Source organism: Narcine bancroftii, chromosome 4 (assembly GCF_036971445.1).
Source record: "Narcine bancroftii isolate sNarBan1 chromosome 4, sNarBan1.hap1, whole genome shotgun sequence".
NCBI lineage: Eukaryota > Metazoa > Chordata > Chondrichthyes > Torpediniformes > Narcinidae > Narcine > Narcine bancroftii.
This window is the reverse complement of record NC_091472.1, coordinates 222,529,173-222,762,962: the sequence shown is the minus strand read 5'-3', so window position 1 is coordinate 222,762,962 and position 233,790 is coordinate 222,529,173. Positions and strand designations below refer to the sequence as shown.

The window sequence follows — 233,790 nt, the reverse complement described above, 5'->3', positions numbered from 1 at the left end:
GATGCTGCTTTAGTTGCCCATTCAGAGCCAGATCTTCAGCACTTGACATCCTGTTTTGCGGAAACTGCCAAAATGTTTGGCCTGGAAGTCAGCCTGAAGAAAACTGAGGTCCTCCATCAGCCAGCTACCCACCATGACTACAAGCCCCCCCACATCTCCATCGGGCACACAAAACTCAAAACGGTCAACCAGTTTACCTATCTCGGCTGCACCATTTCATCAGATGCAAGGATCGACAACGAGATAGACAACAGACTCGCCAAGGCAAATAGCGCCTTTGGAAGACTACACAAAAGAGTCTGGAAAAACAACCAACTGAAAAACCTCACAAAGATAAGCGTATTCAGAGCCGTTGTCATACCCACACTCCTGTTCGGCTCCGAATCATGGGTCCTCTACCGGCATCACCTACGGCTCCTAGAACGCTTCCACCAGCGTTGTCTCCGCTCCATCCTCAACATTCATTAGAGTGCCTTCATCCCTAACATCGAAGTACTCGAGATGGCAGAGGCCGACAGCATCGAGTCCACGCTGCTGAAGATCCAGCTGCGTTGGGTGGGTCACGTCTCCAGAATGGTGGACCATCGCCTTCTCAAGATCGTGTTATATGGCGAGCTCTCCACTGGCCACCGTGACAGAGGTGCACCAAAGAAGAGGTACAAGGACTGCCTAAAGAAATCTCTTGGTGCCTGCCACATTGACCACCGCCAGTGGGCTGATATCGCTTCAAACCGTGCATCTTGGCGCCTCACAGTTCGGCGGGCAGCAACCTCCTTTGAAGAAGACCGCAGAGCCCACCTCACTGACAAAAGACAAAGGAGGAAAAACCCAACACCCAACCTCAACCAACCAATTTTCCCCTGCAACCGCTGCAACCGTGTCTGCCTGTCCCGGATCGGACTTGTCAGCCACAAACGAGCCTGCAGCTGACGTGGTCATTTACCCCCTCTATAAATCTTCATCCGCGAAGCCAAGCCAAAGAAAAGACATATTGTAGTTTGAAATCAGCTTAAGATTTAGTAATAAAGATTTGTATAAACTGAAATGCTCTTGGCGTGTGTGTCTGTTTTCTTTCGGTAGCTCAAACACTGTGACCAATCTAAAACGAACAAAGTGAGAGGTACAAATTTACCCAGGACAATATTTACAAATCAAAAACTTCATTCAGTCTAAGCTTTCAGATTTTCCTTGCATTCCTGAAGCAAATAATCTTGATTCACTTTTCAACCTGAAATTTTCTCATGGAGAATCAATATCAATTATTTATAATATCTTAAAGAGCATAAGAATCAATAACTGGGATTAGGAATGATTGGAAACGAGACTTGAATACATTATTTTCAGATGAAGATTGGGACACCATTCTTTATTTGAAAATTAACTCATTTTGTGCACAACATGGTTACAATTTAAGGTGGTGCATAGAATACACATGTCTAAAGTCAAACTATCTCATTTCTATTCTGATATTAATCCATTATGTGACAACTGTAAATTTTTGAAACTTAATTGATTCATGTGGTTTGGGAGTGCCCTAATTTAGAAAGATTTTGGAAAAATGTTTTCCAAACTTTATCAGCAGTTCTTAAGATTAAATTACAGAGAGGGTTGTTGAGTCCCAACTAGAACAGCTTCTCTACCAGCCTCCAGGGTATGATTGTATTAAACACTGAGCTAAAATTCAATAAACAGAAGCCTGATGTATGAGGCATCATTCTCCAGGTGGGTCAGGGTAGAGTGGAGGGTCAAGGCTATAGCATTGTCAGTGGAACAGTTCAATTTGTAGGCAAATTGAAATGGTTCCAGTGTCTTTAGGAGGTGGGCTTTGATGCTTTCCTTCACCAGATGCTCAAAGCATCTGGTGCCATAGGGGGTACTCATCAAGGCCTGTTGCTATTACCCTCTTTGGTACCAGGATGATGATAGCTGCCTTGAAACTTCCAGGGACTATGGACTGCTACAATGTCTTGTGGGGATGTCCTTCAATACCCTTCCAGGAATGTTGCCTGGTCTTGCTGCCTTATATGGGTTCATCCCAGTTCAGATTTGCTTCTCCTTGATAGGTTTCAATGAGATCACCCCTCAAACATTTCACCTTTAACCCATTTCCCCTCAATCTTGTCTCACCCAATGTCCGTGGAAAAAGCATGCTTGCATTTACTCTATCTATACCCCTCAATGTTGTATGTCTCTATCAAATCTCCCCTCATTATCCAACACTCCAAGGAATAAAGTCTTAATCAATTCAACCGTTTCCTATAACAATTCCTCAAGCTCCAGCCACATCCTTGTAAATGTTCTCTGCACTCTTTCAATCTTATTGATATATTTCCTGTAGGTAGGGGTCCAAAACTGAACACAATACCCCAAATTTGGCATTACTGTTGTCTTGTACTTCAGTCCCAGTACTTTGATTTATGAAGGTCAATGTGTCTAAAGCTCTTTACAACCTTATTTACTTGTGATACCATGTTCAAGGAATTATGTGCACCTATTCCCAGATTCCTGTCTTACTGCACTTCAAAATGGTGCAAGATCTACCCTGATTTGTCATTCAAAAGTGTAGCACCTCACACTTGTATCCATTAACAATTCTATTGTGGAGAGAGGAGAACCAAATTCCTTGGAGTCCACTTAAGTAGTGATTGATCCTGCACACACATCTCTTTGCTTGTTAGAAAGGTGCAACAGCACTTCCTAAGGAGACTTGATGCAGGCAAGGCTACCAGCCACCATCCTGTCAACTTTCAACAGGAGCTCTGTCGAAAGCATCCTGGCTGGTTGCATCAGTGTGGTACAGTTGCTGCAGGGCATAGGATCAGAGATCAATACACAGGACCAAAAGAGTGGCAGAGAGGATCACTGGGGTCTTCTCTCCCCCCTTCCCCCCACCCTTGCCTCCATCAACATTCAGTGGGATCAATGAAGAGGTCATTAAGGACCCCTACCACCCTGCATACAGCATACAGCATCTTCCAACTACTCCCATTGGGAAAGAGATGCAGGAGCACAGAGCCAGTACCATCAGTCTGAGGAACAGCTTGTTCCCGCAGGCAATGAGATGCTGAATGACTGATGCACTGACATAAAATCCCTCTGAGACTTGACTATTTAACAATATTTATTTATTTTTCTACCTGTGCTGTATATTTACTTTGTGATTAGTAAGGGATTACTTAAGGTGGTACATGAGTGAAAAGAAAAAGTTTGAAAACCACTGCTTTAATCGTACCTAATTGACTCATTAGGTGCACGGTTTCATAACTCCAAGGGATCACCAAAGAACCTAATCGCTGTACCGATCTTTTAGAACAAAAATTACATAGAACACTTACAGCCTAGTAGGCAAAAAAGCCTAAATGTTTATTTCTGAAGAGGTACTATTTCAAAAGATAAATTCAACTTTTATTACTGGACTTTCTTCAATCATCTTGTAAATCTCTGCTCACATCCTTCCCCAGAAATGGAACATTTGTTTGATAGCTGCTCATCAACGGAAGACAACTGTGAGCATGGCTTTGTTCAGGTAAATACAAAGCAAGTCTTCTGCAATTCATAACAAATGTAAGAGCAGTGATCAGCAAAATTCAGAAACTACAATGACTGACTTCAATAAACATTAGGTTCTATTCTATAAAAAGCTCCTATCTGGAGTATTTCATTATATATCAATCAGAATCCAATGGCTACAACAAATAAGGAATGCACGTATCAAATGGCAGTAGAAATGAGCTCTGTAAAACCGTACCATTATAGATTAAGCAGAAGCATCGCTTCATTTTCTGTTATTTCCTTCATGTGTCTGTCAAGTCCAGTAAAATTGATAGGTGACGTTCACAGGTCATTTCCTCCTCTTGGCTGGCCTGAATTAGCCTCGTAAACTCTTTCAGTTTGTCTGAGAGAGTCATTGATGAATCATGCACCCATGCAGAATCATTCATATCAGAGTCCTCATGTTGTTCATTATCATCAACCTCCTAAGATTACAAAAAAATGACTAGTTAAATTCAGATTTCCAAAACATCAGAAGCACAAATAGAAATCGAGTTGTGTGATAAATCATAGAAGGCAGTAATTGTAGGAAGGTTGGTAAACCTGTGGTGAGGTTGGTGCCGAGGCTTGGAACTTGGGGACCAGTTCAGCAACAGAAGCCAAGGACTGTGGGAGGTACAAGGGCAGAGCAATTGGTTCCAAAGGACCTTCATCCAGCCAGCGATTAAGTTGCTCTTCACACCTAGGAATGAAAGCAACACAAAACAGTTTTTTTTCTAAATGTATTACAATTTGAAGTGTAATCTGCATTAATCGCGGGCAAAATGAGAGTTGGAGCAATGAATTGCTTTCCCAGCAATTGAGGCAACAGCATCCAAGCTGCCTGGGGCTTTGTGATCGCCGCGTTGGTCATTACCATTCACGAAATAAACCAATTCCAGTGTGCCTGCAATGGAATGGTCCCGGCAATGTGGATGGACACAAGATGCAGCGACCTCCGCGGGAGGAAATGTGGTTCAAATCCCTGAGCCCGGAATTTACAATCAGACTCTATCACATTAGTGAAAGTAAACTTGTAGTGTGGACTGTCCCATTCCCAATCAGCTATTAGCCCCAGGACACCCCAACAGAGCTAGCTGAATAGCTCATCAACTACTAAAGAATTTCCAGGGAGTAGACCATGGCACAAGAAGTACAATTTTATTCAAGAGTTTAAGGATTTTAGAGAATGCAGAACAAATCATGGAAGATGCAGCAAGTTAAGATGGAAGCTGAAATGTCAACAATTATAAAAATTTAAAAATCCATTTAAATACTTGAAAGAATGACAATCCAGGTTGAATTTAGCATTCAAGCAGTTGCATGTCAATATTAATTAACTTATACATCATTGAAAGTAAAACATAAAGTTATTTTTGACAGCATAGTTTGTGAATGTGAATTAAGATTTCTGATATGTGATTACATTGGAGAAGCAGCCTGCCCGTCCAATGCAGCACCATGGGATCAGTGGTTCCCATTTTCCGAATTTTCCATGTGCAATGACAGCCAACAGCAACAGTTCTGCTGCCATTGCAATTATAAAATCTATTTTTGTTTTAAACTTAAAAGTACAGTAAAATTTCCATTATCCAGCACTTATGAGGATCATGGATGCCAGAAATGAGAATTTTCCGGTTGACTGAGACTCATTCTTCCAATGCCTAACTAATATACCTGCATTAAGAATACACCATTTAAAAGACTGCAAAATGAAAAGTAATTTAAAAAAAAATCACTATTATATTCTTATTATTTAAAGTTCACTTCAATCAAGTAATTCCCGTAACTTAAAATTATATTCGAACCCCGGTCGCTGGTGCTGTAACTGTGCTGCGCTTACAGTTACAATAACTCTGCCACCATCATTATTAACACCCTCTCCCAAGTTTACAGGTAAAGCCTTAGGAATATAGTTAATACTAATAAAAATAAAGATGTTTACTAGGCTGGGACAGGGAGAATTTCCCCAGCGGCCGGCGACACTAGCCAGCTCTTTATCCTGGGCACTGCCATTTCATTCCAACACAACTTTATTAAAATTTTATTCAAACAGCTGCTGTGGCCAGGGCACAACTGGGGCACTCCGCTGGCTGAATGTTTGCTCCCATCTTCACCAAGGAGCAGTGTGTTGCTTCAAAGAACATTTACTTTTACATGAGCACGTTCCTGACAACTCGACTCACCTCCACGCAAGTGTCCCAGTCAGGCCCTTGGTGCATCCCAGCTCACCTCCATGCAAGTGGTGACAGTGAAAAGAATACTGCTCAGTCTTATTCATCCAATTTACATATTTCCCTTTTTTTTTGTTAGTCGCTTGAGTTTTCGGTTGATTGAACGGGAATTTTACTGTATTTTGTATGCTACCTGGAAGATGATCATAATGTTCTTCCACCAATGTTTTCTGTAACAACAGTAGCTTCACTTCTATTCTAATCTTTATTTCACGGTCAGCATGCACCCTTGCTAACAAGGCCATTTCTCATCTTCAGTTACACACCTTCGATTTTCCTCTCTTTCTGATTCCAGTCCCAAACGCAATCGCTCTGGCAGAAGTTCCTCTGCTGAGTAGGTATGTGTGATATCGAGACTCTTTTCTGGAATGGTTTCTTCAGAACTGACTTCCACAGCATAGGATTTCAAGTCGAATTTCTGCTTAATCAAAGTGCAAGCCTGTCTCTGTGACAACCTTGAAAGCAAATATTGAGAGATAACAAATTGTCCATGTAGTAAAAGTAAAATCTACTGGATATCAACAAACAGTTCACATTATTCAGACAAGTAAAACTTATGACCAATTATATGAACCAACTGAACAGTGCAGTAAGCATCTGTAGTTTTCAGTTTTCACAAAATTATGAGCTGCCACCAAGATTCACTTTTAAGATGCTTGGTTACCTGGACTGGCTCAATTCTAGTTCCTGACAGCAGCCTGGATCCATGATGTCAACACTCAAGCTTGCTCAGCAATCATTCCAAGGTTAAATTTCAGCATGAATCCTTTGCAAACAACTAAATATTTTGGGGAAAAAATAGCTCTTCAACACTCTTCCAGTAGACAGGACATGTTCTCATCCTTGACAATTGATTCTTCATATTTTCCCCAAATCCATGGTGTAGCCACAGGCACACGCATGGGCCCCAGCTACACCTGCCCTGCTTTCAGGTATGTGGAAAAGTCCAAGTTCCAAACCTACCCTGGGTACCACTCTCCACCTCTTCCTCCACTTCATTGGTGCTGCCTCTTGCACATTTGTAGAACTCGACAACTTCATCCATTTGACTGCCACTTTTCACCCCACCCTCAAATTTACAGACTTTTTCTGATGCTCTCTACCTTTGCAGGTGGCAAATTATCCACTGACATTTATTGCAGACCTACTGACTCCCACCCTGTTGCTTGTAAGTACGTCATCCCGGTCTCCCAATTCCTCATCTTAGTTGCATCTGTTCCCAAGATGAAATCTTCCACTCCAGATCACCAGAAACATCCTCTTCAGAAACATCCAAATGAAAAAGTGGGGGAGGTGATGGGGTGGGGCAGGAATTACCGTCTACCTATTTTTTTCCCCAAAGAGCTCAGGCCAGAAACCATGCCTTTTACTTCCTTTGGATGCTGCGTGACCTACCGAGTTTCTCCAGCACTTATGTGTCTTGCGCCAGAACCCAGCATCTGCAGATTTTTTTCTTTAATTCACATTTTTTCAGGATCACATTCCATCTGCCTTTGGAAAAATAACTCTCCACTGTCATCCTCTGCCTCATATCAAAATAATTCTGGATCCAATCTGCCAAATTGTTCTGAATTCTATAGCTCTAAACTCTTAGACCAGTCTCCCACATGGGAACTAATCAAAAAATACATCAGGATGCTGGTTACCTATAAAAAATGCAATCAAGTCAATCAAATAGGATCTCTCCTTAACAATTCCTATTGTTATTTTTACAAATAACTTGATGACAATGTTATTATTCCATGGTTAGTAAATTTGCTGATGACACTGTAATTGATGATAAAGTTGTTTGATATTGCATCAGGATCAACATGAAATGTGAAGGTGGGCTAAGGAATGGCAAATGAAATTTAACTCTGACCAATGCAAGGTACAGAACTTTGGTACATTAAACCAGGGCAGGACTTGTATAGAGATGTATGGCTACAGATAGATATATCCGTGAAAATGGTGACACAAGTAGCCAGGCTGGGGAAGAAAGTTTTGGCACGCTTACGTCAAGTACAGAAGAAGGGAGGATGTGTACAACTATAGAGGGCACTGGCTAGAAAGGGTACAGAAAGATTCACAAGAATGTTAACCAGACAGTGGGATTGTATTATAAGAAGGTGAGTGGGCTGGAACTTTTCATCCTTGAGCATCTGAAGCTGAAAGGGAGCCATGGAGGTTTACAAGATCATAAAGGGCATGGATAAGGTAAACAGTCAATATTTTAGCTTGGGTGAGGAGAAACTAAAACTAGGGGCTGTTATCTAAGGTGAAAGGGAAGGGATTTAGAAGGGACCTGAAGGGGCACCTTTTACCACTGCAGGTGGTGGTCATATGGAATAAGATTTCAGAAGGAAAAGAAGAGGAGGGTACAAATGTAACATTTAAAGTACATTTAGACAGGTATATGGATGGGAAAGATTTGGAGAGATACAAGCCGAACGCAAGCAAATGGGATTAGCACAGGTTGGCTTATCCAACAGACCTGCATCCATGCTGTAGAACTCCATGAGCAACTCCATCTCCATGGTATTCTCCAGAATTCCACTACCTGGCTTCCTGAATTTTGCAAGTTCAACATCCCCCATTGTAAATACAAATGCATTCATTGAAGACCTCATCTCCGTCCTCTGGCTCTAAACTGACTGCCACTTTGGTCCCAATGGATCCTAATCTTTTCCTGGTTACCCTCTTGCACAGAGTTGACATAGAGTATGTGATTTTAATTAATTGTGCCCTCAATACTATTTCATGCCCCTTCTGACAATAATGGCATTTTTGTACCCCCCCCAACATGTTCCGCACTTCTGTAGGGCCTCACCTTTTCTCAGTTCTCTGAACGTGCCACAAAATCCCTTTCTTTCCTTTATGCAACTCTCTATCCCTTTGCCACAGGAAAACAGATTTGCATTGACTATTTGGTCTCAGTTACCTGTCAGAGGCGTCTTGGATTTCCATTTGGGTGTGTGACCGTGCTTCCTGCCACACTGTGGGTGGTTTATATTTTTTAAGGTCATCCTTGAAATAATAAACGAGGATCTGAGCATCTTCACTCATGGCTTCTGAGAAATAAAAATGTGGAAAAAACATAATGTAAGACAGGAGAAAACTTCCATTCCCACTCGATTTATTCATGAAACAGCAATACACCTAACAAAAACAAAAATACACCTAACCTTTAACACAGGGCTGACTCAGTGGTTTCCACTCTCTGAGCCGGTGATCAATGCAACAGGCTACAATGTCATCCCAGGGGATTTCTTGTACTGCAGGCCCCTCATCTTCTGAGGGTTCCAGCATCAAAAAACAGTTCTCTCTCCACTTGTCTCGGATTCTGCTCAGCAGCCGTTCAACCTTTGAAAGGAGCAGCGGACAAGCCTGCTGTGACCATGGCACTTGAGACACATAATGGAAGATCATATCACACACTTTTGGCCAAGGAGCTGAAGGGGGAAAAAATTATTACTGCAGACACATAAATGGAAAAGAATCCAGTTAAATCTTTCTTCAGCAGCATTAGGTTTATACCTTGCAAAGGAGGTAGATCCAGCAATGGCAACTGAAAAGAAAGCAATGCATTCTTCAGCCAGGTCAGGTGGCTACTAGAATTCCACTCTGGATGTGCCAGCATTTCATTAGCTACGGGTCCACAAAACTCTGCCGCTGGCCAGGACAGGTTGTATAGCTGCTCAGAGGACACCACTTCTGCAAGGAATCGTAGCACATCGTTGTAAAGTTCAATGACGGAGCTAGGGTCCTGGCAAGGCAATGTAGCTGCATGTCTTTCAGATTTATCTCTGTAAAATTGGTCGCTAAACTCTCGGCACAGCCCATCCTCAATGAACTGCATCAGAGTCTGGCAGCAGACCTCCGGAGGTGACGGACAGTGTGAGGCAAGCCATCTTACTGCTTCAGAGACCTAAAAGTAAATATGAGATCAAATGTATTCAATTCCAGTCAACCCCAACTGTAAACATCAGAAGAAAAAGAAACACACTGCAAAACATTACACAGGGTGGAGTGTTTAGCGCAACACTATTACAGCATTAGCAATCTGGGTCCAAATCCAACATTGCCTATAAGGAGTCTGTACGTTCTCTCACTAGGCCCTTTCAAGCTGCTGAGTAAAATGGGGTTAACCAGGCAATTTGCCCAGTTTGTGCCCCATTCACGTGGCAGCTTAACCCAGGCAGCATGGTCCTAATCCAACCGGGTCCCTGACCTACCTCAGAGGTAGTCCAGGAACCCAGATAAACTTAACCAGGTCATGTCCTCCAGCAGCTTGAACAGCAAAATGCTGGTATCACAGGTGAAGTGCCTATTGCGATTGGGAGGTGGGGAGAGGGTCGCTGCCGCATGGTGGCGGGGGGGAGTGGGGGGAGGGGGAGAGTTGGGTGGCTGCGAACTGCCGCTGCTGCGAATGCCACTCCAGTTGTGACAGCTCAACATTCGTGACAGCAGGACATTGCTGAAGAGGGAGCGTAATTGACGAGGTGGGGGTCACGAATGATGGCCCGGGGTGGGCGGGGCGGCGGAGTCTTTATGATAATTCCACCAAATGTGTGATGCATCAATACCACATCATTGTGGGGGCGGGATCCCCCTTAATGGGGGATTTAAGGGTCGATCTCCCTGCAGCTTAAAAGGAGCTGGAAGCACCTTTGCCCAAATAATCGCACCCAGGTCCCAGGAGGGCTACCCAGGTGCTGCAGAAAGTGCCCAGTGTCTATGTGGGTTTCCTCCAGGAGCACTGATTTCCTCCAGGAGCACCGGTTTCCTCCCACCCTTCAAACCGTACGGGGGTCATAGGATCATTGAGTTATTTGGGCATCACAGGCTCGAGGGCCAGAAGGGCCTGTGCTGTGCTGTATGTTTAAAAAAAATTTTTAATCATTAAAATACATCTGTGCCTTGATGGCCACAGACAGGACTTTGAAGGCCAGCTACACATGGCATTACTGCACAAATCCACAATGTGGTTTGCTACAATATTTATTCCTTTACAGAATTGTTTAATTGATTGGCCTATGTCAAAGAGTACCAAAAGGTCACCGCAATCTTATCAGACTGGAGAACACTGCAGTTCAGATCATCCAAGGAGGTAGCCAACCCACAAAGTGCCACTACTAATCTGCATGACCAGAGTTGCTTGTCCATTACCCAAGTGCTGTGGCTAAACCTTGAATGCATTTCGCTGGGACATTTTGCGGGATAGATTTGTTTGCTCTCTTCAACAGGAAGAAGATGTAAAAGTAATTTCTTTGTCAATTTTGAAATAAGTAGACTTGTGAATGCCCTCAGTGTTTTGCATTATAAAAAATACCAAAGAGTGACTATACTTACATAAACATCATAATGCCTCTTCCCTTTTTGTAAAAAAGTGTCAAAGAAAGCCAGGCAGGAGCTTTGTTTGAACCAAAGATAATCTATCATGACCTTCCCAGTTGCCACTCTTTCCACATCTAACGTATCTTTTGATTGCTTCTGTTGTTAATCATGCAATGTTAGGCCATCATACAGAAGTCAAATGAACTGCTAATTAGTTCTGCATTGACTCAATGTTTACTGATTTTTATCTTTTGTCAGGCACCACTGAATATCAAATCAACTAGGAGGCTCTAACTTCGAAGTGAGGAAGTATTACTTTGCTCGATCCGTGAAGATCATTGGTTTTCTCTGGAATCTGGACAATGAAGAATTCAGACACAAGATGAGTAGCCACGAGAGCTTCAAGCTTTAGACCTGTAGACAAAACAAACATATCAGTATTTTACATGCATCAAGGAAAACAACTATCCAGTATTTGCCAACATTGTCAAGACAGTAAAACTAGTTACGATGCCCTTAAGTCCCAAGATTTCCCAAAATCTAGGTCCCCTATGAGAGATTCATGAACCTTGGCTGAGTGGATTCAGTATTGGCTTGCCTGTGGAAAGTAGAGTGTAGTAGTGGAAGGAGAGTATTCTGCCTGGAGGTCAGTGATGAGTGAAATCGGCAGTGATTTATCCTGGGGCCCCTGCTCTTTGTGATTTTTATAAATGACCTAGATGAAAAAGCAGAAGGATGGGTCAAAAAGTTTGCGACGATATAAAGGTTGGAATAGTTGTGAATAGTGTTAAGGGTTGTCATAGATTACAAAAGGATATAGACAGGATGCAGAATTGGGCAGAAAAGTGGCGGATGGAGTTCAATCCGGATAAGTGTGAGGTGATGCATTTTGGAAGGCCAAATCTTAAGGCTGAGTTTAGGGTTAATGGTCAGATGCTTAACAGTGTGGAAGAAGACGTGATTTGGGGGTCCAAATCCATGCATCTCTCAAGTTTTCACACAGGTTGATAGGATAGTTAAGAAGGCCTTTTGGATGCTAGGCTTCATAAGTCAGGGGATTAGTTGAGAGATCATGTTGCACTTTACAAATCTCTGGTGAGACCACCCTTGTGAATACACTCAGTGACTTGCATTATAAAATATACCAAAGAGGGTGACCTCATTATAGGAAGGATGTGGAAGCTATGGAAAGAGTGTAGAAGAGATTTACCAGATGTTGGATTGGAAAATAAGTCTTATAAAGCAAGGTTAGCAAAGGTCAGACTTTTCTCTCTCGAGTGAAGGATGAGAGGTGGCTTAATAGAGGTCTATACAATTCTGAGAGGCATAGAGAAGATAAACAGCCAGCATCTTTTTTCCCAGGCCAGTAATAACAAACACAAGAGGACATCTGTACAGAATGAAGGGAAGAAAGTTTAAGACATCAGGGTTTTTAAAAAATATATACAGTTATGGGTGCCTGGGTGGTGGAGGCTGAAATATTAGATGCATTTAAATGACTTATGCAGGCAAATGGATGAAAGAAAAATATAGGGTTAGAGGTAGGAAGGGTTTAGTCTTTTTTTGGGAGGAATATTGTATGCAAGTTGGTATAACATCAAGGGCCGCAGCACCTGTACTGTGCTGTAGTGTTCTATGTTCAACATTTTTTGGGGGCATTACATAACACCTGACAAGAGACAAAACCACAAGACTTGAGGTATCAGCTGTTCAGGAACTCATCTCAAAACAGACCTGCTAATAAGCATGGAAACAAAGTTGTCTTCAAATTTTATGAGTTGGGAGATAGAGCATAAAGTTTAAGTGTGGCAATTGAAGACTGAACAATTATCGAGAAGAATTACAGCTATAAAAGAAGATTTGGGTAATCTTACTTATAAAACACTGGGCAGTAAGGTTTTTATGAAATTTTATAAGGAATTATATCAATTGGAATTTTTGAAGGTTGGAGATAATAGATGAGTATTTGTGTCACAATTAAATATAGAAGGCTGAATTAACAAATCCTTTTAGTTACAGAAATATATGACATAGTGATGTCTTTACCAAATAATAATGCTCCAGGTGAAGATGGTTTTTTTTCTGGAGTTTTATAAAGAATTAAGAGTTATTGATTCCTATATTTATGGGATTGTTAGACCAAATGGAAGATCTTTGTGACCAATCATTTAAAACTGCATTAATAACAGTTATTCCAAATAAAAGGGAAGGACCCTTTGCTTCCATCTTCAAAAAGGCCAATTTCATTACTGAATACAGATTATAAAATTTTTTCTAATCTAATAGCTAAAAGTTTACCCAAATTGATTAATATGGACCAAACAGGTTTTAAGAACAGAAGATCAGCTGACAATATTGTTAGATTTTTAAGTTTATTAAATATGGCACAGAAAATTTAAAAAATCATCAGTAGCTTTGGCTTTAGATTCAGAAAAAGCGTTTGATAGACTAGAATGGAACTATTTATTTAAAGTATTGAAGGTTTTTGGAATTCCAATAAATTTTATAAACTGCATTATATAATTGCCCAAAGGCTAGAGTTTATTACATCTAAAACATTGATCAGAGCAATTTGAATTAATTCCATGCAATTTATAGGAAGAATAATATTGATTTTAAAAAATTAAATTGTACTATTTTGTATCTAATATTAATTGTATTTGTTACACTTTCATGACATAAGTTTGACCATACAAATAGACAAATATCAAAATCTTTTTTATTGGAAATATCATCTAGACAAGGTTGTCCACTTTCTCCTTTTTTATTTGCGTTGGCCATAGAAACTTTAGCAGAGGTGATTATAAAAGATAAAGAGATTGAGGGTTTTAAGATAAATGATAAAGAACATAAAATTAGCCTTTTTGCAGATGATGTAATATATCTTACAAACCCCAAAAGTTCAATTAAAAAAAAGTAAATGTTTGATTGGTGGGTTAATATCAGGTTATAAAGTAAATATTGATAAAAGTGAAGTAATGCCAATGACTGAGACAGATTACATTCAAGTTAAGAAAATTACAAAATTTAAATGGCAGAAGGAGACGATCAAGTATCTAGGAATTAATATTGATATGAATTTTAAAAGATGGAAGAACGCCAATTTCTTTAACAAGAGGGATAAATCGTGTGAAGATGAATATTTTTCCTATTATACAATACCTATTTCAATCATTACCAATTTTTGTACCAACAATGTTTTTTGAAGATTTAAATAAAAGTGTAAGAAGGTTGATTTGGCGAGACAAAGTGTCTAGGATGACCATGGAAAAATTAACATGGAAATATGACTGGGAGGGACTTCGATTGCCTAATTTTAAAAATTACCATAAAGCAGCTCAATTTAGATTTTTGTCCTCCTGTTATCAGACTAGTGAAAAGACAGCGTATGTACAAATCGAAATGAGTAAAATAGGAGAAAATAATTCTTAGCATAATTTGTATAAATAGCATGAAAGATTATTGAGAGGGCAAATAGATACACCAAATGTGAAACATATACTTAAAATATGGAATGGAATACATTAAAAAGAGGAATGAAGAAGAATTATCAGTTGGCTAGAATGTTATTAAAGCAAAATCCTTTGATTCCTTTTGCTGTTAATAATGTTTATTTTGACATCTGGTATAATTGCAGAATAAAAAGGATAAAAGATTGGTTTTTAGGTTCTTTTTTTAAAACTTTTGAACAATTTCCAAATAATACAATTTTTTCTTATTATCAGCTTTAATCATATTTTAAAGTTAGGGATGAATTTTAGACTACCTGATCAAATTCAATTTGAATATTTAATAACTGATAAGTTTATCAAAAGGTTTACTACTAATATGTACATAAAATTGCAAGCAGAAAAAGGACTTATTTAAATCTAAATTGAGATGGGAAAGAGATTTAAATATACAAATTCAAGAAGTATTTTCAAAATAATGTCATGAAAGTGTAACTAATACAATTAATATTAGATACCAAATAGTACAATTTAATTTTTTTAAATCAATATTCTTCTTTGGCTTGGCTTCGTGGATGAAGATTTATGGAGGGGTAATGTCCACGTCAGCTGCAAGCTCGTTTGTGGCTGACAAGTCCGATCTGGGACAGGCAGACATGGTTGCAGCGGTTGCAAGGGAAAATTGGTTGGTTGGGGTTGGGTGTTGGGTTTTTCCTCCTTTGTCTTTTGTCAGTGAGGTGGGCTCTGCGGTCTTCTTCAAAGGAGGTTGCTGCCCGCCGAACTGTGAGGCACCAAGTTGCACGGTTTGAGGCGATATCAGCCCACTGGAGGTGGTCAATGTGGCAGGCACCAAGAGATTTCTTTAGGCAGTCCTTGTACCTCTTCTTTGGTGCACCTCTGTCACGGTGGCCAGTGGAGAGCTCACCATATAACACTATCTTGGGAAGGCGATGGTCCTCCATTCTGGAGACGTGACCTACCCAGCGCAGTTGGATCTTCAGCAGTGTGGATTCGATGCTGTCGGCCTCTGCCATTTTGAGTACTTCGATGTTAGGGATGAAGTCACTCCAATGAATGTTGAGGATGGAGCGGAGACAACGCTGGTGGAAGCGTTCTAGGAGCCGTAGGTGATGCCGGTAGAGGACCCATGATTCTGAGCCGAACAGGAGTGTGGGTATGACAATGGCTCTGTATATGCTAATCTTTGTGAGGTTTTTCAGTTGGTTGTTTTTCCAGTCTCTTTTGTGTAGTCTTCCAAAGGCGCTATTTGCCTTGGCGAGTCTGTTGTCTATCTCATTGTCGATCCTTGCATGCGATGAAATGGTGCAGCCGAGATAGGTAAACTGGTTGACCGTTTTGAGTTTTGTGTGCCCAATGGAGATGTGGGGGGCTGGTAGTCATGGTGGGGAGCTGGCTGATGGAGGACCTCAGTTTTCTTCAGGCTGACTTCCAGGCCAAACATTTTGGCAGTTTAAATTGCATGGAATTAATTCAAATTGTTTTGATCAATGTTTTAGAATTAATAAAGAAGTAGGAACTTTTCTCTATGCAGTTTGACAATGTGGAAAAGGTAGGAAAATTTTGGGAAGATAAAAATATTTTATTGGGACAAGTTATGAAGATGCAAGTTTTGAAAGATCCCAAAATATTTTTATTAGGAGATATTTTTGATTTGAAGTTAGATATTTATCAGAAGATGTTTTTAAGGGTACCAATAGCAAAGAAATATATAGCTGTAATGTGGAAATTAGACAATAATGTTGGGTTGAATAAATGGCAAACAGAATTACTAAACAGTATACCATTCGAGAAAATAATGTATAATTTATGGAATCAACCAGAAAAATGTGATAGATTTGGAAACCTTGTATGGATTTTATTGCTATGACATCATCTACTGAATCCGCCACTCCAGCTCCAACTTACCCGAGTTAATTCAAGGTTCAAGATCATTATGTAAATTTGAAATTTAATTAATCAAGAGACTATATGATTATCAAGCAGGCTTTTTCTTCTATCTTTCTTACTTTTTTGGGAGGGAGAGGGGAGAAAATATGTATTCTTTTTGCATTGTTGTTTTTTTTTTAATTATTTTTTATGATATGGATAAATACTGTATTGATGCAAATGAAAAATAAAACTTACCAAAAAAAATTACCTTAGACCAGAAAAAAAAATGACTTTCTCCAATTATTGTGACCTTGGGTGAAACCCAACCTGAAGCAACGAGTATAAATTTTGATCTTCATACTGGAAGTGAAGGAGTGCAATAAAGATTCACAAAATTGATCTCTGGGATGGTAAGTCTGATATGTGGAGAGATGGAGTAAATTAATTCTGCAGTCTTTAAAGTTCAGAAGAGTGAGGGGGGTGATCTCAAGGAAACATTAAACATTCTGAGAGAGCTTGACAGTGTTACGAGCCCAAAGGACCCCAAAACCCAGCAGCAATAGACATTCACCAAGATAAGTGGCTTTCAAAACAAAAGTTATTTTTAATCAACTTCAAACATGAAAATAGAATCAAACATTAACTCTATACTTAACTAACCTAAATTAACTCCCTTCTAATTCTAAGCACATGTGTATGCAATGTGGGTGTCAATTCAAGAAAAGTTCTTTGGTTCACAGTTCAATCTCAGTTCTCCTTCTTCCAAGTTCTCTGATTGCAGGCAATCACCATACTGTGCACAGAATTTAACATGTTTAAAGTTCACCAGGCTTGGTGCTTGAAAGGTAAATGTTTACTGCTTAGGAAGGTTCTTGGAGGGTTTGCAGAGATATTTGTTGCTCCAGGATTTCCACAACTGAGGTACCACCACTAGTCACCTCAGGGTCTCGCTGATGAAACTTGCCCCATCAGGGTCTTCTAGATAGTAACCTCTTTCTTCAAGCTACCACAGAATTACATTCTTTCTTATATTTCAAGAGAAACATCAGACAGATAGCACTTCCAGCCATTTACTGCTCTGGAACTTGCTTTCATAAGTTTCAAACAGTTTTCCCTGGATTACTGAGTGACTGACTGAGCTGTTAACTCAACTCTCTTCCAACTGCAACTCCAAAAAGAGCATGTGACTCATGTCTTGCAAAATCCCCACCTTCTCCAGCAAAACAACAGGAGTTCTTTCTTCTTCTCAAGTTGTTATCTTAGGTAAACAATCCAGAATTGACCTTTCTGTGAGCACTTTGCAGAAAGGGTACTGATACATTGGAGCGCTTTCATCCCTAACGTCGAAGTACTCGAGATGGCAGAGGTCGACAGCATCGAGTCCACGCTGCTGAAGATCCAGCTGCGCTGGATGGGTCACGTCTCCAGAATGGAGGACCATCGCCTTCCCAAGATCGTGTTATATGGCGAGCTCTCCACTGGCCACCGTGACAGAGGTGCACCAAAGAAAAGGTACAAGGACTGCCTAAAGAAATCTCTTGGTGCCTGCCACATTGACCACCGCCAGTGGGCTGATAACACCTCAAACCGTGCATCTTGGCGCCTCACAGTTTGGCGGGCAGCAACCTCCTTTGAAGAAGACCGCAGAGCCCACCTCACTGACAAAGGGCAAAGGAGGAAAAACCCAACACCCAACCAACCAATTTTCCCCTGCAACCGTGTCTGCCTGTCCCGCATCGGACTTGTCAGCCACAAACGAGCCTGCAGCTGACGTGGACTTTTTACCCCCTCCATAAATCTTCGTCCGCGAAGCCAAGCCAAAGAAAAAGATAGACAGCACTCCAGCAAGACAATGGTGAAGCATTTTATGAGGCCAGTTCAATTAACACCTACTTGTGAAAGGTGTTTATATTCTCCAGAGATCTTGCAATGTGATTTCTTCAGTCTTTTAAATAAGATCGGTTTTAAAATGTGTGAATGCATGTGACCTACTCTAAATCTTATAAATTCTCCCCAAATATTAATATTTCTACAGCAGGAAAAGTGAGAAGGATATTTCCTCAGATGAGAAGTTGAGGACCCGAGATCAGCGACTCAGAATTAAGGATTGGCAGGCTGAGACAAGGAGAAAATTCTTCATGCAAAGGAATTCTCTATCCCAGGGAGTTGTGGAGGATGAGTTGTTGATTGAGGCATTTTATTTAAAGAGGTAAATTGATATTAAAGAAATCCAGAGATTGTGGGCATGGCACAGGAAAACAGTGATTGAAGCAGGTCGGCCACAACCTTGTTGAATGGTGGAGCAAGCTTGAACAGACAAAACAGCCTACTCGACTTCAACTTCTTTATTTCCATGTGTCACATTGTCTGTCTGCCTTCTACCTTTTGAAACAACCCCTATTTTCTTTCACTTAGTTATCTGCAAAGACTATAAATATCTTTGCGTCTATTTCTTCCAGGGAAAAATCTTAATAGTTTCTGATCATCCTCCTCAACCTGTCAGCTATTCCCCCCCCCTTGAATCTTTCTTCCTTCTGGGTGTTGTCAAATGTTATGGGGGCCACATTTGATGTTGGATCATCATGGGACTTTTTCTAGCCTTTAAAATCTGCCGTCTAGATCCAACACAAGATAAACAACTGGAATGCTACTGTGCAGCATTTATCTTTACACAGAGTGAATGTTGACGAGACCATACCATCTATCACCTCTTCTTCATTCAACGACTTTCCCTCTCTGGGCACAAGAACGACCAGTGGGATTGCAGGATTTAAAGGTTTCGCCTGCAAGAGTTGCCTGACTTGAAGCATTGCAGACAGCCAGTAGACTTCCTCTTCGTCCTGGTCTAAGCCTTTGATGCAAGGTGGTAGCAAGAGAATCAGGGCTGTTGTTCCCAAAAGCTCCTTCCGCTGCTCTACTACATCTACATCTGTGTCACTCAGAGGGCCTTTGGTCACCTGTTGAAAAGTCACAGATCACTAATCATTAAGGACAACATTCTGCTATCAGCAGTTCCACCCACTCCTCTATTCTAACCTCCTTCAAGTAAAACTCCAGGTATCTGGCACCTAAGGAGATTGGTAGACGCCTCATAAGTTAATTTTCTGGTTGCTTGTCAGTGCATGTTGTGGGGATTGGCAAACTAGCGGCAAGATGCACTGATTTTAAACCAATTTTTTTTAACCTATTTATGTTCCTCAATTTTTTTGCTGGTTGCTTGAAGTTGCCAGTTGCTTGAATTCTGGATAACAGGGGTTTTAGTATTTTAAACTAATCTCTGCCACACAATCAAGCAAGTCATAACCACTTGCCATATGAAAGAGCTTTCCTCATGTCACTTCAGTTCTTTGCCATCACTTAAGATCTCTGCTCCCCTATATTTAACCTTTCATTCCCCTTATTCCACAGAAAACACTTATTTCCTTTCATAGCTTCTTCTGTTCAAAGCAGGGCAACCACATTTACACAGTTAGCATATGAAGGTAATCCTCATCCTGAAAGCACACTTATCATCTTTTCAAATTTACAGTGCCCAAACCTGGACATATTGTCCTGGCCAGGACCAAATTAATGATTTGTATGAATTGAGCATCTCCTCGGTTCATTACTTCTAAATCACTGCATGCAAATCCAAAGTTCCATGTGCTTTCTTAACTGTATTTCTAAACTGGACTGCCATCTCAAGAGACTTGTCTACAAGCAATCCTCATTGCAGTTCTTACAATTATACCATATATCACACATTGCTTCCCTGTGTCAAAATGAATCCTTTTTAGTTTTCTCTTTGAATTTCATCCACTCATGCTTACCAACTCCATGACGTTCTTGTTACCTGACAATAAACAATTCAATATCTATGTATGAAATTACATATGTGGTTTAGAATCTGTTTACTGGAGAGTATATAATTTTTCTTTATTCTGTACCTAACCCACGAGGCCCAAAAGTCAGATTTACACTGCATGGCAACAGGCCCTTCAATCCAGTGCTGTCCAAGGTATCTGCATTTGGCCCGTATCCTTCCCAACTTCTGCCCTTCATGTACCTGTCCAAATGGCTTTTAAATGTTACAATTGATCCCACTTCCACCACTTCATCTGACCACTAGTTCTATACACTCACCACCTTCAATGTGAAATCTTACCTCTCAGGTCCCCTTTAAATCTTTCCCTTCTCACCTCCATCCTATGCCCTCGACATATATACCTCCCTATCCTTGGAAAAAGACGAATAATCCACCTTATCTATCGCCCGCATGACCTCTGCAAGGTCATATTTCGCCATCCTTTCTGACTGCTTGTATCACCGTCGGATGTGGAGGTGTCAATGCACAGGACAGGAAAAGGCTACAGAGGGTTATAAATTCAGCCAGCGCCATCAAGGGCATTTAGTCTTCCCTCCATTAATGACATCTTTAAGAGGCGGTGCCTCAAGAAAACAGGCTCTATCATCAAGGACCCTCACCACCCAGGTCAGGCCCTTTTCTCATTCCTACCATAAGGAACGAGGTACACGAGCCTGAAGACACATATCCAGCATTATAAAAACAGCTTCTTCCTCTCCGCCATAAAATTTCTGAATGGACATTGAACCCATGATCATGACCTCGCTTCTCTTGTTGCACTATTTGTTTATTTTTTTTAAATCTTGTATTTATGTAATTGTGATTTTATAGCAAATTTTGCATCTTCCCAAAATGAATCAGCTTGCATTTGTCCAAGTTAAATTTCATCTGCCATTCCTTGGTCCATTTTCCTAGTTAATCTAGATCCTGTTGTAGCCCTACGCAATCTTTTTCACTGTTCACACCACCATAGGTATAAGTGCAAATCAGTCACAAACTTGACTGGCATCAATCACGAAAATTTCTAACCTATATTCAATCCGTAAAACTCTTACCTTCACACAAGAGCTATATACATTTACGGTTAATTTGTCCTTGCACACAAATCACAGAACATTAACATGCAGGAACAGCAAGCAATTAGAAATCCAATTGTTATTTTTACTTTATTGCAAGGAGGATGGACTATTAGAGACTTCATATCTTTTCAGTCTCTCAGCTCAAGGAAGAATATATTTTATAGGGTGGGGACATTGAAACAAGTTAAACTGATAGCCTACTCTTCTGAACTGCTGACTATCTCATTGACACAAATACAATCCTGAGGTTAAACACAAAGTTTGCAGATGCTAGAGAACTAGGATAATACACAAGTGCTGAAGGAACTCAGCAGGTCAGGCAGCATCTGCGGAGAGCAATCAACATTTTGGGCCTCAGGGATGCCAACGATGGAGCAAACTCCTAAATACAACTCTCTTATTTGGGCTTTTGCCTGATCTTGGCATTCCTAATGAAGGGAGTAAGCTCGAAGCATCAATGGTCCATTGCTTTCCATGGATGCTGTCTGATCTGCTTTGTTCCTAACAGCATAGAGGTTCATTTCACCTGTCTGAACAAGGGGACATAATCTCAAGACAGGCATTTTGAACAAAAGAAGAACTTTCTTCTCTGAAAGCAATCATTTAGAATTCTTTATTCAGTGGGCTATGGATTTTCTGAGTAATTTCAAGGCTGAAAAATAAGATGGTGACCAAATGGATCATGAGATTTAGGGGAAAAGGATTTACTTCAATGAATAGGTGGAATAGGCTCTGACCTTTTAAATCTATTATTCCCAGGTATGCAATTGAAACCCTTACCTTTACACAGATATACACATGCTCATCGTTCGCTTCAAATCTGCTCACAGCTTTGCACTGGTGTGTTTGAATGACATTGTCAGCATCACTGCCGAGATCCTCCACACATTCATTTCCTTGAAACTTTGCTTTCAGCCAATTACTTAAAGTTCTAAAGAGAGTGTTTAACCAGAAATAATTTTAGAAAGAGTTGACTTTTTCAAATTAATTCAGCAGCACTTCAAATTGTAATCACCACATACAAGGTGCTGGAAAAGGCCTGGCTGCCGAGGGGGAAGAAAGTCACACTTGCCAGATTCACTCAGTGAATGGATAATGTGCTCCAGGGTTCAAAACCACTATCTCTCACACTATTTACTTTTCATCTATTTACAGTTTTACAATTGGAAAGTTCCCTGCATTGTCTCATTTGAGGGGAGCAGTAAATTGTGACCAAGCTGACAAGCTCAAGCAACGTCAGGAATGAGATGCAATACAGGGACTGCAAGGATGAAGAGGAATTCTGCTCATCATTTCAAGGGCAGTTCAGAAGGCCTGGAGGCAGGTCACAAACTCACCCTCCCGGCTGAGGACCAATTGCTCTGTCTGGCCAAAAGGCTGCTGGTTAAAAACCGAATGAAGAGGTTAGGTCATGTTTATCATATCCCAACAAAAAAAGGATCTGGGAGGTAGCAATAAATGATGTCAAAAACACTTTCTATTCAAATCACTGCTGAGAGTTTGGAAGCTTTTTCTAACCTATTGGTGTCACCAGGTCCGCATTCTTCATCACTTGGCAACAGCAGTACAACCTTCCAGAACATTCTCTTCTGACGAATTGGGAAGCTTTCAACAACCAATGTGAATAAATCCAGAGGAGCCCAGGCAGCCTGACTATAAGATAAAGTTTCAGATTTACAATGAATTTCTTCTTTGTCCACCCAACAAAGATCCATGCAGTCATTTAGAGTCCCCGTTCAAATACAAAGTGCATGCTGTACACAAGTCAAGGCACAATGCAGCATTTACAAGTTGTTCAAAAGTAATGTTTCTGAAGTTATGAATTTTAAACTGCCCCTAGACAAGTTAAAACTCCCAAATGCATCTGCTGACTTGGTTGACATGTTTCTGAAACAGTCATCCAAAGTGATTAAACACATGAAAGATCAGCCCCCAACAATGTGTTGGACGATGTGGGAAGGTGGGGGTTGCAGAGAATACAACCCCCTTTGATGCTAGCTCTTGTTAATGGAAAACAGTCATCATCCTGAGCATTCATCGTGCCACATCTTGGAAAGGATGCTAAATTGAGGTCCTACTTGATACGTCAATGCATACGCAGTTCAATACGAAATAGGAGCAGGAGACTCATCCTCAGAGTCCTGTCCAGTATTTGGTCTTCACAACTAACACACAAACCAATAGTCTCCGATATCTAATGCCTCTTCTCTGACCATTTCCCACAAGGACTCCATCCCATTCTTTCAATTTCTCAGACCCTGAAATATCTGTTCTGAGGACACCACCTTCCAATTCAGTGTTTCCAATGCTTCATCCTCATTCATGGTATCCCCTCCACCACACCTTACTGCATCGCCAAACACACTGCTCCAATTCCTGCACTGGTGATAATCATTACCTACTACCCAGAACCACGATAGGATGCCCTGTTCCCCACCTTCCACCCGACTAGATCCAGATTTTCAATGTAATGGTCTCTCCTCTTTGAGGTATGAACAGTTCCTTCCACAACAAATTGTTCTTCAATTTCCACTAAACTCCCTTACAACTCCTATAAACACCAGCCCCTTCCCACCATTCAGCAACCAACCTACACTTCCAGGTGAACCACTGGTTCACCACTTACAATCCAGCTACTGCACGGAGTGTTCACAGCAGGGTCACTGCTACACTGGAGACAAAATGCAGATCAGCTGAATGCTGTAGAGAACCTCTCCATTCATCCCCAAGGGGGACCCCAAGGTTCCAATGTCCTTCCGCTGGCATCTTGCAACATTCCAAATGCAAGGTCAAGGAGCAGCACCTCATTTGGACTGGGCACACAACAGGCTTGAGGATTCATTGCCAAATTCACCACTTTCCAGTCTTGGCTCTCATATTTCCAGCACCCATTTTTCTTATTCTCTACATTTCTGAATTCCTCTCCTCCCAGAGATGCACCTTACTTCCTTCTCAGCACATGCCTTTCAACCTCACGGGCATTTGCTTTGCTTTCTCCACCCTCCCACCTTCACTGCAATACAAAACAGGTTTCTTATTTCCCCCATTTCTGATGAGAGGTCATCAAACTGAAGCATCAACCATTTTCTTCTCTCCATTGATGCAGCCTGACCTGCTGAACATTTCCAGAAATTCTTATTGCTTTGCTAAATTATCATAATTTTTGTGGTAGTTTGGGCCTAAATTGGCCAATTAGTTTTCCATTTTGAAACAATGAATGCAATAAATACTTCAATGAAAAGCATTTTGCGGCACCTTTAAGACATGAAAGAAATATATAACAGCAAGCCATTATTATGTAAAACTAGTTTTTTTTACCCGAGAAGCTGTTGATAGAAATTCTGAACTCGAATTTGATGAGCTATCTCCTTCCTCCTCTCTAGCAACCTGCAGCAGAGATTTAAAAAAAAAAACACTTTACATGGGGCCCTCCTTGTATTTTCCTGTGCACAGCACCATATTCCATTCTGCATCAGGACCAGCATTATAGCCTGGTCACTGGCAGTCCATGAATATCACACAACTGGAGTCTTCAATATATCTACAAGCAAGAATCAGAGGGTCTGCACCTACCTCACTGGCCTCAAAATCACTTCACCTATGTACAATGAAACAGCATACCAGTGTCTATTAAAATTGTAATGGAATCTCTCTGAGCATGGGTCACCAGTGTCTCAGACATTGTTCAGTGTACAGAAGTAAAATCCACACCTTCATCTAAAAAAAAAGTCTTCCTGGCATTAAATGGAAAAAAAATAAACTCAGCAGAAAAAACAAAACAAATGAAATGACCAAGGGTCAAGAATGATTTCCTCCAAAATGTGTTACAACTTACATTATTGGAAGTTTATTCCTAGAACCAGAAGCGGAAGGGTTAAATTAAAAATGAGGGAAGCATTTTCACTCAATGGGTGGTGGTATTCTGGCAATCACTGGCTGCAAGAGATGGAGGCTAAAGTATTGTCATTTTTCAGATGTGCCTGACTGTATGCTTTGAACTGCAGGGCTACGGATCTGCTTTCTGAGGTGTTTGTGGGGTGGGAGCAAGGGTGAAAAGACATTTAGGAAGTCATGGTCAGATTAGAGACAGTTAACATGAATTTGTGAGGGACAGCTCGTGTTGTATCAATGATTGAGATTTTTGAGGCAACAAAGATGGTTGATGAGGGTAAGGCAGTGGATGGTTTCCAGTATGAACATTAAGATGTTTGACAAGCTCTCTCATGATTGGATGATTGAGAAGATTACATGCATGGAATCAATGGAGAGTGGATAGTTTTGTTAAGAACTCTTCTGCATAGAAGACAGAGGGTAGTGATGGAAGGCTATTATTTGGGCTGGAGGCCTATGACCAGTGGTGTTCCACAGGGATCTCCATAAATGACGGATGAAAATGTAGGTGGGTGGGTTCACAAGCTTGCAAATGATACAAAATTGGTGGAGTTGTGGACAGTGTAGAAGGTTATTAAAGAATACAACAAGATATAGATCAATTGAAGATATGGGCATAGAAATGGCAGATGGAGTTTAATCTGAACAAGTATGAGGAAATGCACGTTGAGAGGTCAAATATAAGGAGAAAGTATACATTTAATAGTCAGGCTCTGAAAAACATTGATGCACAGAGGAACCAGTGGGCCCAGGTCCATTGCTCTTTGAAAATGGCTACACAAGTAGATAGGGAGGGGGTAAAGTAGATAGGGAGGATATGCTTGACTTAATTGGCTAGGGCATTGAGAATAAAGAAAATCAAAGGATACAAAATTAGTGCAAAAAAGTGACACTTAAGTAGCAAGTAGAGTTTTCATAAAATTGTGTGTGGCCTGATTAGCAAGTTTGTAGAGGATATAAAATTTATGGAATTGTCAAAGGATGCAGAACAGTCAGAAATGTGGGTAGAGATATGGTAGATGAAATTTAATCTTAAAAAGTGTGAGCTATTGCACTTTGGGAGGCCATATGTCAGGGAAAATTACCAGTAAATGGCAGGACCTTGAGGAGGACTGATAAATAGAGGAATCTTGGGATGTAAATCCATAGCTTCTTGAAGGTGGCAGCACAGATACTTGGGGTTTAGAAGGTATATGACAAGCTCACCTTCATCAATTAGGGTACTGAATATATGGATGCAGGAAAGCTTCATGAGAACATTGCCTGGATTGGAAAGGATGAGCTACAAGAAGAGGATTGACCAAGTTTGTTTTTTCTTCAGTAGAGACTAAGGAGTTGGGGTGGGGGGGGGGGGGGGGGGGGTGTAACTGACAGAAGTATACAAAATTATGATAGGGTGAAAACATCAAATATTAGAGGGCATAATTTTCTAAGAGAAAAATTAAAAAATTTACCCCAAAAAATTGTTTAAACTACGAAGAGTGTTCAGAACCTGGAATGTACTGTTAAGGGGCAGCAGAAGCAGAGACAAGAGCATTAGTTGAGAGTCACTTGGACAGAGAATGGAGGGAAATGGACTACATTCAAAAAAATGCAAGCAGATGAGATTAGTTTAAATTGGCACCCTGGTGGACACAGACATCGTGGCAGAGGAGCTGATTCTTGTGCAGTTCGAAGATGGGCTGAAAGGAATACTTCTGCATCCATTTCCCAAGTTCTCATGATGCGTTGAATAGAGTTATGCATCCCAATGGTAAATACAGATCTAACCATTACTTTCAACAGGGAACCGGATAAGACTTGGTAACAGCACAGAAACAGGGCCTTCAGCCCACAAGTCTACACTGATGAGCAATTTCCCTATACGCCAACCTTCATTAAACCCATTTTATTCTCAGACATTCTTACCAAGTATTTAGCTACACAATAGAGGGCAATTTGCATTGGCGAATAAACCTACCACTCTGACTTCACAGTTTAAGTGTGAACAAAAGCACACATGATTAGGGTGCAGAAACACGGGCAGGACTGGACTACTCTACAAAGAACCAACAGATTTGGGTGATCTCTCAGCCTGCTTCTTTGCTTCAACAACCCCATGATTCTAGACGATTATGCAACATCATTACCGTATACAAGAAATGCCGAGGTTGTCATCCGGGGGTTGTTCTGGGCCCATCTTTTGGGGGCTCAGTTTATAGCCACTGCCGGCACTCCCTGGAGCTGCTGGGAACATCCGCATTTGTTTTCTCAGGCGTTTCCTAGCCTCTGCTGTTGCTCTCCATCTGAAAGAACATTTAGAAATGAAGTAGAAAGCTGAAAATTGTGAAGATGTACACCATGCCTCCCTCTTCTTCCCAGCAGAAGCTTAGAAATTTCTGCTCATAAAATTTAAGATTTTTTTTTAAATGGAGTAATTCTTCCCTCAATGAAGCCTGCACACGCATTATAGGCAGCATCCTTTAATTAAAAGTTGATATAGAATTTGCCAGGAGGCCAGCTTCCTTTACTTCATTTTATGACTGATTGCTGGATACAGCACCATTGAAACAGACACTGTCAGCTCCCAATTCCAATTCAGTGGCTAATGCCATGGCAGCAACTCAGTGTAAAGATTTCATGGCATTCCTCAACTCAATCTAGACTCGTTTTTGAATATCATCATTCTCCGCACTCCCTATTAAATCCTTTAACATCCTGTCACCTCTAAAACCCGTGCCCTTCTTGCACATGTCCAAAATTAGTCCTTCCATCCTTGTGTCACTGACAAAACCTGAACCTGCCACATTCTGTAACCCTGATCTTGGTGTGCTCTCTGCACAATCAAACAAACTTCTCCAGTATCCTGCTTCAGGTGGTTCTACTTTCTTCATTCTCATTGGACTCAGTATTCCCTATAATAAATGGCCTTTGTCTCCAAACCAAAACCATGGTGACCCTCTGAAGACTTCTCCATTTCACATTCAGTTATTGTACAGATGAAAACTAGCCAAACATGTCAGGTGTTGGGAACATCCAACTCCATGTCTACAGGACCGAGTGCCAGAAATCTCCCCCAAATTACAAGTACAGAGCTTTCCAGAGCCCTGTTATCTAGCCACCTACTCAGTTCCTCATCTGAGGCAGAAACAGACCCATTTAACCTGGTTCTTGGTCACTACCCAACCAAAACATCACCTTTTGCCCTAACCTCCCCCTTCTGCTCCTGAAGGCCTCTCACTTTCTACCTGGTTACACTAAGACCAGAGAAAGATGGAATCTGAATGCAGATCAGAACTCCACACCACCTTCTGAATATGCATCTTACCATGGGAGTGAGGACCATTCAGACACATGAACACATGCAGATTTCTGGTGTATCATTGTAAGATTAAAATAAAACTTGCGATTAACACAAGGCTATTGGCTGGCATCTGAACATTTTATTTCATTGCCTTGGAGCTCCAAATGCTGAGGGTGACATTTTTATTTCACTTACTTCTTTAAGTATTTGCAGAAGCAATGAGCTTCCTGCAGAGTTTCCTTCACAGCCTGGAATATCTCACTCTCCAGCGTTTCTTTGATGAGATGGTTGCAGAGCTCTGTGGAACAGCGGTTGATACGTGCTCTCCTGTCTTCCTCCACTGCAAGCCTACAATCATGAAAGTGGGAGGATCAGTATAAACATCTATCCAAGGGCAAGAATTCAGAGGCAAGCTTGCAGATGGCAAGAAGCTTGATAGTGTTGGTGACTGTGCGAGAGCAGTTTAGACGACAGAATGATATTGGTGAGCTGGTAAATTAGATGGAGCAACAGCTAGATTTAAGGTAAGTGTAAGGTAATGCACGGTGGGAGGGACTAACAAGGTAAGGACATGCACCATGAACGGAGGGGTCCTAGGGGATATTGAGGAACAATCTTGGTAGACAAGTCTAAAGGTGGTATCACGTGTCGACACGTTGAAGGCGCAAAGGTTTCTTGATTTTATGAGGTGATGTAGAGAGTGCAAGGGCAGGACATGAAAACCAGAATAAAACACAAACTGCTGGAAATCCAAATAAAAATAGAATATTCTGGAAATACATTGGCCAGGCCACATCTCAAAAAGAGATACAATTAACGCTTCAAGTCAAAAACCCTTCGTCAGAAGCAGGAAGGAGGGAAAGCTGCACAGCAGAGGAAAATTTCTGATAGGGTAAAATCAGGGAGACCAGAGGGATAAACTGTGAGCAAGGTGAATGAAAGCAAGAACATTGACAGAAGAATAGCAAAAGAAAATGTGGAGCACAGGAAGAAATGTTCAGTAGGGCAGGCATGTTTTCTCCCAATGGAAAAGAAAAAAAACAACCAAGCTGTCAAGTGACACCGAAAGAAATCAAACAACCTGAAGTTATCGAATTCAATATCGAGTCCAGGAGGAAGGGGCCCAGATGGAAGAGATAGCTCTGTTCCTCAAGCTTGTGCTGAGGCTAACTATAACAGTACAGGACATAGCCTGATACATCACTCATTGTGAATGGATGGAGAACTAAATGTGGTAATGCCTCTGCACCTTGAATGCTCCGCAGAACAACCATCCACCTCTCCAGGACCACTGGCAATTTAGCCCTGCTACTGCTCCTGCCCCTCCACCCTCACCATCATTCAAGAAACTAAACAGTCTTTCCAAGTGAGGCAAAGATTCCCATGCACCCCCTCCAACCTTACCTTCTGTGCTCAATGTTCCCAATATGTTCTCCATCACAGTGGTGAGACTAAGTGCACACTGGGGAACACCTTGCAGAGCACCTACATGCTGTCCGCAATGGTCACCCCAAGTCCTGGTGGCAAGCCATTTCATCTACCCCTCCCTCAGTGAACTGTCCATCCTTGGATCTTCTCCACTGCCAGTGTGATACCCAAAATGAATGAGAGGAATCTCCCTTCATAAGTAAAGGCCAATGGTATGAATATTGAATTTTCCAATTTCAGGCAACTCACTTTGTATTCTTCTCTTTTTTCCAACCCACTTCCAGTCTTCTACACATCCTTTTATGTCCCTTTTCCCAGCTCCCTTCCTAGCTCCATCCACTTCTACCCACTACACCTTTCTGGTTCCAACTGCCAGTCATTATTCCTGAGCTGTAGAAGTGATACATTGACAGGGGAAACATGAAAGGTAAAAATTATATAAGCATACAAAAGATTTATAAGATTTTAGACAATAGGAGCTGGAGTAGGCCCTTCGGCCCGTCGAGCCAGCACCGCCATTTTACAGATCATGGCTGATCACTACCATCAGTACCCCTTTCCAGCCTTATCCCCATAACCCTTAACTCCTTTGCCCACTAGAGTCTTATCTAACTCTCTTTTGAACATAATCAGCGAATCTGCCTCTACCACCCTCCGTGGCAGAGCATTCCACAGATTCACACTCATTTAAAAAAATGTTTTCTCATTTAAGAAAATGTTTTCTCATCTCCGTCCTAAAGGGCCTACCATGTATTCTTAAACTATGCCCTCTAGTCCTCGTCTCCCCCATCATTGGGAACAAGTAATTCGACTTCACCCTGTCTATCCCCCTGATAATTTTGTATACCTCAATCATGTCCCCCCTCCTCCTTCTAAACTCCATCGGATACAAGTCCAGTTTTTCTAGCCTTTCAGCATATGTCAACCCTGCCATCCCTGGAACTAACCTTGTAAATCTGCGCTGCACACCCTCTATAGCTAGTATGTCCTTCCTCAAAATTGGAGACCAGAACTGGACACAATACTCCAGGTGGGGTCTCACCAGGGCCCTGTACAACTGCAGAAGGGTGTCTCTGTTCCTATACTCCAATCCCCTCTTTATGAAAGCCAACATGCTATTAGCCTTCTTCACAGCTTTCTGAACCTGCATGCTAGTCTTCAGTGACCGGTGAACAAGTACTCCCAGATCCATTTGCTCCTCCCCACTCCCTAGCTTGTCTCCATTTAAATAATACTCAGCTTTCCTATTATTGCCCCGAAAATGGATAACCTCACATTTGCTTACATTGAACGTCATCTTCCATTCAGCAGCCCACTCCCCCAACCTTTAGAAAGGCAAGAATAATCTAGGAAATTACAGGCCAATAACCCTGACCTCAGAAGTGGGTATTATTGCAAGGAGAAGACTGAGATGTGCAAGGCTACCAGCCATCATCCTGTCAGCTTTCTACAGGAGCTCTATTGAGATCGTCCTGGCCGACTGCATCACAGTGTGGTATGGTTGCTGCAGAGCATTGGATCAGTGATCAATCCACAGGACCACAAGGGCAGCAAAGAGGATTACTGGGGTCTCCCTCCCCCACTTCCCCATTAACGTGATCTACCAAGATCATTGTCTGAAGAGGGCTTGCAAAATCGATAAGGACCCCAACTATCCTGCATACAGCATCTTCCAGCTACTCCCATCAGAAAAGATACAGAAGAATCAATACCAGCACCATCAGGCTGATTCCCACAGACAGTGACAATGAGAATGCTGAATGACTGATGAACTATCACACAAACCCTCCGAGATGCTATTATTTATTTCGCAACATATACATATAAACATACATATATATATATATACACACACACACACACTATGCATATATGAACTACACAGGAATCATTTGTTACTACATGTGCTATATCTACTGTAGATTTGTGTTTGCGTGTTTTTGCACTGAGGACCAGAGAGCGCTGTTTCATCCAGTTGTACTTATACAATTGAATGATAATCATAAACTTGCTATTATTAAGATTGAAAAAAGTGCAGAGATTTAGAAAGATATTGCAAGGAGTTGAGCTGAGTTACAGGGAAAAGTTAAATAGATTAGGACTTAATTCCCTGGAGCATCAGAGATCGACGGGAGATTTGATAGAGGTATACAAAATTATGAGGGGTTCAGATAGAGTGAATGCAAGCAGGCTATTTTTTCCCACTGAGGTTAGGTGAGACAAAACCTGGAGAACATGAGTTAAGAATTAAGGGTGAGGTGAAATGTATAAAGGGAATATGGTTGCGGGGGGAGGGGAGGGGAGGAAATTCTTCACACAGAGAGCGTGGAACGAGCTGCCAGATGAAGTGGTGAATGTAGGCTGGATTTTAAACTTTTAAGAAAAATTTGGACTGGTACATAGATGGAAGGGATTCGAGGGGTATGGTCCACCAGGTGCAGGCCAATGAAACTAAGCAGAATAATAGTTCAGCACAGACTAAATGGACCAGAGGGTCTGTTTATGTAATGTAGTGCTCTATTCAATTCATTATGCATTAAAACTATATCCTTTTACTTACCAACACATTTCAAATTATTTGCAAATAAATGGACATCTATGGCACCAGCCTACACCAAAGCAATGAAGGAGTCTTCTTCACTCAGTGTTGCATTTGAAACAAGGAAGTCTTTTTGAGTATTTGATTGCAGGCAGAGGACAAACAATGTTACACTGTTCAAAAGTTCGCAAGGAGTCAATTACAGATTCTTAGATCAAGGGTGACACTGAGAATGGGTCCAGAGGAAAGGTTACCTTGGTTCTTATGAAGAAAACAGATGTTCACACTCACAATTTGCTTCAATTAAGTGAGGCAGGGAGGTTTATATTGGAGAACTATTTGTGAGCTGAACAATTTAAAATTTGTTTTCATTTGTTGTGTTAATCCAGTTGGCTAATGCTTCACAAGTCAAATTCTTCATGAACAAAGCAATGAAACTGGACATAGGAAATAGCAAATTCAATTGCAGCATTTTTGCTCTGCACTTAAGCCATCACTATGGGCAGAAATGTTAGCCTGCAGCAACTCACTGAAAGGACCACCCAAACTTGCAACACTGAATGAGTAAATAAATACACCTTCATCTCTTTGATCCAGGCTAGAATGATTTGCAGGTACCAGAGGTGTACATTCAATTGTTTGCCAATCATTTGAAACTTCTTGGTAAGTAGAACCACACTGTTCCAATGCACAAGGTATTTTAAATCATCAGGATGACCATTTGCTATTTCTTCATACCACCTTCATCTACAGGCCTCAGGCTTCTGCCAGTTTGCCAAGTCTTTCGGATCTCCATTTCCCACTCAGCCACATACTGGTGTCACAAACCCCAGTCCATAAAGATGTGTTTTAGAGTCACTATGCACCATTTTGCACAAAAAAAGAAAGAAAAAAGTCCCTTCACACTTCCCTGGTCGTCAAGGCTACGAAGTTAATAATCACCTTAGCTCCCGAGTGGCACATTTCCTGACAGAGTATTCCACAACTTGATCCATAAGTTCATCACACAGGGCTCGACTGTAGCGACTCTTCCACAATTCCCACTCCTGCTTCAGTCTGCAACACACAGTAAACACTTTAAACTTTTCACTGTCACAGGGATTTTTCCATCTAAATCATGACAGAAAATCTGTTAATCCAAGTTAAAGATACAAGTGACAATACATGGCTGCCTCTCTCCTAGATGCTGACAGTGGTACATTTACACTAATGTCCCATTGTTACATTAACTTCACTGAACAAATTACACTGAGGGCTATTAGGGCAGATTACCAAAAGTTTGGTTATAATACTAAGTTCTAGAAAGCACCTTTCAAGGGAAGCATCAAGTTTAAGGAAAGATCGAGGAGGAGTCACGTGATGGAGTAGTGGCCTGTCGGGGAACTCCAGCCCTCTCCGGAAAAGTTTTAAAAAAAACACAGAAAACACAAAGGCACAAACACAAAAATTAAAATAAAGTGAAAGTAAAGGTGGGAAGAAAATGGCAGCGAAGAAAGAAAAGTCGAAAGCAACGGGAAGAAGAGAAGAAGAAAAGACATCGGAAGAAGAAGGTGAAGGCCTTAACTGTCCGAGGAGGCCCGCTGTGGAGAGAGAAGCCCGCTCCCTCAGGTCAGTCGAAGTCCCGAGCTCGGGACTACAAAAATGGCTCGCGGAGCCAAGCAAAAGTGCGCAACCGTGCATGCGCGAGGAGTCTTGCATGCGCGATGCACATGACAAAAATAACACAGATGGGAGGGGGGACCAGCTGTGGAGTCGATCTCCACAGCTGAGAATGACAGCTACAACACAACAACAAGAAGAGAACATAGAAAACAACAAGAAAAAGAAAGAAGAGAAGAGAGTAAAAAGAAATCAAGGAAACAACAGATGACCAACCCAGAGGAAGAAGAGGAAGAACATAGAGAAATGGAAGGACAAGACAATGGATATATTTTTTTTTAAAGAATATATGGAATCAGTAAAAGAATGGCAATCATAAGAATTTAGTGAAATAAAAAGAAGAATTAAAAGTACAGAAAAAAAATGAATAGATTATAGAGATGGTCATGTCAGATATAGGAAAAAGAGTGGACAAGGTGAAAGAATGAGAAACAGCCGTAGAAATGGAAGTAGAGGACTTAAAAAAGAAATTAGAAGAATCTAATAAAAAAGTTAAAGAGACAAGAGCTGTTAGCTCAGAAGATAGCTATAATGGAAAATTATAATAGAAGAAATAATATAAAGATAGTGGGCCTTAAGGAAGATGAAGAAGGCAAGAATATGAGAGAATTTATAAAAGATTGGATCCCCAGGGTCCTAGGAAGACCAGAATTACAGGAAGAAATGGAAATAGAAAGGGCATATAGAACATTAGCCCCTAAACCACAGCCACAACAAAAACCAAGATCCATTTTAGTAAAATTCCTAAGATATACAACAAGAGAAAATATATTGGAGTAAGCAATGAAGAAAATAAGAGAAGAAAAAAAGCCACTGGAATACAAAGGTCAAAAAAATTTTTTCTATCCAGACATAAGTTTTGAACTCCTGAAGAAGAGAAAGGAGTTTAATACAGCAAAAGTGATCCTATAGAAAAAAGGATATAAATTTATGTTAAAGTACCCAGCGGTACTTAAAATAGATTTTCCAGGGCAGCAAAACAGGCTATTCTCGGATCCAGAGGAAGCACGAAAATTTGCAGAACAACTACAAAACAGACAGAGAGATGAAGACATGTAACAAGAGCAAAAATGACCACGAACTATATGAATGTGTGTATATGGGTATATGAGGACCATCGCCTTCCCAAGATCGTGTTATATGGCGAGCTCTCCACTGGCCACCGTTTCAGAGGTGCACCAAAGAAAAGGTACAAGGACTGCCTAAAGAAATCTCTTGGTGCCTGCCACATTGACCACCGCCAGTGGGCTGATATTGCCTCAAACCGTGCATCTTGGCGCCTCAAAGTTTGGCGGGCAGCAACCTCCTTTGAAGAAGACCGCAGAGCCCACCTCACTGACAAAAGGCAAAGGAGGAAAAACCCAACACCCAACCCCAACCAAATTTCCCCTGCAACCGTGTCTGCCTGTCCCGCATCGGACTTGTCAGCGACAAACGAGCCTGCAGCTGACATGGACATTTACCCCCCCATAAATCTTCGTCCGCGAAGCCAAGCAAAAGAAGAAATATATACAGAGACAGACAGATATCTCTCTCTCTCTATCTATATCACTATATATCTATATCTATATCACTATATATCTATATATCTATATCACTATATATCTATATATCTATATATCTATATATCTATATATATGTGTGTGTGTGTGTGTGTGTGTGTGTGTGTGTGTGTGTGTGTGTGTGTGTGTGTGTGTGTGTGTGTGTATATATGTGTGTACATGAGTGTATCCGTATTTAAAGGTAAATATATAGAGTATAGATAAGAATTAATAAGGGAAAGAAAGGGAAGAGAGGAAGTAAGGAGGGAATTAAGAGAGTGACTTTTGTTGCATATGAAAATTAAAATCTTTTCTAGGGGGGGCTGGGTGGGGAGGAGTTACGGTCACTGCGAAATCAGTTGACGCTTGCGAGTGAATTCGCAAATCCAAATGGAGAGGGGAGATGTGGTTACCCGACAAGGGATAAAGGGCAATTCAGGAAGGGGAGGGGATAGTGGGGTTAAATAAATTTTAGATAGGAGAATAAGGGAAATGTTTGATGTTTTAGAAATGTTGTCTTATAAAGTGTTCAAAACAAGAAAGCAGAAATGGATAAGAAGGAAAGGTCATGATGAGGAAACAGAAAGGAAAGATAAACAAAGTATGAAATGGCGATGTTGAACTATATGACTTTAAATATTAACGGAATACATAACCAAATCAAAAGGAAGAAACTGCTAAATTTAATGAGAAAAGAAAAAATTGATATAGCATTCGTGCAAGAAACACACTTAACTGAAATGGAGCACAAGAAATTAAAGACAGATTGGATAGGACATGTAACAGCAGCGTCATATAATTCAAAAGCTAGAGGAGTAGCTATATTAATCAGTAAAAATGTACCAATTAAAATAGAAGAGGAAATAATAGATACAGCAAGGAGATATGTAATGATAAAATGTCAGATATATTCGGAGTTTTGGAATTTACTCAATGTATATTCACCTAACGAAGAAGATCAAAAATTTATGCAAGATATTTTTTTGAAGATAGCAGACACGCAAGGGAACATACTAATAGGAGGGGATTTCAACCTTAATTTGGATTCAAACATGGATAAAACTGGGAAAAAAATTAACAGAAAGAACAAAGTAACCAAATTTATAATTAAATCGATGCAAGAAATGCAACTTTTGGATATATGGAGGAAACAACACCCAAAGGAAAAGGAATATTCATATTATTCGGGTAGACATAAAACATACTCAAGAATAGACCTATTCCTGTTATCAGCTCGCATGCAAGACAGAGTTAGGAAAACAGAATATAAAGCTAGAATATTATGGGACCACTCACCTCTGATATTGACAATAGAGTTAGAGGACATCCCTCCAAGAATGTATAGATGGAGATTAAACTCCATGCTACTTAAAAGGCAGGATTTTAGAGAATTAATTGAAAGACAAATTAAAATGTACTTCAAAATAAATACGGAATCAGTGAAAGATAAGTTTATACTATGGGATGCAATGAAAGCGTTCATCAGAGGGCAAATAATAAGTTATATAACCAAGATGAAGAAAGACTACAATCAGGAAACAGAGCAGTTGGAAAGGGAAATAGCAAATATAGAAAAAGAATTAGCAATGAAGGAAGACACAACTAAAAGAAGAGAATTGGCAGATAAAAAAATAAAATATGAAACACTACAAACATATAAGGTGGAGAAGAACATAATGAAGACAAAACAGAAATATTATGAACTAGGAGAAAAATGCACAAAACTCTAGCATGGCAGCTTAAAACAGAACAAACTAAGAGAATGGTATTGGCATCAAGGAAAAAAGACAAACAAATCACATATAATCCAACGGAGATTAATGAAAACTTCAGAGAATTCTACGAACAATTATTCCAAACTGAAAACGAAGGGAAAGAAGACAAAAAAGATGAATTTTTAACTAAAATTGAACTACCAAAATTACAAATAGAGGAACAAAATAAATTAACAGAACCATTTGAAATAGTAGAAATACAAGAGATAATAAAAAAACTACCGATTAATAAAACACCAGGAGTGGATGGATTCCCAATAGAATTCTATAAAACATTTAAAGATTTATTAATTCCTCCTCTCCTGGAAGTAATCAACCAGATTGATAAAACACAAAGCTTACCAGATTCATGCAAAACAGCAATAATTACAGTAATACCAAAGACAGGGAAAGATCCATTCGGACCAGCGTCATATAGACCAATATCTTTACTTAACACAGATTATAAGATAATAGCTAAACTATTAGCAAACAGATTAGCCGACTATGTACCAAAAATAGTAAATCTAGACCAAACAGGATTTATTAAAAAAAGATGAACAACAGACAATATTTGTAAATTTATTAATTCATGCAGTAGAAGGAAATAAAGCTCCAACAGTAGCGGTTGCTTTAGACGCAGAGAAGGCCTTTGACAGAGTAGAATGGAATTATTTATTCAAAGTACTACAAAAATTCAGTTTACCAGAGAAATATATTAATTGGATTAAAGTATTATATAAGGGGCCATTGGCGAAAGTGACAGTAAATGGATATATATCAAAACAATTTAACTTAAGCAGATCAACAAGGCAGGGATGCCCACTATCACCCTTATTGTTCGCGTTAGCCATAGAACCACTAGCAGAATTGATAAGAACAGAAAATAAAATAAAAGGGATAAAAAATAAAAGACAAGGAATATAAAATCAGTTTATTTGCAGATGACGTTATAGTATACTTAACAGAACCAGAAATAGCAATAAAAGAATTACATAAGAAATTGAAGGAATATGGAGAAGTGTCGGGATACAAGATTAACGCAAATAAAAGTGAAGCAATGCCAATGAATAATGCGGATTTCTCAAAATTTAAGAAAGAATCACCATTCAGATGGCAAATGCAAGCAATACGATACCTAGGTATACAAATAAATAAAAACCTCGGCCATCTATATAAACTCAATTATTATCCACTAATGAAAAAATTACAGGACGACTTAGAGCATTGGAAAGACTTACCACTAACACTAATAGGAAGGATAAACTGTATTAAAATGAACATTTTCCCAAGGATACAATACCTATTTCAGGCATTGCCAATACATTTGACGGAGAAATTCTTCAAGGAGTTAAAGAAAATAATAAGGAAATTTTTACGGAAAGGGGGGAAACCGAGGATAGCACTAGATAAATTAACAGAATGGTATAAACAAGGAGGCTTACAACTGCCAAACTTTAAAAATTATTATAGAGCCGCACAATTAAGATACCTATCAGATTTTTATCAAACAAGGGAAAAGCCAGATTGGACTAGATTAGAACTAGATAAAATAGGGAGAAGATACCCGAACATATATTATATAAATGGGATGAAAAATTGGTACAACGTAGGAATTCTCCAGAATTACATCATCTGCTCAATATTTGGAAGAAGATTCATGTAGAAAGGAATAAAACAAATTACCAATTACCAAAACTAATACTGACGCAAAATCAGTTAATCCCTTTTACAATAGATAACCTTTCCTTTAGAGAATGGGAGAAAAAAGGGATCAAAAGAATAGAAAATTGCTTTTCAGGAAATAAATTATTATCCTTTGAACAAATGAAGGATAAATATAACTCACGATACAGTGTTGGCATACTACCAACTGAAATCCTACTTGAAGGACAAATTGGAAAGCAGTCTGAGGTTACCAGAGGGAAGTAATTTTGAATATGTGATTACAGACACAATGATAATCAAAAAATTTATAACAAACATGTATATTAAACTGCAAGAAAAGGAGAATGAGGAAACAAATGGTAAAACTAAACAAAAATGGGAACAAGATCTAAACATAAAGATAACGAAGGAAACATGGGAGAAGTTATGCTCAGGAACTATGAGAAATACAATAAATACGAGGTTACGTATGATACAATATAACTGGATATACAGGCTATATATTACACCTCAAAAGTTAAATAAATGGGACCCAACAGTATCTGACAGATGTTTTCGCTGTAAAAAGGAAATGGGAACAATTCATGCAATCTGGACTTGTGAGAAAGTGAAAAAATTTTGGGAAGATCTAAACCAGATATTAAATAAAATCACAAAAAGCAATATACCAAAAAACCCAGAGATCTTCCTCCTAAGTAACATAAAAAAACAAAGAATTTGGACTTGATTTGAATGGTGTACAAAAAAGATTTGTTAGGATAGCCCTAGCTGTAGCAAAAAAATGTATTATGTCAGCCTGGAAATTAGAAGATAACTTGAGAATACAACAATGGTATATAGAAATGAATAAATGTATTCCATTAGAAAAAATAACATAATTTAAGAAATAATATTACAATATTTGAACAAATATGGGAGCCATACATGAAACACAATAGAGAAAACCTACCGGGGACATCTACCACCTAAAATGACAGAAGGAGAAGGGAATGAAAAGAATTGACTCAGTGGAATTTCTTGTTTATTTTTATTGAGTGACAACATTGTTTGATGGGTTTAATGTATCTTAGATTCTGAACTTTAAATGAATGGGAGGGGAGGTTGGGAGGGTGGGATGGGAAGAGAGAGGGGGGGAGAAAATGACACTGTATATATTTGAAAAGGAAAATGTATGTATCTTGATCAATGTGGTTTATAGTGTGAAAAATAAAAATAATTAAAAAAAAGTTTAAGGAAAGATCTCAGAGGTGTAAGCAGGGCAGATGAAGTCCAGGGTGGAATGAAGAAATGGTCTAACGTACAAGCACCAAGACGGACCGTGAAGATGTCACAACCCACCTCGCTTGTTCAATCCTACGTTTTTCATCTTCAATCCTCTTTTTCTCTGCCTGAACTTCCTCAGTTGAAGCTTCCTTCAGCATTTCCGTTGTAACTTCTCCAATTAGTTCCTCAGTGGACTCACTTGACATACTGGAAAGATAAAACAAACGACTTCACTTTCAGAAGCAGAGGGATAATTTACGTTGATCTTGTCACAATAGTTGTTTCTTCTTCATGCTGGGGAACAAGACACTTCCTGCTTCCCCATCTGTGGCAGAACTGAACCTTTAGGTGGTGGTGAGATACAAATGATGCAATGCAGAGTAAAGTTCACCAACCTTCAAGGGAAGGATCCCAGGATCTCAACAATTTTCCATTTCTTCCACACCAGTTAGCTCTCTCCAAACTGCTCTTCATTAACCCTCTCCAAACTGCTCTTCATCCTAGATGGTATCTAGCCACAAAATTGTTGTTGCCCTTCTCATTTTACTTCAAAGCACTGACATTTGCTGACTAAATGCTTTGTAATGTCAACATTTAACAAATATGGAATTTTCATCTCATTTCATTCGCATCTTCTCTTTAAATAAGGTAGAGCCACAAGGACACCATTTGAGCACATGAAGGTTAATGGTTATGTCCCCCACTGTCAATACCCTGAGAATCAACTGGCCAAAACCTTCACAGGCTCCATGTAAATACCATCTGTGGTAGGTCATACAGGCTGATTATCAATGTGACTACAGCACATAACTAACTCATTGATAGTGAGTTTGGGTTAGGAAATATATTTGGGATCAGTGATTAGCTACATTAGTAAATGTACTGACAACATCACTGTGCCCAAGACCATCATCACTCGCTCTAATCAGAAGCGATGGATGACTGCAGAGGTGCAGGTGGTGCTCATGAACCATGACGCTGCCTTCAGAGCGGATGACAAGGTAGCCTTAGCTGTTGCAAGAGCTAAGCTGAAAGCAAGGCATGCGCATGCCCAGTACATTCATAGTCACTTCCTGGACAGCAAGGACACGTGACGCATGTGGAAGGGCATCCAAGATATCACTAATCATAAAACTACATCATCTGTCTGTGGTGATGCTTCCCTCCCAGATGCACTGAACAACTTCTATGTGTATTTTGAGGCAAAAAACAATGTGGTGGTGAAGAAGACCACCTCTCCTTCAAATGACCAGGTGCTATGTCTTGCAGTGGCTGATGCAAATAGAGAGTAAGGCAAGGTCAATCCATGGAAAGCTGCTGGACCATTTAACACTCTCAGCAGAATGCTCAGGGGATGTGCTGCTCAGCTGGCAGATGCTCTCAATGACATCTTTACCATCTCCCTGAGAAGCACCATGGACCCAACGTGCTTCAAAACCGCCACCATTACCTCCGTGCCAAAGAAGTCGTCTGTGTCCTGTCCCAATGATAAACGCCCTGCCGCACTACGTTCATCATCATGAAGTGCCTCGAGAGACTCGTCATGGGACTCATCAATATCCTGCTATCCCCCATCACTAGACCCACCGCAGTTTGCATATAGATGCAACCGCTCTACGTATTATGTCATCACCACTGTCCTACATTTAGCCCTCACCCACCGAGAAAACAAGAACTCATATGTTCAAATGCTGTTTATCGACTTCAGCATTCAACACAATCATACCTCAGTACCTGATAATGAAGTTGAGCCTGTGTCTAAACACCTCCCTCTGCAATTGGTTTCCTGACTTTCTGTCAGGGAGACCTGAATCAGAAACAGCACCTTCAAGACCATCACACTGAGTATGCTCCCCCCCCTCCCACCCCCAAAGGCTACGTGCTTAGTCCACTGCTGTTCACTCTGCTGACCCATGACTGAGCAGCTAAATACAGCTTCAACCACATTATCAAGTTCGCTGATGATATGACCGTGGTGGGCCTGATTAGGAAGAATGACAAGTCAGCATACAGAGATGAGGTGCAGTCGCTAATGGACTGGTGTAGAGCCAACAACCTATATCTTAATGTTAAAAAAAAACAAGAGAGATGTTTGTTGACTTCAGGAGGGCCCAGAAGGACAACACTCTGATGACCATTGGTGGCTCCACCGATATGGTCGTCAAGAGTGTCAAGTTCCTTAGAGTGCACTTGGCAGAGAATCTCACATGGTCCCTTAACACCAGCTCCATAGCCAAGAAAGCCCAACAGCGCCTCTACTTCCTGCAAGGATTGAGGAAAGTTCATCTCCCACCCTCCATCCTCACTACATTCTACTGAGGATGTATTGAGAACATCCTGTGAAACTGCATCACCGCCTGGTTTGGAAGCTGTACCTTCTCGGACCGCAAAACCCTACAGATGATAGTGAAATCTGCAGAAACGATCAGTGTGAACTCTCTTCCTACCATGAAGGACATCCTCAACACTCGATGCAGGTAAAAGGCAATAAACATTGTGAAGAACTCCACATACCCCTCATGTAAACTGTTCTCCCTTCTGCCATCTGGTAGGAAGTACTGCAGCACTCAGGCCCTTAGTCCATGTTGGCCAACGGTTCCCCCCTCCCCCCCCACCCCCCCCCCCCCCCACAAGCCATCAGACTCCCAAATTCCCAGAACATTTGTGGATAGTGTACTTTTACTGTATACATCTTAACATTTTAATATTTCAATATTAAAGGCAATAGAATAACTTCTATTCTTAAACATATTTATGTAAATATGCTCTGTGATACTGGAGAAACGCTATCTCAAATTTACAGTGAGTATGGTATGAATGATAAATAAAGGTGTCTTGATGTCTCAAGGATGAGCCACCATCCAGCTCATATAAGCAGTCTGATAGAACGCTGAACATGAACTTGAATCTTTGGCTTTGCTTCGCGGACGAAAATTTATGGAGGGGTAAATGTCCACGTCAGGTGCAGGCTCGTTTGTGGCTGACAAGTCTGATGCAGGACAGGCAGACACAGTTGCAGGGGAAAATTTGTTGGTTGGGGTTGGGTGTTGGGTTTTTCCTCCTTTGTCTTTTGTCAGTGAGGTGGGTTCTGCGGTCTTCTTCAAAGGAGGTTGCTGCCCGCCGAACTGTGAGGTGCCAAGATGCACGGTTTGAGGTGATATCAGCCCACTGGCGGTGGTCAATGTGGCAGGCACCAAGAGATTTCTTTAGGCAGTCCTTGTACCTCTTCTTTGGTGCACATCTGACACGATGGCCAGTGGAGAGCTCGCCATATAACACGATCTTGGGAAGGCGATGGTCCTCCATTCTGGAGAAGTGACCTACCCTGCACAATTGGATCTTCAACAGTGTGGATTCGATGCTGTCGGCCTCTGCCATCTCAAGTACTTCGATGTTAGGGATGAAGGCGCTCCAATGAATGTTGAGGATGGAGCAGAGACAACGCTGGTGGAAGCGTTCTAGGAGCCGTATGTGATGCCGGTAGAGGACCCATGATTTGAGCCAAACAGGAGTGTGGGTATGACAACGGCTCTGAATACGCTTACCTTTGTGAGGTTTTTCAGTTGGTTGTTTTTCCAGACTCTTTTGTGTAGTCTTCCAAAGGCGCTATTTGCCTTGGCGAGTCTGTTGTCTATCTCGTTGTCGATCCTTGCATCTGATGAAATGGTGCAGCCGAGATAGGTAAACTGGTTGACCGTTTTGAGTTTTGTGTGCCCGATGGAGATGTGGGGGGGCTGGTAGTCATGGTGGGGAGCTGGCTGATGGAGGACCTCAGTTTTCTTCAGGCTGACTTCCAGGCCAAACATTTTGGCAGTTTCCGCAAAACAGGACGTCAAGCGCTGAAGAGCTGGCTCTGAATGGGCAACTAAAGTGGCATCGTCTGCAAAGAGTAGTTCACGGACAAGTTGCTCTTGTGTCTTGGTGTGAGCTTGCAGGCGCCTCAGATTGAAGAGACTGCCATCTGTGCGGTACCGGATGTAAACAGCGTCTTCATTGTTGAGGTCTTTCATGGCTTGGTTCAGCATCATGCTGAAGAAGATTGAAAAGAGGGTTGGTGCGAGAACACAGCCTTGCTTCACGCCATTGTTAATGGAGAAGGGTTCAGAGAGCTCATTGCTGTATCTGACCCGACCTTGTTGGTTTTCATGCAGTTGGATAACCATGTTGAGGAACTTTGGGGGGCATCCGATGCACTCTAGTATTTGCCAAAGCCCTTTCCTGCTCACGGTGTCGAAGCCTTTGGTGAGGTCAACAAAGGTGATGTAGAGTCTTTTGTTTTGTTCTCTGCTCTTTTCTTGGAGCTGTCTGAGGGCAAAGACCATGTCAGTAGTTCCTCTGTTTGCGCGAAAGCCGCACTATGATTCTGGGAGAACATTCTCGGCGACACTAGGTATTATTCTATTTAGGAGAATCCTAGCGAAGATTTTGCCTGCAATGGAGAGCAGCGTGATTCCCCCATATTTTGAGCAGTCTGATTTCTCGCCTTTGTTTTTGTACAGGGTGATGATGATGGCATCACGAAGGTCCTGAGGCAGTTTTCCTTGGTCCCAGCAAAGCTGTACACGTGCTTGAATAAGGGGAGTTCTAATAACTTCCAGGAAATTCAGCAATCTGCTGGACAAAGCAGACTGCCCCCTTGACACTGCGAGACCGCTGAGCTCCTCCAACATTTCTGAGTTTTTAGACCCCCCTCATTAATACCCCATCCACATCTTAGACATCTAATGTCTTCACTACTGCCATACTTGGCTGCAGAATGAACCATCTAAAAGAACGCACTCCTCAGCTCAACTGGTCAGACAACACCTCCCAAATCTGCAGCCTCAACTGCCAAAGACGACAAAAGGAAGGTGGTAGCACCCCTCATCTGCAGGTTGCCATCCTGACTTGTTGCATCCTCTTCGGACTGGAACTCTTTTCCTCACAACAATCTGCCAATATCACCAATGTGACCGCAGTGGCTCAGGATATTGGTCGCCATCCAGGACAAGACTGGCAACAAATACCGCCTACTGCAGAATCCAACATTCTGTAAATCATTAAACACTGGATGCTACATTAATGTTAACATCTTTCTCCAAGTTGAAACCACAACTTGGCAAATCACAAGAGCTTACTACCTCACATCCCTGTACCGAACGAAGGAGCCATGTACCTGAAGGCTTCTGCAGCGAAAGCTGCTCCAGCTCTTGCCACTTCTTTGCACTCCACACGGAGAACATCTTTCACCAGATCTCTGATGACATCTTTTACCACATCAACTATCATCTGAAAACAATGGGAAAAATTCTGAAATGAGACAGCGATTTAAACATTCTGAACACATGGATTGCATACAAGTCTTCATAATGTGATTATCCAAGGCTGTTACAGAGTTTCTATTGGAAATGCATTGTTTGCCAAAATTATGACAACTGGATTGTAAATTTCAATGACAAAGGAGAGTCAGCCAACAAAAAGGAAAAAAAGCTGAACAATTCATTCACTATTTTGCATTCAAACACATCACACATCTTACTAATTCAAACCTTGTCAGATCCAAGTCAGCTCTAGTTTACAAGAAAGAAAACAAACTCTGGACAACTTAGTTTGTTAACTCAACTCTGATTAAATTAATCTGATGCAATTAGACAGGTCAAATAAAGAACAGCTACAGTGAAATAAGCTGTGGAAAATGCTGTGTTCGTATAATGATTGTGATGTGCCCAGGCTGTACCTTTTCAGGATAGGGTGGCTGCAGTTTTGGTGGAGGTTCACTTGGCATTTCAAGGACACCAGATAGTGAACTTGGTGGAGAAGTCACAGTCTGAAGTAGTGGGGGTGGTGGAGGTTGTTTGACGGGAAGTATTTCTTGAGTTGGAGCAGATAGTGAAGCTGGTGGAGAAGTCAGAATCTGAAGTAGTGGTGGAGGTTGTTTGACGGGAAGTATTTCTGGAGTTGGAGCAGATAGTGAAGCTGGTGGAGAAGTCGCAGTCTGAAGTAGTGGTGGAGGTTGTTTGATGGGAAGTATTTCTTGAGCTGGACCAGATAGTGAAGCTGGTGGAGAAGTCACAGTCTGAAGTAGTGGTGGAGGTTGTTTGATGGGAAGTATTTCTTGAGCTGGAGCTTGGTCCTTCACAGGTAGAGCTGCAAATAAGATAAAACAGACATTTATTTTCAGCAGAACTCACAGGCCATTTTTCTAAATCAGCACAAACTTGTATCCGAATTTGAATCAGCTGGGAATATGCTATTGGCCTGCAACAATCTCACTGCATTACTAATTGTCAGTACAATCTGCCATCAAGCTTGCCCCCAGACTGTAACAATTGATCATAAAACCAGAAATAAGCTATGTTTTATTGGACGGCATGGCACGGTCTGTAAGGAGTTTGCACATTCTCCCCTTGTCCATGCATGTTTCCTCCTGGTGCTCCGGTTTCCTCCCTCATTCCACAAATGTATGAAGTTGGGGGGTAAATTGATCACATGGTGCAGTTAGGCATTGCTGGGTCATGGGCCTGTTAACGTGCTGCAGCTCTAAATTTAAAAGTAACAAGTGCCTTTTCTTGATCACAAGACCAAGGATCTAGACCCATCGAGTCTGTTCCGTAAATCTACACTAAGCTACTCTACACTATTCCAATTTCTGGCCTTTTCCCCACATCCCTTGATGCCCTCACTAATGAGATACTTGTCTATTCCTTGTTTAAATACTCCCAGTGACCTGGTTTCCACTGCTGTATGCGGCAGTGAGTTGAACTTTCCATATTTTAGTGAGCAAATTCTTCAATTTGACGATGACAAAAATTTCCCCTCAAAATATCACCCAAATTATTTTGCTGGAATCTTTTATTTCCCCCCACCCCCCACCCCCCCCCCCCCCCCCCACCCACAAGGAAACCCTTTACTTATTTGTTTTGGTTACAGGCAGAAGTTCAAGTTTTGGTTCTGCTTCATGATCATCTGAAGTCAAAGCAAAATAAATGTACATAATTGAATGCTACTCAAGTGTAGGTCCATCTCATAATCCCTATCAATGCAGCAAGCAATGCTTTAGCTCACAATGTTGCTCCTTCATCTCTAGACATTAGGCTTGGAATGTATTAATGAAATGGATATCTCATGAACTTTGACCCAGAACTAACTACAGTAAAACTGCAGATATCTGGGACCTAGGGGATCGATAGATGCCAAAAGAGTGAGTTTTCCAGTTCTTGAGATTGAGTGTAACGATTTGCGGCAATTTTAAACTACCGCATTTTTTACCTATTTATTTTCCACAATTTTTTTGGGTCAGTTGTTTTGAGGCTGCCGGTTGCTTGAATTCTGGATAATATGGGGTTTTATTGTACAAGAAATAATTTCAGAAATTTCCATCAAGGTCCAAGTCAAAGCAGGCTTATAACACAAAAGACATTGTGAACTGGATGAAAGGGAAAGTCAAAGCAGGCTTATAACACAAAAGACATTCTGAACTGGATGAAAGGGAAAGGATAAAAAGGGTTGGAAAAATCTAAAGGTAAATGGGAAGTGGAGATTGGTTTCATTTTTTCTGAGGATGATTGGTCAGATATTTGTTATGATACTGTAACTAGACTGATAAATGCACGTTACGCAATGATTAATTATAACTTTTTACATCAATTATATTTAACACCTGAAAAACTAAAAAAGTATGGTTTTCATTAATCACATTTGTGTTTTAGATGTGGTAACGCGGTTGGAACTTTTTTTCCATGTGGTTTGGTCATGTGTGCCTATACAATCTTTTTGGAAGAAAATTCAATTGTTTTTAGAATACCTGTATAAGATTAAAATACCTTTAGACCCGACGGTATTTTTATTGGGTAGTTTGCAACCTTTGAAAGGTCTGGGATTAGATAAATTTCAACTTGCTTTTGTATATTTAGCATTATCTGTAGCGAAAAAATGTATTGCTAGTATGTGGAAGGATACAAATATGATTGATATTAATAGGTGGCATAATGAGATGAAATATCGTTTAATAATGAAAAAAATTACACGTTTCAGTGATAATTATAATTTTTTTCTTAATAAGTGGTTGTCATATTCAGAATATTTACATTTTGATTTACATTGATTAGATTTTAATATGTATGCTTCATTTTTCTTTAATTTTTTTTCTTTTTTTCATGGCTCTCCTTAGGAGAGTTGGCTGAGGGGGGCGGTTCTTTTTTCTTTTTTTCATTTATATAAAATATAAAATGTAATGTTAATGTTTAGTTTATTGTTATATATGTTACTTATTACTTGTATCTTGAGCAAATAAATAAAGTTTTAAAAAAAGAGAAAGGCAAGAGATTTCAAAAACAGAAGATCAGAAGGAAAATGGAAAAGAGTAAAGAAAGAAAATGCAAATTGAAAGCAACAGAATTAACCTTTCACATCCAAAAGACCTTACAACATACTTCACAGCAAATAACATTCATTTAAAGATAATTTGCACTACAGGAATACAGCAACTTGTAATGTCTGTGGAAAAGTCATACAAGCAATAACATTCAATGGCAAGCAAGACATCCCACTTTTAGTGATGCTACTGATTGAGAAATAATTACGAGTCAGGATAGCCCCAAGTTAAAAAATTCATTCTGGATGATAATGGATCTCCTCAAGCCTGCTCTCCATTACTTGACCATGTCTGATGTGCACCTTTAACTCTTCCACTGACCTTTGTCTATAACTCTGAATATCCTGACCATAGAAAAATCTATCATTCTTAGTCTGGAAATTTACAACAGCTTTTTGTAACAGTGATTTTTGTTTCCTGACAACAGTTGGCATTTTGTATATCCCCTTGAGGAGGGTGCCCAAGCCTTGGTTTACATTTCTTCTTCAGTGCTAAAATGTTGCTACTTTGGAAAACAGGCAATCGAGCTAAGCAATAATATTTATTCAAAGTGAAATATGAAAGTCCACAGACATTGATAATGTAGTAAAAACACATTGAAACTCAGCCGGTCTTTCAGCATCCAGAGGAGATGTTTTGGTCCTGAGCTCTTCTTCAAAGAATAAGCAGAATGCTTATTGCCCGTCTACCCCATCACACTCCCCTCAAGATCTTGCATTTTCAGATCACCTTTTGTTCTTCTACACGCCAAAGAATATGGATGTAAATTTGCTAGCTGCTCACAATAGGATTTCATTTCAGGAATGGCCCCTTAATCAAAGCCAATAATATCCTTTTGTAATTAAGGGGACTAAAATTGAACACAGTATAGCAAGTGTTGCCTCACCAAAACCTGTCCAATTTTAACAGCACTTCCCCATTTCTCATCCTCAATTGTCTTGCATTAAAGACATAGGTGCCATGACCTTTCTAACCTTTTGCTGCAGTCTGCTAACATCATGCAATTCATGTAGAGGAACCCTAACGACTAAACTCCAACTTTTTCTCAATTTAGAATCTGGTTCGACAGTTTCGTAATATTTTTTGTGAAACACGAGCCCAAAGTTCAGAATGCTTGAGGGTGCTCGGCCAGACCTGGGAATCCACAGCGTTGGGTATAACCCCACCTTCTGCTGGACGTCATGACAACAAGCCTCTTAGTTTAATCCTGGGGCCACACAAAGCTACTCCAGTATTAGATGCGGCCAGAATTCAAAGATGGGCCATGCTACTAGTGGCGTATAACTATGATATAAAACATAAACCAGGAACACTCAACAGCCATGCAGATACCTTATCACACATGCTGCTACCCAAGACAGAACAAGAAAAAAATGATTAAATGGAGGCAGCAGCCATCAACCAAGAACAACTTCGACAACTGCCCATTACAGCCCAGATGATCGGAAAGGAAACCTGCAAAGAGGCAACATTAAGCAAGATCCTATACTTCACCCTTAATGGGTGGCCTGAATCTGAAGTTATCAGAAAATTTTAAACCTTACCACGCACGGCTCTATGAACAATCAGTTGAAGAAGGATGCTTTCTGTGGGGCACCTGTACAATTATTCCAGCAAAATGGCAAACTACCATATTATCAGAACTGCACCACAACCATCCAGGAATGGTACGAATGAAGGCAATGGCCCAGATGCATGTCTGGTGGCCCTCCATAAACAGAGACATTGAAACAACAGTAAGAGAATGCAAAGTATGTCAGTCAATGCAGCCAAAAATGCCACAAGCCGAAGTTAACCTATGAAAATGGCCATCCAAACCCTGGTATCAGATTCAGGTAGGCTTCACTGGACCATTCATGGGTGAGACTTTCCTAATAGCTATGGACGCACACTCCAAATGGCCAGTAGTTTTATAGTTGAAAAATACCAAAGCACATCCCACAATTGACTGTCTATGAGCAATCTTTGCCACATATGGATTGCCTCATGAATTAGTTATGGACAATGGGCCTCAATTTACATCAGAACATTTTTAAAAATTTATGCGTGACAATATCAGACATATTTTATCCGCACCCTATCACCCAAGTATTAGTGGGGAGGCAGAACGTTTTGTACAAACATTCAAAAAAGTAATGAAAACCATGAAACTTCTAAATGCCTCTGAACACAAAGTGACAGATTTCCTATTGGAATACAGAAACACGCCACATTCTACCACAAAATGCACCCCAGCAGAACTAATGTTTGGCTGCAACCTGAGGACAGCTCATCCAGATCTGGGTATCCGATTGCATAAAAACAGCATCGCCACAATCCTCACCTAGAACATGAGAAGTGGGGAGAGAGTTCTGGTACAAGATTATAGACAATATAAAGATGTATGGTTGTAGGAGTAATCTTACAAATATTGAGCCCTGCTTATACTCTGTTCTAGTGGGGGACAGATTGTGGAAGCGACATATTGACCAATTAAGAGTATTGACTGACACCTGTCCATGAACTGCCTCATGAACTCGAGGAGGTGGAAACAGACCTGCCATGGCCTGCCCCGACCATCTCACCCCCCAGGCCGAGTGAGGGGGTGGCAGAGACAGTTGCGGAGCTGAGGAGTTCAGTAACTGAGCCAAGAGGCAGCGAAGATGGGCAGTCGCCGCCGAAGGTCAGCGAAGGAGGGCAGTCACCACCGACTCAACCACCGACCCAACTATCTACGGGTCCCAAACAAGAACCGGCACAGTAAACCATGCCGAGGCAGTCCAAAAGAGAAAGAAGACCACCTGAGTGCTTTAAGGACTATGTGCCCTGATTATTATTAAATATTTTCCCTTTTATAATTATTATGACTCATGAGATGTATTCTAATTCTCACTTGTAGTCCTGGGCCCGATGTAATCTTATTAGTTCGAAGGGGCCCAGTCAGTATTTATTGCACAGGGGTGGGGGGAGAAGAGTGTATAAGCCTGCCCTTTCCTGGACATCATGTCGCCCTTCCACATATATATATATGTAACGCTGTGAGTCAGTAGCCATGTCTAATAGAAGTAAAGGATGAGAAAGCATTAAGTCTCCGAGTCTTAATCGTGTGAGTGCATACACAACACACAGTATGGCAGGGGCCAGTATCCACCTTATGGGCTTAGGAACGTGATAGGCTTGTAGTTGCAGCCATGGTCCTGGAACATCCCTTTATCAGATTCTGTATCAATTTAGAAAAGGAAAAGGGTAAAAAGGACCCTAAAATTGACAACATAGATGATTTTTTCTTTAGAAAACTTCAGTTCCATTTCTACCCAAGAAGGGTGATTCACTAATTTATCAAAATGTAATAATAAAACTAAATTACATATATTAATCACCCAATAATAAAATCTAAAATTTGGAAGTGATAATCCCCCACTACTTTTAGTCCTTTGAAGATGGTGTACATATGCGCTATCACAAAGTGTTGAGAGAAGACACACACATGAGGAGTCGAAGTCAAAGAATGATATATTGCATTGGCAGTTCCTCTAAAATTCACTCCTTGCTGCTGATGTGGGGAGTGACATTGTGGCAGTGCCAATCTCTGAATGGGTTGTGTTGCTCGCTGTTTACTGCCGTGTGGGTGGTCACCTGGGACGAAGGTCAATGGCCCCCGCAGGGTCTGCATGGTTGCGTTCGACCATTTTGTGTACCGGGTCGCATTCCGGTTAGTGGGCCACTACATGAATCTCTCAGAACTGGCAATTGGAACACTGTTTGTCGCTTTTGATAGCCTACCTCTGAGACATGGGGCTGCGTGGAGACCGGTTGACTAATGTCCAGGTGTGCTGTTTTGAGGCTATCGATAGTGAAAGTCTCTTTCTGCTGATATCAAGCACATGTCAACCTGTTGTGTCTAATTACTTTATACGGCCCCTCATACGGCCCTTGTAGAGGTGTTCAGTGTGCCCGCTCCAAACGAAAACGTACTCACAGGTCTTTAAGTCTCTGGGGACGTAGGTTTTGGCTTGGCCGTGCGGAGGTGCTAGAGTGCCCAGTTTTGCTGCTTGTCTTGTCAAATGAGGAAAAACTTCCTCCGGGTCTTTGGGAGCAGCCAAGAACGGTATTACTAACGGTGCACTGTAGACCATCTTGGCTGCTGAGGCACTGAAGTCCTCTTTCAGCGCAGTTTAGATCCCCAGGAGGTAACTCGTCTGCCCAGTGTGGCCCCTTGAGTTGAGCCATCAAGTCCAGCTTTAGGTGCCTGTGTAACCGCTCCACCAACCAGTTGGGCTGAGGGTGGTAAGCCTTGGTATGTTGGAGCTGGGTTCCCAGCAACTTGGCCAGCGCCACCCAGAGTCCCAAAGAGAACTGTGTACCTCTATCAGAGGTCATGTGTTCCGGGACACCGAACCTCGACATCCAGGTGCTAATCAGTGCCTTGGTGCAGGTCTCAGTGGTTGTATTGGTCAGCGGGACCACCTCTAGCCACCTTGTGGAGCAGTCAATCATGGCGAGGAGATACCTCACCCCAAGGGAGACCAGAAGCAGCCCTACAATGTCAATAGGACGTGGCTGAACTGACGTTGCGCTGGCTCGAAAGTCTTGGGCTGGTGGGGGGCCTTGACATGCTTATGCACTTTGGATGTCTGGAAGAGCATGCAGATCTTGGCCTGTTTTCTGAGGCTGTGCCAGACGAATCTACTGGCCACCATTTTAACAGAAGTTCTGATGGCTGGGTGTGCCAGGTTGTGTCGAAGACCTGCTGCCTCCACACTGCTGGCATGATGGGGTGGAGTTTGTTGGTGGAGATGTTGCAGAGGAGCATCTAGCTGCCAGGACCGATAGTGACATCCTCCAGCCTGAGGCCAAAAACTGCTGTCCCTTGGCTAGGGTGGAATAGTCTATTCCCTGGGATAGGGCCTGGATGGACTCGATCGAAGGCGGGACAGTGCGTAGGCCACCACATTGGTCTTATCTACAACGTGTTTGATGTCCATGGTGAACTCAGACATGTATGAGAGGTGTCACTGCTGCCTGGCTGACCGTGGGTCAGTACAAAAATTTAGGTAAAATGTTTATTTTAATTGAATTAAAACGTCCAATCATTATTAGGTAAGAGTGACCAATAGTACTTTAATCTGATTAACTAATACCAAAAAATTTGCTTTCGATAAATTTTTAACTTTTCATAATTGTAATTCCTAAATATTGGAATTGGTCTTTCACTATTTTAAACAGGAAATTAGGACACTGCAGTGAGCGCTACAGCTGAGAGCGGAAGAACAACACACAGTTGCTGTGACTGTTGTTAAGATTGCTTTTATTGCTCTCCCTGCCCTTGCTTATATAGGCCCAGTTTCCCACCACTGTGCAAGATTTCCCGCCGCTGTCAGCATAAGTGATGTCACCGGCATGCTGGCCGCTGATTGGTCGACGGTCCAGCCATTGTTTGCTGTTTCCTGCCGTGCGGGCTGCTGGCCGGGAGGAAAGGCCATTAACCCACGGAGTCTTTGTGAGATCACAGAGTTTGTCGCCATTTTGTGTATTGGATCACTTCCAAGGTAGCAGGCCATGACAATACCTTAAAAAAAATCCTTTTAGGGATACTAGTTCGCTCTTGTGCATATTTAATTTATAACCCAAACTTGGCTAAATTGGACAAGCAAAGTTAATATCATATTTGGTAAAGAAATCTCAGGATCTGAAATAAAGAACAATAGACCATCTGCATAAAGAGATACTTTATGTTCAATTCCACTTCTAGATATTCCTTTAAATTCTCTACACTGTTGGAGAGCAACAGCTCGAGGTTCCAGTACTATATCAAAAAGCAAAGGATTTAAAGGGCATCTTCTGTTTATAGGGGAACGTGGCACATTCTTTTAAATTGACCAGATTGGAATGAAACAGGCCTCGAGTTTGGGAATGAGATGGTGGGGGGGGGGGGGAAAGGGAAAAGATAAATAAATAAACTGACCAGATTTACTTCAAAATTTATAATACTATGCAACATAAAGTGAAATAAAATTGTACTCATGTTTCAGGTCGTTATGTTCCAGTCTTACTTTCCAACTTAACCAAATTCACAAAATAACACTTGATCAGACTTAAAACAAAAGTAACAATTTCCTAACACAATTTTGTACATACCTCGTGGAGTCAATTTCTGGCCCACATTGCTTGGCTCAAAGAACTCTCCAATGTATCGTCCTTGACTGTCAAAGCTCAGAACAGGGACATGGGTTTTGAAAAGAGGAAGTGGTCCTCCATTCACTATTTCACCAATCAGAGTGATGCGTTTCTCATCAATTAACGAGGACCTCTTGGGCAACAGTACAAAATCTGGATCACATAACGTTAAGCGATTCAATTCAACACACCTGAAACATATTAAGTGTTTTATTAATTAGAAATTCAGGAGTAGACCCAATTACCTGTGCAATCTTAGTTCCCCTTCAAATTAAACTGAATTTTCCCTTTCATTAGAAAGTACCAATTCTAGAATCAAACAGCAGGGCAGAAACTAATAAATAAAATTGAGAATACAAGGAAAATAAGTACATAGTAAAATATTGAACATTACTGTATAATAATTAAGATGTGGATAATAAACTTCAAATTCCATCAAAAAAGAACAAGCTAGTTGGGAAAGACTTATGAGATATAAAATGTAACAGTCAAATTGATAAAGATGTGCACAAAACACAGGAGGAAAAGAATACAAAAGGAAATTGATAAAATGTTGGAAGTCGAATATGGGATTCTGAACAGCAAAGGGATCCGGGGGGGGTGGGGGGTAGCGGTGGAGGTCGCAGTCCATTGCTCCTTGATCATGGTTAATGCTTGGAAGTATCAACATAAGGCTTTTTCAGGTGTATTGTCCACTAAGAATGCGCCTGAAGAAGAGAAAGCGGCCCTTTGATTTGCCGTTCAGGTGACAGCGCTAAAAGCGCAGAGCTGGCCACCTGAAGGGACAGCTGCATCTGAGTGCACTCTGGCTCCTGTCCCTTCTGTCAAGTTAGGATGGCTGGGTCAGCTAGCGCGGGGACATCCCCCGTGGAATGAACCCACCCTGATCGCTCTTCCCCCGGTGGGGAAGAGGGGGGCTGGGGCGGCCGGCGGGGGAGGAGGGGGCTCGAATTGGGCACCAGCATTGTTTCGGCCAGCCCCCTTCTCCCCCGCTAGCTGCTCCAGCCCCCTTCTTCCCCGCCAGCCACTCCAGTCTCCCTTCTCCCCTGCCAGCTGCACTAGCCCCGCAGTCCCCCTGCTGACAGCCCAGCCAGCTGCCCCTGCCCCGACATCCTGCGCTGGGGAAGGGGCAGCTGGGAGAGGAGCTGTCAGGCACTCACCAGCTGACTGTCATCCTGAATGCAGCCGCTTTTTGTTGGCTGCATTCTGATGGCTGGGGAGGCCATTGTGCCTCGGCGATTATCCCTCTCGGAGGAGGGTTACAAAGTTTGCCTTGCAAGCGCCTCCTGCACATTCACGTGGCCTCCCAACAGACGCATATTGCCAAAATATGCGGCTTTACAAGCGGGGCAATTGGCCACATGAAAGTGCCTATAGAATAGCACAGGAACAGGCCTTTCAGCCGAGGTGTTTGTGCCAAATTAAAACTGATGCTTGAACTTGATAGATATCCCTCCATCACCTGCACATTCATGTGTCTATTTAACTGTCTCTTTTTTTTTAAAAACTTTATTTATGTCGTTCAAAAAACAATTAGTACATAACATATACAACAATTAACCCTAAACATGAACGTTGTTTTTATATTATAGAAAAAAAAGAACCCCCCCCCCACCACAGCCAACACTCCTAAGGAGAGCCATAAAGAAAAAGAAAAAATATTTTAAAAAAATTAAGCATACATATTAAGATCTAATCAATTTAAATTGAAATGTAAATATTCTGAATACAACAACCACTTATTAAGAAAAAAACTACAATTATCACGTGAAACATATGTAATTTTTTCCATTATTAAACAATATTTCATCTCATTATGCCACTTATTAATATCACGTACTAGCAATACATTTTTTCGCTACAGATAAAGCTAAATATACAAAAGCAAGTTGAAACTTATCTAATCCCAAACTTTTCAAAGGTTGCAAACTACCCAATAAAAACATTGTCGGATCTAAAAGTATTTTAATCTTATACAGGTATTCTAAAAACAATTGAATTTTCTTCCAAAAAGATTGTATATGTATACATGACCAAACGGCATGAAAAAAAGTTCCAACAAAATTACCACATCTAAAACACAAATCTGATTCATGAAAACCATACTTTTTTAATTTTTCAAGTGTTAAGTATAATTGATGTAAAAAATTATAGTTAATCATTCCATAATGTGCATTTATCAATCTAGTTACACTATCATAACAAATATCTAGCCAATCATCCTCGGATAAAATAAAACAAATGTCCGCTTCACATTTATGTTTAGACCTATCCCAACCCTTTTTATCCATACCATCCTCTAATATTTGACACATAGATGAAATATAACCCTTCTCTGGTACCTTCATAAGAAAAATCTCAAATTTAGTCATTTCAGGTAAAATCGTACCAAACGTATGTTTTACCAAAGATTGAATTTGGTAATAGAGAAACAAAGAGTTCTTATCAATACCAAAACTGTCCCTCATCTGATTAAAAGATAAAAATTTACCCTCTTTAAAACAATCTCCTAAATTCTTCACACCTTTAAATCTCCAATGCAACAAACTTCGATTATGAATTGAAAAAGAAATAAATTGATTATTATACAATGGAGTCAAAGCCGATAATTCAGCCCTAGAGCCTATCATTTTATTTTTCTTAATCCATAGCTTCATTAAATGTTTTAGTATAGGCACATTATATTGCTGTTACAAATTTATATTCCATCTAAACAAAAATTGATGTATTTCAAATTCAGAAATATTTGCCATCTCAATTTTGGCCCAACTAGGAGGCCGTTCCAAATCCATCAAGGAACTAATAAATTTAAGTTGGGCTGCTTCATAATAATTTTGAAAATGTGGTAAACGTAATCCCCCTAACTCATATTTCCAAGTTAATTTATTCAAAGCTACTCTCAAAAATTTACCTCTCCATAAAAATTCCCTAACCATTTTATTCAAATCTCAAAAAAAATATTATCAAGTAAATACGGAATAGATTGAGACAAATATTGCATACGCGGAAAAATATTCATCTTAATTGTATTTATCCTACCCAATAAATTAATAGGTAAATCTTTCCATTTAATCAAATCAGTTTTAATTTTTTTTTAATTAATGGAACATAATTTAATTGATATAAAGATTGATAATCAACATTCAAAATTATTCCCAAATATTTAATTCGATCAGTCTATTTCAAATTAATAATATTCTTATAAATTGAATAATCTTCTTCACTTACCGGTAATATTTCACTTTTTTCCCCAATTAACTTTATATCCAGAAAAACATCCATATTGTATTAAACACTCCTTCAAGTGCAAAAGTGACTGAGCTGGGTTTATTAAATACACCAATACATCATCAGCAAATAAATTAATTTTATACTCCTCATCTAAAACTTTCATACCTTGTATCTGTGTATTTTGTTTTATTAGCTGTGCTAAAGGTTCAATCACTAACGCAAACAAAGCTGGTGATAAAGGACAACCTTGACGAGTTGATTGAGTCAATTTAAAAGGTTCCGAAATCAAGCCATTCATCAATACTCTAGCTACCGGTTTACTATATAAAGCCTTAATCCAACCAATAAAAAAAGGACCAAACTTAAATTTCTCCAGAACTTTAAACAAAAAATTCCACTCAACTCTATCAAATGTTTTTTCTGCATCTAACCATCAGACCATCGGGTGGTCTGAAGATTGTCGAAATCTATTAATCAAACTAATCACACGCAAAATATTATCTGAAGCATATCTATTCTTTATAAAACCTGTTTGATTCATATGAATCAACTTAGGTAAAAACTTAGCTAATCTATTCGCTAATATTTTAGCTATTTATTTTATAATCTACATTTAACAACGAAATTGGTCTATATGAAGATACTTTCAAAGGATCTCTATCTTTCTTTGGAATTACTGTGATTAAAGCACTAGAACAAGACTCAGGTAATTCATAATGTTCTCCAACTTGACGTAATACATCCCCAAACACTGTAGAGAAATCATCATAAAAGATTTTAAAATTCAACCGAAAATCCATCATCACCAGGCGATTTACCATTCGGCATTTCCATCATAGCCCTTTTAATTTCCGAATCAGTAAATAGTTCCTCTAACTCCTGTATATCTGCATCCTCCTCTAATATCGGTAAATTCAACTGTGATAAAAAGATCAATCGATAAAATTTCTTGTTTTTCTTCAGATGTATATAACTTTTTATGAAATTAGCAAAATTCATCATTAATCTCACGAGGTTTATAAGTAATAAGAGAATTCCGTCTAACAGCATTAATAGTCCTCGAAATCTGTTCTTTCTTTGCCATTTAAGCACCTTATGTGCTTTCTCTCCCCATTCATAATACCGTTGCTTAGTCCTATTAATCACACATTCAAATTGATAAGATTGCAAAGTATTAAATTCCAATTTCAACCTAGATAATTCTATTTTCTGATCTTCAGTAGCATCTTTCTGAAATTCCTTTTCTAACTCAGCAATCTGTTTCTCTAAGTCAAGACTGATTTAATCGATTCTTTTTCATTTTAGAAGTATAACTAATTATTTGTCCTCTCAAATAAGCTTTCATAGCATCCCATAATACAAACTTACTTTGAACAGAATTAGAATTTTCTTTAAAAAAATATTAATTTGTTTTTCAAAAAATCAATAAATTCCGTATTTTTTAACAACATAGTATTAAACCTCCAACGATAGGCCACTTGAATTTTCTCAGAAGTTGGATATGTAAAATATAACAATGAATTATCTGAAATCACCCTAATTTTATATTCCACTTGTTGCATCTTCCTTTGTAAATGTGCCAATACTAAAAAAAAGTCAATCCTTGAAAATGATTCATGTCTAAATGAATAAAAGGAGAAATCTTTCTCTGTCGGATTAAGACGTCTCCAAATGTCTACTAAATTAAGATCTTTCATCAACGCTTGAACCTGAACTGCCATCTTAGATTTCTTAACTTTCTTCAGAGATTTATACAATAAAGGTTCCAAAACACAATTAAAATCACCACAAACTAAAATATTATCATTAGCCTGACCCAAATATAAAAATGCATCTGAAATAAATATTTCATCATCTACATTTGGGGCATAAATATTAAGTAAAGTCCAAAATTCACTAAAAATCTTACAATTCAATTTAAGAATGCATCCTGCCTTTTCCTCCATTGATTGCAATTCAAAAGATAAATTTTTATGTATCAAAATTGCTGCGCCTTTAGCCCTAGAATTAAATGAAGAAGAAAATACATGCCCAACCCAGTCCCTCTTTAATTCCATACTTTCCTTCACATTCAAATGTGTTTCTTGTAAAAAAGCAACATCAATTTTCATTTTCTTAATTTACGCAAAGACTCGCTTACGCTTGATCAGACTGTTTAAACCCCGAACATTAAAAGTAGCAAACCTAAACTTTGAAATATCTACTATTGTTACTAAATACCAATAATATCTTTCTATAAAAACTCAAATCAACGTATATAGGCCCTTCAATAGGAGAAAAAAAATCACAATTAAAAGCTAACTAAAATGAAACCACCCCCCCCCAAAAGCTACCAAAAGGTAGTAATCCCTAAACAAAAATTGGGTGTGGGTCAGCCACCAGTGGCTGATGACTAGTAAAGAACTTAGAGCAAATCTCTCCATCCCCAGCCAAACAATGAATAACATCAAAATATCATAATAAGTAGAATAAGAATAAGAAAATTCTTCTATTCATCCAAGAGATTCTAGTCTCGGAGATCCCATTTCAGAAAAAGTTGGACTCTTTCCATTCCCGTTATTCCCATTTCTGCCATTTCTTCAGTTTCCAACACAAGCAGATTTTTCTTTAGGAGACAATGGTGCACTACGTCTTTGTCCTCTTATGTCTGGCAATGAATCAGCAAAAATCATTGCTTCAAAAAACCAAAATTGATGATCTCCATAAAACACCTTCAACACTGCCGGGTAGCGAAAAGTAGACTAATAACCTTTATGCCACAAAGCTTCTTTAACTGGGTTGAATCGACATCGGCGTTGAATGACCTCTTGACTCAAGTCAGGATATTTAAAAAAAAAACGAATTATTATCGGTCTCGGTGGTTGACCAGGTAAAGGTGTTCTTCTTAAAGCTCTATGAGCTCTTTCCAGTACCAAGTCTCCAGAAAAAAATTCTTGTCCTAATACTTGTGGGATCCAATCTTTAAAAAAACGAAGAGGATCTTGTCCTTCTATACCTTCTGGCAAACCAACAATTTTCACATTATTCCTTCTACTTTGATTCTCCAAGTAGTCTATTTTCCTCTCTAACTCCTTCTCACGTTCTCCCAATTCTTTAACTGATTTTTCAACCTTCAACACTTTTTCTGTTAGAAATCACTTGCTGTTTACATTCCAAAAAAGCAGACTGAAATTTTTTAAAATCTTCACAAGAAGCTTCTACACGTGCTTTAACTGTATTCAATTCTGAATTTATACTAGCATTCATTTGAACCATCTCATTCATTAAAGGTTGAATGACAGGATTTAACTGCGTACACTGTAACTCAGAAAAGCTCAGCCCTGCTTTCTCTAACATAGTGGCAGAACCGGGTAACTGCAGCTCCTGCTGCAACTCAACAAAAGGCATTTTAGAGGTTTTACTGCGGGTCTGGACTCCCAGCGACAGTACCCCGACTTCCTCAGGGGGTCGCCGCTGGTCTCTCCCCGCAGCTCGTTTTTGCGCAAAATCACAGAGGAAATCGATATCTTCAGGTGGAAATGCTTCCTGATGCATTTCAAACAATGGAGTCGTCTTCCTGCGTGCTCCCTCTGTTAAAATCGAGAGGCTTCCAGAATCGGGATCCACTTCTTGGGAACACGCACCTTCCTCCAGAGAATGGGTAATTCCAGCGCCATCCTTCACTTGGTGAGGAGTAGACATTTTTTTTTCAGCTCCCACAGGCAGTCTTTGTGGTTTAGACACTGAAGAAATTAAACTTGAAGCTGTAACAAGTCATTTAGGCCCCAAATCTTCAACACTTCGAAAATGTAACTTCTTCTGCACTTAAGGTTTAATCTTTTTACCATTAATGGCCATAGTAGTTCCTCAATACTTTAACCTAAAATTTTAAAAGTTTAAACTTGAAAACAAAGGGTTAAAAAACGAGTACTTAAAAAGTCTGGCCAGAGAGGTTGAAATTACACATCTAGACTCTACGCAATCTTGCCACGCCCTCTTATCTAATTGTCTCTTGAACACTACTATTATATCTGCATTCATCACAACTCCTGGCAGCCTGTTCAAAGCAATTGCCACTCTGGATGAAAATTTGCCCCCCACCTCCCTTAAACTCCTTCCCCCTCACCATAAATGCACATCCTCTAGTGCGTAACACTTGTACCTTGGAGAAAAGATTCCGCCTCTCATGATTTTATAAACCTCTATCAGGATACCCTTTTGCCTCTGATACTCCAGAGAAAACAACCTAATAGCCAAATCGCCCCATAGCTCATCCCTACTAAACCAGGCAACTTCCTGGTACCCTTTCCAAACCCTCCACAGTTTTTCCTGTAATGGGGTGACCAGAATTGCAGATAGTATTCCAAGAGCAACTTAACCAAATTTTTTATATAGCTGCAACCTGGCTGCCTTATTTTTATACTCAATATCTACACAAGTATACCAGACACCACCTTTACCACCCTATCTACCCTCACCTCTCCCCCAGCCCTCACTCATCCCCACTGTAAGAAGAATGTACAGTTAATAGCATGGTCCTGGAAAGCATTGATGTGCAGAGAGTCTGAGGGGTCAGGTTCATCATTCATTGAAACCATGGAGAGGTATGGAGGCAGGTCAGTGGAACTAGGGAAAAAAGAATGGTTCAGCACAGACTCTATGGGCCAAAGGGGCCTATTTCTGTGCTGTAGTGCTCTATGGTTCTATTTGAATGGTCACTTTCAAGGAATTTGGACCTGGACCCCTGTGATGTGAGAAGCCAGTTTGACGGGTCTGAGAAGCAACAAGTCTGACCACGTTGATTGTGACAAAACATTTTTTATTTGCCCACGATGGAAAGTGGGCAAGTCGCAATAGGGATAGCATACACAGTCACGGCATATGCAATACATTCACATCGGCTGCAATGACAGTATTGGCACATCGCTACACACTGTGATCTATATTATAGAGTAATGAGGCACAACAACAGTATCCACCCACCCCTCGACCAGGTTCAACACCTCAATTAGTTCAATGATCAATGAGCACATCTGCGTCATAAATAAGTATTCTAACCATTACTGGCACACACCTTGTGATTGACTTTCCAGCATCATCTGGCTCGCGACCTGAAGTGGAGCTTAGGTTTGTCATCAGGAGAAAAGAGACCCAGCTGTTCCATGTGTTGGGCTTTATACCCCTAGCCAGCTAGTGGGGGCCAACTCTGGTATGCCCAAATGAGGGTTGGTGATTAAAGGAACCAGTAGCGAGGTGTGAATTCCTTCAAAGGGGCCAATGGCCAATGCTTACTGTGGGTGATCTTGACCTTGACTGACAGATGTGATGGCTTCCAACCAGGTTCCTGTTGGGGGTCACATGACCTGTTATACTTCAACCCCAGAATCCTCTGCACATTAATTGTGCCCTTTCACTTATATCTGGCCTCCCAAAGTGCCACACCCTCCACTTGACCAGATTAAACTCCATCTGCCATTTCTTTACCCATATCTGCAACTGATCTATATCCAGTTGTATTCTTTGACAACCATTTACACTGTCTATGACCCCCCCCAGTAATTTTCCATTAGCAAGATAATGGACTACCATCATGTCTCTGAAACAATAACTAATAATAAACAAGGATGAGAATAAATGCCAGGAGAAATTGTTAAATTGTCAACAAAAATAAACAAAATTATGAAGTAGGTTCTGGGTAATGTGATTTCATCAGTTACAGAAAAACTCAGAATCTGCCATTGAGAAATCCCAGGGGCTTACCAAGAGATATTTGCTCAGATGCAGGGCCCAGTATCAGCGCCCCCGGAACATTGCAATTTTTCAAGGGTATAGAGCACCATAAATACTGATGAAGGTTACCATACTCGTGAATAAATTAGCAAACAATTTATGAGGATTGATTTCTACTTAAACACTGTAGTGGGGAGATGTGATTTTAAAGATTTAGTTTCTTCCTTAGTAAGCAATAATCCCAAAGCAGATTGTCTAGGTAATTTTAATCTATTTACCCAATAAAAAAGTTTTAACCTGATAGTCACAAAAAAAGTATTACTAAGAATTTGAAATTTCTCCTTAATTCGATTAAAAGATACAATCATCTCTGCTTTAAAACAATCTTCAACTTTTTAAATCCCCAATTGATTCCATATCTTTAAAAGCTGATTATTTACAGTTGTTACAGAGTTCTGTGTTGTGTATGGACTTATGAGTTGTGTGGTTTTATGTTAAAAAGTGACAGTTTGCCTTTTAAAGCCAAGGTGAAGGTGGACTGCTGAGAGAGTGGGAGATGGACTGGGCATGTGAAGAAAATGATCTAATAATTTCTGGACTTGGACGACAAACCACCACTGGAGGTGCTGTGGAGTGGAAGAAGGCCCAGAGCACGAGTCATGGAGGACAGTTTAGAATGTTGGGATTTCAAAAAGGATGAACATTCCAAAGGCAGCCAGAAGGATCCGGACCAAGACAGTTGTTCCTCTCTCTGCAGCAACACAAGACAACTTCAAATTTTGTGCTCTCTCTAAGATCTTTTGGCTTCAGTTTACCAAACAAACTGAATTTTATTTATAATCTTTGCTTCGGTTGAGATCGAAGTTTTGTGAGTCTTGTGTGTTTTGTGATTGTTTTGTGTCTAAGTTTTTCTGTGGGCTGGTTGGAAATATAACTTAGAGTTTAATTACATACATTGTATTTAGGCTGGGGAAGTTTTTAGTTTTACACGGTTATAGAAATTTGCATAGTAACCAGTGGGCATTATTATAAAAGGGGGATTTTGAATTAAAGTTTAAAGGTGAATTTTTGTTAATAAAGTAATTGTTAATCTTTATCCCTGTGTGATATGCCTTCTTTGTGGTTGCTGGTTTGATCTTTGTAACACAGCAAAAAGAAAAAGTTTATTTTGATATAAGAGCATTTTCGCTGAAATCTTCCCTTTTCCACCTATCTCATAATCAATTATATCCTATATTTCAATTAAATGCTTCAAAATTGGTGGATCCTTACAAATTAACAATTTTGAATTCCATTTATAAATAAATTCTGACACAGACTTCTCATAAATTTTATCTAACTCTATATTCACCCAAAATAAAAAGCTTTATTAAGGAAGAAACAAATAAGTTTATTTCTGAGATGCAAGTTATTACAAAATAAAATGCCCAAGTTGAATGTTCCTAAATCAAGAATGAAATGGGAACTTGATCTAAAGAGGAAGATGGACGAAAATGTTTGGAGAAATTTGTGTATAGTATGACTAAGGTTATAAACGCAAGATATAGATTAGTACAATATAAATTTTTTTAACATCAATTGTATTTAACCGCTCAAAAATTAAATAAATTTGATTTAATTTCCTCGGATTTGTGTTTTAGATGTGGACAAGAGATAGGTACTTCCTTTCATTCGACTTGGACTTGTTCTAAAGTTAAGAATTTTTGGATACAAGTAAAATTGTTTTTGGAGCAAGTATTAAAAGTGAGTCTACCGTTTGATTCAATGTTGCTTTTACTAGGGGATATTAAGTCAATTGCTTTAGGACTAAGATTGACAATGTATCAAATTGAATTTTTACGTTTAGCTTTGGCCGTTTCTAAAAAATATTTGGCTATTACATGGAAATCTGATTTAGTTTTAGGAATGAAATCCTAGAAAAGATAACATAATTTGAGAGATTTTTTTTGTAAACATATGGAGCCCATATTTAAAAATTCTTGGTTTGAAGATTTAATCTCTCAACCCGCTCCAGTGGATGTCTCAGTCTCTGCAGCTATAAAGTTGATTATTGTTGTTTTTAAGAGATGATCTCTTTTCTTCTTTCTTTGTCATTGGAAGGGGGAGGAGGGAGGGTGTTAGTGGGATGGATGGAGGAGGTTGGGAGATTTTACTTAATTATATAATATCTGTATGAGTATGTTATAATTAATGTTGTATGATTTAAAATTTATAAATAAAATATTTAAAAAAGATTTACTTGGCTTTGCTGAGACCAGGTTATGGATAAAGACATCAAGGTTTCAGAGCAGGTTCAAGAAAATGTTTCCAGAATTGTTAGATTACACCTATCAGAAAAGATTGCAATAGCTTGTCATCTTCATTCAAGAACAAAACTAACTGAGAGGTGACCTGAGGTCAGGCATTCACTGAATATTTTTGCCGGGTGTGAGATGAATAACGGGGCAGAAAAAACAAATTCAAAAATGAAATGCGCATGGAACACAGGAGAAATTATTTGAAACAGATCGACAGGGTGGTGAAGTTATTTGGGTTATCTTCATTCGATAGCACTTAGTTCAGGAGTTGGGATCTCATGTTATGACTAAAAGATGTTAGAAAGGCTACATTTGGAATTTTCTAAAACATGGAGGGCATTCAAAAAACAGAGGTTCAAAGGGACTTGGGTGTCTTACTTCAAGATTCCCTAATGGTTAACTTGCAGGTTGAGTCAATTACAAGGAAAGCAAATGAAATGTTCATTTCAAAAGGACTAGAATATAAGAGCAAAGCTGTAACGTTGAGTCTTAATAAGGCATTGGTCAGATCATGTGTGCAGTACTGCAAGCAGTTTCAGGCCTCATATCCAAGAAACGATGCGCTGGGGTTGGAGAGGATCAAAAGTTTACAAAGATGATCCTGGGCATGAGATGGTTAATGCATGAAGAGTATTTGATGGCTCTGGGCCTTAACTCACTGGAGTTTAGAAGGACAAGAGGGGGAAAATCTCATGAAAAATACTGAATATTGAAAGGGCCGGATAAAATGCACATTGACAAAATATCTCCAGTAGCGGGAGAGTCTCAAACCATAGGGCACAGCCCCAGAATAAAAGGATGTCCCTTTAGAGCTGAGATGAGGAGAAATTTCTTCAGTTAGAGGGTGGTGAATCTGTGGAAATTTTTGCCACAGACGACTGTAAAGCCATCATTGGGTAGATTAAAGCAGAGGCTGGTAGGTTTTTGATTAGTAAAGACATCAGAAGTGATGGGGAAAAGGCAGGAGAATAGAGTTGAGAGGAATAATCCATCAGTCATGATTTGAATGGCAGAACAGGCTAGATGGACTGAATGGTCTTTGTGTGCAGCTCTGATCACCTATTGGAAGAATGACACTAAACTGGAAAAGTTGCAACAAAAAAAATTCACAAAGGTTTTACAGGCTCTGGATGGAGGGCTTGATTAATAGGAGAGATTGGATAGACTGATTTTTTTCCCCCCTTGGAATATTGGAGGCTGACAGATGGCCTTATGAATTTTTATAAAATTATGAGAGCCGAAAAAAGGTAAAGGGTCGCAGCCTTCTCCCCAGGGTAGGAGAGTTTAAAGCAAAGTGAGGTGGGTAAGTGCAGATCTCAAAGGAAACCAAGGGGTAGATGTGTGGTGAGTGTATGGACAAGTTGCCAGAGGAAGTATGAGAGGGGGTAGAGTTGTGACAGTTAAAAAACATCGAGACAGGTACACAAATAGGAAAGGGTTAGAGGGTAATGGGGACAAGTGCAGACATTGGATTAGCTCAGATAGTTTGGTTGAAAGGATGAGATGAGCCAGTTCTTTGCTTTTGAGGTCTATGACTACGAAAATGGTGATTGCAGGAGGGGTCTGGGTGAATTTAAGGGAAGATGAGAACCCAAGTTTATGATTGTGGAGACTCAAGAAAAACAACATTGGTTTGGCCCAAAAATCCAAAAGACAAAAATGTCTCAGGTAAAAGAATTTCACTTAGAGAGTTCAGATAAAAGTGAGAAGGAGTTGAGCTTTGGAGTACTGAACTTCCATGGCGCCGCGCCCTCATGGCGCCGCGCCCTCATGGCGCTGAGCAAAGATAAAGCAAGGAGTTGAAGCAATAGACAATCAAGAATGATTCACCACTTCAGCAATCATATAATTGCGGTGGCGCACATCCTCGTGGCGAACTGGCCCCGCGATAAGATGGCGCTGTTGGGGGACCTCCGTGCCTCGTGGTTTAGGCCAGGGTGTACGACTCAGGCGAGCGTGGTGACATCACCGCCGATGCGGGGCTGGCGCTCACGCCGTCCTTAAAGCGAGCGTGTGAAGTTTGAATAAACAGTTCATTTGAAACCTCCAACGTGGTAGTGGTGTGTTTCATTCTGTGTAGCAGTCGCTACACTGGTGATCCCAGAGTGTCCAGATGGTTTTCTGGCCTCCCGATATGGATTCCGCAGCAATCAAAGCGGTCGTGGTGAAACTCCCCCCTTCTGGACACATCACCCACTCACTTGGTTCGGGCAGGTGGAAGCACAGTTTCGCCTCCGACACATCACATCACATCAGACGCCACGATGTTCTACCATGTCATGTGCTCGATGGAGAAACCACAGCCTGGGTGGATGACCTCATCCACGACCCACCAGAGGAAGGTAAATACCTCACTCTCAAAAGCCTCTTCCTCAGCACCTTCAGTCACTCACGGCAGCAGCACGCCACCAGGCTCCTACACCTGGATGGTCTGGGTGACAGCACCCCATGTGCCCTCATGGATGAAATGCTGGTGCTAGCAGAGGGTCACAGACCCTGCTTGATGTTCGAACAGGCATTCCTCGAACAGATGCCTGAGGACATCCAACTCCTGCTGGCAGATGAGGATTTCTCAGATCCACGCTGTGTCGCAGCCCGTGCAGACATCCTCTGGCAGAACAAGTGAGAAAACAAGGCCGCCCTCAGCCAAGTCACCTGCCCAGGACCCAATCGGCTGTAAGCGCCCCCCAAGCACAAACCAGAAGAACATCACCCCTCCTGGTGTTTCTACCATCAATGCTGGGGGCCCAAGCCCACAAGTGCAGGCAGCCCTGCTCATTCCAGGGAAACGACCCGGCCAGTCACCATTAATGGCTGCGACAGCTGGCCGCGCAAACAGCCTCCTGCATGTGATTGATAAATCCAGTGGCTGACGTTTCCTGTTAGACACCGGAGCAGAACTGAGCGTGCCCGCCCCCCCTCCCCCCGATTGCCCTTGAGACCCGCACCCATTCACGGGACCCAACCCTGCAGGCAGCCAACAGATCCTCCATCAAGACTTTCAGCACACACAGTGAAGAGATCCAAATCGGCAAGGACAAGTTCCGCTGGAAATCGTATTGGCCTTGGTGGGCACAGTACTGCTGAGAGCTGACTTCCTCCCAGCGCACAGCCTGTTGGTGGACATCAAAGGTACACGCCCGCACCTTCCAATCTGTCTGCCTCAATTCCACAGACACGAGCGGCCCGGGAATAGCTTCCATCAGAACCCCCAAGGATGAGTATTCTCACATGCTCAACGATTTTCCCTCCATCTTGCAGCCACAGTTTACTTCTGCCATGCCCCAACATGGAATCTGCCACCACATTTCAACCCAGGGCCCCCCCACTCCATGCCAGTCAGGTGGTTGCCCCTGAGAAGTTGCAACTAGCAAAGGAGGAGTTCTCCCGACTGCAGGAGCTGGGGATCATCCGCGGATAGGATAGCCCTTGGGCCTCCCCCTTCCACATGGTCCCAAAGGCTTCCGGGGGTTGGCACCCATGCGGGGACTACCGTCGCCTCAACGATGCAACCACACCGAACCGATACCCCATCCCACATATATAGGACTTTATGGCCAACTTGCACGGCACCCAGGTTTTCTCAAAGGTCGGGGTTACCACCAGATCCCAGTCCATTGCAACATCGGCAAGACTGCGATCATCACCCCGTTCAGCCTATTCGAGTTCCTGCAGATGCCCTTCGGCCTTAAGAATGCGGCCCAGACATTTCAACACCTGATGGACGCAGTGGGAAGAGACTTGGACTTTGTATTTATCCATCTCAATTACATCCTCGTTGTCAGTTCGGACCACGACGAACATAAGGTTCATGCCTATGTACTATTCGCCCGTCTGGCAGAGTTCGGCCTCACGGTCAATGTGGCCAAGGGCCAGTTCAATAAGCAGTCCCTGCAATTCCCAGGCCATACCATCTCTGCAGACGGGGCCACCCCGGCACCAGAGAAGGTTGAAGCTAAATTTGAGATTTTTCTTATGAAGGTACCAGAGAAGCCGTACGCCAGTTCCCAAAGCCCAACACCCTCAAAGGTCTACAGGAATTCGCCAGCATGGTCAACTTTTACCACCATTTTATCCCGGGGGAAGCTCGCATCATGCGGCCGTTGTTCACATTGATCGCTGCCAAGAACAAAATCTGGAATGGACGGAAGAGGCTGAGAAAGCTTTCATTGCGACGAAAGACGTCCTGGCGAGCGCCACCCTACTAGCCCACCTGTAGCTGGATACCCATACCGTACTCTCGATGGACGTTTCAGCCACGGTCATCGGGGGCATCCTGGAGCAATCAGTCAATGGCCAGTGGCGTTCGCTTGCCTTTTCAGCAAGCACCTCCACCCCCCCGGAACTAAAATACAGCGCCTTCGACAGGGAACTTCTGGCCCTGTACCTGGCCATCAGACACTTCTGATACTTCCTAGAGAGCAGACCATTCACCATTTTCACCAACCATAAACCACTCACTCAAATATCAAAAGATCCCTGGTCGGCACGCCAGCAGTGGCATCTGTTCTACATATCAGAGTTCACCACCGACATCCGACACAGAGCAGGCAAGGACAATGTCGTTGCAGATGCACTCTCAAGGCCCACCATCCACAGCCTCGCCCCCGGCCTAGACTATACCCAGCCAGCACAGGCACAGAAGGAGGATGCAGACACACAAGCTTTCTGCACTGCCATCATGGGTCTCCAGCTCCAGGACCTCAAACTGCCGGGCAGCCCCAACACACTGCTCTGCAACGTCTCCACCGGCTCACCGTGCCCATTAGTCCCACCGCAATGGAGGCCACAGGCCTTCAGCATGGTCCACGATTTGGTTCATTCCTCGGTCAAGACCTCGGTTCGCATGGTGGTGGAACGGTTTGTGTGGCATGGCCTCTAGAAACAGGTAGCCCAGATGACAAGAAACTGCACGGAGTGTCAGACCTCCAAATCCAGCGCCACGTAAAGGCCCCAGTACAGCAGTTTGACTCCATGGCCAAGAGGTTTGAACACGTACACAGACATCGTGGGCCCCCTGCCTATGTTCAGGGATGCCCACTATTTGTTGACCGTTGCCGACCGTACGACGAGGTGGCCAGAAGCCATCCTGCTGAAACACTTCCACAGAGTCCTGTGGCAGGAACCTACTCGCCCACTGGATTTTCAGGTTCGGAGTTCTGGCACACATGACGAGTGACAGGGTACCCAGTTCACATCCACCCTCTGGTCACAGCTGGCAAACCTCTTGGGGATCAAGCTCCATCACACCACTGCATACCATCCCCAAGCCAACGCCTAGTGGAGCACTTCCACCGGCACCTAAAGTCAGCCCTCATGGCTCGCCTCACCAGCCCTAACTGGATGGACGAATTTCCCTGGGTCCTGCTCGGCATTAGAATGGCTCCGAAAGACCTACAGGTATCATCCGCGGAGTTAGTCTACGGCACACCACTGTCACTACCTGGGGAGTTATTCAGCCCGAGCATTGGTTCCACAACCATGAGTCTGACCTTGCTGGCAGACTTACGAGGTAAGCTCGCCTCACTAGCGCCCTCACCACCGACCCTCCACGGCAACTGCCCGTCCTGTATTCCCAAAGAGCTGGCCATGGCTGATTTAGTTTTCGTCTGATAAAGACTAAAAATAAAATGGTAAAACTTACCAATCGCTCACATTCAGCCCATAGTCTCTGGCAAATTCAGCTGCTTCTCCATAGTCTTTGAATTGCAGCATTCTAACAAGAATATCCATTGGAAACATGGTAGATCGTTGAGAGCTCACCGTCAGTGCAAAATTCAAAGCCTTAAGAGCCTCACGACGAACCTGAAACAAAATGAAGAATGCTGGCTGAATAACTTTCACCTACGTAACCTCTTTAGTTCAGTAACACACAGCAGGAAATAGTGGTGCTTTGTCAAAAATTGGCCAAGAAACGATGCCACATTCATAAATCAATGAATCTCAGTTTTTCAGCTGAGAACTTGCACAAGGCCAGATCCCAGAGTGGATAAAGCTAATTGCTGTCAATGCTGGAAAAAGAAATCATCTTCGATCTTTGGCAAGGACAACATCATGCAAAAAGATAAAGAAAATATCCCAGTGATGTTACACAGTCAGCGTGAAGGCAACCTGAATCCAGAGTTAGGATCTGACCTGATATTGGATCATCAAGATCATTAAAAGCAGACAGAATAGGCCATTTGGCCTCTTGCACCTATTCCACCATTCAAGATTACTGAAGATCTTTTACCTCAGGTTACTTTCATGTATTTAGCTTTTTGTTCCATGATTCCCATGATGTCTATGAATTTGTCAATCTATCAATCTCCCTCTTGAATATAATCAGTGACTTGCGCAAACATAGTTCTCTTGGGAAGAGAATTCACAACCTACAAGTGAAATAATTTCTTCTCCTCAGTCATCAAACCCTATAGCAGGGCAACACTCCTACACCAGCCATGATGCCCACTTGCACTAATCCTATTTACCTACATTAGGCCCACAGCCTCCATGCCTGACATATCTATCCAGGTACCTGTCAAAATTCCCTTTAAATGTAATTGTATCTGTCTGTACCATCTCCCCTGGCAGCTCATTCCAAATGATCATCACTCAGAAGGTAGAAAACTTAACTCCTTGGATAAATTATCAACTCAACTTAACTTCCACCCGAGTCCTCTAGTTTCACCCTAGGGAACTGATTCAGGCACTTTATCCTATCTTTGCCAGCCATAATTTTATAAACCTCTAGAAGATACCCTTCAGTCACATACATTCCAGGAAAAATGAACCCATCCAACATCTCATAACCACAGTACTCAATTCCTTGCAATCTCTTCTGCTTTCTCTCTATTGCCATTCCTTTCTGCAGTATGCCAACCAGAAAGGTACACAATACTTCAAGTGCAGTTTTGTGTAGCTACATGACTCCCCAACTCTTGTACTCAATGCCTTGATCCATGAAGCTAAACATTCAGTGCCCAGAACACTGTGTCACCATTTTAAACTGATAAACCACATCTGTCCCACTGACTCAGAGTAAGTTAACTGTGTCGAGTAATCCCTGCTGCCTTACATGTTTGGTTGCTTAGTGCTGCAGCAAAGCTTTCATGGAAACAAATCTGCAAATAAAATGGTAAATCACAAGACTAATTATAATGAAAAGATATTTACAATACTCAAATTTCACAATCAAGAACATTAATTTGTGAGCTAGCCTATTTCATAGCTCACCAGGTGATTGGCCATACCTGTTTGAAGTAGCGATGTAGTATACAGGCACTGAGGTAGGAGGATACCTTGACGACTTTGAAAAACCTCACAAAGTTGTTACTGTTCAGAGCAGCAAATGCCCGGACTGCCAACTTCACCTCAGGGGAGTTCCGGATGATTGGACGGAACTGCTGGACTTCCCTGGAGTAAAGAACAAGCAAGTTGAGCTAGCAGAAATCTCATGAGTCAGTGGTTGTGAATTTGCCTGCTTTGCAAGTTCATGAAGCCCAGAAAAAACAATGTCTCTCCATTTTTCAACAGGTGCAACACTTTTCTTCAATGAACAAGGGTGGAGGGGGGAAAAAAAAATCACTGGTGGGAATTGTCTATTGCCCACCAAATAACAATAGCACAGTGCCACAGGCAATTAACCGAGAGATAGCTGAGACATGAAAGAACGGAACGCCAGTTGTCGTGGGGGACTTTAACTTCCACATTGATTAGGAAAATCAAGTTGGTCAAGGGAGTCTGGAGGATGACTTCATAGAATGCATCCATGATGGCTTTCTTGAGCAGCAGGTTAAGGAACCAACAAGAGAGAATGCTACTTTAGATCTAGTATTGTGCAATGAGACAAGTAAAATTAACAATCTAGTAGTTAGGGACCCTCTTGGAAAAAGTGATCATAGTGTGTTTGAATTTCTCATACAGATGGAGGGTGCAATAGTTAGAGCTAAAACTGGTGTATTATGCTTGAACAGGGGAGACTACAACAGGATGAGGGAGGAACTGGTCAGCGTGGACTGGAAGAAAGAGTAGTTGGCAGAACAGTTGAGGAACAGAGGAAGACTTTCAAAAAGATTTTTCACAGTGCTCAACAAAAATATATTCCTGTTAAAAATAAGGGGAATAAGAGAGGGGAGAGTCTAAGAGTTTAAGGAAATAAAGAAAAATATAAAATTAAAAGCTCATGTGGACAAAGTCGTCAAAGTAGTGGGAAACTGAAGGATTGGGAAAATTTTAAAAGGCAACATTAAATGGGAAACAAGGAAAGGGAAGAAGAAATTCTGAAGGTAAATTAGCACAAAATATAAAAATAGCAAAAAATTTTATAAATATATAAAACGGAAAGGGTGGCCAGAGTCAACATAGGTCACTTAACACAAGAGCATAAGAAATAGGAGCAGGAGTCGGCTCGAGCCTGCTCTGCCATTCAATGAGATCGTGGCTAATCTGATCATTGACTCAACTCCCCATACCCCTGAATTCCTTATTTTAAAATGTAAAAATCTATCTAACTGAACCTTAAATATGTTTAATGAAGTAGCCTCAACTACTTCCCTGGGCAAAGAATTCAACAGATTCACTATTCTCTGGGAAAAACAGTTTTTACTCACCTCCGTCGTAAATCTACCCCCCTCAGAATCTTGAGACTGTGTCCCCTAGTTCTGGTCTCACCTACTAGTGAAAACAACTTTCCTGCCTCTCTCTTTTCTATCCCTTTCATAATTTTACTGGTTTCCATAAGATCTCCTCTCATTCCTCTGATGGGATACATCTCTGGGTACTGAAGGAAAAGGTGGGAATTATAGTCGATGTGTTGATAGTCATTGACCAAAATTCTCTGGATTCTGGGCAGGTTCTAGCAGATTGGAAAACAGCAAAGGTTATGCCACTTTTTAAAAAGGGATGTAGGCAGAAGACGGGTAACTATCAGCCAGTTAGCTTAATATCTGTAGTTGGGGAAAATGCTTGAAACTGTCATTAAGGATGAAATAGTGAGACATTTAGAACAAAGGGGTTCCATTAGGCAGATGCAGCATGGATTCAGAAAGGGCAGGTTTTGTTTGACAAACTAGAGTTCTTTGAGGATATAATGGGTGCGGTAGATAGAGGGGAACAGGTTGATGTGGTATATTTGGATTTCCAGAAGACTTTTGATAAGGTGCTGCACAAGAGACTTATCAATATGATACAGATGAATGGAGTTGGAGAAAATACATTGGTATGGATTGAGGATTGGTTAACGAACAGAAGGCAGAGAGTCAAGATAAATAGGTGGAAAAGGCAAGTAGGTGGAATTAAGGCAATGATCAGATCAGTCTTGATCGACAGGCCAGATGACTGACTCCTGCTCTTATTTCTTATGTATTTCAGAAGGATGATTCCTCTAATATTTAATGAAACATTCTTCGAGTGATCAAATTCAAGTTTATTGCCACATATACCAAGATAAAGTGAGAAAGTGGTTTTGCAGGAAATTGGTGAATCCATCCATTTAATAGCAAGCAAAAGAAAGTACAGAGTTCAGAGTTCGAGAGAGATCAGTTGGAACCTCACTTGAGTGAGGATCACCCAGGGGCATCAACAGCAAGAAAAAAATATTTTGAATCTGGCAATGTAAACTTCACACGCAAATATTTGTCCCAATGGGAAGAGGGAAAAGAGAGAGTGGCTGGGGTAGGATGAATCTTTTAATGCTTTCGCTGATTTTCTGAGGCAGTGGAAGAGTGGACAGAGGGGAGGAGGTTTGTGTGATGATCTAAGCTATGTTCAAAACTCTCCACAGTTTCTTGTGGTCTTAAGAGCATCAGTTCCTGTCCTATGCAGAGATGAACTCCTGACATAATAATCTAAGTTGTTGCAGGTGACATGGCCAATTTCCTCAGGCTTCAGAGGAAGTGGAAGCGCTGGGATGATTTCTTGGCTGGTGCAACAATATGATTATAGAGGACAGGTTGGTGGAGAGTTTTAAACATCAGAAGCTGAGATTTGACTATCTCCACCTCAAATGCTGTTGATTCAGACCTATCTCCACCTCAATGCTGTTGATTCAGACAGGGGAGTGAGTGACACAACTCTTCCGGAAGCTTCAAACCAACATATGTTGCACAACAATGTAAGCAAGATGTGAGCTGTTGTATTGACACCAAGCCACAAAATTAGATTCATCAGTCAGATTGATAACTTTAATCAATGCAATATGGCCAAAAAACTTTGCACCCATCCAAACTCAGCTACTGCTAAAATCTTCATTCAAGATTAGTGGTATAGTGAGGAAGGCTATCAAAGATCTCAACAAGATGTAGATAAACTGGGAATGTGGACCAAGGAATGGCAGATGGAATGTGACCTGGATAAGTGTACTTTGATAAGATGAGCCAGGTTAGGACTTGCACTGCAAACTGAAGGACCCTGGAGAGTGATATAGAACCCAGGGATGCAGTTATATAGCTTCATGAAAGAATGTCAAAACTAGACAGATTGGTGAAGAAAGCTTTTATCATGCTTGCCTTCATCAGTCAGGGCAATGAGTAGAGCAGCACCAGAGTATTGTGCACAAATTTATTGCCCAGCAATCAGATAAAGGTCTTTAAGCTGGAAAAGATGCAGAAAGATAAATGAGAATGTTATCAGGACTGCAAGACTTGAGTTACAAGGCTAAGATATTCCCCCTAGAGCACAGGTGGATGAAAGTGAACCTTACAAAGGTCCCATACAATATTGAGAGGTATAGATAAGGTAAGCAGTCAGTCCCCCCCACCACCCTCCCCCAGTTTAGGGTAGTCTAAAACCAAAGGCTATAGATTTAAGGTGAGAGTTGAAAGATTTAAAAAGGGGCCAGAGGGGCACCTTCCTCCACACACACAGGCATAGAGGTTTTGAGGGATATGACGCAAATGGCAATAGTGAGGAAGACAACTTCCTCATATGGAAAATACTTTTCCATGCTACAAAGCTCCATGACACTTCATTTTCTTGTTACTCTCTATTTGACTTGCTTCAAAACTCTGACTGTAAACATTCCAGCTACATGAAAAGACCCAGTCCCTTCATATGGGTAGTTGAAATTCTTCTTTTACACTCCCCTGTCTGTGCATTTCTCCCACTTTCCCAGACGAGTGGCCTGTTGACTATATCTAGCAGGGCAGTTGATCCTTTATGTTGATCAGTGGAGATAGAGCAGGTGATTTAACAGATGTACAAGTTCATAATGGGTTCAGAAAAGGCAAAGAAAAGCTCTTTAAGACCAAGATTCCAAGTGATGTGCACACGATCCAAGATCTAAGAAAAATCAGTTGCCACATTCTGGAACTCATTCCTTGCAGGGTTGTGAAAACTGGTACATTGAAAGCTTTCAAAATGGATTTGGATAGTCACAAGACAAACTCATTTGCGCAGTTTCGAGGAAGAAGCTGGGAATTGGGACTGAGAGGATTACATGGCTAATGGACTAATGGCCATAACTATATTCTCCACGTATTTGAATGGTTTCCTCTGGATGCTCTGGTTTCCTCTCACATTCCAAAGACATACAGGATTAGTAGATTAACTGGTCACATTGGTGTATTTGGTGGGTGTGGGCTGGAAGGCCCTGTTACTGTGCTGCATCTCCAAATTAAAAAATCTTATGATGTCTACATTCCATCATGCAGCAAACACACTGAACATAAATATCTCCTGCTCACCGGAGAATATCTCCCTCGTTGAGATTAAGCAGAACATGGTAGCTCCGGAATTCTGCCTCATTCTCACAGTAAGTATTCTTTGTGGCCAAATCCTGGTACATTTCCTTTAGGCTTTGCAAACACTTGGTCAGGTTTTCATCATTTATTTTAGCATCGTAGGAGGACATTGGTTCCTCACAGAGATGATGACTGCAGTGGATATGGAACCGTGTGCATTTCTCAATGAGTGCCACTGTCAGTTTATCACATAGATGCTGCTGTGTAATATCCTGTCAGAAGAAAAGTAAAACTGTGTCAACTGAAAAGCACACCCCACTTCACAAATGAGCACAAGGTAACAGAGGGTAGAGGAGTCCCAAAGGGCATCTGATTGTTAAACGGGAAAGATTGAAAGAAGACACGAGGTTCCCCACACAATAGATATTGAGTATATGGAATAAGCTGCCAAGGTGGTAGAAATAGGTCTGAACATTTAAAAGATATTTGGACAGGTCCATGGAATGGGAAGGTTTAGAGCTGTGGTTTTCAAACTTTCTTTCCACTCTCATCCCACTTTAAGTAATCCCTCTGCCATAGGTGCTCTGTGGTTAGTCAGGGATTACTTAAAGTGGGATGTGAGTGGGGATAAAAGGTTGAGAATCACTGTTCTAGACACAATTGTTACTGAAATATTCGTTTGAGGGAAAAGTGTCATTGGCCCATTTCCTTTGGAGTTATGAGACCGTCCACATGACAAGACAATGAGGCACGATTAAAACTGTGGTTTTCAAACTTTTTCTTTCCACCCACCTACCACCTTAAGCAATCCATTGAAAACCACTGCTGTGCAGCATCAGAGGTCAATCCACAGGACCATAAAAGCAGCAGAGAGGATCACTGAGGGTCTCCCTCCCTCCGTCCCCCCCGCCCCCCTCCCCACCAAACTCGATGGGATTTACTGAGATCGTTGTTAAAGACAACTAGCAAAGTCAGGGAGGACTCCTGCCACCCTGCACACAGCATCTTCCAACTACTCCCTTTGGGGAAAAAGGTACAGAAGCATTAGAGCAGTGATTTTCAAACTTCTTTTTCCACTCACCTGTTGAAAAATCTCTTAAATGCTCCTAATATTTCAGCTTCCAGCACCAACCCTAACAAGACATTCTAGGCATCCAGAACTCTATGTGTTTAAAAAAAACTTAACCCCTGATGTCTCCCCTAAACTTGCCTCCCTTCATTTTGTATGGATGTCCTCTGGGGTTTGGTATTCCTGTCCTGGGAAACAGGCACTGGCTGTCCACCTTATCTATGCTTCTCAGAATCTCGAGGACCTCTATTAAATCTCCTCTCATCCTTCTTCGCTCCAAAGAGAAAAGTACGAGCTCTGCTAACCTTGCCTCATAACTTATTTTCTAATCCAGGCAACAACTTGATAAATATCCTCTGCATTCTCTCTATAAATTTCCATGAGGTGACCAGAACTAACACAATCCTTTAAGTGTGATTTCACTACATATTTGTTGAGTTGCAACATGACCTCTTGACTCTTGAACTCAACCCCCTATTAATGATTATTACTAATATTAATGTCAGCCCAGTCCATAGCACCCGTGTACTGACAGCTGGCTGAAACTGCCGTTGTTGGTACCGGGCCAAGCGCACATGCATGGCCGCAGGAAGAAGCCCGCAGACCACAGGGACACCGCCTACACCCGTGGCCAAACCACAGGTAAGGAACAAGCCTCTGGCTCTAACTCTGGCCCCTAATTATTATAATGAGATGTCATGTCGCTAATAATAATTACATAATTATACAATCAATTATAAATAACAAATAACGACATAAAATTCAAACACTACGCAAGTCTCCTTTCTTCATTTGTTACAAGGCCAGAGGTTACCAGCACGAAGCCTTGAAAAGAGTGATCTTTACCATCACTCTGCAATCTGTGTAGAAAGCAAAGTACAGAATACAAAATCCACAAAATAAAGTCAGTTTGTCCTTTTCAAAGTTCCTCCATTTTCTGTGGAATCCTTGAGTTAATAAAGTATCCACCAGTAAACGTCAGATCTTCCTCAGACAGACTAGGCACAGTTTTCCTTTTGAGTTTAACATGAGGCAAGTCTTCAGCATGTTGTTTGGCTTTCTTCCCAGCATTCTGCTTCTTATAGGAACTCTTAGAACCAGATTCTGAAAATTTATCTGATCCTCTTGATTTTAATAAACAAGTCTCTTTAACCTTTCCTGCCACAGATTCGCCCATCCTTTTCTGCAGTTGGTCATAGATAATGTAAGATTCAAACATTAGTTCTTCAAATTTAGCAACAGCCACAGCATTTGATGTATCCTTCTGTAAAGTAGCGGACTGGTTCCATTTAAGGTTCCTACATATCTCTTTAACTAGAACTGCAGCCTTTTCAACCACTCTGGCTTCGATTGCCTTTTTCTGCAATTCCAGATCCAATCTTCCAACTTCCAATTCAGTCTCATTTTCTGACAGTTTATTTTGAAGCCTTTTATTAGATTATCTCTCTGCATTCAATTCTTTCGATAGGAAAGTAATCATCTCCCGAGAAGTAACTAACTTGATCTGGAGTTAAATGATCATGGTTCTTCCACTTTCAGCCCTGCTGTAGTGTTTGAATTTCTTCATCTTGCTTGTTACATAGCTGGGCCTTCAAGTTACATTCTTGATTGTTTTTCCTCGTCAGCTGCCTCGTGTTATTAACCAATGACTTATTCTCTTTAAAAAGATGGATCTTCTCATCCAACCTTTTGCGTCTTGATAAAACTGAATCTCTTTCCTCAATAACGGTATTCATTTCTTCAGCAGTTATTCTTTTCTTCTGTTCTCAGGCTTTGCAAATCCTATCTACAATTAAATCTTTCTGGTTACTGTTTTCACGATGATCCAATATTTTCAAGTCCCCTTTCAACAATTGTTCTCTGAAGGCAGTTGCACTAGTTTTGCAATCATCTGTTTTAGTCCTGTCTCAGATTCAGTTACACAGAAATTTGTAGCATCTTCTAATACTTAATTTTCAACTATTGTTGATAAAAATATTTCCTTCAATATTGGTTTTGATGCCTTTATTTTCACATTGATCAGTTTTCTTTTCTTCAGTAGTGAATTTCTTTAGTCTTTTGCTGTTCCCACAACTCATCAAGTTTCACAACCAAAATCCTGTTGATACTTGTCACTAACTGTTCCTGAGCAATATCATTCTTTCTTTCTAATGGTTCATTGATTGTCCATCCAAGCATAATGTCCATTTCCCACACTCTGTATTACTTTTAGTGGTTCCAAAGCCTTTGATACATTGGAGCCAATCAGCATCTCTAGCTCAGAACTCCAGGTAGATAAACCTTCCACAGATAAGACCACTGATGGATATTGTTTTGGTGTGGGACGTTTCCTTCATGCACAGGCATAGTTTTCTGAGTGTACTAACTTGGGAGATCACAAAAGTTTTTGACATGCATTCCAGCAACCTCTAACCTGAAGCAATGCTGGTTTCAATAACCTTCTTTTGACGCATATTTTTCAAAAATTCCTTGACCTTTTTCCTTGAAGGTTAAGTTGGCTCATTCGTCCCATGGTGCAAAAAAAGATGCAGTGCTGCCTGGGTCGAGAAATGCATAAGTATGTGCTGTTCCATCCCCCTTCCTGGTCTTGACTTGTACAGGCACTATTGAGAGGATGCAGTTATCCTAACCAGCCCCAGTATGACCATTTGTCTGAACTGAGGCTATAAAACTATTTTCTGGTGCTTCCTTTGTTTCTGTTTGCTCCTTTTCCAGTTCCTTGTTCCTTTGGTGAATATGCAGCATTCTAGGATGCTTCAAATTGCATATGTTACAACCAAGTCACTTCTTGCAATTTTTACAGATGTGGCCTTCATACATACAGTCAAAACACACTCCTTTTTTCTTTAAGAAAGTGATCTTCTCATTAAGTTCTCTCTTTTCTAATTGTGAACACATTTCCTAAGCACCTTCACAGAACAAACAGCTCTTCTCAGCAGACAAACTCTTCTTTTCTTTAGTTACTTTATCTTTTTCCTTATTTACAACTGACACAGTAGTGGCAAAGGTACACGTTTTCAAATTCAAATTAGGCTGTGAATTGGACCTCCTTACATCTTCACTCACTGTTGGAGTGTCCTTGATATTCCCAAATACTAGTACCGCACGTGCCATTCAATGAACTCCACAATAGCCTCAAAGGTGGCTATTCTATATTTCTATATTTTGTCTGAAATTTACAAATTCTTGTTCTTCACAAATCCTTCAGCCTATTTGCTTGTGACGATTTCAAGTTAAGTATGTGGTCGATATCTTCCATGGCATTATAACATCCTTTTAAAAAGAGGGAGCATCCTTGTAAAGCCTTTGTACCCTCCGATTTTATTGATGACCATGAAAGAGCCTTCTCCATGCAACCCATGGCAATGTTACGCTCGTTGCCAAAAGATTTTGTAGTAATGCCTTTGTCTTAGTGAATTCCCTTTCTAGGTCCATATGTAGCAACTCCTCACCAGTTCATTTGGCTGCTCTCCAGTGTACTGTTCCAGGGAATAAAGACAATGTCTGGTTTTTTTATTCTTACTTTCAAAATTATGTTCAAAAGATTTAATGAATGCTTGATATTGAAGTGGATCTCCATTAAAAACTTGAGTCTCCTTCTTGGACAAGGAATAGAGACCTTGTTGCTGCATTAATAATGCAGCAATTTCATTTTTCATGGCTAAAAGCAGTACTGTAGCTGAAAACATCACATGTCCTTGTTCACCTTGATTTTTCTTACCTGACGAAATGAATAGAATTCTGGCTGGATAGATTGAAATCCACTCATCTCTGTCTGAAGGGGCTATTATTGGTGTTCAAGCCCTGGCAACACCATGCTCAGGGAGGATTTGTCCATATATATTCATGCCTTGTGACCGTGGTACAAAAGATTCTGCCTTACCATCAAATGCTCTCATTTCATGTGATGACTTCTTATCATCAGACTTCTTGCGTACCAGCCTTAGCAGCAAGTTTTGACTTCATATCCAATTGCTGCTCCGTTCGCTGCCTCCCGCCCGGCTCTTCTAAGGCACATTTCTCATCAAGTACATCTTGTTGTGCTTGAAGAGCAGCCAACTCAGTGTTTATATATTGAGATGAAGTGCTTGAGGCACAGGAATCCCTGGAGCTCACATTGGAACTTCTTTTGCTTCTTCTGCTTCCGCATTTGACACACTTTCTTCTGGATGTACTTCTGGTACATCAGAAGTTACCCGGAAATCTGACTCCTTTTCCAAGTGGAATCATACATCCTCTTCCCTTTCATTCTCTTTGCTACATTTTATGACACATCTTTATCCATTTCTGTACCACTGACTCTAGAATCAGCTGACATCATCTGCAGTGCTTTTGTGGAGTCTTTACTCTCATCAACCGAAAATGCCTCTTCTTTAATTGGCAGCTTCACCTGTCGTATCTAGCCCCTTTGGTACAGTTATTTCATAAGATCTGCCTTCTTCCAGGTTTCGATACGTTGTGACTCAGCGTAGACTCCTAAAGCAGCAGCGGATACTTCGCCCGTATCCATCTTGATGCCAAGTTCCCAGCATAGAAACACATGCAAATGGTAAACTCCACCACAGTAGCCGTAATTTATATCACTAATTTGAAGAAATGACTTTACCAATGTATCAACAAAATCCTCATCTCACAGATTAGGAGTTTCAAACTCTTTTTCTGGTAACTACTCAGGCTGATGGATATGGATTACAAACTACAAAGCAACTCTGCATTTCTATGATGGCCACCATAATGCTTTCAATATAATTCAATTTCCCCTTACAGCATCCAAATATTCGAAGAAAAATTTGTCAACTAATTACCTTGGAAGCTAAGTGAGTTGTTTGGGTGCACACGTTTCTTGAATGAATCGGTAACAAAGTCCAAATAAATTTCCTTAAACAGTCTTTATTAACAAACACAAAAGGGCTAATGTCTGTATTATCATTCAATATGATAAATGAATCAGAGAATTCACAACCTGCTGAGGGCAAGAACAAGGGCATTTAAGGTCAGATATCTGGATCTTTAGTCCAGGTATGGCCTATGGAAGGCCATCTCTGAAGAAAAGTGGCAATTCCAGAGTAAGCTAGTGCCAGATTCACGCCAGCTATTGCAGGGAGTGCAGGCCATTACAGCCTACGAAGGTGAACACTATAAATGGCTGTAATGAAACTGAACACCTTCAGTGCCAGTTTTGAGAAGAACCAAACAGTGCCTACTAGAATCCCTAAAAAGGCTGAGGGCCTCGTGATATCGGTCTCTGAGGCTGATGTCAGAATATCACACGCACCTAAGCAAAGATCCGGACCCACTACAATTTACCTATTGTCACAATTGCTCCACAGCTCCGAATCACCTTGAAAACAGCAATTCATACATATAGCTGCTCTTCATCAACTATAGCTTGGCCTTCAATACCATTAAGTAGCTACACTCTAGGCCTCTGTACCCCACTCGACAACTGGATTCTTGATTTTCTCATCAGAAGACCAGTCAGTATGAATTAGAAACAATGTCTCCTCCTCACAGATATCAACACGGCGCACCCCAAGGATGTGTGCTTAGCTCACGACTCTACTCATTATACACCCATGACTGTGTGACCAGGCACAATTGCAATGCTATCAACTAGTTTGCTGACAACATAACAGGTGTTGGCAACGAGGAAGCATACCAGAGGGAGATAGATCAGCTCGTTTAATGGTGCAATGACAACAGCCTGCGTTCAACATTAGCAAAACCAAGGGGATGATTGTGGATTTCAGAAGGAAGTCAGGGGAACACAGCCAAGTCCTCATCAAAGGCTCAGTAGTGAAGAGAGTCAAGAACTTCAAATTACTGGGTTTCAACATCTCTGAGTTTCTGTCCTGGAGCCTCCATGTTGATGCAATCACAAAGGCGGCTCGCCATAGGTGTCTGAGGAGATTCGGTATGTCACCAAAGACTCTTGTAAACTTCTACAGGTGTACAGTGGAGAGTATTCTGGCTGATTGAATCACTAGGAGGTGCCAACTCTCAGGACAAGAATAAACTCCAGAGGGTTGTTAACTGGCCCTGCGACATCACAGACACCAGGCTGCACTCCATCGAGGACATCTACATGAGACAGTGTCTTAAAAAAGCAGCCTCTATCCTCAAAGACCCCCACCATCAAGGCCATGCCCTCTTTACTCTGCTACCATTTGGAAGGAAGTACAGGAGTCAAAAGACGAGCACTCAACAGCACAAGGACAGCTTCTTCCCCACTGCCATCAGATTCCTGAATAATCAATGAACCATAGACACGGCCTTACTATATATAAAAGTGGATGAAAAGTAATGTTGTAAGATGGTTATAATATGAATGCTTGCACTGTGATGCTACCACAAAACATCGAATTTCATGATTGTTCATGACAATAAATTCCGATTCTAACAAACAGGAAAAGGGCACTATTATATAAAGCCCAGAGGTGATTTGGTTTGGAGGTGCAGACAGGTAGAGCGTGACATCATCAAAAAGGGGGGTGGAAATAAGTTAAATAGAGAGAAGGAGAAAAAGCTAGTACAGGTAAGAGTTTAAAAAAAAAGGAAGCAATGGAACCAATTTTGGGGGGGGGGGGGTTACCATGTTTATGCCATTAGGTACCAGGCTTTCCAGGAACACAAGATAAAATTTGGTCATTATTTACATACCTTTCTCACACCACGTGTCCTGTTCCATACAAAGTCATACCAGTCCCGGTAATTTTCTTCACCCTGATCCATAATCTTAGTTACTAAATAATCCATAGTTAACTTCAACACAGGGGCAGGGCGAAGTTCATGTGGCAGAGGTTCTTCCTGATCAGCTGATGACCTGCTATATTCCTTGATTGCAGCTTCATGGTTAACCTGTGATGCAACAAACATATCAATTAACACAAAATGAGTTTTTCTGTTCCAAGTAATTTAGGAAGCCTGAGAGACAAAAACTACAGAATCTTGAGCAAATGGGCTGGAGGGACTCAGCAGATCAAGCAGCATCCTGGGTAGAAATGGAGCCTTGATAAAGTCCCAACCTAAAACATTGACATTTCCACCAAGGGATGCAGTTTGATGTGCTGAGATCCTCCAGTCTGTATGCTCAACGGTGTAAACCTTATGGTTTACCAGATGGAGCTGGCAAATTCGACACTACATTGTAAAAACTGCTGTGCCCTTAGAAATTGGGATTATTATTGTATCAAAACAGTTAATACTGTAATTAAATGCAGCAAAGCTATCTTGGACACTGACTAATCATTTTCCTCACCCTTCCTTGCTCACATCACATCTGATTGGATGCCATGAAACTTTATGGGAGTTTGAGACAGGTGGTATGTGCCAAGTTATCTTCATGGTACATTTTTGTAGGTACAACATCTGGCTAGATTTCTGACTGGTCTGCAGGACAGTTCTTCCAAATGAGGCACCAAGACTCCAGATGTTTGCAAAGATAACTCTGCAAGGTCAACTGGGCTGGGAGCAACTAGGTTGATAGTGGATGGATGATCTATTCACTTTTATTTTCTCTCCCTTCAGATTTGCCAGTAGTGGTAAAAATGGGTGGCTTTCTGGCTCACTTTCAGATACATTGTCAGAATACATACATGACATCACATACAACCGAGATGCTTTTTTCCTGAGGGCGCAGCAGAATTACTAGTTACTAATTGGTAGTGCAAAAAATAAACTGTACACAGCATAAACATGTAAACAAATAAAAGAACTGTAAACAGATAATGAATTTAAAGAAACTGACTGTGCAAATACAGAAAGAATTAAAAAGAAAATCAATAAAGTGCACAATTAAGTTCTTAAATGAGTCCCTGATGGAGTTTGTCATTGAGGAATCTGATGGTGGAGGGGTAGCAGCTGTTCCTGAACCTGGTGGTGTGAGCCTTGTGGTACCTGTACCTCTTTCCTGATGACAGCAGCAAGAACAGAGTGTGTGCTGGGTTGTGTGGATCCTTGATTATTGCCCCTGCTCTCCAATGGCAGCGTTCTCTGTAGATGTACTCAATAGTGGGGAGGGTTTTGTCTGTGACGTCCTGGGTTATATCCACTACCTTTGGAGTGCTTTATGCTCAGGGGTATTGGTGTTCCCATACCAGACCGTGATGCAGCTGGTCAGCATACTTTCCACCACATCTCTGTAGTAATTTGCCAGGGTTTCTGGTGTCATACCAAACCCTCACAAACTCCTGAGGAAGTAGAGGCACTGACGCGCTTTCTTCATGATGCCATTGGTGTGTTCAGTTCAGGAAAGATCCTCCAAGTTGGTGACTCCCAAGAACTTAAATTTACTCACCCTCTCCATCTCTGATCCCCGATGATGACTGGATTGTATACTTCTGGCTTTCCTTAAGTCAACAATCAGCTCCTTAATTTTGGTGACATTAAGTGTAAGGTTGTTGTTGGTGCACCATTCAGCCAGGTTTTCAGTCTCTATCCTGTATGCTGACTCACCCCCTTCCTTTATACAACCTTTAAGCAAGAGTGTATCACTTTGATCAACCTGAACTTGCACATGAGCCTAACAAGGTAAGGAAGGCAGACATCCTTCCATGAAAAATTATGGTGAGCCAGGTCATCATTACTAAGGCCAAACTCCAAGATGTAGGAGCAGAATCAGTCCACTTGGCCGATCGAGATTTCTGCGCCATTCGAATCATGGCTGATATATTTTTATGATCAACCCCATTCTTTTGCCTTCTCCCCGCAACCTTTGAAAACCATTACAATCAAGAATGAATCAACCTGCTTTAAATATACCCAATAATTTGGGCTCCACAGCTGTCTGCCAACAAATTTCACAAATTCACCACCCTCTAGTTATAGATATTTCTCATTTCTGTTCTAAAGGGGAGTTCTTTTATTCTAAGCCTGTGCCCTCTGGTCCTTGACCCTTCCACACTGGAAACATCGTCTCCACATTTACTCTATCCAACCCTTTCAAAATCAATTAGGATTCATAGAACATTGCAGCACAGTATAGGCCCTTCAGCCCATGTTGTTGTGTCAACCTATGTTCACAAAAAGCTAATTTTTCCCTCCCTCACGCCCATAACCCTCCATTTCTTGCATCCATGTGCCTGCATAAGTCTTTTGAATGCATCTATTATACTAGCTTCCACCACCATCCCCAGCAATGCATTCTCAGCACCCACCAATCTGTATTAAACGCTCATCTCCAACATCTCCCCTAAACTTCCTCCACTCACCTTAGACAGATGTCACCTGGTATTTGCCATTGTCACCCCAGGAAAAAGGTGCTCTAGGTCCATCCTATCCAAGTCCCACATAATTTTGTACACCTGTATTCAGTCATCTTTCATCCTCCTTTGCTCCAAGACAAAAGCCCTGGCTTGATCAAGACACACTCTCCAATCCAGGTAACATCCCAGTCAATCTCCTCTGCATCCTCTAAAGCACACATGTCAAACTCAGGTCCGCGGGCCAAATTTGACCCGTGATATAATTATATTTGGCCCGCAAGATCATATCAAATATGTATTAGAGCTGGCCCGCTGGCCGCCACGTCAGTATAGCGCATGCACAGCTAATACTACAAATCCCAGAATGCTTTGCAAATGCATTGGCGTCAGCCCACTAATCGCCCCCACCTCCTCTCTTTACTTTCATTAGCATCTGTGACCTGTCACCTAACTCACATGTAATAAACCCCTTACGAAAAATGGCCAAACGAAAGACAGAAAACAGGACCTTTCAAGACAGGTGGGAGGCAAACTCTGACCCCACAGTTTGATGAACTTGCATCTAAGAAGAGATGCCAAGTATCTGCTTTAGACCCAGGTGCATTAGAGTAAATCACAGTGTAGCAAGCTAAGCTTGGATTAATATTTTCTTTGGTTAACTTTGGACTGTTCATAGTTGAAAGATTGGATTTTCATTGAAGCAAGTTGTTATTTTTTTGACTTGTTGGCTTGTGAAAAAAATACATTTAAAAGGAGCTTAAAGGCTATAGAGAAATATTATTTATTGAATATTTTATTTCTCATTTGTTAATGCTTCTTCTGGAAAGAGTTTAACCAAAACTATTATTCAACATTTATTTTAATAAGAAAAAGTTTAACATTACATATGTTGAAAGAAGAGAAAACATGCAGATGTTGTTGAAAATTTTCAATAAATATTTAGTTTGGCCCAAGACTTAGTCCAAGTTTTTAATTTTGGCCCTCTGTGAATTTGAGTTTGACACCCCTGCTCTAAACCATCAACATCCTTCCTGTAATGAGGCAACCAATCTGAATGCAATACTCCATGTGAACTATCCAGAGTTTTATAGAGCTACAATATTTCCTCATGGCTCTTTGACCTCCTACAATAACAACAAAACCCAGGAACACTATAAGTTACCAATCTTGCCCCTCTTATAGCCATGTCTCCATAATGGCCACAACATCATAATTCCAAGCAAGTCATCAGCCTCATCTCCAATGCTCCTTGCATTAAAATAAACATGCTTAAGTTCCTCAGTCTGGCTGTGACCATGCACCTGTCCCTTCCTGACCTTTCTTTCAGACTGATTTGTCCCAGCACCTGACATCCTCAGAGCTCCTCCACTTATTGCCCTGATGCCCAGAGTCCCACACCCCTGCCACTCTAGTTTAAACCCTCCCTGCAATCATTCGTGAATATCCATGCGAGAATATTTGTTCCCTCTAATTCAGGTGCAACTCCCTTTGTTACGTCTCAAATCAGCAACAACAGAAGGCGCAATTCAAAAAGGTTAAATTTTAAACCTACATTTATTAATGACTATTAACAATATAATGTCTTAACACAGTTAAGCCCACTATAAGTATATAGCAAATATACAGATATCATATTTATAAACAGAGTGTATGTGAAAAACCCAGACCATTAATCTGTGCCCAATATTCAAAAAGGAAAAATCCCCAAAAACCCCATGTCAGTCAGTCAAGTAAGTCAGTCCAAAAACAGTCCACAGAATTCAATCTCAAAGTTCAATGTCCAAGTTCAGTTCTTTAATTGATAAGAAAGGATGTTGTATTGAACATTGGGAGAGAAATGGCTGATGTTACATTGCAGTACACTTATGAACCCTCACTTATGAGGCATGTGCATTTCACACAGCTCTCCAGCTGCCCTCTGCTGCTCCAACTGCCGCTCTCTGCTTCACAGCTAGATTCTACTTTTGTTCTCAAAAGTTCCAAGCAATTTGCAAATCAGCACTCATCTGTACCTCAAGTTGCAGAGTTCTTAGCAGAAATCCATCCTTTATAAGGACAGTCCAAAAGGTCAGTCCGTGGTCCAAAACACATCCTTCCTGCAAAGGCCTTATCTCACCCCAAAGAGAGCTCAATGATCCAAATACCCAAGACCCTCCTTTCTGTACCAGCATTTATTGTATCTAATGATACATGTAATCCAGCATGCCATTGTTCAGACGTTTATGATTGTTTGGCATGCAAGCAGGGCACACAGGCAGAACCGGAGCCTGGAACCTAGCCAGGATCACAAGATAAAGGAACAGAAGCAGGCCACTAGGCCCATTGAGTCTTCCGTGGACACTGGTCTGGATTGTAAGCTGGGTTTCAGAACAAGATTGTGTAATTTCCAGTTAACTTTAAACTCACCTGGTCTTTAGAATATTTATTACAGTACTGAGTAATGCAAAAATTAAAGTGAAATAAAAGCGACGTTCAACAGTTTGGAAAATTTGGTTTGGTTTTACCGAAGTCCCAAAGTTACCATAGAATTATATATTAATTGTCACTGAATTTAATTATGTTTCTTCTTGATTTTCTATCCACATCCTGCTTATACAGAAGTCCTAATATGAAAAGCATTTTTCGATCATTTACTCTGCAAAACTTAAAATTACGACCAACATGTAATCAGCCAATTACACTTGTATTATTTGAGTCAGTATGGTTTAACTCATCTTTACAACAGGTTTCCTGAGGTGACGACTGTTTTGTGGTCAGATGAAAAGCAAGGCAGACGCTGGAACTTTGAAATAAAAATAGAGAATACGCAAAGCCTTTAGCAGGTCACACAGCAACCGTGAGAAATGGAGTAAACATTTCAACTCTAATATCGTCCTCAGAGTTCCATCACTGCAATTTCTTATTTATATTTTGCCTTTATTCAACTAAACTCTAGCCAAAGTATCCATAATGGTTTTCTGAAAAAAGCAAATACTAACAGTCAAGATTACAAATGATTTTTTTTTTTTTTATAAACCTAACAAGCTGATCTCACGGTATTGAAAGGAAGCTTCAAGAGTAGTGTTTCTGAAACAATGTAAAAAAGAGAATGTGATGCTCACTTCAAGACAGTTTATCTTAGAGAACACCCCAAATTAGAAAAAAAGTATCCAAATAGGCATTTAAAAAAAACACTGAAGAAATTAACATTCTGTTTCTTGATCTACAGGTACATGGAATTAACCAACTGGAGAATTTAAAACTGACCTTATCTGTGCCGGGTATGATCTCGAAAGGACTGAGCTGGTATCTGGTCTCCCTCATGTAACGTTCCTTCTCTGGGCACAGGTCCATACAAGTCCCCACCACAGCTTTAGCCTTTTCCAGATCTGTTCGTTTCACTTGGGCTGTGGGCAAGGGTTGCAATACAACTTAATGTTTTTGAGTGTGCAAGTCCAAGCACTCAATCCATCTTGTATTGTGCCTAATCTTTCAACAGAACACACACCAAGTCTTCCTTTAATGTTCTGACGTTCTTTGATGCAACTCGATTGGGCATCTTTTTTGTTAAATTCCTCTTTGCATCGTCACAAGACCAACGTTCACTACCCATCCCAAAATATTTTTGAGTTGATGGTGAGTGAGCCACCCCCTTAAAACTGCAGTCAATTTGCTCCCACAATGCTGTTGGATTCTGCCACAATGAAGGGTCATTCATGTAAGAGAATGTGATCTGAAACATAGGAACTTTCAGGTGACGGTGCTGACAGACCCACGCTGGCCTTGTCCTTTACTAAGGTTGAAAGGACATGCACATTTACAGTGAGCACACATTGCAGTCATGCTGTTTCAGTCATGGAGGAGTAGATAGGGTAGCAGTCATATGGATTGTTTAAAGTATCGGAAGCAGATTAGTACTGCAAAATTGAGAGTACAATGTCTTGGGCTTTGTGCTGGTAGAAGGGATATATGAACAATGATAATAAATTTATCATCATATACACTAAAATTCTTAATTGCTGCAGCTGATCGGATACTTTTTAAAAACTACATTAGCATTAATTAATTGAATTAAAAGGAATCAAATACAAAATATAAGAGATAATAAACATTCAGTTATCCTTGTGTGTACAAAAAAAGAGACTTTTCAATAATGCAGACAGTCCTTTTGTGGAGTCTGAACAGTCCCTGATTAGTGTAACAAGTGTTCAAGAGCCTGATATCTGTTGAAAATAAACTTCTTGAAATGTAGAGGTGCTGGACTTCAGATATTGTCCTTTCTGACTGAAGGTAACAGTGAGAAGAGGTTGTGACCAGAGTGATCCAGACAATCTATGTGACTGCCTCTCTACCATTTTAAATGTTTACTCCCGCCATGAATGACACAGCACGGCTACAATATGTGCTCCTTTATGATGGTTGCCTTCTTGAGGCAGCGCCTCACATACATGCCTTCAATGGATGAGAGGTTGGAACCTACAGACCTGGCTATGTTTGCTACCTTCTACATTCCTGGGCAGTTGAATTCTCAAATCAGGTTGTGAATCAACCAGTCAATTTACTTTCCACAGTGCCCCTTCTTCACTGTTGCTTCAATATGCTGGCTCTAGATGTTTTCTGAAATGTAGACTCACAGGGACTTGAAGGTTCCAATCCTCTCCACCTCTGCCCCACCAATACAGACAAATGTTGGGTCCCTATCCTCACCTTCCTAAAATCGGCAACAAGCTCCTTTTGCTCTGTCACCACCCAAGCAGGTTCTCAATTTCCATCCTGTATTCTGGCCCATCATTTCGAGTTATTCCACCAACAATTGTGGTGTCATCAGTGAATTTGTAGACAGAGTTGGAGCTCAACTTGCCAATGCAGTCATAAGTGTATAGGGAGGAGTGCAAGAGACTAGGCACACAGCTTTGGAGTGCTCATGTTGATGACAAGACCCCTTCAGCGGGATAAGAGAGTCTTTATGATGCTGACCAAGTTAAGTTTCTGCATTATTGTATTGATGGTAAGATATTCCATGATAGCACTGGAGTTAAGTATCTAAAGGAGATGATCGGACACATCCTACTGTTGGTGACAATCATTGTTTAGTCGAGTGATATAAATGATACTTAACACATGTCAGCTAATGCCTGAATTTTGTTACAGTCTTGCTGCATTTACTGCCATGGACTTCATTATCAACATATGTCCCCATTTCTTTCCTTTAAGTGAAGGCAAGGTTATGGATAAGGTAGCTAAAGACAATTGAGCCCTGAACACTATTCCAAGAAATAGAACCATATTTTTAAAAAAAACTGACAGCTTCCTATTTCCATCAACTCCTCCAAGCCCCCAAGATTCTGTGACTCAATTACAGATGAGTGGCCAAGTAACCTACCAACCTGGATGCCTTTGGGACATTGGAGAAAGTGAGAGCAGAGTCACATGAAGGATGTGCATAGTCAGGTCCAACAGTCCCCAAGATCAGGATTGAACACTGATCACTGGAACTGTGAGAGTGCACCTCGACCAACGGTATCACTGCTCCAGCCAAAAGAAGTTTAATCAATATTTTAAACACTCCGTGCAAGTGTTCACAGCTGGCTGAATTCAATTTGGTCTGCTTTTTATGGACAAAACCTGGTGAGGTAACAATCCACTGTCAGTGAGCTGCCAGTACTGTAGACATACATGATCAGAGACAGTTCTTTCTGAAGAAATATACAAATTTGGTGGAGAAACTCAACAGGAAGCAAAAGGCAGTTAACATTTTGGGCTTGAACCCTTTGTCAGAAATGTGGCAAAAGATACAGGTAGACGTCTGAATGAAAAGGTGGGTGAAGAGGAGAGAATCAGGAAGTTATTCAGAATCTCAGGCTTTCAGCCAATAATTATAACTTTACTGCATCTATAGCATGCAGCCATTTTTGATTATTGGAAATGAACCCAAATCAGCTGAAGGTTGGCTTCCATTATGGTTATGCTCTCAGAATAAAGGTAGATCAGCTCAGCACTTCTGCCTCATGTTTCCAAATACCTCTGCTGTATTTTTTTGTATTAGATGGATAAAGACTTCCATGGAAAGACAAGTTGCTCAAGCAACAGTGACAACTGTGACAACTTCCCTCTAGTTTGATGACAACAACACATCTGAAATTTTCACTCATTTCCCCAATAAAATTTAGCACAACAATGATTCAAGAATGTAACCCTGGTGTGATTCCATTCACCAGAATTTGCTGCAGCAGCCCTTAAATGCTCATCACAAATCTGGGACAATGGCCCTCTTTCCCCAACTTATACATTTCTTCAATGCACATTTCTTTCATGGCTATTGAGATGAGAAGTGAGTTCCAAACTCACTGTTAAATTGGTAACATTAAAAACAAACTACATTTGTGGAACAACGAGAAAAAAGAGAAGCAAGTCAGAGCCACGGGTCAATGAATGAAGGAAGTAGAGTACAGGAATCAAAGAGGACTGGGGAGTTCATCGTCATTAGGTACATGGACCAATTTTAAATCCACAAGTAATGCCATGTTACCTTGTCTCATTAACTTATCTCGTTGGTCAAGTACCCGATACTTCTCCTCAGGATTTACAGCAATGATGCCAATCAAATGACTAAGAGAAGAAGGTAGAGTCCCTATGCGCTCAGATGCTGGCACCTGATCATCCACCTCCAGCAAATGAGATTCACTCTCTGGTTTTTGGCTCTTTGAAGGTGCATTCTTCAGTGGAGACCTACAAAGAAAATAGAGTTAATGAAAGACTGAACTGGTTTTTAAGCTGTCCTGTCCGGAGAGAACATTGGATCACTGCAAGAATAGTTGACTAATGGATAAAAATCCTCTATTCTTTTCTGCTTTATGCAGACAGACTCAACGTTAGCAAGGAATAACCTGCCTAACCTTCCCCATATCAGCCTTAAACTCACACCGACATTCAGGATGCAGTGTTAAAAAAAAGTTGGATCAGTAAGACAAAGGACAGTACAGCAAAGTATGGGCCCTTCAGTCCATCACGCTTTATCACCCAATATTAACCTACTCCATATCATTAACCCTATATTTTTCTGCCACTTGTCTTAAATATCCTTACTGCAGCAGCCTCCACCACCCCTGCAATGCATTCTAAACACCTACTACTATTTGTGTAAAACAACCTGCCTTTGATGTCTCCTCTAAACTTTCCACCATTCACAAACAGATGTTCTCTGGTATTTGCCATTGCCGCCCTCGGGGAAAAAGGTGACAGCTGTCCACCCCATCTATGCCTCTCATAATCTTGTACACATCCATTAAATCACTGCTCATCCTCCATCAGTCCAAAGAGAAAAATCATGGGTCATTCAACCTTTCTTCATAAATCACATTCTCCAATCTAGGCAACTTCCTGGTACTTCCACATTCTTCCTATTAGAAGGTTTACAGAGCTGCAACATTACCTTGCTCTTCTTCAAATTAATCCCCCAACTTATGAAGGCCAACCTCCCATATGCTTTCTTAACCACACTATCAACTCAAGGGAACCATGGACTTGGACCTCAAGGTGTCTCTTCTTCCACGCTGCAGGCTCCTGTCATTAATCTTGTACTCCACCTTCAAATTCAATTTTCCAAAGTGCATCACCTCACACTTTATTGGATTGAACTCCATCTGTTACTTCACCGCACAACTCTGCATCCTATCCACATACCATTGTTACCTACAACAACCTTCTACACTATATACAACACCTCACACCTTTGTGCCTCCAGAGCCATTTGTGACAACAAATTCCAGATTCACAAACCTTTGGCTGAAATTACATTTCCTTATTTCTGTTCTAAAGGGACATCCTTTCATTCTGAGGTTTTGCCCTCTGGTCCTGCACTCTCTCATGTCTGGAAGCCTCTTCTCCACTCTGCTCTATTCAGCCCTTTCAATATATGGTTTGTTACAATGATATTCCCCTCCCCAACCCCCACCCCCTTCCACAAATCCTTCTGACCTCCAGCAAGCACAGGCCCAGTCCCATCAAATGCTTCTTGTATGTTATTCCTTGCATCCCTGAATCATTCTTTTAAATGTCCTCTGGACTCTCTCCAATGCCAGCACATCCTTCCTTCTATATAGGACCCAAATCCGCTCACAATACTCTAAACATGGTCTGACGTTCTAGTCCTCTCAAAATAAATCCTAACATTGGATTTGTCTTCCTTACTACTGACTCAACCTGCAAGTTAACCTTTAGGGAATCTGAAATAGGACTCTCAAGTCCCTATGGACGTGCATTTTCTGGATTCACTCCCTACTTAGAAAATGGTCTGCTTCTTTATTCTTTCCAAGGTGTATGGCCATACACTTCCCTGCACTGTATTCCATTTTTTGTCCATTCTCCCAACCTGTCCAAGTCACTCAGCAGACTGCCTACATCCTCAATATTACCCTCAGCTTCATCTATATCTGTAGCATCTGCAAATTTGGCAACAGAGCCCTCACTTCCATCATCTATCTCATTTTGCATACAACATGAAAAGTAGCAAAATCTCCAAATCATCCCCAAATCTCCAGCTTCACTGATATACTGAAGTAAAGGTCCTTTTCTGCAGATAACATTTTGGAAGATCCAGGTGTAAAACAGTGTCACCTGTTTGCAGTGTTTCCTGCTACAGGAGGTTTTACAGCAGGATTGTGTAAAGATGATCCCTCAGTGCTGGGTTTGTCCATGGTCGGTTTCTTTTCATCTACTTTTGGTTTCTTCGTTTCTTCCCATGAAGATTTTTTCCCAGGACCTGACAAGATCAGAGGAAAAAAAATTCTTCACTTTGCAAATGTAATCATGGTACAATGGCAATTGCCCTGCCTGTATTTCACCAAGCTAATGTTTTCAACTGATGGGGATCAGTTGAGAAAGCTGAACTCTTAACCAAGGCTGCAGTAGCCTGACCAATTGCAGAATAAAGCATGGGCAAGAAGCATCTGTAGCATCTGTAGCAAGAAGCATGGGCAAGAAGCAAGAAGCATCTGTAGCAGCTACTACGACAGAGCTACTAAAGAAATACAAACACACGCCAGAGTAGTCAACTCAAGACTGGTTTATTGAAGCTTGACAAGCGGCTTTTATTTCCTGCCTGCCCCGGACTCCACATGGACCTTGTTAAGGGACGGCTGTTGGTCCACGGGACTAACAGTTTTAAATTGAGTCTTCTTAACATCCCATGCCTTTCAGCAGGGGACCCAGCTGATCAACGTGCTGTCCCTCGGCACTCAGTACCGCTAACAATGCCAGCCCTTAGGTAAGTCATTGAACTGCACTGACAGTTTGCATTACCGCGCTGAGTGCCCGCTCCACAGCCGCTACAACCTTTCTATTTCTCTCGATTAGAAGTACAATTTACAACTACAGTATTTAGTTGGGATCCAAGTTGGGAAGTTAATCAATATTGCGACCAAAGGGACCCAAGATCAAACCAACTTCAACCTCCCACCTTCAATCTATGCCCTCTAGTTTTCAGCTCTCTTATCCTGAAAATAAGACTATGACCACTAACCTAACCAATGTCCCTCTCCCAGGTTATCCCTGAGTATCCCATGTCATAGCAGATAAAAACTCCCAGCAAAAAGAGCCCTCACAACTCAAGTCCTCCCATCCAGTAACACCTTCATGATTTTTTCTGTACCATTTCTAGTTTAATGACATCTTTCCTGTTGCTGGATGCGGAGAACTATACAGAGTACACCTTTTTCTTTTCTTTTTCTTTGGCTTGGCTTCACAGACGAAGATTTATGGAGGGGTATGTCCACGTCTGCTGCAGGCTCGTTGGTGACTGACAAGTCCGATGCGAGACAGGCAGGCACGGTTGCAAGAGAAAATTGGTTGGTTGGGGTTGGGTGTTGGGTTTTTCCTCCTTTGTCTTTTGTCAGTGAGGTGGGTCTTCTTCAAAGGAGGTTGCTGCCCGCCGAACTGTGAGACGCCAAGATACACGGTTGGAGGTGATATCAGCCCACTGGCAGTGGTCAATGTGGCAGGCACCAAGAGATTTCTTTAAGCAGTCCTTGTACCTCTTCTTTGGTGTACCTCTGTCTTGGTGGCCAGTGGAGAGCTCGCCATAGAACACGATCTTGGGAAGGCAATGGTCCTCCATTCTGGAGATGTGACCCACCCAGCGCAGTTGGGTCTTCAGCAGCATGGATTCGATGCTTGCGGCCTCTGCCAGCTCGAGTACTTCGATGTTGGTGATGCAGTCATTCCAATGAATGTTGAGGATGGAGCGGAGACAGCGTTGATGGAAGCGTTCTAGGAGCCGTAGGTGATGCCGGTAGAGGACCCATGATTCAGAGCCGAACAGGAGTACACCTAGTATGCACCTAAATGTACAGCTGTGATAGCAAGATCCAATTCTTGAATTCGATACCCTGACGCCTTCTTCATCACCCTGCCTCCATGTGCCACCATTTTCAAGGAACTATGTACAGGTGCCTCTCAGTCTCTGTGTTCTACATTATTTTCTAGGGCCCTACCATTTTCTGTGTCCGTCCTTCTGTGGTTTGAACTATGAATCTTGAATATGATGAATGCACTAAAGTTAGTAGTTGAAATTAGTAACATTGATGTTGAAATGAGCTACACCAACATAGTATGAGGAATAAAACTGATGTGGGGGATAATGCAAGTTCAGAATAAAACAATTATTGCAACTTACTGTTTTTTTTCCTTTGCCAAAATATTTCAATATTTTGCTTGCATAAGAACTTCCCTCTTTTCTTTGCATTTGATGCTGATACCTTTAAGAGAAACAATGGCAAAGACAAAGATACGTAACAAATGTTTCGGGGTTGAGCCCTTTATCAAGGTATAAGCAAAATGTAAGCAGGTGCCCGAATAGCTCAGCTGAAAGTCAAGAACCTGACAATGGTCAGGTTTAGCATCCTCAACATTTGACCATCGCAGCCAAAGTGTCAGCAGCTTCTATTGGATTTCTTTATAAAAAGTGCAAAAGGATGAATTAACATGAAACCTAGAAAAGTTAATACCTTGGAGGAACTAAGGATCATCCAGGAGGCTGAGGGAGTGATAGACAAGTGCTTCAAGGACCCAATCACACCTAGGAGGCAGGAGGAAGTAGTAAGGTGACTGTCAGAAGAGGGAAAGGGAGCAGGCAGACTATGCAGAGTACCCCTTGTTCCCCCTCAGCAACAAGTATACCCCCCTTTGGATAAGGCTGAGGGAATAACCTATCTGGGCAAGGCAGCAGCCATACCAAAAGTACCGTGGTCAGATCTGAGCCTCAAAAGGGAAGGATGAAATCAGGTAGAGCGATAGTCACAGGAGGCTCAGCAACAGTTAGGGGATTCTGCAGCCCCAAAAGAGACGTCAGGATAGTATGTTGCCTCCTGGGTGTTCGGATCCTGGATCTCTCTGAGCGGGTGAAGAATATTCTTAAGGGGGAGGGTGAGCAGCCAGAACTCATGGTATATAATGGTACCAATTATCTCAGCAGGAGTGGAGTTGAGGTCTTGCAAAGTAAAGTTTAGGGAATTAGTAAAGAGGCTGGAGCAGGATCTCCAAGGAGGTCATCTCTGGACTACTCGCAGAGCTACCAGCCAGGAAAGGTAAGAACAGGAAGATAGTGAAGACAAATGAGTGGCTAAGGAGGTGGTGCAGGGAGCAGGGTTCAAGTTCTAGGATCATTGGATACTTTTCTGTGGAAAGGGTGACACGTATAAGAGGGACAGGTTGCACCTGAACTGGAGGGGAATCAATATCCCGGCTCCTGGCAGGGAGATTTGCTTAAATCTTGCCTAGGACAAGAGTGGGGGGGTGGGGGGGGGGGTGGGGGCAGGGGAAAGAGAGATCTTTAAACTAGTTCGACAGAGGGGAGGAGCAGGTAGTATTGAAGAAAGAGGGAGAATGCAGACAGAGTAGGAGAATAGACAGAAAAGTGGCAAATAATATTCAATGTCAGAAAGTGTTGGATCATGCACTTTGGTAGAAAAAATAAGCTGGCAGAGTATTTTCTAAATGGGAAAGAAAATGAAAATACCCAGAAGCAAAGGATCTTGGGAGCCCTCATGCACGATAGCCTGAAGGTAAACTTGCAGGTCGAGTTGATGATGATGAAGAAGCCAAATGCAATGTTGGCCTTCATTTCAAGGGGAATAAAATAAAAGAGCAGGGATGTGATGTTGAGGCTTTGTATGGCACTGGTGAGCCTCACTTGGAGCAATGTGAGCAGTTTTGGGCTCCTTATTTAAGAAAGGATGCAGTGATGTTGGAGAGGGTTCAGAGGAGGTCCACAAGGATGATTCTGAGAATGAAAGGATCATCATATGTGGAGCATTTGACAGCTCTTGGCCTGTTCTCATTGGAATTTATATGAATGAGGTGGGATCTCATTGAAACATTTTGAAGGTTGAAAGGCACAGACAGAATAGATGTAGAAAGATTGTTTCCCACAGTGGGAGAGCCAAGGACAAGAGGGCATAACTTCAAGATTGAAGGGTGTCTGCTTAGAACAGATATGTGGAGGAATTTCGAGCCAGATGGTGGTAAATTTGTGACCCCAGAGAGTTGAGGGGGCGGAGTCATTGAGTGTATTTAAGGTAGTGATTGCCAGGGTCCTGATTAGGGCATCAAAGGTTATGGGGAGAAGGCCAGGCAGTGGGGCTGAGTGGGAAATTGAATCAGCTCATGGTTAAATGACGAGGCAGACGTGAATGGCTGAATGCCTATTTCTGCTCCTGTCTTATGGCCTTATTAATAAGTCACCAATCAGAGAAAATAAAGTCAGTCATCTATTTGCTGTACCAATTCTTTGAAAGTGTTTCTATGCCCTATTTCCCTCCTCTTTTCACCACACGGAATTATTTTCCTTGGAGTACTTACACAATTTCCATTTGTAATTTTCAAACAATATATTTTAAGGCACAACAAATTTGTTGAAGTTGGAAGCATACCATGTATAATACATTTTTAATGAATTATTAATTGACATTAAATTAAAATTTTTGCATTTAAATTTAGACAGACAGCATAGTAACAGGCCATTTCAGCCCATTAGTTCGTGCTGCCCAATTTACATACAAGTATCCTACCCCCCCCCCCATATGTTTTGAATGATGGAAGGAAACGGAAGCCCCCTGGAACAAACCCATGCAAACAATGGGGAGAACATACAAAATCCTTACAGATGTCATGGGATTCAAACCCGGTCCAGTCCTATTCGCTGGAAATGTAAAGGCTTGCGCTAACCACTGTGCCAACCGTGCCGCCTTTTAAAAGAAAACTTTGAACTTTGTGTTGAAACAAATTCTCATTTCTTTGCCAATTCTTTAGCTAATTATTCTATCATCAACTCTCATGACAGGAAGGAACTTTATTGGGTTCGTAAAGAGTTCTCAAGAAGAAATATATGAAAGCACATTAATGCATTTTATTTTGCAGAAGCAAGTTGTTTTGTTTTCATAGTTTTGTGCCTGTCACAATGAAACAGGTATTAATTGAAAGGGACAGGGGGAAAAGCAAAATCGATAGAAACCAAATAAAACAAATGTAAAAACACAATGCCAGAGAAACTCAGCAGGCCAAACAGTATATTTTATGTTGCAAAGATGAAAGATACCTAACCAACACTTCAAGGTTGTGTCCTTCATGAAGGTATAAGCAAAAAAATAGACAGGTGTCTGAACAAAATGAGTGGTGCTGTTAATTCTGCAATTCTTGCACTCTCTAATTCATAAAATTTTAACATTTTATGTTTGTTAATGGAATTTAGAGAATAGTGGAACAGCCTGAAACTTACATGATTGTTAAAGTGAACAACAGCCAGGTTCTTATTGGTTTGGCAGTAGACTCGCTGCACTTTGCCAAACTGAGAGAAGTGCTTCCTGATAATCTCCTTCTTGTTCAGGTCAGCTGGGATGTTTTTACACTGGATGGCAGTGAGTTCTGCTACAGGAGTGCCAGACAGACTGTCTGTACTATCACCTCGACGTAGTCTCCTAGAAAAGGGCTTGCCAGAAAAATCTGGGAAGGCACACATTTAAAGAAAAAAAGAATCCATTATATACGAGAACCCAGAAAATCTAAACAGGAACTTTGAAAGTCACACAGCTGCAGGATTTAACATGCTTAATCCTCGATATCATTAATTTTTTAAATATTTTATTATTAAAACCATTATACATATATTCAAAAAATATACAATAGATAAAACTTGAAAAAAAATACATGGTATATTTAATACAAACTAACCCCCTACAACCCCCTCATTCCCTTAACCCTTCCACCCTCACCAACCTATCCCCCACAAGAAAGAAAGGAAAAGAAAAGAGGACATTAACCATAATAACAAATGTTATCAGTTAATTACCATGGATTAGAGAAACACCACCACTGTGCGGCTGGGGCTTTCAAAAACTCAAACCCATAAACTCCAAATAAGGGCTCCCAGTTTTATGATATAAAAAAAATTATCACTTAGATTATATGTTAGTTTCTCCAACGGAATACAAGACCTCAATTCCATATGCCATCTCTGTATACTCAAATCAGTCTCATTTTTCCAAGTAATTGCTAAACATTTTCTGGCTACAGCTAATGCTAACCTCAAAAATGCAATTTGAAATCTATTTAATCTTAATTCTAAATTCAACCTCTTAATGTTACCCAACAAAAACACTAAAGGATCTATTGAAAATTTCATTTTCAAAATAACTTCTAAAAATTCCTCAAGTGTATTCCAAAAAGGTGTTACTGTTTCACATAACCAAGTAGAATGTAACAAAGAACCTTCTTCCTTCTGACATCTAAAACATAAATCTGAAGAAATTAAATTATATCTCCTTAATTTTTCCCAGAGTTAAATGTAATGGATAAATAAAATTATAATTAACTAAGTGATACATAATTTTAGTCATACTATTCTTGCATAAATTCATCCAGTCATCTTGATGAATAAGTATTCCTAAGTAAATCCAATTTAGACATTTTATTCTGTAATAAAGAATATATCTCAGATACAAATCCCTCCTACCACCCTCTAAGTAAAATTTCAAACTTAGATCGTCTAGGTCACTGTAAAGTATGTCCAAAATTATCCAATAATAAAGCTTTAATTTGATAAGAAAAAAAAGAGTATTTGAAGATATTTCATATTTCTCTTTCATTCTTTGAAAAGAAATAAAATATCCTGCTTCATAACAAACTTGTACAAATTTAATACCATTTTGATCCCATAACTTCAAAAGTTGATTATTAAGTGTAAAGGGGAAAAGCTTTACAAAGGAGTTTTGCCTGAAATCTTCCCTTGAGCACCTATAACTTCATTTATTTTATACCATAGTTCCATTAAATATTTCAAAATAGTTAAATTATAATTACTCAACAACTTAGAATTCCATCTATAAATAAACTGATCCTCTTCTCACCAATTTTAGATAATTCAATATTAGCCCATATCAATGACTTTTCCGAATCAAACATTCTATTAATAAATTTCAACTGTGCCACATCATAATAATTTTTAAAATTCAGAAGTTGTAAACCTCCTAATTCACATTTCCAAGTTAATTTTTGTAACGATACCCTAGCCATTTTATCCTTCCATAAAAGTTTTCTCAGCATGGAGTTCATATCCTTAAAAAAATTTGAGGGAATCTTACAAGGAATAGATTGAAATAGATACTGAATCCTGGAAAAATATTCATTTTAATACAATTAATTATTCATGTAATCAGTAAATCTTTCCATCAATTCAAGTCATTTTTAATTTTAGAAAGTAACAGTAATTATAGTCATTTATATTAATTATTATTTACCATCTACCTTGACACCTAAATATTTAATTTGATCCGACTATTTAGATTTAACAATACGTATACAAATAGAATAATCCATTGCCACTAATGGCATAATCTCACTTTTTTCCCCCAAATAATTTTATAGCCTGATAATTCACCATACTGTTCCAGTCTGTCATGTAACACCTTCAAAGATTTCTGAGGTTCCATTAAGTATATCAAAACATCATCTGCAAACAAATTAATTTTAAATTCAACAGATTTCACTTTCTTCTTCTTTGGCTTGGCTTCGCGGACGAAGATTTATGGAGGGGGTAAATGTCCACGTCAGCTGCAGGCTCGTTTGTGGCTTTAATACCTTTTATATTACCATCTTGCCTAATCATCTGAGCCAAAGGTTCAATAACTAATTCAAAAAGAGCTTGCAACAAAGGGTATCTTTGTCTGGTTGAGCCCTTTATCGAGGTATACAAAAATGTTGGCAGGCATCTGAATAAAAGAGTAGGGGCGTGGTCACAAAGGCAGGAGGTAAGAGGTGGAGGAGGGAGGGGACAGCAGCAAGCAAGGGGAAGAGGGATGGCTGGGTGATTAGAGGGAGGGGAAGGAGTGCTGGAAGGGGTGGAGAGGAGAGCAGGTTAGTTGAAACCAGAAATGTCAACGTTAATGCCATCTGGCAGAAGAGCACACAGATGGAAAATCAGGTGTTCTTCCAATCTACAGGAGTTTGATGGGATAGTACATGAGGCCATGGACAGACATGGGAGCATGGGAGTGTAACACAGAAATTAAATGGTTGGCTTCTGGGAGATTTCTGAAACTGGTGCAGACACAGAGAAGGTCCTCAGTGAAATGATCTCCCAGTCTGTGCCTAGTCCTTCTGATGTAGGGAAGGCCACAAAAGGAGCACCAGATGCAGCAAATCAGTCCTGTGGATATACGTGAAGTGTTGCTTCACTTGAAAGCCCTGTTTGGGACCTGGAGTGTGGTCACAGGGGAAGGTGCCGGGGGCAATTGGAGTCATGGAGGGAGTGGTCCCTACAGAAGGTAGAGAGGGGAGGAGAAGGAAAGATGTGTCTGGTAGTGGGATCCTGTTGTAAGTACTGGAAATTCTGGAGGATCACATTGGAAGCTGGTGGGCTTGTAGGTGAGGACAAGGGGGATTCTGTTTGTTGTATCTAGGGGCAGAGGGAGCCATGGCAGATGAGCAGGAAATGCAGGTTAGAGCTGATTAGATGGTGGAGGAGGGGAAGCCACGTTAATGGAAGAAGGCAGATATTTTGGAAGATCAGGACTGGAAGACCTCATCTTGGGAACAGATGCAGTGGAGATGGAGAAATTGAGAGAAGGCAATTGAATCCTTGCAGGGGACAGACAGGGTGTTAGAAAGTGTAGTCAAGGTAGTTGATAGATTTGTAATATATATGTCAGTGGAAAGCTTGCTCCTGAGATGGAGGCAGAGGCATCTTTAATTCCTATGTTTTGGACAGGTCCCAGCCTTGTAAAATACTGGAAGGAGGTATTTAAAATTATCTTTAATTTTAAACATAAATTTGGAACTTAATCCTCTGGTTGCTCTTTTTGGAACTAGAGAAGATATTCTTTTAACTCCAATTAAATGTTGTACTTTATTTTTTTCATCTCTCCTGGCTAGACATGCAGTATTGTTTACATGAAAGGATGCTGTCCCGCCTACTCATGCTCAATGGCTGAGAGACATTATGTCCTGTTTAAATTTAGAAAAGATATGTTATTTAATTAACAATTCAAATACTGTAGGGTCCATTCTTGAATTACTTTCATAACCTCTAGACATAATAATCTTAATATTTACCATTTTATTTCAAGAACAAAGTATATATTTCCTTCAGACATACACCTTGGGTTACAGGATAGAGTTTAGAATCACGTTGTACATGAAAAACTATATTCTTTCTTTACCTTGATGTAGTTTTAAATTATGGTTGTGTTATAGTTTAATGAGTTATCTAATCTTCCATTTATCATTATGCATATCATAATTGTTTTGTATGCTTTATGTCAAAATCAATAAAAAATATTTAAAAAGAGAAATCCAGAAAGGGGAGAACGTTGTCGGAGATGGACCAGGTTAGTTTGAGATTGTAGGTTGAAATTGGCAGCAAAGTGAATGAAGTTGACAAGCTCATCACAGGTGCATAAGGCCACCCCAATGTAGTCATCAATTGTCTGGGCGAGCACATGGTCGTAAAGCTCAAGAGTGTCAAATGCCTTCTGTACTCACCCAGACAATGTTCTGCGCACGAGGCTACTTAAAAAGTTTAGTGTGGATAGAACATTGGACAATTGGCAGGAAGCAGAGAGTCGAAATACAAGGATCATATTCTGATCGGCTGCCAGTTGCTAGTGGTGTTGCACAGGGATCAGTGCTGGGGCCGCTTCTTTTTATGTGGTAATATTAATGATTTGGATTATGGCTTTGTGGCCAAGTTTAAAGAGGATACGAAGGTAGGTGGAGGAGCAGGTAGTGTTAAAGAAACAGGGAGATTGCAGAAGGACAGAGGCAGATTAGAATGGGCAGAGAAGTGGTAAATGAAATATAATGTCAGAAAGTGTACAATCATGCACTTTGGTAGGAAAAGAAAATAAACGGGCAGACTTTTTTTTAAATGGGGAGAAAATTGAAAATACCGAGATACAAAGTGTCTCGAGAGTCATCATGCAGGATAGCCTAAAGGTAAATGTGCAGGTTGAGATAGTGAAGAAGGCAAATACAATTCTGCCATTCATTTCAAGAGGAATAAAATATCAGAACGGGATGTGATGTTGAGGCTTTATGAGGCATGAAAGACCTCGTGTGCAGTTTTGTGCTCATTTAAGAAAAGATGTGCTGACGTTGGAGAAGGTTCATAGGAGGTTCACTCAGATGATTCCGCGAATGAAAGGATTGCCATATGAAGAGCATTTGACAGCTTTTGGCCTGTATTCCTTAGAATTTAGGAAAATGAGGATCTCATTGAAGCATTCTGAATGTTGAAAGGCATTGACAGAATAGACATAGATGGGAGCATCTAGGACAAGAGAGCACAATTTCAGGACTGATCAAACTCCACTTAGAACAGAGATGCATAAGAATTTTTTCAGCCAGAGGGTGGTAAATCTATGGAATATGTTGCCACAGGCTGTTGTGGAGGCCAGATCATTGGCAGATTGATCAGTTCTGATTGAGCCAGGGTATTAAAGGTTATGGGAGAAGGCCAGCCAGTGGGGCTGAGTGGGAACATGGATCAGCGAATTATTAAATGGTGGGGCAGACTCAATAGGCTGAATAGCCTATTTCAGCTCCTAAAACAGTCAATAGAGAATGAAAGAGTATCAGTAAATACAGAGTTGTTCTGAATAACTGGTTCATACAGCAGAAATCCAAATTTAAAGTGGTGAACTAAGTATTGGCTAATATTGAAATGAGGAAAATGTTTTAACTTGAGATAGAGCCCTGGCTGTCTGAAGGCTTTCCCTCCACTGAAGAACCAAACTTGTAGCATCAAATATTATGAACTGCTTTAACACCAAAGGCAGGTATCATACAATCTAAAAAAAAGATAGATATGCAAATAATTTAAACTTCAAACTGTAGAGTTTAATATACAATTCTTCTCACCTTCTCTCAACTTCTTTCTAGTTTCTTCTTTTCTCGCATAAGGCCATGCCAGAGGAATGCTTGTTTGCGACAGCAGCTTTAACCTTTCAATTGTTGCATCCTCTGAAGGTGTGCTGTTTCTTTTCACCTCCCTTCTCCCTTTCAAAACATCATGAAGAGTACGATGAAAGACGCCCATTGATGGTGCAACTTTCACTAGCCGTTTTCCCAAGGATGGCCTGCTTGCTGTCCCCATTGCTTGGTCTTTGGCAGCACTGTACGGTGATTTATCTTTTCTTTTTATCCCCTTCTTGGCAGTCAATTGTTCTTCCTCCGCTTCATAGTTTGGAACAAGCCCACTTCTTGCTGAAGTTCCAGCTCCTATTGCACGACGTTTTACATCAAATGCTGACAAAGAGCTGACATCACTCACCCCAAACCCTGGTTTCTGACCAGTTTTTTCTTCGCTGCCCAATGTTTTGGTTAATGCCGACACGTCAACTGAGCCTGCTGTACTTGGTTGTGAGAAAGTGAACGGGGTTGAAGATCTGTTACCGCTGGGAGCAGGCTGAACAAAGCGAAAACTTTCGGCAGAACTGCCCATAGCTGTCGGCTGAGAGAAGTTGGAAGCATTTGGTAAACTGGTTGTTGCTTTTGGACGCGGTAACCCGAAGAAGCTGGAGGAAGGGCTACTTATGGCTTGTGAGAAACTGAAAACTGGTCCGGAAGGGCCAGCCTTGCTCTGGGGTGCACTGAAGACGCCCGCTTCTCCACCACTGCTGGCAGACTGCAAGAACTGAAATGATGGCAGCTTGTTTACAGCTTTACTCGTGTCCAAACCAGCACCGCGGGGCCGCTGAACGTCCGGATTGCCGAACGAGCTGAAGATTGGTTCAGGGTGTCCAAAGTTTCCAACGGGGGCTGCGCCGAAGTTCACAGGACCGGGGAACGGGTTGAGATGTCTAAAACTGAAGATCTGGCTCGGCGGGGGAGCAGAGCCTGGGCCGCGGACATAACCGGCCGGCAGAACCGAGCTGGCAGCACCAGCGACGGGATGTCCAAACGCCGCAGGTGGCGGGGCCGCTTCGCTCGCTTGCCCGAAGACGGCCGCCTGGTGGGGCGCGAAGAGCGCGGGCAGACGCTTGCCCGTCGGGTCCATGAGGGCCAATCTTGCTGCTCACGTTTGGAAGCTCAGCATTAGACTGCCGCATCCCCGCTGGGCGCACTGTTTCGATCCGGGCGGTCAGCACGGAGCAGGAAGTCAGCGAACCCATTTCCGTTTCCGCAGGGCGGGGTTGCTATTGACAACGTGCCGCGGCCTGGAGCATTCATGGCGCTGTTGATCAGGAACCTGCAGCGAGCGGTGCCGCTCCGCAGGGCTCGTCTACGGCGAGACTGCCAGGTCCTTCGCAAGATCCTGGGTCTCGGCTGCTTCGACTTGGGCCTGATTTGTGTGGACGACCGGCGAATGCGGATCCTAAACGGGCGCTACCGGGGACAGGAGGCGGCCACCGATGTGCTGTCCTTCCCTTTCCATCAGGTGAGGAGCAGGGAGCCTAAGGCTGTCTCCCTTCACTCCCAACGAATCCTTTTGTTCATGCAGATTTATTGGTGTTCACTTACTGTTAATAAAAAAAATCCACTCAGCAGGTCAAAGATAAAATCGAATCCAGTTTCAGATGAAGATTCTTCTCGTGACGAGAAGTTGTTCTCGGGTGGATAGAAGAAAAGATTCAAGGATATGCTCAAAGCCTTCTTGAAAAATCCAACAACCCACTGACTCCTAGCAATCAATGGCTCCTTACCTCTCAAAAGTGGAGGAGTAATCAAGGAGATCGGATTAAATCTGAGTTGAAGTGGCAGAAGTAGTACACTACCTCACAAAACTATCCACCAGGCACATCCTGCTCCATCTCTGGTCACGTCTGTGGGCGCCACATTCGCCTCATCACAATGCACAGGATTAGAGTGGAAGCGGGTCATCTTCAATTCTGAGGGATTGTTCAAAAGGAGAGTGACAGTATCCATTTCTGAAGTTGTCATGGATGTTCGATTCAGTGGTTGAAAAGTTTTTCAAATCGATTGTTTTATCCTACTTGATTTAAAGTCCTGTTGGATGACGTTGGAGATTATTTACTGCTACTTTGGCCATCTCTTGGAGGTGAATCATTCAGGGCAGAGTATTCAGACTCTGCTCCTCTTGAGAAAACATAACATATTGTTCTACCACTTTTAATTACATGTGCACCATTAAAAGTATCCTATCTAGGTACATAAGATAATTGCTTTGCCCAAGATCAGAAGCTACAGGAGTTGGTGATTGCAGCTTAGACATCACAAAAACCTTCCTGCCCTCCATCAATTTCCTCCTACCTAAGAAAGGCAGCCAACGTACTGAACATTCCACCACAGGCCCGACACACTCTCTACCCTCTTCTCCTTCCTCCCTTTGGGGAGAAGGTTCATGAGTGTGAAGTTGTGCACCAACAGATATAAAGTTTCTTCCAGCAGCCATTAGGTTCCTGAATGCATCTCACAACAATGAGATTCATATGTACAAACTGATCTTTCATTGTATAGCGATGTGCTCTTACTCTTCATTCTGCATGCACGTTAGAGTTGACTTGCTAGACTGCTTACAAATCAAACCCTTCTCATTCTACCAGGGAGAAGATGCCAATAAACATGAACTTGATATTTATGAGCCAATCCCACTGATATATCTGGTCAATAGTAATTCCATCCTGTTTTTGACTGAGAATTCATGATTGTAATGTCATTGAAAATTAAGTGGAGTTGTGGTACAAATGTTACTTGCTATTTATCAGCCTGAGTCTGAATGCAATTCTGGTCATTCATGAAGTAATTGAAGATAATTGATCACATTACAGTACAGTATAGGTCTTTCGGCTCTTGATGTTGTGCTGACCTATATATTACTACCAAATAAAGTACTAAACCCTTCCTACGTCATACCTCTATTTTTCTTTCAACCATGTGCCTGTCTCAGAGTTTCTTATATGCCCCTATTATTCTATTATTTTACCATCACCCCTGGCAAGGCATTCCAGGCACCCAGAATTCTCTGTAAAAAAACTTGCCCCTGATGTCTCCCTAAACTTTTCTCCCTTCACTTTGTACAGATGTCTTCTGGTGTTTAAATGTTTACTCTTTTTTTTCCAGGATCTCAGAGAAGAGATACCCAAACACTTACATCAGGATGAATATAATCTCGGAGACATCTTCTTAGGCGTAGAATACATCTACAGACAATGCCAAGTACACAGGCAAGACTTCTACAATGTACTAACAGTAGGTATTAATGAAGTATTTGCACTGTCTTAAACCCACAGATATTTCAAAAGGAAATTTATGTTTCAGAATTAGAAAACAAAATGTAATTTCATTTAGTAGTTTATGGAGTGTTGGATATCTGTTAAGTGAAACAGGATGGGAGGAAATTAATCAATGGTGATCATACAAAAGGGCACTAACAAATCAGTTGACCACTCAAAGTGGTGCCAAGTGAATACTTAATGCCAATTTCAGACCCAATGTGCTTGTGTTTATTAGAATTCAACAGACTTTCATATTAAACTAATTTATTTTAGGCGAGGTCTAACTGTTATTTTCTGGTGAATTACTTTTTGGCGAATGTTATACTTTTCAGGTGACTACATTACATGGAATCTGCCATCTGCTAGGGTACAGGCACAGCACGGAAACGGAGTGGAAACAGGTACAGTTGAAGTTCTTGGTTATCTGTGCTAAATGATTCATCACTCTGATTCACTTTATTATGTTGTTAAACAAGAATATCTGCAGATGCTGCGATTGTAGTTGAATATACAAAAGTGCTGGAGAAACTCAGCAGGTCACTTAGCGTTCAGAGGAGGCAAAGATATCTATCCAATGTTTCAGTATAAAAACCAATATCAAAATATTTGCTCATGCCTTGACAAAGGGCACAGGCCCGAAACATTAGTTATTTACTTTTTTGCTTCCTATGGACCTGTGTGACCTGCTGAGTTTCTCCAGTACTTTACAGCAAACCTTGTGCTGTGGGCTTGAAGAACATTCAAAATTAATTGATATTGGATGTGTTAGTTGTAAATTAGTAAAACATATTTCAACATTTCTGCTTTAGCTGAAGGGTCAGCAAAGGAGAACCACCTCAAAATTCCTAGGTTCATCGTGACATTGAAGCAGATACCAGTTACTGGTAGATAGGCTTGCCATCAAAATGGCAAGCAGGATGCTGTGACAATGAGTTAAAGTTGCCACCATGTTCAGTTTGATCTTAATCTATATTCTTATTCTTGGTGAGAATTAATTTTCAGGATTTTCTAATACTGCACTCAGATTCTCCACATTGCATTTCATATAACCATATACAGCCAAAACAGGCCAGTTTGCCGCTACTAGTCCATGCCGGAACAAATCCCCACCCTCCTAGTCCCACTGACCAGCACCTGGTCCATACCCCTCCAATCCTCTCCCCTCCATGTAATTATCCAGTCTTTCCTTAAATGTAAATAACGTCCCTGCTTCAACCACCTCCGCCGGAAGCTTATTCCACATCCCAACCACCCTTTGCGTGAAGAAATTTCCCCTCATGTTCCCCTTATAATTTTCCCCCTTCAATCTCAAACCATGGCCTCTGGTTTGAATATCCCCCACTCTTAATTGAAAAAGCCTATCCATGTTGACTCTCTCTGTCCCTTTTAAAATCTTGAACACCTCCATCAAATCCCCCCTCAATCTTCTATGCTCCAGAGAAAAAAGCCCCAGGCTGCTCAACCTTTCACTGTAACTCAAACCCTAATATCCTGTCAACATTCTCATGAACCTTCTCTGCAATCTCTCTATTTTGTTTATATCCTTCCTACAATTTGGTGACCAAAACTGCACACAGTATTCCAAATTTGGCCTCACCAATGCTTTGTACAATTTCATCGTAACATCCCAACTCTTGAATTCAATACTCCGATTTATGAAGGCCAACATTCCAAACGCCTTCTTCACCACTTTGTCTACCTGAGTATCAACTTTGAGGATACTATTTACCATAACTCCTAAATCCCTTTGTTGCTCTGAACTCCTCAATTGTCTACCATTCAATGTATATGACCTATTTAAATTTGCCTTTCCAAAATGCAACACTTCACATTTATCCTCATCAAATTCCATCAGCCATTTCTCAGCCCACTCCTCTAGCTTTCCTATATCTCTTTTTAAGCTACAGTAATCTTCCTCACCGTCCACAATACCACCAATCTTTGTATCATCCGCAAACCTACCTATCCAATTCACCACCCCTTACTCCAGATCATTAATATATATATAACAAACAACAGTGGACCCAGGACCAATCCCCGAGGAACTCCACCAGTCACCGGCCTCCAATCCGACAAAAAATCCTCCACCACCACTCTCCGACACCTCCCATTCAACCATTGCTGAATCCACTTCACTACCTCCTTATTTATACCTAATGCTCCACCTTTTTTCCTAACCTCCTGTGGGGAACTTTGTCAAAAGCTTTACTATAAACAACATCCACAGCCTTCCCTTCATCAATCTTTTTTGTAACCCCCTCGAAAAACTCTATAAGGTTTGTTAAGCATGATCTACCCCTGACAAAACCATGCTGACTACTACCTATCAATCCCTGTTCTTCCAAATATTTGTAAATGCCATCCCTCAAAACACCCTCCATCAACCCACCCACCACAGACGCCAGACTCACAGGTCCACAATCTCCAGGCTCACACCCGGACCCTTTCCTAAACAGCGGAACAACATGAGCCACCCTCCAATCCTACGGCACCACCCCTGTGACCAGTGACATCCTAAATATCTCTGTTAATGGCCCCACTATCTGTACATTAGTCTCCCTGAATGTCCTTGGGAATACTTTGTCCGGACTTGGAGATTTGTCCACCTTTACCTTTTTCAACACTGACGTCACTACCTCCTCGGTTATCCTTATATGATTCATGACCGCCCCACTATTTTTCTTTACTTCAACTGGTACAATATTTTTTTCCCTAGTGAATACCGAAGAAAAGAAATCATTTAAAATTTCCCCCATCTCCTCTGACTTTTCACATAGCCTACCCTCCCTATCTACAAGGGGACCAATTCTATCCTTCACTAATCTTTTACTTTTAATGTACCTATAGAAACCCTTTGGATTTATTTTTACTCTGCCTACCAAAACCTCTTTGTGCCTCTTTTTGGCCTTTCTAATTTCTTTCTTAAGATTTTTCTACATTCCTTGTAGTCCTCTTTCAATTTCTCAGCACCCTGCTGTTTATACCTCTTGTACACCTCCCTCTTTCTCCTAACCAAATTTCTAATATTCCTTAAAAACCAAGGCTCCCTATGACTTCCAGCCTTTCCTTTGATCCTCACTGGGACATATCTACTCTGTACTCTCAAAATTTCTTCTTTGAATATTCTCCATTTTTCATTTACATCCTTTCCTGAAAAAATCATGTCCCACTCAATACTCCCCAAATCCATTCTTATCTCCAATCTACATTTTTAAAAATGCTGTTGATTCAAGAATGTAAAATATAAAGATTTGCAGTTTAACAGGAGTGAGGAAAGGACATTGAGAATAGTCCTGCAGTACATAGAGAACTTGAAATAATAGAGTATTTCTTACAACCCCAGGATATCATAAAGTACTTTAGATCCAATCAGTGGAGAGATCTTGAAAGTCAGTTATTATAAGAAATGTTGTGACTGACCTGAGTACCATAAAAAGCAGCGATAAAAATGACCTGATAATTTTTTAAAGAACATTAGATGAGGGATAAATATTGACCAGCCCTTTGGAAGAAGATCCCAGGAAGTATCACATTCTAAACATAATTTCAGATTGAACCTTTTACACTGGAGCGGTTGTGCAATACTGCAATCTTAATCAGCTGGTCAGACTCTGGAGGGGAATAAGAGGACTGTCTGCACTATTGTACTGCCACTTTTATTGATTGATCTTTTTTATTTATTGCCTCTTTTTAATTTAATTTAATACATATTGTTTATTTTTGCAAAGTTCCTGTTCGGTTGCAGCAAGTAAGAATTTTAGTACATTCATACATTTTACAATGTGTTTGATTGTGCACTGTGGTCCAGTGAAGTGCTGTTCCATCTGATTGTCTATGTACAGTCAAATGATAATAAATTTAAACTTGATATGACAATAAGTAAAACATGAAAGTCTGCAGACACCATGATTAAAGTAAAAACACAGTACTGGAGAAACTCAGCAGTTCAGCAGTGTATTTTATATAGCAAAGATAAAGATGCTCAACCAACATTTCAGGCTTGAGCCCTTCATCTTGGTATAAGCAAAATGTCGGCTGGTGCCCAATCGGGTTATATCTTTGCTGAGTTTCTCCAGCATTGTGTTTTCTCTTGATATGATAATAAAACCATTATCATATCTATATAGGTATTCCAATTTAATTGCAATCCCTTGATTGCAGTAATAAGATAAGCACTTTAATCCTATTTGCATCTAGGACCTACCTAACATTAATTTTTGATCCAGTGAACAGCTGGACTTCACTTTGAACTTCCAATGTCCTCCCCTTGTCTGTTCCTCACTCAGATACAGTGGGAAAAATGCAGTGTCAACTTGTCAGTAAACAAGCAGTGCCTCATATTGAAAGTGTATAGGCAGTTTACCCCATTTAAAAATTTACACTTAACTGGAACTCTGATGCCCTAACACCATGTGTGGAAGAAGAATGATCAGTTATAAGACAGTTTCCTTATCCCATGGATCTCAGCAATGTCTTGAAATCTGAAAATTTCATAAATGTTCATAACAGTTTTGTTATCAAATTGTTCAGATGGTAAAAAAAAAGCTTGTCTTAACTGCATCTTTTCGCAACATGTGACCATTCTGTGGGCCACAGATTAAAATAACCACAAATAAATAAAAATAACATTTCACATTATGTGCTGTATCCAAAAGAGAGAAAATGTATCTTACTTGAACCACTGTTTTATGAAAAGGAAGAATAATTAGAATTTATACAACAATTTTCATGTGCTGAGATGTCCCCAAACTGCTTAACAACTGAAGTATTAGCTGTGAGATGTGGTCCCTTGCTTTGTAGACAAATGCAACAAACAGTTGTGATCAGCAAGGCTCCACAAACAGTAATGACATATTAACCTAATGGTGATTAAAGAACTTGTGGTTCCAGAGGGTCTTACATTTTACTTGAATGATGATAAGTTCACTGACATCCCTGCATTGGCTGGAGAGATTTTTTTGTTAAAGACTTGAGCCATGGCTTTAGCCCATCAGTCTCAGACTCAGACAAGATAGTGATCAATCACATCAAACTTGAGGTAATAAGAAATCTCATTAGATGTCAGCATTTGTATATTGAGATTAAACTAAATTCTTGTTATTTCCATGTTGTTTGTTCCTCAGATGCTCCAGAGAGAATCCAACACCCTTCAGTTGTTTAATAAACTAACTGGGGCCAGCCTTCAGCCACTAACCCAGAACAGCTTCTAAACACAGGCATGGGTAGAACAAAGGGTAATCACTTGATTTTTATTTTTATAAATTATGGACTCCCTCTGTCAATGGAATAAAGAATGTGGTTCTTTGGATGATGGTCTTTTCCTTGGGCTGTATCAAGGAATTCAGAAACATTTTATGAATCGTTTGTTTTGCTGAAGGGGCATTTTCAAGGTAAGGAAGACATCCATATGGAAGGTTAAGTTGGATTGAATGGAGAATAAAGCTCTTCTCCAATTAATTTTTGAGTAAGATCCTACTTAGACCCTACCCTCTCCAAGGTGAACCCACACAAGGCGGTGAGACCAGACAACATACCTGGTCAGGTGCTGAAGGACTATGCATATCAATTGATGGAGGTCTTCACAGGTGAAGGGTGGTGGACAAACTGGTGACTCTGTTGCCTTACGGTAGACAAAGTTAAAGAATTTCATATATATTACCTTCTAAATGTAGCATTACGTGACAATAAAGGAACCTTTACCTTTATATCTTCAACACCTCACTGCAGCAGTCCATCATTCTCACAGGGTTCAAGACAACCACTATTATCCCAGTACCCAAAAGGGCAACAATAACAGGCCTCATTAACTACCACCCTGTGGTACTGACCTCCACCATTATGAAATGCTTCAAGCATCTGGTGATGGAACACATCAAAGCACACATCCCAGAGATGCTGGATTCATTTCAATTTGCCTAAAGAAGAAACCATTCCACAGACAATGTGGCTTCACTCCATCCTGGCCTTCTTGGAGAATGACACCTCATACACCAGGCTGCTGTTCATTGACTTCAGGTCGGCGTTTAATATGATCATTCCGCAGAAGGTAGTGGAGAAGCTGTCTTTGATTGGACCACAGTTTGTCCAAGTCAGAAGCAGAATATCGAGCACCATCACACTGAGCACTGGCGCACCTCAGGGCTGTGTACTCAGCCTGCTCCTACTGACCCAAGGATAAATAGACAAGTATGTTTGTGAGAGACAGGGGAGAGAAAGTTGGGGAGAGAGAAAGGGTGGGGAAGGAGAGAGAGAGCAAGGAGGTTGCTTCATCACACATGACCACCACCATATGAACATTAGCAACCATGTTGCAAAATCTGGGTCCTTTTCCTATTGGATAAAGGCCTTCCTCTGTCAAGTTTTTGTGGAAGATAGTATGTTACATTGAAAGAAACTACACTTGATGAGCAGTCACCTGATGGAGTAGTGGCCGGTCAGGGAACTCCAACCCTCTCCGGAAAAGTTTAAGAAAAACAGAGAAAACGCAAAGGCACAAACACGAAAATTAAAATAAAGTGAAAGAAAAGGTGGGAGGAAAATGGCAATGAAGAAAGAAAAGTCAAAAGCAACGGGAAGAAGAGAAGAAGAAAAGACATCGGAAGAAGAAGGTGAAGGCCTTACCTATCCGAAGAGGCCCGCTGTGGAGAGAGAAGCCCGCTCCCTCAGGTCAAAAATGGCTTGCGGAGCCAAGCAAAAGTGCGCAACTGCGCATGCGTGAGGAGTCGCGCATGCACGATGCGCAAGACAAAAAAATACACTGACGGTAGGGGGGACCAGCCGAGGAGTTGATCTCCACAGCTGAGAATGACAGCCACAACACAACAACAAGAGGAGAACATAGAAAACAACGAGAACAAGAAAGAAGAGAGTAAAAATAAATCAAAGAAACAACAGATGACCAACCCAGAGGAAGAAGAAGAGGAAGAACACAGAGAAATGGAAGAAGAAGGGAAGGCAAGACAATGGATATATTTTTTTTAAAGAATATATGGAATCAGTAAAAGAATGGCAATCACAAGAATTTAGTGAAATAAAAAGAATAAAAAGTACAGAAGAAAAAATGAATAGATTAGAGGTGGTCATGTCAGATATAGGAAAAAGAGTGGACAAGGTGGAAGAACGAGAAACAGCCGTAGAAATGGAAGTAAAGGACTTAAAAAAGAAGAAGAATCTAATAAAAAAGTTAAAGAGACACAAGAGCTGTTAGCTCAGAAGATAGATATAATGGAAAATTATAATAGAAGAAATAATATAAAGATAGTGGGCCTTAAGGAAGATGAAGAAGGCAAGAATATGAGAGAATTTATAAAAGATTGGATCCCCAGGGTCCTAGGAAGACCAGAATTACAGGAAGAAATGGAAATAGAAAGGGCACATAGAACATTAGCCCCGAAACCACAGCCACAACAAAAACCAAGATCCATTTTAGTAAAATTCTTAAGATATACAACAAGAGAAAATATATTGGAGAAAGCAATGAAGAAAATAAGAGAAGACAAAAAGCCACTAGAATACAAAGGTCAAAAATTTTTTTTCTATCCAGACATAAGTTTTAAACTCCTGAAGAAGAGAAAGGAGTTTAATACAGCAAAAGCGATCCTATGGAAAAAAGGATATAAATTTATGCTAAAGTACCCAGCGGTACTTAAAATAGTTATTCCAGGGCAGCAAAACAACTATTCTCGGATCCGGAAGAAGCACGAAAATTTGCAGAACAACTACAAAACAGGCAGAGAGATGAAGACATGTAACGAGAGTAAAAATGACCACGAACTATATGTATGTGTGTATATGGGAAAATATATATATGTGTGTGTGTATGTATATATGTGTGTACATGAGTATATCTGTATTTAAAGGAAAATATATAGAGTATAGACAAGAATTAATAAGGGAATGAAAGGGAAGAGAGGAAGTAAGGAGGGAATTAAGAGAGTGACCTTTGTTGTATATGAAAATTAAAATCTTTTCTGGGGGGACTGGGTGGGGAGGAGTTACGGTCACTGTGAAATCAGTTGACACTTGCAAGTGAATTCGCAAATCCAAATGGAGAGGGGAGATGTGGTTGCCCGACAAGGGATAAAGGGCAACTCAGGAAAGGGAGGGGATAACGGGGTTAAAGAAATTTTAGATAGGAGAATAAGGGAAATGTTTGATGTTTTAGAAATGTTGTCTTATAAAGTGTTCAAAAAAAGAAAGCAGAAATGGATAAGAAGGAAAGGTGATGATGAGGAAACGGAAAGGAAAGATAAACAAAGTATGAAATGGCTATGTTGAACTATATGACTTTAAATATTAACAGAATACATAACCAAATCAAAAGGAAGAAACTGCTAAATTTACTGAAAAAAGAAAAAATTGATATAGCATTCGTGCAAGAAACACACTTAACTGAAGTGGAGCACAAGAAATTAAAGAGAGATTGGATAGGACATGTAACAGCAGCGTCATATAATTCAAAAGCTAGAGAAGTAGCTATATTAATCAGTAAAAATGTACCAATTAAAATAGAAGAGGAAATAATAGATCCAGCAGGGAGATATGTAATGATAAAATGTCAGATATATTCAGAGTTTTGGAATTTAGTCAATGTATATTCACCTAACGAAGAAGATCAAAAATTTATGCAAGATATTTTTTTGAAGATAGCAGACACGCAAGGGAACATACTAATAGGAGGGGATTTCAACCTGAATTTGGATTCAAACATGGATAAAGCTGGGGAAAAAATTAACAGAAAGAACAAAGTAACCAAATTTATAATTAAATCGATGCAAGAAATGCAACTTTTGGATATATGGAGGAAACAACACCCAAAGGAAAAGGAATATTCATATTATTCGGTAGACATAAAACATACTCAAGAATAGACCTATTCCTGTTATCAGCTCGCATGCAAGCAGAGTTAGGATAACAGAATATAAAGCTAGAATATTATCGGACCACTCACCCCTGATTTTGACAATAGAGTTAGAGGACATCCCTCCAAGAATGTATAGATGGAGATTAAACCCCATGCTACATAAAAGGCAGGATTTTAGAGAATTCATTGAAAAACAAATTAAAATGTACTTCGAAATAAATACGGAATCAGTGAAAGATAAGTTTATACTATGGGACGCAATGAAAGCGTTCATCAGGGGGCAAATAATAAGTTATGTAACCAAGATGAAGAAGGACTACAATCAGGAAACAGCAGTTGGAAAGGGAAATAGCAAATATAGAAAAAGAATTAGCAATGAAGGAAGACACAACTGAAAGAAGAGAATTGGCAGATAAAAAAAATTAAAATATGAAACACTACAAACATATAAGGTGGAGAAGAACATAATGAAGACAAAACAGAAATATTATGAACTAGGAGAAAAAACGCACAAAATTCTAGCGTGGCAGCTTAAGACAGAACAAACTAAGAGAATGGTATTGGCATCAAGGAAAAAAGACAAACAAATCACATATAATCCAACGGAGATTAATGAAAACTTCAGAGAATTCTACGAACAATTATACCAAACTGAAGACAAAATAGATGAATTTTTAACTAAAATTGAACTTCCGAAATTACAAACAGAGGAAAAAAATAAATTAACAGAACCATTTGAAATAGTAGAAATACAAGAGATAATAAAAAAACTACCGAATAAGAAAACACCAGGAGAGGATGGATTCCCAATAGAATTCTATAAAACATTTAAAGATTTATTAATTCCTCCCCTCCTGGAAGTAATCAACCAGATTGATAAAACACAAAGCTTACCAGATTCATGCAAAACAGCAATAATTACAGTAATACCAAAGACGGAAAGATCCACTCGCACCAGCGTCATATAGACCAATATCTTTACTTAACACAGATTATAAGATAATAGCTAAACTATTAGCAAACAGATTAGCCGACTATGTACCAAAAATAGTAAATCTAGACCAAATTGGATTTATTAAAAAAAGACGAACAACAGACAATATTTGTAAATGTATTAACTTAATTCATGCAGTAGAAGGAAATAAAGCTCCAACAGTAGCAGTTGCTTTAGACGCAGAGAAGGCCTTTGACAGAGTAGAATGGAATTATTTATTCAAAGTACTACAAAAATTCAGTTTACCGGAGAAATATATTACTTGGATTAAAGCATTATATCAGCGGCCATTGGCGAAAGTGACAGTAAATGGATATATATCAAAACAATTTAACTTAAGCAGATCAACAAGGCAGGGATGCCCACTATCGCCCTTATTGTTCGCGTTAGCCATAGAACCACTAGCAGAATTGATAAGAACAGAAAATAAAATAAAAGAGATAAAAATAAAAGACAAGGAATATAAAATCAGTTTATTTGCAGATGACGTTATAGTATACTTAACAGATCCAGAAATATCAATAAAAGAATTACATAAGAAATTGAAGGAATATGGAGAAGTGTCGGGATACAAGATTAACGCAAATAAAAGTGAAGCAATGCCAATGAATAATGCGGATTTCTCAAAATTTAAGAAAGAATCACCATTCAGATGGCAAATGCAAGCAATGCGATACCTAGGTATACAAATAAATAAAAACCTCGGCCATCTATATAAACTCAATTATTATCCACTAATGAAAAAATTACAGGACGACTTAGAGCATTGGAAAGACTTACCACTAACACTAATAGGAAGGATAAACTGTATTAAAATGAACATTTTCCCAAGGATACAATACCTATTTCAGGCATTGCCAATACACTTGACAGAGAAATTCTTCAAGGAGTTAAAGAAAATAATAAGGAATTTTTTATGGAAAGGGGGGAAACCGAGGCTAGCACTAGATAAATTAACAGAATGGTATAAACAAGGAGGCTTACAACTGCCAAACTTTAAAAATTATTATAGAGCCGCACAATTAAGATACCTATCAGATTTTTATCAAACAAGGGAAAAGCCAGATTGGACTAGATTAGAACTAGATAAAATAGGGGAGAAGATACCCGAACATATATTATATAAATTGGATGAAAAATTGGTACAACGTAGGAATTCTCCAGTATTACATCATCTGCTCAATATTTGGAAGAAGATTCATGTAGAAAGGAATAAAACAAGTTACCAACTACCAAAACTAATACTGACGCAAAATCAGCTAATCCCTTTTACAATAGATAACCTTTCCTTTAGAGAATGGGAGAAAAAAAGGGATCAAAAGAATAGAAAATTGATTTTCGGGAAATAAATTATTATCCTTTGAACAAATGAAGGATAAATATAATATAACTCACGATACAGTGTTGGCATACTACCAACTGAAATCCTACTTGAAGGACAAATTGGGAAGCAGTCTGAGGTTACCAGAGGGAAGTAATTTTGAATATGTGATTACAGACACAAAGATAATCAAAAAATTTATAACAAACATGTATATTAAACTACAAGAAAAGGAGAATGAGGAATCAAATGGTAAAACTAAACAAAAATGGGAACAAGATCTAAACATAAAGATAAAGAAGGAAACATGGGAGAAGTTATGCTCAGGAACTATGAGAAATACAATAAATACGAGGTTACATATGATACAATATAACTGGATACACAGGCTATATATTACACCTCAAAAGTTAAATAAATGGGACCCAACAGTATCTGACAGATGTTTTTGCTGTAAAAAGGAAATGGGAACAACAATTCATGCAATCTGGGCATGTGAGAAAGTGAAAAAATTTTGGGAAGATCTAAACCAGGTATTAAATAAAATCACAAAAAGCAATATACCAAAAAACCCAGAGATCTTCCTCCTAAGTAACATAAAAAACAAAGAATTTGGAATTGATTTGGATGGTGTACAAAAAAGATTTGGTATGATAGCCCTAGCTGTAGCAAAAAAATGTATTATGTCAGCCTGGGAATTAGAAGATAACTTGAGAATACAACAATGGTATATAGAAATGAATAAATGTATTCCATTAGAAAAAATAACATATAATTTAAGAAATAATATTACAATATTTGAACAAATATGGGAGCCACACATGAAACATAATAGAGAAAACCTACCGGGGACATCTACCACCTAAAATGACAGAAGGCGAAGAGAATGAAAAGAACTGACTCAGTGGAATTTCTTGTTTATTTTTATTGAGTGACAACATTGTTTGACGGGTTTAATGTATCTTAGATTCTGAACTTTAAATGAATGGGAGGGGAGGTAGGGAGGGTGGGATGGGAAGAGGGAGTGGGGGGAGAAAACGACACTGTATATATTTGAAAAGGAAAATGTATGTATCTTGATCAATGTGGTTTATAGTGTGAAAAATAAAAAGAATTAAAAAAAAGAAAGAAACTACACTTTAAATGTAAAAACTTTATTTTAGAGCCCTCGTGTCCCAGTGTGCCTTAGCATAATGAAAGGGCTGTATGCATGGAGCATTCATAGAGGGGTTTCTCTGTGACACAGAATTCTGGGAGGGCAAGTCCATTATCACTCAATGCGTCAACAATGAGTCGCACAGCAGAGAAGAGGTAGAAAATCTCATGAAATGGTGTGAGAATAACAAGTGGACAAGGAGATGATTGTGGACTTCAAGAGGATGAAGGTCGACCACTACACATTAATAGCTCAGTAGTGGGTAGAGTGGAGAGCACCAAGGACCTTGAAGTCCATTTAAGTAGTGACCTATCCTGGACACACAACATCTCACTTGTCATGAAGGTGCAACAGTGACTGCATTTTCTGAGAAGATGAGGTGGGCAAGTCAACTGGCAACTTTCTACAGGAGCTTTATCAAGAGTGTCCTGACTGACTGTATCACAGTGTGGGATGTTTGCTGTAGAGCATCAGATCATTGGTTAATCATAAGAGTAACAGAGAGGATCACTGAGGTCTCCCTACCTCTCATGAAGTGATTTTCCCGGGAATGTTGTTTAGAGAGGGCATGCAAAATCAGTGAGGACTCCTCCCACCCTGCACTTAGTATCATCCAGCTACTCCCGTCAGGAACTGTGTATGTGTATCATCTGTATGTGTGTTTGCAGTGTTTTAAAAACAAGGACGGGAGCACACTGTTTCATTGGGTTGTATTGTACAATTAGATGATAAATAAATTTGAACTACTTGCAATCATTTGAGAAAAAGAGAATTAACCCTTTCAAAATTCGCAAATCACTACCCAAAAATCGAGACACTGAATAAAATACATTCCCAAGGAAGTTAGATGAAAAAAAGTAAAGAAATATATTTTTGCTGATGTTTCTTGACACTCAAACAGATTATGGGGCTTCACATTATGGAAAATTATAATACAGACCTTTTCTATGAATGCAACCCTTTCCTCCATCCCAGTAATGCAGAGTTCAAGTGTATCTGGTCCATGTAGAGCTTCTGTTCATTCAGCAGAATAAATAGGGTTAATTATGTTTCTAGAGATACCAATATATTTTAAATTTTGCATTTTCTCTCTGTATTGTCGCTCGTCCACTGAAAATGTTGGATGATGACCAGAACCCCATTGTTCCAAGATTTAAGTTGTTTGCTGAAGTATTAATTCACTTCATTCTTAAGCTGAAATCAAAAATGGCAATGTTTGTTTTATATAATTTAACAATTTTTAAAATATATCAAAAGGAACAATAAATTAACTAAGAGAGGTGGCTGTACTTGACCTAATTTTAGGGGCTGAGGACAGGCAAGTGTTTGAAGTTTCCTTTGGTTAAAAACTTACAGTAAATGCTGGAGGAACTCAGCCAGTCTTGCGGCGTCCATAGGAGGTAAAGATATATTACCGATGTTTCGGGCCTGAGCCCTTCATCAAGGTGTAATCAAAAAAACAGGCAGACATCTGAATAAAGACTGGAGAGAGAAAGGGGGAAGAATGGGAGGGGGAGGAGTCCAGACCAACAGATAATAGATGTTAATTGGATATGATTAGAGGAAAGGTGAGAATTTATTTTGGCTCTGTGAAAGGAGACAAATGGAACAGGGAAGAAAGAAAGAGAGAGACAGAACAACAAGAAAGAAGATAGGGGAAGAAGATTGTTTATCAGAAACTGGAGTAGTCAATGTTAATGACACCCAACTGGAGGGTGTCTAGACAGAAAATGCGGTGTTCCTCCAATATGCAGGTGATCTCAGTTTGTCAGTGCAGTGAGGCCATGGACAGACATATCAGTATGGGAATAGGTTGGGGAATTGGAATGGGTGGCCACTGGGAGATCCATGCTATTGCAGAGGACAGAGCCGAGGTGCTCAAAGAAGCGATCTCCGAGTCAGTGTCCAGTCTCTCGGATGTAAAGGAGACCACTATGCAATAAATGACCTCTCCAGATTCACAAATGGAGTGATACTTCACTTTGAAGGACAATTTGGGGCCCCAAATAGTGTTGAGGGAGGTGGTGTGGGCACAAGTGGAGTATCTTCTGCGGTCAGAGGAATAGGTTCCAAGGAGACGATTGTTGGGAATGGAGGAGTGGACGAGGGAGTCACAGAGCGAGTGGTCTCTGCAGAAGGCAGAGAGGAGAATATGTGTCTGGTGGAGAAACCTTTTGGGAACGGTGGACCATAATCATGGAAAAGGATAAGGTTTCAGATTTCAGATCTATTGTCAGTACATACATGATAACCCTGAAATTCTTTTTTTCCTGTGGGGCATGGCAGAATTACCACTAAATGGTAGTGCAAAAAAAACTGTCCAGTGTAAAAATGTAAGCAAACAAAGAACTGTAAACGGATAACAAATCTCCTTAAGATATGACTAAACTGGCTTTCAATGGTGTAAAACAAGCCCTGGAGGAACTAGAATGGCAGCAGCTCCTGGAGGGGAAAGCAACATCTGATAAGTGAGAGGAGTAAAAATGAGGGAAAGGAAAAGTTTAAGGAACCTTGATTAATGAAGGACATTGAAGATTTGATCAGGAAAAAGAAATAAGTGTATGTCTGTTTAGGAAATAGATATTAAACCAGTCCCGAGGATTATCAGGGGTGTTGAAGGAAACGAGAAAAAAAGTTGGAGGGCAAAAAGCACGCCATGAAATAGGATTAAGGAGAATTCTAAAATGTTTATGTATATTAGAACCAAGAGGGATAGGGATAGGAGCAGGATCCTAAATGAATATTTCTCAATGGAATTCACCAAAGAGAAAGATATAAAAGCTGGAGAATTAAGCAAGGGGTACGCTGATACTCTGGTGAATGTCTATATCAGAAAGGAAGGAGCACTACAAATATTTGGAGCAGATTTGACTGGATAAATTCATATACTGTAGCATTGTTCTAATAATGTAAGGAGGAAGTATTAGAATAATGATCCACCTTCGAATGGATCAATCCCCAGGGCTGGCGAATCTATTGCAGGATGTTAAGGAAAGCAAGGTGGGAGATTGTTGGGGCTCTGAAGGAGATTTTTTCTCTCTTGATGAGCATTGGGTGAGATGCAGATACAGAATGGAGGAGAGTGAATGTCCTCTTATTCAAAAGAGCCATTAGGGATAAGCCTGCAAATAACAAGAGGGGATCCTTAAATCAGTGAAAAGGAAGTTGTTGGAGAAGATTCTGAGGGACAGGGTTTATGTTGATTTGGAAAAGCAGGAACTGATTGAGCAAGCATGGTTTTGTGCAGGGGAGATCATCTTACAAATCTGAGGAGTTAATAAACAAGATTAATGAAGGCAGGGTAGTGCCTGTGGTCCACTTCAGTGAGGCTTTGGCATGATCCCATGTGGTAGGCTGATCCAGAAAGTTAAGGCACAAGAGATCCAAGGCATGTTGGATCCAAGTTTGATTTGGTGATAGGAGACAAAAGGATGGGTGTTTTTCTGACTGCAAAGAATCAGTGCTAGAAGCTTTGATCCTTATAAATATAAATATAAATGACTTGGATGAGAATGTACAAGTTGAGTAAGTTTACAGATGTCAAGAAAACTGGTCGAAGGTTGTTTAAAGGTAAAGTGGGACATGGATCTGCTGGAATGTAGGGCAGTATGATGGCAGATGAAATTTAATCTGGACAAAGATGAGATAATGCATTTCAGGATGTCAAATACTGGGAGGATATGAAGAGACTGGAATGCATTCATTCATCCCTAAAAATGGCAACATTGGATAGAACATTGAAAAAATGATTTGGCTGTCTGCCTTCATGTTGCAGTTGTACAAAACTTTGGGTGGACAGCAAGTGGAGTGTTCTGTACTGTTTTGGCCTCTACACTATAGGAAGGATGTGATAGCATTAGAGAGAGTGCAGAAGAATGTTACCTGGAGTGGAAGGCTGTAGCTATAAAGAGAGATCGGATAGGCTGGGTTTATTCTCACTGGACGTATGATCTTATTGAGGTTTACAAGAGAGGGGAAAGATAGGGCAGCATGCAGTGGTTAGCACAATGCTATTACAGGGACAGCAATTGGGACTATAGTTCGAAACCCGCACTGCTTGTAAGGAGTTTGTACATTCTCCCCATGCCTACTTGCATTTCCCTGTGGGCTCTAGTTCCCTTCCACCCTCCAAAACGTACCGAGGGTTGTGATTGGGCAGCACAGGCTCGTGGGCCAAAAGGGCCAGTTTTCCTTGCTGTATATCTAAATAAATTTTAAAATAAATAAATAAATAAATAGATCGCTTTTCTCAGGGTAGAGTCTAAAACTAGAGAGCACAAGTTTAAGCTGAGAGATGAGAAATTTAAAGGAAATCTGAGGAGTACATTTTTCACACAGAAGGAGGTGAACATCTGGAAGGAATTTGGATAATATTGCAATGTTTTCAAGGTATTTGGGCAGGAATATAGTTTTACTGCGGGCAAATGGGATTAGCTTAGATTAGTAGTCGGCAAGGATGAAGTGGGCCATAAGGACCTGAATCTGCACTGAACCACTCCACGATTCTATCAGCTTAAATGTGGTGGTTAACCGAGGATTCCTCATTGAACATCACAACCTGAAAACAAATTCATCCTGTCCTGTAGAAAAGGAAAAAAATTACAATGATACAGCACTTTACATATCCTCAAGCGGTCTCATACATAACCATATAACAATTACAATATGGAAACAGGCCATCTCGGCCCCTCTAGTCTGTACCGATCTAAGTGATCTCTAGTCCCACCTACCTGCAGTTTACCCACAACCTTCCATTCCCCTCCCATCCATATAATGATCCAACTTTTCCTTAAATGACAAAATTGACTTTGCTGCGACCACCTCTTCCAGAAGGTCATTCCACTCAGCCACCACTCTGAATGAAGAAGTTCCCTCTCATGTTGCTTTTAAACTTTTTCCCCCTAACTCTTAACTCATGACCTCTTGTTTGAATCTCACCTACCCTCAAGGGAAAGAGCCTATTCACATCTACTCTATCTATCCCTCTCATAATTTTAAATACCTCTATCAAATCCCCCCTCAACCTTCTACACTCCAATGAATAAAGACCTAATCTATTCAATCTTTCTTTGTAATCTAGATTCTGAAATCCAGGCAACATTTTAGTAAATCTTCTCTGCACCCTCTCTACCTTATTAATATCCTTCCAATAATTTGGGGACCAGAACTGCACACAGTATTCTAAATTTGGCCTCACCAATGCCTTGAATAATCTCAACATCACTTCCCAACTCCTATATTCTATGCTTTGATTTATAAAGACCTGCATACCAAAAGCTTTCTTCACCACTCTATCCACATGAGATTACACTTTCAAAGAACTATGAACCGTTATTCCCATATCTTTTTGTTCTTCTGCATTCTTCAATGCCCTCCCGCTTACTGCATATGTCCTGTTTTGATTATTCTTTCTAAAATGATGCTGGGGTTATGGTCCAGAGAGAAGTTTGAGCATGCGTAACCAAACGGATATTGACATCGAACCATGATGTCCGATGAGCAAATCCATGGTCAGAGGTGGAGCACCTTAATGTCGGGTGTGGAACCTGGGAGGAAATCCTAAAGGCCAGGGCTGCTAGTACTGGAGCTATTCAATATCAATGAAGAAAATTAAGATAGATACGACAAGGAGACATTTGGCTGCTGGAGCAAGATAGATGAAGAAATCATGGATGAATGACTACAAGAGAGAAAATTTTAAAATCTTGGTGTTGCATAATAGGGAGCCAATATAGAGGTGGTAAGTGAATCTCAGGTTTGTGGAGAGCAAAATGAAGGAGAGAGGCCACCAATGCCTTGAGGGAGTCATATTTCAACATGGATGATAATTTTCACGTTTTCTCACAACATAGGAGGCTTTTCTTCCCATCAAATCTGTGCTGGCTCAAAGATCAGTTTTCCTCCTGTAAGGCTCCTGTCCTAGTGGACTAATTTTTATCCATGCTGCAATGAGTCACAGGATACCCCCCCACACCCCCCCCCCCACCCTGAGTATGTTACAGTGACAGGAAGCTATGTGATGACAGACAGTTGATGTAATTTTACCTTCATTTTTGTAATATTCCGCATTTATAACCCAGGAGGCATCTGGGAGGAGATCCCGTCCACTAAATCTCTGCAAATAAGAAAAGAGTATCTCAGAAAGCATCTGGCACAAAGTACTTACTGATCTTCTTGCTGAAGAGTCACTGATACTTGGTGAGTAAATGCAGAAACCATTAAGAACGAAGCTGAGTTGGAAAAAAAATAGAATTTGTGCCATATAGCTAATATGAAGTGCTGGAGGGCAATGTCGAACCATTTGTGACCATTATCTGCTGAAATCCCACCCCATCAGGGAGTTATACTGGGCGTGCTTCCTCCATATACAGAGGTCACACATATTAATTTAATTTAGACATACAGCAAGGTAAGAGGCCCTTCAAGCCCATGAACCCACGCCACCCAATTACCCCAATTAACCTACAACCCCCTATATGTTTTGAAGGGTGGGAGGAAACTGGAGCACCTGGAGGAAACCATGCAGACTGGGGAGAACGAACAAACTCCGTAAAGACAGCGCCGGATTTAATCCTGGGTTGCTGGCGCTGTTACATCTGCACTAACCACTATGCCAACACTGCCACCCATATTTTTGTATCAAAAATCATCCCCAGAGTTATCTATCTGTGTAGGTTGGTTACTGGCAGTCATTGGTACTGATCATGGCTTCCATGAGCTGATAGGTGCTGATCATTGACCTGTGTCCCCCAAGAATCCACTGTGTTACGGAGTCCAGAGGACCCCAAAAACCAGCAGCAATGGATATTCATCATAACACAGGGTTACTTAAACAAAAGTAGTTTTTAATTATATTTGAACAAGAAAACAGAATTAGACTTTAACTTATTACTTAATCTACTTAACTAACCTACCTAACTACTCAATCCCCCCTCTAACACTAAGCGCAGGTGTGTGTGTGAGATGTAAATTTAAGATTAGAAAAGTTCTTTGAATCACAGTCCAATCTCACTGGTTGCAGGCAATTCTTGTTCTGTGCACAGAAGTTAGCATTAACAAAGTTCACCAGTCTTTGATGCTTAACAGGCAAATGGTTACCACTCAGGAGGGTTCTTGCTGGTTTTCAGAGAGGGATTCCTTTTCCAGGACATCCACAACTGATTCCTTCTCAATCAGTCTTGCTGACGAAACTTGCTCCCTTCAGGGTTCTCCAGATGATCCTCTTTCTTTCAGCTCACCTTTCACACTGCCAGCCTTCACCTTTGACCAGGTAGCCTTCCAAAGTTTGCCAGCTTTGTCCTTCTGGAAATTATTTCTGTCTCCTCTCTTTCTGTGTTTCACACCCTCCTTCTCTGAGAGCAAAACAGTTCTCCTGTGCCTGCAAAGATCACATGTTTCCAGGCAAGCTGCTGTCAATACTTTGTTGCCTTCTGCAAAAAGCACTCTGCAAAAGTCCTGCAAATATTCTGTGTTTTAAAATGTGTGTGTGCAAACTGCTCTAACAATTCCTCCCAAACCACCTCTAAATACTCTGTCACAACTGCCTCTGTGAACTCAAGACTGCTCTTGCCCACTGGGAACAATTCTCATCCTCCATTCCCTTCTGCAAGATCCATTTGCTGCTGTCGTTCTCTACCCTGCCCCTCTATTCTCCACTGTGAAATCCATTTGCTGCTGTTATTCTCACCCCACCTCTCAGTTCCTTCTCTCGCCCTATTTACCATGGTCTGAAGCAACTGCTTAATACACAAAAGTGCTGGAAAAACTCAGCAAGCCAATACAGCGTTCTTTCTGGCAACAATAAATAACCAACATTTCAGGACTCAGCCATTCGTTAAGGTATGAGCAATTAGCAGGCAGGCAGGTGCCTGAATAAAATGATGGGGGGGAGGGTAAGGAGCACAGACCCACAGACAAGACAAAAAGCGCCCTTCATAATGTTTGGAACAGACGCATTTTATTCTTTAATTTTCCTCTGTGCTCAACAATTTTAAATTTGTAATCAAATAATTCACGTGATTAAAGTGCACTTTCAGATTTTATTAAAGGGTATTTGTATACATTTTGGTTTGACCATGTAGAAATTACACCACTTTTTATACATTGTAGTTCCCCATTTTTGAGCACCATTAATAGTTGGGTCATTTGGCTTCACAGGAATTTGTGAGTACTCAGGTATGTTTAATTGCTTAATTGGTGCAGGTATGAGAGAACTAGGCTTGCTTCTAAGATTTTGATCACCTTTGGAGCCTGTAGTTCCCATTTTTAATTTGAGGACCAGAGTTGTGCCAATGATCAGAACACTCTTAAGGAGGCAGGGGTGGATGTGTCAATAAGTTCTTTGGAGTCACTATCTCAGAGGACCTTTTCTGGACCAAACACACTAAAGGCACATGAAGAACGCACCCCAGCACCTCAACTTCCTCAGGAAGTTTTGATATGACACCTGAAACCCTAGAAAATTTCTAGAGATGTGTGGTGGAACGTTAGCTGACCAGCTGCATCATGGTCTGATATGGGGACACTAATACCTCTGAGCATAAAGGCCTGCAAAAGATAGTGGACGCAGCCTAGGACATCATAGGCAAAACCATCCCCACTATCGGGAACATTTACAGAGAACACTGCCGTCAGAGAGCAGCAGCAATCATCAAGGATCCACACCACCCAGCACACGCTCTGTTCTCGCTGCTGCCATCAGGAAAGAGGTGTAGGTGCCACAAGATTCACACCACCAGGTTCAGGAACAGCTGCTATCCTCCACTGTCAGACTCCTCAACAGCAAATTCAATCAGAGACTCATTTAAGGACTCTTGTGCAATTTATTGACGTTTAAAATGTTCTTTGTATTGCATATTTGGTTTGTTTACATTTGTTATCTGTTTACAGTTCTCTATTTGTTTACATGTATACACTGTGTACATTTTTTTTGCACTACCAATAAGTGGTAATTCTGCCTCTCCTGAAGAAAAAGAATCTCAGAGTTGTATGTGATGTCATGTATGTACTCTGACAATAAATCTGAAATATCTATTGTCCACAGAAGACTCGATGAAGACAACACTGCAAGATGCAAAACACTAGTTAGCCACAGAAACGGTGGCCAGATTACATTTTGCCAAGAAGTATTTAAAAGAGCCTGGAGAATTCTAGAAAAGGTCTTGAGGACAGATTAGACCAAGATTAACCTGTATCACTGTGATAGAAAGAGCAAAGTGTGGAGGTGTAAAGGAACTGCCCAAGATCCAAGCATATCACCTCATCTGCAAAACATGTTGGTCGAGGTGTTATGGTCTGGGCATATATGGCTGCCACCCACAAGTACTGGTGCACTTCATTGTTGAGTAACTGCTGATGGCAGTAGCAAAATGAATGCTGAGGTTAGAGAAACATCTTATCTGCTCAAGTTCAAACAAATGCCTCCAAATTCATTGGACGGCGCTTTATCCTACAGCAAGACAAGGATCCCAAACATGTTGCTAAAGCAACAAAAGTTTTTCAAAGCTAAAAACTGGAAAATTCTTAAATGGCCAAGTCAGTCACCCAATCTAAATCCAACCAATCATGCTTTCCATAAGCTGAAGAGAAAACCTGAGGGGAACTGAAGATGGCTGCAATAGAGGCCTGACAGAGCATCACCAGAGAAGATACTCAACACCTGATGATCTCTATAGCTGTTTTCACATCACAGGTAAGTGGTGACTCTACTTTGTCCTGGTGAAATTCCCGGGAATTTAGGACCTCCCAGGACTTTCACACTGCAGTTTAAATTCCCGGGAATTTGACCTCAGCAATTTGGGTGGGGAGGGTGTCCTGTCCACAACCAATGACATGTTACGCACTCACAAGAGTAAGAATAACTTCACCCTCCCATCCGTCCGTCGGTTGCTCACCCACCCGCCCCCTCACTTGCCAGTTCCCTCCCCCCACACTGGCTGCCGGCCTGCACCCCCTGTGCCGCGGCACATCGTGATGGTGGCACATGACTACTTTAATATACATACCTTTGCTATGTTCCAAATATAATGGCACCCTGAAATAAGGGACGATGCACAAAAAGTGTTGTAATTTCTACATGCTCAAACCAAAATGTACACAAATACCTTTGAATAAAATCTGTAATGTGTACTTTAATCACATGTGAATTGTTTAATTAAAAATGTAAAAGTGTGAAGCAGATGGGCAAATAAAAGGATAAAGAGTCTTGGACCCAAACATTAAGGAGGGCACTGTAGATGGATATGGGTGGAAGGGCGAAAGAAAAAAAACTGAGAAGTGATAGGGGAGGGGATAGCTCTCTGAATGGAGAGGGAAGAGGGTGGGGAGCTGGACATAAGGAGACAGAGAGGTAGGGAAAAAGACAGGGGAGGGGCCTAACAGAAACTGGTGAGGTCATGGTTGGAGAGAACCAGATGGAATATTAGGTGTTCCTCTAATATATGAGTGGCCTAGGTTTGGCAGTGCATGAAGCCATGGACAGTGGGAGTGGGGAGCAGAATTAAAATATTTTGCCACTGGGAGATCCCCGTTATTACAGTCGACAGAGCGAAGGTGCTCAACAAAACAGGAGAACTGTAGAGAAGGCCACAACGGGAGCACCAAATGCAGTAGATAACCCCTGCAGATTCACAAGTGAAGTATTGCTTCACTTGGAAGGGGTGTTTGGGACCCTGAATGGTGGTGAGGGAGGAGGTGTGAGAACATGTGTAGTATTTCCTGCAGTCACAGGGGAGCAATTAATGCAAAGGGATGAGTGGGCAAGGGTGTCATGGAGAGAGTGGTCTCTATGGAAGGTGGAGAGGGGGAGATGTGTCTAGTAGCGGGAGGATTATGTGGGATGCGGAGGCTGATGGGGTGGGAGATGATACAAGGGGAATCCTGTTCATGTTGCATCTTTGGGCAGAGCGGTCAGAGCAGATGAGCAGGAAGTAGAAGATATGTAGTTGTACTGAGTTGATAGCCTGATTTCTTGAAGAAGGAGGACATCTCGGATGTTCTGGAATGGAAAACCTCATCCTTGGAGCAGATGTAATGGAGATGGAGTAATTGAGAGAAACAAATAGAATCCTTTCAGGAGTCAGGGTGTAAAAGGGGTAGTCAAACCTTCACTCAAACCAACTACCCCCCACAGTTACATCTTTCATCTATCGACCAAAAAAAAGTTAAATTTTAGATTAATGACCAGAGAAAGATAGAAAACTGCTTCCATATACACAGAAGCTGCAAACTGTGCTACTACCCTTTTTCTTTTTCAATATTTTTATTAACATCAAAATTTACAGAGTACATATGTTAAAAGTTATTACATTTAAATCATATCATTTCATCCAAGGTACCCCACATTTTAATCAAACAAATTGCTTTGTATTAATATTTTGTTATTTTATAAAAAAGAAAATCTAAACCCACTACCAAGAAAGAAGCTGTTTGGGTAGAAAAAAAGGAAGACAGATTTCTTATCAGGGTAATAAATTACCTCATTAGTCAACACTTCTACCTTCATAACAAATCAAAGATTATATAAGTAATTCAAAAAGGATCCCCACAGTGTTTGAAAATTTAAATTCAAATTGGAAATTGAGCATCTAATTTCTCTAAATTTAAACATGATATGATGTCGTAGCCATTGAGCATGATTAGGCAGGGTAACGTCCCTCCATCTGAGCAACACTGCCTCGCTAGCCATAAGAGAAATAAAAGCTAATACATGCAGATCAGATGCTACTACCCTTTGCAGTCCCAAGTCAGAGAGATTGAAGGAATTTCGTCTTGAAAAGATTAAGAAATACAAAGTGGGAAAGGAAGACGTAGGATTTGCACAAAAGTCATGGACATTTTGTGCTGAACCTCACTCACGTTTGTATGGCAGGCAGAGTTACTGTGGGACCCATCAGGTGTTGAATGGCAGGCTGCTGTGCCACAGGTTTGAACGGTAGCATAGATGCCCAGAGTGGGTGTCCGATTGGTGGAAGAGCAGGAGGAAGCACAGTAGGTGGTCCCTGGGAAGAATAGTGATGATGGTGGTGCACGGAAGAAGGACGAGGCTTTTCTGCTTTCACCACAAGAGGCACAGATGAGTCAATATGCTGTGGATTGGGGGAAAAAATACACGAGTCTGAAAGCACACAGAAAAACTTTTTGGTCAATGTAACCATCTTTAAGCAAGCAAAAATATCAGTGAGATTAAAATGGTGCCTGCATATTAAATCAGGTAAACAAATCTTTATTTCAGTAGACTCCTCTTTCGATATCCCTAATTGGACAAATTAATGTTATTAAGAAGAATATTTTACACACATTTCTATATATTTTTCAAGCTATTCCAATTTTTGTTCCAAAACCTTTTTTTGACTCACTTGATTCTATTATATCATCATATATTTTGAAAAATAAATGTCATCATTTAAATAAAATTTATCTCCAAAATCTGTAAAAGAATGGAGGTTTGGCTCTACACAATTTTAGATTCTATTATTGGGCTGTTAAGATTCGTCATATTTTAGTTATACTAGGATAACAAAACAGGTGGCCCAGCCTGGATTGAGTTGAAGCTGAGAAATGTTCTATTGTTTCTTTACTTGGAGCATTCTTGCCTTTTCCTTTTGGTGAAACGATTGATAATCTAGTGATTACTTGGCGCATCCTTGCTTTTTCCTATTGGTAAAAAGATTGATAATCTAGTGGTCAAACACACGATTAGGATTTGGTTTCAGTTTAGAAAAATTTTTAACTCAATAGATTTTTTCTTGCTAGTCCTATTCTATCGAGCTTTTCAACCTTCTTTGAAAGACTATGCTTTACAGGAATGGTTTAGATTAGATATTAAATGTTTTTATGATTTAATTTTTGATAATAATCTTGCTACATTTGAGCAACTTTCTACCAAATTTAATTTACCCTATTCTCATTTTTTTTAGATATTTGCAAATGAGGGACTTTCTCCATTTTCAACTATCAAACCTTTCCCGGCTCCTGTTATGAATTTGATAGAAACAATTTACAATCTACAACCATCTCAGAAAAGGTTAATTAATATCTGTTGTATATGACGCTTTTTTTTAAATCAAGGCAAACCACATTGGACAAAATGGGAGCAAAACCTCCAAATTTCAATTTCTGAAGATTCTTGAAATTCCACTTTTAAGTTGATTAATACATCTTCTCTATGTGCCCATCACTCACTATTACAATTTAAAGTTGTGCATAGAGCCTATATGTCAAAAGTTAAATTAGCTCATATTTACTGTAATATCAGCTCCCTTTGTGTCAGAAGCAAGAATGAGGATGGTTCACTAATTCATATGTTCTGGCCTTATCCGGCCCTCGTCAAATATTGGGAAGAGGTTTTCCATACTTTATCAACAATTATTAATGCAAATTTAACACCAGATCAATTAATAGCCTTATTTGGAATGGCTGAATAGATGAAATTGTCTTCATCTCAACTTCACTTCTCTTATTGCAAGACGAGTAATTTTGATTAGATGGAAAGATGCTGTCCCGCTCACTCATAATCAATGATTACATGATATGATGTCATTTTTAACTTTGGAGAAAATAAGATGTTCAGCAAATGTTTTAAATTTAAATTTTTCTAATCTTTGGGGCTCCTTTTTTAATTACTTTCATAACCTTTAATGGGAATGATAATTATGTAACTTGCGATTCTCGTGGATTTGCATTTCTTCTTATTTACACTAGTAGTGTACTTTTTCTTTATATTGCCTTGCAACTTTAGAATGGTTTAGGGCTTGGATTATATTATCATATTTTTAATTTTTTTTCTCTCTTTTCGGTTTTATTTTCTTTTTTTCAATATATCCTTGTGTAGTGACACAAGTTCCAGCAAACTGGCTACCGAACATTATGGTGGCAAGATGCGGTGACGTCACTGGGTCATGTGATGCAAGGTTTTTAAAAAGGTTGCATGCATCTGTAAACAGTTCTGTTTGAACTTCTTCTCAACTGTGTCTCATTACTCTCTCCTCTGAAATTAACCACTGAGACATCAGTGGTTACAATTGGTGGCCCCAATGGGCCCAAAACAAAATTTTGGACCAGCGATGGACAGCGCTGCAGTATTCCTGAAACTGCCTGTCTTCTGGACGTTGCAACCTGATGTCTGGTTCGGACAGGCAGAGGCACAATTCTACATCAGAAAAATAAAGGTGGATGCCACCAATTATTACCATGTGATGAGCACCTTGGACTAGAACACAGCCAGCTGCATTGTGGATTTCCTTCTGGAACCACTACCACACAGCAAGTACAAAGTACTGAAAGCATTCCTCCTGCATATTTACGAGCTCTTCCAGCATGAGCGAGCTGCGTGGCTCCTCCACATTGATGGCCTGGGAGGCTGCACCCCTTCAGCTTTGAACAGCTATTTCTAGAGCATTTGCCAGTACACATCCGCCTCATGTTATCCAATGAGGATTGCAGCGACCCTCGAACAGCGACTGCACAGGCGGACATCCTGTGGTGCATAAAGCAGCAGGGTGTGGAGGAGGAGTCACGTGATGGAGTAGTGGCCAGACGGTGAACTCCAGCCTTCTCCAGAAAAGTCGGGAAAAACAAGGGAAAACACAAAGGCACAGAAATAAAAGTTAAAGAAAAGTGAGTATAAAGGTGGAAAAAAGATGGCGACAAAAAAAGAAAAATCAAAATCAACGGTAAGAAGAGAGGAAGAGAAGATAACGGAGGAAGAAGGAGAAGGCCTTACCTGTTCGAAGAGGCCCGCTGTGGAGAGAGAAGCCCGCTTTCTCAGGTCGGTAGAAATTGGACTACAAAAATGGCTCGCTGAGCCGAGTAAAAGTGCGCAACCGCGCATGAATAAAAACACACCGACGGGAGGGGGGACCAGCTGGGGAGTCGATCTCCACAGCCGGCAATGACAGCTGCAGAACACCTGCAGCAAGAAGAGAACACAGAAGACAATGGAAACAAGAAAGAAAAGAAGAAAAGGGCAACAAACAAACAACAGATGGCCAACCCAGAGGAAGAAGAAGAGGAAGAGTACAGTGAAATAGAAGAAGAAGGGAAAGGCAAGATAAAGGATATACTTTCTCTTGTTAGAGGACACATGGAGTCATTTAAAGAATGGCAGACACAGGAATTTAATGATTTAAGAAGAAGAATAAACAACACAGAAGAGAAAATGAACAAAATAGATATGACCTTAACAGAAATGGGAAAGAAAATGGACAAGATGGAAGAGCGGGCAGTAGCAGCAGAAATGGAGGTAGAAGACTTAAAAAAGAAATTGGAGGAATCTAATAAAAAAGCTATAGAGACACAAGAACTGTTAGCTCAGAAAATAGATATAATGGAAAATTATAACAGAAGAAATAACATAAAGATAGTGGGCCTTAAGGAAGATGAAGAAGGCAAGAATATGAGGGAGTTTATAAAAGATTGGATCCCTAAGACCCTAGGATGTCCAGAACTACAGCAATAAATGGAAATAGAAAGGGCACATAGAGCATTGGCCTCTAAACCACAACCACAACAAAAACCAAGATCTATTTTAGTAAAATTCCTAAGATATACTACAAGAGAAAAGGTACTGGAGAAGACAATGGAAAAAGTAAGAGAGGGCAACAAACCACTGGAGTATAAAGAACAAAAAATCTTAATTTATCCAGATATAAGTTTTGAACTCCTGAAGAAGAGAAAGGAGTTCAATACAGCAAAGGCGATTTTATGGAAGAAAGGGTATAAATTTATACTAAAGCATCCAGCGGTATTGAAAATATTTATTCCAGGACAACAAAACAGACTATTCTCGGATCCAGAAGAAGCACGAAAATTTGCAGAACAATTACAAAAATAGACTGAGGGATGAAGACGGGTAATGAGAGTAAAAATGATCACGATTGATATGTATGTGGGTAAAGAGGTATAAGAGTGAATAGATACAATGTGCATACGTGAATGTATCTGTACTTAGAGGAAAATATAGATAGTATAGACAAGAATTAATAAGGGAAGGTAATGGAATAGAGAGAATAAGGAGGGAATTAAAAGAGTGACCTTTGTTACATATGAAAAGCGAAATCTTTTCTGGGGGGGGCTGGGTGGGGGGGAAAGCGGTCACTGCAAAATCAGTTGACGCTTGCGAGTGAATTCGCAAACCCAAATGGAGAGGGGAGATGTGGTTGTCCGACAAGGGATAAAGGACAACTCAGGAGGGGAAGGGGAGATTGGGGATAAAGAAGATAAAATAGGAGAGTAAGGAAAATGTTTGATATTGTAGGAATGTTGTCTTATAAAGAGTTTAAAATAAGAAAACAGAAATGGAAAAGGAGGAAAGGTAATGATGGAAAAACGGAAAGAGAAGATAAACAAAGTATAAAATGGCTACGCTGAACTATATGACTTTAAATATTAATGGAATACATAACCAAATTAAAAGGAAGAAACTACTAAATTTACTGAAAAAGGAAAAAATTGATATAGCATTTATCCAAGAAACACACTTAACTGAATTGGAGCACAAGAAATTAAAGAGAGATTGGGTAGGACATGTAACAGCAGCATCGTATAATTCAAATGCAAGAGGAGTGGCTATATTAATTAGTAAAAATGTGCCATTTAAAATAGAAGAGGAAATAATAGATCCAGCAGGGAGATATGTTATGATAAAATGTCAGATATATTCGGAGTTTTGGAATCTACTTAATGTATATTCACCTAACGAAGAAGATCAAAAGTTTATGAAAGATATCTTTTTGAAGGTAGCTAATACGCAAGGGAACATACTAATAGGAGGGGATTTCAACCTGAATTTGGATTCAAATATGGATAAAACGGGGAAAAAAATTAACAGGAAGAACAAAGTAACCAAATTTATAATTAAATCAATGCAAGAAATGAAACTTTTGGATATATGTAGGAAACAAAACCCAAAAGAAAAGGAATACTCATACTACTCGGCTAGACATAAAACATACTCAAGAATAGACCTATTTTTGTTATCAGCTAGTATGCAGGATAGAGTAAGAAAAACAGAATATAAAGCTAGAATACTATCGGACCATTCACCCTTAATATTGACAGTAAAGCTAGAAGACAGCCCTCCAAGAATGTATAGATGGAGATTAAACCCCATGCTACTTAAAAGACAGGATTTTAGAGAATTTATTGAAAAACAATTAAAAATGTATTTTGAAGTAAATACGGAATCAGTGGAAGATAAGTTTATACTATGGGATGCAATGAAAGCATTCATTAGAGGGCAAATAATAAATTATGTAACCAAAATGAAGAAGGACTATAATCAGGAAACAGAACAGTTGGAAAGGGAAATAGTAAATATAGAAAAAAAATTAGCAATGAAGGAAGATACAACTAAAAGAAGAGAATTGGCGGATAAAAAAATAAAATATGAAACATTACAAACGTATAAGGTAGAGAAGAATATAATGAAGACAAAACAGAAATATTATGAACTAGGTGAAAAAACGCACAAAATCCTAGCATGGCAGCTTAAGACAGAACAAGCTAAGAAAGTGGTATTGGCATCAAGGAAAAAAGACAAACAAATTACATATAATCCAAAAGAAATTAAGGAAAACTTTAGAGAATTCTATGAACAATTATACCGAACTGAAAACGAAGGGAAAGAAGGGAAAATAGATGAATTTTTGACTAAAATTGAACTACCAAAACTATAAATAGAGGAACAAAATAAATTAACAGAACCATTTGGAAATGTAGAAATACAAGAGATAATAACAAAAATTACCAAATAATAAGACACCAGGGGAGGATGGATTTCCAATAGAATTCTACAAAACATTTAAAGACTTATTAATTCCGCCCCTCCTGGATGTAATCAACCAGATTGATGAAACACAAAGCTTACCAGATTCATGTAAAACAGCAATAATTACAGTAATACTAAAACAAGGGAAAGATCCACTCTCACCAGCGTCATATAGACCAATATCTTTGCTAAACACAGATTATAAGATAATAGCGAAACTACTAGCAAACAGATTAGCAGAACAGGTACCGAAAATAGTAAATTTAGACCAAACTGGATTTATCAAAAAAAGACGCACCACAGACAATATTTGTAAATTTATTAACTTAATTCATGCAGTACAAGGAAATAAAGCACCTGCAGTAGCAGTTGCTTTAGACGCAGAGAAGGCCTTCGACAGAGTAGAATGGAATTATTTGTTCAAAGTATTGCAAAAATTCAGTTTACCGGAGAAGTATATTAATTGGATTAAAGCTTTATATAAGGGACCGTTAGCGAAAGTGACAGTAAATGGACATGTATCAAAGCAATTTAACTTAAGCAGGTCAACGCGGCAGGGATGCCCACTATCACCTTTATTGTTTGCGCTAGCTATAGAACCACTAGCAGAATTGATAAGAATAGATAATAATATAAAAGGAATAAAAATAAAAGACAAGGAATATAAAATCAGTCTATTTGCGGATGATGTTATAGTGTACTTAACAGAACCAGAACTATCAATAAAAGAATTATATAAGAAATTGAAGGAATATGGAGAAGTGTTGGGTTACAAGATAAACGTAAATAAAAGTGAAGCAATGCCTATGAATAATGCGGATTTCTCAAAATTTAAGAAGGAATCTCCATTCAGATGGCAAATGCAGGCAATAAGATACCTAGGTGTACAAATAAACAAAAATCTAGGCCAATTATATAAACTCAATTATAATCCACTAATGAAAAAATTACAGGATGATTTAGAGCATTGGAAAGATCTACCACTAACACTAATAGGAAGGATAAACTGTATTAAAATGAACATTTTTCCAAGGATATTGTACTTATTTCAGGCATTGCCAATACAACTGACAGAAAAATTCTTCAAAGAGTTAAAGAAAATAATAAGGAAATTTTTATGGAGAGGGGGGAAACCGAGGATAGCACTAGATAAACTAACAGAATGGTATAAACAAGGAGGCTTACAATTGCCAAACTTTAAAAATTATTATAGAGCCGCACAATTAAGATACCTATCAGATTTTTATCAAACAAGGGAAAAACCAGACTGGACGAGATTAGAATTAGATAAAATAGGGGAAAAGATACCTGAACACATATTATATAAATGGGATGAAAAATTGGTACAACATAGAACTTCTCCAGTATTACATCATCTCCTCAATATTTGGAAGAAGATTCATGTAGAAAGAAATAAAACAAATTACCAATTACCAAAACTAATATTGACACAAAATAAGCTACTCCCTTTTACAATAGATAACCTTTCCTTTAGAGAATGGGGAAAAAAAGGGATTAAAAGAATAGAAAATTGTTTTTCAGGAAGTAGATTCTTATCCTTTGAACAAATGAGAGATAAGTACAATATAACTGGAGATACAGCGCTGGCATATTACCAACTGAGATCCTACTTGAAGGATAAATTAGGAAGCAATTTGAGTTTGCCAGAGGGAAGTAACCTTGAATATGTGATTACAGATACAATGTTAATCAAAAGATTTATAACAAATATGTATATTAAACTGCAAGAAAAGGAGAATGAGGAAACAAATGGTAAAACTAAACAAAAATGGGAACAAGATTTAAATATAAAGATAAAAAAGGAAACATGGGAGAATTTATGTTCGGGAACGATGAGAAATACAATAAATACGAGGCTACGTATGATACAATATAATTGGTTACACAGACTATACATTACACCTCAAAAGTTAAATAAATGGGACCCAACAGTATCTGATAGATGTTTTCGATGTAAAAAAGAAATGGGAACAACAATTCATGCAATCTGGACATGTGAGAAAGTAAAAAAAATTTGGGAAGATCTAAATCAGATATTAAATAAAATAACAGAAAACAATATACCAAAGAATCCAGAGATCTTCCTCCTAAGTAACATAAAAAACAAAGAATTTGGAATTGATTTGGAGGATGCACAAAAAAGATTTGTTAAGATAGCTCTAGCCGTAGCAAAAAAATGTATTATGTCAACCTGGAAATTGGAAGATAATTTGAAAATACAACAATGGTATATAGAAATGAATAAATGTATTCCATTAGAAAAAATAACATATAGTTTAAGAAATAATATTGAAATATTCGAACAAATATGGGAGCTTTACATTAAATACAATAGCGAAAACCTACCGGGGACAAACATTACCTAAGTTGATGGAAGGAGAAGGAAAGAAAAGAATAGACTCAGTGGAATTTCTGGTGTATTTTTGTTGAATGACAACATTGTCTGACTGGTTTAATGTATCCTAGATTGTATACCTAAAATGGATGAGGGGGGGGGGGGGCGTGGGGGGCTGGCTTGGGAAGAGGGAGGGGGGGGGGGAGAAAAAGTCACTGTATATGTGTGAAAAAGAAAAAGTGTATATCATGGCTAATGTGATTTATGGTGTGAAAAATAAAAAAATTTTTTTAAAAAATTTAAAAAAAAAGCAGCAGGGTGTGAAACCCATCAAAATAAATGCTGTGTAACGCTCCAAGGCACCGAACCTTTGAGTCCCAACGATGAGAACATCCGTTCCACTGGACAGATGTGACTCAGAGACCAGCAACTGGTGCTTCTATCACCAACGTTAGGATGCTGGTGCCTGTAAATGCTGTACTCCTTGTGGTTTCTCAGGAAATGCCCAGATTAGCCGTCGATAATGGCTATGATGGCTGGCCACGAAAACAACCTGCTTTACATCTGCTCTTGGGGTGAAAATTCCTGTGGACGCTGGTTTGGAGGTTAGCGTCCCTCCTCCTTCAGGATTTGACACTCATACCAGAGAAGCAGTTCCAAATCTCACGGCTGTAAATAACAGCACTATCTATACATAGATGACAAGATCTGTGGCTTGAAATTCGACGGCAGCAAGTTTACATGGAATTTCACACTTTCTGCCTTATCCCGAATGTAGCTGAGAGGAGACTTTCCTCTGCGCCCAATCCCTAATGGTGGATATGAAAGGACGCATTTGGTGGACAGCACGACTTTCCAAACCTTCTGCCTTGGAAATTCAAGGTTACCCGCCCTGCACTTGCACGCCCTCAAATATACGAAGAACGAATTCACCACGATTCGCCGTCACTTCCTAGTTCTCCAGTGCTACTGCGAAATATGGTGTAAGCCACCATATTTTGACCCAAGGACCGCCTGTATATGCCAGAGCCCAACGACTGCTGCCTGAAATGTTGTGCCTTGCGAAAGCAGGAGTTCGCTAAAATAGAGGAGTTAGGCATTATACGCAGGGCAGATAGCCCATGGGAGTCATTGTTGCATATGGTGCCCAAAGTCACAGGAGGCTGGAGACCCTGCGGCAATTACAGATGCCTAAGTGTCGCAACAACAACAGACTATCCTGTGCCCCACATACAAGAGTTTACAGCAAATCATTACAGGGCCAGGATTTTCTCAAATACCCATTAACCCAGAAAACGTGCCTATGACAGCAATTGTAAAGCCATTCAGCTTTTTAGAATTTTTGCGGATGCCCTTCGAGCTGAAAAATGCTGTGCAAACTTTTCAGAGCCTGATGGACGCAGTCAGACATGACATGGACTTCACTTTCATCTACTTAGATGACATTCTCATTGTCAGCCACACCCACGTGGAACACGCAAAACAACTGCGTTTACTCTTTAGCTGCTTGCTAGACTTTGGGCTCACAGTTAATCCCGCAAAGTGCCAGTTTGGACAGTCGACTATCGAATTCCTGGGACACAGAATCACATGCAAGGGCGTGGTTCTGCTACCTGCTAAAGTGGAGGCAATCATGAGATTCCCAAAGCCATCAATGCTCAAGGGTTTCCAAGAGTTCCTTGGGATCATAAATTTTTACTGCCATTTCGTTTCTGCTGCGGCACATCAGTCAATCAGAATTTATTTGTCATTTTTAAAACCATAAAACAGCAATAAAAATGAGATTATGTTTCTCCAGGTCAAGGTGTTATTTCATAACATAATACTATACATAAGACCAAACATAGGAGCTGGAAAAATGGCACCGTGACAAGGGGCCACTGCAAGCAACTGCTGCGCAGCCATTACAAACCACGGCCGCCATCTTGTCCCAGCCTCCCGATTACAATTTTAACCCTTACAAATTAACAACATAACATTACAATAGACTTACAAACAAACTACATCAATAGATTACAAAAAAAACAACAAACGACACATGTCACGAAGCCCCTTTTTGACCTGATGTCTCAAAATAAAAAAAAGAACATTGCTGGACAGAGACAACTATCCACTAGCATTCTTCAGCCGACACCTTCGCCACGCAGAAACCAAATACAGCACCTTCGATAAGGAGGTGCTGGCGCTTTATCTGGTGGTCAGGCTCTTTCAGTACTTCTCGAGGGCAGAGACTTTACGGTCTTTACAGACCATAAACCATTAACTTTCGCTTTCGGTAAAGCTTCAAACCTTTGGTCAGACCATCAGTAGTGTCACTTATCCTACTTCTGTGGGTGCTACTAGGCATCAGAGTCATTATCACCAGAGCTGATCTATGGAGCACCTCTGGGTCATCCCTGGAGAGTTTGTGCCACCTCCTCGTGGACGGGAAGACCACTCATCAGTGACACTGTGCAAGCTGTGGGAGCAGGTAGGGATATTAGCTCCCATACCAGCTTCTTGACATGGCACACAATCTTCCTTCATTCCCAAGGAACTTAGAGATTGTGAGTATGTTTTCGTCTGAAGGGGCGCACATGGATCACCCCTACAAACACCGTAGAAAGGACTGTATAAAGTGCTACGAAGCTCTCAAACATTCACAATGCACCCGTTAAAACCTGCACACATTGACTTAGAATGGCCTGTGCCACACCCAACAGTTCCATGGTGTGGTCGGCCGCCAAAGAGAAATTAACTGGACCTTTCTGAGCCAGTTTGGGGGGGAGGGGGGGAGCACGGTTATGTTGCAGCATCAGCAAAATTTAAGGTATATTACACTTATTCCCTTCCACCAAATCATTAATGCACATTTTGAACAGTTGTGGGTCTGCAGTGACCCTGTGGCACCCATCTAACCACTGATTGCCTACCAGAGAAACACCCATTAATCCAACCTCTCTGCCTTTACGAGGTGAACCAATACCTCTTTCCATGCATTATTCCCATATTGACCATGAAGCACCCATTTATACTGATTCTCTGCTCATCCCATTCTATTCTCCCACATTCTCATCAACTCTCCCCAATTCTACATTGGGGTAATTTACAGTCACCAGAATACTCTCTAGCTCACACATGTCAAACTCTGGCCCGCGGGGTATATTTGGCCCGCAAGATCATATCAAAAATGTATTAGAGGTGGCCCGCTGGCCGCCGCGCCAGTATAGCGCATGCACAGTAACTGCTGTGTCCCAGGGTGAGAGAGAGAGAGAAAAATCCTGGTCCTTGAAAAGTAGTGGTGGGTGGTTTTATAAACACGCTGTCGTGTCCCCCCACCCACCCCCCCACAGCAGCGCTGCCTAGCCGGTGTCAGGGGAAGCCAAGGCCGCTTCCCAGCGCCCGGAACCCCAGTGGCACAGCGTTTCTTGGAGCTGCAGATGGAGTCGGGACGCCGGAGGGAAGATTGGGGCTCCCCGCCGGGCGATGGGGGCGCCAGCCGCCCTGCGCCTTCCCACCGGACCAGCGGCGGGTGCCCGAAGTACATGTGGAGAGTGAGGCTGGTCGGGCAGGTAGGGTGGAACCCCCCGCCAATCTCGGGAGTGGCGTGGGCTGGATCGGGATTAGCCGCGCTCACCTGCTCCTCCACCGCTGACTGGAATCCCAGCGCGGTCCTGAGCGCGGAGACTGCCCTGGAAAGGTCCTGGGACACCGGCACGGAAAGAAAAGGGGGTCCGGGAGAAACTCAGCAGGTCAAGGGGGGTCCAGGAGAAACTCAGCAGGTTAAGGGAGGTCCGGGAGAAACTCAGCAGATCAAGGGGGGTCCGGGAGAAACTCAGCAGGTCAAGGGGGGATCCGGGAGAAACTCAGCAGGTCAAAGGGGGGTCCGAGAGAAACTCAGCAGGTCAAGGGGGAGGGGTCCGGGAGAAACTCAGAAGGTCAAGTGGAGGGCGTCCGGGAGAAACTCAGCAGGTCAAGGGGGGTCCGGGAGAAACTCAGCAGGTCAAGGGAGGTCCGGGAGAAACTCAGCAGGTCAAGGGGGGTCCGGGAGAAACTCAGCAGGTCAAGGGAGGTCCGGGAGAAACTCAGCAGGTCAAGGGGGGTCCGGGAGAAACTCAGCAGGTCAAGGGGGGTCCGGGAGAAACTCAGCAGGTCAAGGGAGGTCCGGGAGAAACTCAGCAGGTCAAGGGAGGTCCGGGAGAAACTCAGCAGGTCAAGGGGGGTCCGGGAGAAACTCAGCAGGTCAAGGGGGGTCCGGCAGAAACTCAGCAGGTCAAGGGGGGTCCGGGTGAAACTCAGCAGGTCAAGGGGGGTCTGGCAGAAACTCAGGGGGGGCCTGACCGCGCCAGGACCGTTGCCCACTCCCCCTCCCTGCCGCAGGCCGACCCGTGACTCACGGTGACGGGGCCGCTGATCCGCCAAGATGCCGCCCTGCAGCGAGAGCCGATGCCCCCACACTGTCGTTGTCCAACCCGATCGCCCGCAAACCCCGCCCTCCCGCACACAGGCCTGAGTAAGTATTATGAACTTTAATCTCAGGATAAAACGATCCTCCAATAGTTTCATGTCACAGTGATAAATATATTCCTGGTTAAAAATGGTCCTGCACCTGGATACAAGCTCATTAGGCATAAAATTTGAAAAGTGTGTAAATCAAAGGATATCTGTACCAATGGAAAAAGGGCATGGCAAATAACCCTGCTAGAGTTCATGCCCACAATCAGTCACCCATTTGATTGTTTCAGGAATCATGTTATTCTCCCACATTCTCAATAGTCCTCAGATTTTACTAATCGACAGCACACTAGCAACATTTGACAAATCCTCTATAGAGAAATATTATTTATTGAATATTTTATTTCTCATTTGTTAATGCTTCTGGAAAGAGTTTATCCAAAACTATTATTAAACATTTATTTTAATAAGAAAAAGTTTAATAGTACATATGTTGAAAGAAAACATGCAGATGTTGTTGAAAATTTTCAATAAATATTTAGTTCGGCCCTCGACTTATTCCAAGTTTTTAATTTTGGCCCTCCGTGAATTTGAGTTTGACACCCCTGCTCTAGCCCCTCATGTTTTCAGAATGTTGGAGGAAATTAGAGTACCTGGGAAAGCCAATGTAGTCACAGACACACACACACACACACACACACACACACACACACACACACACACACACACACACACACACACACACACACACACACACACACACACACACACACACGAGGAACTCAGCCGGATGTGCAGTGTCCAGAGGAGGTAAAAATATATTACCAACATTTTGGGCCTGGGCCCTTCTTCAAGGAATAAGCAAAGAACAGGAAGGCATCAGAATAAAGACTGTAAACTGGTAGTGGGAGGAGTCCAGACAAAGAAAAGGTGTTAATTTGATATGATAAGAGGAGAGGCGAGAATTGATTTTGGCTCTATGAAAGGATCAGTAGGAAAAGGAAAGAGAGAAAAAGACAGACAGTCAGATCTGGGGGGGAAAGGAGACAGGGAGAAGAAGAGAGGGCTGTTAATGGAATCTGGTCTCAGCACCCTCTGACCCGTTAGCATTAACATCAACTTCTCCGGTTTCATTAAACCCTGCCCCCTTCCCCATTTTCTTTTCCCCAGATGTTTCTCTCTCTTCCCTTTTCCCTCAGTCTCCTTTCACAGAGCCAAAATCAATTCTTACCTTTCCTCTTGTTATTTCCAATTAACATCTTTTGTTGGTCAGCATTCCTCCCCCTCCCATTCTTCAGTCTTTATTCTGACACCTTCCTGTTCTATGCTAATAACTTGAAGAAGGGCTCAGGCCCAAAACTTCAGTGATATATCTCTACTTCTGATGGACACTGTGAGACCGACTGAGTTCCTCCAGCATTTCTGTGTGTTTTTACCACAGCTACAGAAGCAGAGACCAATAACCAACCTGGAACTCTGGAGCTGAGAGGCTGCTATGCTGTCTCAAAGCTAAACTTTACCTGCTTGTCTCATTGAAGTCTGGATTTTTGATTAGTATTTCATTACCAAAGAATTAAGGTGCATTAACAGTTCAGGCTTCAAGGCTAACAGATGTACTTGTCTGAATTCCTGATGAGCAATAGGTTGTCAATGACATTAATGCCAAATGTGTTTTCTGAACAGGCTAAACAAAACCTATAACCATATATAAAAATTATAGCACAGAAACAGGTCAACTTTGCCCTTCTTGTCCACCTAACCCCACTGACCTACCCTCAACCTTTAAACCTCCATTCCTTTCCCATCCACATATATATACAACTTCTCCTTAAATGCTAATATTGAGCCTGCCTCCACCACTTAGTCCGGAATCTCATTTCACACATCCACCATTCTGAGTAAGGAAGTCCCCCCTCATGTTTCCTCTAAACATTTGCCCCTAACATTCAGCTCATCTTCCTGTTTGTATCTCTCCCTTTCTTAAAGGAAAAAGCCTCTCCACATCAACTCTCTATACCACTAATAATTTTAAATACCTCAATCAAATCCACTCTCAACCTCTACACTTCAAAGAATAAAGAACTAACTTATTTAACCTTTCCCTATAACTTAAGACTCTGTAACCCCAGCAACATTCTAGTAAATCTTCTTTGCACTCTCTCCAATTTTTTTATATCTTTCCTATACTTTGGTGACCAAAATTGTACACATTACCCCAAATTTTGCCTTATACAATTTTAACATAACATCCCAGTTCCTATACTCAATGCTTTGATTTATAAGGGCCAACATACCATCAGCTTTCTTCACCACTCTATCCACATGTGACTTCACCTTCAGGGATCTATGTACCACTATTCCTAGATCTCTTTGTTCTACTGCATACTTCAATGCCCTACCATTCACTATTTATGTCCTATTTTGGTTAGCCCTCACATTTATCTGCATTAAACTCAATCTACCATCTTTCAGCCCACTCTTCTAACTGGCCTAAATCCCTCTGCAAGCCTTGAAACGCTCTTCACTATCCACAGCTCCACTTATCTTAGTATCATCCGCTTATTTACCAATCCAATTTACCACCCCATCAACCAGATTATTAATGTATATGATAAATACTGAACCCTGAGGCAAACAACTAGTCACCGACTTCCAATCTGACAGTTATCTACCACTAATCTGGCATCTCCCATTCAACCATTGATGAATCCAGTTTACTATTTCACTGATAATACCTAATGATTGAACCTTCCTAACTAACTTGCACTGAGGAACCTTATCAAAGGCCTTACGAAAGTCCATATATACAACATCCACTGCCTTACCCTCTTCCTAGTAACCTCCTCAAAAAATTTGATAAGATTTATCAAACATGATCTTCCCCTCACAAATCCATGTTTACTGTTCCTAATCAAACTCTGCTTATGCAAATATTTATATATACCATCTCTAAGAATACTTTTCATTAACTTACGATGGGGGAACTGATGGGAATGTGTGGAGAATAAAATGAGATCAGCTGAAACGGATGGTTGATGGTCTCATGAATTCAATGGGTTGAAGGGCCTGTTCCCTCGATGTGAGTCTCAGTGACTCTAGCTATAAGAGGAAATGAGGTTAAAGATAAATGTTCTTACCTGCCCGTGAGGCATCACAGGACTGCCAGAAGAATTTCCAGGCTGGGAGAATGCCATTGGAGGCAGTGCCTTCAACATCATATTGTGCATAATTATCTGATGCATTTGAGCATTTTGCATTAACATCAGTTCAACCATATCTGTGAACAAATGAGGAAAAGATAATGCTGTGAGAAAGGTAAGTATTGGAAGGATTTTTTTGAAGAATGGAACACACTGGGTTGGAAAACATATCTCATGAGGAAAGATTGAATGAGTTGGGACTTTTCCCTTTAGAGTGATGGAGGATGAGAGGTGACTTAATAGAGGTGTACAAGATTATGAGAGTCATTGATAGAGTGGACAGCCAACACCATTCCCCCAGGTCAATAGCAGAAGACATTTGTTTAACAAAAGTGTTGGAAAGTTTTGGAGAGACATCAGAGGCAATTTTTTTTTACAGAGAGCAGTGGGTGCCTGGAATGCATTACTGGGGGTGATGTTGGAGGCTGGTACAACAGGGATATTGAAGAGAGACAGGCACATGAATGTAAGGAAAATAATAGGGGAGGGAGGGTTAGATTGATGTGGTGTAGGTTTAGATAGGTTGACACAACACCTTGAAGTGAAGGGGATGTACTGTGCTGTGTGGTTCTACGTTCTATAATTTAATATCCTTCTATTCCAGCACTGCAAAGCAAATGCAAGAAACTTCATCACTAACCTTTTCTGCATCTCAAGGATTATCAGACTCGGCAGCTGGTGAATATCAGGAGCAGGGCTTTGTAATCGGAGTGGTTAAAAGATCAGCAGAGCAGCGATTGGTTGTAGTCTGGGCTGCAGAGAGAGCCTGCAGCACATAAAAAAAGAGCTCAACCAGAGCAGCCATTGTGGGACAGGGATTTTGATTCAAAATGTTCAGTGAGCAGAGGCTGAGGAGAAGATGCAGGAGCAAAGGCAAGGTAAGGACAGATTCTTCTCACTCTTTGCTCTTTAATAGATAGTGGGAATGACATGCAGAATGTGGATAGTCAGGGAAGTCATCACTAGCCCTGGCTACTACACCTTCAAGAAATGCATCCATCTGGGAGGAGTCACGTGATGGAGTAGTGGCCGGACGGTGAACTCCAGCCCTCTCCAGAAAAGTCGGGAAAAACAAAGGAAAACACAAAGGCACAGAAATAAAAGTTACAGAAAAGTGAGTATAAAGGTGGAAAGAAGATGGCGACAAAAAAAGAAAAATCGAAAGCAACGGTAAGAAGAGAGGAAGAGAAGACAAAGGAGGAAAAAGGTGAAGGCCTTACCTGTCCGAAGAGGCCCGCTGCGGAGAGAGAAACCCGCTCCCTCAGGTCGGTAAATAATGGACTACAAAAATGGCTCGCAGAGCCGAGTAAAAGTGCGCAACCACGCATGCGCGAAACTTCGCACATGCGCGATGCGAATGAAAAAAAACACACCGACGGGAGGGGGGACCAGCTGGGGAGTCGATCTCCACAGCCGGCAACGACAGCTGCAGAACACCTGCAGCAAGAAGAGACCACAGAAGACAATAGAAACAAGAAAGAAGAGGAGGAAAGGGCACCAAAGAAACAACAGATGGTCAACCCAGAGGAAGAAGAAGAGGAAGAGGAAGAGTACAGTGAAATAGAAGAAGAAAAGAAAGGCAAGGTAAAGGATATACTTGCTCTTATTAAAGGATACATGGAGTCATTTAAAGAATGGCAAACACAGGAATTTAAGGATTTAAGAAAAAGAATAAACAACACAGAAGAGAAAATAAATAAAATGGAGATGACCTTAACAGAAATGGGAAAGAAAATGGACAAGATGGAAGAGCGGGCAGTAGCAGCAGAAATGGAGGTAGGACTTAAAAAAGAAATTGGAGAAATCTAATAAAAAAACTAAAGAGACACAAGAACTACTAGCTCAAAAAATAGATACAATGGAAAACCATAACAGAAGAAATAACATAAAGATAGTGGGCCTTAAGGAAGATGAAGAAGGCAAGAATATGAGGGAGTTTATAAAAGAGTGGATCCCTAAGACCCTAGGATGTCCAGAACTACAGCAAGAAATGGAAATAGAAAGGGCACATAGAGTATTGGCCTCTAAACCACAACCACAACAAAAACCAAGATCTATTGTAGTAAAATTCCTAAGATATACTACAAGAGAAAAGGTACTGGAGAAGACAATGGAAAAAGTAAGAGAGGGCAACAAACCACTGGAGTATAAAGGGCAAAAAATCTTCATTTATCCAGATATAAGTTTTGAACTCCTAAAGAAGAGAAAAGAGTTCAATATAGCAAAGGCGATTTTATGGAAGAAAGGGTATAAATTTATACTAAAGCATCCAGCGGTATTGAAAATATTTATTCCAGGACAACAAAACAGACTATTCTCGGATCCAGAAGAAGCACGAAATTTGCAGAACAATTACAAAAATAGACTGAGGGAGGAAGACGGGTAATGAGAGTTAAAATGATCACGATTGATATGTATGTGGGTAAAGACAAAAATAGACTGAGGGATGAAGACGGGTAATGAGAGTAAAAATGATCACGATTGATATGTATGCGGGTAAAGAGGTATAAGAGTGAATAGAGACAATGAGCATACATGAATGTATCTGTACTTAGAGGAAAATATAGATAGTATAGACAAGAATTAATAAGGGAAGGTAATGGAATAGAGAGAATAAGGAGGGAATTAAAAGAGTGACCTTTGTGACATATGAAAAGTGAAATCTTTTCTGGGGGAGGCGGGGTGGGGGGAAATAGCGGTCACTGCAAAATCAGTTGACGCTTGCGAGTGGATTCGCAAATCCAAATGGAGAGGGGAGATGTGGTTGTCCGACAAGGGATAAAGGACAACTCAGGAGGTGAAGGGGAGATTGGGGATAAATAAGATAGAAATAGGAGAATAAGGAAAATGTTGGATGTTGTAGGAATGTTGTCTTATAAAGAGTTGAAAATAAGAAAACAGAAATGGAAAAGGAGGAAAGGTAATGATGGAAAAACGGAAAGAGAAGATAAACAAAATATAAAAGGGCTACGCTGAACTATATGTCTTTAAATATTAATGGAATACATAACCAAATTAAAAGGAAGAAACTACTAAATTTAAATGAATAAATGTATTCCATTAGAAAAAATAACATATAGGTTAAGAAATAATATTGAAATATTCGAACAAGTATAGGAGCCTTACATTAAATACAATAGCGAAAACCTACCGGGGTCAAACATTACCTAAGTTGATGGAAGGAGAAGGAAAGAAAAGAATGGACTCAGTAGAATTTCTGGTGTAATTTTGTTGAATGACAACATTGTCTGACTGGCTTAATGCAACCTAGATTGTATACCTAAAATGGATGAGAGGGGGGAGTGGTTTGGGAGGAAAGGGGGGGGGGAGAAAAAGTCACTGTATATGTGTGAAAAAGAAATAGTGTATATCATGGCTAATGTGATTTATGGTGTGAAAAATAAAAAATTTAAAAAAAAAGAAAAGAAATGCATCCATCTGCAGTTCCTGTATTAGGGAATTGGAGCTGGAGCTGGATGAATTCTGGAGCATTTGGGAGGCTGAGGGGATGATAGACAGGAGTTACACCTCTGATGCAAGAGAGGGAAAGGGGACAGGTAGGCAGTGCAGGGCACTTCTATGGCCACTTGCCTTATTAACAAGTATACCTCTTTGGACACTGCTGGGTGGAATGACCATCTGGGCCAGGTAGCAGCAGACAGACCAATAGCATTGTGCTCGGCTCAGAAGGGAAGGATAAAGTCGGTTAGAGCAATAGTCGTAGGAGACTCAGTAATCAGGAGAACAAATAGGATATTCTATGGCTGAAAAAGAGACTCCAATATACTGTGTTGCCTCCTGGGTCCTTGGTCCAGGATGTCTTCAAGTTGCTGCAAAATATTCTTAAGGGGGAGGTGATCAGCCAAAGATCATGGTACATATTGGTACCAATGACATAGGCAGGAGTAGGGCATAGGTCCTCCAAAGTTAGGAAAGAGGCTGAAGAGCAGGACCTCCATGGTGGTAATCCGTGGATTTCTCTCAGTGCCACAAGTCAGGGAAGGTCTGAACAGGAAGAAACTGCAGAAAATGTGTGGCTGGAGATGGGGCAGGATTTTAAGTTCTTGGATTATTGGAACCTTTTCCGGGGAAGGGATGACCTATACAAGTGAAATGGGTTGCACCTGAGGATTAGTAATGTGGTGGTGGTGGTAGACGGGGGAGGGGGGAACGAGGACAACTTGATTCACAGTGGTGAGGAGACAAAAGTGAAGAAGTAGAGGAAGAAGTGGTTGGGGCACAAGTAGAAACACCTGGTCAGGAATGTGAGTGGAAGGACAGGCAGATAGGGGAAAATTTCAGCCAAGGCCATGTGTTGTGATGCATAGGGACATAGAGTCAAATATAATAAATACAGGGCTAAAGGTTTTGTATTTAAAAACACGCAGCACAAGAAATAAAATGGATGACCTAATAGTACAGCTACAGATTGGCAGGTATGATGTTGTATCTGTCAAGGAGTTGTGGCTAAAGGATGAATATCAATGGGAACTGAATGTGCAAGGATTGAAAGGATAGGCAGATAAGCAGACAGGGCGGTGTGGTTCTATTGGTAGGGAACAATGTTACCTCATTAGAAAGAGGTGACATAGGATCAGAAGGTATAGAATCATTGTGGGTTGAGTTAAGAAATGGCAAGGTTAATAAGACAACCTTGGCTGTTATAGATAGACCAACTGTAGCTGGGAATGTGAACTACCAATTACAAATAGAAAAGGCATGTCAGAAGGGCAATTTTATGGTAGTCATGGGGGATTTTAATATACGAGTAGATTTGGAAAGCCAGGTTTGGACTAGGTCTCCAGAGAAAGATTTTGTAGAAAGCCTATGAGATGGCTTTTGAGAGCAGCTTGTTGATGAGCCCATGAGGGGATCAGCTGTATTGGATTGGGTCTAATGACCAAGAGGTGATTAGAGATCTTAGAATAAAGGAATCATTAGGGGCAATGATCACAATATGATTGAGTTCAATTTGAGATTTAACAAGGATAAACTAAAGTCAGGTGCATCAGTATTTCATTAGAGTAAAGGGAATTGCAGTGTTATGAGAGAGGAATTGGAAGGAGGCATAGTGAGGAAGAACAGAGCAACAATGGATGAAGTTTCTGCAAGAAATGGGAAAGGTGTGGGATTTTTAAAAAAGGAAAATTTCAAATGGTAAATATTGCAACTGGTTGACAAGGGAAGTCAAAGCCAATGAGAAAGCAAACCTGAGTGAGAAGATAGAGGATTGGAAAGTTTTTAACAACTTACAGAAGGTAACTTTAAAAAAAAACTCATAAGGAGGGAAAAGATGAATTATGAAAGTAGGTTGGTAAATACTATCAAAGAAGATGCAAAAAGCTTCAAATATGTAAAGAATAAAAGAGAGGTGAGAGTAGATATTTCAAATCCTGTTAATTCTATCCCTGTGATGTTTCCTTTACTATTGAATTTTGGGAGTTTTTCAGGATCTAAACTAATTTTTTGTAAAAGTGAATTATTCCCAATAAACTCGCATGATCTTATTTATAATAATATTGCCATTTAAGATTGTTAGAGTATTTTATTTATTTGGGTGTTAAAATCACTTGGAAAGTTGGATCTGTTTAAATTTAAAATTTTCTCCTTTGTTAGATTTTGTGAAACAATGTTTTACTAGATGGTCCCCAATGACTTTCTCTTTGGTTGGTTGTGTTAATGCTGTTAAGATGATAATATTACCTAAATTTTATACTGATTTCAAGCTGTCCCAATTTTTATTTCAAAATCTTATTTTGATAATGATTCTAAGATTTCATCTTGTATTTGGAATGGTAAGGGGGCCAGATTGAATAAGCTTTTTTAAAGAAACCTTAGAAGGATGGTGGCATAGGTTTACTGAATTTGAGATTTTACTATTGGGTAGTTAATATTTTCTATATTATTTATTACTTTGATAAACATGATCATCTACTCTAGGTAGATTTGGAATTGAAATCTGTCCAAAATTGTTCCTTTGCTTCTCCTTTAGGACCAGCATTACCTTTTAGACTATTTAACAATGGTGTGAAGCAAGGCTGTGTTCTCGCACCAACCCCCTTTTCAATCTTCTTCAGCATGATGCTGAAACAAGCCATGAAAGACCTCAACAATGAAGATGCTGTTTACATCCGGTACCGCACGGATGGCAGTCTCTTCAATCTGAGGCGCCTGCAAGCTCACACCAAGACACAAGAGCAACTTGTCTGTGAACTACTCTTTGCAGACGATGACGCTTTAGTTGCCCATTCAGAGCCAGCTCTTCAGCGCTTGATGTCATGTTTTACAGAAACTGCCAAAATGTTTGGCCTGGAAGTCAGCCTGAAGAAAACTGAGGTCCTCCATCAGCTAGCTCCCCACCATGACTACATCTCCATCGGGCACACAAAACTCAAAACGGTCAACCAGTACCTCTTCAGTGGATTGCAGTATGGTAGTCTTCAACTGATTCCAGAATCACAGTGCGGCTTTCGCGCAAACAGAGGAACTACTGACATGGTCTTTGCCCTCAGACAGCTCCAAGAAAAGTGCAGAGAACAAAACAAAGGACTCTACATCACCTTTGTTGACCTCACCAAAGCCTTCGACACTGTGAGCAGGAAAGGGCTTTGGCAAATACTAGAGCGCATCGGATGTCCCCCAAAGTTCCTCAACATGATTATCCAACTGCACGAAAACCAACAAGGTCGGGTCAGATACAGCAATGAGCTCTCTGAACCCTTCTCCATTAACAATGGCGTGAAGCAAGGCTGTGTTCTCGCACCAACCCTCTTTTCAATCTTTTTCAGCATAATGCTGAACCAAGCCATGAAAGACCCCAACAATGAAGACGCTGTTTACATCCGGTACCGCACGGATGGCAGTCTCTTCAATCTGAGGCGCCTGCAAGCTCACACCAAGACACAAGAGAAACTTGTCCGTGAACTACTCTTTGCAGACGATGCCGCTTTAGTTGCCCATTCAGAGCCAGCTCTTCAGCGCTTGACGTCCTGCTTTGCGGAAACTGCCAAAATGTTTGGCCTGGAAGTCAGCCTGAAGAAAACTGAGGTCCTCCATCAGCCAGCTCCCCACCATGATTACCAGCCCCCCCACATCTCCATCGGGCACACAAAACTCAAAACGGTCAACCAGTTTACCGATCTCGGCTGCACCATTTCATCAGATGCAAGGATCAACAACAAGGTAGACAACAGACTCGTCAAGGCAAATAGTGCCTTTGGAAGACTACACAAAAGAGTCTGGAAAAACAACCAACTGAAAAACCTCAGTGCCGTTGTCATAGCCACACTCCTGTTCGGCTCCGAATCATGGGTCCTCTACCGGCATCACCTACGGCTCCTAGAACGCTTCCACCAGCGTTGTCTCTGCTCCATCCTCAACATTCATTGGAGCGACTTCATCTCCAACATTGAAGTACTCGAGATGGCAGAGGCTGACAGCATCGAATCCAACTGTGCTGGGTAGGTCACGTCTCCAGAATGGAGGACCATCGCCTTCCCAAGATCGTGTTATATGGCGAGCTTTCCCCTGGCCACCGTGACAGAGGTGCACCAAAGAAGAGGTGCAAGGACTGCCTAAAGAAATCTCTTGGTGCCTGCCACATTGACCACCGCCAGTGGGTTGATATCGCCTCAAACCGTGCATCTTGGCGCCTCACAGTTCGGCGGGCAGCAACCTCCTTTGAAGAAGACCGCAGAGCCCACCTCACTGACAAAAGACAAAGGATAAAAAACTCAACACCCAACCCCAACCAAGCAATTTTCCCTTGCAACCGCTGCAACCATGTCTGCCTGTCCCGTATCAGACTTGTCAGCCACAAACGAGCCTGCAGCTGACGTGGACATTACCCCTCCATAAATCTTCGTCCGCGAAGCCAAGCCAAAGAAAAGAAAGAAAGTGGACACCGCTAAATTCCACCATGGGGTCCAGGGATGCATATGAATCAGTAGACATTATCCAACTTCCACCATGAGGCCCAGAGATGCAGTTGTCTTTTGTTGGTTGCAGACTTTTGGGAGACCTTGAAAATAATTAAATCATTTGTTCAAAGAGAGATCTGAAGTAAACAACTTTTGGTTAATATAAGCCATGGTCCCACTGCTGAAGTTTGAGACTTTCCAAGAGATGGCAACATCTCTCAGCAAGAAGAAGAACTTCAAGATTCCAACCAACGATCCGGACCGGGGAGGTGGAGAAGCTGCTACTGGTGCCCAGACAACCTACAAGTGTGCAGTTGTCACCTTGCTTTGGCAGTTGGGACAAGCCCAGGCATTGATAAGTATAATTGGGAAGGTCTTGCATATTGTAGTGTGAATTCAGTTTTAGATTTAGAAATAAAGCCTTGTATAAACTGAACTGCTCTCGGTGTGTGTGTGTCTATTTCGGTAGCTCAAACACTATGACCAATCTAAAACGAACAAAATGAGAGGTATAAGTTTACCCAAGACGATTGGCGCAGTGAGCAGGGTTGGTCTCAAGATGTTTTGCCGAAAGAAAGAGGTGAGCCCTGAGCAGTTCTTGATTCCGGGATGGACTTCCAAAGACGATGGGTTTGCCATGTTGGCCAATACCCTGCATTTGTTGGGACCACCCATTAGTTGGGATGAGAAGTTAGACCCATCAAGTGCTCCTCTGGGAGAGCGGGTTGCCACTCTCCTTCGAGAAAGTAAATTTCCTGGTAAAAAGGGGACGGTTTTTATCTGCTGGCCACAGCCTTACGCCACTCCGTTCAGCGTGAAGCAGAATTAGTTCAGCGGGAAGTAGAAGCTCAGCTTAAGAGAGCGACTAGAGGAGGAGCTAGAAGCCCTGCGACAATGCTGTTCCATGATGAGTGAGATTGTTTGCACCAGTCAGGACCGAGCCAAAGAATGAGAGGATAAGCATGTCCAAACGATCTGCTGTAATATTAAACTCCGGCAGCAGCTCGGTGCAGATAAAGAAAGGCATGGAGTAGAACCCGATCCACATCATATTTATGCCATGATAAGGAATGGTGACGATCCTGATGTAATTGATGAATGGGCGGGAATATCTGGAAAGATGACCATGGTAATAATGCAGATACTCCTCAGCATGTGCCTAACATACTGCCCTCTCCACCTGCTGTTCACACCCGCCCCATAAAGCAGCAGACTTCCCAAACAGACGAAAGGGGAGATGATGTAAGGGAAGAGAATGAAGGGATAGATACCCCGATCTCCCAAGAGGACCCAGGGGAAAATACCCGAACCCCTGCTTATGCTCAATGGCCCACCCCCTCTACAGGATGGCCTGGGCCTCGTCCCGTCCACTGGGCAGAGGACCCTGTGGGCCAAAGTGGGAGCAGGGGTCAAGAGCAGTCAATGATCCGTGACTTCTCTATAAAGAGCTGGCTGCCATTGGAGATCTATATAGGCAAAAGGCGGGAGAAACTCTGGCAGCCTGGCTCCTGCGTCTTTGGGAGCAAGGAGGGGGTAACGTATATTTAACCCCTGAGGAATTGTTGGGATTAGGAACATTGACTACTGATACCCGGGTCATTGCTGAGCTGCGGGGTAAAGGAAGAGAGGTGGATTACTTACTTGCCACTCTAGGGGATGTCTTGCCACGAGTATACCCATCACCAGTAGATTGGGATTTACATTTACAGAACAATTGTGGCACCCCAGAGGAGGGTATAGCAGTAATTCGTCAACAGGCCCTGGCCTCTGCCTTGTATGCAGGGCGTTTGAGGCTGTGGGTACATGGGGGGAGCCCTGATGAAGAGATATTCACGGCTGGAATGCATACCAGATTGGTTCGTTCCACCCAACCCACTGTACGGGGACTGGTTCTCTCTGTAACTAGTCCGCTAATTGGGCACCGTGTCTGAGGCGGTGCACGCCTTATCTGGGCTTAGAGAATTGGAGTTGCGAGGTAAAATCTACTCGCATACAACCCAGGTTAAATCAGACAAGCAGGATGAAAAGAGAGGGGCTGCTGCTAATAACGGACCGACAAGAAAAGACCTTTTTCTAACCTTGTTAAAGTTAGGCCTACCTAAAAGTGATATTGATGGGAAACCTACTGCAGTCCTTTATGCCCTTTATAAGAGGAAGGCAGGGGAACATCTACCCCAGCTGTTGAGTCCTCCTGGCCCAGCTGTGCCTTCTGCTCCCACTGCTGCTTCCACTGAGCCAGGTTCTCTTGCTCCAGTTATCCATGATGAGATACAACAAATGGATAAAAAGGCTCTTATGGATAATAGTGGCATGTGGGCCTGGAAGCCCCCAAATCCTGCTAAAGCATGAGGGTGTGGGCAGGGCCCCTGTGTCTACTCCATTGAGATGCGGAGGATACACGGGGACCTACGGCCCTACATACCGTTAACAGTCCATTGGGGTGGTGGTAATGACCGACAATATTTGGCCTTGGTCGATACCGGTGCGGAGCACTCAGTGATTCTGGGTAACCCTGATCTCTGGACTGGACCAACATTTCGAATAGAGGGGATGGGAGGAGCGATCACACTGGCGAAGGAAATAAAAGTTCGCGCCAAGGTGGGTGATGGCCCTTCCCCTATATGGTTACATGCCCTGGTGGCTGCCACTGACGAGTGTATCCTGGGTATTAATATGTTGGCCGGTACGGCCCTTAATACTAGCCAAGGGGGATTTGCATTTGGAATTCGGACTATCACTAAAAGATTAGTGGTGGGTTGGGCTAAGTGGGATCCTGTGATGGTGCCTCCCCCCCCCCCCTCAAAAACCAGTGTGCATTCCACAATATCGCCTCCCTGGAGGGCAGGAAGAGATTACTGCCACCATCGATGCTCTGCAAGAAGAAGGGGTAGTGAGGCCCGCAATGTCGCCCTTTAATAGCCCTGTTTGGCCAGTCCAGAAGCCGATGGCTCCTGGACAATGACAGTTGACTATCGTTTTTTGGACAAACATGGCCCACCACTTGCTTTGGCAGTTCCGGACATTGTTACCCTTATTGAAAACATTGTTACTGGGAACTCAGGAACATGGTATGCTGTCATTGATCTCACTAATGCCTTCTTCAGTATTCTTATAGATGAGGTCTCACAGGATCAGTTCGCCTTTACCTGGAAGGGGCGCCAGTATACCTTCACCCGCCTCCCTCAGGGCTATGTACACTCTCCCACTATTTGCCACAGCCTAATTGCCGGTGATTTGTTGACGGTGCCAGTATCGCCTTCTCTCTCAATTCACTGTTATATTGATGATGTGATGATCCAAGGGGCCACGGAAGAGATGGTACAGGAAGCAGAACAAGAGGATGCCTGGTTTACTGATGGTAGCAGCTGGTGGGTGCAAGGAAAGCAGAAATGGAAGGCGGTGGCTTACCATCCCAGGTCAGGAACTTACTTATTGGAGGAGGAGGATGGTGGCTCCAGTCAATATGCTGAGTTGAAGGCAGTCACTTTACCACTAGATCCCCATGATCACCCTCTTCGCTTGTTTACTGATTCCTGGGCTGTGGCAAATGGACTAGTGGTATGGATGCCTGATTGGCAAAAGAATGACTGGCTGGTACATGACCGCCCAGTATGGGGCAAACAGTTGTGGCAGCTGTTGTGCGATGCTTCCCATCATCGTGAGATAACCGTATATCACGTTGACGCCCATACCAATACGACGACGAACATGGCACAACATAATGCAGTAGCAGATCAGCTTGCCACTATCAGCCACGCCGATACCATCCCCCTGGCTCGATGGGCACACAAATAGTGGCCATTTGGGGGAGAAGGGATCAGCTATGTGGGCCTGTACACATGCCTTACCCATCCATCAGAACAATGTCCGCATGGTTGAGCGGACATGCCCAGCATGCCAGCTTGTGAAGTCCCGCACCGTTCCTCCTCGTCCGCATAGCTGAATAAGATGGGGAGCTCGCTCAGCTGCGGTCTGGCAAATTTATTACATAGGCCCTATGCCAGACTGTATGGGTAAACGTTACGTCCTAGTAATGGTTGACACCTTTTCGGGCCTGGTTTTTGCTTTTCCCACCAAGACGGCTGACCAAGCTAGCACTAACCAAGGACTAAACCATTTAATTTCTCATTATAATGTACCAGAAGAAATTCAGTCTGATAATGGCTCTCACTTCTCCGGGAAGGCAATCTGTGATTGAGCAACTGATAACAGTATCTGTGGGTCCACCATATTCCTTATTACCCACAGGCTGCCGGGTTAGTTGAACGAATGAATGGCTTACTGAAGGAACAAATTTGTTTGTTAACACCACTGGGGACCCTGAAGGGGTGGTGCCATGTGCTGCAGCAGGCAATCGACAATTTGAATCATTGCCCTTTAAAGGGAGGTACACCTTTCCACCGACTTCTGAACTACAGCCTATTCCAGAGGAAAAACAGTCATTGCCCCCCATTCCCGAGCTAGAGAATGCCAGACAAAAGGTATAGGTGGCACCACCAGGTAGTGGCCCTCCTGTAAAAGGAGAAATAGTGACACCTGCCCAGGGTAACACTTGGTGGGTAGCTATTGAGGGACAGGATGGTTTAGTTTGTTTAAACACTGAACGCTTACGGCATCGTGAGTGACATATTGTCAGGCTTCTCTGTTCCATGTCCTCCATCTTGTGCTCCTGCTGATCTGGCATAACTGCTGCTTTGATGCCAGCAATTGGATTTGTAATGTTGAGGACGTTCCGAGCGAGTTCCCCGTGGGAGACACGGCCCGATGTATCCACTAATATATCTGATATTGTTAAGCATGTTTCAAAATCTGTCCATGAGCTTCAGTGTCTGGGTATTGTGGCCCACAAGGATAGTTTGAATCCTTTTTCATGGTTAAATGGTATATTTGGGGGATTGGACCACACTATTCTCCGTTGGGTGGTCGTATTATTGCTTATTTTTGTGCTTATTATAGTTTTAGTTTCTCTTTTTCACTCCTTCTGTACTCAAATGCTTGTAAAGTCTCATAAGTGACAGGCTGCGAACAAGGGGTGGAGTGTAATGGAAGATTTAAACCGTGTTTCTTACTTTTGCAGCCAAGGCTGAGAACCTGTTTGTTGCATATGAATCAGTAGACACACCTAAATTCCACCATGGGGCCCAGAGATGCAGTTGTCTTTTGTTGGTCACAGACTGTCAGACCTTGAAAATAATTAAATCATTTGTTCAAAGAGATAAGATCTGAAGTAAACAACTTTTGGGTAATATAAGCCATGGTCCCACTGTTGAAGTTTGAGACTCTCCGAGAGGTGGCAACATCTCAACAACAAGAAGAACTTCAAGATTCCAACCAACGTCCCGGTCCGGGGAGGTGGAGAAGCTGCTACCGGCGACCAGACAACCTACTACAAGTGTGCAGTCGTCACCTTGCTTTGGCAGTTGGGACTAGCCCAGGCATTGATAAGTATAATTGGGAAGGGCTTGCATATTGTAGTGTGAATTCAGCTTTAGATTTATTAGTAATAAAGACTTGTATAAACTGAACTGCTCTCGGTGTGTGGACATGTCCTCGGGCCTGCACAAAGGAGCTTTTAGGTGGAGTGCAGTGTGCGCAGTACTGGCCCCACCCTTTACACCCATGGTTCGTGTGCTGTGGCCAAGCAAGCTGGGACTAAAGATAAACTAACTCACATCATTCTTAATACAAACTCTACTTGTGTAAGGTGCAGTACTGATGTGGCTTCATTGACTCGTATGTTTTGGTCATGTCCTGTGTTAGAAAGATTTTTAAACCCTATCAATTATACTGGTTATTCAATTACAACCGAACCCCTTAACTGCTCTTTTTGGAATTACAGATGTGGATTGTTTACCTTCTGCATATAGAGTTGTTGCTTTTTCTACACTATGGACTAGAAGAGCCATTTTACTTAAATGGAAAGACTGATTCTCCTACATTATTTCAATGGCTTTGTCATGTTATAATCTTAAATCTAGAAAAAAATATCAGAAGTTGTACTTTAGATACAACTTCTAAATTTGAAGAAACATGGAAATCATTTATTGATTACTTTTATGGGATATAACTAGTGTTATTCTATGAATTAGCTATTATTTCCAGATGTAATATAATTCTTGCCTTTTTTTTACTGGAGCTATGTTTTAAACTATTCAACAGATCCCTGAGATAGTATCTCCATCTATATCTACTCCCTAGTATGCAGACATCCTTAGTGCAGGATTTGATCCCAAGTTCCCATCACTGGTGATGTAAAAGCGTTGCACTAACTGCTGCACCAACCATGTCGCCCTTTATGCTAAAGTGTTGTATCATTGTGGCTATGGAAAGAGCTGAAGATCAAAAGCAGAAATAGTGTACAGCTGCTTTTTAAATTGATAAAGGGTATAGCCTGTCCTCTCAAGCACTGAATTTGGACAACTGCTCTTTTGTGAAGAGCAGAGGAAGAGACATTAAGGCCAGTTGTAAAAATGTCTCTGACAAGCCACAGTTCCCTCTTGTTTTAAGAAGGCCACCTTCGTACCAGTACTGAGGAAAGGCTCAATAATGAGCCTAAATAAATATTGACCAGTGGCCCTGACATCCACAATTGTGAAGTGCTTTTTGAGGCTGGTCATGGCTCTCATCCAGCCGATCTTGATCCTCTTTAATCTGGTTACTGGCTAAACAGATCCCAGCAGAAGCTCCCTCCCCCAGCAGAAGCTCCCTCCCCCAGCAGAAGCTCCCTCCCCCAGCAGAAGCTCCCTCCCCCAGCAGAAGCTCCCTCCCCCAGCAGAAGCTCCCTCCCCCAGCAGAAGCTCCCTCCCCCAGCAGAAGCTCCCTCCCCCAGCAGAAGCTCCCTCCCCCAGCAGAAGCTCCCTCCCCCAGCAGAAGCTCCCTCCCCCAGCAGAAGCTCCCTCCCCCAGCAGAAGCTCCCTCCCCCAGCAGAAGCTCCCTCCCCCAGCAGAAGCTCCCTCCCCCAGCAGAAGCTCCCTCCCCCAGCAGAAGCTCCCTCCCCCAGCAGAAGCTCCCTCCCCCAGCAGAAGCTCCCTCCCCCAGCAGAAGCTCCCTCCCCCAGCAGAAGCTCCCTCCCCCAGCAGAAGCTCCCTCCCCCAGCAGAAGCTCCCTCCCCCAGCAGAAGCTCCCTCCCCCAGCAGAAGCTCCCTCCCCCAGCAGAAGCTCCCTCCCCCAGCAGAAGCTCCCTCCCCCAGCAGAAGCTCCCTCCCCCAGCAGAAGCTCCCTCCCCCAGCAGAAGCTCCCTCCCCCAGCAGAAGCTCCCTCCCCCAGCAGAAGCTCCCTCCCCCAGCAGAAGCTCCCTCCCCCAGCAGAAGCTCCCTCCCCCAGCAGAAGCTCCCTCCCCCAGCAGAAGCTCCCTCCCCCAGCAGAAGCTCCCTCCCCCAGCAGAAGCTCCCTCCCCCAGCAGAAGCTCCCTCCCCCAGCAGAAGCTCCCTCCCCCAGCAGAAGCTCCCTCCCCCAGCAGAAGCTCCCTCCCCCAGCAGAAGCTCCCTCCCCCAGCAGAAGCTCCCTCCCCCAGCAGAAGCTCCCTCCCCCAGCAGAAGCTCCCTCCCCCAGCAGAAGCTCCCTCCCCCAGCAGAAGCTCCCTCCCCCAGCAGAAGCTCCCTCCCCCAGCAGAAGCTCCCTCCCCCAGCAGAAGCTCCCTCCCCCAGCAGAAGCTCCCTCCCCCAGCAGAAGCTCCCTCCCCCAGCAGAAGCTCCCTCCCCCAGCAGAAGCTCCCTCCCCCAGCAGAAGCTCCCTCCCCCAGCAGAAGCTCCCTCCCCCAGCAGAAGCTCCCTCCCCCAGCAGAAGCTCCCTCCCCCAGCAGAAGCTCCCTCCCCCAGCAGAAGCTCCCTCCCCCAGCAGAAGCTCCCTCCCCCAGCAGAAGCTCCCTCCCCCAGCTCTCCACTCAGACCTAGAACATCCAGGTACCAAGGACATGTGAAGGACATGTGTCAGATTACTGTTCAGACTGCAGCTCTGCCTTAAATCACATTGTGTCCAGCAAACATTCCCAAGATAGCATCCAGTCCTTGGTGCCCCTTTGCAAGTGGATCCAAAACTTCCTGTCTGACAGACCACAATCAGTCAAGATGGGTAGTATTTCCTCAATCTGCTGCTCAAGGATATGTTCACAACCCCCACTATACTCCCTCTACACCCACAACTGTACAGCTAAATACTGTTCCAACACCATTTTCAAATTCTCTCACCACACCACAGAGTGCTGTGCATCATATAATGGTCAGAACACAGGAAAGGGGTTGAAAATCTAGTGACATGGTGCCAAGATGACAAAATCCCTCTCAGCGTCAATGAGGAAAGAGACTATCAGTGACTATGGGGGAGGGGGCAGAGTCTGCACAACTGACTACATCAATGGCAATGAAGACAAAAAAGAGTAGATAACTTCACGTTCTTGGGAATAAACATCAACAACTTGACCTTGGATAAGTACATTGACACAAGGAACCAAAGCCTCTACTTTCTTTAAAAACTAAGCTTGGCATGTCCCCTCCATTCTTTAATAACTTCAATAGGTGCACTATCAAGAGCAGACCTGCTGGATGCATTCCAGCATGGGACAGGAAGAAGCTACAGAAGATGGTGAATGCAGCTCAGAACGTCACACAAACCTCCCTCCTCTACATAAACTCCATCTCCAGCCTCTGGAAGGCATTCAACATACTGAAACTTCCATCACACTCTAGACACATTCTCTTCTCCTTCCTCCCATAGAGCAGAAGGCTCAAGTTTGAAAGGGTATGCCAATGAGCCAAAAGACATTTGTTCCCAGTGGCCATCACAGCAGTGCCATTGTACTCCCCTTGCTTGGAGCTACTTTATCTTCCTTTCATCATAACTTGGGATACAGTTGTTTGAGATAACCTGTTAGATTGCTTGTCATTAGGTCAGCAGTGAGCAAGTCCTCTCACACTCCTCAGCATATGAAGCAGTCTATGCCTGCACTTAATAAGTCCTACATGACCTTCATGTCTTGTGGCAATGACAATCGTGCACAAAAATGCAAGGTGTAGACCATTCAACAAGAGAGTCTGACCACTTGGAGCAAAACCAGCATCTAGTCTCCCTGGGGATTACCATTGCTCAAATGGACTGCTGTCATTACACACACTGTCCAAGGACAGCTGCAGCCAGAGGCACTAACTACAAGGCCTAAGTCATGAAAATGATGGAATACTCTCCACTTTCCAGGATGAAGACAGCTGCAAAATGACTCTAAAACCACTAATGTCCAATCAACCACCTTAAACATTGTCTCTCCACGACCAGCCCAAAATCAGGCTCCAATACTAGTCCAGATTATTCTATCAGCTGGGGGAAGGGATCCTGAAACCAGAAGGTACAATTCATAACCAGACCTCATATAGAACCATAGAGCATTACAGCACAGAAAACAGGCCTTTTGACCCTTCTAGTCTGTGTCAAACTATTATTCTGACCTGTACCCAGCCCATATCTCTTCATACCCCTCCCATCCATACACCTGTTCAGATTTGTTTGTTAAAATTGAGCCCACATTCACAATTTCAGTTGGCAGTTCATTCCATATTCCCACCACTCTTGAAGAAATTTTCCCCTTGTGTTATCCCTAAATTTCTTCCCTTAACCCATGTTCTTTGGTTTGTATCTTACCCAACCTCAGTGGAAAAAGCCTACTTTCATTTACTGTCAGAGATTAAAAACTCAAGCCAGATACTTCCTTTAAGTGCAAAATCAATGTTTGTTTTGAAACTTTTCTTACCCTCCTTGATGCTGCCAGACTTAATTGAAGGCAGGGTCTGTGGAGGTGGGATCTGTGCGATGAGGGGCAGTTGCTGTGGTAACTGTTGTATGATGGTTGGGGGCTGCTGGGGGTACTGAGAAGAGAGAGAGGGAGGAAAATTAACAAGGAGAGGGTAGCAGACCCATGAGAGACAGAAGCAGTGTGTGCCTGCTTCAATGTGCATTCAGAAGGTGTGCCTGGAATTCTACCTGAACACTTTTCTGCAAATTGCTCTATTTGATTCACAGTCTAAGGTCTACTGATCTTGGTCTTGGATAGACTGTGTGACTGTGCCTGACAGTACAGTTTCCAGATGTCCCAGTCAGAACACCAAATCAATCCTGCTCAACCCCTAGTATGTTTCAAGGAGCTAAACAAGAAAATCTGAGTTGAGTGCAGTACCCAAATGTGCTGAAGGAGTTCAGCAGATCACGCAGCCTGAAACGTTGACCGCCTTTTACTTATGGATGCTAAGTTTCATATTTATTTTCAAGGCAATCACCTGTCATTTTCTTAAACCCATGTCAACACAGACCCATCCTGACAAGCATGTCATCCCACATATCTTCTCTCATGTATCTTCTGGCTCTCCATCCCATAGGATGATGATGGTTCCTTTCAGTCAGTTTGTGGGGTTTGATATACACATCCTGGAGTGGCTGTTCTGGCTGATCCTTGACAGGCACAGATTGTCACAAACTTGGCAGGTGAGGCCAAGGGGCAGCAGGGTCAGAAGCTCTGTTTTGGCACATCCTGTGACTTTCCTGTCTCACAAGTATATGCTTCCTTTGATAGTGAGACAAATGCCTTGACCCAACATTCCCAATGCACATTCTATCTAACTACAGTGATACTGAAATTCTCTTGCAAATAGGCAAACCTATTGTCTGCACATCAACTTGCTGTGGTTCATACAAATGAACACGTGTCCTTTTGAGCCTTCAGCATAGCTTGGAATGGTTGTTCTAACTTTTACATTTATGCTGATCAAGTTAATAAAATTCTTAAAACATTTACAGAAAAAAACCCTTAGCCAGCATCGACCAATCCCCAGGTGCCAGATACTAAGTGAATTTGCAAGTTGCTTCAGATTGTGCGTTGTGTGGATTGATGAATTGACCATTAGGGGATGACAGTTTTAAACTTTCATTTTTTTAAAAAATATATCAATTTATTTTGCCAGTTGCTTGGGGCAACAAAAAAAAATCACGAGTCCTATATTAGACTCTAATAGAATTAAGCATGCATTTTTGACCATGATATCTTTTAACAGTTACTTAAATACTTGAAGTGAATTATTTTGCAAGTCAAAATAGTTCACAGTGCCACCCTCCTCAACCTGCAGGTATGAATTTACCCAGAGAATCCCCATTCTCTTGTACTTTCATTTTAAAGACTGTCTGAGAACCTGCATATTTCAAGACATTGTCCCATCCAATCAGCATCAACAACAATAATTCCCCACGCCTTTACATTGGTTGAATTGTTCATCAGGCCATTTAGCTATATGCAGTTACAGAGTCCAGCTGAGTTATAATTGCTCTCAGAAGTAACTTGTACCTTGGATACATCTGTGAAACTGCGGCAAAGATGCTTGGCACCCCTATTTCTGTTGTTAAATCTGATTGACAGAGTTTGAAAAATCTCTTTCCAACGATTTTCAAGATTAACTTGAAGCCCTGTCGGTTAATTGCTCGGTTTGGTTTTTCTTGTTACTCCGATGAACCTCTATCGGCATCTCAAGGAAAAAGTCTTAGCTTTTACTACATTGATGGCCAGACGAGCTATTTTATTGAAATGGAGAGGAAATTCAAACCTACTCGTATGCAGTGGTTATATGATGTAGTATCTTATTTAAGTTTTGAGAAAATCAAATATAATATTAAAGATGGAAAGTTTCAATGTATGAAATTATGGGGCCCATTCATATAATTTTTTTTATAATTGGAAGAATCAATAATTACTTCTCCAGGGGTCACCAGAGATTTCACATCATTATTGATTTTTTTTCCCCTTTCATTAAAAACATTTACCAGAGGGAGGAGATAGATTAGATTAGTTTTTTCACTTATCTTTTATCTTTATTATTAAAACATTCCAGTAAACAGATCTGACATGGTTGCATGCATAATGTTTATTATGCATAATATTATGCATATTTTCTTACTCATTCCCCCCCCCCTGCTTTGTATCTATTGTATACAATTGAATCATTATGTAATCGTCATTTACTATGTGTGCTTGATTGTTAAAGTCAATAAAAAAATTTAAATAAGAATTCCATGGCCCTACACTAGCATCTCCCAAGCAATACTGATACCCAGCCAGAGGTGAAAGCCAGTGTGACAGCTGAGTTAATAAGTAGTCAATTCAATCACTTCAGGTGGGTTGTTAGCAGTATTGGCGATACAACTGCAAGGGTAAGGAATTTAAGTTACTTTCAGCCCTGCAGCCAATAGATTTTCATTGTGTTTGACTGAAACTTGCCCCAAGTGCCTTGGTTTAACTCACTAAATATCCATCGAGTGGATTATTTGAGGGTAACCAACTGGTCTTGGTAGCAGTTTGTAACATTTACAGGTTTACCACTCATGCATGTGGTTCAAAGCTGAACCACCAAGTGTTTCCTTTATAAAGTGGTATTCCTATTTGCAAATTCTTATTTTCTAAACTGAATTTCCACTGAAGATAATGGCCCCACTGTAACCCTGTGCCCTGAGGCTTACCGGGTGTTGGATAATCCGAGGTTGTTCTGGTGGGGGTTGATGGTAGATGTGAATTGGTGTGGCCTGTTGAATGGGCTCCAGGCGAGGATATTGTGTCCGAATCCCTCCCCACGTGTGGGGCCTGGAGCACTCATCCAACATGTGCTGTTCCTGAAAAATAACTTTGGATTATTTCAATGATCAAGTCTGCCTCAGTCCTCCTTCAGTCTCCCCTTCTCACCATGTTAATACCAACTGGTCATCAGGCATAAAAACTTGGAGACTTGCTGCTGTGAACCCGAGTGCCCTTGGTGTCCTGTGCTTGATGAGTATCGTCCATAATCCCCCAAACAATAACTCCCTGCCTTGGCTGACAAAGATTGTTTACAGTTCAGCATCATGCAGAATGGACTACCATTGCAGGTTTGCAGGGCTGTTAGTGACAGATTGCACCTTGAAAGGAATAAGTGCTCAAAGTTCCCTTTTGTTTTCTCCCTTTCTCCAACTTGAACAAGCTATGTGAAGGAGCAGTGGGATCAGGTCCAGTAGCAATTTTTTACAGGCATTGAGATGAGGACATGAAGATTTGCAAGCTGGTGAAAAATCGAGGCAAGCTCTGTCAAAGAGTTCACACAAGTACAGAAAGTGAATATTCTTGGGTCATATCAATATTAATTGTTCAGGGCTGTGGGAAATCACCTAAAACAAAAAAGAACAAGGCTTGAATCTGGTATTCTTTCTGCAGCTCGCCATTCTATCATAAAAGACAATGGCTCAGTCCTGCTTTAATTGGGGAAGAAGAAAATCTAACCACATTATGACCATTGGCTTTTGTGCCATTTTTATTTCTGTGTCCAGTGGTTCCTCAGCAGTATTCTTACATCTGACTTTATTCCCCTTTTTCCTGAAAGAAAAACCATCATAGTGCTGGGACCACCATGACAATCCACACAGCCCCAAGAGTCTCTCTGATTGGTGTGGCAAATGATGAACATATTATCATCCATCTATTTACCACTGGATGAACACATGATGTCACTGTTGTAGACATTTTCCTGCCAGTTTCTGACTATGATGAAGTAGGGAAAGCAATGAGAAGCTGCAGGGACTCGGTGAGTCAGGTAGCATCCATGGAGAAAGATGGTTGGACAACATTACAGTTTGGGACCCTTAAAGCTGCACTGTTTGTAGCAGGTTGGAACTGGATTGATTTGATGGAACTTGCTGATGCAGGAAGCAGCTTCACAATTTTCAGGTTGCACTGGGACCAAAGGGCCTTGGCCCAAAACTTAGTGGCACGGTTAGTGTAATGGTTAGCGCAATGCTATTACGGCACCAGTGACCTGGGTTCGAATTCTGCGCTGTCTGTAAGGAGTTCCCATATTCTCCGAGTATCTGTGTTTTCCCCAGGTGTTTCAGTTTCCTCCCAACAAAGTGTATGGGTTGTAAGATAATTTGGGTGGCACAAGTTTAAATGGCCAAAATCAGCTTCTACTGTGCTGAAAATGGGGGGTGGGGGGGAATCTGGTAATCTGTCATTCACAACTTTTCACACTCAAATCTTCTCATTTAGGTGTCAACCTTACCCTCAGCTTTTGTAGCAAGCCTTTTTTTTGTTTCAATGCTTTGTGCAATGCTTCTCCTTGTCCATCAGCACTCCCTGCTGACAAAGACAAAGGAACACATTAAGCCCACAAACATGGATCGTTTTACAGTTTAAGCAGCTCATGGAATATTTTAAAACTTCATTGAATGACAGAATGCTTCAAGTAACAAATGGACACCAGGCAGAAAGAAGATACGGACAAGATTCACTCTTTCCATAAATGCTGCTTGACTTATTGAGTCTTTCTAGCTATTCCTGTTTGTCCTCCAGGTTCCCAGCTCCTGCAGATGTTTTGATTTTTTAGGTGGGTTTTTGGGAATAGAGCTGGTGTTCCAGCTGAAGACCACCTCTTTGGGACTTTTGATGGAAGGTAAAGATTACGGGAATCCAATGGCCAGGACAACTTAGCTAAATGAGCAGTTACTCCTGGTGGTATCTCAGCATCTTGAAAATATAAGAATTCTCTCAGATGGTGTGTAGACATTTAACTGCCTGGAACAAGATTTTAAAATTCATGCAGATGGGGAGAGAGAACAAGTTAGTTGTGGAGCCATGAAACTTCAAGGATTGGAACAGGTGGACTTGTGGTCAGAGCCATAACTAGCATTTTTTAGACATACAGCACGGTAACCAGCTGTTTTGGCCTACGAACCCATGCTGCCCAATTACACCCCATTTGCCAACAACTGGTATGTTTTGAATGGTGGGAGGAAACCAGAGCCCCCGGGAAAATCCCACACGGACATGAGGAGAACTTATACTCTGCTGACAGACAGTGCTGGATTCAAACCCTGGTCCAGAATCCTGGCACTGTAACAGCGTTGTGCTAACCACAACACCAACCATGCCACTCAGTCACGTTGTTACAACCGGTATCCTTTGTTGCCTGATGTTTACTTTTGCTTAATTTGCTATAGAGCCTTGAACAGTCTTCACACATTAAGTGTTGTGGAAATGTTTTTTTCTTAATTTCAGGGAGGCATGGAAGTGGTTAGTGCAACAGTTACAGCACCAGCAACTCAGGTTTGAATCTAGCACTGTCTCTAAGGAGTTTGTATGTTCTCCTTGAGCTGCATGGGTTTTCCACAGGCGCTCTGGTTTCCTCCCTCCCTCCAAAACGTATGGGGTGGGGTTGTAGTCTAATTGGGTGGCATGGGCTCTTGGGCTGGAAGGGCCTGTTACTGTGTTGTATGTCTTTTTTAAAAAAAGCTTCTCAAATAAAATCAGACCAATTTTCCTGACAGAAATGTTGCCATTCATGCATGAGCAAGCCTTTTTGACGAGCAACCCTGTCACTATCGTTCCTTCCACCCTCACCATGTTGTTTATTTCCTTACAGCATTGATTCAATACCCTTGACAAGGCTTCTGATGAACCCAAATCCATCACTTTATCAGATAATACTTGCCAAAACCGAGCCACTCATGGGACAAAAAAAAAATTCATGTTATTTTTGAGTCACAGAGCATAGGCCAGGGGTGGCCAAAGCTTGCTTTACAAGAGCCACATACAATAAACTTCAGATGTTTGAGAACCACATGAAAAAATATTATACTGTACACATTTTTATTCTTACATGCACAATTTGTTATAAAAAATTATATAAGTAAAAAGAAATCCATGTACGTGATAAAATTTATTGATGTATTGTAATATGCTGTGAGAGAGTGGTCAAAAAGACTGGAGACACAGGCTGTTAGCTCAAGTGTCACAGCAGAATGTTTATTCAAACTTTGCGCGCTTGTTTATCGGGCTGGCAGTCTGATATCACTGATGCAAGCGTGCATGCTAACTTCCGTTCGGAGCAGAAGAGATTAATGCACGTCCCCATCTTTGTCATGGCTGACCATGTATAACAAGCGGGACCGGTTCGTCACAGCAAAGTTGCATGTCGTGACATAACCCCCCCCCCCAGAACCAGCACTGGTCGTGCCCTGGTGCCTTGGAGGCCTGCCTCTGCACACTGGTTGCTGTTCTTGGACTGGCTGGGTCTTGTCCAAGTGAACCAGCTTTGTGGTCCAATGTGAAAAGTTCCTCTCTGCCCCAAATATCTAAGGTGAAAAAGGAACTTGTGCTGCAGAGTGCTTTGTAGGGTCCCTAGTAGGGATGTTGGAAATGTCCTCTGTGACCACACCTGTGTACAAAGACATAAGCACAAGACAGTAAATCACGGGAACATGAGTGGGGGGGGGGGGGGGGGTGGCTGGCCATACCATGAGGGTGGTGGAGGGTCAAGGGAACCCAGTTCTGTATACGCACAAGTGTGGCTTCCTTGTCCTCTGCTGGCCCAGTGGGGGTTGGGAGGAACTGCCCTGGGATGGTGAGGGCCTGCCAATAAAGCAACTCGGCAGTGGAAGCATGCAAGTTGTCTTTGGGGGCCTTGAGGATTCCCAGGAGCACCCAAGGTAGCTCAATGGACCAGTTCAGACCCTTAAGGTCCACCATAAGGACCAATTTAAGATGCTGATGGAACCGTTCCACCAGGCTGTTGGACTGTGGGTGATGTAATGGAGCTCTATTCCCAGAAGTTTAGATAGTTCAGACCACGAGGTGGATGTGAACAGTTCACCCCAGTTAGTGGTGATATGGGAGGGGACATCGAAACAGGAGACCCAAGTGGAGAGCAAGGCCCTTGCGCAAGGGGAGAGCAAGGCCCTTGCACAAGTGGAAAGCAAGGCCCTTGCGCAAGTGTCTGCGGCTATGTCGGGAAGTGGCATTGCCTCTGGCCAGTGGGTGTATCGGTCTACCATTTTTTGAGCAGGTAGCAGAGGCCCTGTGAGACGGGCAGTGGACATGCTGGAAACAGTGAGGCGGACTCAATCTGCTGGATGGGTGCTCGTGTGTGGGTCTGCACTTTTGCCATCTGGCAGTCCAAGTAAGCCTCTTCTCCATTCCGTGACCCTTTTGTGAAGGCTGTGCCAGGTGAAATGGGTAGAATTCATCTGGACCGTGGAGCAGATGGAGGGGTGCAACAAACTGTGTATGAGATCAAACCCTCTCTTCTACTACTTCGCTGGTACCACTGGCTGGAGGCTGCCTGTGGAGACATCACAAAGAATGGTGGTAGTGCCTTTGCTCAACAGCAGCTGGAGGCCCGTGACGGCCATGCAGAAACAGTGCATCTCTGGATCGGACTGATGGGCCTGAGCTAGCTCATAGAAGTCAAGGTACTGTGATAGTACGCGGCTGGCCTTGAAAGGGCGTCAGCAACAATGTTGCATTTGCCAGAGAGATGATGAATGGAGGTAGTGAACTTAGCGATGCACGACAGGTGTCTGGTGGGCAGACCACGGATCGGACACCTTGTGGAAGGCTAAGGTTAACGGTTTGTGGTCAATGTAGACAGTGAAATCTCTGCCCTCCAGGAAGTAATGGAAATGGCAGATGGCAAGGTAGATGGTGAGCAGCTCCCTGTCAAAAGCACTGTACTTGCGTTGCGGTAGGTGAAGGTGTCAGCTGAAGAAAGCAAGTAGCTTCTAGGTGTCCTCCACCAATTGTTCGAGGACCGCGCCCACCACTGTACTGGATGCATCAACTGTGAGTGCCGTGGGTGTACCCATCCGTTGGTGTACAAGCATGGTGGAATGTGGAAGGGCTTTCTTGGTAGTGGCAAAGACAGCCAAGGAGTTGTTGTTCAGTGGAGGTCCTTGGTGGATCGAAAAGGGGCGCATGATGGCAGTGGCATTGTGAATGAACCTGTTGTAAATCTCCTGTAGGCCTTTGAGTATGTCTGGCCTTAGGAACTGGAGGATGGCATCCACCTTGCTGGGGAGGGTACCACTCCATCATTGGTGATGCGGTGTCCAAGGAAATCTATCTGCTCACAGGCGAATTCTCATTTCGTGGGGTTGATTGTGAGCCCAAACTGGGCCAGGTGAGCAAAAAAGCCACTGGAGTGGTCCTGGCTACCAGGATGTTGTCCAGGTAAATGAAAAGGAATGGCACGTCATGTCCATCTGCATCCATCAACTGCTGGAACAACTGCGGAGCATTCTTCCGGGTGAATGGCATCCTGAGAAATTTGAAGAGGCCAAATAGGGTGATAATGGCCATCTTCTGCACATCATTTGGGTGCACTGGTATTTGATAATATCTCCAGATCAGGTCGACCTTGGAGAAGAACTGGGCACTATTGAGGTTCGCCATGAAGTCCTGATGTTGGGCACTGGGTCGCGATCAGAGACTGTAGCCTCATTTAGATGGCAATAGTCTCCACACAGTCACCAACTGCCATTGGCCTTGGGTAGCATATGGAAGGAGGAAGACAACAGGCTATCAGATCTGCAGACAATGCCCAACTCTTCCACGTGCATGAACTCCTCTTTGGCCAATTTGAGCTTGTATGGCGTTAGCCTGGTGGCTCGTGAGTGAATGGGGGGGCCATCAGTGGCGATGTGGTGCTGGACGCCATGTGGCGGCTGTATTGAGGAGAACTGTGGATGAAGGATGGTGGGGAAGTCGGTGAGCAGGCGGTCTCCACCGCGGCCAGGTGGATGGCTGGTTCGTTTGACGTACCGAGGTGAACAGTTTGAAACATCCCAGCATGGACCAAATGCTTGGCTTGCAGGTCCATCGGTAAAGAGTAGACCCAGATTTTCAGTGGCAGTTCACGATTGCTGCCACGGTGAACTGCCACTGAAAATCCGTTTTCCCCGAAATGTAGGAGTATTCATTTGTGGCCGAACGTTGTAATAGTGGAGTTGTTGGCTCCACGTAGGGTGGGGCCCTGTGGTCTCATGCGCGTCCAGCAAAGTGGGTGGAATGACACTGATCTCGGCTCCCACATTGACGAGGAATTTGCGGCCTGAGATGCCGTCCCACAGTAGGCTGTTTTGTTGGCCAGTCACCACAGCCACTAACGACAGCTGGCCTGCGCGTTTCCCTGAAACAAGCAGGGTTGGCGATACTTGTGTGCTCCAGCTCCCCAATGCTGGTGGTAGAAGCAAAGGCATTGGTCTGTGGGTGCTTGGCTCTGTTGGCTGTTACAGCTCTCTGTTGGTGGGGTGGGTTGGCAGACGGACCCGTGCTGCAGTCTGGTCACCCAGTGGACAACTTCGGGGTTTTCATGCTTGGTGGGTTAGAGGACGTTGGCTTTTGCTGTGACCTTGTGCGAGTTACTAAAATCTACGTTGGCAAGCAGGATCCTAATGTCTTCCAGCATCTGTTCCAAAAAGGCCTGTTCAAATATTAGGCAGGGCTATGGCCCTCTGTCAGCACGAGCATTTCATCCATTAATGCGGATGGGATTCTGTTCTCCCAGATCGTCTTAAGTTTAGGAGTCTGGTTGCCCTCTCTTGTTGGGATAGGCTGTAGGTGCTGATAAGGAGGTTCTTTAATGCTGCATATTTATCCTCCTCTGGCAGAGCTTGAATTAGGTAGTCTACGTGGGCGGCGGCCTCCTGTTTGAGTGAACTAATGACGTAGAAATACCTTTGTTGAATCTGATTTGCTTGATTTGGAACTGCGCCTCTGCTTGGCCGAACCAGGTGCTGGGTCGGTTAGTCCAGAAGGTCGCAGCTTCAACACTATGGCGCCTACTGCTGTGGGGTCCATTTGGTTGAGTTTTCAGGCCATGGAGACTCATCAGGGTCACCACTGTAGTGTGCTGCGAGACAGCAGTTGAACAGATTGGAGATACAGGGCTGTTAGCTTGAGTGTAACACCAGAATATTTATTCAACTCCGCACTTATCAGGCTGGCAGTCAGGAATATGTCCCGCCACCTGTGTCATGCTGACACAAGAGTGCATGCCAACTTCCGTTCTGACCACACATAATAAGCGGGGCCGGTTCATCACGGCCAAGATGCGTGTCGCTACAGTATGTTTTTAAATTGCTAATTTGTATTTTTATAATCAAAAAGTACACTTACTGTATATATGCATATAATAGCTGAATTTTGTGGACCAATTTTTAGGGTAAAATTTAGTGGGTTGACCATTACACGCATATTACTTTTGACCATAGTAAATACATGGTATGTATCGGGGTGTCGGGAACTCAGATGGGCGGACAGTTGGGGTCTGGATGAGGACATATGGCAGAGGTGTCACCAGATCATACTTACACTTCTCTAGTTCCAGGCCCACAACACGTGCCACAATCATATGTTTATAAGCCACACCCACCAACTACACAGCCAAAATACCTCCACAAGCTGCACATGTCAAAGAGTCACATGTGGCTCACAAGCTGCAGTTTGGCCACCCCAGCATAGACCCTTCAGCCCAATTTGTTCACACTGTTGGTATTTTAGCCCAAGTGAGAGTCTATTTGCATGCATTTGTTCCATATCCTTCTAAGCCTCTCCTGTCCACAAACCTGACTAATGTCTTCTGTTGTTATTGTACCATTTATATTGTTTCCTCTGGCAGTTCATTTCAGATACAGACCATCCTCTGAGTGAAAAAGTTGCTTCATGCCCTTAAACATTTCCCATAAGACTAAGGAATTGGGTCAATTTGGACAGATACATGGATGAGAGGGCTATGGTCTAAATGCAGGTCAATGGGACCTGGCAAAATAATAGTTTGGCATGGACTAGATAGGATGAAGGGCCTGTTTCTGTACTGCAGTGTTCAATGGTTCTAGATACCAAGGCATTCAATATGAGAGTTGGGTGTTGTGTTGCAGCTGCTTGAAGGCCATACTTGAAGTTCTGTGTACAGTTCTAGTCACCATGTTGCAGGAAGGATGTGGTAACGATAGAGTTTGCAGACAAAATTCACCAGGATGTTGACTAGAATGGAAGGTTGTCATTATAAGCAGGGATTGGATTGGGTGAATTGATTTCCACTGTAATGAAGGTGGCTGAAGTGTGACCTTAGGAGGTTTATAAAATTATGAGGGAAGTAAACCTGGCAGGATAGATAGCCAAGTCTTTACCCCAGGATAGAAGAATCTGGAACTAGAGGGCACATTTCAGGTGAGAGGGGAATTTAAATTTGATCTAAGAGACACATTTTTCACCCAGAGGTGTTGGCTCTCTAGAATGAGCTCCCAGAGGGACTGGGAGAAACGGATACCAAGGCAAGGTGTTAAAAAAAAAAGCATTTGGACAGGTACTTGGATAGGAAAAGCAAAGGAGGAATACAGGCTTGATGTAGGCAAATGGGGCTCAAGTAGACCTCATCATTGGTATGGAAGGGGAATCTCTGTGCTGAAGGTTATGTGATTCAATGAAAGGTTCTTTGTTCCATACATAGGCACAGGTGCCACAGGACTCATACCTCCAGGTTCAGGAGTACAGTGAAAACCCCCGTAATGTGGCATCCATGGGGATTGGTAGATGCCAGATAAATGAATTTGCCAATTGCTTGAGTTTGTTTGTGTGGTTGGTGAACTGACTGCTAGGGGTGCCAATTTTAAACTTTTGTAGCAGGGCAACCAACTTCGCTGTTAGACGGGGCTGAATCTGCCCCAGACGGATGGTACGGGCCCTCCTTGCTTTCTCAGGAGAAGCCCGCGTTTGGCGACACGCGTTGCCTGGGAGATGTTGCACTTCCTGGTTACACGTCGCTGGGCTAACAGTGACTCTGCAACGCACCAATGTCACTCCCAGCGCGCCCCAGACAGGAAGTCGTCCCCTATAAAAGCAGCACTAGAGTTTCAAATAAAGTCAGTTACAGGTTCACCCTCATATTGGGTGGGCGTACTTCATTTCAGGAACGCTGCTGTTAGCAACTGCTACAGTGGTGTCCCCAAAGGTATCAATGTTTTTGAATGCGACAAAATACAGGATGGTGCGACCACTACAGCCGCAATGGCTGCGACCAACACTGTGGGCATGCATTTACCACTCTTCTGGGCCAACCAGCTCAGGAACGGGTTACAATTGGCAGAGTCACAGTTCCAGGTTAGAGGCATTGTCTCTGAGGACACCAAGTTCTGGCACTTTGTCAGCACCCTGGATGCCACAACCACAGCCAAAGTAAGCTCCTTCGTGGAAAACCCTCCAATGGAGCGCAAGTACCAACAACTCTGGCGTTTACGCCTCAATTTCCCTGGAACTCTGCCAGCATGAGCGCGCCGTCCACATCCTGAATATGCAAGGCCTTGGCAATTTAAAAAACCCCTCCAAGCTCATGCATGAAATGGCTTTAGCGGATGGGCACACAAACTGTTTCTTGTTTGAGGCCCTGTTCTTATCTGAGCTACTGGTGAATGTTTCCTTGGCAATATCAGACATGGACTTCAGCACTCCACATCTGTAGCCATGGAAGCAGACAGACTTTTCTGCATCCCGGAGCAGAGCTCAATACATGTATGCCATCGGTGCCTCCGGTTCAGCCCCTGTACCAGGGGTTTTCCCTCTGGTTTCGCCAGTAGTAGCCGTGGCCCAACTGCAATGCAACGAGTGCTCAGACAAACTGAGCGATTACTGTTCCTACTGCTGCCAATTGGGGCTGCATCGCCCAGTGGTGCATCCTTCCATGCTCATACCCCAATGCCAAGTCAAGTGCGGGAATGGGAAACTAACAGGTCAGCCACCAATAGTGCCCTCAGCGGTTGGCACACATAAAAGCCTACTCTATCTAAGCGACCAGCTGTGATTTCCTAGTCAACACATGCAGAGATGAGCCTCATCCTGCTGATGTACTTTGAGTTCAAGCACAATCCCAAGGGCCTCCCCTTACAGGCAGCCAATGACTCCTCCATTCCAAGCTTCAGCACACGTCTGGTCACAATCCATGCCGCGCGAAATGTTTTCCGTTGGAAGTGTATGATTGCATCCATTGGGCAAGCCCTACTCGAGGTCTATTTCCTCCAGGCACATGAGCTCCTGGTAGACATGAACAGATGCTGCTTGGTCAACGTTACCACGTTTTATTCATACCCCCTCTTGCTACGGATGCTGCTGGGCATCCATGCTCTGGACCTCAACAAATATTCCCTTTTGTTGGCCAAATATCTGTCACTGTTGGCGCTCAATTTCCATGATGCTAAACCTGCACATGCTGTAGAGCACCACATTGAAACCACTGGATCACCAGTATACACATTGGGATGGCGCCTCCCGTAGGACAAACTCCTCCAAGCCAAGACAGAGTTTGCTACCATGGAGGAGGTGGGTATCATCTGCCGTTCAAACAGCCCCTGGGCATCCCTGCTGCACATGGTCCAGAAGAACTCCATGTGGTGACTACAGACAACTCAATGATGTCATATCCTAGATAGATACCCCATCCCACACATCCAAGACTTCACTACATGGCTCCAAGGTTGCTGAATCATCTTATTTATTTATTTTTTTAAATTTTTCATACTATGAACAATACTGACCAAAATACACACAGATATTTCCCTCTTGAATATACACAGTATATCTCCCCTTTTTCCCCCTCCTTCACCCCCCCCTCCCCACTCACTCAACGTTCAACCTATATGATACATTAAACCCATTAAACAACGTCGTCACACAATGAAAATAAACAAGAAATTTGTCTCTTCTACTTTTACATACTGGGTCAGTTCATTTCGTCATCTTCTCCTTCTGTCATTTTAGGCGGTGGAGATCCGCAGTAGGACTTCTCTATTGTGTTCCATGTACGGTTCCCAAATTTGTTCGAATACTGTGATGTTATTTCTTAAATTATATGTTATTTTTCCCAATGGAATACATTTATTCATTTCTATGTACCATTGCTGTATTCTCAGGCTATCTTCTAATTTCCAGGTTGACATAATACATTTTTTTGCTTCAGCTAAGGCTATTATTATAAATCTTTTTTGTGCTTCATCCAAATCGAGTCCAAGTTCTTTACTTCTTATATTGCTTAGAAGAAAGATCTCTGGATTTTTTGGTATGTTGCTTTTTGTGATTTTATTTAATACCTGGTTTAGATCTTCCCAAAATTTTTCCACTTTCTCAGATGCCCAAATTGCATGTACTGTTGTTCCCATTTCCTTCTTACAGCGAAAACATCTGTCTGATACTGTTGGGTCCCATTTATTTAACTTTTGGGGTGTGATGTATAGCCTGTTTAACCAATTATATTGTATAATGCGTAACCTCGTGTTTATTATATTTCTCATAGTTCCGGAGCATAGCTTTTCACATGTTTCATTCTTTATCTTTATGTTTAGATCTTGTTCCCATTTTTGTTTAGGTTTACAGCTTGTTTCCTCGTTCTCCTTTTCTTGCAGTTTGATGTACATGTTTGTTATAAATCTTTTAATTATCATTGTGTCTGTAATCATATATTCAAAATTGCTTCCTTCTGGTAACCTCAGACTGCTTCCCAATTTGATCTTCAAGTAGGTTTTCAGTTGGTGGTATGCAAAGATTGTACCATGAGTTATACCATATTTGTCCTTCATTTGTTCAAAAGATAATAATTTATTTCCTGAAAAACAATTTTCTATTCTTTTGATCCCTTTTCTCTCCCATTCTTTAAAGGAAAGGTTATCTATCGTGAAAGGGATTAGTTTATTTTGCGTCAATATTAATTTTGGTAGTTGATAATTTGTTTTATTCCTTTCTACGTGAATCTTCTTCCAAATGTTGAGCAGATGGTGCAGTACTGGTGAATTCCCATGTTGCACCAACTTTTCATCCCACTTATATAGTATATTTTCAGGCACCTTCTCCCCTATTTTATCTAGCTCTAATCTGGTCCAATCTGGTTTTTCCCTTGTTTGATAAAAATCTGATAGGTATCTTAATTGTGCTGCTCTATAATAATTCTTAAAGTTTGGTAGCTGTAAGCCCCCTTGTTTGTACCATTCTGATAATATATCTAGCGCTATCCTCGGTTTTTCCTTATTATTCTCTTTAGCTCCATGAAGAATTTATGTTAGGTGAATTGGTAATGATTGAAATGGATATTGTATCCTTGGGAAGATACTCATTTTAATACAGTTTACCCTTCCTATCAGTGTTAGTGGTGTCTTTCCAATGCTTTCAGTCATCTTGTAATTTCTTCATTAATGGCTGATAATTTAGTTTGTATAGATGGCCCAGATTATTATCTAGTTGTATACCAAGGTATCTAATTGCTTGTGTTTGCCATCTAAATGGTGATTCTTTCTTAAACTTTGTGAAATCTGCATTATTCATTAGCATTGCTTCACTTTTATTTGCGTTGATCTTGTACCCCGATATTTCTCCATATTCCTTTAATTTCTTATGTAATTCTTTTATTGATATTTCTGGTTCTGTAAAGTATACTATGATGTCATCTGCAAATAGACTGATTTTATATTCCTTCTCTTTTATTTTTATCCCTCCTATTTTATTTTCTGTTCTTATCAGTCCTGCCAGTGGTTCTATAGCTAACGCGAACAGTGAGGGAGATGGTGGACATCCCTGCCTAGTTGATCTGTTTAATTTAAATTGGTTTGATATATATCCATTTACTGTCACCTTCGCCAATGGTCCCTTATATAATGCTTTAATCCAATTAATATATTTCTCTGGTAGGTTGAATCTCTGTAGTACTTTGAATAAATAATTCCATTCTACTCTATCAAAGGCTTTCTCTGCTTCTAAAGCAACCGCCACTGTTGGCATCTTGTTTCCTTGTACTGCATGGGTTAAGTTAATGAACTTACAGATATTGTCCATTGTTCGTCTTTTAATAAATCAAGTTTGATCTAGTTTTACTATTTTTGGTACACAGTCGGCCAATCTGTTTGCTAATAGTTTAGCTATTATCTTATAATCTGTGTTAAGTAGAGATATTGGTCTATACGTTGCTGGTGTTAGTGGATCTTTCCCCGTCTTTGGTATTACTGTAATTATTGCTGTTTTGCATGAATCTGGCATGTTTTGTGTTTCTTCAATCCGGTTCATTACTTCCAGGAGTGGAGGAATTAATAAGTCTTTAAATGTTTTATAGAATTCTATTGGAAGTCCATCCTCTCCTGGCGTTTTATTGTTCGGTAGTTTTTTTAATATATCCTGTATTTCCTCTATTTCAAATGTTTTTATTAATTTATTTTGCTCCTCTGCTTGCAATTTCAGTAGTTAAATTTTAGCTAGAAATTCATCTATTTTGTCGTCTTTCCCTTCGTTCTCAGTTCGATATAGTTGCTCGTAAAATTCTCTGAAGTTTTTGTTGATCTCCGTTGGGTTATATGTAATTTGTTTGTCCTTTTTCCTTGATGCCAATACCATTCTTTTAGTTTGTTCTGTCTTAAGCTGCCAAGCTAGTATTTTGTGCATTTTCTCTCCTAGCACTTCTGTTTTGTCTTCATTATGTTCTTCTCCACCTTGTATGTTTGTAGTGTTTTATATTTTATTTTTTTGTCCGCCAATTCTCTTCTTTTTGTTGTATCTTCCCTTATTGCTAATTCTTTTTCTGTACTTGCTATTTCCCTTTCCAACTGTTCTATTTCCCGATTGTAGTCCTTCTTCATCTTAGTTACATAACTTATTATCTGCCCTCTGATGAACGCTTTCATTGTATCCCATAGTATAAACTTATCTTTCACTGATTCCATATTTATTTCAAAGTACATTTTAATTTGTTGCTCAATTAATTCTCTAAAATCATGTCTTTTAAGTAGCATGGAGTTTAATCTCCATCTATACATTCTCCGTGGGATGTCCTCCAGCTCTATTGCCAATAACGGGGTGAGTGATCCGATAACAATCTAGCTTTATATTCCGTTTTCCTAACTCTCCCTTGGATGTGAGCTGACAACAGGAACAGGTCTATCCTTGAGTATATTTTATGTCTATCCGAATAATATGAGTATTCCTTCTCCTTTGGGTGTTGTCTCCTCCATCTATCCAAAAGTTGCATTTCCTGCATCGATTTAACCATAAATTTGGTTACTTTGTTCTTTCTGCTACTCTTTGTTCCAGTTTTATCCATCTTTGAGTCCAAATTAAGGTTAAAGTCCCCTCCTATCAGTATATTCCCCTGCATATCTGCAATCTTCAAAAAGATATCTCGCATAAATTTTTGATCTTCTTCATTAGGTGTGTATACATTGAGAAAATTCCAAAATTCTGAATATATCTGACACTTTATCATTACATACCTCCCTGCTGGATCTATTATTTCCTCTTCTATTTTAATTGGTACATTTTTATTGATAATATAGCTATTCCTCTGGCTTTTGAATTATATGATGCTGCTGTTACGTGCCCTACCCAATCATTCCTTAATTTCTTGTGTTCCACTTCAGTTAGATGTGTTTCTTGCATGAATGCTATATCAATTTTTTCTTTCTTCAGTAAATTTAACAGCCTCTTCCTTTTGATTTGGTTATGTATTCCATTAATATTTATAGTCATATAGTTCAACATGGCCATTTCATACTTTGTTTACCTTTCCATTTCCTCATCACCACCTTCCCTCCTTATCCATTTCTGTTTTCTTTTTTTGAACACACTGTAAGACAACACTTCTAAAACATAAAATATTTCCACTATTCCCACATCTAAAATTCCTTTAATCCCAAAAGTCCCCCCCTCTCTGAGTTGCCCTTTGTCCCTTGTCGGCCAACGACACCTCTCCTCTCCATTTGGATTGCGAACACGCTCCCAAGCGTCAACTGTTTTCGCAGTGACTGTTATTCTCCCCCAACCAGCCACCTCCAGAAAAGACTTTTATCTTCACATATAACAAAGCTCACCCTCTTTTTTCCCCCCCTTACTTCCTTTCTTCCCTTTCTTAGTTCTTACTTATACTTTATTCTTCTTCTTTATATGTAGTTTGACATCATTCTTGTTACATCTCTTCATCTCTCTGTCTGTTTTGCAGGCGTTCTGCAAATTCTTGTGTTTTCTCCGGATCCGAGAACAGTCTGCTTTGCTGCCCCGGGATAACTATTTTAAGCACTGCTGGATATCTTAACATAAATTTATAGCCTTTTTTCCATAGGATCGATTTTGCTGCGTTAAACTCCTTCCTCTTCTTCAGGAGCTCAAAACTTATGTCTGGGTAGAAAAATTTTTTTTGACCTTTGTATTCCAGTGGCTTTTTGTCTTCTCTTATTTTTTTCATTGCCTTCTCCAATATATTTTCTCTTGTCATATATCTCAGGAATTTTACTAAAATGGATCTTGGTTTTTGTTGTGACTGTGGTTTTGGGGCTAATGTTCTGTGTGCCCTTTCTATTTCCATTCCTTCCTGTAATTCTGGCATTCCTAGGACCCTGGGGATCCATTCTTTTATAAATTCTTTCATATCTTTGCCTTCTTCATCTTCCTTAAGGCCCACTATCTTTATATTGTTTCTATTATAATTTTCCATTATATCCATCTTCTGAGCTAACAACTCCTGTTTCTTTAACTTTTTTTTATCAGATTCTTCCAATTTTCTTTGTAAGTCATCTACCTCCATTTCTATAGCTGTTTCTCATTCTTCCACCTTGTCTACTCTTTTCCCTATTTCTGTCATGACCATCTCTCATCTACTCACTTTTTCTTCTGTACCTTTTATTCTTATTTTTATTTCATTAAATTCTTGTGTCTGCCATTCTTTTACTGCTTCCATATATTCTTCAAAAAAATTCCTATCTATGTACAGTCCATTCTCTTTATCTTCTGTTTCTCTGTGCAGAGCTTGATATTCTCCCTCCTCTTCCTCTGAGTCCACTCCAGGACCTGTGTCCTCTACCTCTCTTCCTTGTATCTGTGTCTCTTCTGACTTTCTTGTTGGGCTGTTTATCTTAGTTTGCTGGGTATTTTTATTTTCATTAATGGTGTCTTGATGTTGGTCCTCTTCCTCTGGCTGGTCGTCTGCTGTGTCTCTGATTTCCTTTTTTCACTCTCCTCCTTCTCTTTCCCATTATTTTCTGTCTTCCTGCTGGGAGCCCTGCTGTCGGGTCATTCTCATCTGTTCAAGCTGTGGAGTTCCACTCCTCAGCCAGTCCCCCCTCCCATCGGTGTTGTCTTTATCGTGCGCATCACACATGTACGATTCCTCACGCATGCGCGGTTGTGCACCTCTGTTTGGCTCCGTGAGCCATCCTTGTCGTCCTGCGCTCGGTGGGTCATGACCCTTCGGGGTTTCCACTGACCTCAGGGAGTGGGCTCCTCCACGGCGGGTCCCTGCTTCTTCGTACAGGTAAGCCCTTCACCTTTCTCTTCCGATGTCTTTCCTTCTTCTTTTCTTCCCGTTGTTTTTGGCTTTTCTTTCTTTGGTGCCATTTTCTCCACACCTTTATTTTTAATTTGTTGTGGTTTGTGTGTCTGTGGTTTTGCTTTTTCTTTACTTTTTTCCTTCTTTTCTGGAGAGGGCTGGTATTCTCCTACCGGCCACTACTCCATCACATGACTCCTGGTTGCTGAATTTTCTTGAAGGTGGACCTCGTCCAGGGGTACCATCAGATTCTGGTGCATCCTAACAATGTCTCAAATGGCCATTATTACACCTTTTGGCCTTTTCGAGTTCCTCCGGATGCCTTTCAGATTAAGACATTTCAGCATCTCATGCATGCACAGGATTCACCTGATTCCTTTTTTGACAGGTTACAGGAGTTCGGACTCACATCGTTGACCCACTCCCCATCTGCCAAGGTATGCAGTATTTATTTACAATAATTGACTGTTTTACCCATTGGCCGGACGCGATACCCCTGCCCACATGTGACAGAAACTTGTGCCAGAGCTTTTTTGTCTAGCAAGGTTGCATGCTTTGGCATCCTGACCCACATCACCTCGGACAGAGGGGCCCAGTTCACGTCCTTGCTCTGGTCCAACCTAGCCAAGTTCTGCGGCAGCCAGTTACACCACACCATGGCCTACCATCCTTGGGCAAATAGACTTGTTGAATGTTTCCACCGCCCTGAAAGCTTGACTTCAAGGCCCTAATTGGATGGATGAACTCCCATGGGTGCTGTTGGGAACTTGCACAGTACCAGAAGACCTGCCAGCTTTGTCTGCTGAGATAGAGTACGGCTTCCTGCTTAACATCACAGGGGACATTCACTTCAACCCTCCCAGCCCACAACCCAGTGCCTTAGACGTCCTTCAGTGCTTGAGGGAACAGATGGGTAAGCTGAAACCTCCGCCACCTTCCCAACACTGCTCTCCACTCTGCCACGTCCCTGCGGGTCTATAGTCCACCAACTTCATTTTTGTTAGCAAAGGACAGCGAGTAACACCCCTGCAATGTCCCTACGTAGACCCATTCAAGGTGTTACAGCGTGATGGTGTCGTTTTCACCTGGACATTGGCAGGCAGACAGGACATGTTTACCATTGACTGCTCAAGGCAGCGCACTTGGACTCAGGCCAGCCTGTCCCAGCTCCCCAGGTCAGCCACAGGCCGTCCATCTAATGACAGTACTGTGACTTGCTTAAAGGGTGGCAGTGATTCTGAGGGGGGGGCATGTGGTGCAGCAGGCTGAGCAACCACGCAGTTAGATGAGCCGAATTGCCACCCCAGTCAGCTGATACAAGATGGCGTGGGCCCCCTTCCCTTCTCATAAGAAGCCAGTGTTTGGCAACTTGCGTTGCCTGGGAGATTCACCACTTCCTGGTTGCACATTGCTGAGTAAACAGGGACTCCACTACACGCTGATGTCACTCCCTTATACCAATGTGCCCAGACAGGAAGAGGGTTGTCCCCTAAAAGCAGCGTAAGAGATTCAAATAAGGTCAGTTACTGGTTCACCCTCGTGTTGTGTGGACGTACTTCATTTCAGTAGCGCTGCCATTAATAGCCGCTACATTTTTGTATTTTTGCCTATTTGTGGTTTTTTTTTGCTTGAGGCTGCCAGTTGCTTGAATTCTGGATAACCGGGATTTACTGTAGTTACTGCCCCCTCAACCATCAGAACAACTGACTCATTCAGAGACTCATTTAAGGACTCTTGCTTTGCTCCTTATTTATTACTGAATGTTTATTTTTCTGTATTTGCATATTCAGTTTGTTTACATTTGTTTGGTACACATTTCTTCTTGAGTACAGTTTATAACAGTGGTTCTCAACCTTTTTCTTTCCACTCACATACCACTTTAAGTAATCTCTATGCCATCAATGCTCTGTCAGGGATTGCTTAAGGTGGTATGTGAGTGGGAAGGGAAGGTTGAGAATCACTGCTCTAGACACAATGGTTACTGAAATATTTTTTGAGAAAAATTGTCATTGGCCCATTTCCTTTGGAGTTATGAAACCGTACATAACGAGTCAATGAGATACGATTAAAACAGTGGTTTTCAAACTTTTTCTTTCCACCCACATACCACCTTAAGCAATCCCTTACTAATTAATCACAGAGCACCTATGGCATAGGGAATACTTAAAGTGGTATGTGAGTGGAAGAAAAAGGTTGAGAACCACTGGTCCAGAGGAAAAAGAATCTTGGGGTTGTATGTGATGTCAAGTATGTGTGGACTGACAATAAATCTGAACTCTGAACTTTTTGAAGGTTGTCCTTTTGTTCCCAAATGAACCCCATCCTTTTTCTATTTACCTTCTGATTAAAGCCAATGGGATCCATTGCAATTTGGCCAATGGAATTTAAAATTAGCTTGCTACAGGACACAGAGGGGAATGGTGAAGGGTTGCTTTTTGAATGGTAGCCTGGGACGACAGTGTACTATAGCTATCTGAGCTGGGACCTTTGCTGCTTGTTCTACTCATTAATAATTTAGTCATGAATATTGGAGGAATGATCAACATGTTTGCAGAATCAGTAGGATGCCCATTCATGAGATGATGAAAGAACAACAAACATCCAGTAAAACACTCAGTATCCAGTGACTTTGGGGATTGGGAGATGCCAGATAAGCAAGTTTTCCAAGTTGCTCTAGACTCACTTTTAAAATGTGTAACTAATACACCAGCATTAAGAATAAGCAATTTAAAAGAGAAAAATACTACACTGAACAAACTTCACTTGTATGAATATATAAACCTCAAAGCATTTTACTTTTGGTTTCAGTCACATTTTTTGAAAACATTCAACTGTCACTGCATCTGGAGGTTCCTCTCTCCACTGAGCTGCCCCATAGATGAACAATAACATCATAATTAACTCCCCCCTCTCCCAAGAAAACAGATAAAGCCTTACTAATGTATTTAATAATATACTAATAAAGATAAAGGCTCTTACTAAGCAGGAATAAGGAGACACTTTAAGAGAGTCACCCCAATGACAAGCAGTATCAACCAGTTCTTTATCCTGGGTGACGCCATTTTATTCAAACACAACTTTATTTAAATGGTTGCTATGAGCAAAGCATGACCAAGGCACTCCACTGGCTGAATATTTTCTCTCATCTTCACAAAGTCTTATGTGCAACTCTGGAGAATGTTTACTTTTACAATTTTAAACTTTTATTTAATTTTTTATCTATTTATTTTCCTTTTTTGCTAGTTACTTGAGGTTGCTGAGGGCTTGAATTCCAGATTTGGGGTCTTCAACCAAAGAAGGACATGATGGATGAAATAGAGCAAAGGTTTACAGGACCGATTCTCAGATATGGCTCTTCTGATTAAAAGTGATCAAGCAAGGTTTGAAGGCTTTTAGAGGAATGAGGAACGATCCTATTAAAACGTACTATTCTGAGAGTGATTGACAGAGATGGTAAGACATTTTCTTGTTACTTTTTTGATAGAGAGGCTTGAGCAAGGATGCATCGCTTCAGAAGCAGAGATAGCTTTGTATGAATTCTCATATTGTTACTTGTTTGTTGAGTGTATTCAAGACTGACATAGTTATGGGCACTGAGATTCAGGTGCCATGATCTCTGGGTGGGAAAGTAAACATGTAGCACAACATCAGTCAGTGAATGGTGGAACAAGATCAAAAGCACTCTGGTCTTCTCCCACTCCCATTTGTTCTGTTCTTGTATCTGATCACCAGTGTTCCACCTCTCAGTCTCTGATTCTCAAGCATGCACATTTAAATCTCCCACGCCCCCAGCATCTATCACAAGCAGGTTCTTACGTTCAGTGGATGCTGGTGTGTCTGTCTGGTCTTCCAGATTTTCTCGTTCATTCTCCAGTTTCTGAAATTAAAAACAATGGACATTTAATGCAATCTATGAGAGAGAAAATACACTCTTTTTCATGGGATAGGGTTTTCATTTTGCTTTGCCAACTGAATATACTGGACAATTACACATCTGTTGTTAATTCTAGATGTATGTAACAGAGTTAAAAATGGGTTTTAATAATATCTATTCTCAATTCTATACTTGTGAATTTTATCTCAATGAGTTGCTTGTATTTATTGTCATTTTAATAATGTTTCCAATGGGAATGAGTTCGGCAGTGTACATCTCTTGTGCACCTCCTAAGCCCTCCCTTCCTCTTTCTCTCACGGCTTAAGGGTAAGTAGGGGAGAAGATTGCTACTGTGCTATTTAAATGTTTTTCTTGGAAAATTGGTTATGTCTTCAATCTTTTTTTTTTATTTTTCACACCATAAATCACAATAGCCATGATATACACTTTTTCTTTTTCACACATTTACAGTGACTTTTTCTCCCCCCCCTCCTCCCAAGCCACCCCCCCACCCCCCCCCCCCCCCCCCCCGTCTTCAATCTTAATGTACATTGTTCATTACTAATATTATGCTCTACAGTTGGTTTTGTATTATGTTATCAGGTGACTTGGCAAACTACACTGTCATCTTAAAAATTATTTGTATGATTCATAAAAATTTCAGTAATGATCCATGGGACACATCATTTGTTACATCTTGCCAACAGAACATTATCCATCCATCTAATTACTGTTTTCTGCTAATTACCCAGGTTGACAATCATCAATATTGTTACCCCCTTCACAATAAGCTTTTTTTTTCGCAATAAATTAATCTTTCCCTTGGAAGAAGGGGGATTTTTTTTCATGAAAGTATCTGCTGCAAAATATTTGGTTGTGAGGAATGTTAATGCGCAGAGGGACCTTGGGAGTCAAGTCCATAGTTCCTTGCCAGTCGCAAGAACTCCAGGCAGATGTAGTCTGTTTGAGGAGTGAAAAAATTGCTGCAGGAACTCAGAAGTCAGATAGCATCCGTGGGTAGAAATGGTCAGTCAGTGTTTTGGGTTGGATCCTTTATCAGGATGAAGAGAGATGCAATGATGCAATTTTAAAATAAAGGGAACAAAACTGGGACCCAGAAATGATACAGTATGAGGGGAGGGTTGAGAGGCAAGCGGACAGAAAAACCGTAGTGCTTTGTGTCATGCAGGGAGGGATAAAACTCAGTAGAGTATGTAAATATACTTGATAATTGTGATTGTTGTATTGTGAATTATTGAAATTGTCCGAATTTGGAAAAATTAGAAATAAAATATTCAAAGAGAAACTGTAGTGCAACCAATTAGAGCCAACAAACCAGAAGTCAGATTAATAGGCTTTAATCACTGTAAACTTAGTCTAATCCTACATGCTGTTGGCCCAATTACAAGGCAGTACGGAGGGAGGGGATTGGGCAATACCAACTTTATTAGGATCTTGGATAGGGAGGAGTTGCAGTATCAGGGGTGGGCCAACCAGTACAATGACTGTAATAGAGTGTTCCATCACAGAAACCATTAGAGACAGAGGGGGAGGGGTGGAAGAAAGGTGAGAGAGGGAGCGCGCGCCGGAGAATTGGGGAGAGAGGGAGCGTGTGCAACTTAAGAGGTTAAGTACAGGAATGAATAAAGAGATGGAGACAATGGAATCAGATGGGGGTGGGTAACCTCAAATTAGAAAGCTCAGTGTTCATGCTGTTGGGTTTAAAGCTATGATGTTGTTCCTCAAGTTTGTGGATCTAAACTAGCTTCCTGCACAGATTAAATTTTAACACTGCCTCTATCAGCTCCTCTGGTAGATCATTCCAGATACAGAAATCATGATCCTCCGTATGAAGTATCTAATTCTTCACAGTCCTTTAAATTTTGTCACTTCTCAGTTTAAACCAATGCAACTGCAAACTTCCAAATGACTTACACATTTTGTGTATTGGCAGGAGGTGAATCAAATTAGCTTGATGAAACTGGAATTCTCAATCTTCCAGCCACTCCACCAGACTCACCCTGGTTACTAAATTCTCTGAACAGACTGATCACTATGCGATAAGCTTGGGTTGGTGGTTAGTTATCACACAACAACCTCCCAAACATGACATCTGGGTGCTAAGAAAGCATGTGACTTACCAGAAATAAATAGGATTTAGAAACTTGCAGGGCAGATATGAGCAGCACAAACGGATGATTAGCAAATCAGAGGTACAAATTAAGTGAGTCATACCAGCAATTGTAATAAAACAAACGATGTTCAAGCAAATGTTTGGCTAACAACACACCACTGAACAGGAAGGAGTGAAACAAAAAAAGTTTTCAGATGCAGTGATTGTAGTAAATACACAAAAGTGCTGGACAAACAGAGCTGGTCTGGCAGCATCCATGGGCGGTACAGTTAGCATCGTAGTTGGCACGATACTATCACAGCACCAGCAGCCCTAGTTCAAATCCCACACTCTCTGTAAGGAGTTTGTATGTTTTCCCCGTGACTGTAAGGTTTTTCTTCAGGAAACCAACAGCAATGGATATGTACCACAACACAGGATTACATAAACAAAAGTAGTTTTAAATTATAATTGAGCAAGAAAATTATTGAATGAAGATCTACCAGGACCAATGCCTGAAGAGGGCGCACAAAAATCAGTGAACCGGTGCGGACTTGAAAGGCCAACATGGCCTGTTTCCGCTCCGTAAATGTTTATATGGTTAAAACAGAATTAGACTTTAACTTATTACTTGACCTACTTATTTAACCTACCTAACTACTCAATCCCCCCTCTAACACTAAACGCAGGTGTGTGTAATGTAAATGTAAGATTAGAAACGTTCTTGGCATCACAGTCCAATCTCACTGGTTGCAGGCAATTCTTGTTCTGTGCACAGAAGTTAGCATTAACAAAGTTCACCAGTCTTTGGTGCTTAACAGGCAAATGGTTACCACTCAGGAGGGTTCTTGCTGGTTTTCAGAGAAAGATTCCTTTTCCAGGACATTCGCAACTGATTTCTTCTCAATCAGTTTTGCTGACAAAACTTGCCCCCTTCAAGGTTCTCCAGATGATCCTCTTTCTTTCATGTCACCTTTCAGACCGCCAATCTCCTCCTTTGACTAGGCAGCCTTCCAAAGTTTGCCAGCTTTGTCCTTCCGGAACTGATTTCGGTCTCCTCTCTCTAGCTGCTTTTAGGTGTTCAGATGAAAATTAGGCACCTGCAGGCACGTTTAGGTGGCCACGGAACGGACGGCTTACTGGCACCTAAACATGCCATCTGACTGCTAGCTGCCTAGCAATGAAAACCGACTACTCGGGACAGTGGCAAGTCCCCCCCACGCTGCTCTCACGTCATAGCAGCGCATCAAGGCATGCCTGACAAACAACTCAGGCATGACTTGACTCCCATTGCCGCCGATCTCCTCCCCCACCCCCCCACCATCGCCTGCCTGACTCCCGCTGCCGGTCTCCCACCCTCACCCTCGTCCACCCGACTCCCACTGCCGGTCCCCCACCCTCGCCCACCGTGCCATCAGTTTGTGCTACTCACATCTGTAACTCTTACCAATGCTGAAGTCATGATAATTGTATGGATTTTCTATTGCTACAGGTTCCCTGTTTGAAATTCAGAAACAGCTGCTCCAAAAGCTCGTTCTTCTTATTTGCAAATAGTGATAAACATTCATCATAAGTATGAAATTCACTGATTCAAGTTTATTTAATCTGTAATACCAGGTTGATCAATTGCATCAATTCTTCTATAAACCACATGAATGCACTTCCCCCAGTTTTTCTGTCTGGCAGAAAATCTTGCAAACATGCCACACCTCTCAAAATCAATGACTGATCTCTACAGACAACAATTTTAACACTAAATTATTCAAAGCCATAATATCTCAATAATATGAGTGTAACTGACTACCTACTAAAGGCAATTCTTATATTACCATCAAACAGTTTGAGACTCATAGAGGACCATAGTCAGAAACTGCTTCGCTTTATCCATACCAGACTTGGTGAATGTCATGTATTTGCCACATGCACTCTCTCAGTGCAGTCAGACAGAAATGGCTTTCATTCCATTTTATACATAGGATTGTCTGCAAATAATTAACAATTTTAATTACTCGAAAAGACTATGCTATTTAATATAATGCAGTCCAATTGGGATTTCTGCTGTGTTTTTCACTTGATAATCAACATGTAGGTTCATAACTGAATTCAAAGTCAGATTGACAGATTTATCACATTTCTTATACCAATACTTTAATTCTAATGCTCATTTCAAATGTTATAATCATACCCTATATTTCCATTGGGTCACTGAATAAACTATATTTGAATTTTTTTTTGTCTTCAATATATGTTTTCCTGTTCCTCTAGATCAAAATTGAGTTGGACATATCACTTGATTAATCTCATTCTCAATTATTGCAAATTCTGGTTTCAACTGAATCCCTATCCTTGTTTCCCAGTCAACAGGTTTAATGCTCCATCCAGCCTGACTGCCGCTGTCTGTCTCCCTCCCACCCCACTCCCGAAGCGGAAGTCGGGCGGAGTCTGGCAGCGGGAGTCGGGTTGGGGGAGGGAGACTGGCAGCGGGAGAGGGTGCAAAAAAAATTGAAGAAATCTAACTTACTTTAGTAACTGGAACCTGCCTGGTCAGAAAAATTGTGAACATTATGAAAGAACATTTAGTTTATTATTTCAAATTCAGAATGTAACATAATAGCTTTCAACAGATAATATCTTAATATCTCCGGCTTCCTTGACACAGAAGTCGATGGCTTACGACGTCACCGCGACGTCATCAGCCCGCCCCCTGGCAGCTCGGGCCACTTTCAGCTGCAACAATCAATACCCCAGTCAAGATATTATACCTCTCGGGGAAGGGTTCAGTAAGTAGACCTCCTGGCCAGCTTTTTTGGTTTCAGATGGCTACCCGACAGCCGCACAGGCATATAATATGTGTCTTTACAGTCGGGTATTGTGGCCATCTGAAAGAGGTTCCTGTGTTTCACACCCTCCCTCTGTGAGAGCAAAACAGTTCTCCTCTACCTGCAAAGATCACATGCTCTCCCAGGCAAGCTGCTGTTAATACTTTGTTGCCTTCTGCAAAAGTCCTGCAAATATTGTCTTATAAAATGTGTGTGTGTGCAAACTATTCTAACAATTCCTCCCAAACCACCTCTAAATACTCTGTCACACCTTCCCCCTTTAAAGGGAATTTTAACTCTTGAGTTAAAATTCAGGTATAACTAAACTGTCTTAAAATCACTAAAGAGATAACAATACACAATATACACATATATACACAATATACACAATATACACATGTTATAGTACAGTAATTCAATTTCGAGAGTATTTCTATAAATGATCAATTTTAACACCTTGACAAACAATTGGCAATCACATTATTTACATCTCTGATATGGTTAATTTGCAGATCATATTCTTGTAAATCTCCAGTTTAACAATCTTCTGTTTTTATTCTTCATTTTATTCAAAAATACCAGAGGATTGTGGTCAGTGAATATAACAATTGGTTCGAGAGAGGTACCAAGATGCACGTCAAAATTTTGCAGAGCAAATATAATAGCTAACAGTTCTTTTTCGATAGTGGAATAGTTCTTTTGATGAACATTGAATTTTTTTGAAAAGTGGCAACTGTATGGTCAATTTCATTGTTTTTGCAATAAAACTGAACCTGCTGCTCCCTCACTGGCATCCACTGCATCAGAAAATGGTCTGTCAAAATCAGATTGTAACACAGGGCAATGGCAGCATCTCCTTTAAATTTTCTAAAGCTGGCTGACAATCTTTAGTCCACATAAATTTCTCCCCTTTCTTCAAAAGATTGGCTCAAGGAAGAGTAAACTCAGCAAAATTTTCTGTGATATCCTGCCATTCCTAAAAAACCTCCTCACTGCTTTCTTGCCATTGGGAGTAGGAAACTCAGAAATTGCATTCATCTTAGCTTGAATACGTGCAACTTTGCCATGACTAACTACATAACCCAAGTATGTTACTGTGGCATTTGCAAATTGACTTTTTGCTAAATTAACAGTTAAGTTTGCTTTGGATAATCTTGCAAACAATTTGTCCATTTGCCTTAGATGTTCTTCCCATGTGTCACTTTTTGTGACTAAGTCATCAATATAAGCATCTGTATGTGTTAACTCTTGGATTACAGAATTAATCGTCCCCTGGAATGTTGTAGGGGCATTATTCATACCAAAAGGTAACACATTATACTCGTATAAACTGGATGGAGTTACAAAAGCTGAAATATTCTTTCCTCTCTCAGTTAAAGGCAGACACCAGTAACCCTTCAACAAATCCAACTTAGTAAGAAATTTAGCTTTGCCAATTTTATCAATACAGTCATCTAGTCTCAGAATAGGATAAGCATCTGTTTTAGTTACTGACTTAACCTGCCTATAATTTGTACAGAACCTAACAGTTCCATCTGGTTTTGGTACTAGAATACAAGGAGAACTCCAATCTGAGTTTGAAGGTCTAATAATGTCATTCCTCAACATATATTCCACCCCCTGATCCATGATTTTACTCTTTTGAATGTTTATTCTTTATGGGTGCTGTTTTATGGGATTTGCCTCTCCAACATCTACATCATGATAAATCATTGATGTCCTTTTTGGAACATCAAAAAACAAATTTGTATATTTCAAAAGTTATTCTTTCAACTACATCTGCTCTTGTAACTTAAGATGGCCAAACTTTTCTTCCAAATTTTCCAAAATTGTTGAATTAGACAGGTGCACAGGAACCATGGTTTCTTTAAGGTTATCCTCACAAGATTCTGTTTCCTTAATCTTATGATCCACCACTTCCTCCACTGTCAACAACCAACACCTCTGATACAGATTGTTCTCCACTACCCTTATCCTCGTAATAAGGTTTCAACATATTTATGTGACAAACTTGAGTTTTAACAACATAGTTAACATCATTCAGTTTTGATTTAATTGTGTCTGGTCCAGAAAATCTAACTTCCAAAGGATTGTCATGTGCTTGGAAACAAAATCAAAACTTACTGTTTTAAAATTCCTCACCTGAGCTTTACTGTCAAATAAACGCTTCATTTTACCCTGAGCCATTTCCAAATTCTCTTGAGCTAAAGTCCACAATTTATGTAACCTGTCCTTAAATTTAGAAACATAATCTAGCAAATTCAACTGTACATCCTCATTAACCCACTGATCTTTTATCAACATTAAAGGACCTCTAACTTGATGTCCAAACACAATTTCAAAGGGACTGAACCCTAATGAATCCTGCACAGCCTCCATTGCTGCAAACAACAATGAATACCTTCATCCCAATCTTTTCGATTCTCTGTACAGTAAACTCTCATTTTTTTAAGGGTAGAATGAAATCTTTCCAAAGCTCCCTGAGTTTCAGGATGGTATGCAGATGAAGTGATCTGTTTTATTCCCAACTCATAAACTAACTGTTGAAACAACCCAGACATAAAGTTAAATCCTTGGTCTCTCTGGATCTCTTTCGGTAGTCCAAACACTGAAAAATCTTTCCAGAGCCTTTACCACCATTTTGGCTTTAATATTTCTCAGTGGTATAGCCTCTGAAAATCTCGACGCTGCACACATAATTGTTAATAAGTACTGGTTACCAGACTTGGTTTTTGGCAGGGGACCTACACAATCTACAATAACCCTAGTGAAAGGTTCCCAACAACAGGAATAGGTGGTAATAGAGTCACTGGAGGACCCTGGTTAGGTTTCCCCACAACCTGACAAATGATAGTGAGGAACTGCATGCAATGTTAGACCTCCAAGGTCCACTGCCATGTAAAGGCCCCAGTACAGCAGTTTGACTCCACTGCCAAGAGTTTCCAGCACATACACGTCAGCATTGTGTTTGTTGATAGTGGTTGACCGCGCAACAAGGTGGCCGGAAGCCATCCCAATGAGGGACACGTCCACCAAGACCTGTGCCACTGGATTACTAGGTTTGGGTTCCTGGCATACATGATGAGTGACAGGGGTGCCCAATTCACATCTCCCCTCTGATCACAGCTGGCGAAACTCTTTGGAATCAAGCTCCACCACACCACCACATACCATCACCATCAGCCTAGTGGAGTGTTTCCACCAGCACCTAAAGTCGGCCCTCATGCCTTGCCTCACCGGTCCCAGTTAGACGGATGAGTTGCCCAGGGTCCTGATCGGCATCAGAACGGCTCTGAAGGAAGACCTACAGGTATTATCCACGGAGTTGATCTACGCATGCTGCTGTCACTTCCCGGGGAGTTCTTCTGCTCAAACACCGGCCCTGTAGCAGAGAGTCGGACCTTACTGGCAGATTTACGGGGTATGCTTGCCTCACTCGTGCCCCCACCACCGTCCCACCATGGCAACTGCCTGTCCTGCATCACCAAGGAGCTGGACACAGCTGATTTAGTTTTGTCCAGCGCAGTCCACACACCGCACCACTGCAGCATCCCTGCGAAGGCCCCTATAAAGTCCTACAGTGCTCAGGCAAGACATTCACCTTGGACATTGGGGGTAAGGGGGAATTGTTCACAGTCGACCATCTCAAGGCAGCACACCTGGACCTTAGCCAACCAATAGCGATGGTCCAGCTGAAATGACGAGGCTGGCCGTCCAGGTGGAGAGACGCATAAGCCGGTTCTGGTGGTGTTGTGTGGCGGCGCACATACTTGTGGCGAACCGGCCCCGCTTGTACTGCCATGCCGGCGGGGTAGCAGTGCCATCAGGGGACCTCCATGCCGCATGGTTTTGGGTAAAACTCACGCCTCGGACGAGTGTGGTGATGTCACCGCTGACACGGGGGTGGAGCTCACGCTATCCTTAAAGGGACAAGCATGAAGTTTGAATAAAGCAGTTCGATGAAACCCCCAAAGTGGTCATAGTGAATTTCAATCCGTGTAGCAGCCGCTGCAGCCTTTCCTAAGTGAGCCTTCTGAGGGAAACTCCCTGACTTGATATATGCTTGAATAAAAAAGTTCTGTGAATTTTTGTCAAATTACTGTGACTACAACTGACCCCCACAGTTACCGTTACTACACCTGACTCCCACACTTACCATTATCTCACCGCCTCACCCACCTTCTGTCCCATCCCCTCTCACCCCTTTCCAAGCCCTTCCATCACCTACCTCATTTTTCTGCTGGATATCTGCCCTTCCTACTTTAATCTCGAAGAAGGGGCCCCAACTCAAAACATTGACTGACCATTTCTCCCCATGAATGTTGCCTGACCCATTGAGTTCCTCCAGCAGCTCATTGTTGGTTCAAGATTTCAGCATCTGAATGTCCCAGTAATGGTGGAGGCCAAAGACAGGCATGTCCATGTGGAAATGAAAATGGCAGCACTGCCAGCGTTGCTGTAACAGCAGCATTGTTGCTGATATGGACCCGCAAGGAGCAGAGATACAGTGCTCTTGTGGGGTCCAACCGCCCAGTCAACTGCCATCAGCTCCACACAGGCTTTCAACAGCCTGTTAAAGGAGCCGACGTTAGTTTTATTTAAAATCCCGCAACCGCGGGGTCTGCATCCAAAATGGCGGTGCCTCAGATCAGCAGCAGCCACCAGGGGTTGCAGACTCCAGGGGAGCGAAGGACTGGAGCAGGGCACCAGAAAATGGGGAGACCATCCCCTGTCTGAGAAGGAGAAGCAGAGGAGACAATCCATGGGATGGTGACCACGGCAGCGGATTAGTGAGGGGGCTCTGATTAAAAGCGACTGAAAGACTAATGCATATGGCGGGCTGTTGGTAACTCAAGGCAAGGAACCCACAGAGGCTGCGGACTCCTGGGAGACTGGCTCGAAACTGGCGAAGGGGTATCAAGTATTGGAACTTGGATGTAAGGGGGTGCTGAAGGGTTCCTGACTATGTTAGAGGTTTTGAGCTGGAGCTCGTGTTGCCAATAGTCTGGAGTGGGCTCTGTGTAGCTGTGGAGGCTGTGGGAGTGCTGGAGCCAAATCTATGGTCGCTCAGTGACTCTGGGGGGGTGGGGAACTCTTTTGCTTCTCATTCTCTGACCGTAAGAGGCACTTGAGGCAATTTCTGCCAATGGCGAATCTGTCTGCTTTACAGCAGGCAAAAGCAATTTCATGTAATGTGACACTGTTTTATTACAATGACAATAATTGAATCTTGAAAACTGTGGGCAATTCTGCGAACTCCATTACAGGAAGGATGTGGAGGCTTTGGAAAAAATGCAGGAGGTTTATCCAGGATGTTGCCTGGATGGAAGGCTATCATTAACAAAGAGAGGTTGGACAAACTTGTTTTCTCTGGATCATCAAAGGGCTGAGAAGAGACTTGATGGAAGTTTATAAAATTAAGAGTGGCATTGATTGGGGAGACGGTCAGAATCTTTTTTTCCAAGGATAAAATGTCAAATACTAAAGGTTATGCATTGAAGATGAGGGGGAAAGTTTTTTTCACACAGTGGTAGGTGCCTGGAAGTGGCTGCCAGGAGTAGTGGTGGAAGCAGAAGCAATAATAGCATTTAAGAAGCTACTAGATGGACACATGAGGAGTGGAAGGGAACAAATCATGTTCAGGCAGCAGAATCTATAGCCCCTTTTACACAGCCTCTACAAGGCGGGAATATTGTGCCTTTATTGAACCACACCATTCTGTGTAAAGGGTACTCACATGGAATGGGGGATGTGACAGATTGTAATATTTTATATTGTATATAGATATGTTTTAAAGGAGATAAATTGTGGCAGGTTTTTTAATTAGGTCACATAGATACAAACACTTCAAAACAGATCTCATTTAAAATACCAGAGCTCTGTTCAAGCCAGACAATCTAGGCTCCGGGTGCATTTGCAAAAACTTTGAAGAATGCTGATAAGGACTTCACAAGTAGGTGTTAATTGGGCAGGCAGGAGAGTAATGGATTATTGTTTTGGAAAGCAACAGATGAACAAACTTGGAAGATTAGGTCCAGAACCACAGTCTGAGAGCAGTTGGCTGCTCTAAGAGGGTCATGTGGTTTTCTCTGAGAGAGAGAATTCAGTTCTACAGTTCAGCAGCAGCAGCTGGGACTGGAACATGACAAGCTGGCAAGCTTGTGGAAAAACCCCATTTTGAAGATGGGTTGTGAGTTCTTAGTTCAGCCTGGTCAAACCCCTTGTGGTCCATAGAAGAGGAGATGGCTGGCTGTATAATGTTTCACTTGGAATAAGAGAAACCAAAAGGAATTCTGTGGGGATCTGAAGAAAAAGGTTATCATGTGGGAAAACCCTGATGGGGCAAGTTTCTTTGGCAAGACCCTGAAGTGGATGATCAGAAGGAATCAGTTGTAGGTGTCCAACGAACAATAAATCTTTCTGAAAACTGACAAGAACCTTCCTGAGCGGTAACATTGACCTTTTAAGCACCAAAGCCTGGTCAAATTCATAAATGTTAAATTCTGTGCACAGTATAAGAATTGCCTGACACCAGTGAACTTAGAGGAGTGAGAAGTGGGATTGGACTGTGAATCAAAGAACTTTATTTGAACTTATATACACATTACATACACATGGCTTAGAATTAGAAGGGAGTGAAGTTAATAGTGATGTTTAAGTTTGATCCTATTTTCATGCTTAAAAATGATTAAAAGCAACTTTTGTTTAAGTAACCATTTGTCTTAGTGATTTTTTATTGCTGCTGGGTTTTGGGGTCCTCTGGGCTCATAACAGGGGTCATTGTATTTAATCCGGCAGTGGAGGTAGTCACAGCACTGAATTAATGTGTAATTCTGTGTAAAAAGGGCGATCTGATGGGCGGGGACCTGGATGGGATAGGATGTTGATGTACGTTGTACGTCACACTAGATGCCAATGCTGTTGTACACATCACACCTCTTTCTTCCAGAATGCCGGCATGCTTTGTAAAATGACAGCATGTTTGGTTCAGTGTGTAAAAAGAAAAAAAAAGCAAAGCTGGCTTAATGATGCATCTTTTTTTATGGCAGTATTGCAGGATCTCTGTGTTTGGCCTGTTCCTGTGCTAAGTTCTATGATTGACAATGTCCAAATTGTGGTCAGAAAAGGTTAAGCACAGCACAGTATTGCTCCTGAATTTCACTTGGAACACCTCAGCCATTGTGCATCTGGATGGATGGATCAACAAAATGACATGGGGATTAGCTTCTTGGCCACTGGCAGAAGGTGCTTGGATTTCCCAGCAGGCAGGCAGGCAGCGAGGTTCCTCTGTAATTACAGTAGTCCACTTTCTCTCCTTTCTCTATTTTAGTGATGTGATAGTACAGATCTATCACCAATGTACATAGTGTATATAGTTACTGTATCTAGACTGTGCTTACAGCGATTGGCTGAGAGCTAAGCCACGCCTATTGTCTGGGCCTTAAAGGGTTGTGTCCCTAGCCAGGTCGGATCATTCCGGACTGGTCGGCCACCTGTGAAGAGCTCCGGTCTTTTGCTAATAAAAGCCTTGGTTTGGATCAACAAGTCTTTGGTTCTTTCGACGAGCTCTACAATTTTATTAGCAAAAAGAATTTTTTTTGAAAGGGATGGAGCGTTTAACTCGGCCAGAAAAACTTGATATCGACCCACAGCCTTCAAAGCCTTTAACTTCTGGCTGCTGAACTTTGAAAACTTCCTGAGATTCATTCAGGTGGAGGAGGATAACCAGCGTCTAACAGCATTGCTGTCTATGGTGTCCTTGAGAGTCTATGAGAACATCCAGGATGAGACCACTTACACCGCAGCCATAAAGGTACTGAAAGGACTATATGATCAACTGGTGAACAGAGTTCATGCCCGGCTCGTGCTTGCGTCGAGGAAGCGACAGCCCGGCGAGTCCAGCAGGGCATATTTACAAGTATTAAAGGCATTGGGCAAGGACTGTAACTGTGTGGACAAAACTGCTGCCGAGATCACAAATAATCTCGTCCGGGATGCCTATGTGGCTGGGCTCAGATCAAAGGAAGTGAGGCTGCGCTTGCTCGAGCAAGGGGTAGAAAAACTAGAGGACGTGGCCCGGATTGCAATCACAATGGAGGATGCAGCCTTAAAGTCCACTGAGCTCTCTAGGGACTGGACCCCTCGTTCTGATGTGAGTAGAGTGCCCTTCTACCCTACCACCCCCCGAGATACTGACGGCCTGTTGGCTGCTGCTACACTGCCCCGTGCGAACCCAAAATGTTATTTCTGCGGGAGGGACAAGCACAGCAGGTCCCAGTGCCCAGCAAGAAAAGCCAAGTGCCAGAAGTGCCTTAAAAACAGCCACTTTGCTGCAGTCTGTAGGTCTAAAATGGCCGCCAGCAAACACAGTGCCTCGTGTGAAGCCCAATCGCCGCTATCCCATTCAAACTCTTCTTCCCCAGAGCTCTTGTCCAATGAAAGCGAGGGCTCCCCTGCACGGCAACGCCTGACGTCACAGAGACGCCGAACCCGGAAGGGGCAGCCCACCCTCGCAATCATGGTGTTGGCCCGCCTCTCGCCCCAGTGCGGAACACTCGACGCTGCTGCCGCCACCACAGACACCCCCGGGGCCGACGCTACTGTCGCTGCTGCCGCCGCCACAGACACCCCCGGGGCCCCCACTACCGCCGCTGCTGCCGCCGCCACAGCCACCCCCGGGGCCGATGCTACCACCGCTGCTGCGGCCGCCACAGCCACCCCCGTGGCCAACCTGCTACTCACCCTAGCGTCCATCGCCGACGACCGCCAGGGCCCGACCGCCGCAACCAACGACCTACCCACCGCCAATCGCGAGCAACTACAAACCCCACTACTTACCATTCACCCGCCAACGCCGCCACAACAGCACTTCCGGGAGGTCCTCCAACCTGCTCCTCGAGCGTTGACTACGTCATCCCGTGTCGTGACGTCATCCCGTTGCGTGACATCATCGCGCAAAACTCCCCTGTCAACTGCTTCAATAACATTAAACCAGCAATGCTCTCATCCCCTCACCAGAGCAATGGAAGTGATTAAAGTGCATGGACACTACACCAATTGCTTATTTGACTCTGGGTCAACTGACAGTTTTATCCAGCCAGATCTGGCTCTCCGTTGGGGACTTGACATTATCCCTACTACCCAGAGGATCTCATTAGCGACGAGGTCGCACTCGACTGGGATAAAGGGGTATTGCATCGCCACGCTGGAAGTACAGGGCGTGACGGTCACCCACTTCAAATTATTCGTCCTTCCCCAATTGTGCGCCCCAGTGTTGCTGGGATTAGACTTCCAGTGTCAGTTCCAAATGGTGTCCCTACACTTTGGGGGACCCCACGCCCCCATCTCAGTCTGCCATCGCCCCACCCCCGAAGCACCCGAGCAACCCGCCCCCGTGCCCCGGGGCCAATCCTGCGGCCTTTCCACACTCCGGATTGCCCCGCCAGCACTCTTCGCAAACCTCACCCCTGGCTGGAACCCTGTGGCCACCAAAAATCGGCAATATAGTTACGAAAACAGGCAATTCATTATGAGTGAGGTGCGTAGATTGCTGGATGAGGGCATCATCGAACCCAATTCAAGCCCCTGGAGAGCCCAGGTGGTGGTTGTTAAGAATGGGGAAAAACTACGGATGGTGGTCGACAATAGCCAGACCATTAACCGCTTCACGCTCCTGGATGCGTACCCCCTGCCACGCATCACGGATGTGGTGAACCAGATCGCCCAATACCGCATTGTCAAGCGGTATTGCCTCGTGTATTCATGGCTTTATTCATGGCTTGACAAGCCTTCTTTATCTACCACCAGCTCCCGATCCGCTGCGAGGACCAACCATTCACGGCCTTTGAAGCGAATGGGTGGCTATATCAATTTCTCAGGGTACCATTCGGGGTCACGAATGGTGTCGCGGTCTTCCAGCGGGAAATGGACAGGATGGTGGACCAGAACGGGCTAACCGCTACCTTCCCGTATCTGGACAATATCACCATCTGCAGCCACGATGTGCAGGACCACGACGCCAACCTAGACAAATTTCTTCAAACTGCCCGTCGGCTGAACCTGACTTACAATTTGGACAGGTGTGTCTTCCGGACCACACGATTCGCTATTCTAGGTTGTGTGGTGGAGAACGGGATAGTCATGCCAGATCCTGACCGCATGCGTCCCCTAATGGACTTACCCCCTCCCCCCCCCCCCCCCACATACCCAGAAAGCTCTCAAACGTTGCCTGGGCCTTTTCTCGTATTACGCCCAATGGGTTCCACACTACGCCGACAAGGCGCGTCCTCTTATCAAGACCATCTCCTTTCCCCTCTCGACCGAAGCCACAGCGGCTTTCGATTGAATCAAATCCGACATCGCTGCTGCGACGCTGCACGCGATCAATGAGTCTGTCCCGTTTCAAGTCGAGAGCGATGCATCCGACTTCGCCCTGGCAGCCACCTTGAACCAGGCCGGTCAGCCTGTAGCTTTCTTCTCAAGAACACTCCAGGGTCCGGAGAGTAGACACTCCTCGATCGAGAAGGAGGCCCAGGCCATAGTTGAAGCGGTGCGTCGTTGGAGACATTACCTCGCTGGGAGGCGCTTTACACACTGTTGACTGATCAACGCGCGGTCTCCTTCATGTTCAGCAACACCCAGCGTGGTAAGATAAAAAACGACAATATCGCCAGATGGAGAATCGAACTCTCCACCTTTAACTATGACATCCTGTACCGGCCTGGTAAGCTCAACGACCCGCCTGACGCGCTCTCCAGGGGGACGTGCGCCAGCATACAGATGGACAGACTACGGAAACTCCATGAGGCGCTCTGTCATCCAGGGGTCACTAGGTTTGCTCACTTTGTCAAGGCGTGCAACTTACCCTACACAGTCGAGGAGATCCGCTCCATGACCAGAGCCTGCTTGGTGTGCGCTGAATGCAAGCCCCACTTCTTCCGTCCGGATAACTCCCACGTTATCAAAGCCACCCGCCCCTTCGAGCGTCTTAGCGAAGACTTTAAGGGGCCCCTACCGTCGACCAACCGTAATACCTACATCCTTACAGCCATCGACGAGTACTCCCGCTTCCCATTCGCTGTGGCCTGCCCAGACACCACTGCCACCTCAGTGATACAGGCCCTTCACAGTATTTTCACCATCTGCGGGTACCCCAATTCCATCCACAGTGATAGGGGGTCCTCATTCATGAGTGCAGAGCTGTGACAGTACCTTCTGGAGTGTGGTATTGCTTCAAGCAGGACCACGAGCTATAACCTACGCGGTAATGGCCAGGTCGAGAGGGAGAATGCCACCATATGGAGAGCGGTTACACTGGCTCTCCGGTCTAAAGGTCTCCCCACCTCTCACTGGCAGGAGGTTCTCACTAGTGCCTTACACTCCATCCGCTCCCTCCTATGTACTGCAACAAATGCCACCCCCCACGAAAAGATGTTCCTTTTCCCGAGGAAATCTGAATCAGGAACCACTGTACCGGCATGGCTCACCGTCCCTGGCCCCATCCTTTTGCGACGCCACGTCCGGCACTCAAAGAACGACCCCTTGGTCGACCGAGTGACTCTACTCCACGCGAACCCACATTACGCCTACGTTGAGTTCCCAGACGGGCGGGAGGACACTGTTTTGGTGCGGGACCTAGCTCAGGATGCGGTAGACCCAGCAAACCCCCCAACCCAATCTTCCCCAACTCCTTATTCTCCAGGCCCCGTGCCGCAACAGAAGGACCAACAGCACCCCAATGACCCGGGCCACCCTGCCGACAACACGACTGGGGAATTGAGCAACGGAGCAGTCGCACCCGACGAGCCTGCTGGCGACACCACTCCAGCGACCCCAATCCCGGCACCGCGGCGGTCACGCCAGATGGTCAGAACCCCTGACCGCTACAGTCCTTGACCTACCCCTTCCTTTCATTCTCTCCCTCGTTTTTGTTTTTTTTCCCAGGGTCAATTCTCCAAGAAGGGGTGAATGTGATAGTACAGATCTATCACCAATGTACATAGTGTATATAGTTACTGTATCTAGACTGTGCTTACAGCGATTGACTGAGAGCTAAGCCACGCCTATTGTCTGGGCCTTAAAGGGTTGTGTCCCTAGCCAGGTCGGATCATTCCGGACTGGTCGGCCACCTGTGAAGAGCTCCGGTCTTTTGCTAATAGAAGCCTTGGTTTGGATCAACAAGTCTTTGGTTCTTTCGACGAGCTCTACAAGTGACTTAGTGATAAACTACCTAATGTTCTTTTCTGGAATGTCAGCTGCAATATTCTCAGCCCCCACTGTCTTATAGTCTTTTGTTGGGATGAGGCCTTTCTAATTGTTGTCATTCAGGAGTGGTGGCAAGGCTGACTCGGGTAGTTTACTGTGGATGAAACCAGGGAGCAGCACTTTCCCATGGAAATGGACTATTTGACTAAAGAAAAACTGAGCACCTCACTGTTACTTCCTCCTCTGAACCAAGATCATATCAGTATTCACACTGCCTTGAGCAGACAATGCCTACAGATGCACATGGTCCGAGTTCTGGATCATTGTCAATTGAGCTTATACTCAACATCTGTGAAAGAAAGGTCCTCGAGCCCATTTCACATCACCCCTGACCAATAAATAAAGCTCACGACAAGACCCAAGAACACTTGACCATTTTTAAAAAATGTTTTAATTTTTCACACTGTGAACCATATCATCAAAATAAGTACAAATGTTTCTCATTAAATTTACACAGTGGTCTTTTCTCCCCTTTTTTCCCCTTTCCCTCCCTCCCCTCTACCCACCCCCTCCAAAACCCATAAATATTCAACATATACAATATAATAAAACCATAAAACAATATCTTCACACAAAGGAAAATAAACAAGAAAAATGTGTCATTTATTTATTACACACTGAATCTAGTCATTTTGTCTTCTTATCATTTTCCTTCTCATTTTAGGGGATGGAAGTCATAGGCAAGCTCTCTCTGATATGTTCCATGTATGGTTCCCAAATTTGTTCAAATATTATGACTTTATTTTTTAAATTATATGTTATTGTTTCCAATGGAATACATTCATTTATTCATTTCATGTACCATTGCTGTATATTCTTGCTCTCTTCCATTTTCCAAGTTGACATTATACATTTTGTTGCTATCGCTAAGGCGATCTTAATGAATTTTTTTTTTCACTTTATCCAATTTGAGGCATAATTCTCTACTTCTTATGTTACTTAAAAGAAATATATCTGATTTTTTTGGTATGTTATTTTTTGTAATTTTATTTAGTGGCCGATTTAATTCTTCCCAAAATTTATTTACTTTCGTACATGCCCAAGTTGCATGTAATGTTGTTCCCATTTCCTTCTTACAGCAAAATCATCTATCCGATAATGTTGAATTCCATTTTTTTAATTTTAGAGGAGTGATATATATCCTGTGTAACCAATTATACTGTATCATGCATAACCTTGTATTTATTGTATTTTTCATAGTTCCAGAACATAACTTTTCCCATACTTCATTTTTTATCTTTATGTTTAGATCCCTTTCCCACTTCTGCTTAGATTTTTAGTTTATTTCATTTTCCTTATCTTGCAGCTTAATGTACATGTTGGTTATAAATCTTTTCATTATCATTGTGTCTGTAATCACATATTCAAAGCTGCTTCCTTCAAGTAATCTCAAGCTGTTTCCCAATTTATCCTTTAAATAAGCTTTCAATTGATGATATGCAAACATTGTACTATGAGTTATTCCATATTTGTACTTCAACTGTTCAAATGTTAATAAATTATTTCCCAAAAACAGTTTTCTATTCTTTTGATTCCTTTTCTCTCGCATTCTCTAAAGAAAAGGTTGTCTATTATAAAAGGGATTAGCAGATTTCGTGTCAATAGTAATTTTGGTATTTGATCATTCGTTTTATTCTTCTTCCATGTATTAAGTAAATGATGCAGTACTGGTAAGTTTTTATATTGCACCAGCTTTTCATCCCACTTAAAAAGTATATGTTCCGGTACCTTTTCCCCTATTTTATCCAATTTTATCTTAGTCCAGTTTATTTTTTCCCTTGTCTGGTAAAAATCTGATAAATACCTTAAATTGTGCGGCTCTATAATAATTTCTAAAATTTGGTAACTGCAAATCACCTTGATTATACCTCTCTGCTAATTTATCTAATGCTACCCTTGGATTCCTCCCTTTCCACAAGAATTTCCTTATTATTCTCTTTAGTTCCTTGAAGAATTATTCTGTTAAAGGAGTTGGTAACGTTTGAAATAAGTATTGTATCCTTGGAAACACATTCATTTTAATGCAGTTTACCCTCCCTATCAACATTAGCAGTAATTCTTTCCAGTGTTCCAAGTCTTCCTGCAATTTCTTTATTAGTGGCTGATAATTTAGTTTGTACAAGTGGCTTAAGTTATTATCTAACCTGATCCCTAGGTATCAGATTGCTTGTGCTTGCCATTTAAATGGTGATTTTAAAAAAAATTCTGTATAGCCTGCGTTACTCATTGGCATCACTCACTTTTATTTGCGGTGATCTTGTACCCCGATATTTCTCCATATTCCTTCAATTTCTTATGTAATTCTTTTACTGGTTCTGTTAGGTATACTATGATGTCATCTGCAAATAAGCTGATTTTATACTCCTTCTCCTTTATTTTTATCTCTTTTATTTTCTATTCTTAACAGTTCTGCCAAAGGTTCTATTGCTAAGGCAAACAATGAGGGGGATAGTGGACATTCCTGTCTAGTTGACCTACTTAATTTAAAGTGATTCGATGCATTTCCATTTAATGTTACCTTCACTAACGGTCCATTATATAATGCTTTAATCCAATTAATATATTTTTCTGGTAGATTGAACCTCTGTAATACTTTGAATAAATAATTCCATTCTACTTTGTCAAAGGCTTTTTCTGTGTCTAAAGCAACAGCCACTGTTGGCTTCTTATTTCTTTGAACTGCATGAATTAGATTAATAAATTTACAAACATTATCCGCTGTTCGTCTTTTCTTAATAAATCCTGTTTGATCTTGTTTTACTATTTTTGGTACACAATCGGACAATCTGTTTGCTAAAAATTTCGCTATTTTCTTATAATCTGAATTAAGTAGAGATATTGGTCTCTATGATGCTGGTGTTAGTGGATCCTTCCCCGTCTTTGGTATTACTGTAATTATTGCTGTCTTACATGAATCTGGTAAGTTTTGTGTTTCTTCTATCTGGTTCATTACTTACAGGAGAGGAGGAATTAATAACTCTTTAAATGTTTTATAGAATTCTATTGGGAATCCATCCTCTCCAGGCGTTTTATTGTTCAGCAGCTTTTTTAATATATCCTGTACTTCCTCTATTTCAAATGGTTTTATCAGTTTGTTTTGTTCCTCTTCTTGCAATTTCGGCAGTTCAATTTTAGCTAAAAATTCCTCTATTTTATCATCTTTCACCTCATTCTCAGTTTGATATAATTGTTCATAAAACTCTTTAAAATTTTCATTAATATCTGTTGGATCATATGTAATTTGTTTGTCCTTTTTCCTTGATGCCAGTATCATCCTTTTAGCTTGTTCTGCTTTAAGTTGCCAGACTAATGTGTTTTTTCTCCAAGTTTGTAATAATTTTGCTTTTTTTTCATTATGTTCTTCTCCACCTTGTACATTTGTGATGTTTTGTTTTTAATTTTTTTGTCTGCCAATTCTTTCCTTTTCATTATATCATCCCTTTTTATTAATTACTTTTCTGTACTTACTATCTCCCTTTCCAACTGCTCTATTTCCCGATTATAATCCTTTTTCATCTTAGTCACATAACTTATTATCTGCCCTCTGATGAAGGCTTTCATTGCATCCCATAATATAAATTTGTCTTTCATTGATCCTATGTTTATTTCAAAATATGTTTTAATTTGGCATTCAATAAACTTCCTAAATTCCTGTCTTTTAAGTAGCATGGAGTTTATCCTCCATCTATATGTTCTTGGTGGGATGTCCATCAGTTTTATTGCTAATAATAGGGGTGAATGATCTGATAGTAGTCTAGTTTTATACTCAGTTTTCCTAACTCTCCCTTATATATGGGCTGACAACAAAAACATATAAATCCTTGAGTAAGTTTTGTTCCTACTTAAATAATATGAAAATTCCTTCTCTCTTGAGTGTTTTCTCCTCCATATATCCACAAGTTTCATTTCCTGCATTGATTTAACCATAAATTTGGCTATTTTATTCTTTTTATGTCTTTGGTCCAGTTTTATCCAACATTAGATCCAAATTACGGTTAAAATCCCCTCCTATCAATATATTTCCTTGTGTGTCTGCAATCTTCAAAAAAAAATCCTGCATAAACATTTGATCCTCCTCGTTAGGTGCATGTATATTGAGCAAATTCCAAATTCTGAGTATATCTGACACTTTATCATTGCATGGCTCCCTGCCAGATCTATTATTTCCTGCTCTATTTTCATTGGTACATTTTTGTTAACTAGTATGGATACACCTCTAGATTTTTAATTAAAGGATGCTGCCGTTACGTGTCCTACCCAGTGTCTCTTTAGTTTGTTATGTTCTGCTTCAGTTAGATACGTTTCCTACACAAATGTTATATCTATTTTTTCCTCATTCAATAAATTTAATAGCCTTTTCCTTTTAATTTGGTTATGTACTCCATTAATGTTTATAGTTATATAGTTCAACATGGCCATCTTATATCTTGCTTAAACCTCTTTTCCACCTCTTCACCACCTCCATCCCCCTTTTCATCTCTTAGTTTTCTCTTATTACACTTAATGTACGAAAACACATTTCTTTGGCTTGGCTTCGGATGAAGATTTATGGAGGGGTAATGTCCACGTCAGCTGCAGGCTCGTTTGTGGCTGACAGGTCCGATGTGGGACAGGCAGACACAGTTGCAGCGGTTGCAAGGGAAAATTGGTTGGTTGGGGTTGGGTGTTGGGTTTTTCCTCCTTTGTCTTTTGTCAGGTAGGTGGGCTCTGTGGTCTTCTTCAAAAGAGGTTGCTGCCTGCCGAACTGTGAGGTGCCAAGATGCACGGTTTGAGGCGAGATCAGTCCACTGGCGGTGGTCAATGTGGCAGGCACCAAGAGATTTCTTTAGGCAGTCCTTGTACCTCTTCTTTGGTGCATCTCTGTCTCGGTGGCCAGTGGAGAGCTCGCCATATAACATGATCTTGGGAAGGCAATGGTCCTCCATTCTGGAGACGTGACCTACCCAGCGCAGTTTGATCTTCAGCAACGTGGATTCGATGCTGTCGGCCTCTGCCATCTCGAGTACTTCGATGTTGGGGATGAAGTCGCTCCAATGAATGTTGAGGATGGAGCGGAGACAACGCTGGTGGAAGCGTTCTAGGAGCCGTAGGTGATGCCGGTAGAGAACCCATGATTCGGAGCTGAACAGGAGTGTGGGTATGACAACGGCTCTGTATACGCTAATCTTTGTGAGGTTTTTCAGTTGGTTGTTTTTCCAGACTCTTTTGTGTAGTCTTCCAAAGGCGCTATTTGCCTTGGCGAGTCTGTTGTGTATCACGTTGTCGATCCTTGCATCCGATGAAATGGTGCAGCCGAGATAGGTAAACTGGTTGACCGTTTTGAGTTTTGTGTGCCTGATGGAGATGTGGGGGGGCTGGTAGTCATGGTGGGGAACTGGCTGATGGAGGACCTCAGTTTCTTCAGGCTGACTTCCAGGCCAAACATTTTGGCAGTTTCCGCAAAACAGGACGTCAAGCGCTGAAGAGCTGGCTCTGAATGGGCAACTAAAGCGGCATCGTCTGCAAAGAGTAGTTCACGGACAAGTTGCTTTTGTGTCTTGGTATGAGCTTGCAGGCGCCTCAGATTGAAGAGACTGCCATCCGTGCGGTACCGGATGTAAACAGCGTCTTCATTGTTGAGGTCTTTCATGGCTTGTTTCAGCATCTTGCTGAAGAAGATTGAAAAGAGGGTTGGTGCGAGGACACAGCCTTGCTTCATGCCATTGTTAATGGAGAAGGGTTCAGAGAGCTCATTGCTGTATCTGATCTGATCTTGTTGGTTTTCGTGCAGTTGGATAACCATGTTGAGGAACTTTGGGGGGCATCCGAGGCACTCTAGTATTTGCCAAAGCCCTTTCCTACTCACAGTGTCGAAGGCTTTGGTGAGGTCAACAAAAATGATGTAGAGTCAGTCCTTTGTTTTGTTCTCTGCACTTTTCTTGGAGCTGTCTGAGGGCAAAGACCATGTCAGTAGTTCCTCTGTTTGCTTCCAATCTCTTTTCAGTGCCAACCGCTCAGTCCAAGAATCTGCCCTGCTCCAACCGCTCAACCGCTCAACGAAAACACATTTAAGACATAAAGTACCCCCACAGTTCCCACATCCACTAATACCTTAACATCAAAAGTCCCCCCCCCTCTCTGAGTAGCCCCATATCCATTGACGGGCAACCACAACTCCCCTTTTCATTTGGATTGCGATCTTGTTCGCAGCGTCAACTGATTTTGCAGTAATGGTTACTCCCCCTCTTGCCAGCCCTCTCCAGAAAACACTTTTTTAAAAAAAAATCACATATAGCAAAGCTCTTTTTTCCCCCTTACTCCCTTCCTTCCCTTCTCTTTTCCCTCTTTAGTTCTTTACATAAACATTGTTTTTACATCTTTATATATACTTTATCACCGTTCTTCATTCTTGTTACATCTCTTCATCTCTTCTCCTGTCCTGCAAACGTTCTGTGAATTCTTACGCTTTTTCTGGATCCAAGAACAGTCTGTTTTGCTCCCCGGGTATAAATATTTTAAGCACAGCTGGATGTCTTAATATGAATTTGTAACCTTTTTTCCTTAAAATCGATTTTGCTTTATTAAACTCCTTCCTCCTCTTTAAGAGTTCAAAACTTATGTCTGGGTAAAAAAATATTTTTGACCCTTGTATTCCAATGGTTTGTTATCTTCTCTAACTTTATTCCTTGCCCGATCCAGTATATTTTCTCTTGTCATGTATCTCAAAAATTTTACTTAGATGGATCTTGGTTTTTGATGTGGTTTCAGAGCTAATGCTCTGTGTGCCCTTTCTATTTCCATTTCTTCCTGTATTTCTGAAGTTCCCAGGTCCTTTGGGATCCATCCCTTTATAAATTCCTTCATATCTGTGCCTTCTTCACCCTCATTCAGGCCCACTATTTTTATGTTGTTTCACCTTCTATAATTTTCCAACATATCAATTTTCTGAGATAACAACTCTTGTGTTTCTTTAACTTTTTTGTCACTTTCTTCCAATTTTTCTCTTGTCATTCACTTCCATTTCTACAGCCGTTTCCCACTCTTCCACATTCTCTACTCTTTTCCCTATTTCTGTCATGACCAGTTCTAACCTTTGCATTTTATCTTCTGTTCTTTTCATTTTCCTTTTAATTGCATTAAATTCTAATGATAACCATTCTTTTAGTGATCTCATTTGTTCTTCAAAAAAGATTTTATATTCTGTTCATTAGTTTTACCTTTTATTTCTCTTTGTCCATCAGTTTTACCTTCTATTTCTCTGAAGATCTTGGTCTTCTTCCTCTTCTTCTGTGTCTGTATCTGTGTTTGTATCTTCTTCTCTTTGTGTCTGTATCTCTTCTGTTTTTCCTGATGAGCTGCGTGTATCTCTTTGTCTGGCCTCCTCTTGCTGGGCCTCTTGTTGCTGGTCCTCCCCTCCTGGGCTGCTTGTGCGTTGTGCTTCCTGACGTTGATCTTCTTGTCGGTCATCCCTCCATTTATCTCCCACGTCTGCTTCATCACTCCCTCTTCTGCTGTCTTCCTTGTCCTCTAGCTGAGCGCCCTGGTGTTGGGCGTCCTTCAGCTGTTGGCTCTGTGACAGCTCGCTCCTCTGCTGAGCCCCCCTTCTTGCTGGTGTCCTCTTTCTTCTTTGATTGTGCACTGCGCACTTTTTGGCTCCAAGATCAATTTTTGTAGTGCACTGGCTGGTGGGTCGCAACTCCGCATGGCAGGCACTGACCTCTAGGGTTGGGCGCTCCTCACCACCACAGTGTCCTGTTCCTTCATGCAGGTAAGGCAGCCTTCTTTCTTTCCAGTTTTTACCTTCTCCTTCTTGGAAGCCATCTTCTTTCTCTTCTGTATCTTTATCTTCTATTACTTATATTTTATTTTTGTTATGCTTTGCTTTTACCTAACTTTTTTCCTATTTTCCTGTAGAGGGCTGGTTTTCCCGACTGGCCACTACTCCAACATGTGACTCCTCTGAACACTTGACCACTTCATGTACCTCAATGAAGGTAGCCATCAATGAAGACATCAATATATTCACTGAATAGTCTTGGGCAAATGGAGGCTTTATGAGGCCTGGTGAGATTGCACAGAGTACTGTGAGTGAATTTGGGCTCCTCATTTAAGAAAGGATGTGGTGATATTGGAGAGGGTTCAGAGGAGGTTCACAAGGATGATCTGGGAATGATAAGGTTATCATATGAGGAGTATTTGACAGCTCTTGGCCTACACTCTTTGGATCTTGTTAAAACATTCTGTATGTCGAAAAGTGTGGACAGAGTAGAAGTACAAAGGTTGTTTCCCATGGTGGGAGAGTCTAGGACAAGAGGGCACAGCTTCAGAATTGAAGGGTGTCTGCTTAGAACAGAGATGTGGTTGAATTTCTTCAGCCATAGGGTGGTAAATCTATGGAATTTGTTGCCACAGACTGTTGTGGAGACCAGGTCATTGGGTGTATTTAAGGCAGAGATTGATAGGTTCTTGATTAGCCAGGGCATCAAAGGTTACGGGGAGAAGGCGGGACAGTGGGGCTGAGAGGGAAAATGGATCAGCTCATGATTAAATGCTGGGGCAGACTCATTGGGCTGAATAGCCTATTTCTAAGACTTATGGGGTAATGAAAAAGACATTTGAAGATCAATCTAATCAAGCACAACACCAAGCTTATGCTCGAATGGGTTGTAGTGATCCTTGGCTTGCTACATGGTTTGAAAAGGTAGACATACATCTCAAAACATTGCAAGGATATTACCAACATGCTTTGCAAAATCTTACAAACCTACTGATGGATAACAAAACCAACATTCTCATTACCTAAGACCTCGTTGAACACAGTTAGCTCAAGTGGACAAACCTGAAATGCAGGAGGAACTTAGCTGGACTTTCAGTACCCATAGGAAACAAAAATATATTGCCAATGTTTGAGCCCAGAATAAGCTTATTCCTTGAAAAAGGGCTCAGGTCCGAAACGTCAGCTATGTATCCATGTCTCCTATGCACGGTGAAAGACTGGATGAGCTCCTCCAGCATTTCTGTGTGTTTTTACTACAATCAGTGTCTGCAGACATTTGCATTCAAAACCCATCGTCCATATGTTTAGCACCAGGTTACTGAAACAGGCAGTAATTTCTGACCTCTATGACAAAATATACCATCCAGAGTTTTGAATAAGAGGTACCAGGATGGACTCAAAACTTCCCTGAAAAGGGCAAAATTCAAAATGACATATGAAAATTCCTGAACCACAACAACTCAATGTGGAGGAGCATTGAAAATGTACTGGAGAATTTTGAGAACATGCAGTGGGACCACATATAATCCCACTGGGTGCAAAGTCTAACACTGGGGTATAGTACTGATGGGGATGGGTCTGTCACTGAATAACACTGGGGTACAGCACTGGTGGAGATGGGTCTGTCACTAAATAACACTGGGGTATAGTACTGATGGGCATGGGCCCGTCAGTGTATAACAGTTGGGTACAGCACTGGTGGGGATGGGTCTCACGGTAACATTAGGGTACAGTACTGGTGGGGACGGAGGTCTGTCACTAACACTGGGGCACAGTACTGATGGGGATGGGTCTGTTACTATATAGCTTTGGGGTACAGTACTGGTAGGGATTGGTCTGTCACTAATGCACATGGGTAGGAGTGCACTAATGCACTGTCGTAGGAAAGAGTCTGTCACTGTATAACATGGGTACAGTACTGCTGGGGATGGGTCTGTCACTGTATAACATTGGGGTGCATCACTGGTGGGACTGATCTGTCACTGTCTAAAGTCGCTTTCAAGTGGAAACGCCTGGAGAATGTGTCTGTGAAGGGACGTTCAGGTGGCAGTGCTGAAGGTGGTGTTTTGCCACCTGAAAGGTCTGAAGTGAGGAGAAGGGGCGCAGAGCGAATGCTGGCTCCTAAGTCGGGGCAGGGGTAGCCGCCTGACAGCTCGCCTACCCGCTGCCTGACAGTCCCTCAGCGGGGGACTGCGGGGCTGGGCGGCTGGCGGGAGACTGTCAGGCAGCGGGGAGTTGGGTCCCCAGCTGACTGTTATCAGCCCGCCCCCTGCTAGGCACCTGAAAGCTGCGAGCCACTTTGCCTAACACAAGGCACTTTCAGGTGGCCAATTGACCTGCTTGTAAAGCCACATATTTTGGCAAAATGCGGCTGTGGGAAGGCCACGTGAATGTGCAGGAGGCGCCTGGTAACCCTCCTCCGAGAGGGATAATCCCCGCGGCACAGTGGCCTCCCCAGTCATCTGAATGCAGCCGCCTAAAAGTGGCTGCATTCGGATGACAGTCAGCTGGCCAGCGCCTGACAGCTCCTCTCCCAGTCCCCACATAGTCGAGCGGCCGACTCGGGCTGTCACCGCGGGGACATCCCCTCACTGATCCCGCTGCCCCGCTCTCTCCCTACTCATGAAATCAGTCCCCACACTGGGGACAGATTTCGGGAGTGGGGAGAAGGGGGCTGGAGTGGCCGGCGGGGGAGAAGGGGGCTGGCCGAAATAATGCCGGTACTTCTCCCCCGCTGGTGATCCAGCCCCCGTAGCCCCCCCCCTCACCCGCCAGCCGCTCCAGCCCCCGTAGCCGCCCCCCTCACCCGCCGGCCGCTCCAACCCCGTGAAAGGGGAGCGTCCCCGCGCTGATACTCCCAGCTGACAGCCAGCCCCCCTGAATTGACAGCCCAAGGGGCAGGAGCCGGAATGCGCTCAGATGCACATCCCGGGCTTTCAGCTTTCAACGCTGCCACCTGAACTGTAATTTATAGGGCCGCTTCTGCTTCTTCAGGCGCATTCTTAGCGGAGAATGTACCTGAAAAAGCCTACTGGGGTGGTGCCAGTGTAGAACAATAAAAAGGCATTCTACTCTGACCACGGGGCTCAGCATTTCCTACCAATGGAATTACTAAATGGCAAGAAAGAAAGTGGCTTTAGCGAGGGTCTGCCCTGTGTTCCAGCTCAAATGCGGAGTGAAACACGAAAGTCTGCAGACACTGTGATTGCAGTGAAAATAAAAGTGCTGGAGAAACTCAGCCGGTCTTGCAGCGTCCTCAGTAAGTAAAGATATATAACCATTATTTCGGGACTGAACTCTTCAACGTGCGAGTAAAAATCAGACAGACACCTGATTTAAAAGGCTGGGGAGGTGCTGGAGTACAGACAAATGGGATTTGAATGGGATGGGTCAGAGGAGAGGGAAAAGGTGAGAATTGACTTGGTGGGGGTGGTGTTTGAGCTCTGGAAGCAGAGCTGGGGGGAAAGGAGACAGAGGAAATGGGGGAAGGGAGAGAGAGAGGAAAGGTGTCGGGGTGGGGGGGGGGGGGTTGCTAATGGGAACGGGAGGCCGATGTTAATTCCATCTGAGTTCCTCCACCAACCCCGTATGGAAGTGTACTCATGACTGCGGTCGGCCGCACAAGTTGCCCACCTTCTCGAGCAGCTTCAGCTTGAGCCTCGTCATCTGATCCACTAACGAAGGGTCCGCAGTGTCCATCCTCGTGGAGGGGAAGCGGTGTCGGGGTGCGGCTGGGATGTGCTCGCGGTGCAAGTTGTGTTTGCTGCCCCGCTCTGCCGCCGTTGCTAACCTGCCACTGTAAACAACGGGTTGGTGGCCCAAGCCACACCGGCTTCTCCTCATCACCGCGCAGGGGAAACCAACGAAACGCGCATTCGTTGCCAGGTCTGCAAGATAAACATCTCGTCCGCGCTTTGTTTTTCATGCACTTTCCCCAAAGTGACTTTCACCAGAACAAAGTAGAAATCCCCGCCCAGAAAGGGACTGGCCGCCTCTCCCGGGTCCTTTCCGAGCTGCCTCCACCCCTCCCAACCTTCTCGGTCACTCCCCACTTCTGCTCTGCATCTCACCCTGGTTGCAGATAAATCGGTGGGAGGAAACGCTGCAGATCTGCCCGATTTTATCATGGGCCGTTTTAGCCACTGTAGGCAGCTGCCTGCAGACCACTTGCCCAGTGGAGTCATGGACAAGTGAGTTTGTTGGAGAAATGCCGGTGTGTAAGGAGGGCAGGAGAGGAATGAAGAGGGCTGAATGTTTGCGAGGAAAGATGATTAAGGCAAATCTATGCGTGGATATGGATGTCTTTTTTAAATATTTTTTTTATTTTTCAAACTGTGAACCATATCAACCAAAATATATACAGTGACATTTTCTCCCTTTTTTCCCCCTACGTTCCCTCCCCCCTCCAAAACCAATAAACGTTCAACATATACAATACAATAAACCCATTAAACAATGTCATCACACAATGAAAAATAAACAAGAAAATTGTGTCATCTCCTTTTACACACTGGGTCAAGTCATTTGATCTTCTTATCATTTTAGGGGGTTGAGGTCTGAGGCAACCCCTCTCTGTTATGTTCCAAGTATGGTTCCCAAATTTGTTCAAATAATGTGACCGTTTTTTAAATTATATGTTATTTTTTTCCCAATGGAATACATTTATTTATTTCCATGTACCAATTGCTGAATTCTCAGGCTCTCTTCCATTTTCCAAGTTGACATTATACATTTTTTTGCTATTGCTAAGGCTATCATAATGAATCTTTTTTGCGCTTTATCCAATTTGAAGCCTAATTCCTTACTTCTTATATTACTTAGAAGAAAGATCTCTGGATTTTTTTGGTATGTAGGTTTTTGTGATTTTATTTAATATCTGATTTAGATCTTCCCAAAACTTTTCCACTTTCTCACATGCCCAAATTGCATGTACTGTTGTTCCCATTTCCTTCTTACAGCGAAAACATCTATCTGATAATGTTGGATCCCATTTTTTTAACTTTTGGGGCATGATATATAACCTGTGTAACCAATTATACTGTATCATGCGTAACCTTGTGTTTATTATATTCATAGTTCCAGAACATAATTTTTCCCATGTTTCATTTTTTATCTTTGTTTAAATCCTTTTCCCACTTTTGTTTGGGTTTACAGCTTATTTCATAATTTTCCTTATCTTGCAGCTTAATGTACATGTTGGTTATAAATCTTTTAATTATCATTATGTCTGTAATCACATATTCAAAACTGCTTCCTTCTGGAAATCTCAGACTGTTTCCCAATTTATCCTTTAAATAAGCTTTCAGTTGATGATATGGAAACATTGTACCATGAGTTATTCCATATTTGTACTTCAACATTCAAATGTTAATAAATTATTTCCCAAAAAACAATTTTCTACTCTTTTGATTCCTTTTCTCTCCCATTCTCTAAAGGAAAGGTTATCTATTGTAAAAGGGATTAGCAGATCTTGCGTCAATAGTAATTTTGGTATTTGGTCATTCGTTTTTTTTTTCCTTTCTAAGTGGATCTTCTTCCATATATTGAGTAAATGATGCAATACTGGTGAGCTTTTATATTGTACCAGCTTTTCATCCCACTTATAAAGTATATGTTCAGGTACCTTCTCCCCTATTTTATCTAGTTCTATCTTAGTCCAGTCTGGTTTTTCCCTTGTCTGGTAAAAATCTGAGAAATACCTTAATTGTGCTGCTCTATAATAATTTTTTAAGTTTGGTAACTGCAAACAACTTTGGTTGTACCTCTCTGTTAATTTATCTAAAGCTATCCTCGGTTTCCCCCCTTTCCACGAAAATTTCTTTATTATTCTCTTTAGTTCATTGAAGAATTTCTCTGTTAAGGGAATTGGTAACAATTGAAATAAGTATTGTATCCTTGGGAAAACATTCATTTTAATGCAATTTACCCTCCCTATCAGCGTTAGTGGTAATTCTTTCCAATGTTCTAAATCTTTCTGCAATTTCTTTATTAATGGCTGATAATTTAATTTGTACAAGTGGCTTAAGTTATTATCTAACCTAATACCTAGGTATCGCATTGCTTGTGTTTGCCATTTAAATGGTGATTCTTTTTTAAATTCTGTATAATCCGCATTACTCATTGGCATCACTTCACTTTTATTTGCGTTGATCTTGTACCCCGATATTTCTCCATATTCCTTCAATTTCTTATGTAATACTTTTATTGTTAGGTTCTGTTAGGTTCTCCATATTCCTTCAATTTCTGATGTAATACTTTTATTGTTAGGTTCTGTTAGGTTCTATGATGTCACCTGCAAATAAGCTGATTTTATACTCCTTTATTTTTATCCCTTTTTATCAGTTCTGCCAATGGTTCTATTGCTAAAGCAAACAGTGAGGGGGATAATGGACATCCCTGCCTAGTTGACCTACTTAATTTAAATTGGTTCGATGCATATCCATTTACTGTTACCTTCGCCAATGGTCCCTTATATAATGCTTTAATCCAATTAATATATTTTTCTGGTAGATTGAATCTCTGTAATACTTTGAATAAATAATTCTATTCTACTTTGTCAAAGGCTTTTTCTGCATCTAAAGCAACAGCCACTGTTGGCTTCTTATTTCCTTGAACTGCATGAATTAGATTAATAAATTTACAAACATTATCCGCTGTTCATCTTTTCTTAATAAATCCTGTTTGATCTTGTTTTACTATTTTTGGTACACAATCGGACAATCTGTTTGCTAAAAATTTCACTATTTTCTTATAATCTGAATTAAGTAGAGATATTGGTCTCTATGATGCTGGTGTTAGTGGATCCTTCCCTGTCTTTCGTATTACTGTAATTATTGCTGTCTTACATGAATCTGGCAAGTTTTGTGTTTCTTCTATCTGGTTCATTACTTACAGGAGAGGAGGAATTAATAACTCTTTAAATGTTTTATAGAATTCTATTGGGAATCCATCCTCTCCAGGCGTTTTATTGTTCGGCAGCTTTTTTAATATATCCTGTACTTCCTCTATTTCAAATGGTTTTATCAGCAGTTCAATTTTAGCTAAAAACTCTTCTACTTTATCATCTTTCCACTCGTTCTCAGTTTGGGATAATTGTTCATAAAATTCCTTAAAGTTTTCATTAATCTCTATTGGATTATATGTAATTTGTTTGTTCTTTTTCCTTGATGCCAATACAGTTCTTTTAACTTGTTCTGTTTTTAAGTTGCCAGGCTAATATTTTATGTGTTTTTTCTCCTAGTTCGTAATACTTTTGCTTTATTTTCATTATTTTCTTCTCCTCCTTATTCATTTGTAATGTTTTGTATTTTATTTTTTTGTCCGCCAATTCTCTCCTTTTTGTTATATCATCCCTTTTTACTAGTTCCTTTTCTGTACTTACTATCTCCCTTTCCAACTACTCTATTTCACGATTGTAGTCCCTTTTCATCTTAGCCACATAACTTATTATCTGCCCTCTAATGAAGGCTTTCATTGCGTCCCATAATATAAATTTGTCTTTCACTGATTCCGTATTTATTTCAAAATATGTTTTAATTTGGCATTCAATAAACTCTTTGAATTCCTGCCTTTTAAGTAGCATGGAGTTTAACCTCCATCTATATGTTCTTGGTGGGATGTCCTCCAGTTCTATTGCTAATAACAGGGGTGAATGATCAGATAGTAATCTAGGTTTTCCTCACTCTCCCTTGAATATGGGCCAACAACAAAAATATATCAATCCTTGAGTATGTTTTATGCCTACTTGAATAATATAATAATATGAGTATTCCTTCTCTCTTGGGTGCTGCCTCCTCCATATCTCCATAAGTTTCATTTCCTGCATTGATTTAACCATAAATTTGGCCACTTTATTCTTTTTGCTAGTCTTTTGTCCAGTTTTATCCAACATTGGAGCCAAATTAAGGTTAAAATCCCCTCCCATCAATATATTTCCTTGTGTATCTGCAATCTTCAAAAAAATATCTTGCATAAACTTTTGATCCTCCTCATTAGGTGCATATATATTGAGCAAATTCCAAAATTCTGAATATATCTGACACTTTATCATTACATACCTCCCTGCTGGATCTATTATTTCCTCCTCTATTTTGACTGGTATATTTTTATTAATATAGCTACACCTCTAGCTTTTGAATTTTATGATGCTGCCAATACATGTCCTACCCAATCTCTCTTTAATTTGTTATGTTCTACTTCAGTTAGATGCGTTTCCTGCACAAATGTTATATCAATTTTTTCTTTTTTCAGTAAATTTAATAGCCTCTTCCTTTTAATTTGGTTATGTATTCCATTAATGTTTATAGTCATATAGTTCAACATGGCCATCTCATACTCTGTTTACACCTCATTTCCGCTTCCTCACCACCACCTTTTCCCCATTTTCATCTCTCAGTTTTCCCTTTTTAAACTCAATGTATGACAACACATTTAAAACATAAAATACTCCAACAACTCCCACATCCAATATTCCCTTAACCCCAAATATCCCACCCCCCACCTCTCTGAGTTGCCAGGCAACCACAACTCCCATTTCCATTTGGATTCCAATCCTGCTCGCAAGCGTCAACTGATTTTGCAGTGATGGTTATTCTCTCCCCCGCAACACCCCCAAAGAAAACACTTGTTTTTTACACATATAACAAAGTTCTCCTTTTTTTCCCCTTACTTCCTTTCTTCCCTTCTCTTTCCCTTCTTTAGTTCTTTACATATACATTGTTTTTACATCTTTATGTATATTTTATCACCGTACTTCATTCTTATTACATCTCTTCATCTTTCCTTATGTCCTGCAAGCATTCTGCAAATTCTTGTGCTTTCTCCGGATCCAAGAACAGTCTGTATTGCTCCCCGGGGATAAATATTTTAAACACAGTTGGATGTCTTAACATAAATTTATAACCTTTTGTCCATAGGATCGATTTTGCTGTATTAAACTCCTTCGTCTTCTTTAAGAGTTCAAAACTTATGTCTGGGTAAAAAAATGTTTTTTGACCCTTGTATTCCAATGGTTTATTGTCTTCACTAATTTTATTCCTTGCCCGATCCTATATATTTTCTCTTGTTGTATATCTCAAAAATTTTACTAAAATGGATCTTGGTTTTTAATGTGTCTGTAGTTTCGGAGCTAGTGTTCTGTGTGCCTTTTCTATTTCCATTTCTTTCTGCATTTCTGTCATTCTCAGTATCTTCGGGATCCATTCTTTTATAAATTCCTTCATATCTGTGCTTTTTTCATCTTCCTTTAGGCCCACTATTTTTATGTTGTTTCACCTACTATAATTTTCCAACATATCAATTTTCTGAGCTAACAACTCTTGTGTCTCTTTAATTTTTTTTATCACTTTCTTCCAATTTTCCTCTTAAATAGTTTACTTCCATTTCTACAGCTGTTTCTCATTCTTCCACATTTTCTACACTTTTCCCTATTTCTGTTATGACTAGCTCTAATCTTTGCATTTTATCTTCTCTTCTTTTCATTTTTCTTTTAATTGCACTAAATACTAATGAAAAGCATTCTTTTAATGCTCTCATTTGTTCTTGAAAGAAAGCTTTATCTATATTCTATCCATCTGTTTTACCTTCTATTTCTCTGTGAAGATCTTGGTCGTTTTCCTCTTCTTCTGTGTCTTTACCTGTGTTTGAGTCTTCTTCTTCTCTTCTTTGTATCTGTATCTCTTCTGACTTTCCTCATGAGTTGCTTGTCTTACTTTGTTGGGTCTCTTCTTGCTTGCCTTCTTGGTGTTGGTCCTCTTCTTCTGAGCTGCTCATCTGTTGACCCTCCTGCTGCTGCTCTTCTTTCCTTTCACCCCATCAACTTTCCTTCTCACCAGGCTAGTAGGGAGATTCCTGGGCCCTGCAAGAGAACTTTGCTTCGTCTTGAACAGCATTTGAGGAACCAGAAGACGCCAACAGTGCCTTATTGGGAAAAGTTGAATAGGTCAGGATTTTATTCCCTGGAGCATCAGAGAATGAGGAAGATTTGATTGAATTATACAAAATTACAAAGGGAATAGATAGCGGAAAGGCAAGCAGGCTTTTCCCACTGAGGTTGGGTGAGACAAGAATAATAGAGCAGGGATTGAAGGCAAAAGTTGAAATGTTTAAGGGGAACATTAGGGGGAACTTTTCACTCAGAAGGTGGTGAGAGTGTGGAACGAGCTACCAGCAGAGGTGGTGGATGTGGATTCGATTTTGAAATTTATTTAAAAATTGGACAGATCCATGGATGGGAGGGGGATGGAGGGCTATAGTTGGGGGGAAGGTCACCGAGTCTCGGCAGAATAAATGGTCATGTTTATGGTTCTGTGGTTATATTACATCAACATACCACTGAAGTCTCTGGACCATTGAAACATTTTTTTTTGCATTAAATGCCACTGAATATTTATTCATCTGTCCTTTATATCTCTTTCCATACTGAGATAATTGAATGTAAATGGTTCTATTTGGTGTATGTTACGCACCTGTTTGGCTGCAACAACTAAAAATTTTGATACATATATGTATATGCCAATAATTATCATGGTTGTCCATGCCCTTTTTAGTGAATATAGACAAGACTGTACTGACAATAACCACACCAGCAGTGCGAGTATAAGACAGCTTTAATAAACTAATATGTACACTAAGAGATCTTGTCTTTCTGCAAGACAAACCTGGAAGGCTAGACTGTAGCTCTTGACTGCTTTATATACAAGGTCACCTGGATGACCCCTGGTGTCCGGTGACGGCGCCACGGAGTCGCGACCCCCAATCGCTGGACTGCAAAAATGGTTCTCTGAGCCAAACAAAAGTGCACAACTGTGCAAACTAAGGAGAAGGAAAACACCGACGGGAGGGGGTGTTAGCCGAGGAGCGGGCAACCACAGCGCGACCAGCTGAGGGCTGCCCGACACCAGGGCTCTCAGCTGGAAGAAGAGGAAAGCGGCAGGAGAGGGAAAGTGGCCTCAGCAATCTCCCTACTAGCCTGGGCCATGGGGACCTAGCCATCCTTATACAACACCTCTTTCTTCTTAATACTGGTATTTTCTAGAATATCAATGTCTACACATTGGAGGACTTCTCCTGGAGCCACCACATCAATGCAGCCATGAAGATTCACTAGGTTGATTCCAGAGATGAGGGGGGTTTGCCTATGAGGCGAGATTGAGTCATCTGGGACTCGACTTGATGGAATTTAGAAGAATGAGAGGGGATTTTATAGAAATATATAAAATTATGAAAGGCATAGATAAGATAGAGGTAGGTACGTTGTTCCCATTGGTGGGGGAGACTAGAACTAGCAGACATAGCCTTAAGATCCAAGGTACTGGATTTAGAACGGAGATTAGGAGGAACTGTTTTTACCAGAGGATGATGAGTCTATGAAATTCACTGCCCATTGAAGCAGTGGAGGTTACCTCAATAAATATATTTAAGGGGGGGTGTGGCCATGCAGGGTGGCTGAGCAGACACATTAAGCTCTCCGAGAAAATCCTCTAAAAGATGACCAAAAAGGGGTTTGAACAAAAGATTTTCAACTAAAAAAGTGTGGATACATCTTTTAAAGATTAATATTGAAGAATGACTGGAAGATCCCATGGGAAGAAGCCAAAATCTGTGATGAAGAAAGCTCCAGCCTCGTCATACGCCTTGACGGAAAATGCAGATGGAGATGCCTCCTCCTCTCAATGAACACTCGACTTTGAACCTCTGCTGCAAGAGATTGGAGGTCTGGGTCAACGTTTTATAAGTGTGGAGAATGCTATTAAAGAGCTTCCCAATGTGAAATGTGGGCAAAGCTATTAATGATTTAAATGAAAGAATGGACAGAGCCGAGAAAGATCTTGGCATACACGAGAAACAAATTGAAGAACTAAAGAAACAAGCTGAACAATGGGCAACAAATAAACAGCTTCTATTGGACAAATTGGATCATATGGAGAACAATGAGCGAATTTGGCCTGAGAGAAGGTGCAGAAGGCAGAGATGCTGTGAAATTCTTTGAGACTTGGATCCCTCAAGTCCTTTGCACTGATGCACTCGGCGACTGAGTGCAAATTGAATGCGCTCATTGAACATTGGGACCGAAGAGAATGGGTGAAGCCTGCCCTCGACCTGTTCTGGTAAGATTGCTGAGCTTCAAGGATAAGAGTTACTTATGAGAATACTCAAAACTGGTTCTCCCTTGAAATGGGACAATGCAGAGATCATGTTCTTCCAGCACTTTATTAGTAAGATTGTGATTCAGAGAAGAAGGTACTTCTTTTTGAGAAGTCAGAGGAGTTTCAGTTGGGACCGGGGTTCAAATTCCATGCAGTCTGTGAGGAGTTTGTACTTTCTTCCTGTATCTGCATTAGGGTTTTTCCCAGGGTTTCAGTTTCCTCCCACCATTCAAAACATACCAGTGTTAGAAATAGAAGTACCTTTAAAGAAATTGCTCGAGACAAAAATTGAGAACAAAGAACATTTATTACAGCAACAATGCAAAGTTGGGTGCTTCCCCTTACCCTGGGAATACACACATATACTGGGGCTCACCCAACTTTTATACAGTTGATTTCAGTATAGGAATACCCTCCCCCTTACATTCTTCTGCCTCCTGCTGGAGAGGTTTGGCATTAGGCAATCCTGCCTGCCTACGTGCAATTTCAGTATACTTGGAGGACCAGGGGGTATCCTGTCGGTGTCCCTTCATGTTATTGTCCTTATTCACACCTTCCTGATTCTCGGGGCTACAGTCTCTTGATATGCAGAGTTGGCTCATCCTGTCTAGGGTTGGCTAATTTAATATGTATAAATCTGTGTAAGGTTAGCTAATTAGATATGTAGGACTTGGTACTTCTATCCAGGGCTAGGAGACCCTTATCTGATCCAGACTACCTCAACTTCCTACATTCTATTGTTCCTTATCACTCCTTATCTTAGTCTTATGGTCTTGTCACAAAGACTAGAAGATTCTTATGTTAATCGTGCTGACTCTGCTTTCCTGCATCCTAATCCCCAAGTTCATCCTGTTTGTACTGGTTACAGCCATTAACTGATGTATGAATTTTAGTTTCCTTCATGTTCATAATTTTAGATTTTAGATCACAGGCATGTAGGACATTTGGGTGTAATTGGGCAGGGTGGACTCGTGGGCCGAAATGGCCTGTTACCATGCTGTCTATCTAAATTTAAATTTAAACATTTATAATACAGCTCTTCAAGTCCCAACAACATCCTTGTAACTTTTCTCTGTACTCTTTTTAATTTTATTGATATCTTTCCTTGAGGTAGATTACCATAACCACATACAATACTTCAAATTAATCAAAACAGCTGTGGATGAGTGTATCCTCACCAAATCGTTCAGAGTTTTCCCCAAACCAGAATCCCCGGATGAACAATAAAATCCAGAACCTGCTACAAGCCAGATCACAGGCATTTAAATTTGGAGATCCAGATCAATAAAGAAGGGCCAGGTATGATCTGTAGAAACCCATTTCACGGGAAAAGTGGAGTTTTTGGATGAAAATGGAAATCACGAGGGATACCTAAATGACACAACCTGCCACAATCCCAAATTTGGTGCAGTTGGAGACAGCAAAGCTTCACTCCTGGACCAACTCAATGTCTTCCACTCCCGATTCGACCACAACCACTGCTCATCCCTATGTCCCCTGATGATCCTCTTCACTCTGTATCCAAGGATGACCTGCGGGCTACCTTCAGGAGAGTGAATCCAAGGGAAGTATCCAGTCCAGACAGAATATCCAGATGAGTATTAAAACTGTGCTGACCAACTTACCAACGAATTCAAGATTATCTTCTGTTTCAAACAGACATCAATCATACCAGTGCCCAAGAAGAACATATTAACCTACCGAAATGACTATCAATCAGTGGACACACATCAACAGTGATGAAGAATTTTAAGAGGCTGGTAATGTCTGAGCGGTGACATGGATTCTTTCCTATTTGCCTTTCATAGTAATACGTCTACAGCAGATGCCATCTCACTGGCTCTACACAAAGCCCTGAAACATCTGGACAGCAAAGATGGTTTTATAAGGAGATGAATTGACTACAATTCAGCATTTAACACCCTCAAAACTGATCATCAAACTCCAAGACCTTGGACTCAACACCCGACAGTGTAATTGAATTCTTGATTTCCTCACCTACAGACCACAATCAGTCAGGATTGGTAGAACATCTCCACAATCTCCATTAGTACCGGAGCACCACAGGGCTGTGTTCTTAGACCCCCCTGCTCTACTTACTGTACACCTATGACTGTGAGGCTTGGTACAGCAATAACACCATCTACAAATTCACTGATGATACCACGGTAGTGGGTTATTTAAAGGAAGGGGATGGGTCAGCATTCAGGAGGGAGATTGAAAACTTGAATGGCTGAATGGTGCACCAACAACAACCTCACACTCATTGTCACCAAAACCAAGGAGCTGAATGTTGACTTAAGGAAGGGAAAACCAGAGGTGTATGATCCAGTGATCATTGGGCGATCAGGTTTAGCATATTTCAGTTCTTGAGAGTCACCATCTCAGAGGATCTTTCCTGGACCCAACTCATTAATGGCATCATGAAGAAAGCACGACAGCACCTCTACTTCCTCAGGAGTTTGCGGAGGTTTGGTTTGACATTGGGAACCCTGGCAAATTTCTACACAGGTGTGATGGAAAGTGTGCTGACCGGCTGCATCACGGTCTGGGATGGGGACACCAACACCCCTCAGTGTAAAGCCCTGCAAAAGGTAGTGGACACATCCTAGGACATCACAGGCAAAACCCTTCCCACTATTGAGTACGTCTACAAAGAACGCTGCCATCGGAGAGCAGCAGCAATTATCAAAAACCCTCACCAGCCAGCACATGCTCTATTCTCAGTGTTGTCATCAGGAAAGAGATACAGGTTCTACAAGGCTTGCACCACCAGGATCAGGAACAGCCGCTACCCCTCCACTATCTGACTCCTCAGCAACAAACTTAATTAGGGACTCTTACTTTTGGACTTTATTGTTTGTTTTTTTTTAATCCTCTCTGTATTGCCCGCAGAAGAAAAGAATCTCAGGGTTGTATGTGATGTCATGTATGTACTCTGATAATACATCTGAAATCTGAAATTGGACCTCACCAATTACTTATACAATTTCACCAAAACATTCTAATTTAGTCTTAAATAATTGTAACTTTTACCTCTGTTTATTGTATCCAGAATTTTCCCTATCACTAATATGAAGTTGTCTGAGCAGTAGTTAGCAATATTACACCACTTTTTCTTTAGCTGGTAACTCAATGAACTTAACTTTTGGTTATGAAATGTGCTCATCTGCAAAAATTGTCTCCTAATTAAGAGATGGACATTATTCAGGTTTCTAGGAATTTATGAGGTTCCAGGAACTCCACTGGTATTTCTGACAGTCATAGTCAGAATGGAACCTGAAATTTATCAAGCTTTTCCTATTTGCTGAAACTGGTCTTTACACTGCAATTATTCTTGTGCAAGAGATGTGTTCCAGTTATGTGATTAATTGTATATTGTGGATGATTCACTGTAAAATAAAAGTATTTTAAAACTATTTTGGACATGTAGCCACATGACATAGCAAATTTTAGCAACACAGCCTTGCTTCTGAAATTCTGTGTCATATATCAGCCACTTTCAATCTTTCTTTGGCTCCCTTTGGACTCTGCTTAAACTTTATGGCCTCCCCTCCCTGTGCTTCAGGTTTATTAGGTTTCTTCTGTACTTCTACTGACAACTTAAAAAAACATTGATTTCAGTCCGTGCCCCCCCCCCCACCAAATGTGCTGTGCCCCCCATTGAGAATGGCTGCTGAAAGCCAGTGTAATAAGAATCATTTTTTTAAAATCTAGAATCTTGCCTATCTCCTACTATTTGAGTAGCAGTATTGATACTGTGTCAGAGTATTTAGAGGTGTTTTGGGAAGGATTATTAGAGCAGGCTGCACACAAACATTTTAAAACACAATATTTGCAGGACTTTTGCAGAGTGCTTTTTGGAAAAAGAGCACACAGCTTTCCTGGGAGAGCATGTGATTTTTGCAGGCAGACAGAACAGTTTTGCTCTCAGAGAGGGAGGGTGTGAAACAGAGAGAAAGGAGACAGAAATCAGTTCCAGAAGGACAAAGCTGACAAATTTTTGGAAGACTGCCTGGTCAAAGGAGAAGACTAGCTGTCTGAAAGGCGACCTAAAAGAAAGAGGATCATCTGGAGAAACCTGAAGGGGGCAAGTTTCGTCAGCAAGACTGATTAAACAGGAATCAGGTGCAGATGTCCTGGAACAAAAAGATCTCTCTCTGAAGACCAACAAGGACCCTCCTGGGTGCTAACCATTTGCCTGTTAAGCACCAAAGACAGGTGAACTTTGTTAATGCTAACCTCTGTGCACAGTACAAGAATTGCCTGCAACCAGTGAGATTGGACTGTGATCCAAAATACTTTTCTAATCTTAAATACGCATTACACAGACCTGCGCTTAGTATTAGAGGAGGGATTAAGTAGGTTAGGTAGGTTAAGTAATAAGTTAAAGTTTAATTCTGTTTTCCTGTTCAAATATAATTAAAAACTATTTTTATTTAAGTAACCCTTTGTGTTATGATGCATATCCATTGCTGCTGGTTTTTGGGGTCCTCTGGACTCTGTAACAATATGCTCTATCAATGATTCCAAAGACTGTGAGTGAGGAACAACAGGTTTTAATACACTTTGCTCAATTGAATGGATAGGGGGAGGGAAGTCAACCTTTATGGCCAAGTCACAAGGGGCAGAGTTACTAGGGAGCGGGTCATCAGTGGGCAGGCCAGCCCACTGTATATACACACTTGTATATACATAACATCACATTCACCCCCTCCTTAAAAATAAAATCCCACCGGGTTAAAATCCTAGAGGCTCAGCCGGTCAGATGGTCTCCTCTACCTTTGAGACCGGCGCAGCTCCACCTGTGGTGTACTGGTCGGTTCCGTCGCCAGTTATGTGTCTTGAGACTGGGGGGGGGGGGGGCTGCCTGTGTAGGAGGTGGAGTTTGATTGTACGTGGGGGCAGTCATGATGGTTGGAGCAGCTGTAAGGGGGTCTGGGGTGTGTG

General features: G+C 41.6%; 3 protein-coding genes across 6 annotated transcripts; 1 reads left to right on the top strand and 2 right to left on the bottom strand.

Annotated features, from left to right (window-relative positions):
- Positions 1–1,330: 1,330 nt before the first annotated feature.
- Positions 1,331–109,360, bottom strand: mcm3ap (minichromosome maintenance complex component 3 associated protein). 2 transcript variants are annotated; one of them, XM_069934041.1, is made up of 29 exons: positions 107,434–109,360; positions 101,798–102,021; positions 98,699–98,780; positions 96,643–96,787; positions 94,556–94,755; positions 91,294–91,433; positions 85,505–85,702; positions 77,779–78,047; positions 73,348–73,510; positions 71,760–71,920; positions 54,840–55,069; positions 46,086–46,495; positions 45,525–45,637; positions 40,445–40,576; positions 33,427–33,540; positions 28,713–28,865; positions 27,364–27,519; positions 24,662–24,730; positions 22,862–22,996; positions 22,124–22,274; positions 19,119–19,377; positions 11,398–11,495; positions 9,282–9,672; positions 8,930–9,196; positions 8,686–8,815; positions 6,032–6,220; positions 4,096–4,234; positions 3,749–3,977; positions 1,331–3,546 (listed from the first exon to the last, which is right to left on the bottom strand). In XM_069934041.1, the coding sequence occupies exons 1-28, from the start codon at positions 108,569–108,571 to the stop codon at positions 3,795–3,797; spliced, it is 6,039 nt and encodes a 2,012-aa protein (XP_069790142.1). In that variant the 5' UTR covers positions 108,572–109,360; the 3' UTR covers positions 1,331–3,546; positions 3,749–3,794. The 2 variants fall into 2 exon arrangements, with proteins under 2 accessions (XP_069790142.1, XP_069790140.1); XM_069934039.1 differs by having other exon boundaries at positions 1,331–3,977.
- On the top strand, positions 108,706–133,174 carry LOC138761620 (endoribonuclease YbeY-like). Of its 3 annotated transcripts, XR_011356397.1 has the most exons (6): positions 108,706–108,952; positions 110,596–110,724; positions 111,083–111,151; positions 115,874–115,984; positions 129,165–129,282; positions 132,128–133,174. XR_011356397.1 is itself a non-coding variant. In XM_069934043.1 (5 exons), the coding sequence occupies exons 1-4, from the start codon at positions 108,743–108,745 to the stop codon at positions 115,958–115,960; spliced, it is 495 nt and encodes a 164-aa protein (XP_069790144.1). In that variant the 5' UTR covers positions 108,706–108,742; the 3' UTR covers positions 115,961–115,984; positions 132,128–133,174. The 3 variants fall into 3 exon arrangements, 2 of the variants coding, with proteins under 2 accessions (XP_069790144.1, XP_069790143.1); XM_069934043.1 differs by lacking the exon at positions 129,165–129,282; XM_069934042.1 differs by lacking the exons at positions 129,165–129,282; positions 132,128–133,174 and having other exon boundaries at positions 115,874–116,058.
- On the bottom strand, positions 122,809–220,617 carry c4h21orf58 (chromosome 4 C21orf58 homolog). The gene is made up of 9 exons (XM_069934044.1): positions 220,328–220,617; positions 191,685–191,745; positions 172,812–172,885; positions 171,247–171,396; positions 168,500–168,614; positions 150,779–150,918; positions 134,941–135,170; positions 129,130–129,199; positions 122,809–124,278 (listed from the first exon to the last, which is right to left on the bottom strand). The coding sequence occupies exons 1-8, from the start codon at positions 220,535–220,537 to the stop codon at positions 129,154–129,156; spliced, it is 1,026 nt and encodes a 341-aa protein (XP_069790145.1). The 5' UTR covers positions 220,538–220,617; the 3' UTR covers positions 122,809–124,278; positions 129,130–129,153.
- Positions 220,618–233,790: the final 13,173 nt, after the last annotated feature.

Coding starts and splice junctions, on each gene's coding strand:
- c4h21orf58 (XM_069934044.1), bottom strand. CDS start 220,537: ATGAGGAGAAGCCGGTGTGGCTTGGGCCACCAACCCGTTGTTTACAGT. Junction 172,886..191,684: donor CACACCAGCATCCACTGAAC/GTAAGAACCTGC, acceptor CTTTGTCAGCAG/GGAGTGCTGATGGACAAGGA. Junction 129,200..134,940: donor ACTCTGCCTGCCATACAAAC/GTGAGTGAGGTT, acceptor TCTTATTTGCAG/AGATTTAGTGGACGGGATCT.
- mcm3ap (XM_069934039.1), bottom strand. CDS start 108,571: ATGGACCCGACGGGCAAGCGTCTGCCCGCGCTCTTCGCGCCCCACCAG. Junction 46,496..54,839: donor CCAGAAATTGACTCCACGAG/GTATGTACAAAA, acceptor TCTTATTTGCAG/CTCTACCTGTGAAGGACCAA. Junction 33,541..40,444: donor CGTAGGATTGAACAAGCGAG/GTGGGTTGTGAC, acceptor TGTGTGTTGCAG/ACTGAAGCAGGAGTGGGAAT.
- LOC138761620 (XM_069934043.1), top strand. CDS start 108,743: ATGGCGCTGTTGATCAGGAACCTGCAGCGAGCGGTGCCGCTCCGCAGG. Junction 110,725..111,082: donor ACTTCTACAATGTACTAACA/GTAGGTATTAAT, acceptor TATACTTTTCAG/GTGACTACATTACATGGAAT. Junction 111,152..115,873: donor CGGAAACGGAGTGGAAACAG/GTACAGTTGAAG, acceptor TTTGTTCCTCAG/ATGCTCCAGAGAGAATCCAA.